A 288,358-nucleotide genomic window follows, 5' to 3' on the forward strand; every position below is an offset into this window, starting at 1 on the left:
ATCAATCTGAATATCTCATTGGTCCTACTTTGGAATATATCAAACACTATGTGAAGCAAAATTGTCATTTAGCATAGCATAGGAAGGCCAAAATCAAAGAATAAACAGATATAGTGAAACCACATTTTTATGGTTATTAATAAAAAGGAAAGGCATTTACACTTGGAATCAGGAAACGGAATTCAAGACTGGCTCTACCACATCATAGCTCTGTAACACCTTAGCAGGTTATTATTCACCTCTTTCTCTGTTTGCAGATCCCCTGTTATTCCTTACATCCATCATTCTAGTGAGAACACTAGTACACCCACTGTGTTGCATGATATGCTGTTACAGAGTCGTATATAATTAAAGTATATCTTATCCTACTTAACCAATGTATTTTGTTTGCCAGGAGACCCTAACTGAAAAACTAGAAATGGTTAGATATGTTCAGCCATTTGGTGGGGACTTCTTTCTTTCCTACAAACTCTCAGAGAGGGTAGGCAATTTCCTTCCCCATGTGGGCTGGAGCAGTAGAGAGCCCAGTAGTATATACTAGGAATCCCCATCACCACAAACAGGATGTGGAATTAACCTGCTGTCATAAAGCCAGTACACCCCTTGGGGTGAGTACCTGGTACCCATGAACAGTTGCCTTATTGGTAGCCGTCCATCCTAAGTGCAAAGATTTCTTTTTGGTTGTGCTTAGTTTCCTTGCTGACAATGATCAACTCCAGTCCAGGTGGCGAGAATCCAGACCCAGGACCTGAACAAGTTCAAGTTGTCATTTCTCCTTCCCTCAGGACTCTGACCTCCTCTATCACTACCCTGTTGCCAAAGGTCATATATGGTTAACATTTATTGAGCACTGTATGTATTGGGCACTTTAAAGTAAGGTGCCAGCATTATTTCATTTCATCTTCATAACGATTCAGTAGATACTATCTTTTAAGTAGATGAAGAGGTTCAGAAAGGTTAAGTAAATTGCCTAGATAGTATGGCTGAGCCAGGACTCATCCTAGCATTGTTTCCATGAGTTCTGCCTAACTGCAGATCCCTCTGGATCTATGAAGGGTCTTTGCCACTTCCTACAGATTCACATTGATAGGTTAACCAACTTTTTTGCTTCTCCAGCATGGTCTAGGCATAAGGTATACCACTGAAAGATACTATCCTGCCTTCACAGAACATTTGCTGCCAGAAGCAGCAGAAAAAGTCAAGCAGGCTGTGGCAACTGGACTTGTAACCTATTTTCCATAGTAAAAGATGAGTATGGAGAAAAACTCATCACTGTATTTTCTACTATTTGTATTATTGCATTCTAGGTGTGTTAAAGAAGAGGATACTTGACCTTGTACTGACCTGGAGGATATTTTGAGCCCACTGTTCTGACCCTGTCAATTTGCTCTTAGCCAGGTATGCAAAGTGATCAGGATTGTATGGAGGAGTTAATTATGCAATAGATCACTCCTGGACAACAGAACAATTCTGAAATATTTGAAGGTATTTGCGAATAAGTCACTCATGAATTTACGAAGAAATTGTACAAATTATTAGTCTCTTAGGCAATTAATAACGAATACTCTGAGAGAAATTGCCAGTGGCTGAAACTTTATTTATGTAAAGTCTGATGTAGGAAAACGACTTGGTAGAAATAGTTACTAAAGACAAAGTAAAAGCTATAATCGGGAAAGTCTGATGTGGACAAAGCTGAATGCTGAATAAAATGCTTATTTAGATGTTTGTATTTACACATACCAAGTCTGAGCCTCATGAAAATTATAGTACAATATAATTTAAAATAAAAGTTGAAAGTCCCACAAGCCTTCCTCACACCCTTTGTTTGATGGGGGTGAGGATGGAGTACGCTGTGGAATACGCTGTGGAATAGCCATTCACTCCAGATTAGGGAGCGAAAGCAAACCAGAGTTCGTTAGGGTAAACAAAACTATTATTGCCTATGCTTTTCTGGGCATTCGTTTGCTACCGTTACCTAAGGTAGTATTTTCATTTTTCCCTCCAAGTTCAACATCAGAATACCGGACTGAAATAATATACGCGGTCAAGCCCAGGGGTCACAAAGGGACGAAGCCGGAGTGGTGGGGGGACTTCTCTCTTCCGCGTCCGGACTGGGGAGGACGCGCCGGGTCTTGCCCCCACACCGCCGTAAGACCAGAAGAGCGCAGAAGATCCGCGCCACCGCCGCTGCTGCCCACCCCTTAGCGCGCCGTCGTTGCCGGGCAACACCTCCACAACCCCGCCCCTTGGCGGACACGTGACGCGCGTGTCACGTGACGGGCCAGCGGCGTCCTCCCGCAGAGGGGTGTAAACAGGCCCGGTGGTGGCCGAGCTGCGGCCCTGCTGTGTCCTGGTGTCCGGCATGCTTCAGGCGAGGCGGGGCGGCCCAGCCGCGAGCTCAGCGCCCACCTGAGGTAACCCTTGCGGCCTTGGGACGGGCGTACCTTACGCCGCGCGCAGTCGCTGCTGCCCGCCGCCGACGAGGCCGGCCGAGCCCCGGACCCCGGCAGGGGGTGTGGCTGCCGGCGGTGCGGTCCACGACAGGTGGGTTGGGCAGGGGCGGCCGCCGAGGCCCGAGCTCTGCACGGCTCTGGGTCGCGGCCTCGGCGCGGAGCCGGCCGAAAAGTGGCAGCGACCCCGGGCTGTGGGCCCTTCCGCCCCGGCTGCTCGAGGCTGCCCGAGGCTACTCTCCGGGCCGCGCCGAACCGAGGGCCGCAGGATCCGTAGGGGCGCTGAGGACCCTGGGCTGCCAGCGTGGAGTCCCAGTTGAAGCCTGGCCTGGCCCTTGCGGGCTGTGAGACCTTGGCCAAGTCAGCCTCAGCCCTCGCCCTGGCCTGAGTTTCCACATCTGTAATGAATGTCTGGACTAGATGATCTGTGAGGACCTACCACTTCTGACGTGTGTGATCTCGAGACACCCGCATACTTTGGAAGCTGCCAGAGGGAACACTTAGGTAGATATTTGTCTTTTAATTGCTAAGTTCCTGTTTGTCTTTAAATTTTCCACCTGACACGATTTGGATTCTTACTCACCTGGGTGAAGTTTTTAATAGAAAACTTACTAGACAAAGTCGTAATGGTTTATGTTACTGCGTTTCTTTTCAGGCGTTTTTGATGCAACAAACCCTTTTTTGAACCTCTTCTGGAAGCCCAGTTAGTTAAAAAAAAAAAAAAAAAGATAAAAACGAAACCTTTTTTCTGCCTCGCTGTCTTCCTGTTCCACTGCACCACCTCTAAGGGCCCCCAGGGATCACAGGTTGAGAAGCATTGGTATACTGTTGGGGAAATGTTTTGAGTGTTAATTTGATAGGCTCTGGATGGATCTTTTGCTTATGTGGAGTTTTCTATTATTTTTCCTTCGATTTTGTTCGACTGTATGTCATGCAATTAGAGAGACAATTTAGTATATTCCTCATATAGATTTGGGAAAGGCCCTCCCAAATTTCCAATGGACGTTTCCCTTTCCATCTTTTCTTGCATTCCAGGCCCAAGGCAAGTAAGTGTGTGTTTATAATAGTGAGACCTTATGCGCGTTGCTCGTTGTTGCTCAGGTGTAGAATGGGAGCGGAAGGCTTTTTTTTTTTTTTTTTTTTTTTTTTGCCAAGACTTTTTTTTTTAGACCCAACTGAATGGATTAGGACATTACCTCTGAAAAATACAAAAGTTGAGAGGGTACATGACTTAAAATCGTAGAGTCATGGAATGATATGAATGTATTACAAATTTTGAAACCCTGGAGCAAGAGAATTTTGGATTTTGAGAGAACTGAGTTTAGGAGAAAAGGAGGTCATGTTTCATATGGTGCGTGAACATATAAACAGAATATGAAGGGGTGGTCGGTAGACCAAAAATTATAAGGATGATTTTGTTTAAGAGAAATGCTTACTTTTTTGGATTGTTGTTTTCAAGGACTGGGATTGATGAGAGATTTACTGAAACTTGAAGTTTTATATTGAAAGAGGAAAACCATAGACTTTTACAAGTTGTCCACTTGGTGCTTCTGTGAAGTGAGCAAGATTGGAGGTTGAATGGACTATGAATGGAACCCAAGGTGACCTAGCAGAATATGTTTTCTCTTTTCAAAGTAGACCTACTTCCTTGATCTTTGGTGTAGGTCTAGGTAGGTTACTTCTTTCCATCGGGGCTCAGTTTCTATCACAAAGTGAGGAAATTGGATTGATTACTGCTCCATTTTTTTTGGCTTCAATTAGGGTTGCCAGATGAAATACAGCTAACCTAGTTTAAATTTTAATTTCAGATTAACAATGAATAAGTTTTTAGTATAAATATTTCATAAGGCATGCGTTACTAAAAAAAAATTGTTTATTTGAAGTTCAAGTTTAACTGGGCTTACTGCATTTTTATTTGCTAAATCTGGTGGCAGCCCTCCTTCCAACATTTTTTGTCTTCTTTAACTTAGCTCCAGGAAGGAATTATAGATGCATAGACAGAAATGAATTGATTCAACCAGTTAAGACTCCCTATTTGTTATCAGCAGTAGTGCCTAGTTTTTGAGAAACAGCTGTTTCACTTGTGGTCTCCATCCCCCCCCAAGCTCCCCCCACCATGTATGTCCCTTTTCTGCCGTAAGCACATAATGTTTAGGTTTATACTTTTTGTAGGAAACAATTTAAATATCTGAAAGCAAAAAAAAAAAAAAAGTTGTCAAAATTTCTAAAAGTAACAAATTTAGGTCATGAAATAGCATGCACTATTTTTTTTTTCTATAAAAGATAGAACTCTACCTGTTCTCCAGTTACATGATTGACTTCAAGACATGGTCTAAGGCAGTGGACTGTTCAGGAAGTTCTTACGCCTCTGATTTGGCCCCCTGTGATTATGGAATGTTAATCAGTATATGCACTATAAACATTTTATATATTTTTTATTTTTTTATTTTTTTTATTTTTGGGACAGAGAGAGACAGAGCATGAACGGGGGAGGGGCAGAGAGAGAGGGAGACACAGAATCGGAAACAGGCTCCAGGCTCTGAGCCATCAGCCCAGAGCCCGACGCGGGGCTCGAACTCACGGACCGCGAGATCGTGACCTGGCTGAAGTCGGACGCGTAACCGACTGCGCCACCCAGGCGCCCCAAACATTTTATATTTTAACCGACCATTGTTAATCTTATCTTTGCTATATTTTGAAGAGTTTCAATGTTGAAATTCTTTTTCAAGGAGTATAATTATTTAATTCCTCAGTTTTTGAGAATTTTAAAGAAGACTAGGCCAGATCTTTACTCACCTCATCTTGAAATTCCTAAATTTTCAGATTCATTCATTCATTCGTTCAATAGTCAACAAAAAACTGAGTGCCTTCTATGAGCAGACTGATGTAATCAGTGTTCTGAATCTTCAGGTACTTATCTTTGACAGAGGAGGACATTATCTTTGACACATTCCAGGGATAATGTGATGAGGGCCTTGAAGTGATACAAATACTATGGAAATTGAGAGGAGGATGTGCACGCATCAGGCTGATGGATTGAATGGCAGAACCTCCTAGAGGAGATGGTATTTAATCCAGATTGCTGTGGTAAAGGTGGGATCAGGAAGGCAGGCTGACAGAAAGGGAGAAGCAGGAAAAGGCAGAGAATCCATCTTTTCTGTTCTACAAAGCATACACTTCATTGGATTAAAAATAATTGATGATCTTGTTTATATGTAGTTTTTGGTTCACTACGATACTCCTCATCTACATGAAGTATATTGGGATGAAACTTCTTCAGTGTGTATCTATATTAGAGAGATATTCAGATATTAGTGTAGCTCTCTGAAAAAAATGTTTATGAAATATGTCACACATACAGAAATAAGTAATTTGCATATACAAAGCTCAAAAAATGGAATATTATCAATACCATTGAAACTGTGTGCCTTTTCCTGATTAGACACCTCCCTTCCATCCCTTTGGAAGTAACCACCAGACTGAATTCTACCATTTCTTTGCTTTTCTTCATAAACTTATTTTATGTGTATACACCCCCCAGAATGTTTACTTTTGAATGTTTTTGAACTTTATATAAATGGCATTGTAGAATGTGGATTTTTTTCTGCGTCTTTTCCACTGAGGTTTCTATGTTTTATTCATGTTTTTTCCTCCAAGTTTCCACCCATGCTAGTTTTTACCAAGTGTAAGCGTTTTGCTGAGGTAAATACCTATGATTGGGATTGTTGCTTGTAGGGGATGGGCCTCTGTAATTTTCCAAGTATTGCCAAATTACTTTCCCTTGTAGTTGTGCTGTTTTACTTTCCTATCCTCATTGTATGAGAGTTCCTACTGATACCCTATTCACATGCTCTCTAGTGTTTACTATGAGCAAATCATATATCTAATAATAAATTTCTAATGGGAGTGTGTAAGGAAGTCTTACACCTCAACAATAAAAGAAGAACTCAATTTAAAAACAAAGGATTTGAATAGACATTTCTTCCGACACGGCATACAAATGACCAATAAGCACCCGAAAAATAGCTTGATCTCATTAGCCACCAAGGAAATGCAAATCAATATCACAGTAAATTACTGTGTTGTACCCACTGGGATGACTATAATCTAAAAGACAGATAATAACAGGTGTTGTAGAGATTGTGGAGAGACTGGAATCTTCATACTCTGTTATTGGGAATGGAAAGGGATGTAGCTCCCTTGGGAAACAGTCCAGTAGTTCCTTAAACAGCTGAACACAGGATAGCAAATGACATAGCAACCCCACTCCTAGGTTTATACCCAAAGAAAAATGAGAATATATATTTACACCAAAACTTGTATGCAAATGTTTACAGTATCAGTATGCATAGTAGCCAAAAATAAAAGTAACTTAAATGTATACCAGTTGATAAATGGATAAATAAATTGTGGTTTATACATACAGTGGAATGTTACTCAACCATTAAAAGAAACGAAGTACAGATTCGTGCTACAACATAGATAAACTTTGAAGACATTATGCTAAATAATAAAAGCCAGTCACAAAAGGCCACGTTATTTGATGGCTATGTTTATATGAAATGTCCAGAATACACAAATCTATAGAGTCAGAAAATAGATTGGTGATTGCCCAGATCTGGGCATTTGGGGTGGGGGAAGAGGGAAGATTTGCTGCATAATGGATTTCTTTTATGATGATCAATGTCCTAAAATTGATTGTGGTGGTGGTTGCACAATTCTGTGAGTATGCTAAAAGCCATTGAATTGTACACCTAAAAAAGTCATTGGTGGAAAGAAAGATATTGAAATAAAACACAAAAAAGGTTGCCATGTTGTGAACAGCCCTAAGGCCCATGCAATAAAGGATCAAGGCTTGGCCACAGCCACATGAACTTAGAAGCAAATTCCTCCTTCCTTCCTTTTATATAGAGCCAAGCCTTCAGATGATCCTATACCCTGGCCAACATTTTTTTTTCTTTCCAAGATTTTCTTTAAATTCAAGTTAACATATAATGTAGTATTGGTTTCACGAGTAGAATTTAGTGATCCACCCCCTACGAATCATCCCCAGTGCTCATCCCAAGTGCCCTCCTTAATGCCCATCACTCATTTAGCCCATACTCCCACCCACAACCCTCAAGCAACCCTCAGTTCTCTATAGTTAAGAGTCTCTTATGGTTTGCTTCCCTCTCTATTTTTGTTTTATTTTGTTTTTCCTTCCCTTTCCTTGTGGTCATCTCTTTTGTTTCTTAAATTCTACATATGAGTGAAATAATATGGCATTTGTCTTTCTCTGACTTCTTTCACTTAACATAATACACTCTAGTTCCATCCCATCTGATTGCAAATGGCAAGATCTCATTCTTTTTGATGGCTGAGTAATATTGTATGTATATATATATATATATATATATATACTGCACCTTCTTTATCCATTATCAATTGATGGACATTTGGGCTCTTTCCATAATTTGGCTATTGTTGATAGTGCTGCTATAAACATTGGGGTGCATATGCCTCTTCAAATCAGTATTTTTATATCCTTTGGATAAATACCTGGTAGTGCAATTGCTAGGTGGTAACTTTCTGAGGAACGTCCAGACTTCCAGAGTAGCTACATCAGTTTGCATTCCCACCAACAGTGCAAGAGGGTTCCCCTTTCTCCGCATCCTTGCCAACATCTGTTGTCTGCTGAGTTGTTAATTTTACACATTCTGACAGGTGTGAGATGGTATCTCACTGTGGTTTTGATTTGTATTTTCCTGATGATGATGTTGAACATTTTTTCATGTGTCTGTTAGTCATGTGTATGTCTTTGGAGAAATGTCTGTTTATGTCTTCTGCCCCTTTCTTAACTGGATTATCTATTTTTTGGGTGTTAAGTTTGGTAAGTTCTTTATAGATTTTGGATACTAACCCTTTATCTGATATGGCATTTGCAAATATCTTCTCCCATTCTGTAGGTTGCCCTTTTGTTTTGTTTTGTTTTCGTTTTGTTGATTGTTTCCTTCGCTGTGCAGAAGCTTTTTATCTTGATGAAGTCCCAATAGTTCATTTTTGCTTTTGTTTCCCTTGCCTCCAGACATGTCTAGTAAGAAGTTGCTCCACTACCCAGCAGTTTTGACTGCAGCCTCATGCAAACGATGAGCTAAGCTGTCTAAATTCCTGACCCAGACTAATTGTTAGATAGTAAATGTTTATTGTTTTAAATGAGTTTTGGGGTACTTTGTTTTGTGCACAATAAATAATACGTGGGCAGTGATTTTGCATTATGTGTTGCCTTTCATTTTGGTGTTGTGGAAAGCTGTGATGGTTAAATTAATAAACTATAATGGACTCTTTTATCATCATTTTGTTAACCACAACTTGTGACTAAGAGTAATTAGTACATTTCTTTAAAAAAATTTTTTTAATGTTTATTATTTTTTGAGAGAGAGAGACAGAGATAGAGAGCAAGCAGGGGAGGGGCAGACAGAGAGGGAGACACAGAATCCGAAGCAGGCTCCAGGTTCTGAGCTGTCAGCACAGAGCCTGACGCAGGGCTTGAACTCACAGACTGCGAAATCACGACCTGAGCTGAAGTCACTTAACCGACTGAGCCACCCAGGCGCCCCAAGGGTAATACATTTCTTGAGATATCCTCTAAATTATTGGGGGGGAGGAATTTATGCTTAGAATAGTTTAAATTTGTTTTATTATAGTTTTCTTGTTTTATTATAATTCCCAAACTTTGTAATCCTATGTGATAAATTAAGAATCTTTATCAACTAGGACAGGGCACTTCCAAACCATATATCAGTACAGAGTATTTCTCATATTGTCATGATCTTCTGGTAACCATTTTATAAAAATTATGGATGGTATTAATATATTTTAGGCAGATTTGTTTTATTATTTATGGGTTTAGAAAAGCACTCAAAAAATAGTTATTGAGGCAAACTTGAGTTCCCTAGAAGCAGCCTCATTTTACTGAAACCATATGAAAGGAGGTTGAAGAAGACTTTTTTTCTTTTCCTTTGAATATTTCTGAATTTCAGTTGAAGAAAGATTGTTTGACTGTATGGGTAAGGAATTCACAGTGGGTTTTGAAATTTTATTTTATTTTATTTTATTTTATTTTATTTTATTTTATTTTATTTTATTTTATTTTATTTATGCTTATTTGTTTTTTGAGAGAGAGAGAGAGCATGCGCAGTGCAGGGGCAGAGAGAGGGAGAAAGAGAGAGAGAGAATCTCAAGCAGTCTCTGCACTGTAAGCACCAAGCCTGATATGGGGCTCAAACTCACAAACTGTGAGATCATGACCTGAGCTGAAACCAAGAGTTGGACCCTTAACCAACTGATCCACCCAGACACCCCTGAAATTTGATTTTTAAAAATAATTACATGTATAAAAAAATTTTAAGGATTCGCTGCTCTTTATTTTTCTTACTTTTTTAAAAAATATAAAAGATGTATGTTTATTAATATACAAATATATCTGAAATATTATACGAAGAAAACAGACCACAGAATTTTTCCCTCAAAAGTTTTCTAGTTTTAGCTCTTATAGTAGGTCTATGATCTATTTTTAGGGGTTAAAGGGTATGTGGTATGAGATAGGGGTCTAGGTTTATTACTTTTCTTTATGAATTCACAGCTGTTTTAGTATCATTTATTGAAAAGATTATCCTTTCCCTATTGAATTTCTTGTCCTTTCTCCAGCCTTTGCCCATTGAATTATCTTGCCATTTTTTGTTGGAAATCAACTGATGGTATATGTGTGAATCTACTTTTGGACTCACTCTTCTGTTGATTTGTAGATCTGTCCTTATGTCAATACTGTACTGCTTTTCTTACTGTGGCTGTGTGGTTTGAAATTGGTTAGTATAAATCCTTTACCTTTGTTTTTTATTTTCAAAGATCTGTTTCAAAGGATTATTTTTAGTTTTGTAGTGTACATGTCCTATACATATTTTGTCAAATTTTTATCTTAATATTTTGTTTTTGATATTATAAATGATTTTAAAATTATTTTCCACTTGTTTATTGCCAATATGTAGAAATACAGTTGGTTTTGTATATTACCTTTATATCTGGTAGACTTTCCAAATTCGCTTACTACTTCTAGTAGTCTTTTGGTTACTTTTTAAAGAATTTTCTACAACTTTTCTTTCTACAACTTTTCTTTCTACAACTATTTCTTTCTCCCTGCCTGCTTGCCTTCTTTTTTTCCTTAATTTCTTTCTTTGGCCCATTACATTGTCTAGAATCTCAAATCCAACATTATGATAGAAGTGGTAAGGACATTCATGTTGTGGTCCTAGTCTGATGAAGAAAGCCTTCAGTCATATGAATGATACGAAAAGCATTCATGATAAAAATTTTTGAATGTTAAATTAGACTTAAGAAAAATTAAAAACTTCTTCACTTTAAAAGACACTGCTAGGAAAAATACAAGATCTGCTACAGAATGGGAGCAAATATTTGCAATTCATATGTCTGACAAATTATCCAGTGTGTATAAAGAACCTCTACGAATCATTGATAAGAAGGCAGACAACTCAAATTATAAAATTGATAAAAGATTTAGACAGACACTTCACAAAGGCCGATACTTGAATTTACAATAGGCACGTTTTAAAATTCTCAGTATATTTAGGGAGGTGCAAATCAAAATTATAAACAACTCTTTGCCTACAATAATGCTTAAAATTGAAGACATTGATGATATCAAGGCTTGGAGAAGATGTAGAGCAACCGGAACTTACATAAATTGTTAGGAGTGTATCGTGATATAGGCACTTTGGAAGACAGTGTCACAGTTTCCTGTTGACTTAAACATACACTTGTGGGATAACCCGGAATTCCACCCCCGGTTATAAAATAAAAGGTTATGTAACAAATGGTGTAATGACAATGTTTAGAGATCAAAGCTGGAAATTATTCCAAATGTCTGTCAACCATTAGACAATGGAACACTATTCCACAGTAAGAATGGAAATACTGATAATATCACGGCATGAAATTGGAAAACATTTTGCTGAGCAAAAGAAGCCAGGCACTAAAGAGTACATACTGGAGAATTTCTTTCATCTTAGAGCCAGCAAAATTAATGTATAATAAAGGAGATTAGTAATTGCCTTGGGTCAGAGTGGGAAGAACTGACTGCAGAGGAGAAAGGGGATTTTTTTTGCAGTGATAGAAATATTCTCTCTGAATTTTAAGTGGTTTGTGGTTACACTAAATTCGTCAAAACTTTTCTAGCATTACATTTAAAACGGGTGTATTTTAGGTAAGTTGTGGCTCAATACAGTTGACTTAAAAAAGCAAGGGTGTAAAGAGCATTTATAGAATAAGCATTTATGTGTTGTATACAGTAATTTTATGTATAATTTTTAAATGTATGTGTACACACATGCATAAGAAGTGTCTAGAAGGATGTTCAGCAAATTGTTACTGATTATGTCTACATGGTGGGATTTTAAGAGATATTGAAAATATGATTGGACTTTCTTATATTATTTGAATAATATTTTTTTCAATGAACATGTTTTGACAAAAGCAAAAAAAATTGTGTTTTGGTTATCTGGAAGTTCTATTCTTAGATGTTTTCATCTTTTAAATATTGAATAAGCATTATAATAATTATGAAAAATGTTTAGAACTTAAATACTATTAGTTTGTAATCCCCACCAGTTAGGAACAAAATCTTACATTATCTTTGGTGCCCCCGGTCCCCTTCTCATCCTATCTTTTTACCTCCCCACAGAGATAACTGCTACCCTGAACTTGTTTTTATTGTTTCATTTTTTTAATAGTTTTATCACATTTGCATTTCTGTGCTGTGTTGTTTCCGTCTTGGTACCGTTGAATGTAATAACTAGGATCATACTGTGTGTACACTTTCATCACTTGCTTTTTCATCCCACATAGTGAGACTTGAGACTCACCCATATTTCTGTATGTGGCTGTAGTTCACTGATGTCATTAATGTATTGCATTACATTATATGAATATTGCATAATTTGATCTTTGTACTCTTGGTGAATGGGTTGTCATTTTTTTTGTAGTAATGAGTAGTGTTTATGCGAATGTTTTTTTAAGTTTATTTATTTTAATAATCTCTACACCCAATGTGGGGCTCGAACTCACAACCCCGAGATCAAGAGTCACATGCTCTTCGGACTGAGCCAGCCAGGTGCCCTGGTTATGTGAACATTGTGTGCATGTCTTTTGGTGCACAAAGGCAGGACTTTCTCTGTATAGTTGAAGGTATAGATTTTAATTAGTGGACTAATGCATTTCTTTAACTTTTGTAGAAGTACTTGTTTTCTATTGCTGTGTAAGAAATTACCACAAACTTAGAATCTTAAACAACACAAATTTATTATCTTGTAGTTCTGTAGATGAGAAGTGTGGTAGGCTTCCCTGGGTCACCTGCTCTGGATCTTACAAGGCTGAAATCAAGTTGGGCACATATATTCATAATTCATTCAACTCTTTCTCTGTTAGTGGATATTTAGTGTGTTCTGATTTTTCTTTTTAAAAATTTTTTAAAAATATTGTTTAAAAATGTTTTGCATTTATTTTGAGAGAGGGAGAGCGTGCACACACACATATGAATGGGGAGGGGCAGAGAGAGAGGGAGAGAGAATCCCAAGCAGGCTGTGCTGTCAGTGCAGAGCCCTACAAGGAGCTCAGTCGCACACACCGTGAGACCATGGCCTGAGCTGAAATCAGGAGTCAGAAGCCTAACTGATTGAGCCACCTAGACGCCCCTGATTTTTCTCTTTTATAACAGTGTTGAAGTGACTGTTTTTGTATGTATGTCTTTGAATATTCATGGGAAGTATTAGTGTGGTATAGAGTCCTAAAAGTGGAATTGTTTGGTCAATGAGATTTAAATTGTATAGTGGCGGTTGTTGCCCCAATTTTTATTTCAGCCTACACTTCCCCTAATAATGTGTAGGTACCCTTTTTTCCATTCCCTTGCCTGTATGGTCTGTTACCAATTCTCTATATTTTTCTGTATTTTATTTTTATTTTAAAAATTTTTTAATGTTTTATTTTTTTATTTTTTTATTTTTGAGAGAGACAAAGTGCGAGTGGGGGAGGGACAGAGAGAGAGGGAGACACAGAATCTGAAATATGCTCCAGGCTCTGAGCTGTCAGCACAGAGCTTGATGCGGGGCTCTAACTCATGAGTTGTGAGATCATGACCTGAGCTGAAGTTGGACCCTCAACTGATTGAGCCGCCTAGGTGGGCCTGTATTTTTCTGTATTTTAAAATTGACGTTTAAGTTTTCATCAAAATACTTAGATATTGTTTAAAAATAGTGAACACAGAGGGCTTATAATGAAAAACAGGTAACTTCTGTTTTCTTTTTTATAATTTTTTTTTTCATATAAGTTTGTTTATTTGCTTTGAGAGTAAGCACAAGCGGGGGAGGAGCAGAGAGAAGGAGACACAGAATCCCAAGCAGGCTCTGCGCCATCAGTGCACAGCCCCATGCGGGGCTCAAACTCACAAACTGTGAGATCATGACCTGAGCCGAGATCAAGAGTCCGACACTTAACTGACTGAGCCACCCAGGCAGCCCGGCAACTTCTGTTTTCTTATTTCTATGGTAGTTATCTTCATAGTTCTAAACTTAATGCTTATACACATTATTGATTTATCAGTTTTAGATTATGCGTTGTTTTTTTGTTATTTGGATTTGGGCATCTTAAACTCCTCACTTACCTTTTCTGCGTTCCAACTATGGCTGGCTATATCCCTATTTTTATTGAAATCAGTAGTCAGTGACCACTCTGTTCTATAGAGCCAAGTAGTAGTCTGTGATTGCTTTTTCTTTCTTATGTATCTTTTTAAAGTTACCTCATTTTTCAGTGGCATAACTTTTCATATACACATTCTTTTTATCATGTTCTCTCATATTATCCATATTTTTTCAGTCTCTATAATTTTCTGGAGGTCTTTCCTCCTAGAGCCTTCCATCAGCCTGCTTTAATGTGGACTGGCATTCTCTAGGTCAGTCACTATGTGGGAAACCTTTTTCCAGGCCAGTTTCTCCAGAGAATCATCTTTCTCTCATTGTGTATTGATGTTGGTAATTTAAGCCCTTGCTCCTCAAAATTTAGTTCATAAACCAGCAATGTTGATATCATCTTAGAGCTTATTAGAAATGTAGAATCTCAGGCTGCATCCCAGATCTACAGCATCAGAATAAGATGATTTGTATGCACCCCAAATTTTGAAACCCCTGGGCTTTGCTATACCGTGGTAACAGTTACAGTAGGAACAACAAAGATGGCGGTTGAAGAGAGAACGGGATGAAGGATCTTAATGAATGTTTTTAGGGCCTAGAAGTGGAAAATATTACTGTCCTCTTATTAGGAATCAGTCACATGGCCTCTCATAATTGCAAAAGAGACTGGAAAATGTAGTCTCCCATTTGCCCGGAAACAGGAAATGATGTAGTAGGTAAATTGCCTTGAGTCTGTTTCAGTTAGTCATTCTGGTCTCCAAACTGTTTCATTCTTTTTCCCACACCCAGAGCACACTAATCCCCTATCCAACCAGCCATTACCTTCAGTTCAAAGTACAGGATCTCCAAGTGATGCCTGGCCAGCTGTCAGGTCCACATCAGCCTTTCTTAGTCAAGTGAACTAAGAAGACACACCTTCTCCTCAACCCTCAAAAAGTATTACAGTAAGAACACAACATGACTTGTAAACTGTCCTATTTGGAAGGTGAAGCATAGAGGGACAGTAGTCACTCTTCTGTAACAGTTTTGTTTTTTTTTCTTAATGTTTATTTCTGAGCAGAGAGGGAGAGCGCACATGCGAGCAGGGCAGAGAAAGAGAGGGAGACAAAGAATTGGAAGCGGGCTCCAGGCTCTGAGTTGTCAGCACAGAGCCTGATGTGGGGCCCAAACTCACGAATGAACTGTGAGATCATGACCTGAGCCGAAGTCGGACACTTAATGGACTGAGCCACCCAGGTGCTCCTGTAACAGTTCTTTAATCTTTATGGGCAGATATAATAAAGGAAGGCTCCCATCCTTGGAAGGAAAGGATGTTTCTTATTAGATTCTGATTTTGTTCCATGGGAGAAACTCTCACCTTCCTTTTTCTTCATGGCCCCAGGGATCAACCTTTAGGAAGTTCTTCTTTTTCCATGATCTTATTTGGCCTCATCACACATCCAGAATTGATGTTTGGCGTGCAGTCTCCTTGGATATTGTGAAGTTGGTCTTTTTATAGAAGGTTAGACTCCCAGAAATTGCTTTTAGGTCTTGAACAGTCAGAGACCTTCTAAATGTGGGCTTTAGTTTCTCTGCCAGTGTATTTCCCTCGGAAATGTAAATTTTTTAAAAAATATGTATTTATTTTTGAGAGAGAGAGTGAGACAGAGTGTGAGCGGGGGAGGGCCAGAGAGAGGGAGACACAATTGGAAGCAGGCTCCAGGCTGTGAGCTGTCAGCACAGAGCCTGACGCGGGGCTCAAAACTCACGGAGCCCGAGTTGATGACCTGAGCTGAAGTCAGACGCCCAACTGACTGAGCCACCCAGGCACCCCTGTTTCCCTCAGAAACTTAGACTCGTTATCCATTTGCTTCCAGTCAATTCAGAGTACAAATAACCAAATTTATTTTTGAGAGATACTTTATTGCTTACCCGCCTCTATACCTCTATCTTGTTTCAGTGGAAGCCATCTGTAATGTCACACTATAATCTGATCTTCTCTATGAGTTTCTTTCTTTCTTATAATACCTTTTGCTAGAAATAGCCACTAGGAACCAGTACACACTGTAGTTTTCAATTTGCAGATTTTTGCCCCTTAGAGCTTACAGTTCATCAGGTGTGTGGTTTGCCTTCTGAGTTACAGCCAGTCAGCAGAGTTCCTAAATATTTTACATTGCATAAAGTGGATCATCATCTTTTCATTCTATAGTATGAAGTTCCTCATTGCCTGCAAAGTGATGACTAAAGAAATACAAGTTATTTAGGTTTGTGTTATGACAGCACCCTACTTCCGGTAGCAGTTTCTGGTTGAGGATGTGTCCAGTGGACCAGTTGTTTTATTTACAGACTTTTATTGTATCTCTGTTTGGCCTGTTGCTTGCTCCCACTCCTAACATGAAGTGTGAGCCCCTTGATGTTTTATAGGCAAATTACTTCATTTTGTGTCTTTATCCATCATTGTATGTATTTTACATTGTGGCTTTCTCCGCCTTGCTAAGTTATTAATATTTCCATATTTTCTGTCTTCAAAAACATGTTAAAATCTCTCATTTGCAGACTTATTTAAAATATCTTTTTTTCTTTACATTAAAATTTTCATTTTGAGGTAACTAGGTGTATATGCAGTTGTAAGGGATCCTGTTTAACCTTTATTTAGTTTCCCCCAGAATTAACATGTGGTAAAGTTAACAGTACACTATCAGGAGCAGGACATTGACATTGTTACAGTCAAGATGCAGAATATTTCCATTTCCACAGGGATCCCTCATGTTGCCCTTTTTATAGTTATACTCACTTCTTCCCACTCTCACTGCTTTCTTAACCCCTGGCAACCATTAATATGTTCTCCCATTGCAGTAATTTTGTCTTTCTTAAGAATGTTATATAAATGAAATTATGACCTTTTCGAATTGGCATTCCCTGGAGATTCATCCTGATTGTTGCATGTCCAAATAGTTCCTTTTTATTCCTTTTTTATTGCTGAGTAGTATTCTGTGGTATGTACCATAGATGTACCATAATTTGGTACATCTTCTTGTACCGTAATTTGTTTGATCATTTACCTACTAAAGGACATCTGGTTGAATAAAGCTAATTCAGGCATTTGTGTGCAGGTTTTTGCATGACCAAATTACTTCATTTCTCTGGGATAAATGTCCTGGGGCACAATTGATGGGTTGTATGATAATCACAAGTTTAGTTTGTTTTTTTTTAACTTTATTTATTTATTTTGACAGAGAGAGAGAGAGAGAGAGAGAGAGAGCGCGCGCGTGCATGCACATGGGAGGGGCAGAGAGAGCAGGAGAAAGAAGAATCCCAAGCAGGTGCCACACTGCCAGCACAGAGCCTGATGCAGGGCCCAAACCCATGAACCATGAGATCATGACCTGAGCTGAAACCAAAAGCCAGACACTCAACTGACCGAGCCATCCAGGCGGCCCCACACATTTAGGTTTTTTTGTTTGTTTGGTTTTTGTTTGTTTGTTTTTTAATGTTCATATTTTGAGGGGGGGAGAGAGAGAGAGACAGAGTGCAAGTGGGGGAGGGGCAGAGAGAGAGGGAGACACAGAATCTGAAGCAGGCTCCAGGCTCTGAGCTATCGGCACAGACCCCGATGCGGGGCTTGAACTCACGAATGGTGAGATCATGACCTGGCCGAAGTCGGATGCTTAACCAACTGAGCCACCCAGGTGCTCCATCCCCTGCACTTAGTTTTTAAAGAAATTTTCAAAGTGTTTCCAGAGTGGATGTATCATTTTATATTCCTCCCAGTAATATAAGGGTGGTCCAGTTTCTCCTTAGCCTTGCCTGTATTTGGGTGTTGGAACCATTTTTTATTTTATTTTATACCTATTATAGGTATGTGGTGATGTCTCATGGTGATTTTAATTTGCATTTCCCTAATGGCTAATGAGGTTGAATATCTTTTCATATGCTCTTTGCTACCATATATCCTCTCAGTGAAAGTCTTTTCATGTCTTTTGCCTTTTTGTTTTATTTGTTTTTAATTTACATCCAAGTTAGTTAGCATATAGTGCAATAATGATTTCAGGAATAGAATCCAGTGATTCATCCCCTATGAATCATCCCCAGTGCTCATCCCAACAAGTGTCTTCCTTAATGTCCCTTACCCGTTTAGCCCATCCCCCCTCCCACAACCCCTCCAGCAACCCTCAGTTTGTCCTCTATATTTAAGAGTCTCTTAAATGTTTTGTCTCCCTCCCTGTTTTTATATTATTTTTGCTTCTCTTCCCTTATGTTTATCTGTTTTGTGTCTTAAATTCCACATATGAGTGAAGTCATATGATATTTGTCTTTCTCTGACTAATTTTGCTTAGCATAATACTCTCTAGTTCCATCCACGTTGTTGCAAATTTGTTTTGCTTTTTTTCTAATTGGATTTTTTAAATTGAGTTTGACAGTTGCTTATATATTCTGGATACTAGTTCTTTGTCAGATATGTGCTTTGTAAATATTTTCTTCCAGTCTGTAGTTTTTCCTTTCACTCTTTGCAGAGCAGAAGTTTTTATATTTATGCAATCCAGTTAGTAAATTTTTCTACTAGGGGATCATGACTTTAGTGTCAGGTTTAAGATCTCTGCCTAATCCTAAATCCCAGAGATTTTCTTCTATGCTTTTTTTTCTCCCTAAAAGCTTTATAGTTTTATGTTATGCATGTACATCCATAAACTATTGAGTTAATAATTGTATAATGTGTGAAACTTAGGTCGAGGTTTATTTTTTTTTTTTTTCCTGTTGCTCTGGTACTATTTGTTGAAAAGCTGCCTTTCCTCCATTGAACTGCTTTATCAAAAATCATTTGGGCATATTTGTGTGGGTGTGTTTATGCGTTCTCTCTCCTGTACCATTGATCTGTATGTCTGTTCCTCTGCCAATAGCACATGGTCTTGATTATGGTAACTCTGTAATTAAAGTCTTGAAATCAGTAGACTGGTTTCTCCCATTCTGTTTTTTTCTTTCAAAAGTGTTTTGGCTATTGTAAATCTTTTGTTTTTCCATATACATTTAAAAATAATCTTGTCTATATATACTAAAAATCTTGGTGAGATTTTGATAGGAATTTTGTAAAACTTGTTTATTAACTAGGGAAGAGTAGACGTCTTCACTCCATGTATTCAGTATGTGTCTTTATTAATTATCTAATTTCTTTTATCAGCATTTTATCCTTTTCAGCATAAAAGATCTTTGTTTTACACCTAAGTATGCATTTTTTATGATTATAAATGTTTTTATTTTTAATTTGTGTCTTTGTTTTCATTTCTAGTATGTACAAATAATTTGAGTAATGTTTATCTTATATCCCACAATATTGCTGAACTTGCTTACTATGGGACTTTTTTGGTAGATTCCTTGGGATTTTTTATATAGACAATCAGGCCAACTGCAATAGGTACAGTTTTATTTCTTACTTTCCAGTCTGCGTGCTTTTTATTTCATTTTCTTGCCTTATTGCAGTGGTTAGAACTACCAGCACCATGTGAAACAAGAGTTGCCTTTTCCCCAGTCTTATGGGGAAATCAGTTGGTCTGTTATCATTAAGTGTCATTTTAGGTGTAGGGTTTTTTTAATGTTTTGGTTTTTGGGGTTTTTTTTTGGTTTTGGTTTTGGTAGATGCTTTTTATCAAATCAAGGAAATGTTTTACTTATTTTCCTGAGAGTTTTTATCATGAACAGGTGTTGAATTTTTTCAGATGTTTTTTCTGCATTCATTGATATCATGTGATTTTATTCATTAGCCTCTTTTAAAAAAAATTTTTTTTTAAATGTTTATTTCTGAGTCAGAGAGAGACAGAGCATGAGTGGGGGAGGGTCAGAGAGAGGGAGACACAGAATCAGAAGCAGGCTTCAGGCTTTGAGCTGGCAGCACAGAGCCCGACACGGGTATTGAACTCATAAACCGTGAGATCATGGCCTGAGCCGAAGTTGGTCGCTCAACTGACTGAGCCACCCAGGCTCCCCAAGCCTCTTAATGTTGTATATCAACATTATAGATTTCAAAAATTTAGCAAATCTTATATCCTTGGAATAAACTTCATTTGGTCATGGCTTATAATTCTTTTTATATTTGCTGAACTCTGTTTGTCAGTACTTTGTTAAAGTTCTCTTTCTTTTCTGTTTAGAGAACATCATGTAGCCATTCCATTCTTTTAGAGTACATGTGCTAATGACACATTTTCATAGTTTCATTTCAGGATGTCTTTATTTTCCTTTTCTCTCTGAAGGATATTTTTGTTGGATATAGGGTTCTAAGGTGATAGTTCTTTTCTTTCAGCCCTTGAAAAGGTGTTGTGTCTCTTTCTGGCCTCTGTGGTTTCTGATGAAAAATTTGCTATCATTTAAATGATTTTTCCCTTGTAGGAAAAATCTCTCACTGCGTTCTCACTGCTCTCTCACTGTTTTCAAAATGTTTTCTCTTTTTGTAGTGCTCAAAAATTTGACTATGACATATCTTGGTGAGGAGTTCTTTAGGATTATCCTGTTTAGAGTTTGCTCAGAATCTTGAGTCTATAAGTATATACATCTGTGACATTTGGGAATGAATTTTCAGCCATTATTTCAAGTGCTTTTTCAGCCTGGCACTCTGTGATGACATGATTATTAGCTTTTTAGTAACAGTCCTACAGGTACCTGAAACTCTATTCATTTTTCTTTTTCAGTCAGCTTTTTCTCTGTCATTCAAATTGGGTAGTTTCTATTGTTCTGTCTTCTGGTTCACTGACTTTACTCTGTCCCCACCATTCTGATCTTGAGTCCATTTATTGATTTTTGTATTTTGGTAATTATATTTTTCAGTTCTGAAATTGCCTTTTGGTTTTTCATTATATTCTATATTTCTTTGCTGAGACTTTTTTTTTTTTTTTTTTTTTTTACCGAGGCACAGCAATGGTGGGGATGAAAGTCCCAGCTAGTTAACTTGGCTTTTTCTAATACCATCCTGATGGGGATACTGGGATGCTTTGTTACATCTTGGTGGGAGTGGAAATCTAGTCTACCTTCTGTCTTTGCTGGACTGGGTAGGAGTGTAGCTGCAGTTTTTTTCTGTGGTGTTTGGCTGGAGTAAGATGTCTAAAAGTTTTATTGTCTTAAAGTTTTTTTTTTTTATCTTTCTGGACTTACCCTTTTCTGGTTGTTGGGTTTGAAAGAGCTGGCTTTTCTTGGGGCTTCATTTTGGTCTGTACCCCTTGGTGTTTCTGAATTGCCAATTCTTCAGCTGTAAGTTTGGGTTGTGTGAAGCAAAAAGAAAACCCAGGAAACCCAACACTATGTTGTTCCTTGAATCTTGAGGTTCCTATCTGGTTTATCTTCTTCTCTGCCTTTCAGCATCTTATATTTGTTTTATATATAATGTCCAGGGTTTTTAGTTGTATATAGTGGGGACAGGTAGGGAAAAGAATATTTATTCTATCTTCCCAGAAATGTAAGCTTCTTTTTTAAAAGTTGCATCACTGTCATTTTAATAGAGTCTTGATGGAAGAGGAGCTAATCTTAAATATTTAATCCATATTTTTATTACTTATTTATGTTTTATTACATTAGAATGAATTAGGCAGATGTAATATTTTATTTGCCTAGTGCTTGTTTTGTTTATGGCACACAATCTTAATTTGGGAGAGTCTTTGAGAAATGGTTGAGAGCATGGAACTCTGCTTGCCTAAGGTTTCTCAAAAAGCTCCATTCTGTAAATGGACCGCTTCTGGGTTACCCAAGAAAGATTAGATTGCTTTTAGGTGAATCTCTTCAGGGTAGTTGATGTAGATGATGATATCCAAAGCAGGCTCCAGGCTCTGAGCTGTCAGCACAGAGACCAACGCGGGGCTCGAACCCATGAGCCGTGAGATCATGACCTGAGCCAAAGTCGGATGCTTAACCAACTGAGCCACCCACGCACCCCAAACATTACAAAAATTAAAAAAAATAAAATGACATGCCAGGAATACTGGCATAATATATCGTTTAAATTTATAGTTTATCAATTATAATCCTTATGCTGTAATCCTTTACATTTATCATGAATTTTTAAAGAATAATTTTAATATGTTCTTAGGAAGGATAACTTTTATATTAAGTTCTATCAAAGCATTAAAATTTTAAAGAATTACTGGAAGTCTTAAGTTTATTAATTCAGATGAGATAATGTTAGAGATGTTCTAGTACTTACTCAGGTAGCATAGTTAAGAATATGGGCCCTGGAGCCAGTGCTTACTGTATGACCTTGGGCCTGGGTTTTCCATGCATCTAGTGGGGATGATAACAGTTATACTATTTCATAGGGTGTTTGTGACAATGTGAGGTGTGAAGTTTTTTTTTTAACTTGTTAAAACTGAAAGTTATTTTTTTTATCATAAAACTTTAAAGAAATTATGTCAATTTCAAATTCTGTTACTTAACACAGCATATTTTGCAACTTTGTATAGTTCTGAGAGCATTAGGCATAAGAGTTAGGAAACCTGAGTTCCACTCCTGACTTTCTTTAAATAACTGCCTGACCTCTGGCAAGCAAGCAACCTTGCTTTTTCTCTGCCTTACTTCATTCATTTATAAAAGTGGGTTTGGGTTTGAACTGGTTGATCTCTAAGATTGCTTCTAACTCTTCTATTTTGTTTGTTTGTTTTTTGTCTCTCACTGAATCGTAATCAAGCTAGCTATAACACAGTTCATGAGGAGAGCACATTTTATAGCCTGGAGAAGAAAAGAAAAAGGCTTGGGATGGGGAGGGTATGATAATCTTACAGAAACAGTAAGGGCTGATGGATCAATAATTAGGTTTGTTTCACTGATTCTAACCTAGGGCAAAACTGACACTTGTAGATGGAAGGGTAGAGCTCTTGACTCAGCATAATGGACACATTTCTAACAGATACTCCTGTCCAAGTTTGAAATGGGCCACCTTAAGTCCTTCCTAACACTGAAAGGACAAAGGCCAAGTTCAGACCGGCAAATGATGCTTTAGAGTCAGGTCAAAGTGATTTATACCTCAGCCAGGGATAGTGCTGGATGACTTCTGTAACCTTCTGGCCTCCCATGGGTGGAAATCGTGACATGATAAAGTTGTTATAAAATAATCAAGAAAAGCCATATTGTAGTCTGGCAGAGTGGTCACAGACTTTAACTGAATTATAACAATGACATTCATATTCGAAATTCTTTTCTATCTGCAGTTTTTTTTTTTTTCTTTTGGTAGAGTGTAGACTAAGTGTTATTTGTTCTCAGTTTTGAAAATGTCATTCCTAGGGCGCCTGGGTGGTTCAGTCAGTTGAGCATCCGACTTTGGCTCAGGTCATGATCTTCTGGTCTTTGAGTTCGAGCACTGCGTCAGGCTCTGTGCTGACAGCTCAGAGCCTGGAGCCTGTTTCCGATTCTGTGTCTCCCCCTCTCTCTGCCCCTCCAACACTCGTGCTCTGTCTCAAAAACTAAATAAACATAAAAAAATTTAAAAAAAAATGTCATTCCTCCTAAGTCTTGTGTAGTTTTTTGATGATTCATGTGGGAAGAGCAGAACTGTTGTTTTCTTTGTTTTGACCGATCTGTGAATGTTTGCCACTTTTTTTAAGTGTATTTATTTATTTTGAGAGAGAGCAAGTTTGAGCGGGGGAGGGGCAGAGAGAAAGGGAGAGAGGAAGAATCCCAACTGCTAACAGAGAGAGAATTTGCCAACAGCACAGAGCCCTACGTGGGGCCTGATCCCATGAACTGTGAGATCATGACCTGAGCCAAAATCAAGAGTCAGACGTTTAACCCACTGAGCCACCCAGGCACCCCGCTATTTTCTTTCTTTCTTTCTTTCTTTCTTTCTTTCTTTCTTTCTTTCTTTCTTTCTTTCTTTCTTTCTTTCTTTCTTTCTTTCTTTCTTTCTTCTTTCTTTTTTTCTTCTGAAGCTAAGCAGGGAACTTTGAGTTTGGGTTCTTAGATCTTGTTGAGATCTGCAGCTAAAGTTGTCATTGACTGTGTGAGTGCATTGCCAACTTCTCTAGAGAGGTTTACCAGTCTGGATGGGCAATTTTGATAGTATTATCTTCTTACAGTTTCTGCTATGAAGTAGTCTTTGAAGAAATATACGTGGAGGAGCAAGCCCTTGGGGAAAAAGGTATTCTTACTACGTTTTTAAAATTATCATGCTCTTTTTCCTATTTCCTAAGGTAGAATTTTGGTCACCGAAGGAACAGTTCTCTCACCCTGACTTAGCATCTTGTTGAGGAAGTTGTGTGTGTGTGTGTGTACGTTTCCTAACCTACCTCAGGTTTCCTTTACCCACTGAGTGCTGTTTTCCTTCTAAGTTGGGATTAGGCTGTACTAGTGGATAAATCAATTTACAGCAGGTGTCTCAGTGTTAGCACTAATGAGGTTTGGGGCTACATACTTCTTTGTTGTGGGTGGCTGTCCTGTACATTATGGGATATTTAGCAGCATCCCTGCTCTCTTCTTACTAGATGCCAATAACACTACCACAGTTATGGCAATCAAAAATATCTCCAAAAGTCCCCTGGGTGGCAGAATTGCTCGGGCTGAGAACCACTGACTTATGGATGCTTCTCAGCCAGCCCTCTGCCACAGCTGTGGTCATCCTACTCCCATCTGGTTTCTCCATGTTGCTAGCCTTGCTCACGGCCTCCTCCCCTTGGCTGTGCTCTGCTCAGCTCAGCTAATTAGGTGGAAAGTTGCCAAGTGGAAGGTGGGGAATAGGGCAGAGGTAGTGGAGTCCATGGGGAATAGGTCAGAGTTGGAGTTAAGGTGTGGCCCTGGGTAGTGGCTGATCACTGCAACACACAGATGAGTGTGTTTTTTAGTGGCAGCTAATGATTAGACTTAAAAACAAATGTTCTCTGACATGAAAGTGAGCTGAAGTGACACTGGTATCAGGCTCATCAGGTATGTGATGTCTTAATGCTATCTGAAGCCTGCCTTGGGATTGTGGGGTTTTGAAAGAAAGCTCCAGGGATGTTCTCTCTTTAATGTTTTTATTTGAAAGGAACAAAGAAGAGAGAAACTGCTTCTTGATGAACTTCCGTGTTCAATTTTAATTTCATTTTTGAGGTAAATTAAATAGCTAGAGTAAATAGTTTTTTGGGGTTTTTTTTACATATATGAGGTGAGAGAATTTGTAAATTAGAAGCAGCAAATGTTTAATGAGTGCAAATAGGGATGGTGACATGTCTTTAAGAAAGGATGAGTGCTGAAAGAGCAAGGGAGGTAACCATGTAAGGAGCAGTAGCTCTGTCTTGGGTGGGGGCAGACAGTGAAGGGTGGGCAAGGAGAGCGCCCATAGATTAACTTGAGACTTGGAACAGGTGTTCACCATCCTTGCTTATATATTCAGACAATTAGTGTTTGTTGTTAGTACTTTTATTCTGTGCTTTATGAATTTTTTTTTTTTTTTTTTTACCTAGTCAGGGTCATCCTGAATGCCTGTTTTTATAATCTTATTCCCTCTTTAAAAAAAAAAATATTTATTTATTTTGCATGTGAGCGGGGGAGGGGCAGAGAGAGAGGGACAGAAAGAATCTCAAGCTGGTTCCAGCTGTCAGTGCAAAGATTTGGGGCTCAGTCCCGCCCACCGTAAAATCATAACCTGAGCTGAAATTCAGAGTTGGATGCTTAACTGACTGAGCCACCCAGACACCCCTTTATAAACTTTATTCTCTTAACATTCATTGCTCAACGTTCCCCATTTTTGGGCATCTGGGTGACTCAGTTGGTTAGGTGTCCATCTTCAGCTCAGGTCATGATCTCACGGTTTGTGACTTTGAGCCCCACATTGGACTCTCTGCTCTCAGCTTAGAGCCTGCTTCAGAATCCTCTGTCCCCCTCTCTCTCTGTGCTCCTCCCCTGCTCACTTTCTCTCTCTCAAAAATGAATAAACATTAAAAAAATATTTTTAAAAAAATTTCCATGTTTAATAACTTTTAATGACTGCATATTGCGTTTATGGTTATATCCTAATTACTTAGCCATTTTTCTGTTGTTGAACATATAGCTTGCTTCAAAGAATTTTGCTACTGTAAATATCCTTTGGTGTATATCTTTGGGCATACATTTTAAATCCACAGTTCAGATGATTTCTTCACGATAGTGTCATGAGCTAGAATCACTGGGTGAGATGGTGTGGATATTTTTAAGGCTGTTGATTTATATTACTGAACTGCTTTGCTTTACTGAAAGTTTTTTTTTTTTTTTGAAAGGTTCTAATTAACAGTCTCACTAGCAGGGTTTTGAGTGGCCATTTTAAGGCATCCTTGCCAACTATTTAAGAGATGGAAAACATCTTGTGTTTCTTTGCCTGTTTAAATTGTTAGCAAAGTAGCGAAGTTGATGTTTTTTCTTTTTTCTTTAAAAGTTTATTAGTTTCTTTTGTAAATCAGTGGTATGTATCCTTTCCCATTAGTCTTTTGTTACTTTTTTTATTCCTTTATGAAGTTTCTTTATATATTATAGGAAGTAACCTTTTCTGTCATATTTGTCAAAACATTTTTCAGTTTTTCAGTTATATCTTTTATGTTATGTGTTACTTTTTTTATATGATTTTTAACTTATAGAAATATAAGACTACAAAGAATGACCACACATCTTTTATCAAGATTCCCCCATTGTTTATATTTTATCCCATTAGCTTTATCATGTTCTCTCTATGCATATATATAAATGCATGTTTTTCTGATTAATTTGAGTCTAATATGTATGTTTCTTAAGAATCACGGCATTCTCTTAAAAATTTTTTTTAATGCTTATTTATTTTTGAGGGGGGGGGAGGGGAAGAGAGAGAGGGAGACACAGAATCTGAATCAGGCTCCAGGCTCTGAGCTCTGAAAAGCACAGAGCCCGCCATGGGGCTGGAACTCATGAACTGCGAGATCATGACCTGAGCTGAAGTCGGATGCTTAAGCCAACTGAGCCACTCAGGCGCCCCCCCGCCCCAGGGCATTCTCTTATGTAACTACAGGAAAATATTAGTCAGGAAACTTAATAATTGGTACAGTATTGTTACCTAATTCACAGTTCATACTGCATTTTGAACAATTGTCTCTATAATGTCCTTTATTGTTCTTTTGTTTTCCCTGCCCAGTATGCAATTCAAAATCACACTGGAGTTTTTTTTTTTTTTTTTATCTGCATGCATCATTTTTATTACCTTTGCCAAGAATTATGTGACCATATGCCAAAACTAACACAGCCATTTAGAATGGGTGGAGATTGCGAACTCTTGTCCTTACAGTGTGGACACATGCTGTCCCTGTTTAGATGATATAAAAATACCAAGTTGGTTTAGTCGATAAAGTGAACTGTGATGTAAATGATAGTTAATAAGTCAAGCTGCTTGAAGAAAATACTGTGAGATAGCTGAGTTATCGACATTGCTGGAATATGGGATGATAAATAGTGAGCTCATGTTTCTTTAGTCTCCTTTAATCTGGAGTATTTCAACCTGTCTTTGTCATTCTTGACACTGAATTTTTGAAAAGTACAAACCAGTTATTTTCTAGAGTGTCCCTCAATTTATGCTTATCTGAAGTTTCCTCATGATTAGATTCAGATTATACATTTTAGACAGGGAAAACACAAAAGAACCAAAAAAAAACCTTTATTTTTCTCAGTGCATCATATTAGGAGCCACTTGATGATAGTTTCAGTATTGGTGAGAAAATTGAAAACTTGGTTTAGTTGCTGTCTGCTAGATTTTTCCACTGCCAGGATACACTTTTTCCCTTTGAGGTTAATAATTATTGACACTTTGTGAATACCATGTTCGTCATCAAGCTTTTACCCACTGGTTTTAGCATCCAGTGATTTTCCAACTCCATACCTCCTTCTGTATTTATTGACATTCTGCTATAAAGAAGAGCTTTCCTTCTTTCCTCCACCCCTCATTTATTTGGTTGCTTACTTGAGTGAGTCATAGCTATATTCTTATTTAGTGGCCTATAACTTATTATTCTAATTATTTGGATACTCTAATTGTTCTGGATTTGGTCCATGTGAACCTTTTCCAATTGATGCCATTGTTCTTGTTACATGTCCTCAATTCTTTGAGTACTTATTTGCTTTCTGGTATGACAAGACTCTCTGGGCTCATTTTGTGTGCCTCAGCCTTCAAACTTTTCTCCAAGGAAAAGTGGGGAACAAGATTTGGGCACGTGATGTAGTTACTGCAACTAGTGTGTTGTTACTTCTAGCCCCTTTTAATGGACAGAGCCAGGATGTGTTTGTGGGTGTATACACACATGCACACATATATCTGTATTTTTTACTTATGCATCTATGTATACACATGTATATATATTAAAAACAGATTTATGTTGATACTGACAGTATTATCCAACACCATGAGGGTACATTCTAGTGTTCCTGCATATATTGAATTCTGTGAAATGCTTTTGCATCTTGCTTTCAGTCATGGTGCAAAGATATTCTCCTAAGTTTATTTTTAGGAATTTTGTAGTTTTGGCTTTTAGTTTTGATTTGTGATCCATCTCAAATTATTTTTTGTTTATGGTGTGAGATAGGGATTGAAGTTTATCTTTTTGTTCTGATGTGGATATCCAGTTTCTCTAGCACCATTTGTTGAAAGGCTTTCTTTCTCTTCCCCCATTGAATTGCTTTGGTGCCTCTTTTAAAAATCAGTTGACCATGTAAGTGTGTTCCTGGTGTGATTTGTTTGTCCTTAGACCAGAACCATAGTTTGTTGATTACTGAGCTTTATAAGTCTAGATGTGTAAGTCCTTCAACTTTATTCTTTTTCAAGATTGTTTTGCCTGTTCTAGATCTTTTTCATTTCCATATAAATTTTAGAATCAAATGGCCGATTTCTGTAAAATGCCTGGTAGGAATGTGAATGGAATCCTCATTTGGGCAGAATCAACATCTTTTCAGTACTGAATCTTCCAAATTACAAGGTATATGTCTCTATTTATTTAGATATTTAATTTTTCTCAGTGTATTTTAGTTTTCAGTATATGGGGCATGCATGACTTTTGTTAAAATTTTTCATAGTTACTGTGCTTTTGACATTATTTTAAGATAAATTTTTAACATTTTATTTTTGTTTTGCTGCTAGTATATAGAAATACATTTGAATTTTGTATATTGACCTTGCATCCTGCAGCCTTGCTAAATTGACCTAGATTAATCTTGCTAAACTGATTTAGATTTCTTAGGAATTTGTTAATATTATGTCATCTGTGAAAAGAGACAATTTTACATCATTCTTTCCAGTTTTTATATCTTATAATTCTTTTTTTTGCCTTGTTATATTGACTAGGATCTCCCCTGTGTTGTTAAGTATGGTGGTGAGAGTTGGCATACTTGTCCAGAGTGGGGAAATCCTGAGGATTTTGTTATGTTATTTGCCGTGGGTTTATATGATAAAGGAAATTTTTCTTTGTGGTGTTCTGAGAGTTTCTTTTTTGTTTTTTTTTAATCGATGGATTTTTTTTTTTTTAATGAATGGATGTTGATTTTTTTCAAATGCTTCTGTTTTATCTGTTGTTATATTAAAAGATAATGGGTTTGAAATGTTGATCCAGCTTTATATTCCTGGGATAAACCCCACTTGGTCATGATGTGTTACCCTTTTTCAAGTTACTGATTTTGATTTTTCCAGTAGTTTGCCAAGAGTGTTTTCATCTGTATTTATAACCTGTATTCATGATTTGTGGTAGTTTTGTAATTTTTTTAGGTTTTGCTAATAGGTTTATGCAAGTCATCTAAAATGTGTTGGGAAGTGTTTCCTCCTTAATTTCCTTTCTCATATGTTTGATAGCATTCACTGGTGAAACATTGGAGCTTTGAGCTTTCTTTTTGCAAGAGTTGGCTAACCAATTCAATTATTTAATAGATACATGGCTATTCAGATTTTTACAATTTCATTTTGTGTCAGTTGTGAAAAGTTGTGGGTTTTTTTTATCATTAAGTATATCTTTTTCCATTCTATTTTTAAAATTTTTTAAGTTTTAAAAATTTTTAGAGAAGGAGGGAGGGGAGAGGAACAGGGGGAAAGAGAGGATCTTAAGCAGGCTCTACACTCACCCTGGGATCGTGACCTGAGCTGAAATCAACAGTTGGATGCTCAACCGACTGAACCACCCAGTCGCCCCTCCACCCTGCTTTTAACTTTTGTCTTTATATTCAAAGTGTATTTCTTACAGACATGGTATATTGGGTCTTGTTTGTTTGTTTCTTCCTCTTTTCCCCCAGTCTGACAATCTCAACCATTTAATTGGAATATTTAGTCCCTTTATACTTAATGTATTTACTAATACACAGTTGATCTTCATTATTAACGGATTCTATATTTTCAAGTTTGTCTGCTTACTAAAACTTATTATTTGTAACCCCCAAATCAGTACTCAGCAGCGCTCTTAAGGACATTCATGGATGTGCACAGGGCAGTGAAAAATTTGAGTCATCTGACATTCATGTTTCCAGCTGAGGTTGAGCAAGTCATACTCTGCTTTCTTGTTTCAACTTTCATACTGTAAGCATGTGTCCTTTTTGCAGTGTATTCAGTGCCTTTTCACATGACATGGTTCTTTTTTTTTTTTTTTTTTTTTTTGGAGACGTATTTTTATTTGCTGTTTGGTTTCTTATTTGGCCCATTGCTTATGCAGTAGTGTGTTGTTTAATATTTACATATTAAATATTTAATATTGACATTGTAGATTTTCTAGCTTTGTTTTATTGTTGATTTTTAGTTTTATACCACTGTGGTTGGAAAATATACTTGGTATGATTTCAGTCTTCCTAAATTTGTAATGTTTGTTATGTCTTATGTAATTTTTAAAAATATTTTTATTTATTTTTAAATATAATTTATTGTAAAGATGGCTAACATACAGTGCATACTGTGTATTTCTTATGTGATTTAACAAGGGGATTCTTCTGTGTGTACTTAAAGAAAATGTGTTCTATTTTTCTTGGATGGATGTATTATATATATCTTTTAGAACCATGTGTTTTGAAGTATGCTTCAAGTAAAAAATATTTTTGTTGAAAAAAATGAATTTTTTAAAATTTATTTTTATTTAAAAATTTTATTTATGAAAAAAAAAAAGTAGTCCCTAAACACAATGTGAGGTGCTATGTAGTGTTCCTTGGTGCAAGAGGCTGTGATGTGCCTCACAGAGAAAATAGACATGTTAGATAAATTTCCTTTTAGATGTGAGTTACAGTGCTATTGGTCTTGGGTTCTGTGTTAATGAATCAACAGTATATTTTTGCTAAATAAGGTGTTTTGAAACAGAAACAAACATAAAACGAGGTTATATATTGATTTGTTGACCAAAGTGTAGTTGCCAAAGGCTTGCAGGAACCTAATTCTGGATTTCACCTAGGAGTAATGGTTGTGTATTTGCTAATTCAGTACTCATGGCAAGTTTAAAAACATAACTAATGTGAATAATGAGAATTGACTATAGTTGGGTTTAGATCTCTCTCTCTCTCTCTCTTTTTTTTCTTTTTCTGTTACCTTTTCCCCCCTTTATGGGGCAAATTGACTGTTTTTTAGTATTCCATTTAAGAACATTTTTTAGCAGTTACATTTGCAATTGCAATGTACATCCTTAGCTTTCCCAATCTATTCCTACTCTTAGAGTTAATATTATACCAGTTCCTGTAAAATATAAGAACCTTGTAAAAATATAATTCTATTCCTGTCCCATTCATCGTGATGTTATTGTCATATATCTTACATATACCTATATTATAAGCCCCAGTGTTAAACTTGTATTCAATAGCCTGTGTCTTCTAAAGAAATTAAAGGGAGAAAATGAAAGGTAGTTCTTTATATTTACCACATATTTACCATTTCTGGAACCCTTCATTCCTTTTTATAGATCCTAGTTTTTATCAGGTGTCATTTACTGGGGATGAATTTCCTTAGTTTTCATTTATCTGAATATCTTGTCTTTCATTTTTGAAAGATTTTTTGCTGCGTGTGGAATTATGAACTGACGGTTTTTTCTTTTCAGCATTATAGATGTTGTTTCATTGTTTTTTGGCTGCTTTTTTAGTGATAAAATCAGCTGTCATATTGTTTATTATTGTTCTTTCTTTCTAGGCATTTTCAAGATTTTTCTCTTTATTTTTGTTTTGCAGTAGGTCATGATATGCTGTAGTGTAATTCTGTTTATGTTGATCCTAACTTAGTATCCACTAGTTTCTTGGATTTATAATTCGGTGTTTTTCATCAAATGTTAGAAGTTTTTGGCTATCGTATTTTCATATACTTTTTATGCCTGCAGTTTCACACTTTTCCTTATCTGTGTCTCCAATTATATATATATTATACTTCTTGAAATTATCTCACAGATTTGTGAGAGTTTGTTCATTTTTTTTTTTGCAACTTTCCCTCCCATTTCTCATCTTGGATAATTTCTTTTGGTCTTTTATCCAGTTCACTGACTCTTTCTGTCATCTTCAGCCTACTGTTAAGATCATCCAGCAATTTTTTTAAAAGAGATTTTTAAACAAGTTTCTATTTATTTATTTATTTATTTATTTATTTATTTAGAGCACAAGCAGGGGAGGAGCAGAGAGAGAGGGAGAGAGAGAATTCCCAACGGGCTCTGCACTGTCAGTCTCACCAACTGTGAGATCATGACCTGAGCAGATACCAAGAGTCAGACACTTAACCAACTGAGCTACCCACGCGCCCTCGCCCCCATCCAGTGAGTTTTTAATTTGAATTTTCATCCTTTTCATTTCTACGATTTCTGTTTGGCTCCATTTATTTTTTCTTTCTTTTTTTAAAAGCTTATTCTTGAGAGAGAAAGCATGAGCAGGGGAGGGACAGAGAGGGAGGGAGACACAGAATCGGAAGCAGGCTCCAGGCTCCAAGCTGTCAGCACAGAGCCCAATATGGGTCTCGAACCCACAAACTGTGAGATCATGACCTGAGCCAAAGTCAGGCACCCAACTGACTGAGCCACCCAGGCGCCCCTGTTTGACTCCATTTCTTAATTTTCACTTCTCAGTTGAGAAATGAGTGTTAACATTTTTAATTCTTTTACTTTCAACTTTTATTTATGTTTTTCTTGAATCTTGATCTAAGGCTTTTGTATGTTTTTGAAAATCTCAGCTTTTATCACTTCAAATATTATTTCTGGTATTTGTTCTTTCTGCTCTCACTCACAGAGACCTATTTCTTCATGTGTAAAGTAAAATTTGATTGTGAGCTTATATATATTTTTTCAATGTTAGTCTGTTAGACTCCAAAGAACCTCAGTTGAAGATATTTTCATTACGAGTCATTAAAAGACATTATCATTAACAAAATTATTTCTTTTCATTAAGAGATATTTTCATTGAATTTATAATTCAATATGAATTATACCAGGAAGTAGGGAGATGTACTAAACTGAGGAAACTAAGTGATTCAGAACACACACTGTAGGACTAGGCTTGCTGCTGACCATCTGGGCTAGTCCTCACCAGATGAGGGACTCTTAGCACAGCAGTCCAGTTCTCTGTATTAATTCCCAGTTGGTAAAATGGACATAACAGTAGGATCCATATCATAGGGTTATGAGGATTGATTTATTTAGTATATGTAGAGTACGTGGAACTGGTCTTTGGTACAGTAAGCTCTCTGTTAATGTTTGTTCTGGCACAGGCTCACTAGCAGTGGTAGCAGACCCAGGACTGAGACCAGGTTCCCTGACTTTGAATCTTGTACTTTTATATTGTGCTTCCTCTGATGGCCTATTAAGTTTATGATCTATTCAGTAGCTTATCATCTCTAGATAATTAGAACAGACTAAAATTATTCATTCCTTTCCTAAAATTTATGTTCTTCTTGAATAATTGAAATTTCCAGAAAGTTATTACTTTTTAAACCACACCTTTTCTTCTTAAAGATATATTCACTTAGAATATTTGATTTTAAAAGGCAAGAATTGGGGCGCCTGGGTGGCTCAGTTGGTTGGGCATCCGACTTTGGCTCAGGTCATGGCCTTGCGTTTTGTGGGTTCACGCCCCGCGTCGGGCTCTGTGCTGACAGCTCAGAGCCTGGAGCCTGCTTCAGACTCTGTGTCTCCCTCTCTCTCTCCCCCTCCCCTGCTCATACTCTGTCTCTCTCTGTCTTTCAACAATAAATAAATGTTAAGGCAAGAATTGTCAAAGTATGAATGGAGCTTTTTCATAAATTCTGTATTAAATTTTACTGATTTTACTACATATTTTTTTCCCTTTAGGCCTTGAAATGTTCTACTTTATGTAGGTATCATTTCTTCACAATGGAAGTTTTATTTGTGGTACAGCATAACAGGAAAAAAAATCAATCTGTATAGCAAAAGTGAAAATTCCCTTGTGATTCCGCTCTCATGGAAAGAGCATCTCTTTCTGGATGCTCTCCAATTGCACTGTTAATAGTTGGATGTTACACAGACATTTACATATGTATATATGCACACATACCCACACACAAAACCTGCTGGTGCTGGAGGCAGAACCAAGAGCTCCCACTCCTGTGCCTGGCATTGGCAATGCAGTCACTGTTATAGTGCAAATGTCATTATGTTGATAGGGCAGCCATCATGGCTAGGGCACCAGGATGGTCATTATCATCCATAGTGCTATCAGATTTGTGGCTAACTGATGTTACTTCCTGTGCTGCCAACTCCTTGAAATTTTATTGTTGCACAGAGCCTTTTTGAAAATGGAGTTAAAGACTCTATTTACAGCTCCCCTGTTTTATGCAGCATAGTGTGAATGATGCACACCATGTTGTCCTCCAAAGCCACCACTCTGTAGTCATGCTCTGTGGCTTTATATGGATTAAACCTGGGCTCTTGCTTTACAGTGAATTGTCATTCCTTCCTCCCCTCTCCTCAACCCACCCATGGAGATTTCTTGGTCCTCTTGGTCCCTTTTGTAAACAGCCCTTTGGGAAGTCTGGTCCTGCCAATGTCCCCAGTCACGTGCAAGATCTCTCTGTCTTTCCTAGAGTGGTCCCAAGACAGGCTCAGCTGGTAGTTGTGCTTCAGAAGAATAATATTGTATAAAAGTGATTTTCAAAGGTGGTGATTGATTCAGGTTAATCTTTCTAATACAGAAATGCCAAAGTTAATTAGAACTATAATAACAGGTAGAAAAGTTTTCAGTGATTCTTCTTTTTACATATTTGTTAGACACACTACAGTAGGTTATTGTTATCAAATTTATAACTGCCTTTATTGTTATTATTGTAAGCCTGAATAGACCAAAAGTGTCGAGTCTTGACACAGTGTGAAGAGGGGAGGCAAGCCCCGCTCTGGTTTCTCCACTTTACTGCAGCACGTAGAGAAGGTGCTTGCTCCAGCCTGAGATGATAGCTGGCTGGTGCGGGGCTGTCTCACAGCAGCATTATATGCTATATTATATGATGTGAAAAGAATTCCTTTTGTAGGAAGCGCTTTAAATGAATTATAACTGCGTCAGATTTTTCTGTTATAAAATGTGTTCCTCTATCAATGTAATAAAGATGCTTCAAAAGATCCATGTGTTTTTGAAGAAACATGGTAACTTCATATGTGTATTGCTGTCAGAAGGAATTCTAGTCTTTAAGCCTTGAAATATTTTTGGATCCATTATTCTGAAATAGATATGGAACCCAGTAACTTTTTTTTTCACCTTACATATTACGTAATCTAATGGATTTTTAGATTTAATAGATATAAAAACACTTTATAGTAAAAAAATCTCTACCAATAAAAATAATAATTATTATCAGAGAGAAAAATAGCACAAATAGTATGTGGTAGTTTGGTACAAAATGGCCCCTGATGAAACACCTCCTGTCCATATCTCTGCCTTTTTGCAACATGAGTCTGCTTGTTTCTTCCATCAAGTGATACAGTCTGTTTCCCCACTCCTGATGCTGGGCTTTGCCATGTGTCTTGAACTGGCCAGTGTGGTATCAGCAGGCACAAGGCAAGCAGAGGCACCATGTGCAGTGAGCCAGCCCTTTTGAGCCTCCCCTCTTGCAGTGCTGCTTGCCATTACACAAAGAAGCTTAGGAGGGAGGCCACAGGGAAAGGGAGGCTCAGCCTTCCCCACTGGGTCCAATCCCCAGCTGACCTGGGCCCAATGCAGCAGCATGAGTAAGTCAGGTAAGGGCAACAGAAGAGCTGCCCAGCCAACCCATGGAATTGTGAGAAATAGGAAAGCATTGCTGTGGAAGCAATTAAGTTTTGGGTAGTTTGTTACCCAGAAATAGCAAACAGAAACATCTGTTTGCATTTGCTAAATGGCTGGAATCTGTCTCTGTATTCTAATTATAGCCCCATTACTGAACCCTCAAGTTGCCCTTAGTCCGGTGAAAATGTAAGCAGGTCACTTTGTTATTGTGTGGTGAATGCCCAGAAAAGGCTCTGGCTGCTGTGACCTTGATGTTTCCTCTGTCCCCCTTTCCTCTAAGGATCAGGCACTGTTCTCTGTAGGACGAACATTGAGGAGCACTTGGAGGAACTAGAGGAAGTAGACTATTTCTGTACTTCATTGAAAGCGTTTTCTATCCCTAAAGTCAGTCAGACTCACACTTCCGTTTCTTAGAAGTGAAATGCTGAAAGAACCACAATAGATCTCTTTCCCTTTTGTTAACTAAGTGTTTTTGGTATTCTTGTATTTGTCCCGTGAACAAACGATTGCCCATGAGTATTCCTCCTTATCTTTGCTCAGGTTCAGAATCTTTTGCAGAATCCAGATGTGAGTCCAGGTCCTTCACCCCAGTCATCATTCTTGGTTCATCTAATTCACACACACGGTGGAGTGGTTCTGCTGAGCTCTCCCAGGGTCATTGGAGAAGATGGTGTGCACTGTCTTGAGCTGTGTCGCACTGCCCCACATTATTTTCTTCCTTACTTGCTCCGTTGCTCTGCGCCTTGGCATTCTAAACTACACCCACTGGCCTTTAGGTCTGCAGCATGTCTCCACTTTCTTGCCTGTGACTCCTTTTAGCCAAGAACTTAACCCCAGGTTCTGTCAGTTTTCCTTAGGGGCCCATTCTCCTCTCATTGGGCAGCATTGTTGGGTGTACGTGGAGTCCACTCTGCTCCTCTTCTTGAATAATTCAGTGGAATAGTTTAAAGATACGGTTCTAAGTTTTATATAGTTGTAATGGTGTAAGGATATAATGTTATATACGTAATATATATAACATGTAGTTAAAATAGTTTAAAGATATGGACTGTATTTCTAAAATGCAGTATTTTGGGGTGCCTGGGTGGTTCAGTTGGTTGAGTGCCAACTTCGGCTCAGGGCATGATCTCACAGTTGCTGAGTTCGAGCCCCGCATCAGGCTCTGTGCTGACAGCTCAGAACCTGCAGCCTACTTCAGGTTCTGTGTCTCCCTCTCTCTGTCCCTCCCCTGCTCATGCTCTGTCTGTCTGTCTCTCTCTCTCTCTCTCAAAAATAAAATCAACATAAAATGCAGTATTTTTCTGTGGTTTGTGATACAAATTTGCAAGTGAACTCAAAATGATAGTTAAATGTCTTAAAAGTTAGACCCAACTATCGAACTGCTTTAAAATAACCACTTTTGAAATATCTAGATTATTATCTTTCTTGAATTTTTGGCAAATATACCCATTACTTTGATCAATTGAACTTAATATACACAACAGTGCAGGAAAAAGCAGTGTTACTATTTACTACTTAAATGTGGATTCCATGTTATCTTTTGTATCCATGGTGATTATAACTGTTTTGTACCACAAGGAAGCCACCAATACACCTGGTTTTATCTTTGTCTTTCCAACAGCAGTGCCACAGGGAGAGAAAAAAGAGAAAATCTACATATTTTAGGTTCACCTTATAAGTCACCACAGGCTACTGTGTTTGGTGAAATACAGCTATGAAACTTTAGGCAAATTGCTTAACCTTCTCTAAGCCACGTGTGGAATGGAGATAAAATAGTTTCCCTGCCTCCTGGCACTGTTGTGAGAATTAAATGAATTAATGCATGTGAAGCACTGAAGATTTGCAGGTGCTCATCTGTTGTGTTTTTCCTGCAGCATATTATCCATAGGTGTTATATCTATACTTTTGTTTCTCTTGTTTTATCATGTTTACAGGGCTTATACTTTGAATTTCATTTTCTACTTGAGCATTGCTTTTGTACCTTTTTAAATGTAACTTCATTGATGTTACTCTTTATTACCTATAGTCTCATGCTCTGAATTATTTTAGGAGATTTATTTATTTATTTTTAGGAGATTTAAAAGTTAACAAACTACCATCTTTAATTGTTTCTGAGTTTCTGAGTAAACTTTAATCTGTGGAATATGTTTGTGTGTTTATGATTTTTTTTTTCACTTTTGGTAATTGCATATAAATTTTCTGTCAGTTATTGCCTTATTGTGTTGCATTTAAAACTTTTATTTATTTATTTATTTATTTATTTATTTATTTATTTAATGTTTATTTTCCACTCTGGAAAATAGTATGGAGGTTTCTCAAAAAGTTAAAAATAGAACTACCATACTCTCCAGTAAGCGCACTACTGGGTATTTACCCCCAAAATACAAAAACACTAAATCAGAGGGATGCATGCATCCCTATGTTTATAGCAGCATTATTTACAATAGTCAAACTATGGAAGCAGCCCAAGTGTCCATTAATAGATGAATATACAAAGAAGATGTAGTGTGTATATGTACAATGGAATATTATACGGCCATAAAAAAGAATGAAATCTTAACCATTTGCAATGACATGGATGAGGTAGAGATTATAGTGCTAAGTGAACGAAGTCACTCAGAGAAAGACAAATACCATTCAGTTTACTCATGAAATTTAAGAAACAAAACAAATGAGCAAAGGAAAAAAATAACACAGAAAAACCAAGAAACAGGCTCTTAATAATACAGAACAAACTGATGGCTGCCAGAGGGGAGGTGGGTCAGAGGGATAGGTGAAATAGGAGATGAGATTAAGAGAGTGTGCTTGAGAAGAGCACTGGGTGATGTATGTAATTGCTGAATCACTATATTATATACCTGAAACTGTTATAACACTGTATTTAACTATGCTTGAATTAAAATTAAAAAAAAAAAATAACGCGAGGGCTACGAAATGTCCTTTAGGTTTAGCAGCATAGAGAACATTGTTGACTTCACTGTATTGAAGCCAGATTGCAGTGAGCTGAAATGTGCATAGAAAATGAAGAAATCTCAGTTCAGAAGAGCTCTAGAGTATATAAGAGGTTTGTTTTGCTGTCAAAAAGCAGGATATATGGGATAATCCCAAGAGGTGAATAAAGAATCAAGTGAAATTTTCTCCCCCCTTCCCCTCTTTTTTCTTAAAAAAATTTTTTGTAATGATTATTTATTTTTGATGGAGACAGAGGGTAAGTGGGGGAGGGCCAGAGAGAGAGGGAGACACAGAATCCAAAGCAGGCTTCAGGCTCTGAGTTGTCAGAAATTGAATTTCTAATTTTGCTTGTAATTTTGAATTTTCAAGGTTACTTTTTTCTTTTTCATATTATCATATTTTAGCTTTCTGGTTGGTATGTACCATCTATACATCTAAGAGGATGTTGACTGACTTATTTAAAAGGGTTTTAAAAACTTTAGAAAATTATCTTTATTTCCCCTAGTTGTTGTTGTGGCTTTGTATTATTATTTTGGTAACTTTCATTTGGAGCTCTTCTTCCAAATTTGATCAGTGATTCAGAAAGGCCAAGAACATTTTCTGTGAAATGGGGGAACAGAGGTTGGATTGCATTGAAGTGAGTTTTGAAAGGCAAGAAAGTGAAGAACATTGTACATGGCTCAGAAAGTTTGGCTATAGAGGGAAAGAAGATAGGAGAATTGAAAGCATTTTTAGTTTTGTTTTTTAAAAAATGGGAGATCCACAAAGTACTTTAAAATTCTTTATTGGTATGGAATTTCATAATTCTTTAATAGCATCTAGTGACATAATGACATAAAATTTATGCATATTTCTTGGAAAACTCTTACTTTGTTGGTGTGAAGGAGCCTTTAGAAAGGAGAGGATGAAAATATGAGGTAGGAGGATGGCTGATAAAGTGAGGCCACTGAATAGCCAGATGAAGAAAAGGGCAGAGAGCCCAGGTATAGTCTCAGAGCTGGGGTCTCCTTTTCCTTTGAACCACATAATATAATTTACATAATTCATGAAAGGGTTTGGGACAGTGGGCAAGTTTATGTGATTGGTGGTAGGAAATTGAGGAACTTTCACAGTAAATACTGTTTGACCAGCAAAAGTACCCAATCTCATGGTCAGATCCTAGGCATGCGGGCTTTTCTTCACACACGGAAATCTCTTGAGAGAGAACAGTCCATTCTCCTGGTGGAAAAAAGGCATTCACTATTTTGGAACAGGATATAACCATGATTAAAAGGAAGAAACATTTATTGATTGTTCATGTTTATTATTGTTTTTTGTGTTCTTTGAAAGATGATGGTTCCTGCCACAGATATGTTTCTGCCATAGTTACAGGGACAAACATTTCCTGGAAAAAAAAAGAAGTATAAGCAAGACATAGCTTTCTAAGTGCTGGGCAGATGCTCAGATTTATTGATAGTTTGCTGTATTATAATACTAGACTCCTATTTGCCACATGTTCATGTTCTGAGTCTCCATTTCTGTTGGTGTGTAATGGCCATTCCATTTCGTGAGAAATATACAAACTAAAAATAGTATGAGATGACACTATTAATAAAGTCTTATATGTAAGATATCAAATAATGCAGTCTCCAAAATTAATAACTGTAGCTTGAAAGTCAGATGTCATAAAACATAGTGAAAGTGAACTGTTCCCATGATGCATTATGCTGTTTTTAAAGGGTTAGTGCTTTGCAAAAATATGACAGGAAATGCTGAAAAAATTGAGAAGGAGCATAAAATAAACACCATAGTGCTTGGAAACATCTGTGTCCTGAGAATGCATTTTCCTACTTTATTCCTGTAGGAAGATTAGGCTTGAATTCTGTGAGGCCTTCAGAAATGTACTTCTCACAGAAAAGAGCCCTTTTATGGTTGTATATCTTCATTGATAACATAAGTCTCTGTTGACAACCTAAGTGGAATGACTTGAGCTTTTAATTTTAGCTCTTCAAATATTTAAACTGTAAAAGTAATATATCGTCACTAAAGGTTTAAAAAATAGAGAAATGAAAAGTCATTTATATTGCCACATCATTAAACCACTGTTAGCATTTTTAATGAGTTTCCTTCCTAGCATTTTTACATGTGTATATATTAACATAGTCATAATTACAATGCGTGTATAATTTATATCATTTGCTTTTTATCAAATCCATGTTTCTCTTGCTTCTAATGCCCACATAATATTCCTTTGATTGTACTAGCACTGCAGTTTACTTAGCTTTTTCCCAGTTTTGGGAAATTAAAGGAACTGTCTGTTTTTCTTTATTGTAAATAACGTTATGGTGGAAATCTTGGGGCTTATAAATTTTTGTGTATTTTCTCAGGCTAAGCTTCCCACAGGTAAGCTCTTCCACGTCTTTTCAGCCCTGTTGCTCAACATTTTTCTTGATAGGCATTCTGAGTTTATGATACTGCCAGGGGGTCATAAGGACACAGGTTCAGCGCTGATTGGTCAATGATAGATTTCATCATATTTTTGTAGACTTTTGTAAAGGGAAAAAATGGTTCCCTGAGCTGTTGCTTTTCCCTGATTATTAAAATATTAAGTGAGGACCTGTGTTATGTCCTCATTTGTAAAGTGGCTGTTCCTAGATTTTAATGTTTTTGAAACCCATTTGTATTGACTTCTTACATATAAAAGATACTGATTTTCTGTCCCATATTCTACATTTTCCAGTCTTTTTTTTTTTTTTTGCCTGTTTATTTTTACTTATAGGGTCATATCTATAAATCTTTTATAACTTTTTTTCCTGTTAATTTGAGGCTTAGGAAATCAGTCTCCCTTTAGTTCCTTAATATATTCGTTTGCAATTGCATCTTATGTGTTTTTTTTTAACATTTAACTTGTATATGTATGAGGATTTATTTCAGTAAATGAAATATGAGTCTTTTTAAAAAAATATTTACTTGTTTATTTAAATATTTATTTATTTTGAGAGAGAGACCATGTGCACACATGAGCTGGGGAGGAGCAGAGAGAGAGGGAGAGAGAGAGAGAATCCCAAGCAGGCTCCATGCTGTCTGTATAGAGCCCAATGCAGGGCTCAGTCTAACAAACTGTGAGATCATGACCTGAACCAAAATCAAGAGTCAGATACTTAACTGACTGAGCCATCCAGGCACCCCTGAAGTGTGAGTCTTAATTGATATTATTTTTCCTACCAAATTCCTTTTTTTTTTTAATTCTTGTTTATTTTGAGACCTGGGGTGGGGGTGGGGAGGGACAGAGAGAGAGGGAGAGAGAGAGAATCCCAAGAAGGCTCCACACTGTCAGTGCAGAGCCCGATGTGGGCTTGAACCCATGAACTGTGAGATCATGACCTGAGCTGAAATCAAGAGTCTGATGGTTACGCGACTGAGCCACCCAGGTGCCCCTTCCCTTCCAAATTCTTGTCCAATTGTCCCAGCATCAGTTAAGAAGATACTTGTCCCTTTCCTATAATTTTGGGCAGCTATTTTACTCTTCTGTATAATTCAGTCAGTTTTTGGACTGTCTTTTTTAGTCTTGGACCTGTAACTTTGCTTTTTTAATAATTATTGCGTAGTTATGTCTATATTTCAAGAGGACTCATCTCTCTGTTGATTCTTGCTCAACATTTTTATTTGATTGTCTCATTAATGCTTATGCATAATTTTAGAATAATTTTGTCAAGTAGAAAATCTTGCTTAGACCTCGGAATCACATTAAATATATGCTTTAATTCTGGAGAACACATATTATTATTGTAACACAAACTATTATAGTTTTCAAATATACTCTAAAATCGCTGAATGTTTTTCATTAAAAGTTCTTAAGTAGCTTTTAAATCATTTATCTCTATTTCATGATTTTTGTTTTGTTGGTGTATAGGAATGTTGGTGACATTATATATTTATATACTTTTTTCTTACACTAGAATACATTACTTATTTTATGTAAATGTTTATGTTAACTGATTCTAGTAGTTCTTAGAAATTCCTTTGGGTTGAAGACATCCACATGGCTAAAATACACATGAAAAGATGCTCAACATCGCTCATCATCAGGGAAATACAAATCAAAACCACAATGAGATACCACCTCACACCTGTTAGAATAGCTAAAATGAACAACTCAGGAAACAATAGATGTTGGTGAGGATGCGGAGAAAGGGGAACCCTTTTGCATTGCTGGTGGGAATGCAGACTGGTACAGCCACTCTGGAAAACAGTATGGAGGTTCCTAAAAAAATAAAAATAGAACTATCCTACGACCCAGCAATTGCACTACTAGGTATTTATCCAGAGGATACAAAAATGCTGATTCAAAGGGGCACCTGCACCCCAGTGTTTATAGCAGCACTATCAACAATAGCCAAATTATGGAAAGGGCCCAAATGTCCTTTGACTGATGAATGGATGAAGATGTGGCATAGGGGCACCTGGGTGGCTCAGTTGGTTAAGTGTCTGACTTGGCTCAGGTAATGATCTCATGGTTCACGAGTTGGAGGCATGCATCGGGTTCTGTGCTGACAGCTCAGAGCCTGGAGCCTGCTTCAGATTCTGTGTCTCTGGTCTCTATCTGTATCTCCCCTGCTCAAGCTCTGTCTCTCTCTCTCTCTCAAAAATGAATAAAAACATTTAAAAAATAAAAAATGATGTGGTACACACACACACACACACACAATGGAATATTATTACTCAGCCATCAAAAAAAATGAAATCTTGCCATTTGCAATGAGGTGGGATGGAACTAGAGTGTATTACGCTAAGTGAAATGAGTCTGAGAAAGACAGATACCTTATGATTTCACTCATGTGTGGAATTTAAGGAAACAAAAGGGATGACCATAGGGGAAGGGAAGGAAAAATAAAATAAGATAAAAATAGTATATAGGGAGGCAAACCATAAGAGACTCTTAACTATAGAGAATAAACAGGGTTGCTGGAGGGGAGGTGGGGGGGATGGGATAAATGGGTGATGAGCATTAAGGAGGGCACTTGTGATGAGCACTGGGTATTATATGTTAGTGATGAATCCTAAATTCTACTCCTGAAACTGATACTACACTATATGTTAACTAACTTGAATTTAAATTTTAAAAGAAATTAAAAAAAAATAAAATTCCTTTGGGCTCTCTTTCATTATACTATAAAGTTCTCTTTTTGTCTTATTACAGAAAAAAGTCTTATCTAGAAAAAATCCAACTGTAAAATAAGAGCAGTGATAATGTATTTATTTTCCTTCTTTGTTTAATTAGTTTGCCATGTGAGCATAAAGTTAAATTTTGTTTGAGATAGATGTTTTTTTTAAAGTTAGGGATTCATCATTGCTGTTTAAGAATTCTGTGTTGATACTGGATTTTATCATTTGTTGACAGCACCTAATGACATAAACTACTGATTCCGAGGGTTTTGTCGGAAAATGGATTCTATTCCTGTGTGTTCTGGTGTCATGGTGTGTTGGTGACTCCCATTGTACACTGTGTACATACATATCTTGAGGTTCCCACAGGCATGTCAAGCTCAGTGTCCATGATGAGCTTTTCTTTACCCCCCACTCCTCTGTGCATCCTGGTCTTTTGAATGCACACCCAGAAACCAGGGTACAGTTGAGTCCCTTCACTAGATTATGTCGGTCCTCCTTTTCAAATGGTCTCTCTCATTCCTCCGTATTCCCAACTTTAAGTCCTGCTTTGGTCCTTCAGTGCTGTGTACTGCAGCTGGTCTCCTCACTCCTCTTACTGCTTTTTTTTCCTTTCTGTATCTGCTAGCTGTTGTGCACAGGCTTCTCGTTTTTATATGAAATGTGCTTCTGATAAAAACACGCTTAATTTAAAGTTGTTTATTCTGAGTGCCATTCGAGATGTTGGCATTCAGCTCCGCACAATGGTGAGGAGAAGGGTGCTGCTGAAGCCTGGCACCCTGTGTGCAGGGGTGCAGGGAGGCAAGCAGACCTGGGGTGACTGTCCCTCAGGGAAGCTGCGACTGGCATCTTTGTCTTCTCCTGGCTGCCTCCTTGTTGTCTGTATTTGTCTCATCATTGTTGGAATGGACAGAATCTTTCATTTATCTTGACCATTTGGAAAGCACATAGAACAGCTTAATTGTTATGCCATGCTGGTCATATTTTGCATCAGGCCTTCCTACCTCTCCCCTTGTAGGGATAGTGTGATCAGCCTTGCTTCTCCTTAGAGTCATGCTACTAGAGATCCTTAAAAAACGTCAGAAAGAATTTGAGGTCTCAGTTGTGTAAATTTTGTGTCAGAATGAGGGGCAGGAAGACAGAAAATGGTACTGGAAAGACAAAGCAAACAACTGGCCTTTGTGAGGCACTGAGGGGAATCATTGCAGATGCCTGAAAAAGGAGGCTGGAAAATGTGCTGATGTTAAGAACCCTTATATTTGTGCACATGGACACAGTCTTCTTTGGTCTTCACATTAGCCCTGTGAACGGAGTAGAGATTATTACCTTTCTGTTTTACAGCTGAAGAAACAGAGCCTTTGAAATTCCTCAGTTTGCCCAGCATCACACAGTATTCAAGAGTCAGGTCTTGAACTTAAATTTCTAATTGCTGATTTTGCACTCTTCCTGTTACCTCTTTCTCAAAACTGGAAGCGTGATAGGATAACAGTGACCATCTCCTTGTCATCCAGATACATTATATTGGGATAGCACTAAGGAAAAATACAGTTTTATCGATCTTAGTCCATATCAATTATTTACATATTTTTAAAAAAGTTTTGTTGAGATATAATTCACATTCATTCAAATCCACTTATTTAAACTATATAATTCTATGGCTTTTAGTATACTTAAGAGTTATGTGCCATTACCATAATACATTTTAGAGCATATTCATAACTCTAAAAAGAAACCCTTTTAGCCATCATCCCCCCCCATCATCCCCCATCCCAGTCCTTGGCAAACCAGTAATCTACTTTATGTTTCTATATATTTGCCTATTCTGCACACTTAATACAAATGTAATCATATAATATGTAGTCCTTTCACTTTATAATGCCTTTGGGGCGCCTGGGTGGCGCAGTCGGTTAAGCGTCCGACTTCAGCCAGGTCACGATCTCGCGGTCCGTGAGTTCGAGCCCCGCGTCAGGCTCTGGGCTGATGGCTCGGAGCCTGGAGCTTGTTTCCGATTCTGTGTCTCCCTCTCTCTCTCTGCCCCTCCCCCGTTCATGCTCTGTCTCTCTCTGTCCCAAAAATAAATAAAAAACGTTGGAAAAAAAAAAATCTTTATAATGCCTTCAATCTTCATCCATATTGTAGCATGTATTCATATTTCTTTTTTTGTTGCTAAATAATTCCATTTTATAGATAACACATTTTATTTATCCATTCATTAATTTATGGACATTTGTGTGATTTCCACATTTTAAGGAAGATTCAGACAGTTTTCCAAAGCAGCTGCATATATTTCCACTGGCACTGTATGAGGGTTTCAGTGTCTCCACATCCTTGCCAACACTTACCTGTCTTTAAATATAGCCATAATTGAAGTGATATCTCATGGTGTTGATTTGCATTCTCCTGTTGGCTAATGATGTTGAACAACCCATTTTTCTTTTTTTTTAAGTTTTAGTTTTAATTCGGTTACATTACATTAGTTACATTAGTTTCAGGTATATAATATAGTAATTCAGCACTGGCATGCATCACCCTGTGGTTATCTCCACAAGCGCATTCCTTAATCCCTGTCACCTATTTGACCCATTTTCCCACCTCCCTCTCCTCTGGTAACCATCAGTTCTGTAGAATTAAGATTGTGTTGAACAACCCATTTTTTCATTGGGTTATTTGTGTATTCATTGTTGAGTCGTGACAGCCCCTTTATGTATTCAACATACAAATCCCTTATTGTATGTTTTGCGAAAAGATTCATTCTGTTCTGTGGTTGACTTTTCACTTTTTTGATGATATCTGTTGAAGCACAGATGTTTTTATTTTGGTGATGTTTAGTTTATTTTTTTATTTGTGTGAGATAGGAGTCTAAATTCATTCTTTTGCATGTTGAAAAGACTGTTCTTTCCCCATTGAATGGTCTTGGAACCCTTGTTGAAAAACCAATTGACCATAGTTACACGGGCTTATTTCTTGACTCTAAATTTTATCTAAAGTCTTCTAATCTATTGACATGACATATCCATTTCCATACTCTTAAACAACCAGTTTGTCCATTTCTTCTAGATATGGATGTTCATATTAGCTGTGCTGTATTTTTCAAGTTAGCATTAGTGGGATTGAAGTTCTCATGCCTGGATTGTCAGACATAGTGCAAAGGTTTAACTATTGTTCTTCATTACAGACGAATTGGTATAGATATTTGGAAACTATGCAAAGAAAATAGTATGAGTAATACCTGCTTTATGCTTTTCACATGAACCTTCAGAAAAAAAAGTGGCATGGTCAGTAGTTTGGCTTTTAAGATTATCATTTTTATCCTAAATATGACATAGGAGAAGGATTGCTTTAGGGTGACTTTCAGGTCTATAACCTGGAGATAGGGGTTCATATCAGAAGAGTAGCTTAAATGGCTGTAAGAAGGAGAGGTCCTTTAAAATTCTCCAAAATATTTAAAACCCTCTCTCAGATTTGTGTTTATCTGGCATAAATAGTCCCCATCAGTCTTGTCATGGTCATGTACCAATGATGTAATAATGATTATTATACCAGAAGCACCAAAGGAAGCTATTGGCATGATGTATGGTGGGACTCTGGACATGGTTGGTTTGAGTTAGGTATTCCAAGAGACCACATGGAGTTTGTCATCTCTGACAGAGGACTTTGATGTATGAGTGATGAAGTGATGAAAAAACTGCTCACCAGTGACGGTTGTGATCTCCCAGAGAGTATAAGACAACTAAACTGTAAGTGCCTCTTATCTTGTGTAATATGAACATAAACATTCAGACCATTCGTTGGGCACAGTGCTCCATCTTGTATCAGTTTCATCAAAGGCTTGAGATAGAGTAGATGATATATAACATGTAGACACTGACATTCTAGTAATTGATTAGAGTATCTAGACATTAATATCACCTACTGTATTTTCCTGTTTTATGGGTATCAGTGATCACTCACCTATTATAAAACTAGACTTTTAAAAACAATATTCTTTTAGCTCATTTTCTCATAGTGTTGATCCCTTCCAGCTTCTTATTCCTTCTTGTTGCTTGTTGATCAGAGAATCTTACGAGGGGAATTAATTTTGTGAGTTCTGTTGCTCTTTAATTTGGTTAAGTAACACAATCAGAGATGAAACCAGCCACACAAACACCTACCTTTGGTCCAGAGCAGAGTTTGGGGAGGGAGAGGTGGAATAAATGGCTGCCCTTCCTATGTGACCTTAGGGTTGGGTGGAATAAATGGCTACTCATCAAATATGACCTCAAGGTTGCCAGGCCCTCTTGTTTACACTCCCTGCCTATTGTCCCAACCTCCAATGCATGGTTAATAAGTGAAGACCCCAAATTAGAGATTCATTGTTTTAGTTTAATGTTTCCATCCTTTGTTAAAATTCAGATAGCATGAAACATTACTAGATTAAATGTTATGGATAATTTGGATATATAATTGGTTTTGTGTACTGAGTTTGATAGATTTCAGCAGGGGTGGGTGAGGGGATAGAGAACACACAATTCAATTACCAGGAACTTTGGAGGAATGTAGGAGAAAACCAGAAAAAAGGCAGGTGTGCATGGAATCATTGAATCAAGCTTATTTAGAAACTATTATTTTACCTAAGGGCAGCCTTTTTAGGATCCCAGGAATATCCATGATGGCTCTAATCTTCCCTGAAAAATTCTTTAGAAAGGGGTTAGCAAACTACAGGCCATGGGCCAAATCTAGCCTGCCACCTGTTTCTGTAAATAAAGTTTTATTGAAACATAACCATTTTCATTCATTTGCACACTTACTGTGGCTGCTTTCACTCTGCAACAGCAGGATTATTTTTTTAAATGTTCATTTATTTTTTGAGAGAGAGCATGTGCATGCGTGCATGTGAGTCGGGGAGGGGCAGAGAGAAAGAGGGAGGGAGGGAGAGAGAATCCCAACCAGGCTCCGTGCTGTTAGTGCAGAGCCCGACGAGGGGCTTGATCTCATGAACCGTGAGATCATGACTTGAGCTGAAATTAAGAGTCAGATACTCGACTGACTGAGCCACCCAGGCACCCCACAGAATTCAGTAGTTTTAAAAAAATATGGCCCACAGTGCCTAAAATATTTACTTTCTGGCCCTTTATAGGAAAAGTTTGCCCACAACTGGTCTAGAGAGTCTAGACTTTCAGAAGGTTAAGCATAGATCATAGGTATCTTAAATTTATTTTAGACTTTTAAGCCTTTAATCTTACCATTGTGTGGATTCAGGGGCAGTGGTTTTAAGGAAAGATCACTACTTCTATCAGAATGAATGCTTGTTCAAGGAAAAAAATTAACTTTAAAAATATTCTTAAAGGATGACACTGCCGTATTTAAAACCTAATAGCCGATGGAAAATTAATACCTGATTATACATGTACATGCCTCTTTCAGGTGTGCCCATCTTATTACATGAGAAAAATGTTAAAATTTCTCCTATAAACATTTATCTTGTTGTTTATGAAGACCAGGTGTTTGTGTCAGATACTGTAACTGGTTCACATATGAACATAAATAGAAAATGCTAACCTCACTGTTGGAAGTTTGAAGTGTTATGTCTTGTCTTCTCTCTCTCAGCTTGAAGTCCATGGCCGAAAATGACTCTACCACTGGAGACTCTGTTCAGTAGAGAAGACACCCAGACAGGAGGCTGGGATGAGCATGCCACTGCATCAGATCTCTGCCATTCCAACCCAGGATGCCACCCCTGCTAGAGTCTACAGAAGTAAGACCAAAGAAAAGGAGAGGGAAGAGCAGGTATTAGGAGGATGCCTTTTTTAGTTTCATGATTTTTGTTGTTTTCAGTAAACACAGCCTAGAATGATAAACTCTGATGATCAAGGTTTTCTCTGCTAACATACTAAAATGTATGTGGTGTAAATATTAGTTGGGCTCAGAAATTCTGTATAGGTTTCTAGGTTTTCAGACTTTGGTTATTCTGCCATGGTTATACATGACTTACTTATCTTCATTGCCTAAAATGGTATAATTTTTTTCTGGTAAATCTCTGAGTAAAAGTTCTTTGAATTCTCAGAACATGATGCAAAAGGATAAATTAATCTGAACCAAGATTTTGTAAATACCTCGTACATACTAGTCTCTGCTTGCTTTAAGGGTATCATAGTTAACATCACAGAGCCTGTCTCTGCCTTTGTATGGCTCTTGATCTGGCCTGACAATTAAAATGAATTAGAGTCTAATGACAAGGTCAGTAATAGAGGAATTCGGGGCCACCAAATTCCAGCCCAAGGGGTCAGGCAGGAATGGCTTCCTGGAAAAGATGACATTTACATAGAGCACCTGAACAGTGACCTGGAGTTAGCTCAGAGAAAGTAGAATGTTCCAGTTAGGAGAAATATTATATGCTGAAAGCCCAAAGGTTTAAAGCAAGATGAGTTTGAAGAGATTAAAATAGAGTAACAGGAACATAAAGGGCAGTGGCAAGATAGGAGGTTGGAAAAGTTACAGGAGGTACCGTAAGGAGTTTGGATGTATTTTTGCAGAATGAATGATCAAATTTGCATTCTTAAAACTTTCACTCAGACTGCAGTTTGGAGAGTGAATTGAATCAGTGGTAAGAGACTAGTTAGAGGATCATTTAATAGCCTACTTAGGCCAAGTTTGGCAAACTTTTTCTGTAAAGGGTCAGATAATAAATGTTTTAGACTTTGTGGGCCAGTCACATCTCCTCAGTTCTGCCACTGCAGTGTGAAAATAGTCAAAGACAATATATAAACGAATGGTCATGACTGTGTTCCAATAAAACTTGACTTGCAAAATCTGCTAACAGGCCAGATTTGGCCTGCAGGCTGTAGTTTGCCAATCCCTGGCCTGAGGAAAAGGTGATGGTGACTTCGTCTGGGATGGGGTAGTGGGGATAGAGAGATATTTAGTTTATTAATCCACTGGGCTTGATAATTGCATGGGGGGTGAATAGGGGGGAATCATGGATATCTCCTACTTTCTCCTTGCCTTTACCATGTGCTGCACAAACATGTGCTGATTAGTTCTCACAGCATTCCTATTCCGTAGTAAATCTTTCCTGATGACTCTAAAGAATCCTTGTTAAATCAGAAAGTAATAAGTCTTGTTTGAAGGTGAGTGATTATAGTTGATGGGATACCATTCTTTGCTTTATTTCATAAATAATTAGAAAAAAACCAAATCTGTTGGGGGACCTGGGTGACAGTCCGTTAAGCATCCAATTCTTGATTTTGGTTCAGATCATGATCTTATGGTCCTGAGATCAAGCCCCATGTTGGGCTCTACGCTGCCAGTGGAGCCTGCTTGGGATTCTTTCTCCCCCTCTCTCTGTGTCTCCCTCACTCATGCGCACACTCTCTCTCACTCTCAAAATAAATGAACTTATTAGAAAAAAACAAAGAAATCTGTTATATCATAGCTCTTGAAGTACATGGACTATGGAAAATGAAAAGGTACAATATAAATTAAAAGGGGTCTCCAGGGGCGCCTGGGTGGCTCAGTTGGTTAAGCATCCGACTTCGGCTCAGGTCATAATCTGACCTGCGTCAGGCTCTGTGCTGACAGCTTGGAGCCTGGAGCCTGCTTCAGATTCTGTGTCTCCCTCTCTCTCTGCTCCTCTCCAACTTGTGCTCTCTGTCTCTCAAAAATGAATAAATGTAAAAAAAAAAAATTTAAAGGGCTCTCCATATTCTTAGTTTGTGTTTTCCTTTTTTCAGTTGTTTGTATTGTCAGTCTGCATCCTTTCTATTTTGCTGAGCTCCTGGGAGGAGTGTGGTCAGCATTGATTGAAAGGCTGGCCAGGGCGGTAATGGAGTAGATGGGTTTTGGATGTAGTATTTTCAGTATTTCAGTTTTTCCTCAAGTTGCTGGAGATGGGAGAATACCCCCCAAATAATCTTTCCTATATTCTTTCAGTTTTCACTTAAGTTAATAGTCTTCATTTAAGATTCATTTAAATTAATGGTCTTTTCTTAGAACCCTTTAGTCCAAATGGATTTTTAATTTTTAAAAGAAAATTTTTAAATATTTATTTATTTATTTACATTCAAGTTAGCATATAGTGCAATAATGATTTCAGGAGTAGATTGCTTAATGTCCCTTACCCATTTAGCCCATCCCCCCTCCTACAACCCCTCCAGCAACCTTCTGTTTGTTCTCTATATTTAAGAGTCTCTTATATTTGGTCCCTCTCCCTGTTATTATATTATTTTTGTTTCCCTTCCCTTATGTTCATCTGTTTTGTATCTTAAATTCCTTATATGAGTGAAGTTATAAGATATTTGTCTTTCTCTGACTAATTTCACTTAGCATAATACCCTCTATTTCCATGCACATAGTTGCAAATGGCAGGATTTCATTCTTTTTGACTGCCAGGTAATACTCCATTGTACATATGTACCACATCTTTATCCATTCATCACTCGATGGACATTTGGGCTTTTTCCATACCTTGGCTATTGTCAGTAGTGCTGCTATAAACATTGGGGTGCATGTGCCCCTTCGAAACAGCATATCCCTTGGTTAAATACCTAGTAGTGCAATTGCTGGGTTGTAGGGTAGTTCTATTTTTAGTTTTTTGAGGAACCTCCATACTGTTTTCCAGGGTGGCTGCAACAGTTTGCATTCCCACCAGCAGGGCAAAAGAGATCCTTTTTCTCCACATCCTCACCAACATCTGCTGTTGCCTGAGTTGTTAATGTTGGCCATTCTGACTGGTGTGAGGTGGTATCTCTTTGTGGTATTGATTTGTATTTCCCTGATGATGAGTGATGTTGAGCATTTTTTCATGTGTCAGTTGGCCATCTGGATGTCTTCTTTGGAGAAGTGACTATTCATGTCTTTGGCCCATTTCTTCACTGGATTATTTGTCTTTTGGGTGTTGTGTTTGATAAGTTCTTTAAAGATTTTGGATACTAACCCTTTATCTGATATATCATTTGCAAATATCTTCTCCCATTCTGTCAATTGCCTTTTAGTTTTGCTGATTGTTCCCTTCACTGTGCAGAAGCTTTTTACCTTGATGAGGTCCCAGTAGTTCGTTTTTGCTTTTTTTCCCCTTACCTCCGGAGACATGTTGAATAAGAAGGTCCTATGGCCGGAAGTCAAAGAGGTTTTTGCCTGCTTTGTCCTCTAGGACTTTGGTAGCTTCCTGTCTTACGTTTAGGTCTTCCATCCATTTTGAATTTTTTGTGTGTGAATGGTGTAAGAAAGTGGTCCAGGTTCATTTTTCTACATCGCTGTCCAGTTTTCCCAGTACCATTTGCTGAAGAGACTGTCTTTATTCCATTGGATATTCTTCCTGCTTTGTCAAAGATGAGTTGGCCATATGTTTCTGGGTCCATTTCTGGGTTCTCTGTTCTGTTCCATTGATCTGAGTGTCTGTTTTGGGGGCCAGTACTATACTATCTTGATAATTACAGCTTTGTAATACAGCTTCAAGTCCGGGATTGTGATGCCTCCAGCTTTGGTTTTCTTTTTCAAGATTGCTTTGGCTATTCGGGGTCTTTTCTGGTTCCGTACAAATTTTAAGATTGTTTGTTCTAGCTCTGTGAAGAATGCTGGTGTTATTTTCATAGGGATTGCATTCAATATGTAGATTGCTTTGGATAGTATTGACATTTAAAAAAATGTTTTTTAATATTTATTCTTCAGAGAGAGAGAGGGTGTGAGCACAGGAGGAGCATAGAGAGAGGGAGACAGAGAATCTGAAGCAGGCTCCAGGCTCTGAGCTGTCAGCACAGAGCCCGATGCAGGGCTTGAACCCACAAACTGTGAGATCATGATCTGAGCTGAAGTCAGATGCTTAACCGACTAAGCCACCCAGGTGCCCCCCCAAATGGATTTTTAAATACCACTAAATAGTACATTTTTTTAGTCTAGGGTGCTTGCCTGCCTATACCAAGCTGAGGTTGCTTGGTCCCTATTCATTGCAGTATTGAATTTGGACACCAGATGGCAGGAATTTCTTGGAGTATATATGTGCAAGCTATACTTGTTAGGAGTAAAGGAAGAAGTCCAACATTTTAGCCCAGGAAGAGAGATTCTTTTTGATATAAAACCCTATTACAGATTTGTTGTGGTGGATGTTCAGTAAATACTTATTGAATTGATCTATTTAATGGGGGTTTTTAAGGTTTGGATAAGTAATATTAACGGCTATATTCATGGAACTGGGATTTTTTAAAAAAAATATAACTTATTGTCAAATTGGCTAACATACAGTGTGTAAAGTGTGCTCTTTGTTTTGGGGGTAGATTCCTGTGGTTCATCGTATACATATAACACCCAGTGCTCATCCCAGCAAGTGGCCTCTTCAATGCCCATCACCCATTTTCCCCTCTCCCCTCACTCCCCTATCAGCCCTCAGTTTGTTCTCTGTATTTAAGAGTCTCTTATGGTTTGCCTTCCTCCCTCTGTGATTTGGGATTTTTTTATAAGTTCATTTGTTTTTGAGAGAGAGAGAGAGAGAAAGCGCAGGTGGGGGAGGGGTAGAGAGAGGGAAAGAGAGAATCCCAAGCAGGCTCCACACTGTCAATACGAAGCCTGATGTGGGACTCAAACCCACAAACATTGAGATCATGACCTAAACTAAAATTGGACACTTAACCAATTGAGTCACCCAAGTGCTCCTGGAATCGGGATTTTAATTGGTATTGGGAAGAGGGACCATTCTGTTTCACTTTAGCGTGGGGAATAGTTGGAACACCTGATGGCAGTGTGACAGTTTTGGGAATCAGGGAGCCAAGGTGAGGGGACAGATACTGGAATTGCAGCTGAGACAGGAGCTTTGAAGGGCCCCATGAGTTTTGGCAGCAACTGGCATATTGCTGAAAATGATTTTTGTAGGTGTCAGAGTTCTGAAATGTGGTATCAGAATTGGTTTGGAAGGCACATTTTTGTCCATTAGAGTTTTCCTTTATCCAGTTTCCTTGGTATGGTGAGTTCAAAACAGAATCCTTTGGTGTGATTTCTGATGGCTTGTGTTTGGGAGAGGAAGAGAGGGGAAGGTAAGAGAAGCTCTGCAGAGAGAGGCATTCCTTCCTTCCCTCCCATCATTTGTTCTTCTTAGAGCCGCAAAGGTGAACTTTATCTCACAACCTCCTGGTAGCATAACATGAGATGGCTCATTACATCAATAAGAATTTTATTCCTTTTGAATCTTGTGAGAAGAGAGGCATTGCAGTTTACAGAATCAAATAATCCAGCTGTTAACATCAACAGTTTGTCATGTTTATAGATGCGTGGTTCTCTAACGCCCATTGCATGAGCCCATATCTGTACAGTTCTAAGAAGAGTTCATGACATTTACAGAGTAGTCAATTCAGTTGATGAATAAATGAATGAATTTAGTTTTAATGGTATGGGAACCACTATGGAAACAAGAGGATTGTTTTATAATTCATCAAAGGATTTCTGCTCCTATTGCTTATGAACTGGGTAGCTGTTTCTTGAGTATTTTTTTTCTTAGTGTTTTCTAAGTATTGATCCATTACTTTCCAGACTCTGGTCTGCATTTAGAAACCTGATATGGAGGTGGTTTGCATTCCTTCTAAACAAACATTTTCTACATACTGTTTTGGGGAGATATTTTCTTTTTCTTTATAGTTTAGAGAGTTATCAGTTAATTTCTTATCTAGACCTAACTGTGTTTTGTGGTTTGATAGGTCCCTCTACATTTTTCTTTCTCTATTTTTTTTAAGGAGACTCCACACCCAGTGTGGGCCTCAAACTCACAACCCTGAGATCAGAGGTCAGATGATCCATCAACTGAACCACCCAGGTGCCCCCACCTTTACATTTTTCAAGATTATTTTTTATGTTTTATTTCATTAAAAACATTTTTAAAAAAATATTTATTTTTTGGGGGGGGGAGGAGAGAGAGAGAGAGAGAGAGAGAGAGAGAGAGAGAAGAGGTGAGTGGGGGAGGGGCAGAGACAGAGGGAGACACAAACTCTGAAGCAGACTCCAGGCTCTGAGCTGTCAGCACAGAGCCCAATGTGGGGCTTGAACCCATGAACCGTGAGATCCTGACATGAGCTGAAGTAAGACACTTAAGTGACTGAGCCACCCAGGCACCCCTTATTTCATTTTTAACAACTGTATTAAGGTAAAATTGACATACAATAAATAGAACATATGCATTATTATTATTATTATTATCATTATTATTACTAGTATTATTTTTTAAAGCTTATTTATTTTCAGAGAGAGACAGAGTATGAGTGGGGGAGTGGCAGAGAGAGAGGGAGACACAGAATCCGAAGCAGGCTCCAGGCTCTGAGCTGTCAGCACAGAGCCTGATATGAAGCTCGAACCATGAACCGCAAGATCATGACCTGAGCTGATGTCAGATGCTTAACCAACCGAACCACCCAGGCACCCCTAAACAGTGCATATTTAAGGTGTACAGTACCTTCACAAGCAATATTGTGAACATATCCATCACTCCCAAAAGTTTCCTCATGCCCTTTGTAATCATTCCCTCCCACCCTTCTCTAACCCCTTCCTCAAGCAGTCACTGATCTGCTTTATTTCACTCTAGATTAGTTTGTGTTTTGTAGAGTTTTATATAGATGGAGTTATATACTTTTTGTACTCTTTTTGTCTCTTTGTACGTATTTTTTGTCTCTTTTTAAAGGTTAATTCTTTCAAGATTCATCCAAGTTGTGTGTATCAGTAGTTATGTCCTTTACTTGCTGAGTAGTATTCATTGTATGGATATACTACAATTTGTTTATTCATTCTCCTGTTGATGGACATTTGGATTGTTACCCAGATTGTGGTTGTTATAAATAAGGCTCCTGTTAACATTCGTACAAACCCTTGTATGGACATATATTTCCTTTCCCTTGGGTAAATACCTAGGGTGGAATCATATGGTAGATGTATGTTTAACTTTTTGAGATACTGCCATACTGTTTTCCAAAAGCGATTGCACCACTTTACATTCCTACTAGACGTGGAGAGTTCCAGTTCTTCTGTATCTCTGCTAACATTTGCTATGGCTGTCTTTCATTTTAGTATCTAACAGGTGTATACTGGCATCTCATTGTGGTTTTAATTTGCATTTCCCTCATGAGTAATGATGTTGAACATCTTTTCATGTACTTATTTACCATCCTTACGTTTTTATTGTTGAAGAGCCTTTTTAAATCTTTTGTCCATTTAAAAAATATGGTGTTTTTTTCTTATTTTTGAATTTTGTACTCTAGATATAAGTCCTTTATCAGATACGTGCTTTACAAATGTTTTCTCCCAATGTCTGAATTGTCTTTTTATGCTCCTGCCTATGTCTTTTGAAGACTAAAGTTTGGTTTTAAATTTTTTAATTTTGATGAAGTCAAATTTATCCTTTTTTTCCCTTGTACATATTGTACTTTTGGTATTCTATTAAGAAAGCTTTACCTAACCCAAAGTTGCAAATAGCATCTTAGAACTTTTATACTTTTGGTTTTACACATATGTCTAAGATCTGTTTTGAATTAATTTTTGTATATTGTATGAGGTATATATCTAGTATCATTTTCTGCATATATGAATGCCCAATTGTTCCAGTACCACTTGTTGAATAGACTGGACTGTCTTTTCTCCATTGCATTATCTTAAATCAGTTGCCCATTATGTGTGTGCATATTTCTTGACTCTCTTCTGTTTCAGTGATGTATTGACTATCTTTATACCAATACCACATTGTCATAAACACTACAGTTTAAGTTTTGAAAATCAGATAGTGTTCTTTTTCAAACTTGTTTTGCCTATTTTAGTTTTTTTGTACTTCCATATGAATTTAAGAATCAGATTGTCAGTTTCTACACACACACACACACACACACACAAGTCTTCTGAGATTTTTATTGGGATTATTGAATCTGTAGTTCACTTTGAGGGAGAACCGACACTTAAGAAGATTGAGTCTTGGGGCGCCTGGGTGGCTCAGTCAGTTAAGCGTCTGACTTTGGTTAAGGCTGTGATCTCATGGTTCATGAGTTTGAGCCCTGCATCAGTCTCTGTACTGACATCTCAGAGCCTGGAGCCTGCTTAAGATTCTGTGTCTCCCTCTCTCTCTGCCCCTCCCCCACTCACACTCTGTCTCTCTCTTTCAAAAAATAAACAAACATTAAAAAAAATTAAAAAAAAATATTGAGTCTTGACCCATGAACAAGGTATGCCTCCTCTTTAAGTCTTATCTAATTTCTCTCAGCAATGTTTTCTAGATTTCAGTGTGTAGATAGGTCTTACATACCTTTTGTCAGATTTATCCCTGTTTAATTGGTATTTTTGATTTGTTGTAAATGGTGCTGTTTTTTAGAATTTTAGTTTCTTATTGCTTGTTGCTAGTACATAAAAATAAAATAGATTTTTGTGTATTGATATTTATATCTTGTGTCTTGTTTGCAATTTTGGCAAACTCACTTATTAGGTTCCAGTAGCTTTGATTCCGTTAAATTTTCTACATAGGCAATTGTATCATTTGTGAATAAAGTTTTACCCTGCCCTTTTCTACCTGGATGCCTCCCTGCTTTTTGGTCCTAGTGAAAACCTCCAATCCTTGTGTTGTTCTTGATCTTAGGAGAAAGGCATTTATTCTTTCAGCATTAAGTATGATGTTAGCTGTATGTTTTTAGTAGATACCCTGTGTTGGGTTGAAGAAGTTCCCTTCTATTTCTGGTTTGCTGAGAGTTTGATTAGGAATGGATCATGGGTTTTGTCAAATGTTTTTTTGTGTCTTATCAAAGATAAAGCTGTATTCTTAAATTTTTTTAATGTGTATTTTTAGAGAGCAAGCATACAAGTGGGGGAGGGCAGAGAGAGATGGGGACAGAGAATCTGAAGTGGGCTCTGTCTCGATGTGGGCCTCAAACTCAGGAACCGCAAGGTCATGACCTGGGCTGAAGTCAGACGCTTAACTGACTGAGCCATCCAGGTACCCCTCTTTTTTAAAATTTATTTATTTTGAGAGAGACAGTACAAGTTGGGGAGAGAGCTAGAATCTCAAGCAGGCTCTGCACTGTCAGCACAGAGCCCGATACAGGGCTCAAACCCATGAATCATAAGATCATGACCCGAGCCAAAATCAAGAGTTGGGTGCTTAACCGACTGAACCACTCAGGTGCCCCATAGGTAAATCTGTATTCTAGTTAAAGCAGCAAGGGCAGATTTTATTCAGTAATAACTATTGTGATAGGGAGGAAAGTCCAGTGTGAACTGAACCCCACTTCTTTTTGTGTGGAGGTGACTAGGATGTTTTAAAAGGATAATGAAGGAGTAGAAAGGAGGAACAAATGGGAAATGAGTAGGGGCTTGAGTAGAGTCAGGGATGTAGAAATTTACAAAAAGCTGGAAGAGAATTTGGTCATTGTGATTAAGCCAGCTGGGTTTGCTACCTCATGCCTATTCAAGTTAGGCTTGTACTCGCCCATAAAGATTGGGAGATAGGGGCTCTGTTTTCAGGGATTGGCTGGAACAAACAGTAAATACTTTTGGCAATTTTGAGTTTTCCCAGGCAGGAACTTAAGAGGGTTGGAATCATCATCCTAGGAACACAGCCATGAGAAGTTAGAAACTACACTAGTGTTTGTTCAAGTCTTTTAATGCAGAGGTTTGGATGGAGTCATATGTACCAAAGAGTTCTTACAGTTTTTAGTCTACTGAGGTGATCATAATGGTTTTTATTATTTTGTGTATTTGTCAATGATCTCCAGAGAGAACCAATAGGATATCTTTATCTATAGATATAGGTATGAGATTTATTATGGGAATTGGCTCACATGATTATGGAGGCTGAGAAATCTGACCAGGCTGCTGTTATTTGCAGCTTGGAGAATCAGGAAGTTTGGTGGTATAATTTAGTATACATCCAATGGCCCAAGAATCAGGGAAGTAGATGATATAAGTCTCAGTTTGATTCCAAAGGCTGGAGTCTGAAGGCCTGAGAACCAGGAGTGCTGATATCCAAGGGCAGTATAAGATGGATGTTCTAACACAAGCAGAGAAAATCCACTCTTCCTCTATCTTTCTGTTTTATTCAAGCCCTCATTGGATTGTATGATGCATTGGGGGCATTGAAATATGAACAACTTCTGGAAATGCCTTCATAGAAGCACCCAGAAATAATGTTTTATCAGCTATCTGGGAATCCATTAGCTCAGTCAAGTTGACACATAAAAGTAACCATCACAGTTTGCTAATATGGCAAAGTACCCTGGTTGGTGTTTTTTTGTTTTTGTTTTTGTTTTATTTTTAATGTTAAACCAACCCTACATTTCTGGAATAAAGCATACTTGGTTATAATGTATTAATATGTTTATAAATTATTGGATTTGAATTGCTAAAATTCTTGTCTAGAATTTTTGCATCTGTGTTCAAAAGGAATATTGGTCCATAGTTTTCTTTGATTGTAATGTTTTTGTCCGATTTTGTCATAGGGACAGTACCGGCCTCATTCAATGATTAGGGAATTATTTCCTCCTCTTCAGTATTTTAGAAGAGTTTAGAGTTGGCATTACTATTTCTTCCTTAAGGTTGGTAGAATTAACCAGTGAAGCCATCTGGGTCTGGAAATTTTTTGTGAAAAAGTTTTAAACTACAGTCTCAATGTCTTTAATATAAGGCTATTTAAGTTACCTGTTTTTTCTTGAATGCACTTTGATACTTTGTGTCTTTCATGGAATTGGTCAGTTTCATTGTTTATTGGTATAGAATTGTTTACAATGTTTATTATTGTCTTAGTCCATTCTGGTTTGTTATAACAAAATACCTCAGACTTGGTGGCTTATAAACAATAGAAAATTATTTCCCATAGTTCTGTAGTCCCAGATCAAGGTGCCCGCATGATCCAGGGTGAGGGCTTTCTTCTGGGTTGCAGACATCTCATTATATCCTCACATGGCAGAAGTGGTGAGGGATATCTCTAAGACTTCTATAAGGACATTAATTCATGCGTGAGAGCTCTGCCATCTGACCTAATTGCATGCAAAGCCCCCACTTCCTAATACAACCACATTGGGCCTTAGGATTTCAACATATGAATATGAATTTTGGGGAGACACAGACATTCAGCCTGTAGCACCGATTATCCTTTTTTCTTGATCATCTGGTCATAGGTTTATCAATTTAAGTGAACTCAAAGAATTCTTTCATAGATTTTCTGTCATTTTTTTTTCTTTATTTTTTGGCTTTTGCTTTGATATTCATCATTTTGTTTTCTTTGTTTCCTTTGAGTTTAATTTGCTCTTCTTTTCCTAGCTTCTTAAGGTAGAAGCCAAGGTTATTTATTTGAGATCCTTCTTATTTTCTAATGTAGGTATTTAGCAATTAGAAATTTCCTATTTTCTGCTTTTGTGGCATCCAGCAAATTTTGCTTTGAGTTTCATTTTTATTCAGTTCAAAATACTTTCTAACTTCCTTTTGATTTCTTCTTTGATCCATGGTATTTTTAAGTATGTTATATAATTTTCAAAATTTCTGGACTTTCCGAGATCTTGCTCTTATTTATTTTTAATTTAATTGCATTTTGTCTGTGGACATATTTTAAATAAGTTAAATCCTTTAAAATTTATCAAGGCTTGTTTTATGGCACAGAACATGGTCTCTTTTGGTAAATGTGCTATGTACACTTTAGAAGAATGTGTATTCCTCTGTTGTTGGATGCTGTGTCCTATGTCAGGTCAAATTCATAGTGTTTTCCAAGTTTACTCTATCCTTGAATCTAGTTGTTCTATTAGTTGAAAGAGTGATGAAATTGCTGATGGTAATTATGGACTTGTCTTATTTTTCCCAGTTTTGCTACATGTATTTGATGCTCTGTTATTCGATGCATAAACACTTAAGATTGTTTGAGCTTCTTGATAAATTAACCCCTTATTATTATGAAACGATTATTTTTATTGTGGTGATAATATTTTTTGCTCTGAAATCTACTTTGGTAATAATACAGGCATTGCAACTTTCTTTTGATAAGTGTTAGTATGCTATCATCTTTTCTGTCTTTCTACTTTTAATCTATTTGTGCCTTTATATTTAAAGTGCTCTTGTATAAGCAGCATGTGGTTGGGTCTTTCTTATCCAGTGTGGTAGTCTCTGCTCTTTATTTAGATGTTTGGGCCATTTATATCTAATGCCATTATTGATACATTATTCATAGGTTAAATCTTCCTATTCATTTTCTATTTGTCTCATCTGCCTTTGTTTCTCCTTTTCATCTCCTTCAGGCTTTGTTAATTATTTTTTAAGATTTAATTTTTTATTCTTTTTTTTAAGTTTATCTATTTTTGAGAGAGAGCGCATGCACGCATGTGCAAGTGGGGTAGGGGTGGAGAGAGAGGGGGAGAAAGAGAGAATCCCAAGAGTCTCCGTGCCTCTGTCAGTGCAGAACCAGATGTGGGGCTTGATCTCACAAACTATGAGATCATGACCTGAGCTGAAATCAAGACTCAGTCACTCAACTGACTGAGCCACCAGGTGCCCCAGATTTTTATTCTTTGTTGGCTTGTAAGCTATAACTTTGTTTTAGTCGTTTTTAATTTAATTTATTTTTTATTTCTTGTCAGGGTTTATATTAGTATACATTTTTAACTTATCACAGTCTACCTTCAAGTGATAATACTTACGTATACTATAAACACCTTACAATAGTATACTTTCATTTCTCTCCTCCTGGCTTTCATGGTATTGTTGTCATACATTTTTCATATATATATGTTATGAACCCGAAAATTACAGTATCAGCATTTTAAAACATTTTTAAAGAGATTAACATATTAAAAAATATCTATTTACCCTTATAAATAACATTTCTGGTGTTCATTGTCTCTTTGTGAAGGACTTTAACATTTCTTGTAGTGTGAGTTGGCTGGTAATGAATTTTTCAGCTTCCTTTTTTTTTCTTTCTTTCTTTTTCTTTTTTTTCATGTATCTGGGGTTTGTTGAGCTTTGTGGATCTGTGAGTTTACAGTTACCTTTGAATTTGAAATATATTTTTCTGTTCCCTCCCTTCTTTGGGGACTTCATTTCACACATTAACTCTTATAGTTATCCATTGTTATGTTTGTAATTTTTAAAAATTTTATATCTTCTTTCTGTGTTTATTTTGCTAATTCTCATTGCTATGTTTGTAAGTTTGTTAATCTTTTCTTTTTTGTTCTCTAACCTGTTAATCTTTCTGGTGTATTTTTCATCTCAGTTCGGTTTGGATCCTTTATGTCTTTCATGTCTCTTTTCAACTTTTTGATCATAAGATCCATATTGAACTTTAAAAAATTTATTTAAAAATAAAACTCAGGGACGCTTGGTTGGCTCAGTCGGTTAAGCGTCTGACTTCAGCCTCAGTCATGATTTGGCGGTTTGTGAGTTCAAGCTCTGCCTTGGGCTTTGTGCTGACAGCTCAGATCCTGGAGCCTGCTTTGGATTCTGTTTCCCTCTCTCTCTGCCCCTCCCCTGCTCATGCTCTGTCTCTCTCAAAAATAAATAAACACTAAAAATTTTTTTAAAAAACTCAGTTAAGATATCAGGTAGTAGATATTTTTGTAGACTTTTTTTCTTCTCTAATTTCAGCATAATTGTATATCTTGCATATGTTTCCATTTGATTAATCTGAGTTTTTTCTGTATTTCTTCACCAGTTCTCTATTAACCAGTTCTCTTTTCTTTTTCACACAAATAATTTCACCATTTAAAAAAAAAAATCCATGTTTTTCTCATTCCTCTGTTGCATTTTCCCATTATATGATGTTTTTCCTGTGTTCAGGCCTGTTTTAAAAATATCCTTCTGGGGGCACCTGTGTGGCTCAGTCAGTTGAGCAGCCGAGTTCAGCTCAGGTCATGTTCTCACGGTTCGTGAGTTCAAGCCCCACATTGGGCTCTGTGCTGACAGCTTGGAACCTGGAGCCTGCTTCAGATTCTGTGTCTCCCTCTCTCTGTTCCTCCCCGCTCGCACTCTGTCTCTCTCAAAAATAAATAAAGATTAAAATATCCTTCTGTGCACATAAGTAGGATTATTAATATGTATTTTTAAAAGTCTAAAAGACAGTTTTGTATTTGGCCAACAAATCAATGTTTAGAAATACACATTTCATTTGACAGTATTTGTAAATTATTTTCCAGAATAATGTCCATTTTAGCCTGTTACTAACAGGGTCCACTGTAAGCAACAGCATTATTTCCAATTAGTGTGAGGAAAGGGATTTCATACAGGGAAGTAGTAGACACTTACAGGGTAATTCAAGGGCTGGAGGAGCAAGCTGGGTTTCCAGGAACAGTTAATCCCAGCACCCTTGGACTGCTCTGCTGAGATCCGCTGACAAATCAGAAAGTTGCTATTGCCACTTCTTTTGGAAAAAATCACTATCTGTACATAGTTGAAAAAGCTGCCACATTGCCGCAGACTTTGCTGAGATAGTAAGAAGCTCTTGGCTCTAGAATCACTCACTTTTGCCATGATCTAGGTGAGCAAAGTGGATGCTCTGCCCTCTTCTTTCCTGCCCGCTGCCCACCCGCCCCCCTCCACTGCCATGTGTCATCTTCAAACCAGAGCTTTGAGCACTAGTGCATTGAGTAAGCACACCCTAATTATTCCTAGAACACATATTACAAGGTTGTTCAGAAAATACATTTTTGGGGGTGCCTGGGTGGCTCAGACGGTTGAGCATCTGACTATTAATTTTGCCTCAAGTCATGATCCCAGGGTCATGGGATCGAGCCCTGCATTGGGGTCTGCACTGAGCGCGGAGCCTGCTTGGGATATGCTCTCTCTGTCTCTCTTTCTCTTTCTCTACAAGAAAAAAAAAGGAAATACATTTTTTAGCTTTCTTTTTCATACCCCTTTAACATGAAATTGATCTGGATGGAATGAACAGGCCCACATCAAGGTAATTCAGCAATTAGCTTACATTGAAATAGTAAGCTCCATGGAAAAAGAAAAGTGGTATTTTCTTTTATATATTTATAAACAATTTGTTACTATCTCCATTGGCCTCAACATCTTGCTTCTAATTTTACTATGAAGCATCAGGATGATGCTCATCTTTTTTTTCTTTTTTTTTTTTTAATGCTTCTATTGATAAACACTTGTATCTTAATAAGATGTTCCTGGAAAGGTGGTTTATATATACTTTAGTTTCAGTAAATTAAGCACACAGCTATTCCACTTGCTTTTACACATAAGTTTACGTGCACTTATAGAATGATGATCGTCTAACCACATTTATATTTGCTATGAAAACATATGAATGTTGGCAGCTAATACTGTGCTCATCTTTACCTGACATATTCTGAAAAGATGACCTTTCAATTGGTAACAAGTATTTTGAGGCATAATCACTACACTTTTACCTCTTAATTATTCTCTTTTTTCTATTTGATAAGTCATTCTCTTTTAAATCATAAAAGCTTAATATAGGGAACCTGGAGAAAGCAGTCTGTGTTTTAACATCCCCAAATCTTCAGATTCTAGCCTAACTCCCAGTTTAATGCTCCCAGGATCCCTCTAAACCAACTCCCAGTTTAATGCTTGAACCTGCTCTGTATCATTGTGGTTTACATGTTCTTGGGCATATATTAGGGCATCTCCCAGGGCACTGACCTTGTACGTCCAAAAGCAGTTCCCTTCTTTTTTGGGTGACCAGTGATTTGAGATACAATATTAAGAACAAGCTCTCTATAGCTTTCTTTTATTGGTGGTCTTACTTTTTTCTTCAGGAACCATCAGTCTTACTCTGCAACATAAAAATCATTGTTTAATTTATTACGAAGTTAAGTCTCGCAACATTCTAATTGTTCTCTTCTGGACCATTCCTAGTTTCTTTATATAAGTGTGTTTAAATGAAGAGATAAATATACATCTTTAAAATATAGTGTCCCAAATTACTGTCTCTGGTTAGGTATCACTTTCTGTGAGATCATTTGTGTGGCTTCTTGAATAATCTGTCTGCATTATCTGCAAGAGCCCAGAGATTAATATTCTCTTACCTAGAAACAAGGATTTCTTTTGTCATCTGTTTGTCTTTCCTTGATCCCTGGAGTGTTTTTAAAAAATCTCCTTCCTAGCATGTTTTTCCTGTCTGGTAATCAAATCTATCACTGTAACTCCTAGTTTGGTCAAGCACTCGCAGAAAGTTGTAGCACACTCACTAAGAAACAAATTCTGACTAACTCTTTTCTAAATGATTGTTTTCTACCTTATAAGGCTTGTCTTCTTTAAGAATGAAGAAATAAGCTTACATGTGTTTTTCTAGAGATAAAAAAGCATACCGTTATCAAATATTGAATACAAGTTGATCAGTTTGAACTATTACATTTTCTTTTGCATACATTAATTTTGAAGCTTGAATGCAGATAAAATTACAATTTTGAGATCCTGCCATTTTAAATATTCTTAGTCAAAAGCCAACAGTATTGGTTCTAGCTATTTCTTGTATTAAAGGCTTACTTTTTTCCAGCCAATTCTCACACAAGTCTTGGACTGGTAATGGTTTGCTGTTTACTTATTTAGGTCTGGAGATGGAAGAATGCACAGAATGACTGTAGCAGACCTCTGTGATGTTGACCTATGACCTGTGAGAGTTTGTTAGGTGAGAGTCTATGTCATATAGGTAAAAAGCAAGAGTCTAGTTTGGTTATGAAACATAACATTTGCAGTTGGCTTTAATATGTTGCATATAAATTGAATGAGGATAGTGCATGAATATATTTGTCTAGGTCATACTTTGTGGTTTGTTGGTTGTCACTATTCTCTTACAGCTGTCCTACCTGCATTAAACAACTAGGAGGCAGATCATTTTTCAGATTTTTCTGTCAGTAACCCTGTTGAAAACCACTCAAATTTGTTTTTAAATGCAGAAATGAAAAAAAAAATACTATAGCCATAGTAACCTATAATATTTGTTAGTGGCTTTTATATCTGACATCATTGAGATGACTCCTTTATTTTACACAAATGAAGAAGCAGGTCCAAAGAGAAATGCCTTACCTATGGACACTTGAATTTGTATATTTCTTCCATATTATTTTGTTTCCTCTTAAAAATGTTTTCACATGAATATAACTCCATGCACACATTTATACTTTTGTTCATTTATGTAACAAGCAGATATTAACAATATGTTAATGTACTGGAAAGAATTCTGCCCTTTGAGGAGCCTATAATGTAGCAGAGAGATGGGAAGAGCCATGTCACAGAATGCAGTGAACGCTATGACAGCAGCTTCCCCAGTGTATTCCAATTGGAGATTTTTTGATGATGTGGCTAGTTGTGTTTTTGTTTTTGTTTATTCCCTTTCTGCTTGGAATTTAGGTGTGCTTTACAGTTTTTCAAGTTGAGGAACTGGGGCACCTGGGTGGCTCAGTTAGTTAAGTGTCCAACGTCAGCTCAGATCATGATCTCATGGTTCGTGGGTTCAAGCCCCACATCGGGCTCTGTGCCAACAGTTCAGAGCTTGGAGCCTGCTTCAGATTGTGTCTCCCTCTCTCTGCCCCTCCCTTGCTCATGCTCTGTCTCTCTCTCAAAAAAAAAAAAAAAAAAAAAAAAACATTAAAAAAAAGTTGAGGATCCAGGCCTTTCTTCACTTTTGGAAAACCCTCACTCATTATTTCCTCAAATATTGCCTCTCCCCCGTTTTCTTGGTTCTCCCTTTTTGGGAGTAAAGCTCACTGTCTTCTTCCATGCTTCCTGTCTGTCTGTCTCTGTGTGCCTCACTCTGGGGATTTCTTCAGCATTGTCTTTCTGTTCACTCACCTTCTCTGCTGCCAGGCCTACTTGTGCCACCGCGAATATAATTTCAATATCTACATGTTTTTATTTCATAAATTTTTAAAATAAGTTCCTGTCTTTGCATTATGTTATTTTTTGTTTATCTCTGTGAACATATAAGAGTTTCATATTCATATTCATATTCAAGTTTATTTCCTTAGACTTTAGGCTCTTGTCTAATGTTTTGACTTTACATTTTTTGCTTGCTCTTGGGCCCTGAGAATTTTTTCTTCTGGCTTTTGAGCTTGGCTGTATATTAAAAATTACTTTGCTGTGAGCCTGAGTGGCTCAGTCAGTTGGGCGTCTGACTCTTGATTTCGCCTGAGGTCTTGATCCCAGGGTTGTGGAATGGAACTCACATTGGGCTCTGTGCTGAGTGTGGAGCCTGCTTAAGATTTTCTTGCTGTTTCCCTCACTCTCTCTCTCTCTCTCCGTCTCAAAAAATTTTTTTTACTTTGTTGTATTTTTTTCTAGGATTTGTACGTGACTGGAGATGGAAATAGGGTGTTGTATTTTTTGGTGTAGCTCAGAAGTACCAGTCTCCCCAGTGGACTATGAATTGTGTGTATATGTATAAAAACAATTCTGCTGTGTTACCTAAACCTCTAGTTAAAAAAATTCTTCACATTTTACAGTAAATATTGTTGATACATCTCCTTCCAGTAAGTGGAGGTATGCAGTCGTCCATTAATTATTCACTTCACATGTGGCCGTTTTTACTGCATCTTATTTTTTTTAAAAATTTTTTAATGTTTATTTATTTTGGAGAGAGACAGACAGAATGTGAGTGTGGGAAGGGCAGAGAGAGAGAGAGGGAGACACAGAATCTGAAGCAGGCTCCAGGCTCTGAACTGTCAGCACAGAGCCTGACATGGGGCTTGAACTCATGAACCACGAGATCATGACCTGAGCCAAAGTCAGATGCTCAACCTACTGAGCCACCCAGGCACACCAATTTCTACTGCATCTAAATAGGTCGAGCTACTACTAAGGATTTATTTCATTTAACTTAATGTAGCATATACTTATATCATGATTCTGTACAAGGCACTGTTCTTAGGACTTTACACATAGTAACTCTGAATTCATTTGATCCTTGTTCGAATACTATTAGGTGTTATCATTGCGTCCTAATTTTATAGATGAAGCACATTGAGTAGTTAGAGGAGTTGCCAAGGGTTCCCCTGTTGGCGGTTGGCGAGTATTGGAATTGGTATTCAGACCCAACCTCCACACTGATACTCTTCATTTACTTGCTTTTGGCATGCTGCTCTGCCAGCCACTGGCCTTTATCTTTTCAAACCACATGTCCCTCATAATGAAACTCGCCCAGCTCCACTCGCTCTGTGTCTTCATTCCTGCCGCACTCAGTAAGTCTATACTGAGCTCGATTCAGGTGCTTTTCTGTTTGCTTCCGTATGTCTTTATCTTCTGTCTTCATTTATTTGTTCATTTTTGGGGAACAAATATATAGTAAGCACCCATTACATGGTGCATGCCTTTAGGCGTTGAGCATAAATGCTGCCTAACACAGAGACGCCCTCCGTGCTGCCCGGATCTCTCCCAAGCCTTGTGCTTCTGTCAGCCACGCCTCAACTGTAGTCCCGGTCCTCGTCGGCTCCACTGCTGCAGCGGCCTGCGCGTTGGTCTCCAGGCTCCAGCCTCCCTCTTCCTGCTCTGTGCACTGCTGGCCGGGAAAATAGGCAGTTACCCAGTTCGGTGTGGTAAGTGCCATGATCCAGAGAAGTATCCCGACCCAGTCTCGTGGTGACAAGGAAGCTTTTCTGGAAGAAGAGATGGTCAAAGATGAGTCTTAAGAAGTAAGAGTTAGTTGAAGATAGAGGAGAAGAGTGTTTGGTACAGTATAAGGCAAAAATTCCAAGGGAAGAGAAGAGCATGTGCTATGTTTGAGGTACTGAGAAAAACTCATTATGCTAGAACTTGAAGTGTCAGATGGGTGCGGTAAGAAGAGGTGGGAGCACCCACGGTGGTGTTAAGGGAACTGAAACAGTACAGGGTAGAGCTCTATTTTAATAAGGTGACTGTGGTTTGGTGAAGGCGACCAGTGGGGAGACCGCTCAGAAAGCTAATGCTAAGGTCTGTGTGATAATGGCCTAAACCCAGGGGAGTGGTATTGGGGATGAGAGAAGTGAGCAGATCACAAGGAGATGGACAGGAGGTGGGATCGATGCCATTCTGGTGGCTGATGGATTGTGGTGGTCATGGGAAGGGGACATCAGGTCGAGACATTCACTTTGACATAGGAAGGGCAGCTGATTAGCTGGAAGGATGGTGAATTTGATGGTGAACTTGAGGAACATGCAAGTGTGAGGTAGCAGTGGGTGGGCCACCTAGAGATATTCAGAATTCTCAATCTCTAGAGAGAAATCTAATCTATCTAAGCAAGAGAGAGAAAGAGAGAAATTTGGGAGTTGGATAGCATGTGGATGGTAAAGGATGCCCTAGGAATAGAAAAAAATGTCAGAATGAATAGCCTCAGAAGAAAAAAGGGTGTGTGACAGGACACCGAGGAAGGGCAGTCACCATCTTGAGTCACTGTGTCACAGACACCCCTTATCATGACAGCAAGCACCCCATGCTGACTTCTGGTGCTTGCTGTATTTCAGAATATTTTATCTTTTTTCCATACAACTTTTGCATAGGCCATGATATATTGCCCATTTTATTCAGTCATCTTAGTGCTGAGTTTGGGTGTTTAGCCTATAAAGAATTTAATTTACTACATTTCAAAAGCCTATCTTTTTTAAATAGCAGGGAGGACTGCTGTTGGATTCACAGTATTTAGGTAATATGTGAATAACTAGTAGTGATTACAGTTACAAGAAAGTCTAAATAGTATATTTTTCCTTGGGGCTTTGGTTTTGAAGTAGACTTAGGCTAATGGAGGCATAATGCTTGTGTATTATTAGCTGGGTGATTAGCGTTTATAAGCAGAGTCACACACCCAGATTGTGAAAGACATGCACAAGTGATTCATTCATACTGTACCCCAAGATTCATTGATGGCTGTTCTGTAAGAGCAGAGGTCTTTCTCTTCAAATACACGGTGTGACCTAGGATTCTGCTGAACTGGGAGGAGCCTCTGCTTTGATCAGCATAGTTCTTGTGGTCACTCAGTGTCACTGTCCTCCTGTCTTGGCCTCAGTGGCCTTCCCATACCAGTGCACTGATAGCAGTTGTCATCTCACAGGGAACTTGGAGACACAGAGACTAGAGTCTTTTAGTAAGTGAACTTACATAACTTCACAAAAAGTATTCCATTAAGCTCAAGATAATACTAAGAGTGTTTTGAGGAAAATTAGAACTTTGAGCCCTTCACTTTAAAAAAATTATTTATTATGAAAAACAAAAATATGAGGGGACTATTTGAGATCTTAAGAGGCTTAACAATCAAGTGGAACCTGCTAGGTAGACTCCATTTGAAAGTGCATATTCTAAACTCCTGTTATGGATAGATTGATGAAAGTGACTTCATCTTTTCCACCCCCCCAATTTACTGTTCTTTAATGCAGAGCTTTTGAGGGAGAAACCTCTGAGAGTTTCAAGTGATAAAAATGCTTTTTTTTTTTTTTAAAGTAACGTATTTAAAGATAAGCTATTTTTTTTTTTTTTTTTAGCTCTTCTCAGTTCCTAGTTTCTACGATGGGTCATAGCCATAGAGTAATGCATATTTGAACAGCTGAAGCAGTACTCGTTCGTGAAGCAGCTTGTTTTAAATGTTACTAGAGTATTTTCCTGGACTATATGGTTTTGCAAGGTATTTCAGGTAAAATATGAGTATAAAAATATTCTGATTTCTTTCACATAAAGTGTGTATCATTCAACACACTTAATGCCTCTTTATTGAATCATATCATGAAATATTTACTCTAGTTACATTTAATTCTCAAAATATTTTGTATTTTCTACCTTCTATTAATAAAAATTGAAATTCTATTCTTGCCGCCAGGCTGGTTTATTTTTCGCAGTACAGTAATCACAGTCGGTTTTAGTAATCTCACCTTGGTATTTGCTCCACATCGTCTCATGTGTGGTGGAATGGGATTCATAGCCTACATCGGTCTTTAGGACATCACAAAAGCACATGATTGAATTCCCTCGGAAACCTGGTGACTGGTCCAGGTCTGAATCCTACTTGACACCTATTTTAGACCCTGGTCCCATTCTGAATCCTAAGTCTGATATTGCTTTATCCAAACCACACAGATCTTCATTTGTACTTTTTATCCTGGCCTATACTACTTGAGCATTAATTTTTCTAGTATTGAAAATCTAATGGATATAATTTGGCTTACTAAATTATAAGTTTATAATATACTGTGTATTGTGTCAAGTATTCAAGGACTGCTTCCATGTTTAAGAATGTTATTGTGAGTACTATGTTTTTTTCTATATTTAAGTAGGTCTGCATAAGGTATTTATAAATTATATAACTTACATGCCCATTAGGGACTCCATTCTTCCTCTCCATTCTCTATTCTCTTCCTCCGTGAATGGGTGGTAGTGGGTAGAAATGTAAAAGAAAGAAATTAGCACCTGTATCTCTGATGTGGCACTTAAAAAATTCTATCACGTGGTTGTTACCTGTTAGTTTTTTGTTTATATCCCATAATAGAGTATGAATTCCTTCCTGGTAGGGATGATTTTCTTTTCCCCAGGCCACAGCTTTAATTGGAGGGAGGAGGGAAAATATAGAGGGGTCCACAGAGGAGGGAGTTACCCAGGACCCATGAAGCACCCAGCCTCAATAGGGGGGAATGTAAATGGAGTGGACTTCTAGCTTTGGAAGCAGTACTGGGACTGAGGACATGTGGTGTGGGGGTTCTGGGAACTCCAGGGGAGCCAAGCTGCACTCCAGCACTAGGATGCAAAGGTCCTGGAAATGGATGATATTTTATTCATCAACAGGAGTCTCTTGTAGCATATAGTTATGCAGGTTCGAATGAAGACATACTCAATCTTTTGTAAATGGTAATGGTAGTTTTACTCAGATGTTTGTATTTTCATGTTAAGAGCAGGCCAAAAAAGTATACAGTGGCATTTGGAAAAATCTGGGAAAGATTGTCTTGTGCATACATTTTCCCTGCACATCTCTTAGAGCTTCTGTGGCTGTGGGATTCCTAATGCGTCCGTTATAAAACTGACACCACCCTCAGGTACTCTGATAAGTCCAGTGGTTTGAAAACTGTATTGTTTTAATTAGTGTATGATACATGCTTTGTAGAAGCTTTGTGGTCTAGAGCAATGTTATGATACTGGTAACTTCAAGAATGCTCTTGCATGTGGCAGATAAGTGAGAAGGGGGCTCTAGGTAGAAAACTATCCCAGTGTCTGAGGGCACAGTTTGCTGCTGAACTGTTATCAGCAGGCCAGGCTAGGACTGGCATTACAGAGATAATGTAGAAAGGTCTACTAGGTTCCCACACAGGGTGCTCTCTTGGGTAACTTTTTAGTAACTGAGGAAGACCAGTCCTTCTGAAAGGCCCAAACAAGCATACAGTAGAGGTCAGAGCAAACCAGATAACTAGTCCAGAGTATTAGGCAACATTTGAAGGAGCAGGTTTTAAGATCATGGCAAGCCAAGAGTTCATCAGGTCAAGGTCTTCGGAACAGCAGTACTGGCAGAGAAAAGCCATGAATGGTTGTTGACTACAGGCAGTCAGGGTTATAGGTACTTTCCTTTTATAGTTCCTGCTGCTTCAGGAACATGTCATTGTATTGGTCTTAAGAATTTGAAGGTCTTAGTTGGAGCATCGTCAGTGGGGGGGGGGGGGGGGCATACATGTGTACTGTAATCAAACTGCAAACTCTGCATTCTGTCTCACCTAGGGCTGTCTTTTCTGCATTTTGTGTGGCACTGTCAGCACAGAATTGAAAGTACCGTGGGGCAGTTCAGTTTTGATGCGGAGTTTTTATGAAAGTTGGAACTACCATCTTGCCCTATTTCAGAATAGTTACGAAAGCCAGGTCCTCCATAATCAGACCTTTCACCTCAGGCACCCAAAAGGAATCAGAATGCTTTATGAGATACCTGAAATATGCTGTGAGTCCGTCACCTGTTGTTTCAGCTGCTAGACAATGTAACCTTTGGAGAAATAACCTTTACCAGAAAATATGTATGTTTTAAAGTCCTCAAGAATGGTTCTGTCAGTGGGAATTTTAAACCCAGAGCATAGAGATACTTGAAAAGAGGAAGGAAGTCAAGGGATAAATGACAGTACTTGGGAGACAATGAGAGAAATAAAAATGATAATAAAAAATTTGTTATACTTTTAAAATATATTAAAAAACAATAGATTGATGACTGAAGTGATGATTATCTTAAAATTGGGGAATTAGTTTATCATGTGGAATTAATATATTACCCAACAACCCTTTATGCTTCTCTGTTGGTTTGTTGTGGGAAAAATGCTGAAAACCCTTGCCTGTTGGGTATTTAAGATGTGTTCCAGTCTGCTAAAGAGGACGTGGAGAATACAAGAAAATTTGAATGACTCTGTGTTCCAGAATCTTCCCTTGTAGTTTTAGTTTCTTACAGCAGTTACAGGCCTTTTTTATAGAAGGGGTTCTCCTTTAACATTATATTAACATTCTCATTCTTGCAGTGGGGAGTTGAAGGATAGGGTAGAATTTGTACATGTGGTAGTCCATAAGAGTTTTTAAAATTTTAATTTATTAAAAATTTTTTTGATGTTTTTTATGAGAGACAGAGTGTGAGCAAGTGAGGGTCAGAGGGAGAGGGAGACACAGAATCCGAAGCAGGCTCCAGGCTCTGAGCTGTCAGCACAGAGCCCGATGTGGGGCTCGAACCCACAAGCCATGAGATCATGACCTGAGCGGAAGTCAGACGCTCAGCTGACTGAACCACCCAGGTGCCCCCATAAAAAAGAGTTTTAATAATGAATTCACAACTCTTCCACCTAACTGATAACTCTGGGGGAGATTGGTGTCAACGGCGTGCCTTGTTCATGCCCTCACTGTACCACTGCTGCCACCATTGCACCAAACTGCTTACCCTCTTTTTAATTTGCTCTTAAAATCCTGTGTTCCTATAGACACCTCAGGCCAAAGGATGATGAGTCTGCCAGTAATAAGGAGTTATTTTTCAGCAGAATGAATCGAATTGGCTGCCTTGGGAGGTGGCTGGAGAACTCTCTGTTATTGGGGTTGTTCAAGGAAAGAGCCAGAGCTGCAATATTATACAAGGATTCAGGCTCTGTGTTGGGTTGGAATAGATGATCTTTATGTTTCTGCTAAATCTGAGAATCATTGATTTTTTTTGAATATCCTTAATAATCAGTTTAAAGTTCTGAATTAATTTAAAAAATATACAGGCTAACTAAAGAGGACTTAATCATGTAAACAGTCCAAATGCCATCTCTGAGGATGCTTTCAGCTGCAGGTAACAGACCAACCCACCCAACCTGGCTTAAACAATGAAAAGCTTTACTAGCTCATATAAAAGGAGGTCTATATTAAAGAGAAGGATGGGCCTCAGGGTGGTTGATCCAGCATATCCAAGCCATTCCCAAGGACCCAGGTTCTTTCTCACTGATTGCTCTACCATTCATGGGGTATACTTCATCTCAGGGCAGATTTCCCCTGAAGTAGGTGGTTGTCAGTAACATTCAGGGCTGTATATGGCCTTGTGAATGGGAGGAGGAGAGGAAGAAAAGCTTGTTGCTCTCTCTAAACATGAGTAGGTATTTCCCAGATACTTCCAGCACATATCACCTCCTGAGCCGCAAGTGGGCTCTTGCCAGTCAACCTGCTTTAGGGACAAGGGGTGAAGTCAGCATCCTGAGATACATGGTAACTCTGGGGAGAGAGAAATACTGAAGAGAATTGGGGGTTCTGTTAAAAGGAAGAAGAGAGGGCAACCAACAGTATCCACTGTAGTCATTTTGTTATGATCTACTGTTTTGATGTCTATTATGCCATAAGTCTTTGACTTACTTTTTGATGTGGCCATATCAGATTATTAATTTTTTTTAAAGTGGTGTGATTTCTATTTTAAGATGGAAGAGTGAAGCTAAATTTCAGAATATCCATTCTTTTTTTTTTTTTTTTTTTTTGATGTTTATTTATTTTGAGAGAGAGAGCAAACAGGGGAGGGGCAGAGAGAGAGGGAGAGAGAGGCTCCCAAGCAGGGTCTGCACTGTCAATGCAGAGCCTGACATGGGGCTCAAAGTCATGAACTGTAGGATCATGACCTGAGTCAACATCAAGAGTAGGATGCTTAACCGACTGAGCCACCCAGGGCACCCCTCAAAATATCCATTCTTTTAGACTTAAGGATATGAACAGCAAATAGATAAAAACTGGCAGAAATAGGGGCGCCTGGATGACTCAGTCGGTTGAGCGTCCGACTTCAGCTCAGGTCATGATCTCGTGGTCCCTGAGTTCGAGCCCCGCGTCGGGCTCTGGGCTGATGGCTCGGAGCCTGGAGCCTGCTTCGGATTCTGTGTCTCCCTCTCTCTCTGCCCCTCCCCCATTCATGCTCTGTCTCTCTCTGTCTCAAAAATAAATAAAAAAATATTTTAAAAAAAATTTAAAAAATAAAAAAACTGGCAGAAATATACCAACAGCTATTCAAAGAAAACAGCTGATGGGTGGTGAGAGAAATGAAAGTTTCCAAGTATTCAAAGGGTTTGGCTCAGTCATTCTTGTTTTCTATTATTAAAAAAATATTTTTTAATGTTTATTTTTGAGAGTGAGAGAGAGAGCATGAGCAGGGGAGTGGCAGAGGAAAAGGGAGACAGAATCCAAAGGAGGCTCCAGGCTCTGAGCTGTCAGCACAGAGCCTAATGGGGAGCTCAAACTTCACGAGCTGTGAGATCATGACCTGAGCTGAAGTCGGATGCTTAACCCACTGAGCCACCCAGACACCCCAGCTCATTCTTAGTCCCACACTATGCAGAGGCTCTATGAGAGAAAGGATAGTGAGCAAAATATTGCAAAATCCCTAATGTCTGTGTCAAGGAGCATGAGTATGTGTTGGCAGTGCTGTAGGAGCACTGGGAATTCCAAGTTACTGGAAGTCATTCCCTGTGGGTTTCTCTTGTGTGATAAAGAAAGACACATTGGAGATTACTATTCTGGAATACTCAGACTGGGAAAGAGGTAGAGAAGAAAGGTAGAATAATCAAACCTTAGAGCTGATTATCTTCATCAGTAAACTGGGAGGTAGCAGAACACCTGGCAGGAGGGAACATCAATAATGCAAGTTTCTTTGGAGAACAGTAAGTGGAAGAAGGGGCATAACTATAGTAAGCTACAGGTGACAGGGTGCTCGGGATTTGGGTCAAAGGAATGACTGCAGAGGAAGAAGAGAACAGCCTGCGCTGGACTCTCTGATGGAGATGAAATCTCTCAAGGATTGAAGGAATTAATGTTGGGGAGGAAAAGAATAGCTACAGCTGCTTGTAGCTCTAGTCCCAGCTGAGCTGGTTCTCTTTTCCCTTTTTCACACTCTGTAAACACCAGTTAGAATGAATCTGTAAGGGGAGAGGCTCCCCTAGACTACACAGTAACACATGCAGAAGCACTCCACAGAACACACCAGTGAAGCTTGAGCCAACAGGAAGGCCTCACAAGCCCTCTGCACTCACAACAGGATGGAGAGAAAGGCATGGTACATGCAGAAGAAGGATACAGAGTCTATTACTATTATTTTTTAATATAATTTATCATCAAATTGGTTTCCATACAAAACCCAATGCTTATCCCAACAGGTGCCCTCCTCATTGCTTATCACCCACTTTCCTCTCCTCCCCGCTCCCCATCAACACTCATTTCTCTGTATTTAAGAGTCTCTTATGGTTTGCCTCCCTCCCTCTCTGTTTGTAACTTTTTTTGCCCCCTTTCCTTCCCCCATGGCCTTCTGTTAAGTTTCTCAAAGTCCACAAATGAGTGAAAACATATGATACCTGTCTTTCTCTGACTGACTTACTTCACTTACCACAATACCCTCCAGTTCCATCCATGTTGCTGCAAATGGCCAGATTTCATTCTTTCTCAATGCCAAATAGTATTCCATTGTATATATAAACCACATCTTTATCCATTCATCAGTTGATGGACATTTAGGCTCTTTCCATAATTTGACTATTGTTGAAAGTGCTGCTGTAAACATTGGAGTACATGTGCCCCTATGCTTCAGCACTCCTCTATCCCTTGGGTAAATTCCTAGCAGTGCTATTGCTGGGTCATAGGGTAGTTCTATTTTTAATTTTTTGAGGAACCTCCACACTGTTTTCCAGAGCGGCTGCACCAGTTTGTATTCCCACCAGCAGTGCAAGAGGGTTCCCGTTTCTCCACATCCTCGCCAGCATCTTTGGTCTCCTGATTTGTTCGTTTTAGCCATACAGAGTCTATTCTGGAAGAAAAGCTAATTTCCCTTCAAAATGGGAGCAGATTCCTGAGTAAGCTATTAAGGAGTAAGCTATTAAGAACCTGAGTTTCATAAAACACAGACTCAGAAATGATACAATAAAATAACAGAATGAAAAAAAAAATAACAGAATGAGGTGAAAAGGGAAGAATACAGGGCCAGGGAGTCACATGGGGAGCCAATCTGCAGAACAAATAAATTCGAAGTAACTAGGAACTGAACAGTCATGGCTGGAAGATGAACTTACTGAGAGTACAAAGCTTGAGATATTCACAGTGAATGCCGAAGAAGAGGAAAGAAAGAAGCAGTTAGGTAAAAATGATAGGGGGAGGATTGGACTTTCTGGAGGTGGAGCTGAGATAAAAGGAGTATGGGCCTTCTGTTTTTTGTTCAGGTTCCTCTTGGAATCATGTTTTTGGTTGCAGAGGATTGACGATTTTAGATAACACTCATTTGAAAATATGTAAACGCTGACAAATTGGTGAAAACAAATGTTCATGTTCTTTTTAGAAGAATATCAGTGAGATGAAAGTTATATTTTTAGCCTGAGAGACCAGGAAAATTCCCCTTTGAAGCATTTTGTTTCCTGGCATTGTTACTGAAAACTCCCCTCCCCACAACATGATTTTCTGTGCTCTGCTGGAACTGGTCTTTTGCTAAATGTAAATACTGACCTGCTGATCTTAGAGCAAGCACTTTGCTGCTTTCCTACCACCAGAAACCATTTTGTAGGGCAGGTTTTATGGAGAAAAAAATTTTTGTGTGTAGTGTTAGACATCTGTGGTTAATCATTTACCTTTTCTACATTTTAAAAAATCTCTTAAGTAAGTCTGGGTAATAGGTTAGCCTGAAAAAAGAGCAAACAGATCTACTAACATTTACTGTCATTGACTAGAAAAGTGAACTTTCATTCTTTGCCTTCCAGCAAGTATATGCTTTAGAATCTTTACATTGCAAATTGCTGTGGGGAGTAGACCATAGAGCAGAAATGGGTTGCTGGAATGGACTTGTCATGAATTATTCATTCACTATCTAGTTCCTTGGAAATCAGCTGGAGGAAGTAGTTAGTCCAGTTTGATCACAGGAGTGGTATGCCAAGGGCTCCAGCAAGCCCTTACAAGTCCAGCCTCAAGGATGTGCTTCTGCTGTCTGCTGCTGTAGGGCGGCAGCTGCTGTGTAGACGAACCCAGGAACATGCTGCTGGGGAGAGTTGCACTGAGGACTCCCCAATGCATCTTGCTGGGAAATGAAGCTTCAGGTAGGAGAAGTGCTCTGTCAGCAGTGGCCGGATTTCTCATTGATTTTAGGGATGCCATTAGGCCTTATGGAATAAATATATGTAGAACCAGAATTGTGCCAGGATACCTCACTATTGAGGTTCTCAACCAGAGAAGCTTAGCAATTTAATTCCATTTTCAAGGTTGTACTTTGTTTGTAATAAAACTGTTCCTTGAAATTGTGAAAAGTATTCTTAAGCCAAATAAGCATTTAAGTGTATAAATTGTAGCAATTTTTTTTCATGCTGTCCTCCTGTTGGTGTAAAAAATGTCCCTTTAATTGACAGGATTTTGCCCGTGTAAACTTAAATCATGGAATTAATGGCTTTGGAAAGTCCTGAAAAAGACAACTTAGTTTATAATTTGAATGAGCACAGCTGCAGGCTCCATTGCATTTTCTGGAGGAATTATTGTTTTCAGAAGGCTCCTGGCTTGGTTCTTTCTGCTAGAGCATTCATTATTCATTCTGGGAAGATTTTTTTAGCTTCTTATAGGATGGAAAATGCATAAAAGATGGAGCAGTAACAAAGGCTCTTAGTTCTATTTGTCGGTATTACCGTGTGTGTGTGTGTGTGTGTGTGTGTGTGTGTGTGTGTGTGTGTGTGTGTGTCTAAGTGTCTGAGTGTCTAAGCCAGACATATAATTTCATTTGGCAGGGACATTCTAATGTTTTCATTTGCATGTCTGTCTTATTTCCTATGGATGCTATCTCTGTTAATTTTGGTGAGGCTATGAGATGCTCTTGAGCTATAAGGGACAAAGATAGTAATGAAAAGAATCAGAGCCTCGAGGCATCTGGGCCAAATTGGATGTATGCGTTTCACCATAAAATATCATTTATAGTTTTGAAACTCTTCAGTGAACCAACATCTTGTGAACAGATATATTCTGAACTCTGAGACAGAGAAGAACAACAGTCTCCTCCTGCACCATTTTCTTCAGCTCCACAAGAGTAGGAATCTTTGTTTTGTTCATTCATCATTCCCAAGGGTTTAGAACAGTACCTGGCACATAGTATATGGTTAATAAATGTGTCCCCTGATGAATGAGAATACAGTCTATACTAAAGAAATTGAATAGTTTTTCTATAAAGGTTATTTGCTTATACAGCACTGTAGGAAGTATTTACAGTGTTACAATTTCTATAGTAACTTTTATAGCTAATGTATTCTGATTTGTATTGATAAAGATTTTTCAGCTAACCTCAAGGGTTGTTGGATATATAAAGAGTTATATATAAAGGATTTATTGGATATAGAAAGAGTTTTTAAATGGCAGAAGTTAAAATCTGTTTATTTTACTGCTTGTATAATTAAGGTTTTAAAAATATAAATGAATAGAAAGACCTTTATGTTTTTCATAACTTTATTTCATGTTCAAAAAGTAAAAATGAAAATTCGTAGGAAACTCATTTGAAAAAGATTGTATTTATCAATGCATTACTAGGAAGATCATCATTCTAATCATACCATGTTACATGTAGCATTTTAAAAAGCATTTATCAGTCTGTGTCAGGAGGGTTTTGGAACTCTAACCCATTTATTCATAAGTTCAGTGATGAGTTTAAAACTGCAGTATGTGTGGTGCTGAGCAGAACTAAATAGGGCAACATGTTCCCCATATATATACCACATTTGGGAGCTCAGAGGAACCAAAGGGGTCATCTCTGTTAATGTCTCTGCCCCGCCCCCTTCCATACAAACCCACTTCATAAAGGAGGAAACTAACGTCCAGAGAATATGGATGAATGGCCAGGAGAAAATGGTTAGCTGTTACTGTCTTAAGCTTGATCATCTCATATATTTTCTAGCTTCTTGTTACTTCATTATCATCATGTTAAAGCTAGAAAAAAATGAAGCAGATAATCACATTTTTCATAAATTTGAACTGTATTGTTTTATTGAAGACAACCATTGATGCATTTTGCATAACGTTAAATAAATTGCCCAGTCTGTGTGTGGAAGTAGCTTTATAAATTGTAGGCTTTCCCCCTGAATTTTTGTGATATGATTGGTTTTTTTTCCTGAGTTATAATTGTAATGACTGTGCCTTGAATTTTATTTCAAATTTGAACTTTTTATAAGATGATATTTCTGTGCCATTTTTGTTATTCCTTAAAACTACCAGAGGTTTGCATTTATATTTGAGATAGATGTAGATTACTTCATACTTTTTCTGAACCCTTTTTTACCAATTTTATTAGTCTGCTTGGGCAGCCATAACAAAATGGTACATATGTGTGGAGACAGAAATTGCTTGCTCTCCCTCCCTCTTCTCATAAGGCCACCACTCCTGTTGGATGAGGGCTGCTTATGACCTCGTTTAATCTTGCCTGCTTTCTAAAGCCCCACCAAATACAGTCACATTGGAGTTTAGGGCTTCAACATAAGAACTTTGGTGGTGTCATAGTTCAGTCCATAGCACTGACCAAGGCCTTATTTTTTAAAGCAAAATTTCCAGTAAGTTTTTTTGTTTGTTTATCCAGTTTAGAGTTTACTCAGCTTCTTTAATCTGCAGGTTTATGTCTTTCTATAAACTTGGGAACTTTTATTTTAGCTCAACTTGGGGACATTTTGTCAAGTTTTTCTTCAGGTATTTTCCAGCACTGTATTCTTTCTCCTTTTTTAGATTCCAGTGACATGACTGTTAAGCCATTTGGTTTTATTTCACAGGTCCCTGATATTTTGTCCATATTAAAAATTTTTTTAAGTTTATTTATTTTGAGAGAGAGAAAGAGAGAATGAGCAGGCGAGGGGTAGAGAGAGGGAGAAAGAGAATCCCAGGCAGGCTCAATGTTGTCAGCACAGAACCGGATGCAGGGCTTGAACTCACGAACCATGTAATCATGACCTGAGCTGAAACCAAGAGCCGGATGCTTAACCAGCCGAGCCCTTGTCCGTATTTTGTAAATCTTTTTTTCCTCTCTGTTGTTTCAGATTGAATACTTTGTATTATTATATCAAGTTCTTTTCTTCTGTCATTTCTCTACTATTGAGTCCAGTTTCTATAAGAATTGTGAATGGTCATTTGAGCTGCCTACAGTCTTTGCTAGATAATTTCAACATCTCTCTTGTTATTAGTGTCATCTAGTTATTGGTGTCCTATGCTTTATTTGTAATTTGTTTGTGTTTATTAAAGTATTTTTCTTATATGTAGCATGTAGTTATATCTTGTTTTTATATCTCATCTAAAAATCTCTGCCTTTTAGTTATGGTGTTTAATTCATATATACCACAAACCCACATACACGTAAATACATAAATACATACACATTGGTTGTGGTACTGATTCCAGTATGGGGAGTGGGGCTTCCCACATAGCACCAAGCAATTCTCTGAACACCAGCAGAGTATCTGAGAATTCAACTCAATTCTGACTCTGTCTACCTGTTGATAGCATCAGATTCTACAAGTTAAAGGGTTCAGTTCTGCAAGACTAACCCCCTTCACCTCCACTGTACCTTTTAGATATCACAAGCCTAGGCTGTTACCTGTGCTTCTGACTAGCTACACATTGGAGGTTCCCATGACCCCTTCTTTGGATTTCAGACACCAGTGACAAGTCTAGGTTGTTACTTATACTTCTGACCTACTGTCTATATGTCAGTGGTTCCCACAACCCCCTCTTTGGATTTGATTACTTTGCTAGAGTGGCTCACAAGTCTCAGAAACATTTTACTTACTAGATCACCAGTTTATTGAAAAAGGATGCAACTCAGGAACAGCCTGGTAGATGGAAATGTTGCGTAGGGCAAGGTACGGGGAAAGGGCACAGAGCTTCTGTGTCCTCTGCAGGAGCACCACTTACCCTACATCTGCATATGTTCACTAACCTGGAAGTTCCTCTGACTGTCCTTTTGGGTTTTTATGGAGGCTTCATTACATAGGTGTGATTGATTGATTAAATCATTACCATCGGCAATTGATTCAACCTCCAGCCCCTCTCCCTTAAAAGTTCCAACTCTAATCACAAGGCTGCATCCTTAGGTGCTTTCCCAAGTCAACCTCATTAATATAACAAGAGACATCTTTATCACTCTCAGGGTTAGGAAATTCCAAGGGTTTGGGGAGCTATGAGCCAGGAACTATGGATGAAAACCAAATTATATTTTGGTTACCTGAATGACCAAATAAACATTTCTTATAATCACAATAGCACAGATACACAGTTGTAAAAAATGATACGGAAAGATCTCATGTGCACTTCCCTACTGTCACCCAGTGGTAACATCTTACAAAGCTCTAGTAAAATATCACAGTCAGGATATTGACATTGATGTAGTCAAGATGCATAATATTTCCATCACCACAAGGATCCTTCAGTTGCCCTTTATAGCCACACCTACTACCTTCCTTAACCACTGACAGCCATTAATCTATTCTCATTTTCTATAGTTTTGTCAATTAAAGAATGCTATATAAATGGAATCCTACAATTTGTAAACTTTTTTTTTTTTTTACTACATATAATTTCTTGTGATTTACTTTTTATTGTTGAATCGTATTCCATGGTATGGATATAGCATAGTGTTCAAGTATTCACCTGTTGAATTTGTTTGGATTAAGCTACTATAAACACCTGTGTACAAGTTTTTATGTGAACATGTTTCCATTTCTCTAGGATAAATGCCCAGAAGAGCAGTGACTGTTTCATGTGGTAATTGCATGTTTAATTTTTAAAGGAAGTTCCAGTGTTTTTCACAGCAAGTCACAGTTTATATTCCTGTGCAAGCAACATATGCATGATCCAACTTCTCTGTATCCTCAACCAGAATTTAGTGATGTCACTATTTTCTATTCTAGTCATTCTGATAGATGTGTAGTGATATCTCATTATGGTTTACTTTCTGTTTCCCTAATGGCTAATGATGTTAAACATATTTTCATATGCTTATTTGCCATCTGCATATCTTCTTCATTCAAGTGTCTTTTGCCCATTTTCTGATTGAAGTTTTTTTGCTGTTGAGTTTTCAGTTTTTATATATTCTAGTTACTAGTATTTAGTTGGGTATGTGGTTTGCAAATATCTTCTCTCCGCTGGTAGCTTTTATTTTCATCCTTTTACCAGAGCAAAAGGTTTAAATTTTAGTTTGATTTATCAGTTATTTCTTTCATGCATCAATCATATTTTAGATGTCAAGTATAAGAACTCTTCACCTAATCCTAAATATTTTCTTCTGTTTTTTTTCCTAAAAGTTTTACAGTTTTATGTTGCATATTTAAGTCTCTTTAAGTAATTTTGAGTTAATATTAGGTTTAAGACTCAAGTTGGGTCTTTTTTTGCTTTTGCTTATTGTCCAATGGCTCCAGCACCATTTGTTGAAGATCCTTTCTCTAAAGTCAGTTGGGCACATTGTTTATGTGGGTCTGTTTCTGAATTCTCTATCCTGTTCCATTGATCTGTGTGTCTGTTTCTCTGCCAATACCACAGTCTTGATTACTGTAGCTATGTAATAGGTCTTGAAATCATGTAGACTTATTATTCCTGCCTTAATATTCTTTTATGAAATTCTTTTAGGTATTCTAATTCCTTTACCTATTCTCATATATTTTAGAATAATTTTCTCTGTATCTACAAAAGAATTTCTGGGATTTTGATAGGAACTGCATTAAAACTGTCTATCAGTTTGGGGAAGAGTTAACAGCTTTCCTATCCTGAGTCATCTAACCCATGAATACAGTATGTCTCTGTTTACTTAGATCTTCTGTGATTTCTTTCATTAGCATTTTAGTTTTAGCATTCACGTCTGGTTTTGTTAGATTTGCACCTAAACACTTTAGTTTTTTACAATGACTGTAAGTAATAATTTTCATGTCCTGTCTGATATACATAGAAATGCAATTAATTTTTTTGTGTTTATCTTGTGTCTTGTGACTTTGCAGAACTCATTTATACTAGGAATTTTTTTGTTGATTAACCAAGGAGATGAAAGACATGGACTCTGAAAATTGTAAAGTCCTGCTGAAAGAAATGAAATCAGACATAGATAGATGTAAAGACATTCTGTGTTCATGGAATGAACACAAGACTTAATATTGTTAAAAGTTCAATACTACCTAAAGTAAAACATTTATCATAAAATTCATATGGAGTGCTTGCTTTTACAGCACATATACTAAAATTCATATGGAATCTCAAGGGACCCAGAATAGCCAAAACAATACTGAAAAAAAAGGACAAAGTTGGAAGTCTCACACTTCCTGATTTCAGAACTTGTTACAAAGCAATAGTAATCAAAACACGGTGGCACTGGCCGTGGTACAGACATTTAGGCCAATGTAATAGGATAGAAAGCCTAGATATAAACCTTCACATGTGTGCTCAAATGATTTTTGAGTGCTAAATGATTTAAAAGTACTAAGACTATCAGGGGGGAATGGGCATTCTTTTCAGCAAATGGTCCTGGGAAAAACTAAATATCCACATGCAAAAGAAGAAAGTGGGACTCTTACACTGCCTACAAAAGTTAACTCAAAATGTATCAAAGTCCTAACTAAAATAAACTGCAAAACTCTTGGAAAAACAAAATATAGGAGGAAAGGCTTCATGACATTGGATTTGGCAATGATTTCTTGACACTAAAAGCATAGGCAGCAAAAGTAAAAATAGATACATTGGACTGCATCAAAATTAAAAACTTGTGTGCATCAAAGCACATAATCAACAGAGTGAAAAGGCAATCTGTGAAATAGGAGAAAACATTTGCAAATCATATATCTGATAAGGGGTTAATATTCAGAAATATATAGAACTCCTACAACTTGTGCCTGGGTGGCTCAGTCTGTTGAGTGTTCAGCTGTTAATTTCGGCTTGGGTCATGGTCCCAGCGTCATGGGATCAGGCCCTGCACTGGGATCTGCCCTGAGCATGGAGCCTGCTTAGGATTCTGTCTTTCTCTCTCTCACTGCCCCTCTCCCCCACTCGTGCATGCGCTCTCTCTCTCGCTCTCTCTCTCTCTCTCTCTCTCTCTCTCTCTCTCTCAAAAAAACAACAAGAACAACAACAAAAACCTACAACTTAACAACAGATAACCTAATTAAAATGGGGAAAGGACTTGAATGGATTAGACATTTCTGCAAAGAAGATACATAAATGACCAACAAGTATATGAAAAGATACTCACCATCACTAGTCATTAGGGAATTGCAGTTCAAAACCACAATGAGATATCAGCTTATACACATCAGGATACCTACTTGAAAAAGTGTTTTGGTGAGGATGTGGAGAAATTGGAATCCTTGTGCCTTGTTGCTGGAAATGTAAAATGGTACAGCTGCTATGGAAAACAGTATGATGGTTTCTCAAAAATTAACAATAGAATATGATCCAGCATATCCCATTTTTGGGTATATATCCAAAAGAATTGAAAGCAGGGTCTTGAAGAGATATTTGGACACTTATATTCATAATAGTATTATTCATGATGGCCAAAAGGTGAAGCAGCACAGTTGACCATTGACGGATGATTAGGTAAACAAAATATAGGATTTTATTTAGCCTTTAAAAGGAAATGAAATTCTGACGTATGCTACAACATGGATGAACCTTGAGGACATCATGCTAGGTAATAATTCCACTTACCTGTTGTATCTAAGGTAGTCATTGGATCAGAAAGTAGAATGGTGGTTGCTAGGCGTTGGAGAGACAATGAAATGGGGATTGTTGTTTAATGTGTATAGAGTTTCAGTTTTGCAAGATGAAAAGTTCTGGAGATTGGTTGCCCAACAACATAAATATACTTAACAATACTGAACTTTACACTTAAGAATGGTTAAAGTGATAAATTTTATGTTACATGTATTTTACTCCAATTAAATTAGAAAAGAGGGAGGAGGAGGAGGGGGAGAAAGGGGAGGGGAAGGTGGGGGGGGAGGAGGAGGAGGAAGAAGAGGAGGACAACGACGACAACTGACATCATTGCCTTTTTCATAATCTTAGGGAAGAAGCAGTCTTTCATTAGATGTAATGTTACCTGTAGTTTTTTTGTGGATGCTCTTTATCAAACGGAGGAAATTCCTTTCTATTATTTTCCTTTTTTTTTTTTTTTTTTTTTTTTTGCCATTGTAGATCTATTCTGGAGGAATGTCTGTTGAGAGCCTTTTCTTATTTTAGAAGTTATTTTTTATTGTTGTAAGCATTGTTTTTTTTTTTTTTAATTTTTTTTTTTTCAACGTTTTTTTTTAATTTATTTTTTTGGGACAGAGAGAGACAGAGCATGAACGGGGGAGGGGCAGAGAGAGAGGGAGACGCAGAATTGGAAACAGGCTCCAGGCTCCGAGCCATCAGCCCAGAGCCCGACGCGGGGCTCGAACTCACGGACCGCGAGATCGTGACCTGGCTGAAGTCGGACGCTTAACCGACTGCGCCACCCAGGCGCCCCAGCATTGTTTATTCTAGATATAAGTCCCTTATTAAATGTATGATTTGCAAATATTTCCTCCCATTCTGTTTCATTCTGTTCTTCCCATTTCTTTTCATTTTTTGATGTTGTACTTTATATTTTTTAAGTTAGAATTTTCCTTTAAAGTTTATTTATTTTTGAGGGGGGGGGGCAGGGCACAGAGAGTGGGGGAAGTGGAGAGACAATCCCAAGCATGTTCTGTCAGTGCAGAGCCCAGAGTCTAATGTGGGTGGGGCTCGATCTCATGAACCGTGAGATCATGACCTGAGCTGGAACTGCGAGTTAGATGCTTAACTGACTGAGCCACCCAGGCACCCCTTGATGTTTTACTTTAAATCACAGAAGTCTTTAATTTTGATGAAGTCCAGTTTACCTTTTTCTTTTGCCACTGTGTGTCTTTTGCTGCTGTGTGTCTAAGAAGGCTTTGCTTGTTAACTCAGGGTCATTAAGATTTACTCCTATATTATATTGTAAGAGTTGTATAGTTTTAGTTCTTATATTGGTTTTGTGATCCATTTTGAGTTAATTTTTGTCTATATAGGATGAGGAAGGAGTCCACCTTCATTCTTTTGCATGTAGATGTCCAGATGTCCCAGCCTTATGTGTTGAAAAAAACTATTTTTCCAGTGACTTGTCTTACACTCATACTGAAAACTAGGTAACCAAAAATGGAAAGCCTTACTTCTGGACTTTCAGTCTTATTCCATTGATTCTTGTACCATTCTAATACCAATGTCACCTGTTTTGATTATTATAGCTTTGTACCAAGTTGTGGTATCAGTATAGCTTTGTTCTTCCTTTTCAAGATTAGTCTGGCTGTTGCTGGTCCCATGTAATGAATGTTATGATCAGCTTGTTAGTTGCTCTAAAAAAAAGTCAACTGGGATGTTCATGGGGATTTCCTTCAGTCTGTAGGTCAAAAGGAAAAGTTTTGCTATCTTAAAAATTTTAAGTCATCTGGATCATTAAGAAAGGATGTTCCATTTATTTAGGTCTTTGATTTCTTTCAAAAATATTTTGTAGTTTCAAGGTATAAATTTTGCACTTGCCATGCTGAAGTTATTCCTAACCATTTTTTTTTTTTGACAATACTGTAAATGACTTTTCTAAATTTTGGTTTGGGGTTCATTTACAACGTATATAAGTGGACTTTATTTTTGTATATTGTTTTTGTCTTCAGGATTTTCTATATACAATCTCATGTCATCTACAAACAAAGATACTTTTACCTTCCTTTCCAAGCTGGATGTCTTTTTTTCTTTCTTTCTTTTTCTTGCCTAATTACCCTACCTAGAATCATCACTACAGTGTTGGATAGAAGTTGAAAGAGTGAACTGTTTGTCTTGTTCCTAATCTTACTGTAAAAACATTTATTCTTTGATCACTGAGTGTGATGTTAACTAACTACTGTGGATTTATTGTAGATGCTCTTTGTCAGGTTGAGGAAATTCAGTTCCTAGTTTGTTGAGAGTTTTTATCAGGAAAGGTGCAAGATTTTGTCAGATGTTTATTGTGTCTTTTTTTAAATTTTTTTATTATGAAATTTATTGTCAAATTGGTTTCCATACAACACCCAGTGCTCATCCCAACAGGTGCCCTCCTCAATACCCATCACCCACCCACCCCGCCCTCCCACCCCCCATAAACCCTCAGTTTATTCTCAGCTTTTAAGAGTCTCTTATGGTTTGGCTCCCTCCCTCTCTAACTTTTTTTTTCCTTCCCCTCCCCCATGGTCTTCTGTTAAGTTTCTCAGGATCCACATAGGAGTGAAAACATATGGAATCTGTCCTTCTCTGTATGACTTATTTCACTTAGCATAACACTCTCCAGTTCCATCCACGTTGCTACAAAAGGCCATATTTCATTCTTTCTCATTGCCACGTAGTATTCCATTATGTGTATAAACCACAATTTCTTTATCCATTCATCAGTTGATGGACATTTAGGCTCTTTCCATAATTTAGCTATTGTTGAGAGTGCTGCTATAAACATTGGGGTACAAGTGCCCCTATGCATCAGTACTCCTGTATCCCTTGGGTAAATTCCTAGCAGTGCTACTGCTGGGTCATAGGGTAGGTCTATTTTTAATTTTTTGAGGAACCTCCACACTGTTTTCCAGAGCGGCTGCACCAGTTTGCATTCCCACCAACAGTGCAAGAGGGTTCCCATTTTTCCACATCCTCTCCAGCATCTACAGTCTCCTGTTTTGTTCATTTTAGCCACTCTGACCAGCGTGAGGTGACATCTGAGTGTGGTTTTGATTTGTATTTCCCTGATGAGGAGCAACGTTGAACATCTTTTCATGTGGCTGTTGGCCATCTGGATGTCTTCTTTAGAGAAGTGTCTATTCATGTTTTCTGCCCATTTCTTCACTGCCCATTTCTTCTTTATAGATTTTGGATACTAGCCCTTTGTCCGATATGTCATTTGCAAATATCTTTTCCCATTCCATTGGTTGCTTTTTAGTTTTGTTGATTGTTTCCTTTGCTGTGCAGAAGCTTTTTATCTTCATGAGGTCCCAATAGTTCATTTTTGCTTTTAATTCCCTTGCCTTTGGGGATGTGTCAAGTAAGAAATTGCTGTGGCTGAGGTCAGAGAGGTTTTTCCCTGCTTTCTCCTCTAGGGTTTTGATGATTTCCTGTCTCACATTCACGTCCTTTATCCATTTTGAGTTTGTTAAAATTCTTTTGATCTTGTGTGTTATGTTCAGTTTCATCTATTTCAACCTTGCCTTCCTAGTATAAATGCCACTTAGTCATAGTGTATATCCTTTTTATCTGTTGCTGGATTTGGTTTAATATTTTGCTGAGAATTCTTGATTCTGTATTTATAAGAAATATTGATGTGCTGTTTTCTATTCTTGTGCTATCTTTGGTCTTCTTTTTTTTTCTTAAGTGATATTGGCCTCACAGAGTGAGTTGGAAATTGTTCTTTTCTCTTATTCTGTTTTTAATTTTTTGGAAGAGCTTTTGAGGAATTGGTATTTTTCTTCCTTAAATGGTGGAATTAACCAGTGATGTCATCTGTGCTTAAGTCTTTTATTTGTGGGAAATTTTTACATAAGTAATTCAATCTGGCTTATTCAGATTTTTTATTTCTTCATGAGTCACTTTTGCTGGTTTGTGTCTGTCTCTGTAGGAATTTTCCTATTTAACTTCTCTCTCTGTCTCTCTTTTATTTTGTTATAAAATTGTTCATAGCATTCGTTTATAATCCTTTATATTTCTGTAAGATTGGTAATACAAACTCTTTTATTCCTAATTTTAGTAATTTGAGTTGTATTTCATTTTTTACTTGGTGAAGCTACATAAAGGTTCTTGATTTTTTATTTTGTTTTGTTAGTGTTGTCAAAGAACCAACTTTTGGTTTTGTTGATTTTTCTCCATCCAATTTCTAATCCTTATTAACATGTTCATGTAATGTTTCCCTCTGTTTGCTAATTAGGTGTAGTTTACTCTTTTTTTTTTTTTAACCAGTGTCTTGTTGCAGAAGTAATGTATTTGAGCTTATTCTTTATATCCATCAGTGTTTACAGCTCTAAGTATCTTTCTAAGCACAGTTTTAGCTGCATTGGATAAGTTTGGTATTTTGTGTTTTCATTTTTATTAGTCTCATATTTTCTCATTTTCTTTGTGAGTTCTTTGATGAACTGGTTATTTCAGATTTTGTTAATTTCCATTTAATTGTGAATTTTTCTTATTCTGTTAATGACATCTAATTTAACTCTGTTGTGAGATATCATACTTTGTATTATTTCAGATCTTTTGAATTTATTGAGGCTGGTTTTATGGTCTGCTTAGTAGTGCCATCCTGGAGAGAGTTCCATGTGCACTTGAGAAGAAGGTGTATTCTCTCTAGGGGTTAGTGTTTCTGTAGAGATCTGTTAGGTCTAGTTGGTTTACAGCGCTGTTCCAGTCTTATCTTTTGTTGGTCTTCTACCTGGTTGTTCTGTCCATTGTTGAATATGGGGAATTGAGGTCTGCCAGTATTGTTGAATTGCCTGGTTTTTACTTTGTCAGTTTTTGCTTCCTGTAATTTTTGGCTCTCTTATGAGGTTATATTTTCATGATGTCTTATAATAAATCACCCTCTTTATCTCTAGTATAATTTTCTTAAGTGTGTTTTGTCTGATATTGGTATGGTTTTTCCAGCTTTCTTATGGTTACCTTTTTTTGCAATATTTATCTTTTTCCTTCTTTTAACTTTAATCCTGTTTGTAATTTTCAGTGTAAAATGTGTCTTCTCTAGACATTGTAGACTTGCATTTTATGTTTTTATCCACTGTGACAACTCCTTTTGATTGGGTTGTTAATATTTATTGCTGTTAATACGGTTTGATTTGTCAGTCATTTCACTTTTTGTTTTCTATATATCTTGTGCTTTTTCTCTCTGTTTCTCCTTTACTGGCTTCTTTTGCATTAATTGAATTTTTAAAGTTGTCTTCTTAGTGTTTGCTCCAGGGTTTAGTGTATATATTTTTAAAAACAAAATTTAACTTCAGATTCATCATATTAATTTAATTCCAGATATATCCAGTAAGATATAAAATCATTGGGGCGCCTGGGTGGCGCAGTCGGTTAAGCGTCCGACTTCAGCCAGGTCACGATCTCGCACTCCTTGAGTTCGAGCCCCGCGTCAGGCTCTGGGCTGATGGCTCGGAGCCTGGAGCCTGTTTCCGATTCTGTGTCTCCCTCTCTCTCTGCCCCTCCCCCGTTCATGCTCTGTCTCTCTCTGTCCCAAAAATAAATAAATAAAAAAAAAAAAAAAAAAAAAAAAAAAAGATATAAAATCATGCCTCTTATGTAAGTCTTCCCTCTTTGCCTTTCTTGCTAATGTTGTTACCATGTTACATCTATATATGTTACAAATCCAATAATACATTGTTGCAGTTATTAATTTCTCTTTTTAAAAATTTTTTTTAATGTTTATGTCTGAGAGAGAGAGAGAGAGAGAGAGAGAGAGAGAGAGAGAGAGAGAGAGACAGAGCGTGAGCAGGGGAGCGGCAGAGGGAGGGGGAGACGCAGAATCCAAAGCAGGCTCCAGTGAGCTGTCAGCACAGAGCCCAACATGGGGCTTGAACTCATGAACCACAATATCATGGCCTGAGCTCAAGTCAGACACTTAACCAACTGAGCCACCCAGGCACCCCTAATTTCTCTTTTAAAGAAGTAAAAGAAAGGAGAGAACTTACAGAGTTTGTTGTTTTAAAGTTATTTAGCATTTCTTGTTCTTACTTATTTCTATGGATTTGAGCTGCCATCGGCATCACTTCCTTTTGCCAGTACAGTTCTGTACCCACTCACCTCTTTTGTTTGTTTTTGTCAGATATATCACATTTTTTTGTGTTATCATTTCAACAATACAATATGTGCATGTTTTTATGTAATTCCTTTTAAAATCATTTAACAGATGAATGGACAGGGGATACATGTATGTAAACTGGCTTTTATTTTTATATAATTAGCTTTTCTGGCATTCTTTTTTTTTTTTTTTTTCATGTGGTTTCTGGTTATTGTTTGGTGTTAACTTGTTTTTAGCCTGAATAACTTCTCTTTGCATTTCTTTTATGGGGTATCTGCCCGCATCGCATTCTGTCAGTTTTTGTCATTCTTGGTATCTTCTTGTTATCTTCATTTTACACTTCATTATTGAAGATAGGTGTGCTGGAATAATATTCTTGGTTGAAATTCCTTTCCTTTCAGTTCTCCAAGTATGCCCCCCTCAGTCTTCTGGCTTCCATGGTTTCTGATGAGAAGTCACCTAGTAATCTTTTCAGGGTCTTGTTGTATGTAACTAGTGATTTGTCCCTTGCTGCTTTCAAGGTTTTCAAGGTTTTCTCTTTGTCTTTCAGCATGTTGATTTGATGTGTTTGGGTGTGGATTCTTTTGCTTTTATCCTACTAGGTTTAATTTAGATTCTTGGATGTGGAGATAAATGCTTTTATCAAATTTGAGAGTTTTCAGCCATTATTTCTTTGAATATTTTTTATCTTCCTTTCTTTTCTTTCTCCTGTACTCACATTATGGATATAGTAGTGTACTTAATCATGTTCCATGTTTCTCTAAGGCTCCATTTAGTTTTCTTTATTGTTTTTGATCTCTGTTCTTTAGATTGCATAATCTTTTAGGATCTGTCTACATGTTTACTGACTCTTTCCTCTGCTAGCTCAAGTCTGTTGAATGTCTGTAATGAATTTTTCATTTCAGTTGTGCTTTTCAATTCCACATTTTCCATGTTTACTTTTTTTTTTTTTTTTACAATTTCTATCTCTTTATTGCTTTCATCAATTGGATAAGATAATGTCATCATATCTTCCTTTGCCTCTCTAAGCATGGCTTCCTTTAGTTCTGTGAACATATTTATAATAGTTACTTTGAAGCCTTTGTGTACTAAAGATGATTTGTGGGCACGCTCAAGGGACTTTTCTGTTAACTGCCTTTTTTTCCTCTTTGGGTTATACTTTCCTCTTTCTCTGCAGGTCTTGTACTTTTTTTACTCAATGCTGTATATTTTAGATAATACTTTTTAGCATCTCTGAATTAAATTTTTCTACAGCCCTCCCCCCCTACCTCCTGGGGGTTGTTCTTTGTTTAGTAACTTGTAAAAGTTACAGTAAAACTTACAGATTTTTACAGTAAAATCGGTTTTCCTCACAATATATAGTTTGATTTTGCTTTTCGGAGAGGTGAGCCTTGGGCTTGCATTCTCTCAAGTTGAGATGACTGTTTAAAGCAGTGTTCTTTTTGACTGTGCCTTTCCCTGATATGTTAAGTTTTCATGTCTCTGTTGATTTCACACTGAGTTTTTAGTTCCATTAACTGCTGGCTGATTGCTCTGCTATTTTGGACAGTTTCATAGGGCATTGTTCCATGGTCTGATCCAAGTAAATTCAGATCCCTTTGCTGCAGTTGTTTTCTTTAAAAAAGAAAAAAAAATTAATGTTGATTTTTGAGAGAGAGAGAGCAGAGGAGAGAGAGCAGAGGGGGGTGGGGGGAGACATAGAATCTAAAGCAGACTCCAGGACCTGAGCTGTCAGCACAGAGCCTGATGTGGGGCTTGAACTCCTGAGCCCAAGATCATGACCTGAGCTCAAGTCATGATGCTTCACCATCTGAGCCATCCCAGTGCCCCTGCTGCTGTTTTCAAGACCAGTATTTGAGGTTTCTTCCATCCTCTGGAGGACCTTCTTAGTTGTCTCTGCCCCTGCTTTTCTGTGGTACACTTTTAGTTGTTTTGTGATTTTGCTTGTTGCTCTCTTGGAGCTACCAGTCTCCTCATAAAATGTCATCGTTTTTGCCAGCACCATTAGCCTTGAATTTCTACGTATTCTATTATAGTTAATGTTTGTTTCCTTTGAGATAGCAGAGGAGCTCTCTTCTCTTGGCCTGCCTTTCCACCTTTGCAAAATCAAAGCTTACGCTCCAGAGCTGGGGGCAGGTAAGGTGACCCACATCTCTTGAAGTGCCACACCTGCTTTATGAGCAGTACATTGGCAGGGCAGTAGCCTGTGGCTTTCTTGTTTTGCCTTTCTTGGTGTGGAACTTCCACCCTATTAGTCTGTGGGGCCAAGCAAAGTTGGCACCACATTACACTCAGTCTGCCATGCCTGGAGTAGAGCTTCTGCTTTGCCAGTGGGCATTGTGCAGGAGAGAGCCCAGACCGACTTCTAATCACTTTTGCCTGGAACGTGGCTTCTACAGTATGGAGATGGTGGAGTAGGATGTGTAATGCTTGGGGCCTGCCTCTCTCCTGGAGATACCATTCTGTGCTCTTGGGAGCTGGGGAGAAATAGAGCCATTTTCTCTTGGCTGCACCCTCCCAGAGTAGAGCTTCTGTCAGCCTGAGGATGGACTGGGTTGTGGTTCAGATGCCACAGATCCCAGTGTTCTTACCAGGGTGTAGTCAGTTTTCTTGAATAAATGTTTCTCTATTTGCTCTACGCCCCTAGGATAGTTTCTGATACTTTAGGAATTAAGGGTGCCATTTTACTTTTTATTTTCTGTTCTACTGTTTTGTTCTCTCTCCCCATCTCTCTTACTTCTCTTTTTCTTACCATCATGTGGGCTAGTCGAACACTTTTAAGAATTTCTTTTTATTTTATGTATGGTGTTAGCAAGTGTATCTCTTTGTGTAGCTTTTTTAGTGCTTGCTTATCTTTGGAAGTTTGATATATTTCTTATACCTTAACATCTCTTTAACGTTGGGAACATTTCAAAGACAGTTGTAACAATACTTTGACTTCATTGTCTACTAATTTTAATATGTGTGTCATTTTTAATTGACTGTTCTCCTCATTATAGATTATGTGTTTTATTCCATCTTTGCATATCTGGTATACATCATTTCTACTGCATGCCAGCGTGCAGCGATTGCCTCAGGGTAAAGCACGTCTATGATTGAGTTGCTAAGTTAACTAGTCAGTGTTTTTAATGGAATATAATTTTTATTTGAAAGAATTACTGGCAAATTCTAGTTATTCTGACTTGGAGATTTGTCAGACATTTTGTCTAAATTGAATGAATGAGCCAGTTTTTCTTTTCAAGGAAAGCAAGTAACAGTTTTTGTTGCCAATGAAAAAAATTGACATCTCTAAGCAAAAATTAGAATTTTGGAAAACTCGTATCCATCACTGTGAGCTTGGTAACTTTTCAATAGTTAAAGATGCTGGTTGTCATATTAATGAGTGATTTTTTTTCATGTTGCATAACGGATTGTGTCAGTATTGAAAGAGTTGTATAACTCAGTGAACCAATAATTTCTAAATGGCCAAGGGTGTGATGTTATAGAGTCATACATGATTAAGAGAGTAAATCAAAGTAAAAGATGGGCCAGTTGATTTTAATGGAGTATTAAAAATTTATTAATGTCACTTTAGAGTTTACATCACAGCTAATTACTTGAGTTTTTGTGTAGTACAAAGAATATCCAGTTACCTCAAATAGTTTTTAAATACACATTCCTTTTATAAATACCTAACTGTATAAGGCCAAATTTTCTTCATTTACTTCAGTTAAAAACAACAGAGGAGATTGAATGTGCAGGCACATATGAGAATCCAGCTGTCTTCTATTAATTAGACAATAACTTTATAAATCCAAAAGATTTACAAAAATATAAAACTGTGTTACTCTGTGCACTTATTTTTCTTCAGAAAGATAGTTATTTTCGTGGAAATGTTATTTATATTAACTGGGCTTATTATTCTAATTGAATTAAGAGATTCATATTGTAAACATTCTTTTCTTTTTTTTTAAGTTTTATTTTGAGAGAGGGAGAGCACATGAGTGGGGGTGGGGAAGGCTGAGAGAGAGAGAAAGAGAGAGAGAGAGAATCCCAAGCAGGCTCTGTGCTATTCATGCAGAGCCTGGTGTGAGGCTTGATCCTGTGAACCGTGAGATCATGACCTGAGCCCAGATCAAAAGTCAGACGCTTAGCCAACTGAGCCACCCAGGTGCCCCTGTTTTAATTTGTAATGTGGAAAATATAAATATATATAACCCACATACTCAAAATGTTAGGAGTCTTCAGTAACTTACATTGTAAAGGTGCCCTAAGACTAAAAAGTTGGAGACCTGTGCGTATACTTTTTCTCCTCACTGTCCCACCGTGATTGCTGCACCTCCTGGCATGCTATCTTTATTCCAGCGTGACTGAGGTAAGGAGGAATGCTGGAGAAAGGAGCAATGCCTATATCAGGAAAGCAAAATGTTGTCCCAGAAAACCTCAAGTTTAATGTCTAGGGAGAACTTTCTTACATATTTAGCCTTAACTGCAAAAGAGAGTGAGAGAGTCTTTGGGTTGGGTCCATTCCTGCTCAGAACAAATTTGTTCTGTTGGCAGGGATGAGTATTGGGTAGATACATAGTTATCTGTTACACAGAGTGTTTTTGTTTTGTTTTGTTTTTTCCTTGTTTGTTTCTTGTGTTTTTAATCACTGGTCCTGGTCAGAGTTTCAGGGAAGCTCCCACATGAAGTTTAATTGTTTGACTCCTTTATACAAAATCCTTAAAACTTGCTTAGACATCTCACCTCATTGTCTTCTTGTTAATTCTTGGCTTCTACTTTCTAGAGCGTATTTGGTCTCTGTGGGCTCTGCATCTCTGTTCTACCCGCAAGGTACATGCTATTGGAGCCACACATGGACTTGGAAAACGCCATTGACAGGACTGATTAAGTTGTGAAATGTCCCTTATTCTTCAACAGAGCTTCTCTTTATCTTTGTGATTTGGTAACATCTTACATTAATAAAACTTCTCTTTCTCACACCCTCAGACTCCTTTCCCAGTGTATGTATCAGTCATACACTGATTGATTTATTTGTATTAACTCAGTTGTGAGCTCACTGCCATATTGTATGCAGAAATTCACTTTTATATTAGTCATGGTTTGCTTTTTAAAAAAATGAATCCAAAGCATAAGAGACTCTTAAAAACTGAGAACAAACTGAGGGTAGATGGGGGGTGGGAGGGAGGGGAGGGTGGGTGATGGGTATTGAGGAGGGCACCTTTTGGGATGAGCACTGGGTGTTGTATGGAAACCAATTTGACAATAAATTTCATATTTAAAAAAACTGAAAAAAAAGAATTATATTCAGTTATACTTCAATTAAAAAAATGAATCATAGCCTTTATGGATTATGCTGGCCCAGGATTTGGAATGAAATTTGCATCTTAAAGTGTAGTCTGGGGGCGCCTGGGTGGCGCAGTCGGTTAAGCGTCCAACTTCAGCCAGGTCACGATCTCGCGGTCCGTGAGTTTGAGCCCCGCGTCAGGCTCTGGGCTGATGGCTCGGAGCCTGGAGGCTGTTTCCGATTCTGTGTCTCCCTCTCTCTGCACCTCCCCTGTTCATGCTCTGTCTCTCTCTGTCCCAAAAATAAATAAAAAAAAAAAAAAAAAAAAAAAAAACGTTGAAAAAAAAGTGTAGTCTGGGGACCAATAGCATGGGAGTCACCTGGGAACTTATGGAAATGCAGAATCTCAACCCACCTCGAACCTAACAAATCACAATCTGCATTTTTACTAAAGTCCTTAAATGATTCAAGTGCACAAAGTTTCAGAAGCACTGCTCTAAGGGAGACCACAAATGAGAAGAGGATATGGAACTGTGTTCTGAGGAGCTCTTGCTTAACGTAGACAAAAAGAGCCCACCAGAGACAAATGGAGAGGAGAGAAGGCCAGGGGAGCGGGTGGTATCACAGTGTGGCATCACCTGGTGCCTTCTCGGAGGAAGGAAGGTAACAGTTTTTGCTACCAGCAGTGAGGCTTTTCTCTCTCCCAGGATTACAACGTGGTGGACCCATTAAGTGGTGACTGAGCATATTAAAGATTTATAAAAATAGTTTGCTGAAGTCTGTATCACTTGGGCATTGAAGCTTAGTTTTGGCTTAAACTGGAATGGAACTCTTTTTCTCTTTGGTATGCCTAATTCCCGTTCTTAACGTTGATGTTTGGTAAACTTTACTTCTTTTTATTCCGAAGCGTACCAGTGTACCCTGCTATAATTCATGTATGTGCTTTTTAACGTTCTTAAAAATGTTTTTGTTCATTTTCCCCCCTGGTTGTATATTTCTCATCAAAACACAATTTCAAAGCAGTTCTGTGGTGACATCGTCATTAGAACAGGCCTAGGAGCGAGATTCATTTTTGTCCATGTTTTGTGCCTAATATGGTTGTTTGCATGTGGTAGTCGCATGGTAAATAACTATGGAATGAATGAGTCACTGGTTTGAATGCATGCTGGGATTTGCTTCCTGAAAAATAGTTCTGTTATGGTCCTGAACTTCTTAGATTTTCAGTAAGTCCGAATAAATGTAGCAGCATTTAAGGGAAATTACAATGGTCTGTTGGAACTGAATTGTTAATCTGCCAGGCAGTGGAGAAGCAATTCTAAATATTGACAGATTTCAGTCTTTATAACATCTGTATCTGCTGGGGCTGGTTAAGTTGTTTGATTTTTACCAATGTAAAATATTGAATTGTTCTTTTTTTTTAAGTTTTTATAAGCCTTTTAAAAAATATTTACTTAAATTCAGGTTAGTTGAATTGTTCTAACAAGGGAAACAGGGCACAGGCTTATATCATTAAATTTATTTCTCAAGTTCATAAGGTAATAAGCAACTTTTCGATCTCAGTCTGGATTTATAAAGTTACCTAGCTTAACCGTGAGACCCACCCTAATAACCCTGTCTATGGAATGGTAAGTGTCAAAAAAAGTCAGGGAAAGGAATTACTGCTTCTCTTAGTACCTCAGAACGTCTTTGTGGATTTCCAGGTAGTGTTAAACTGGCCATTTCTTGAAAGGTAGTGGGTAATGTCATAGCAGTTGTAATGGTTTTCTGTACTGATAATCCAGGACGTGTGGTATCTTTGTTTTAGTTTAGTAAGCTAAATTAAAATTTAGTGGTAAATTGCCAGTAGATGAGCCTCTAAGCCTGGATTCACAGCGGTGCCCTGTGTTTGTCCATAGTACATTCTTGACTCATGAATGAAACTTGAATGGTTACAGATTTACCTGTTCTGTGGACAGACTCTCCATTCCCCGTGAGTGAAGGCACGAATAAGATGAATGAATGAAATTCCTAATTCATCTGGTCTCTTAGAAATAGTCTTTGGTGACATTGCCAACACTTTAACCATACTTTATAATTTTGTTCTTTTCTTTTATAACTATCTGATTGACTTGCTTAAGACCAAGAAACATTCCATTGAGGCTATGCACTTAGTAACAGTGTCTGTATTGTATTATACTCAAGAGTTTGAACTTCTGTTTTCACTCAGATTTATAAAATAAGAATATATAGAAAATAATCAAAAAATTGCACATTTTACATTGCTGTGAAGACAAGACAACATTGTCAAAACAAGCGCCAGCTGGCAGGCCACTTGGGAGCTCTTGAAATGTTTCTGTGCTAACATTTTAGGGATGTTGAGTGTTCAAAAGCCAAGTGTATACCAAAGTCAAGGCAGTATGTAATTTGGTGGGTTGAGGGAAAGGGGAAAGTTAACACTTTCTTGATTGCTAGTTCTCTTTTGGCGGAGCCTTGGTGGCATGGAATCCACTCTTTCAAAGCAGTTTTAGATCTACTGGATCCTTTGTACTTCTGACTGACCAAAAGAATTTTACCTGCTAATTGTGTCTCACCCTTTTCTAGTCTTCCCTATGGTTATTGTGAAATGTGAGATGAATAGAGAATATATAATCTTAAAAATGGAAATGAGATCATCTCTTCCATTAATAGTTTTTTTGTTTTGTTTTATTTTACTCATTTGGGCTTAGAGCAAGGCCAGTTGGAATCAAGAAGAGTTACTTTCTTATTTTTAGAAAATCAGACTTACATTTGGAATGTTCACTGGTTTTTTTTTTAAGAAAATTATAGTGTGGAAGATTACTGTACTCATTTGCTGTGGCCTCTATAACAAAATCACCACGGAGTGAGTGCTTAAGCAACAGGAGTTAATTTTCTCATGGTTCTAGAGGCTAGAAGTCCAAGATTAAGGTGTCAGCAGGTTTGGTTTCATCTGAGGCCTCTCTCCTTGGTGTGCAGATGGCCACCCCTGCCTTCTCCCATGTCTTCACCTGGTATTCTCTCTGTGTGTACCTTTGTCTGAATTTCAGCTTCTTTAGAAGAACACCATTCATATTGGGTCAAGTCCCACCCTGATTACCTCATTTTATCATAATTACCTCTTTAAAGACCCTATCTCCAAATACAGTCACCTTCTGAGTACTAGGGGTTAGAACTTCAACATACAGATTTGGGGGGACACAATACAATCCAGTCCATAGCAGTTCTGTGTCGGGGAGGTCATTTTCAAGGGAGAAAGATAAGGTAGGAGATTATTCAAGAATTCGAAGTGAAAATGAAGAGAACCTAAACCTAAAGCATTGACAGTGGAAATGCAAATGAGTTGGAGACTGAGACATTACAGAGGAAGAATTTGTTATAAGACTTTGTGACTAAAGATGGAGGAGACTAGCATGACTCTCCGATTTCTCTAACCCAGGAGGAGAAACAAGGGAACAGATGTGAGTGGTGGGATGTCCCTTTTGAGTACTCAACACTCGACAGCCAGACAACCTGGGTGGTGTCAGCTGTCCTGCTTTCTTCTTCCTCATCCTACAGTGGCTCCTCATAGCATGGACCACATCACAGTAAACTGAACATGCTATTTCTCACCTCTGAACCTCCATTCGAATGTGCCTTAAGACACTTGTAGCCCTCTTATTTTTTGTTAATTCCAAATTCCTGTTCTTGGTAACTTAAGTTCCTTTAGGGCAGGGACTATTGTTTTATTCATTTTTGCTGGCACATATAGTACTTTACGCTCAGCAAATTCTAGTTGAGGGAATGATTGCCAGGATTATTATGATTAATGGTCTGTGCACATTTTAATCACCTGTTTCATTTTCTTGATACTTAACACCTGTTTGGTTTTCTTGCAGAATGAGAAGACTTTGGGACATTCCATGAGTCATTCAAGTAACATTTCTAAGGTAGAGTGCCAGAAGTATGTTATTTGGGGTTTTGGTTTGGTTTCTCCTAGCTTAAATGTGATTATACTCCTTTCTTTTCGAGATGCAGAGTTATTTATACAGTTCTCAGTCTGCTCTAGGACCATACAACAAGGTGTGTGGCAGTTATGTTTTCCTAGTGAGGCGATTCTGAATGTGTTACGGTTAGCGACTAATAGGAGAAAAACCTATTTCTCCCAGTAGAAATCATTTACTCTCAGGTAAAAAAAAAATCTCAGAGAGTCACCAGAGAATCTGCCCCCTCCATTAGGAGCACATTTGATCTTAACAAATAACCAACTCTGGTGACTTAAATAATTATGGATTTATGTGGTTCTAATTGTGTCTGGAGATAGGTGGTCCAAGGCTGATGTAGTTGCTCAAAAATGTCAGTGATTCAGGAATTTTCTGTCCTCTCCGTGCCACCTTCTTGGCACATTGTCGTCATCCTTATGCTTTCTATTACCTCATGGCCTCAAGATGGGAGCTGGACCTCCAGGTACCACGGCTGTGGCCTTGGCAGGAATGAGAAAAATGATGAAGGATGGAGGGGTCTGTCAGCTGAGAGTGACCCTTTTCAGCAGGAAGTGCTTTCCCAGAAGCCCTAGCCAGCTGCCTGACATGTGCTTACATTTCACTGCCCAGAACTGGATCCAGAGCCACCTCAAGTTGGAAAGTGGCTAGGAAAATGAGGGCTGACAGGGTGAATTGGCCATCCTACAGCACGTGGCACACCTGTGGTGTAGTCTCTCGACTAGCCTGTCAGGAGCATGTCAGCTGCTGTGGGGTGACCCAGGAGCCAGCGGACAGTGTCTCGCACTCAGCAACCTTGTTTGCATGCCCTGCTCATCTTGGCCCATCCTGGGCTCTGGCCAACCTGTTGTCCATGCAGTATGTCCTTGTAGGCTCCTTGAAGAGATGGGCCTTCTCCCCATGTCTGTGTCAGCTGACCAGACACTGGCACAGATCCTCACAGGAAGATCTGAACAATGTGACAGATCCTCTTCTGCTGTCTCCAGCCTCCCAAGTGGTCAGAAATAAACACATTATATGCCATTTTAATTTACAAACTATATACCTATTCTCACTTGTATCACCCCCTTTTTAAAAGTAAAAGTAGAATCTAGCAAATCCTTTGAGACAATTAGTCTGTTCTTAGGCATATTTCTGACCTCACCATATATCATTCATTCACTTCATGATGCATAAAAAGTAGGGGCGCCTGGGTGGCTTGGTTGGTTAAGCGTCCGACTTCGGCTCAGGTCATGATCTAACGGTCCGTGAGTTCGAGCCCCGCTTTGGGGTCTGTGCTGATGGCTCAGAGCCTGGAGCCTGTTTCAGATTCTGTGTCTCCCTCTCTCTCTGCCCCTCCCCTGTTCATGCTCTGTCTCTCTCTGTCTCAAAAATAAATAAAACGTTAAAAAAAAATTAAAAAAAAAAAAAAAGTCCATATGCTCTATGTGATATCGAAGGCCGTTTAGAGTACTTCTCGGTGCATTCCTGACCTGACCTTCCCCGCAGAATAGTCATTCAAAAGCCACAGGCTTCATCCACCTCACATGAATACCTTTCAGTGAATTCTTGTTCCAACCTCCATTTCTTTTCTTCTGCTGTTTGTTCAGCTAGGAATGCGGGAGTTAATAGAACTGTACAGTGGTAGATCATTACTGTCTGAGTGAGATGGCAAGTTTTGCCTTACCACTTTTTTTTTTTTAACGTTTATTTATTTTTGAAAGAATGCAAGCAGGGGAGGGGCAGAGAGAAAGGGAGACACCGAATCTGAAGCAGGCTCCAGGCTCCAAGCTGTCAGCACAGAGCCCGATGCGGCACTTGAACTCATGAACCACGAGATCATAACCTGAGCCGAAGTCGGATGCTTAACCGATGAAGCCACCCGGGCGCCCCATTACCCTACCACTTTTGAAGGTGCTGCCCAATGTTTAAGCACTGAGAAAAGTAAGAAGATGCAAATCCAGATGGCCTGTCTGGTTAAGTTGAATGTAACATTATTATTATTATTATTTTTATTATTATTATTTTATTTGAGGGAGAGTAGGGGAGGGGCAGAGAGAGAGAGAGAGAGAGAGAGAGAGAGAGAGTAATCTTAAGCAGGCTTCACGCTCAGTGCATAGCCTGACATGGGACTTGATCCCACAACCCAGGGATCGTGTCCAGAATTAAAAAAAAAACAGAGTTAAAGTGTGGAGCAGAGTTTTGTTTTCTGTTTGTTTTTTTTTTTCAATATGTGAAATTTATTGTCAAATTGGTTTCCTGGAGCAGAGTTTTCTGCCACAGAGGAGGGCCAAGAAGTTGTGGGTCTCTTCCGTTTTCAAAGCAGAGGTTCCTCCTGCACGCGGGAAATCCTGGTTCCTCCAGGAAAATCTCTGGAGAGGTGTGTGCACACATTGCTTCCCGGTGAGCCATCAGCCTGAAATTTTGTTGCAAGATGTACCCTCTGTAATAAGAACAGTTGTGTGATGTAGAGTTGTTAGGCATGAACCAGATACATGGTGCTGGGGGAGGGAGGGCCGGACTGCTCTGAAAGATAACTTTGTTTTTGAGACTGCATTTCTTTCTTGCAGTATTTATAAAATGAGCCTGTTGTTTGATGCCCCTTTAGGCCATGGCGCATAAAACTCCATCTTCAGTGTAGCAGACATACTCAAGCAGATACTTAGTACCCTTGAGATAGAAGATACAAACAAGGGTTAGAACACAGACATGTTTTATGCTGCCTGGAATCTCCCTTGTGTCTCTCAGGAGACTTTTTCTGTTGACTCAGCCTCCAGCTGGGTTCAGCGCTGGTTTGTCAGCGCTGGTCATCAGTCACCTGCAGAGCGCATTATGCTCATGCAGTTTACCGATTACAGGTAACTGAAGTTACTTGAAGTTAGAAGTTGAGAGCAGGTAAAAATAAACCTTCTGTCTGTCTCTTTGTATCCCAGCTAGATAGATTTTGTTACAGAGTGATTTGTTACAGGGGGTGTTTCAGTGTTTGTTGGAGGCACCCCATGTTTTCTTGAAGCCTCAGAAACCTAACTCCCCTTACAGGAAACAGGAAGGTTAGATGGGATGTGTGAGAGGCAGCTAGGTGGCTCATCTGTTTTTAAAATGGGCATCCAAGTGTGATCCTCTTAGAGAGTTAATTAAGGAAGAATATTGAGACATTTAAGCAGTTTCGATCACAGAGTCTTTACCCAGTACTTGGTTTTGTATCAATGGTAATGACATTAAGTGGGTATCATTTATTGATTCTAAGTGCAAGTTTTCATGAAATCTGTTATCTCATCCTAGTGGTCCATCCTGACCCCCTAAGTGGTCCCCTAGTCACCTTTCCCTGTTTTCAACAGAGCACCTGTCACTCACTGCCTGAGTTTTTATTGATGTTTTTTGTTTGTTTGTTTGTTTGTTTTTTTACTGTTGCCCCTTTGCCCCACAAGTAAGTAAGTTCCATGAGGCTAGGGTTATATCTTGTTTGCCCGTAAAACTTCAGAGCCCTGGAGTTGCTTAGTACATGTTTGCTGAGCAAATGTTTGCATAGCGTTGTGCTAGACATTATGTCTAGCTCATCGTTCTCTCCATCGTCACAGCTGTGTCCTGGGCCCAAGCCTCCTGGATTACTGCAGTAACTTTCTAAGAATCTGCCTGAATTCTTGCAGCCTCCCAAATCAGCTACCACCCAGCAACTAGGTAAATAGAATCCTAATGCTTCTCTTGTTAAGCCTTCAGTGGCTTCTTACTGCATTTAGAATAAGATTCAAACCCTCTACTTTGATGTGCCAGATCTAAGGTGATCTGGTCCTGGCCACTTGCAAACTCATTCATTTAAAGCACTTATCATAGTTTATAATGATACTGCAGCAATGTGTAGCAAATCATTATTTTTTTTTTTAAAGAAGTAGTAGAATTGCCCCCTAGTAAAAGACCTGTTCTGTTGATGGAGTGCCTAGAGAAGCTGAGGTAGGGTGAGACCCTGAAGGCATGCTTATGGAAAGAGGGGCACTTGAATGCAGCTCTCCATGCAGCCTCACCCTGACCTTTGTCCTGCTGAGGGGTCCTAGGGTGTGGGTCAGCAGGGTTCCCCAGGCATGACCATCTACACCCCACCCTCACCCTGTGCACTACCTGTGCTGTTTGTGTAATCATTTTCTTTAAACGGGCTTACTGTATTTAATTACGTTTTGTATCACTGTATGGTATCTGAAATCACATTTTTGATTTGCTAGTTTTCTGATGTGAAATTAAAACAGCTATGAAAAATATGTTCTTCAGTATGTCAACTAAACTCTTATTCTGTCACCCACCACTTCTCCTGATTCTGCCCTTTGTGAATTAGCACTGTGACAGACAAGGGGATTTGGGAGGCCATGTGGTGAGGGAGAAGGGAGGGTGGAGGGGGGTGTCTGCTGCAAGAATGTGATGTGCAGCACCTGGCTGTCAGATGGCCCTCACTCCCAGGGTAATTTGGAGCTCGGGCTGGTGAAGGGAATGCGGCGAGGTACAGAATACAGCCTCAGAGTGGTGATTGCTTGTGGCACATCAGGGTGAAGTGATACGCTTCCCTGTTCAGGGGAATTGTACCACAGTTGCCCCCTGCCTAAAGGCTGTCTCCTCACTCGGCATAGGGTATCCTCGGCATGAGGTGTCCTTATCTGTAACATAGACAAGGGGGCCCAGTGCAGCATATGTGAGGATTATATGAGTTCAGATTTTGTCCCACACTTAACTCTATGCCTGATGTTGTGCTCTGAATGCTGAACCAAACAGAAAAGAGAGGAGTAAGCAGACCTCCATAAAGTACCTGGCAGATGAAGAGAATTATTATGAAGGTAAAAGACAAGGGGCTGAGGTAGGGAATGAAAAGAACCAAAGTTTAGAAGGGCTGCTTGGGAGAGGTGTAGCTCAGGAGGAGGCACATAAGGCAGAACATAAACAGTGAAAAGGAGCCAGCCAGGATAGGATTAAACTGTTGAAAACTGGTTGTCCCCTCCTTGGGAAATCCGGGACATTAGGCATATGTACTGGGAGTGATGACTGTTATAGTTGCCTAATTGCAGGGTGCCTGTAAACTGTGGGGCCATGTTGGCTGGGGGCCAACACTGAGGACCACTGTACGTTGCCCTAAAAGCTTTTATTTTTTTTTTTAATTTTTTATTTTATTTTATTTTTTTTTTTAATTTTTTTTTTCAACGTTTTTTATTTATTTTTGGGACAGAGAGAGACAGAGCATGAACGGGGGAGGGGCAGAGAGAGAGGGAGACACAGAATCAGAAACAGGCTCCAGGCTCCGAGCCATCAGCCCAGAGCCTGACGCGGGGCTCGAACTCACGGACCGCGAGATCATGACCTGGCTGAAGTCGGACGCTTAACCGACTGCGCCACCCAGGCGCCCCCTTAAAAGCTTTTAGAAGAAGGTTGGAATTCCCTGTGGGATGCTTGAACTCAGTCCCACTAGAATTTTTTTTTTTTTTAATGTTTATTTTAGAGAGAGAGAGAAAGAGAGTACAAGCATGCGCAGGGGAGCGTCAGAGAGAGAGGGAGAGAAAGAATCCTAGGCCGCCTTCTTACTGTTGGTACGGAGCCTGATGTGAGGCTGCATCCCACCAACTGTGAGATCATGACCTGAGCTGAAATCAAGAGGCAGATGCCTACCCAACTGAGCTACACCCAGGCGCCACTGGAGTTTTTTTTTTAGATACCAGGAATTTGCTTAGGTCAGGCTCATCCTAAGGGCTGGACTTTCCAGAGCCTCTGCTCAGGCCTCTCTTGACACCCAGATATGGCATTAATTTACAATGAGGGAAGCATTCTCATTTGACCCTGGGAATAGCACTTGGTCCAGGTGACACAATTTCTTTTTTTTTTTTATTTATTTATTATTATTTTTTTTTAATTTATTTTTGGGACAGAGAGAGACAGAGCATGAACGGGGGAGGGGCAGAGAGAGAGGGAGACACAGAATCAGAAACAGGCTCCAGGCTCCGAGCCATCAGCCCAGAGCCTGACGTGGGGCTCGAACTCACGGACCGCGAGATCGTGACCTGGCTGAAGTCGGACGCTTAACCGACTGCGCCACCCAGGCGCCCCTGGGTGACACAATTTCTTAAGCAAGTTCATGATTGGTAGCACTTACAGGAAGATGGCAGTGGTAAGCTAGATCTGTATCATGAAGCCTGGAGCATGGGTATTGTCCTCTCTGCAGCCAGGCAGCTAGTCTTACTAGGCTGACATTGCTGAAGGCTGGTACCTAGTAGAATATTTTAGAGCTCTGCATAATTTTATTCAGATACCATGAGCATTATGTGCCTCTGGTTGATCAAATGTTCCTGGGTAGAAGTCAGACTGGACATGTGTAACAAGCCCTTAAAATTATTGCTGTTCTGTTTTTTTGGCAAGCAAATCTCAGTGAATTTAAGCATTGACTCTCCTAGATCTCTCAAGTATTTTCTAGTTTTGACTGCCATCAGATAGGAATGAGTTATAGGAGGATGTCGTGTGTAGATGTAAATACAGCCCTAGGAGGGAGGCCACACACTGTGCTATGGTTGTCAAGACCAGTGTCTGCTTCTCTGTGTTTCTGAGTGCAAAGTTGATTGGAGACAGACTTAGGTTGCTCAGACTTACAGGTTAAGTACAAGGCAAAATATGCCTTTCCTAATTTATTCTGAAGAAAACATTTATCCCAAAGACAAGATACTTACTTTCCTGTGGCAGGAGCAGGGGAATGACTTGGAGGAGTTGAGTGGCATCATCAACACAGTGTAGCCTCACTTGGGATCCTGATGGAGCGTCATGGGCTGTGTTTTGCTATTGGCTCCCCTTTTGCAGAGACCATATTTGCATTTATTGTTTTCTTCTGACTGGTTACAGTTTAGTTTTGGGCTACAGCTTGGTCTCCAGAGGTCTCTTTTCAAAATTTGGTTCCGAGTCTTCTTGTGGGGGGAAAAGGCAGGGTTAAAACCAGTGTCGAATAACACCAGCAGGTTATTTATTTGCCTTTTCACTCTTGCTCTCTCATGAATGCACAGTGGAGCTTCCAGCGCGAGAGATGGCATCTTCTCTCAGACACTAGTGGAATATGTGTTGGTGGCCTTGTGGTTTAAGGTCATCAAGTATAGTAAAGATTGATTGATGTCACCCACATAAACACAAGCTCTTTGGGGACCTCAGTAATTTTTTAGAGCATAAAGGGGTCCTAAGACCAACAAGTTTGAGAACCTGTTTAAACCTACGAATAGGCAGTCACTCCAGAGTGTACTTGTTTTATTCATTCAGCTGTACGCGAACACCTACTGTGTGCCAGGCACTACACTAGGCTAAACAGCAGCAGCTTCTGAGTTAGCATATTATTACAGAAACGTCTTTTTATGAACCTTGATAACTGCTATGACAGAATTGGACCAGGGTAACAAGTACAGTAAAAACCACTTTTTGAGGAGCAACCTGTGGAGGGGCCAGTCACGCAGCGTGAGGTGTTGGAGCGGCCCCAGGAGGGGCAAGGGGGGAGGGTGGAGTGCTGGGTGACCCAGTACCATGATTTTGGATCTTTATATGGTTATACTTGCACGTTCTGGGAATGTGAAACCATCTTTGCTCAGAAATCATTGCCATCAGCGTAGTTTATTGAAAGCAAGCTATATTTGTAAGGTTCCCAACAGTAGCTGGAAGCCTACTTTAGAAGATGAGCCATGAGAAGGTTCCTTCAGCTGTTGCTTTGCCTCTACAGTACTGTGATATATGCCCCTCATTGTGCTGGGGACGTAGTAGTATTCACGTAGTTCTAACTGTCTCTAAAAGGCCACTGAAGAAGAGAATTCAGTGTTAGTGTTACTTGCTAGGCAGTGCTGAGAGTCGTTTATAATGGAACTCATTTTAGAATTCAGTAGTTTTTAGTGCATACTCTCCTCCATGAGTCCTATATTGTATATATTCTATATTTACTTTCTTAGTGGTCAGTTTTAATTAATTGCCGTTGTGAAAGCTTGTTCTTGGCACAGCCCTTCATCAAGAGTCAACATGTATTTATCAGAGCAGCCACAGAACTGGCCTCTCCTTCAATGGTAGCTCATTTTTGCAGTTGAATACAACTGGGTATTTATTTATAGAAATCAGAGTCTGTTATAAGGAAGCATTTGTTTTCACAGAACAACTTTTGTGCTGAGCAGAAAGTTTACTGAAATGCAGTCGCAGCCTGTACTGCAGAGTACAAACACCAAGTGAGACTCTGTTTGGCTTTATTATGTGAAGTCAGGCCTGCTGAGGTGGCAGTAAGGGACAGATTATTATCTCGTGGTTTGAGAGGGAGTGAGGATGGGCAGTAGCCTTTAGTAACGTACCGAGCAATAAGTGAACGTAAGCTGGTCTGATAAGCACGATTTCTAAAATGCCCCATCCTAATGTCCAGAACCTGTGAATGATCAGACGTCATTCCCACGATGTTATATTGTATGAGTGGAATCATGTGAGCTCTTAAAAGCAGAGTACTTTCTCTGGCTGGTGGCAGAAGAGGACACGAGAGATTAGAAGTAAGAATGGACTTGAACATGGGAGGGATCGATGGGGCGTGCAGGTGGCCCCCGACTTGGGACAGCCTGCAGGGAACTGGATCTTGCCAACAATGAATGAATGTGAAGTGTATTCTTCCCCAGAGCCTCCAGAAAGGTGGGAGGCCCTGAGCAGAGGATCCCGTCACACTGTGTGCCAGATTATAAATTCGTGTGGTTTTAAGCCACTAAGTTTGTGGCAATTTGTTACACAACAATAGAAACCTAACACAGCTGGCAAATGCTGTCCTTGTAAAGGAAAGCCCCTCTCTCTTGGGTGCTGTCAGAGCCCTCACCTCTGAAATCTCTGTGCTGATGGTATAAATTGCTCTCTTGATTAGCCATCTTCTTCTCTAACTTGTTTTGATATTTTGTATTTTCTTTGTGGAAATACAGTAATGACTTCAAATTATTTTGAGCATGATCCTTGGTAAGAAATAGTTTTTACGTTGAAACTCAGTTCACTCACAAACACAACTGAAAGAAAAATTTCCTCCAAAAGACTTCATCCTTGTGATGTCAGATGCATTCTGACATCTTCTATTTTATTTCTTGTTTTAAAAATGTAGATTATGACTCACTAGACCAGTTTCTTTACTGGTTTTCTCAGAGTTGGAAATCGATACAGTTGGTTGTGCTTCTTCTGTAGTTTTATTTTACTTCTTAAACTTTTAATCACATGTTATTTTTTAAAAATCAATTTGTAGGTAGTAAATGCCTACTGATGGTAAAAGTGGTGTCATGGTTGGGAAGGGTCTCCATTGAAGTACTTGTTTCTCCTGCCCAGGGTCCCTGGTCTCCTTCCACATGTCAGAGCAAACCACTGTTAGGAGCCTTGAAGTGTGCACCCTTCCCTGATAAATAGTCTGCACAGGCCCACACAGAGCATGGCCCTCCCCTCTGCCCATTCCCTCCTTGTGGCCAGTATGGACTCCGCTCCAAGCCCAGGGGCACTGAGGTTATGGCAGGCGACTGTTCCCACAAACAATGCTGAGCATACCTCTCTGTATATATGTGTGAGGATGGATTCCTGAAAGGAGAATTGCTGGGCCCAAGTGAACATGCATTTGCAATTTAGAATCTAATTGCCACATTGCTATCTTGTGAAGTTTAGCCGTTTGCTTTGCCACCGGCGGTGTATAAGCATGGCTGTTTTCCCGCACTTTTGCCAACACAGGTATTCTGTGATTTAAAAAACAGACTTTTGTTGTTGATAGTACATTTTGTTATAGTTTTAATTTGTATTTCTCACTGTAAGAGAGGGTAAGGTAAGCATCTTTTTATGTTTTAAGAGCCATCTGTACTTTCCCAATTTTTTCTGTTAAGTTTGAGGTCAGTTGTAAATAGGGGCCTTACTTGTCTCTTACCCTCCTTATCCAGTCTTTCTTCAAATTGCTCCTGGCTTAAAATCAAATGAACCTAGAGGCTCCTGGGTGGCTCGGTCAGTTAAGCGGCTGACTCTTGATCTTGGCTCAGGTCATGGTTTCATGATGGGGTGGAGTCCTGAGTTGGGCTGTGTGCTGACAGCAGATTCTCTCTACCCCTCTCCCCCGCTCGGGATTCTCTCCCTGTCTCCCTCTCTGTCTCCGTCTCTCTCTCCCTCTCTCTGCCCCTCTCCCTTTGCCCTTCTTCCACTCTCTCAAAATATAAATAAATAAACTTAAAAAAAAAAAAAAAAAAAAAGCAAATGAACCCAACCAGACCATTTCTTGTGGCCCTGTACCTGTTGATGTAAATCAGAGAGTGAATTTACTTTTGTTAGGAGCCTGAGACCTCAGATGTTTAAAAGAAGCTTTGCTGATAAAAGAAGGCCCAGTGGAAGTTTGCAGCAGAGAAGAAAGAGGAGGTGGCAGAGAAGGGGGTTGGGAAGCAACCTAGTAGAAGGAGCGAGGGAAGGAAGTGAAGCAGGAGAGCCAGGAAAGGTACGGCTGGTGTCTTGCAGAGGGAAAGTCCCTCTGATGGTAAGGAATTGGTAAGTTCCTGCCACGGACTGAGAAGTGTACTCGCTGAGTCTGCCCTTTGAATGGCAGTAAGTTCTAGCAAAAAGAAACAGGGAGGATGAAGTGCCAGCTTCTACCGAGGCTACATGGGAAGTTTTCTTTTGGTTGTTTCTGACAGCCTTGATGAAATCATTTAAAACAGTGAATTATATGATAGGGAAGGGCAACCACTGAGTGACTTGAGTAGTGCAAAACAAATTGTCTAAAATTGTCATTCCTAAGAAATAAAATCAACTGGGAATGGAATCTCTATGTAATCCAGAGGTTTATTTTGTGTAGTTGATTATGACATCTTAAGAAGAGGGGTTTTTATGAAATTTTTTTTTGTGGTGAGATTGCTTTACATTCTTTTTTTCTTTTCTTTCTCCAAAATCTGTTTATTGGGATAGTTTCCCATTCATGTTGATTCAGGGTGCTTTCAGTGCTGCTTCCGTCTGAAGGAGTGTCCTTCTGTGAGCCTTGCCGATCCTCTGTGGGCTGGCACAGGACAGTGGAGCAACCCACACACAACACCACTTTGCACGTGTCTGAACACATGGTGATTTTGTAGCACCCTGGGCACCTCACGTCCAGGAAGTAGGAGCTGGGGCTCTGCACCAGGCACTTCTTGTGCTTCCTCTTGTCTTCTGAGGGCGGATGCAGGAGGCCCTTCGCCGAGGGGCCTGTTCTCCAGGGCAGGTCATCACTGCAGGAAGCTGTTTTACACTCCTTTCCATGACCACAAAGTCTCTTGTTTGAGGACGGACAGAGAGCTCCAGGAGCACGCGGCTTTAATCTTGTTGACACGTAATTTTCTCATTATGAACATTTACACATACTTTCATCAACAGCAGTCCTGTGTGGTCTGATCTTGTGGAGGAGAAAGGGTGTTCTCCTTTTCCCTTAAGGTGAGTGCTGTTGCCCCATAACCTCCCCCATGCCACCAGCCTGCTGCCTCGGGAAGAGTGAAAGAGCTGTCCAGGGGACTGCCAGCCCCTTGACTTACCTTGACTCCCCTGGTTGGACCCTGGCGCTGTATTTGAACTGTATTTGTAGGCTTCCTTTTGTCCTTGCTGTTGACGATCCGTCCAGCCTTTGAAATCCTCGTTGGTAGGTTGATAGATGTTTTATTCAGCTGGATACCAGCTACGAGTTAAGCTCTGTAAAGTTGTTGATGCTATGCTTTGGTGATCGTTTTACACGAGGACTGGTCCTGAGCTTCAACAGGTGCTCCTCTTCAGCTGATAACAGCCGGAACCTCTTATGGAAGCTCTCATGGCCCCACGAATCTTGCTAGTTTTCTCATTCAGCTGGCATAAGGCATTTGTTGGTTTGTATTCATATAAAACAGCAGTAAGTAGATAGTTAAAATTTCCTTGAAAATCATGATCTAATAAGAGAAAAATTTTCTCTGTACTTGGGAGGCTTGTTGAGGCTTGGACATTTATCAGCTTGCTGTAAAGTGTCTCATGATATTTTTTGTGGCATTGGAGAGAATGAAATGAGGACAGGGGCCCAGACAGAGGATGCTGAGCTTGTTCCTGTTTCCCAGATAAGCAGACAAGGGTCTTGGGACCATTGTCAACATCTCATAGGTGTGACGCTCTGCTCTAAGTACAGACGTGACTGTGTGCATTCCCAGGAGTCCACCTGAGACACGAAATTCGTGGGGAAGTGATCCCAGGTCCTGTTGTGTGTGCGGACTGTCCGGCTGCCTACTTGGTGCAGGCCTTGTTCTCCTCTGAGGCTCTTCGCCCCTGCCTCCAAGCACTCCCCCGTTGCGGGTGTGTAATGATGCAGTCACCACCCAGACTTCCCTTTTGGACATGCATCACTTGAATTCAGAGCAGGAATGAGAGGCCATTTTCCCTTGATTTCAGCTTCTTGTCTGAGACCCATCTCTTCCCAGGACGCTGAATATTTTCCACATTTAGTTAGAACATGTGGATACTTCAGTGACTCAGAAGAGGTGCTAGTTGAGTAACACTGCATGATTTTAGCATATACATGCTGTATGATATCATGTAACTGCCTGGACCAGGTTTCAGGCTGAGCTGGATTTGAAGTGACATTTAATTCTCTTGCTCAGGAGCAGGAATAGTGGTCCATTGAAGCCCTCAATCAGAGTGCCAGTCCTGGCTCTCTTCGGGTGGGTGCATTTGCTGGAGAAGGCAGATGGGGAGAGCTTCTGGACAGTGGTGCTGCCTGTCTTGGTGGCTGGCCCGTGGCAGGGGTTCTGTAACTTGAGTGCACACCCGTGGAGATCGCACTTAGCAAGAGTGGAGGCTAAGCCTCTGCCGGGGAATTGTGGGCCAGAGTGGGGCTCTTCAAAACAAGGAGCAGTACTGAAGGCTACTTGGGGGGCCTGGGGAAGGTAGGGAGGTGATGTGGGCTTGCTCTTAGTAATGGACTCCTAGTACTGTTTTCATGTGGCTGTTTGGGTTGTGTTGTGTGGGGCACATGCTCACTCAGGCTGACTGTCTGAGGAGGGAAGAACGCATTTATATGAATATGTATGGTGCTCTGAGGGCTATAGGAACGCAGGAATTGGCAGCCTAGAGAAGGCAAGGACCACACAGAGGTTGTAGGAGGCTGGGGGGCCCTTTAGCAGTGGCTCTGCTTCCTCAGCTCAGGTACACCCTTATAGTCTTGTTCCTCTCCTTCCACTTCTCTTCTTATTATGGTGCTTTCTCACCTTCCTAGAGCTCTTGTCTCATTTTGGGTTATTCACAGCCCCTCAGTACTCCTGGTCTATGCCATGACTTTGTGCTATACGTTCTTTCGAATTTAAGTTTTCTTATTTTTCTTAATTCCCAATCCCATGACTAGGACTCTTGAGAGCCTTCTGTGCTCAGCCCCCTTCTGGGCCCTGGGTTGAACTGTGGATTGGTGGCTCTGTGGTTAGCTAGTCTCTTTTTTTGTGTAAAGAGCTCTGATAGGGTAGCAAGGTTTCATGGACCCAGTGTGAGGTGAGTAGTAGAGAGCACTCACAGCCTGCTATACCCTTGATTAGGCTCATCCCCAGAACCAGGTTAAATAAAGAGGGCCAGGTGCGAAAGGTGAGCACTGGCATTGTCGGCACCTCACATTTCTTTTGTATTTGCATATACCATCTAGTACTTGGTTCCTCCCTCCCTCCCTCCCTCCTTCCCTTCCTTCTCTCTTCCCCCCCTCCTCCCACCTCATGCCCAGCCTGGGGCTTGAACTCACAACCCTGAGATCAAGAGTCACATGCTCTACCTGCTGAGCCAGCCAGGAGCCCCTTTGTCTAGTACTTGGTTTCTTGATTTATGTATGAACTAATTAAATTTAGATGCTCAGGAAATAAAGGACCACTGAATCTGTAGGAGATCGGTATTACTGCTCTGAAGTCTTAAATATTTCTTGGCTACACTTTGACCCACATAAAGAGAAAGAGTGCTGTTTGATTTGTTTGGTCTCAACTCATAGGGACCTAATGGATGTTATTCACTGAACAGTAGGAAGGGCAGATGTTCTTAGATTCTCCATCCATTGCCGTTCAGAAGGGGATGGTGTTCACTGTCCCCTTTACTCTTTCCTCTGAAACTGACTGGAGGTGTGTCGTTGCAGGCTGGGGGTTCTTCGTTGGCGTCGGCTCCAGTGTCCGCCTTCTCTCGCACTTCTGTCACGCCATCCAATCAGGACATCTGCAGGTAACGCTCTGCTTCAGATGTTGCCGTGGTTCACGTGACATCCCAGAAATAAGCATTAGTGCCTGTAGGTTCTCGATTTTCCATTTGCTTGGTCAGAATGCCTTTGCTCTAAACAGCTGGCCCAATTTTATGTGCTGTTTGCTCACCAAGTTACCACATGAGTCTCATTTCTTCACTTTGATGTCTATTCTCTTTTAAGATTGTTTTTTACTTTCTGTGCTTTTATTCCACTGTTCTCTGCATGCAGTTCCAGTGCAGTGTGTTCTGAGTGTTGTCACCAAAGTCCCGTGCAGTCTGCCGTTGTCTTGAAAGCTCCTCAATGCCAGAGTTCTCTGACACAAGGGCTCACTGTGACAGTTATCTGTAAAGACACATTGTCAAAGAGAAATTCCTGTGGTTCAGAATGGACCCAGGCCTTGAAGCCTGCTGACAATACCAAAGCCAGAAGAATACTAAAGTTCTCAAAATCCCTAAACGATGTGGGTGAGAAGCCCCAGAACACTTCGGAAAGTTTTGACTATGTGGAAAGAACTCGCTCCGAAGGGAAATTGATACTCCCTCAAGATCCAGGTCTCAGGATTAACAGGTTCCATCAGAAGGAAAAAAAAGCACAGCATCACAAACCTCTTGGCAGTTCCAAACATTCTTGCGTTTCATCCCTTTCTGCCAACCGTTCAGTTGCCTCAGAGGTGGAAGCTGGCAAGGGGGGCATCCACGTCCCTCTTTTGGAAGAAAGAGCGGATGCTGAAGCTGTGTCCAGGAGCCGGCGACTGCTCCGGTACCTGTTCTCGCTCTCGCACGGCTCGAGCGCCAGCAGCCTGCACAGGTTCCATGAGCTGGAGGGCTGTGCTGCGCCCCTGCACACCGCCAAGTCCTCCAGCGGGCTGGCAGGGAGCATGGGCTTCTGCTCTGATGAAATGGGAGACGACGATGTCTTTGAGGACAGCGCATCTGCAAAATGGAAGAACAAGGTCCTGCGGGCACCCCTCTGCTCAGTGGAGAAGGACAGTGACCTGGATTGTCCTTCTCCCCCCTCTGAAAAATGCCCCCCCATATCTCCTGTATCCACATCAGGGGATGCCTGCAGGTTGGTTTGCCAAGAACCATCATTCTGGCCATCTCTGCTCCCCATACCTCTGTGGCCTCATCTTGCTTTAATATGTGAAGTTTCAGGAAAATGAAGTAATGGGTGGTTATAGACAATTGTGGGTTAATAATTTTCTCCAGAAGAATGGAGTATTGGTATCATTTGAAAAACCAATTTTTATGACATGGGTCCCAAGGTAGTTTCACAGATGATAAAAGAGGGAGAAGCTACACATATTAAAGGCCAAGCTGACTCTTCTCAACCAAAACTAAGTAGACTTTGCTTAAGGAGATTGGAAGAAAGAAAATAGTATCTCCAGTTTTCCAGCTTGATGATCTAGACGTTAAGCCTTGGCGGCCCCTCCCAGCCTCATTTTTGCCCTTTGTTCCACTTGCAACACAGTGTGCATGGGAAGAGGCCGTTCTTCAGTACCATCTGCCTTCCTTCTTTTTAACTTGGATGCAGCCACCTCTGCCCTCATCCTTTCTCCACTTCCACCCTTTGTCTTCCTGTGTGCAAGCATCCTTGTCTGGCCTCCGGAACCTTTCAGAATTTGCTTTTTGTCACCAGGCTCATACTTTCCCCATTCTAGCCTTTCCCTAGGCGCCCCTTCTCCAGGCCAGCTGGTACATTTCTAACAGTTGTCTCCGAAACCTCTCTCACAGAAACAAAGAGCTGAGAGTCTGGCCAGGGCCAGGACCTGGCTCCCCCCAGGTCAGGTGTCCCTACCTCCTCTCCAGCTGTTGGAAGACACCCTTCTGTTTCTCACAAGTCTAAGTTCTTTGAGGTTAGTAGCTATATCCTCTTGTATGCACCCTTAGAAGCCATGAATGGTTTCAAATTCTCATTTCCTCAAAAAAGAAATAAAATTGCAGCCCCTTATCATGGGGTTTTTGGGTCCAAGAGAGGTTCTGTGTTTTCTCTGTTTACTCTCTGAGGGAGGACGGAGACGTGTAGTTGTGTGTGAAGGTGAAATTAGTGCTTATAGATAAAAGCAGATTTGTCATCTTTTTAAGTCACCGGTAATTTTGGAAGGTAGAGTGCTGGTTTTGTTTCACACAGAAAATTTTTCCCCTAATTATTTTAACATGTTCTGAAAGATGCTTCCATGTTGCCTTAAATTCGTCTCTCAGTGACATTTTTAAATCTTCCCAAAAATGGCTGCTTTGTCATTTCTTACATCATTTTTTCCTCTCTGATGCCAAATGCCATCCAGACTTTCCATGTTGGTGCGGTAAGCTAGAAGTTCTTAGCTTGTAGTAATCGTTCTCATCCGTGTCTGTGCGTTTTTGTGCTTGTAGTCGTTTCTGTGATGTTTGTCGCTGAAAGTTTTCTTTGGGGGGGGATTGACCTTCCCCCGAAGCATCCTCTTCCCCTGTCGTGTGGCCCTCCCGGTAACGACTGGCCTTCCTTTGCTGCAGGATCTGCCACTGTGAAGGGGATGACGAGAGCCCTCTGATCACCCCCTGCCGCTGCACAGGGAGCCTCCACTTCGTGCACCAGACCTGCCTGCAACAGTGGATCAAGAGCTCCGACACGCGCTGCTGTGAGCTCTGCAAGTACGAGTTCATCATGGAGGTCAAGCTGAAGCCTTTGAGAAAAGTACGTGTGAGGACACGTTCAGAAGTGTTCTCGCCTTGCTGAGACGAGGGCCCTGGGAAGAGTTAGCACCTTGGACTGGATGGAGCCGTAGCTTGCTTGTGTTCATTTCTGTAAGAAGTGGGGGCTGTGCATACATTCGTGCTACAGAGGTCATCGTTTCCGTTTCTGATTTCCCACTCCCTCCTCTCAGGAAGAAGCTCTTTCTGACCATTCAGTCCTAATGTGTTTTTCCGTCAAACTAAGACTGGTTGCTTCTCTGTGTCAGTCATTTGGCCGTTGGCCACAGTCTGTTTTGTGACATCTTAGGAGTTAACTTTGTACATATTAACTGCTCATGTCTTGCCTCTGAGTAGGACTGTACATCAGACATCAATTAGTATCTCTCTCTGACACAGAGCACAGAATGAAATAGTAAATTTATTTGTATATATTGTGATAAATATTTGCTAGTTGGCAGGGTGAGGGTGGATGGGAAAATAAAGGAACCACAGGCCTTACATAAAATGCACCTCTCTTCAGGCCCCAGGTCACTGCCCCCTCTGAGCGAGCCTGATCTGGCAGCTGCCGCCTGTGTAATGGTTTTCAGTGTGTCTTTCTATATGCCCAGCATACAAGGTTTTGTTTGGAAGAATGAAAGACTTGTTCTTATCTCGGAATCTCAATATGTCAGTTCAAGGAAAATCACATGATCACATCGAAACACCTGACAGTGCGAAGGGAACGAAGATTAAGTCGCGGCGGAGCATGTCCAACAGTTCAAGGAGGAAGCATTGGTTGTGGGCTGGAGCGCTGGGGGAGGGGAGCGGTGGTAGCTTCACAGAATGTTTGGGTGTTGAAGCCGTTCTTGAAGGAGCAGTAGGATTTGGAGTACAGCAAAAGGAGTTTAGAGAGGTCACATTGTCTGTGAAGAAAAGCATACACCGAAAAGGTGAGGGTGAGCATTTCAGGACCGTGTGAAAGGCTTGGACTGAGTGTGTCTTGGGGAATAGCCGGAAATCAGGGAGCAGAGAGCATTTTAGGAGGGAAGCCAAATGAAGATACCGTATAAAACCACAGCAGAAAGCCATCTGGATGTTGGAGAAGACAGCTGCAAACTACTTAAAAAATGTTTTGCCCCATAAAAATAATAGAATTTGTTGGATACCTACTCTGTGCTGGCCTCTCAGGTGAGATGTGTAGCCTTTGACCAATATAAACAATCTAGGAGGCTGTACTTTCAGCTTATCCTATATAGAACCATCTGGAAAGTGGCTGTGATTAGGGCTGGCCAAGGATATGCAGAGTGTTTATGCTTTGTTCTTTCTCTCTACCCTTATATGTTTTCTTCTGATTTGGAAAGCAGTAAATGAAAAAGAAAATCTGGCTATTTGGAGCAAATTAATGAGCTCCTAGAGGAGATGGGACTGGCAGAGCCTGCTTATACCAGGAACTCTTAGCATCGATTTCAAGCTGTTGCTGCCAAAGTAGCAAAGGACCAAAGAGTGAGCGCCTTCCGCCATCACTGTCACGATGTAGTGTGACCATCTGCTAGTGTGTTGTGGCGTCATCAACCCTCTTCCCCTCACTCATGCAAGTCAGCAAGGCAGGGAGGTCTCATGTGTGCCACCTGGGTCTGGGGCCAACATGCCGTTTTCATCAGGCCGAAACCTAGAGTCCTTTAGCTAGCCATTAGTCGTTTGCCTGCAAGAATAAGCAGACAAAAGGATTGATTGGTGGTTGTGGTTCATAGCTCATCTTGATCCCAGCTTCTTTTCATTGCATACAAAGTTGGCTGTCGACAGAATACCAGTGCCTGGTACCTAGTTGAAGCCAAGTGGTTTAAAGAGAATGACTTGTAGTATTTGGGGAAATTCATCTAGATTGGGGAAAGGGGAGGGGGGAAAAGCCAGTCTTACCCATCTACAATGCTGTCACCTTCATAGTAGCCCTTTACATTTGGGGGCCTACACCTCATGCTCTGCGTGTTGTCTTTCCAGTGGGAGAAGCTGCAGATGACGGCCAGCGAGCGCAGGAAGATCATGTGCTCAGTGACGTTTCATGTCATCGCCATCACCTGTGTGGTCTGGTCCTTGTACGTGCTCATCGACCGTACCACTGAGGAGATCAAACACGGACAGGCAACAGGTATGTGCTCAGAGTGACAGGTGAGCTCGGTATGGAGATCGGGTAACACGCTGGGGTCATAGGATTGGAGTGTTACTCCAGATTGGTATTTAAGTCAGACTTCAGATGTCTGGGTTTCTGGAGTGAGAGCATTAATTATGAGGTACCAAGCATCCTTTTCGGACGATTGTCTTGCTGTGGTGAGTAGTTTTAAAAAAACCCAGTCAGAAGAGATCAAATCAGGGAAGGAGAGAATCTCTGCAGACTGTTTCCTAGAAGAGCACGAGGATGAGAGAGAGTGGACACCAAGGACACCCTGCCTTTGGTGAAGCTAGATGGATGAGTGAAGAATCCATTGGTTACGGGAAGGTCAGCAGTTGTGTTTAATTACTTCAGATCTTAAATTAGGTGTGCTGATAGACTAACTGGGTTTTTCCCCTTCTAGGAATCCTAGAATGGCCCTTTTGGACTAAATTGGTGGTTGTGGCCATCGGGTTTACTGGCGGACTTCTTTTTATGTACGTTCAGTGCAAAGTATACATACAATTATGGAAGAGACTCAAGGCTTATAACAGAGTAATCTATGTTCAAAACTGTCCAGAGACCAGCAAAACGAATATTTTTGAAAAATCTGCACTAACAGAGCCCAACTTTGAAAATAAAGATGGACCTGGAACCTGTCATTCCGACACAAACTCTTCTTGTTGGACAGAACCTGAAGACACTGGAACCGAAATCGTTCATGTCTGATTTTGTGGAGGGTGTAGTTTTCCTGGACATCGATGAACAGCTGAAAGAAATTGTTTACTGCCAATTCTGTACCTTTTTTTATGTCCTTTAATAGCATAGACCAGGCAGGCGACTGTTTTTTTAATGGCTTCTCTTTTTCTAAACCCTCCTTAGTGAATCTCCCAGAAAGCCCTCACATTGGCTGTGCGCGGCGGGGTCCCACTTCTGCCAGCACTTCCACGGGAAGGGAGGTCCCCGTGACACTGTGAGGGGGAGCTGGCTGGGTTCTGGCCCACGAAGCCTTGAGCAGTGAGAGAATAAAATGCCGGACCCTGAGAAGAGCAGGAGCCGGGTGGCACCCTGGCCTCAGCGCCCTGCCTCTCCCGGTCAGCAGCAGTCCCCCCACTGGAGCAGAATGTGTGGGAATGTCTAGTCATGCCAGATGATTTCCTCCTCACCAAGAAGAGCCTGGGGAGTTGATGCTGCCACTGACGTTTCTCCCGAGCAGACCGGGCAGTGGTGCTCTGTGCGTGGTGGCGAGTGATTCACTGAGCAAACAGCACTTTACAAAAAGAGAATCTTTATTTTGTAGTATGTGTGTCCAGTGGGATTGACATTTAAAAGAACGTCTCATTTAGAAGCCTTCCCTTCATGACCCTGATTACCTATCTCTTTTACGTTATGATAGATCTAAAACCCTTTTTGCCTTATATATTCTAAGAAACCTGACATCTGCTCTGTGTCCATAAAAGGAACTTGTGGCTATAAAACAGGATAAACAGGCCTGAGGCTTTTTCATAATGTTTCATGAGAATTAATGAACACCAGATGGCAATTTGAGCATAGTTCCTGTGGTTTCAGGCCTATTATATGGCAAGTCTTCATGTCACAGGCCTGCCCCAAATATTTTTTTTGTCAACACTGAAAAAGAAGGTTTTGTGAGATCTAAACAAAAGGAAGGAAGTGAGTAATTAGAACAAAACTGAATGTTTAAAAATGATTCCTTTATGGACAACCTCTCCGGTTCGTGCTGGCTTCATACTGACGGAGTGAGCACGCACTGCCCTGGTCTGGGGCACGCACACTGCAGGCACTCCTGGGCGCCGGCCACCTTGGACAGCTTATCCTGGGTGGCTCTGTGGATCACTGCTCAGGGCAGAGAGACAGACGGGCTGGCTCTGGGACAAAGGCCAGGAGCGAGTAGCAAACTGCCATGGCCCCACTGGGTCACTGCCCCCAGCCACACCTCCACCCATTTATCGCCTTAACTGGACTGGACAGCGAGGACCCTTTAGGGGCCCCTGGCCCTGTAATCAGTTCGTTCTGTCATCAGGGATTATCTCCTGTACCATTTTCATAAGACAAAACCAAAATCACTACCATCAAATGGCCTTTGTCCCTTTAAAAAGTCTGCTTAAAGTTCTGTTTTTAAAAACCCGTTTCTCTGCACCAAGTAAATAAGAGTCATCTCCAGAAAAATAGGCCAAGAGGGTCTGCAGTGTAACATCATCATGCCCAGAATACTTCCTCTCCAGGTGACTCTGCATCTGCAGAGCCTCCTATAAGGGGAAGGCTGCTTGGGCGGGGGAGGGGGTGTCCTGCCCTCAGTCCTCTGAACCTTAGGTGCCCCACCTGTCCTGTTTTGAGGATGAAGCAAACACAAGATGATTCCTTTGCCTTTCAGACTGGAAGTGCTGTGGTTAGTTTTGAAAGCCAGGACGAGGCCGAAGTGTGTCTAAGCTCTGGGAAGGGCGTGTGGTAGCAGGCTTTGCCCTGCCACCTCCTCCCACCCAAAGTCTGACTCATCAGGATCACGGATCCCTGTCTAAGGATCTGCTCTGCCGTGGCCTTCCTCTGGTTGGGCAGGCACTATCCAACCATGGCAACCCCTGAAAATAGGTCAGCCTACTCTCGCTCTCTCGCGGTCTCTATCGCGCTCTCTCTCGCTCTCTTATCTCCCAGGCCACATCCGGTCCGCGCCTGTGTTCACTGTGCCCCAAGTGCAATTACCCACACCCCTTCTCAGCCTGGGGACTCCAGGCAGCTACACGCTGTCCACTCAGGGGAGCTGAGTCCTGGTCGGCCCTGCCTCTACCCCTTAGAAACTGTCCAGGCAAGGCCTCTTGTCCCTGCCATCTTCTTACAGCGAATGAGTAGTCACGTGAAGACTGGGATAGAATTTTAAGTGAGAATCCTTCCCCTCTCCCCTGATGGAGGCCCTTATGCTGAAGCTGAAAGTCACTGAGACTTCCTGCGGATGGGAAAGTGTGCTTTAGGTAAGGGTAGCTGCTGGGCCGCCCACCCGTCATGGCTGGCACCCCGTAGAGCAAAGGTGCCTTTATAACCATGACCGCTGTGTTGCTCCCATGCCTGACCAGGTTGTCACGTGAAACCCTTACTTCTTTTCAGGAAGGCCTAACACCATCTCATCACCTCCACCAAACTCCTAAAAGCCTTCTGCCTGGGGACAGTCCATCCCACGTCCTTCTTTCCTGTTCTGGGATGGCACACAGATGTCCCCTTGCCTTTCTCTTTTCTTGTAGGTTCTAGTTGAGCTCCTCTCACCCCTTTCGTAGTCCCGGCCTTATTCCTCACCTACTGAACTGGGAAGCCAGAAGCCCTGGAAAGGTGCTGTGCTGCCATCTAGTGGGGGAAGCAGATCTGCCAGGTGTACCTTTAATCCACATCAGCTTGCCCTCTAGTTCTTTGGGGGTTATTTATTCCCTAGGCTCCCCGCCCCCTCCCATTCTGCACCTGGCTTTGTGGGAGGATGACACTTGGCTGAACCAGAAATGTGGGATGAGCCTGTGGGTCTCAGGGCCAGGACGGCTGATACTTGGGGGCCAGGCAAAGGGGAGAGGGAAATGGCTCAGGGGTGTGGCCAGCTAGCTCTGTCTGATTTGGCCTTTGCTTCCCCAAAAGTTACAGTATGGCTCGAGGGCTTCTGACTTTGGCCGCCAGCAATAATTTGGGGGTTTTTTTTGTGCCCGAGTTGATTTTAAGAATTCCTGGAAACTATAAAAAGGTCTCATCCTGCTCCAGGCCTCTATGTCTCCTCCTTTTTCACCTCCTTCCACCGTTTTCAATCTTATGGGTCTAGTTTTCAACCTTGCTGGCGTGCCCTCCCTGGCTCCAGACATGCAGGCCCCAGGCAGTGGGCCAGCGCAAGCGCATCAGGTAGTGCCTGCACAGTTAGGGCTGCTTCTGCTACCTGGTGGGTCAGCCACACGGCTGGCGGAGGCCTGCAAACAGCAGGGCCGAGATCCACGATGCTGTGCATTTGGCCTGATGCAAAGACACTTTTTGAATACTTTCCCTTTTAGATCTGATTTGAAACATGCAGCTTCCCTCTCCAGCCCAAGGAAAGACCGAAACATAAGGGAAGAAAAGGATTTATCTTTGTTTCGGAAGTAATTAAGTTGTGCAGCTATTTACCTATTTAGATGCAACGTTTATAGAAAGCTGATTGTTAATAAAAACCAAATTTACACTGGCATGTGTGGTGTAGTTTCTAAAAGGCACTTCACATTTGAAGATTTTCTTAACTTGGAAACTTTCTAGTTCTCTAAATGTCTGGTTTTGTATCCTTTTGTGTATGTTCACTGTTTCTCAGTATTACCACTTGAATAATTCTCTGGGGGGTTGTTTCTGTTATATACGGGGTGTCTAATTGCAGCAATAAAGCATCTCTTTAAAAAGGAGTTTTGCCATGAAAGTATTTTCCTGCAAAAAGCCTGGGAACACTGGCAGGCATTCCAGTGGTTCTGATCCCCTTTCCCCATTCCTCTGGCTTGCACGTTGGGAAAGAAAATCATACAACCTCTGGAGGTATCTGTTTTCCTCAGCCTGTCCCTGCAAGGGGGGACGATTCCCCCAGACGCTGGTGGTTGGTGAGGACAGGGTGGTTTCAGGGGTGCAAGCATGGGAGTGAAGACCGAAGTAGCTCACACAGGTGTGCTGCTTTCAAACATCCAGGCTCTACTTGGACTCCATTCCCTATGAGAAGCCAGATTCAAGTTCAGGATGGGTATGCTAGTGGGACCATTGGAATAGATTATTGCCTTACTGGCCTTATCTGTTGAAACAGTTACTGAGCCACAGCCTAGCTGAGGAAGGGGACCCAGGGAGGACCAGCAGGATCTCTGGCAATAGTTTGGCCTGGCTGCCTCTCCCAGCCTCCAACAGAGCTTCCTGTGTTGTGGTGTTGCCTCCGGGTCTCGAGACTGCAAACTGCCCACAGGGCTGTAAGCGCTGAGGACAGCACCTGCCTTTACCTGTGTGCGTGAGGTGAAAACAGGCCAGGATTGCCCTGTATATACTGTACCCTAGGTGAGCCCAGAGGATTCGTCCACCGGTTAAGGGTACCGTAGTACCTACCAGGAGACTTTGGAGCTAAGCAGGAAGATATTTGGCCAAGTGTCCTTGCCAGTCTTCTGGAGCTGTTGAGGCTTCTGGAGGAGGATACGACCACGTAACAGCTGAACAGGTACGTGCTTGTGGGAGAGGGGGGAGCCGGGAGGAACCCTGAGCTAAAGTGGTCAACTATTGGCTGGAGGGGTTATAGCAGGATTCTCACCCAGAGAGTCCTGACACTGAGGCTTTTCTTTCTTTCCAGGAAGCAACTTTATTTGTGCCAGCACTGCTCAGTTGGGTTCGTACCCAAAGGACTGAGCCCCGAGTGCCATATGGCATAGTTTTTCATATATTTTTTACTTCTTTGTCTCCCATATGAGGTAACACACAAACATGTAGTCTGATTAAGTGGTCTCAGGTTACAGGGTCGGGAGCAATGTTGTCAAGTACGTGAATAGCAAGGTTGCCTTTTGGGTTTTGTTTGTTTGTTTGTTTTTTTGCCCTTAGGGAGGGGACCCTACCACAGGGTGAAGAGGGTGGAGCTGAAAGAAGAATCTGCTTTTGTAAGAATGTGAGGTGGGGGACACTGAGGGGAGCCTCTATTCTTTGGGGGATCCACTGAATTTGATGAGTTTGGTTGCAGAGATGCCTTGTTGCACACAGGTTTGATGATGCTGTCCCCAGGCCTTTCTGCCCTTTAACACCAGCCACAAAGTGGGGGTGTGAGGGGCTGCAGGCACACTTCCAGGGAGCATTTGCATCCTTGGTCAGGGCAAACCCCTTGCAGGCCAGCCTCTTGTTACATAAATAAACTCACAGAGGGACAGCTTTGCCCGTTAATTTACATATTGACATACTTACTGTTCCTCATTACTTGGGATGTCAGGCTGGCCAGAGGAGGATCCATGACTCATGGTGCTAAAACAGAACTTCCCAGATGACCAGGGGTGACTGGCCTCTCTTTGGGAAAGATGTCTGATTAAACATTCCGGGGCGGGGAGGGGCCAGGGGAGGCGTACAACCATCAAAGCTGTCGGCGCGGTAAAAAACAAAAACGAAACCAGAACAGAAAATCAAACACAGCCCTTGTCTCAGGGAAAGGCCTTGAGCAGGAATAGCACTGGGAGGCAGGGGGTTCTGGGCCACAGTCATGCAGTCAAGGAGTCACATACTTTTTACGTATCTGAAATACATAGGAAACGCATGTTGCTTACTGCAGTCATCACCTCACATCTTGCTTTTTTCACCTAACAACTGGATTTAGGCAGAGATTTTAAGGTTGCTAACTTGACTTTTGAGGTTAGAAACAAAGCTGAAACACCACATCCATGACATTTATCTTTGTACACTTGGGGGGGGGGCAGTTCTGAACATAAGTTCCTAGAAGTAGAAAAAGGGGTAAAAGTTGCAAAACTGACCTCCACAAAATTATTCACTTACCTTCCCACTGTGAGAATCTTAGTCTTCCTTCCTTACATTGTATCATGTGGGTGTTAGTTTTTTAATTGTTACTAAAATGATTGCCATTACCTTTTCTCTCATTGATGTTTTTGCTTTGCATTTCTTAGATAAATGAGGTTGAGCATCTTTTGTTTACTGTGCATGTCTGCTTATGTGAATTTCCATCCCTTGGCCATTTCTCTTGGATTTTTTGGTATATTTTACGTTGAATCATAGGTGCTTGGTGCCTTCAAAAAAATTTTTTTTAATTTTTTTATTTATTTTGAGAGAAAGAATGAGCAGGGGGAGGGGCAGAGAGAGAGGGAGACAGAGAATCCCAAGCAGGCTCTGCACTGTCAGCGCAGAGCCCAATGTGAGGCTCGAACCCATGAACTGTGAGATCATGATCTGAGCCAAAAGAAATCGAGTCAGACCTTTAATCAACTGAACCACCAGGCACCCTTGAATCATAGGTGCTTTTTATTTTATTTTTCATTTTATTTTTAATGTTTATTTTTGAGAGAGAGAGAGAGTGAGCGTGAGTGGGGTGAGGGGCAGAGAGAGGGAGACACAGAGTCTGAAGCAGGCTCCAGGTTCTGAGCTGTCAGCAGAGAGCCCGACGTGGGGCTTGAACTCACGAGCTATGACATCATGGCCTGAGCCAAAGTCAGATGCTTAACCTACTGAGCCACCCAGGCGCCCCCATAGGTGCTTTTTATGATGAAAGAACATTAACTTCAGTTTAAGTAACTGGCAAAGAAGTGCAGTTTGTGAATTTTTAAAACATTTTATTATGAAATTAAAAAAATGTTTATCTTGAGAGAGAGAGAGATTGAGCCAGAGAGGGGCAGAGGGAGAGGGAGAAAGAGAATCCTAAGCAGGCTCTGCTCAGCACAGAGCCCCATGTGGGGCTCGATCCCATGAACTGTGAGATCATGACGTGAGTTGAAATCAAGAGGTGGCCACTTAACCGACTGAGCCACCCAGGTGCCTCTGAAATTTTTTTAATATAAAATTTTAAATAATTGCATAGTATTCATATACCTTAGTGTTGCATAGAATTCATATACTTAAGATTCTACAGTTAACATTTGGCTATATATACTTTACCACATATTTTCATCTATTAATCATGCTGTTCTTCCATCAGCTTACTTTTTTAATGCATTTCAGAGTAAACTGCAGCCAGAAGTACACTTAACTTCAGTTTGCCTTTTGTTGACTAGAATTCAACATTTGTTTATGGTTCTTTTTGTTCATAGGAAAAATTTACATACAGTGAAATGTATAAATCTTACGTGTACCATCTGATGAGTTTTGGCATGCATGCCAAATGTATGCATCTGTATAACCCCAAACCAGATGTTCTGTATCAAAATGTGGAACATTATCTCAATCCTGAAAATTCTAATGCCCCTTTCCTGTTCACCCCTGTTCCCATACCCTCCAAAGCAAACATTGTGCTGATATTTGGGGTTTAGCTTGTCCTGGAACTTAATTTTAATTTTAATGGAGTTGCGTAGTTTATACTTCTGTGTAAGGGTTCTTTATGTCAGCACAATGTTTTTGAGTTTCATCTATGCTCCTGTATCAGCACATTCCTGTTTTATGCTGCATAATGTTCCATTGTATAAATATAGTTGGAGACTTGCGCTGTTTCCAGTTTGGGGCTATTATGAGTAGAATAGTAAGATTATTTTTGTGGACATATGTTTTCATTTCTCTTGAGTAAATACCTAGGCATGAAATGCTAGTTCAGAGAGGATAGAAATATGTTAGTTTTAGAAGGAACAAACATTTTTTTGAAGGAGGTGTACCATTTTACATCCCCACCAGCAAGGTGTGAGGGTTCCAATTACTTCACATCCTTGGTCCAACATTTGGTGTTGTCAGTCACTAACCTGAAATACAAGAATTTTACTGTTCTCATAGATGTGTAGTTGCATTGTGGTTTTAATTTGCATTTGTGGCTTTAATTTGCATTTTCCCAATGACTAATGATGTTGAACATCTTTTTATGTGCCTCTTGTCATGTGTTTATTTGCCATTCCTGTCTATCTCTTTGTGTAAGGGGAGGCAGACTATAGTCCACTGACCAAATCCAGCCCATGACCTATTTTTGTAAGGCTTCTTGAGCTAGGAATGTGTTTTACAATTTTAAAAGGTGGTTTAAAAAAACTGAAAAAAAAAGTTTGTTTTAAAAAAGTGCAGCAGATTGGGGGCACCTGGGTGGCTCAGTTAGTTAAGCCTCTGACTTCTGCTCAGGTCATGATCTCACCGTTCCTGAGTTCGAGCCCTGTGTCGGGCTCTGTGCTGATGGCTCAGAGCCTGGAGCCTGCTTCGGATTCTGTGTCTCCCTCTCTCTCTATCCCTCCCTGACTAGTGCTGTGTCTCTCTCTGTCTCTCAAAAATAAATAAATGTAAAAAAAAAAAAATGCACAGATTGTATGTGGTCTACCAAACCTAAAATATTTTACAGGAAAACATGTGCTTGACACTGCTATGGATTTAAAGTGTGTATCCTTTATATTGCATGTTGTTGGATATTGACTTTTAAAATTATTATGTTAATCTCTGCCTCTTAGTTGGAGTTTTTAGTCCGTAAACATTTGATGTAATTACTAAGTTGTGTCTACCATTTTATTATTTGATTTTTTTGTCCTTTCTGTTTTTTAATTTTTTTTTAACGTCTATTTGTTTTTGAGAGAGACAGAGACAGAATGCGAGTGGGTTAGGGGCATAGAGAGAGGGAGACACAGAATCCGAAGCAGGCTCCAGGCTCCAAGCTGTCAGCACAGAGCCCAACGCAGGACTCAAACTCACGAGCTGTGAGATCATGACCTGAGCCAAAGTTTGACGCTCAACCGACTGAGCCACCCAGCCGCCCAGTCCTTTCTGTTTTTGTTTCTCCGTTCCTCTTTTTCTGCTTTCTTTTAAATTATTTATATATTTTCACAATTCCATTTTAAGTCCTCTCTTGGTTTTTCACTATACTTCTTTACATTATTTTTAGTGGTTGATCTAGGGATTATAATCTACTACTTAAAATTTCACAAACTACTTAGAATTAATATTTGATCATTTGATATAAGACGTAGAAACCACGTGGCTGAAAAAGTCCATTAATATCCATTGCCTTTTATGCTATCTTCATATTGTGCTTACATGCATTATAAATGCCACATGACAATGCTATAACACTTGCTTTAAATAATCATATATGTTGAAGGAAGAGGGGGGAAAGTCTCTTAAATTTACCAAATATTTGCCATATCTGACACTCTCCCATCCTTCCTGAAGATCTGAGTTTCCATGAGAGCATTTCTTGTAGTGTAGATCTGGCAGTAGATTCTCTTTATTTTACTTGAAAATTTCTTTATTTCATTTTCATACTTGAGGAACATATCTGAGAATTCTGTGTTGGTGATTGTTTTCTTTCAGTGCTTTGCTTTTTTTTTTTAAAGTTAATTTTGAGAGAAAGAGCATGAGTGGGGTAGGGGCAGAGAGAGAGGGGAGAGAGAGAATCCCAAGCATGCTCTTGTCCACACAGAACCCAAGGCAGGGCTTGAATTTATGAACCATGAGATCATGACCTGAGTCAAAACCAAGAGTTGGTTGCTTAAGAGACTAAGTCACCAGGAGCCCCCTTTTAGTGCTAAAAAATGTTGTGTCAGGGGCACCTGGGTGTCTTAGTCAGTTAAGCGTCCGACTCTTGATCTCAGTTCAGGTCTTGATCTCACGGTTGTCAGTTTGAGCCCTGCCTTGGGCTCTGCACTGGGCATGGAGCCTACTTAAAAAAAAAAAAAAAAATGTTGTTTTGTTGTCTTTTGGCCCCCACAGTTTCTACAAATTTAAAAATTTTTTTTAATGTTTATTCATTTTTTTGAGAGAGACAGAGCGTGAGTGGGGGAGGGGAAGAGAAAGAGGGAGACACAGAATCTGAAGCAGGCTCCAGGCTCTGAGCTGTCAGCACAGAGCCTGATGCAGGGCTCAGACCCATGAACCATGAGATCATGACCTAAGCTGAAGTCAGACGCTTAGTTCACTGAGCCACCCAGGTACCCCTGGCCCCCACAGTTTCTGATGAAAAGTCATTTGTAATTCAAATCATTGTTTCATTGTATGTCACCTGTTACTGCTTTCAAGGTATCTCTTTAATCTCTCCTTTTGAGGAGTTTGACTCCTCAGGTATGGGTTTCTTTGTATTTATTCTGCTTAGTTTTGAGCTTCTTGGAGCTATAAATTGTTCTCTCACCAAACTTGGGAAATTTTTGGCTTTTATTTCTTCAAATACTTGTTCTGCCCCATAGTCTTTCACCTTCCCTCTCCTTCTGGGACTCCAATTACATGTATGTTAAACCTTTTTTTTTTTTTTTTAACACATTTATTTTTGCAACACAGAGAGACAGAGCATGAGGAGGGTAGGGGCAGAGAGAGAGGAGACACAGAATCTGAAGCAGGCTCCAGGATCTGAGCTGTCAGCACAGAGCCCAAAGCGGAGCTTGAACTCACAAACCGTGAGATCATGACCTGAGCTGAAGTAGGACGCTTAACCAACAGAGCCATCAGGTACCCCTGTTAAACCTTTTGATATCGTCCCATAGATCTCTGCGGATCTGTTCATGTAAACACATTCTCTTTTTGCTTCAGATTGGATCATTTCTATTGATCTGTCTTCAAGTCACTCTTTGTTCTGTTCTGCTATATTAGTTATTTTTTCCAGATATTTTTCAGTTCTGTCTAGAATTTCCATCTGATGATTCTTTTTCCTCCTCTTCCCAGTCTTCTCCTCTTCCCCTCCTCCTCCTCCATTCTCTTTTACAGTGTGTACTTCTCTGCTGAGATTTCCTATCCTTTCATGAATTGGTAACATATTTCCTGTAACCCACAGAGCATAGGTATAAAAGCTTTGTTGAAATTATTCTCTATTAAGTTCAACATCTGTGTCATTATATGGCAGTTTCTGTCAGTTGTCTTTTCCCTGAGAGTAGATCACATTTTCCTAATTCTTTGTATGTTGAATAATTTTGGATTGTGCTCTGGCTAATGCGAATGTTCTTTTTTTAGAGATTCTGAGTTCCCTTATATTCCTCTGAAAAGGATTTTTTTAAAGCAAGCAGTTAACTTGGTTGAGCTTAAACGGAAAACTGTTTAAAAGCCCAAATCTTGGGGCGACTGGGTGGCTCAGTCAATTAGGCGACCGACTCTTGTTTTGGCTCAGGTCATGATCTCATGGTTTGTGAGTTCAAGTCCTGCATCAGGCTCTGTACTGTGTCAGCGCAGAGCCCACTTGGAAGTCTCTCTCCTTCTCCTTCTGTCCCTACCCCACATTCATGTGTGCTCTCTCTCTCTCTCTCAAAATAAATAAACTTAAAAAAATTAAAATCCCAGATCTCACGATAGTTGTTTCATCCTCCATTGAGCTGTCTGCAGTTTGCCCCCTGCCTGCTCGCTTAGGGGTCCGCCGGAGGTTTGCACAGAAGTGGGGCTTCCCGAAACGCCCCTGTGGCAGCACTGGAGTGATGCTACTGAATATCCAGCTGCAGGGGAACTGGCAGGGCCAGGTGCAGAGAACATATTTCACTGACAGCGCCAGCTGCCACATCTTTGGATCTATTGTGACCATCATTTGTGTCAAGACCATTTTTGTCATTCCTGCCTGATGCAAGATTTCTATAATGGGCCACTTTTGCTTGAGGACTCCACATTAGCTGGAGCGAGGCTTTCATGGAGGTGCCCTGCAGTCTGGAGCCCATTCTACCCAGTCCTTCCTTCCCTGTCCCCTGCCCCCCACAGGGTTGGACCTGCATCACCCTTCCTCTCCCTTCCTTTGCTCACGTGGCCTTGCTGATTCTAAAGGTTGGTGTGTTGGACATGGAGCCGAGTGAGTGCCTTTATCACAACCGTAGTTCATGAAGTCCATCACCAAGGTCACTCACAGTGTGGACAGTTCTCAGAGGGATGGAAGGGAGTTTGGGGTCTGGGCCTCACTCTGGTACCCATCCCAATGGTCAAGTTTCCTTAGAGGGTCTTGTGGTTTCAGGAGCACATGCATGCCTTCTCCTTTGCTTATTGGGCCTGGTGGAACCTTTTACTTAGACACTGAGCTTCTGGCCCAGCACATTTCCAGGAACTCTGGAGACCCTGTTGGTGATTCTGAAGCCAGGGGCTGGGGGTTATAGGTTGGGTCTGTGTGTAGGAGGAGGACACAATGGATCACCATGCCCAAACTCAGGGCTGGTTCTGCTTCTTGGGTGTGGGGAAAGAAATTCATTTTATATTTTTTTTAATTAATTTTAATTTTTTAATTTTATTTTAAGTTTATGTCTTTATTTTGAGAGAGAGAGAGAGGGGCAGAGAGAGAGAGGATCCCAAGCAGGCTCTGCACTGACAGTGCACGCCACGGGGCTCAATCTCCCCAAATGTGAGATCATGACCCAAGCCAAAATCAAGCACCAGATGCTTAACTGAGCCACCCAGGCGCCCCAAGAAATGCATGTTAAAAGTCATTTTGAGTCCTCTCTTGTTGGAGAAAACATCCCCCAGCTTCCAAAAGAGTGCCTAGAACATGTCAGGTGCCTTGCAGGAGGAAAATGAGGAACCAGCCCTGGGGCACACAAGGAAGGTGGGTGGGGTCCTGGTCCTCCAGGGGCTCTGGGTCCAAGGGAGAGACCGCGTGGGAGGATGACAACAGAAGTTTAGACAACAGCCTGGGAGATAGGTGAGCTGTGGGCAATGATGCCTCCCTAGACTGGATGACATTTGAGATGTATTCTGAAGAAAATTCAGGAGTTTCTGGGAAAAGAAGAGGGGGAACCACCTTCTATCCCGATGGGGTTTGGGGGGGAAGCTCTTGCCTAGATGGAATCACAGTGATTGTGGCTTTTTCTGTGGGGCAAGGGGATGTGAGCTGTTTGGGGGTGACTGGAACATAATACACGGAAGGACACCTATTTTAAATGCACTCCTTTATTTTTATGACAGCCAATTCTTAATTCATTCAATAAGGATTCATCTGGGTACCTACTATATATGCAAGAAATTGGACCAAGCATAAATAGAACAGAAAATAATCATTCCATGTCTCCCAGTAAGAACGAACATCTATCAGTTGTCCTGACTTGCTGTTGCTGAGTGGCGTGCAAGCACTGAGCTAGGTGTAGGCAGGAAGCTACACAGTCCTGCTCTGTGTAGGACGCGTCCCTGCAGCGTATCCACATTGATCGAAGTATGGGATTCACTGAAAACTAGGGAACACACTGGAAAATGCACCAAAGCTTAGGCTGAACGTGGCCCAACCTGGGCAGCCTTCGGTTTGAAGCCAGCCTGGGGCCTGGGGGTGAAATTGCCAGGAATCCTGGCAGCCTCAGAAGAGCAGGCTGCCCCAGGGCCGCCTGGTGTGGGGCTGCTGAGCCTGGTCACAGGTAGTCGGCCGTCTTCAAGGGAGACTGGCCCGGGTGGCCACTTAGATGGCCACGCTATTGGGAATCCGGTCTGGGGACAAGTAGTAATATGGCAGCTTCTTGTTCTTGTTGCGCTCAGCAATCACGCTGACGATGGCAGCAAGGTTCTTGCGGAATCGGGCCATGGCCTCTTTTACAGGCTTCTCGATGAAATGCTCTTCTGGGTACATGCCCAGGAATAGCTAAGGGCCCAGACATAGACAGACAGACAGGTTACTCTTTGACAAGGGGGTGTAAACTGATAGGCCTTGCTTGTCTCACCCCCAGAGATGATCCCTTGGAAAGTCAGCAAGGGAGCACCTGCTCATTTCCCCCTCACCACCTGCCCCCCTGCTGAGAGTACCCCAAGAATGCTCCTGGGCTGGGGTCTTCAGATGAATGGGCAAAATAACTGCCGTGCTGCAGGGTGGCCACAACAGCTTGTAATGGCGGCAGGTGAATGCGGACGCTGTCGGTGGTCCCAGCTGTGCTGGGAATGTGGCTGTGCAGTCCTGCTTGCCCCTGTTCCTGTGTAGCATCCCTGCCTTCCCATCTGGGCTCCGGGCAGCAGGGGCACAGGGGTTAGCACTAGCCTTTCCAGCCCAGGAGAGCCATGGCCACACCCTGTTGGGGTGCTGTGCTCATTTGTATACTCACGTGGTAACTGCAAACTAAAACTAGGCATATTTAAAAAAAAATTATTGGATTGTTAAAATTGGAAAGTTTCATACCCAGGGCTGAAAAGGGTGGGATTTTGGACTTAGTTTGTGGAGGGCAGATCAATCTCAACGTTCTTTGACCCAGAAATTCCTCTACCAGGAACACATCCTCTGGCCCTACTAAACATGTGTGCAAAGACACATATACAAAAAAAAGATGTGAGGGACCAACACATTTGCAAAGTCCCCAGAGCAACCTAAATGCCCCCTAAAATGCCCACAGGCCTGGGGGTGGTTGGAGTGGTAGTCATTCTGTGAAACACTGAGCAAATGCCATGGGGTCGTGTTTGAGATACTGAGAAACCTAGCTTTGACATTAGGTTAAATAAGGTGTATGTGCATGGGAATGTCTGGAAGGATACCCAGAAACTTCTTAGTCATTACCTCCGGGAAGACAACAGTGGAACAGAGTGCCTGTGCTCTCCTGTCCCTCCCTCACCCTGAGCTCCAACCTGGTGCAGACCTAAGAACCCCCTGGGTACCCCCAGCCCTGGAAGTCAGGACTCCCTGAGAGCAGGCGTCCAGCCTAAGCCCTTAATCACAAAGCCCAGAGAGGGAGAAATGGGTTAACTCTGGGTGACCTGCCCCTAGAAGGGGCAGAATGGTGTCCAGTGCTCACCTCGTTGTCTTGGAACTGGCTTAGTGCCCACACTGCGCCCAGGTGCCAGCAGGAGCGGCCACGGTCTGGCAGCGTATCCACGATCTGCTCGATGGTGACCACGCCCTTGGTTGTTGGCGGTGGGGCCCGCATGGTTGGGGGGGCATTGGGGATCCAGGAGCACCAGTCATACTGTAGGGACAGCCACAGACACATGGGGGTGCCTCCTCAGCCAGCCACCACCCATCTGCGGCTGGCCATGCCCCTACCTGCCTGACAGAGCAAATGCCCAGGTGCCTCCTACCCTCCTCCATCTCCTCCTGCTCCAGCAGGACTGGGCCACAGTTCCCCACTCCGGCTGGCACCCTTGGCTTAGTGGGGAGAATACACTCAGGGAATGCATAGTTTCTGGCCCCGAGGCTGCTGGAGATCAGTCCCGGAAGACTAGGAAGAGAGGCGGCCCTGCCTGGGCTCTTTAGGAGTGGCCTAGGTGACTCTGGCAATTTCCTGCCCAGAAGACTCATCCTGCCTTTGCCTACCTGGCCAAAGTTCACTGCTGCATGCTGGGCGGAGGCTGTGAAGATCACTACTGTCAGGTACTCCGAAAGCTTCTCTCTGGTCTTGATGGACTTGGGGAAGCCTAAGGCAGAGTCAGAGGCTGGCTGGGGAGGGATTGATGACCCACAGGCACCCTCCCCCAACCCTATCCCAGGGCCTGAGCACCCCCACACAAGGGTTTGAGGGGCCCAGGCATGGACAAGACACTGTAAGGGTTGGCCCAGTGTTCCTGATGTTTCTGACCCTGGTTTCAGTAGCTGCAGAGAGTCCCTGAGATGTCCCCATAAGACATATTTGTGGGCAGGGCTCCCTTGGGGGCTCTGGCCCCAGCACCAAGTGCTAAGATGGATGTCATGGGCCATGATCGCCCGAGGAAAGTCAGAGGTGAGGAAAGAGCAGAAGAGACAGCTAGAAGGAGAGCTGGGGGCAGTCTGTACCTGAGGTCTTCTTGCCCCGCATGCCATACACATAAACGTCCTTCACAAAGTCCTGCAGCTCCTGGTCCTCTGCCACCACCTGGTCACTCTTGTAGTAGATGCCTACCACCTCGGCCGTGAACCTGGCTCAGGAGGAGGGCCCAGCTAGGAGTGGGTGACTTGGCCAGGGTTTGCAGGGCTGGGTTCCTGAGCTCAAGGGCAGGGCTACACTGGTGGCCCTGTGACTTATTCCTTAATGTCCAGGCTCAGGTCACTCACCCCCGCCCCCACCCACATACCTTCCTTCCTCTATCAGTGCCCTGACGATGGAGCCATCCACTGGCCCGCTGAGTCAGTTGTCAATGCCCTGGTCCTCTTCTCCTCCAGGACACCCTGCTCAGAGTGGGTCCTACAGCCCCAGCGTGCACTCACGTATTGATGGCCTCCCACACCAGGAGCCCATCGTCCCGGTAGAAGTAGTAGGGAATGTCTTCTGTGCTGTCCATTCCCCGAGCTTTGATGGCCTCGGGGAAGCACAGGGAGGTGTAGGTCAGGTCCTGCATGGCCCTCTGCACCATCTGCACGTGTCCACCGCCCCCTGTGGCGTTGGCCTTGAGTGGGAGGGAAGAGAGCGCTGTGAGCTGAGGTCAGTCGCCATTCTTCCTTCTTGCCCAGGGCTCACCATAAGAAACCATGAGCGGGCACTGGGAGACCAGGCACATGGAGGGGCAAGTCCACATCCCGTGGGTTTAGGAGGTGGGGTAGGAGGGATGCTTAGCTCCGAGAATGCCAAGGGCAGCCCAAAGAGGCGGTTCTAGAAATGCACATCTGCTCGATCTCATGCAAGGGGCTGCAGTGGAGGGGAGTGTGCAGAGACCGGGGGTGGGAGGGAAGCTGTGGGAGGGCGGGGCCTGCTCTGGTTCTGAGCACAGGCTGCCCTGGGGTGAAGAGAGGGGCATATACCAGCCGCCATGACCCACACAGGTCTTTCGAGGGCCTGTTGTGTGCTTAGGTGAGGGCTGGAGAGAGGCCCAGGGAGAAATGTCGGTCCTCATCCCAGCTGCTGAGATGTAGGCACTCATGGTGGCTGAACAGTCAGGCCCCAGAAGCTTCAAGGAGGACTCGGGTACTGGGGTGCCACACATTGGGCCACAGGTCATTTGACCCAAGCCGGACTGTTCAGAGTTGCTCCCTGGACTATTTGGATGGGGGGTGATGGTCACCATATGGGAACATGAGAGCCTAGAGCTCCCTGTGATGAGGTGCCATTACCCCGCCCATGTCTGTCTGCAGAGCCTGGCTGGGAGAATGAGGCCAACACAGTTTTTAAAGAGTGGTAGAGTGCCGCCAGTGTGCTTGTCCCCTGGGGCCATTTGAGTGCCTGGGTTCATTTTGGGAGGGGTCGGAGGCTCCCTCACCTCACTATTGTCCAGGGTTTTGAGATAGTACACTTCTTTTCCAGCTTCAGCTGCTTTGACTTGGGTTTTGTCATTTGTAACCCAAACGATGGCTGAGGCTTACTGGTGACCTGGCTGCCTCACTAACAGGAGACGGAAGAGGAAGAAGGGCAGTGGTGAAGGCTGCCGGGAGGGTCCAGGCTTGGGAAGGCCACAGGGGGTCGGAATGGGCCAGGTGAAGGATGGGGAGGGAGGGGAGGGACCGTCTGCCCAGAAGCGCAGAGGGTGGGCGGTGGTGCTCAGTGAGGGCGGCAGAGCAGGAGGCAGGATCTACACCGCAAGCCAGAGGATGGTGGAGCAGCGGGAGGAGGCGACGGGGCCACATCGGCCGGCAGCGGAAGACGTGACAAGCAGGCAGTGCCTTCCGGAGAGGAGAGGTCCCTGGTGTGGAAGGGGCCAGAGACTGGCCAGAGGACCCGGGGCGCCTTCCCTCTGAGCGCCTCCTCCAGCCTCCCACCCTTCCCAGGCATCCACCGCCGTCGTGGTGCCGAGGGGCCCGTCTCCCGAGAGGAAATCTGGTGTGGGCTTGGAGGCGTAGAGAAGTGGGGCCCTGCAGGAGGTGGGTAGGAGGTGCTCACCTTGTCGAAGAGGCCGTACTCGCAGATGAGCTGCTCGCGGGCCTTGGTGTTGATGGCGATGGTGAACCGCACGTGCGCCACCAGCAGCTGGGGGAGGGAGGAGCAAGGAGAAGGCCTCGGAGAAGGTCCCTCAGGCCTCCTGACCAGGTCTACACTTCCCAGGTGCCCCCAGAGCCCTCTCGGCGTCCCACACCCCTATCCACTGAGGAGGGGTGATGCTAGGGCCGAGGGAGGGAGGAAGTGAGGGTGGCCATGCTGATCTTCACTGCTGAGTAGCTGCTGGAGGCTGGGGGGGGGGGGAGGGGGGGCAGCTTCCATGCTTAGTGACATGATGACGGTAAAAATGGGAATAGTGAACACGTGTACAAAGCTTAACTATGTGCTAGGCACTGTTTCAAGCTCCCCGAATTTGTTAACTATTTTGACTCTGACAGTAATCCGAGGAGGCAGATGTATTATTTGCTCTGCTTTACGGATGGGGAAATGGGCCCAGAGAGGTCTTTAGGGCCTGCATCACCCCAGCAGTCAGTGCCAGGAGGATTCAGGGAGAGAGAAGGGCAGGGCTACCGCCTAGGATCAGACAAGGGTCACACTGACCTCATTTGCCTCTTCCAACTCTGCTCCCAGGCCAGGCCCGGGCTTCATGTGCTCAGGAGCCCGTAGGGTCAGAGCTGTAGCACTGCCCCCTGAGCATCTCTCCAGGGGCCCGTGTCTGCTGGCTACTCCCAGCCACAGTCCTGTGGGGGTGCCAGTGCCCCACCTCCCTCCCTCTGTCCACCCCCATATCCCAATGCCCTCCTCCACCGGCTGAGGCCGTAGCTTGCCGTACCTTGAAAATGGGGTGCACAGCGGGCAGCTGGCGGTACATGGCAATGCCAAAAACCTCAGACACCAGATGTGTGCGCAGAAGGTGGGTGATGGTCTGGTGGACGTGGAAGTCACTGGAGCGCACCCAGATTTTGGCCAAAAGCCAGTCATATTTTGCATCCGAAGGCAGAAAAATCGGGTTTTCATCCCCCGGGACTTGGTTGAGCTGATACATTAGAGAAAGAGAATACATGGCAATGTTTTGTTCTACATAGCTTACAGGAGAGCCTGGCTTCTCAGGAAACCCCAGAAGAACCCAAGTGTCTTACAACAGTGGTCTCTGAGTCACAAGAGGCTCACGGAGGAGGGCAGAGGGTCCAGGGTTTGCATTTCCCACCCCAGCGGCATCACTAGGATGCTGAACACCTTCCTGAGCCTCTCCTAGCTCTGGTTCCTCCATCTGCAACACTGCTTACCTCCCAGAGTTACGGCACGTGAACAATATGGCTAAAAACACCAGCAAGGAGCAGGTTGGCATTTCTACTCCTGCCTTCATCTCTCTCGCCTCCCTTGCCTGCTTGCTCCCTCCTGGTTTCCGCCCGCTGCTCTGACTGCTGCTTTTCCATGGCCCACACTTTCCTCTTTTCTTCCCTTAAAGGCTGCTGTTCCCCAGGCTCTGGCTGGTGTTCCTGACTTCCCTTCTTGCCCTTGATGAGCGCCTCCAGTTCCCAGGGCTCTTGGGCGCTCAGGATGCAGTGGCCTAGGTCACAGTCTCTTGAGCCCAGACCCGCAGCCAGTTGCCTCCTATAGGAGAGACCAGGCTTGCCTTTCCAGTTTCACCTCCAAGGTGGGGCCAGGGTGCCTTTTTTTTCCCTAAAATGCAAATCCTGTTATGTCAATCTCCTCTTTGAAAACACTCAGTCACCTCTTAAAGCCAGAAAAGAAAAACCCCCAAACTCCATGATCTGGCCGCTGACGCCTCTGCTGAAGTCACCCTATGTTCAGCCCTCCCTGCCCACCAATCCTTGGACCCCAGCTTTCCCCATGACAGCCACCAGCCTGCACAGCTTCAGGACTTGACAGTGTGATGTCACGTGAGCTCTGTTATTGCCTCCTCTTTGAGATGAGGCCTAGCCTTCCTGGGATAAGAAGGCATTTTCCGGAGTGGAGGGAGCAGCATTCAGGCTGCTGGAACTGTGGGCCAGGGCTGGGGCTGGGCCGGGCCTTGGGCTCTTCAGAGATGGTGTGGCTACCGCAGTCTGACCCAGGAGGACAGCTGCTGAGACCGTGGGGAGGGGCCAAACCTGCTGGACTCCTCAAGGTCACGCTAAGTATTTTGGAAGGTAATTTCCCTGTCTCTCCTTTGAAAATAGTGCTATCTAGTCGAAATACAATGTGAGTCACATGTGGAATTTAAAATTTTCAGGCAGCCACAGTAATAAAAGTAAAAAAAAAAAAAAACTGAGGTGAAGTTTCTTCTAATGATGTAATTTTATTTTACCCAATATGTCTAAAGTATTATTTCAACATGAAAATAATACCAACACCCTGCAAGTCAGGTATTCCTTGCCATGTTACGTAAGGGGAAACTGAGGCTCAGAATGGTTGTGCACTTCTTCCAGGTCACACAGTGGATAAAGAGCTGAGCTGGGTTGGGACCCATGCTCTGTTCCTTCTCAGGCACTGCCTTCAGCCTTTCTCTCCGCTGTACTGCCTAATCCAGACTCTCACATGCTTTCCCCTTGAACTCTTACACTGGCCTCAATGGCCGTGCTGATTTGGGCATCCCCCTCCTACCCATTCTTCTATCTTCCCCCCATCCTGCCCAGGCTCAGTGACACTGTGGCCTGAACGTGTCCCGAACACCTTGTTGGTTTTGTTTTTTAAGTTTGTTTTTTGGTTCACAAAGTCGCTATTTGTTTATGATTAGAAACTTACTGATAAAAAAAAAAAATTGCTGTCACTTCGGAACAACATAATCAAAAAATCCCCCCATCATCGAGCTTCTTGGCTTCGGTGCATATTTGTCTGTTCAGCTTTCCGTAAATTGGACACTGTTACAATGAATGTCTTTCTCTTCTTTCTTTTGCTCACTTGTGCCCCAACCAGCCCATCCCAGTGTTCCCTTCTGCACTTTCCCACGTGTCCCCACAGGACATGAGTGCTGGTCCTGTCGTGTGTATGGTACGCCGCGTCCTGCATTCAGGTTCTGTAGATGATCTCTGCCCTGTGTCTTGCTTTTCTGCTTACTCATTGTGGAAGCCCCTCAGGTCAGCTGCCATACGTCCAATTCCTTCCTTGCAAAGGTGGCATCACATTTTGTCGTCTGGACATACACGATTGCATTCAATCGATCCTCCGCTGCCTCCAGATTGTCTTCAAGTTTGTTTTCCCTCCAGGAACAATGCCTTGTGATGCCCTCACACGTGCGTCCTTACTGTGAGTGCCTTCATTTCTACTGACTGGGCCGGGAATGGCTGTGCTAGGGACAGGCAGGCCCTACTGTGGGCTCCTTCAGCTGGGACACACCCGCTCAGTGAACTGCACAGCCCTGAGCCCCTCCTACCCCCCTGGCCATGTCGGCCCCTCCCTCGGACCCTCTGACCACCCACTGCAACCCAGAACCTCAAAGAGGCGCACCCCACAAGTGCTGCAGGACCTGCTCCCGTGAAGGCCCAGGTACTGACTTTGAGCTGCCCAGGCCTGCCCGTGATTAGAGAGGGAACGTGCCCCGGGCTTCAGTGACTCATGGCCAGTGGTGGGGGGGGCGCTGTCCCTGCTAGAGGTTGGGTGTTATCACTGGTTTTTGGTTCCAACCTAATGAGTCAGAAGTAGTGTCTCATTGTAATTAATTTCCATTTCCTTAACTACTAGTGACACGGGGGGGGGGGGGGGGGGGGGATTCTTCCATATGCTGATTTTTCCATATGTCGCCTCTTCTTCCAATTGTCTATTCCTTTTCTCTGCCCATTTTTCTATTGGGATATTTGCCTTTTCCTTGTCAATTTAAAGCAACTATGTGTACATTATAGATATTCATATGTTTTTTTTACACATCAAATATGCCTGTCTTTTCCTTTATAACTTCTGGGTTTCTTGTTTTTACTTTAAGGAGTCTCCTTAGCATCCACATTATACATTGTTCTCCTAAATTCTCTTTTACTTTTTCCATTTTAATCTTTACTTCATCTAAAATTTATTTCTGTAACTAGTATGACATATGAGTCCAATTTAATCTTTTCCTTATGCGAAGACATTGTGATAGTACCACTGAAATTCTATCCCTTTTTACTGAGAAACCACCATTGTCATACTTTAAATTCTTATGTATTGGGCTTATTTCTGGCCTCTTTATATACCGTTCCCCCCACTCTGTCTGTTATGCATAGCACCTGCCTTGAACAGGGACCTTATGGTATTCCTTAATACCAAGCAAGGAAAGCCCTCCTTGTTTTTTCTTTTTCAAAGAATTGTTGGCTATTCTTGGACACTTCTTTTTCCATATGTATCTTTAATTTCTTCTATTTGGTTTTCACATCTCCCTCTCACCCCCCCCAACAAAAAAAAAAAAAAAAAGAAAGAAAGAAAGAAAGAAAGAGAAAGAAAGAAAGAAAGCCTGATTGAAAATTTAATTGGAAGTGCATTAGATTTATATGATTAAGTTTGGTAGGACTGACATAAACTTCTCTTGTTCAATATGAAAGAAAGCACGTGTGAAGATTTCATTTTATAGCCTTTAAAATGATGTTACAGTTTTTCTTTATATGGTATCATATTGTATTGTTAGCAGGCAAAACGCAATTGGTGCTTTTGAGGAGCATATGTATCCAGACGCATTGCTAAATCCACGTGTTAATTCTAATAGCTTTTTGACAAATGAGAGTCTTAGGTTTTCCAGGTCCACCATCACATCATTACCAAAAGATAGTTTTCTCTCTCTCTCTCTCTCTCTTTCTCACATTGGTTATTTTCTTCTTTGTTGCAGATTCCAGGACCTCCAGGACCATGTTGAGTGACGGTGACATCAGCATTCTTATTTATGATTTTAACAGAAATGGCTTTAGGCTTACCATTTTTGAATGAGATTTCCTATCTCTATTGCAGGGAAATAGATTGCTTCTGGCACATTTTAATATTTACTAGTTGGGGCTGCTAAATGCTACTAAGTTCCCTGTTGGAGTCACTTGATACAATCAGAAGCCTTATTGTGTTTTCTTGCTATTGAAACATCTAGGAATAAACCTGGCTCGGTTATGACCCATTAGTCATTCATGACACTGCTGCGTTCACTTTGCTATTGTCGTATTTGGATTTCCTTTAAAATCTGTCTTTGTAACTTGGATTGGTCTTCTGTTCAGCTTTTTTGGAGCCTGCCTGTTTTGGGTTTCAGCATGAAAGTTATGCCAGCTTCAGAGAATGAATTCAGGAGCTGAAATACTTGAAAGAGCCCTGGAAATGTGTGCTGTTTACAGGCTAGCTGGAGCTCAGCTGCTCACCACATGGGCCTTTCACCAGTCTAGACATTTGGTCAGCTTCCCAACTGCTTACACGGATACTGGCCTGTTTTCTACAGTTTTTTCTTCTAATAATTTATACTTTGCCAGGTTTTTACCCATCCCTTTCAGCTTCTTCAAATTTGTTGCCATGCTATTACTCTTTAAAAAAAAAAAAAGCACTCTTGAGATTATGTTTTCTTATTCCTAATCTTGTATATTTTTGCTCTCCCCCCCCCCCTTTTCATTAGCTTCATGACAGGGTGATTTATTTTCTTCGACCTTTTGAAGAACCAGATTTTGGATTTGCTTGCTTTCATTTTTGTGGTTCTTTACAGTTTGCAAAGATTGCATTTTCGGTAGAGGGAAGAGATTCAGGAACATTGTGACTTGCCCAGGGTCCCACACCTGCTAACAAGTGGCAGAGCTGGGACTGAAGCCAGGCCCCTGACTCCAGGCCCCTCCAAGAAGTCTCTGGAGGACAGGCTGCTTCCAAGGTGCCTGCCCGTGGTCAATGGCTCCTCTCCTTGATCTCCTAGCTCTGTTTGCTTCTCTTGCATTGCCTGTCCCTTCAGTTTCTGAAGCACAGGGCTTCTCTCTGATAGGCTGGGAATCCCTCTGGGGGAAGATGTGCTCCTGAGACCAGGAGATGGGAGCTCGAACTCTGGAGCCAGACGGCCTGGCGTGAATACCGGCTGTACGGACTGTGTGCGCCTGTGTCTGTTTTCTCATCTGCTGAATATGATCCACAGCAGTGATCCCCGCCCTTGGAGTTGTAATGATGACCACGTGAACAGAGGTGGGGCCTGCTCTGAAACCCTGACGGACAAGTGTTTCAGAATCCAGAATTTTTAGGATTTTGGCAGTGCGTGTACTTCATTATGTGACACCTCTCTCCCCTGCCCTGTAATATTTCACAATCAAACACACGTATTTCGGTAGTGCTACACACGCCTGTCACATCGAATGGGGCAAAGCTAAACAGTCTCTCCTTTCGGTTCAGAGCAAGTTTGGCTGCCAATGAATTTGCTGCAAATTTTTGAAAAACCTAGCAGTTTTAGAACTTTTTAGATTTCAGAATTGAAGGTAAGGGATTGTGGACGGTGTCATCTTTGGGACAGTCTTGTCACATGGTAAGCACCTGGCAAAACCATCTGTGATTACGCCCGCAGCACTCAATGCCCGGTTCACAGCTGGCTCAAAGTAAAGTTTGCTGAATGCCTGTCCACCTGTTCCCCATGGGGGCCCCTGTGCAGCAGCCCCCCTTCACAGACCTACATCTGGTGCTGTCCTGGGTGGGGGTTCTTTCCTGCTGTCTGAATACCAGTGGCCACAATGTGCCTGGTGCTCTGAGGAAGCAGAGGGCAGCCAGGAATGGGAGAGGTGACGCTCTGCCCCTGCCTCTTTTCCCCAGACTGCTCCTCTCTCCTTCTCCTTCCTCCTTGGTAGAGAACAACCGGTGGACACTAGAAGGCAGCATCGCAGGACTGGGCTGGTTCGTGAGGCCAGCCTCCATGATGCCCCCTTGTGGCCTAAATCTCCAGCTCATCCTGCAGCCTCCCCTGCCTGGCCCCTTCTGGTGTTTGGACTTGTGTCCCCCGCCCAACAACCAGGATGCTGGGAGTCGGGGCGGGGTGTAGTGTGTTATTCCAGGGTAGGTCCTCAGCGGAGCACCTGGCTCTGCAGGAAGATGTCCAGTGTATCTTGGGGGAGGGAAGCCCTTTTTGCTCCTCATGGACAGCCCTCCCCATGGCTGGCAGGGAGCCCTAAGTTCTGGCTTTTCTTGTCCACCTGGCAGAGGCCTCAGCTCTTGGCACCCTCCCGAGGAGATGAGAAGCAGAGTGGCCTCTTCCTCCTGGAGGTTCCGGTGGACACCTAGAAAATTCCTCCCCGGGCCCTGGCTGCTGAGGGCAGAGCCATCCGGGAAGGGAGCAGGGTAGGCCGCCTACCTGGATGGCAATGGGGACAATCTTGTTGGCCAGATTCTTGTACAGCAAGCAGATGGGCGCTGCCAGGAACTGCAGAGTGCAGGGGTCCGTTTTGTTGGCATCGATGCCATCCAGCAGCTCAAAGTCCACGATGAAAATGTTCCCCTGCTGTGGGAGGCAAAGGGAAATATGTCCACATCAGTCTCAGCCAGGGACGGAGCCGAGAATCAGGCCTAAGGGAGGGAGAGGCGCTTTCGAGGCCCCAGCGTCTGAATGGAGTTCAGAATTGATAGTGCTGGCCCCCGACTCAAGGCCGATGCACATCAAGAGCTTTCAGAGGTTGCGGTGGTTTTCTGGGGATGGAGGCTTCTAGACCCTCATGAAAGATGTTGAAACCCACAGCGGTAGGTTGATAAGAAAGAGAGAGTGCAGATAAAGTACACAAGAGAACATAAATTCCAAAGAATGACGCTGCAGGACTCCATTTACATGGTGTTCACAACTAGGCAAAGTTGAGCGTCTGGAGGAGAGACAGGGGCAGGTCTGCAGGGGTGGAAGCTCTGCTGGAGGGGGGCAGGGCTGAAGGGGCAGGGGGGCAGGGTCTGCAGAAGCGGGGTCTGCAGGGTCCAAGGAGGTCCTCAGGGTTTGGGGAAGGGTGGGCTCTTCAGGGTCGGGGGAGAGCCTACAGGGGCAGGAGGGGGTCTGTGTTCCTGGGTAGGGTGTTCTGTGTCCTGGTCTGAGGCTGGTGGCATGCTGGGGTCACTTGGTGAAATGCATCAAGCTTGCTGACACTCCTGATTCCTACTCTTTGCTGTGGTTATTAAAAAAAAAGTTTTAAGTTTGTTTATTTTGAGAGAGAGAGAGTGCAAGTGGGGGAGGAGCAGAGCGAGAAAGGGAGAGAGAGAGAGAGGATCTCGAGTAGGTTCCTCACCATCAGCGCAGAGTCTGATGTGGGGCTCAAACTCAGGAACTGTGAGATCATGACCTGAGCCGAAGTCGGATGCTTAACCGACTGAACCACCCAGGCGCCCCTCTTTTCTGTGGTTATTATACTTCAAAAAAAAAAAAAAATTGAACGTGCCTGGGATTTGGGGAAGGGAGAAAGCCACCTTTTGCAGAATACACTTGGATCTTCTAGAGGGGGCCCAACCTGAGTGCTGTGAGGGTTCCTTTCACAAAGCTGGGGCCCGCTCAGTCAAGAGCTTGAAGAATTTGTTTTAATTTTGTTTAACATTTATTCATTTTTGAGACCAGGAGAGACAGCATGAATGGGGGAGGGTCAGAGAGAGAAAGGGAGACACAGAATCTGAAACAAGCTCCAGGCTCTGAGCTGTCAGCACAGAGCCCGACATGGGGCTCGAACTCACAGACTGCGAGATCATGACCTGAGCCGAAGTCGGACGCTCAACTGACTGAGCCACCCAGGTGCCCCAAGAGCTTGAAGAATTTGGGTAGAGGACCGGTGGCAGGTCGGGTCCACAGGTGCTCAGGTGAGATGTGTGTCCACAACTCTGCCAGCTGGGCCACCGAGCACATGCTTCAGGAATCCCGCTGAGGGGGACCAAAGACCAGAAAGGAGCTAGGGGCCTGGTCCTTAAGGACCTTCCTCCTTAAGGGCCATGGCCGTCATCTGACACCAGTGATGAGCTCGGAGCAGTCTGTCCGCAGTGCATGTGGGACAGGGGTGGGGAGGACAGAGTTTGAGGACCATCATAAGTACTGCACAGAAGGAGTGGCTGCTGATCAAATCTTGAGAAGACTCAGGTTAGTTAAGGTGATGATGCCAGGCTAACAGGAGGCCCTGGGAACCCAGGCCAGGGAACCAAGAGGCCTGGGATTTGGGCCTGTACCCGGGGCATTTCTCTGTTATTTTTCCCACCTCGTCTCTCTGGCCTCAGTTTCATCCTTCTGAAAAGTGAAGGGGAAAATCCTATCTCTTAGTTCTGATGTTCTGGGATTCTGTAGTAGACATTGGTGTTTTGTCTGTCTGGTGTCCCTGTCCTCTCTTTTTGGTCCTCGTATTCCATTTTCCTGGCCCTAAGGACTGACTCAGGAAATGAGGAATTGTGCCATAGGAGATGAGAGATGTGTGTGTAAGAGATGGGATAGTGTGTGTGAATGAGACGGATGGTGTGTAAGACTCTAGTCAGTGGCGGCTATTAAATTATTGCTTCATGACCAAAACCACAGCTAAACCTCAAGACCATCACTCACAGGAAAGATGACCATTCTGACAAAGAAAGCCACCATGCACCCCCCCCCCACCACCTCCGGAGGTGGCAAGGACTCCCAGGCAGAAGCTGTTCCCCTGCCAGAGAGCTACTAAGTCCCTTCCAGTTCTAGGATTCTGTGGCTTTCAAGGTTCTTTGATTCTCTGATTTGAATTGTGAAACCTATAGCCCCTGAAGCAATATAAATCTATCCAGAAATTAAGTCTACAAAAGAATACTGCTCTGTGTGCATGCATGTGTGAGTGTGTGCCTGTGTGGGGGTATGTGTTGTCCTTGTCAACTGTCCATGTGACCAGGTAGTGTGCTGGGGCCAGGGCAGGGTCAGGGCGAGGGGGTTGGGACCACCTGCCATGGGGCGGTGGGACTCCCAAGGGATGTGAGCCTGGCAGGTGGCTCCAGAGTCAGGTAGGTAGGATGTGGGGCTGGCAGGTCTGTCCACAGATGGCACAGACCATCCCTCTCTAGCTGGGCCCCAAGGCAAGCTGAGCAAACAAGACGTGGTGACCGGAAACAGAATGCCACCTAGACACCTGGGGGGGGGGGCAGGTGTCAAGGGCCCCGCTATCCTGGATCTGGTGGAAGAGGTCAAGTGACTGGAGAGCAAGGGCCATTCCTGTCCCTTAAGTCCCTGCAGGTGATCCAAGAGGAGGTCTGGGGAGAGGGTGAGGGCAGAACCAGGAGACACTCACATTTCTAATTTGGAAGTTAAAAATTCCATCCATTTTCTCCCTTCTTTTTCTGTTCTGATACAAGGTTTGCTTCTTCCTCCAGTTTCCTCCCCTTTGCAAGGTGGGTGACAATTTGATGACCGTCTGTGTAAAGCATCTCTCACAAAGCCTGGCCCACAACTGACCTCCTGCTCAGAGGGAGTTCTTTCCGTTAGTGATATCGATGTTGAAAATATGGATACGTTCCCAGCCCCTGAGCATTGAGAAGTATCCTCCTCAATCCCTCCTCTGGCACTGGTCATGAGAGTTTCCATAAATGCCCAGGGAAGGGAAGAAATTGTTTCGCAGAGGGCAGCCGATTTCGCCATGGGCCCGGCAGACAAGCCCGGAGATCGTGGCCTGTGGGCTGGCGAGCACTGGCCAGCAGAAAGCGGTTTCCGCTTGACAGAGGGTGACCTGGCCATTTGAGCTGGCCCTGGCCAGCATCACCAGACAACCCAGTCCTACCTCGATCTCCTGCTCCAAGGTGAGGTTCCTCTCCAGGCTGCACTCCACCATCTCCGTGGTCACAGGGAACTTCTCGGGCAGCTTCGTACAGCGCTGGATCATCACTGGGTTGCAGCCATTCAGGAACTGGTAGCCAAACATGAGGTCTTCCTGCCAGTGCTTCATGACTCGCTCTATGGGGGAGAAGATCGTGGCCCTGCCTGAGCTCCGAGTGGGGGCAACCCGGGCTGCAGCCCTCCTGACCCTGGCTGGGGGCCAGAGTCGCTGCTGGGTCCCTTCTCCCAGGTGTTTGCTGCACAGCTGGTCAACCTGGAACTCTGCTTGCTGTGCCCAACTGCTTGGCCACTGGGTCAGGCCATGGCACCACCTTGTCTTCCCTGAGCTGCCCTTCACAGCTCAGAAGGTTCCGGAGGAATCCCTTTCTCAAGAACAAAACCAAAAATGGGCAAATGGGATCACATCAAATTAAAAACCTTCTGCACGGCAAAGGAAACAGTCCACAGAGTGAAAAAACAACCTGCAGAATACAAGACACTTGCAAACTGCACATCTGATAACGCATCATCTCCAAAATTGGTAAAGAACTCCTACCACTCCACAGCAAAAAACCCTGATAACCTGATTAACAAATGGGAAAAGACTTGAACAGACATTTCTCCATAGAAGACATACAAATAAATGGCAGGTATATGAAAAGATGTCCGATGTCACGAATCATCAGGGAAATGCGTTTCAGAACAATGAGATATTGCCTCACACCTGAAAGGATGGCTGTTATAAAAACAAAAGACAACAGGTGTTGGTGAGGACACGGGGAACCTGGAACCCTTGTGCATGGGTTGGTGGGAATGCAAAATGCTTGGCCGATGTGGCAAACAGTAGGGTGGCTTCACAAAAAATTAAAAATAGAACTTCTGTAGGATCCAATGATCCTGCTTCTGAGTATTTATCCCAAATAATTAAAATCAGGATCTGGAAGCGAAATCCGCACTCCCATCGTCACCGCAGCACACTTCATAATAGCCAAGATGCGGAAACAACCTAAGTGTCCATTTACAGAGGGATAGATAAAGGAAGTGTGTTGTATACATATGATGAGACAGCATTCAGCCTTAAGAAGAAGGATATTCTGCAATATGAGATGAACGTCGTGGGTGAACGTGGAGATGACATTATGCTGAGTGAGATCAGCCGGTCACAGAAAGACAAATATCACACGATTCCACTCACATGTGCTGTCTAACACAGTCAAGCCCATAAAATCAAGGAGTGGGCTGGTGGCTGCTGGGGCCGGGGACGGGAAATGGAGAGATACGGATCAGTGAGTGTAACATTTTAGTTAAGCAAGATGGATACGTTCTAGAGATCTGCTGTACAACATTGTGCCTCTGGGGAAAAAGGGACTCAAGGCCTTCCACCCCGGATGGAGGGAGACGGAGGGGGATGGAGGGGAGCAGAGGCGGGGGAGTCTTGGGGAGGAGTCCACAAAGGCAGTTTTCACCTGGTGCTTACTTCAATACCCGTCCCTCACCCATCATTCCCATTTCCTTATGTTTCTGTTGCCGTGTTTTCCTTCCGTGCTATCCCTGGCAAGTACAGTGCTATTGCTTCACCAAACACATCCTGCTCCAAGGGAACCCAAAGTCGCTTTCATGCAAATCCTTAAACACAAGCTACATTCTGCCTTTACTCTGCTCAGAAGCGCCACAAATGGCCGATTCATGTAAACACAAAGCTCTGATATTTCTGAGACTTGATGAAGTGAGGGTGAGGGTGCTCAGTCTTGAGTGTCCAAAGGAGGAGAAACCTCTGGGCAGGAGGGTGAAGGCCAGTGAACGCGGGACCCGGGGCACGGGTGCCCAGCCTGTCGGAGAGGGGCGGGACAGCCCTTTCCAGTTCCCAGGCAAGTCTCCCCGGCACCAAGAAAGACCCCAAAGGCACACTCACCCGAAATAGTGTTACTGATCTTGACGAAGATTTTCTCGAAGTCGGCAAAGTCGCTCCAGGAAGACTGGAACATGTGCATGAAGCGGTTGATGAACAGGTTCTCCATCCTGCAGACCAGGAGACAGCATCCCCACTGGCACTCGCTCTGGCCTTGCCCCCCTCTGCAAAGCCCCTTCATATTGTGGTCTCATGAGGCCTCTAGACACCTCCTGGGCAGCAAGGAAATGAACCCAGGGCAGCTCTGAGGGGGCAGCTTTGTGGAACCAGGACGGAAGCAGGTACCTACACCGATGCTCTCCCTACGGCATCTCCCCTATGAAAGAGACTGGCCGCTGCCCTTGAGAACTGTCCACAGTGCCTCCTGTCCCGTCCACGCCTGCTTTCGTCCATGCCTTCATTCATTCACTCATCAAACTTTTGCTGCCCCCCTCCTCGGTGCAAAGCATCCAGGCACAGAGCGCCGTTATCTCCTCTGCAGCTGCTCCACCTAGTCTCCTGGGGTTTTAGGGGATGAGGGATTCCATCGATCGTATCCTTTGCTTTCTGCTTAACTCTGGCTCTGTGCCTGGTGCTGAGGGAGATAGTTTTCCAAATGCTCGTTACACAGGATAGCAAAATAAGCCAGGACAGGAGCTTGATGAATTTAAAATGCAGGCTGCAGGTACTCAAGAGTGAGATCTGAGTGGCCTGAGCAATCCCAGGGGCTGGCTGGAGGAGGCGACTGTGGGATGGGCCTGGGAAAGGTGGGGGAGAGTGAGAGGTGTCCCAGACCTCCCTACTAACTCAAGCAAGATGGAGGACAGAGGCTAGGGAATTCTGGCCAGTGCTCATGGGACACACTCTGCCTTAGTTTCTCTCTCTCGGCCACACCCACCGCTGAGGATACCAGGCAGTTATCGTGTCTCTTCCCCACTGTCAATGTTCACTGTCCACTCTTCCAGAGTCCAAGACTCCTACCTGTATGTCCTTGCTTGAGGCTTTGCATGTAATACCCAGTGCCCCTTTTGTCACCTCCTGAGCCTATGGGGTGTCTGGAGGGCTCGCCTGGAGTACCCCCAACTCCTCCTTTGATCTCAGGGAAGTCGCCCCTTCCCCAGACCGGGCTGCCTGTGATGCTGTGTCTGCAGTGCTGATGGCAGATTAAGTACAGTAAACACGAATACCTGAGTCTGCCTTAGTCCCCTGGAGGGCAAGGGCGAGTCTGTGTTGCTCAGTGCTGAGCCTAGACCTCCAGGTGCTCCGGTGGCTTAGGCAGCAGGGATCACTGAGCAGGGCAGTGCAAATACCTGGGGCAGGGGACCAAGCTGGCCGGCGCCAGGGAACTCCCCTTCCTATCCACCCACCTCCCAAGCAGAGCCCAGCCCCTCCCGGAAGCAGTAGCCCTAACCCGTGCAGGCCCGGGGAACCTCCTTGGACTCACTACTTGGGGGACGAGGGGGATGGGGGAGGTGCTGGGTGGGGCCCAAGTGCTGTCACAGAAAGGCTCAGGAGTCCCAAAGCCACTGCACACCTTTGCCAGCAGAATCAAAGGACTGAAGTTTGGGTGTTTTGTCCAGAGTCCACCTGGCTGATGGGGACAGATGGCTGTCTCATTGCAGGCGAGGCACCAGGGAGCATGCATGAGGGCGGCAAGTCTTTGTGACTGAGTGCAGTGACTTGGCAGATAAGCAGGAAACTCAGGGGGCCCCTCCCAGCCCTGCCAGACATGGAAAAGGCACCCGAGGCAGAACATGACATGCCTTTATGACTCCCCTCCGCATCCCCCCTCAGTCTCACAAATGCCACCCTGGGACCCCCTGGGAGCCCACACTGCCCAGGAGCGAGCCGAGGGGCCACGAGCCTGGTAACCTCGGTGGGCCTTGACTTCTCTGTGAGTTGGATGACCCAGCTGCCTTGCAGGCTACTGACAGGCTGTAGTCCTTGGAAGGTGCTGGAGTGCAGCCTGGGTAGAGTGGCAGACACAGCAGGTGCTCAGCACCCCGGGGGGCTGGAGAATGACCCTGGTGTCTTCCTCTAGGCTGGTGTCTTCGACCCTTCTACCCCAACCCCTCCCCGGGAAGGAGGACCTTTCACACGTGTGCTTGTTTTTTGTGTTTTGGGGTTTTTTGGGGGTTTTCCCCACACATGTTTATTTTACACACTTGCTTTTGTGCCTCACCACCGCTAGGCAGGCCCCCAGGGAAGCTTCTTTCAGACTTGTTGCCCCTTCCTCCTCCACCTCCCCCCGTCGGCTGAGCCTCCTGGCACAGAACCACTGTTAAACTAGAGGAACAAACGTCCCTGTGACACCCACTGTCAGATGGAAAAGGACTCATCTCTGAGGGAGGAGACGCCTTCCCAGGCCTCTACAATCCCGGCAGCCCCAGCCCTGCCCAGTACGAGATGGTGCCCAGGAAAGAGGTCCTCGGCCCTGGGGGATCTTGTGAGGAACCAGGGGTGAGTCACAGCCCCATGTGGCTCACGGTCTCCCCAGCTGGGTCTCTCTGACTTCAAAACAGAAAGCTGGCACTGACAACACGGTGGGGTGTGGCAGTACTCGGAGGAAGCCAGAGACTCAGAAAGAAGTGGAATTAGGAGGAAAATATTTGCATGTCATCTACAGGCAAAACATTTCCACATGGTTATCGCAACAGGAATACCGGGGCTTCAAAGGTCTGTTATGGCACGAAGAGGACCTGCCCAAAAGAGAGCGCCTGGCTCACGCAAGGTCACACAGCCAGGCGGAACGTGCTTGCTCTGAGGCAGGACAGGGGAGAGCCCTCGTCGCCTCTGCTTCCCCTGCCCCTTTCCTTCTAACAGCTTCTCCATTTTCCACTTCACAGTTTGGCTGTTTGGAGTTGGGGGCAAAGCTTCCTGAGGAGGGCAAGCCGCGTTCCAGGCAGAGCAGGTGGCCCGGAGGACACAAGCCACCGGAGTTATCCAGAAGTGGCATGGAAACGACTGCCCCGAGCTGGAGGTTCAACGGGGAGGGTGTCTCTGGCGACCTCGGCCACAAGTTTGTTTTCCACAGGCGGGACCGGGTTTAACCATGGGCACAGTGGCACGCTATGGCGTGGGCTGCGGGGATGCAGGCTAGCGAGGCTCTGGGTCTGCGGGTTCTATCAGGAACTGTCCATGCACAGGGGACTGCCAGGCACTGGTCGGGGGCTGGACCAGGGAGTCTCAGAACCCCCCACCCAAGTGTTTGTGTTTGGACACAAATCTGCATGGGGCTGGGAGTCCCCGACAGATGGCAGCTGAGATGGTGCTGGCCAGCACAGGGGTTAAGGGCCTGGCCTAAGATCCCGCCCCATCGCCTCCCGGCCACGTGGCCCTAGGCTACTCCCTAATCTTGCTGTGGCTCGGTTTTCTCATCTACGAAACGGGCACATGACTGCCCCGCCTTGCAGGGCTGACATGATGTACAGAAAACACTGGTACATAAAAAGAATTCCACAAACATTAGCAAGTCGTGCCATAATTATCACTCACTGTTAATATTAAAGGCTGCAGCCTTAGGTACTGGCGTTCTGGGGGACCAGCAGACAAGTCCAAAATCCTGTCTGCAGCACAGCACTTTACCCTCTTCCTTCCACTGGGTCTTCCTCTCTCATTCACTCATCCTCTTTCTTCCTTCACACCCAATTCACGGAGGAATCCTCACCTCCTTCCTGGTCTTTTCTTCCTGTCCTCTTTGTCCCCGGAAAGTGCTCTCATCCAGGGCACTGGTGACTTCCTAGCGGCTGCATCCGAAGGGCCCTATAGCCCTAACCTCCCCCGATCTCTCTAGTGCATCTGACAACCAGCTCCTTTCTTCTTGACACTAAAGTGCTGAGCCTCTTGGACCACCACGGTACTTCCCCCCTCTCCCCCTCTCAGGTAAAGGCTGGGCTCCTTGCCCACCTTCTGACCATTTCCCCACAGAGACCTCTACTCTGGTCCCCCTGGCTCACCAGAGTTCTCACTGCCTAAAATACTATCCCCTCTACTCCTCCAATCAGCATAGTAAACTCCTAAGCATCCTTCAAAACCCAGGTTGGGCATCTTCTCTCTTGGAAAGCATATTTCTAATGCAGTCCCCCTCCCCCCCCCCCCCGAGTTACTTCCTCCCCTGTACTCCTTTCCTAAGGAATAGCTACTCCATGCTATTATGATGAACTATCCACAACTTGGTCCCACTATACTGTGAGTTTCTTGGAGCTGGACCAAAGGCCACTTTTGATTCCTCTCTGCCCCCCCCCCCCAGGAGCTCAATAAGCATTTGTCAAAGGAGGAGCAGGAGTGGCTCCTCCAGCCCTGCTCCCATAGGGGTAGAGGAAGCCCAGCAGAGCTAGCAAATGGGCAGTGGCAGTGCCTGAGGAGGCAGCTCCCTAGCCGGCTCCTGCCTCGGGCTCAGGAATGAGGAGAAAGTCCTCCCTAGCATCCAGAATGGAGACACTCGAGGGAACTCACCTAACGGTGTGCCGGACAGCACCGTGGGGCCACTGCAAACAGGAGCTCACTTAAATATCTTAATTCTAGCAGCTAGACCTCATCAGTCTCATCTTACAGAGAGGAAACCGAAACAGCTCTCCCAAGATGACAGCTAGAGTTTGAATCAACCCTGGTTGCCAGGCTCTAAATGAGGCAACCTTTTGCTTTAAAGGGTAACAAGTGATGGGTTGACACTTGTTACTGTAATTTTAATAGATGAGTAGATTTTTTTTTTTCCCAGGAAAGCAAAGTACAACCACTCGCTGCTCTGAGTCAGGTCCAGAGACCAGCACGAGGGCTTGCTGGGAATGCAGACTCTCTCCTCACTCAGACGCCCTGATCAAAACCTGTGTCTACCAATGTCCCACACAGATCCACGTGCATGAGAATGCTTGAGAGAAGGTGTTTGGACTCCTGTTCCCTCACTGGGCAGCCCGGCTGATTGCTTGTCCTTACCACCTTAAGCAAAGATGGCTTGGGGCAGCTGCCCAGTGTCCGGGAGGAGCTCAGCTACTGTAGAATGAGCCTTGCAAAAACAGCCACATTCAGTTGAAACTGCACCTTCCTTTACTGAGTTTGTTTCATGGCAGGAGTTGGCATTTTCTTTTTCTAGTCCTGGGGCAGGCTTGAGGTAGACGTGGGGGAGGGGCACAGGAAAAGAAAAGACAGGGACCACTGGTACTGAGAACAGTTCCAGGGTCCAGGCATACAGTAGGCACTCCATAAATGCCAGTGGAGCTAACTAAAGTGAAGAGCTGAGAAGGACACAGGGGAGTGAGGAAATAAGAAGGGGAAAGGTCCTCCTCCCTCCTGTGCCCTGTGGGACACCTGCTCCGTGGGGTCTCCTGCCCAGAAAGACAAGCCAGTCTGAGGAATTGGGAGAGCAGAGGGACCTTAAACAGATTTCTTTACACCAGGATTTCTCAAGGCCTAACAGTCCTGGAGAGCAGGGGTTCTCAGTGGTCCCCAGACCTACAGCATCAGCATGCGTGGGACCTTGTTAAAAATGCAGATTCTTAGGCCCTGCCTCAGACCCCCTGAATCAGAAACTCTGGAGGTTGGGTCCAGAAATCCAGATTTTTAACAAGCCGCCCCCCCACCCCCCGCCCTGCCCCGAGAATTCTGCTGCAAGCTACGGTTTGAGAACCACTGCTGAAGACGTTGCAAGGTCTTCCAAAGTAATCTGATGGCCGAACACACCCTTTTTTAGGGAAACCATACTTAATGTTTTGTTATGTCTTCTTTTATGATCCTTTTTAAAAAAATTTTTTTTAAATTTATTTTTGAGAGAGTGCAAGCAGGGGGAGGGGCAGAGAGAGAGGGACAGAGGATCCAAAGCAGGCTCTGAACTGACAGCACAGGGCCCGGTGTGGGGCTTGAACTCACGAACTGCGAGATCATGACCCGAGCCAAAGTCGGACACTCAACCGACTGAGCCACCCAGGCGCCCCTTTTATGATCCATTTTTAACAACAACAACAACAACAACAACAAAATGCTACTTTAGCAAATATAATTAAAATTCCCCAGGTTGTCTGCCTTTTAGGTGGGAGGTTGCCCCCCCCCCCACATTTCCCCAACATATTTATCTTCCAATGGGACGCATGTCTGATTGTCTAACAAAATTTGATAGAGGTAAACAGGGTTGATATATAGACATCCAGACATCAGTTAGAAGGAGGACATACACGGCTTTTAAAATTTCCCAGATCAGGGGCTTTTGGGTAGCATTTGTGAAGTTAACGGAAGAACACTATTTTCTATGAGTGCTTTGGTCACGTGGAGCCGACTTGTTTCTGAGCTGGGGTGACACTAAGAAGGCGTGGGGTCTTCTTCCTGCACAGAACCCATCACGGCTTTGGTTTCTGGAGAAACGAACGGCCCCACCCCAGGCCTCACCACCCTGCTCCCCCTCTTCCCTCCTGCGCTGGAACTCTGCCCCATCCACTCATCCCCTCTATCCCCTCTAGGCTCCTGACCTTCTTCATCTCAGACACCTGATCCCTTCTTTTCACCACCAACTCCCCTCAAGGAGCTGCTGTACATGTGATTTTGCCTGGTCTCCAAACAAGCTGCAGAGACTTGTCTAGGGGGCCGGGAGCAGGGGGTAATGGGGTTACAGCTGTCAGACCACACTCCCCCCGGCCCCTCCCTGGCACAAAGCCTCTGGCCCTTGGCCCTGAGCCTGGACGGCACCTCCAGAGGCTGCTTGGGGCTTTCAACCTCAGCAATGCCCCTAAGCTGAACTCATCTACCCCCTGCTTCTTCCCCACCCCAGCTTCCCTTTTTTTTTTTTTTTTTTTAAGTTTATTTATTTATTTTGAGAGAGAAAGAAAGCACAAGTAGGGGAGGGATAGAGAGAGGGAGAATCCCAAGCAGGCTCTGCACTGCCAGCGCCGAGCCCAACGTGGAGCTCAAACTCAGGAACTGTGAGATCGTGACCTGAGCTGAAGTCGGTTGCTCAACCGACTGAGCCACCAAGGTGCCCCCACCCCCTCATCAGCTTCCCTTTGTAATGATCCCTCCATTTGCCCAATAACCCAGATGCACACGTCAAGGATGCCCTGGGTGCCCCCCTCAGTCTCTCCCCATTTTGATGAATTCCAACGGGATCCCGGGTCCATCCACACCACATCCTGCATTCTTCCCTACTCTCCCACTCCCCGTCTTCAGTCAGCCCCTTCCCCACCTCTGGGCTCTCTCATCGGGCCCTCAAAGGCTGCCAGGCCACACTTCTGCAACGTGGCTCTGACTTCTCGCCCGTCTCCCTGTTTCTCACTGAGCACTGCAAATGCAGGTCCAGAGCAGTCCATGAAGGCTGTAACAGTGCTCCCCCCCAGCCCCCAGGAAGATGTCTGTGCTTACGGCGAGGTGCCCCTGTGACTTTGGGGAGAAGGACGCTCCTTCAAGGAGCTGCCTCTACCTGGTCTCATCTGGCAGGAAATGCACAGTGGGTAAGGGTCGAGCACCTTGGTCTTGGCACCAGGCTGGTCACCTCTCCCAGAACTCAGTCATATTTCTGCACTGTTCTACCTTACCAGGAAGGAAGCTCTTTTTCTCAATTTCCTTTAAAGGTACATTCCCTTATCAGCCTGCCAACCTCCTGCAATCGAACTCCGGGGCTGCAAACAGTGAGTAAACATACAAGCTGCTCCTGCTTTGATGCCCCCAGGAAATGTCACAACTCACTCGGTTCTGTGAGCGGGCCCAGCCACAGCTGACCTCTGCCCAGAGCTGACCCTGCCAGAGCATCCTTGTCCCATCCCTCTAGGCCCCTGCCTGTGTGCCTGGCCGGTGACAAGGCCAAGTCAGATGCCCTTCTACTGTGAAGCCTTCCTGGACTCTGTGACAAGGTAACACCAGACAGAGTGACGGTCCCTCTATGAGTCCTTGAGGGGAGAGGCCGATCTGAGGGCAGGTGCTCAGCCAGATCCTGGCTGGCCTGACCCCATTACCAAAAATGGATGGAAATTAATGCTGTTTTTAGGGAGAAACTTCTCTGTGCAGGGTTGACACATGGCCCCATTATATTCTCACAACAACCCCGAGTAGGAGCTGTGGGTGAGACACTGAGGCTCAGAGATGTTAGCTTCCTAAGATCACCTTCCACTGGCCTAGAGCCCTCTCCCATGCACCCCTCATCTCCCTGGGGTGGGGGTGGGGTGCTTTGAGCTACCTCCCTGAGGTCTAGTCCCCTTGGCTCAGGCTGTGCTCTCCTCGAATGCAGGGACACATCTCTTATCTCCTTCTTAGAACCTCATGGTCCTTAGCCAGCAGAAGTGAGGCTTAGCTGATGTGACCAGCTGTGCTGTACCAGGAGGGGCTGAGGGCCCATCTCAAGATTTCCTAGCTGTGTTCCTTCCAAACAGTCCATAGCTCAAGGGGCCAAGTTACACGGCAGACGTGGAGAAAGGTGGGTCGATGTGTCATTGGAGAAACGGTGGTTTGTGTGGCCAGTGCTGGGGAGCACAGGGGAGGAGACCTCACTCAGGCCTAGGGGCTTCTGGCACTTCTTGGAGAAGGGTCACCTCATCCAGGTCCTTAAAAATGAGGAGTTGGATTTCTCCAGGCCAAGAAAGGAAGGATGGTATTCAAGGTGGAGGAAATAGCTCATGCAAAGCAAGGGCAAGAAGATGCCCTGCAAACTGGTGCTGGGCGCACATGGCTAAAGCGTCCTGTGCATCTGGGGGCAAGGGAGAGGGCAGGGGAGCTGGGCAGAGAGGTCTGGACTCTCGCCTGTAGTTGGGGTAATCACTGAGGGATTTTAGATGGAGGAGTAAAAGAATTAGATTTGCCCTTATAGAAGGAGCCTCCAAAAAACTGTATGTGTGCTTGAGAATGAACTTCCAATTGCTGTGTGGGATGGATCCTGGGGAAGCAGGTAGAAGGATGTTTCTGAATGTCCCGGGGAGAGTTGACAGAGCTGGGAGGGAAGGAGATGCACTCGGAGACCCCAGGAAATAGACGTGATCCCACATCCAACTGAGTGGAGGATGAGGCCAAGGGAAGCATTGAGGCCAGCGGTTTCAACCCTGACTGAACACTGGAATCCCCCCGGGAGCTTTTAAAATATAGGTAGAGGTGGGCTACAGACGCTGGTTTAACAGTTTGGGCAGGACAGGCTGGGCCGAGGCAGCATGGAAGTAATATTAAACACACTTCTAGGATGGGACATGTGAGAAAAGAAAGGTAATTGTGTGTGTGTGTGTGTGTGTGTGTGAGAGAGAGAGAGAGAGAGAGAGAGAGAGAGAGAGTGTGTGTGTGTGTGTGTGTGTGTGAAGTGAGGGCCCATGAGGTGGTAACAAAGGCTCCTGAGGGGTCAGAGGCCAGTGGGGTCAGACTCCCATTTTGACAGAGTTTACTGAGCACCTATTCTGTGGCAGCTGCTGTGCTAGGCTCCGGAGGTACGAAGATGACAATTAATTCCAGGAACACTGAGCAGACATAAGAAAGGCACAGCCTGGCCTTCACTCCACCGTCCATCCACCCACTCACCATCTATCCATCCACCCTCCAGGTATTTCTCCACCAACCATCCACTCTTCTGCCCTCCTTCCATCCTCCCTCCCTCTTTCCATCCACCCCTCCACCCCCCATCCATCCATCCATCCATCCACCCACCATCACTCCACCATCCATCCCTTCCCCATCACTAAGTAGAGGTGGGATGATTCCTCAAAGCAGTATCTTCTCCTCTGACCTCACTGCCTCTCCATCCTTATCATTTTCTCTTCAAACTGCCCCTCTCAGAAGGCGTTTCTGTCCTGCTTGCACCATCCTGGTCAGGGCTCTGCCCTACCAAAGCCACCTGCCTTTGGGGATCCCTGGGTGGGAAATCAGATGTTTAATTGCCCTGATGTTTCCAGGGAACCAGATGTTGGGTACTACTGCATTACTAGTCCAGATGTTGGGTTTTAATTTTTCTCCCCAGTTGGTCCCAACTGTAGCAGGGGAAAAAATCCCCAGCTTTGGACCCAAAGAGATCTGAATGCAAATTCGGGTTTTGCCGATTTCTGCCTGAATGACCTTAGGCAAATTCCTTGACCTGGATCCAGGTTATTTACCTGGAAGCGTTCAAGAACAGTATCTACCTCCCAGAGTGACCGTGAAAGTGAAAACAGATGATTCTAGTAGAAAATGCCCACACCTGAGAGCCCGGCCCTCGGCAGAGGCTTGCTAAGTGTTAGACCCCCTACCACTTGTTCCCTCTCAGGCAGCCTGAGGGACACCAGTGCAAATGGCCTTGCTAATGTGAGGGGGTTCCCTACAGAGGCTGATTGTGAGGCTGTGAGGCTGTGTGTGTGTGTGTGTGTGTGTGTGTGTGTGTGTGTGTAGAGTGCTTCCAAAGTGTCCAGAGGAAGAAGACTTTGGCACAGGCCTGAGTGTGGTCTCTTGTGCTTACCTTTCAGAAGTCTGACCAGAAGACGCCCTTCTCAAGGGGAGCAGCTGGGCACTGAGCAAATGTCGCCCCAGGATATGCCTACCTGAGGCCAGGGCCCCGTCCCGGGAGACTCTCATCCTGGCTGTGGGGCTGGCCTGGCACCAAGAAGTGCTGAAGCTCCACAGGGCATTCTATGGCTCCATCAGGTGGCAGAACCACGGATGGAGAGTTTTCTAGATTTGTATGCTTGCGGGAACTCCCCAGAGTGTCAAAGTACAACTTTAAAGGCTCCTCCACTAGCCCTGGGACGGGGCTGGGGCTCCCTGTTTTTAAGCACCCAAGGAGTCTCAGGGTTTGGCACACTTTAAAAGCCCTGCCGTTATTCAACTGCAAAGAAGGAGCACAGAACTTGGGTCTCTGCCATTTATTAGCAGGGGCCACTGGGCAAGGTATGTGACTTTCTTATTCCTCAGATTCTTCAACTGCAAAGGGAGGGTAATCGTGCCTACCTCAAGGGGTTGTTGTGATAGACAACCCAGGGGGATGGGTGTCAGCGATCAGCACAGGCGTGGTGGCCATTACTACCGCAGAGCCCTTCTATCCAGGGGACAGCGTGGACCCTCTCCAACCCCGAATCGGCTATAGGGGGATGAGATATGGGTGGGGTGGGCACTCCAGGTAAAGACCTCTACCTTGGGCTGACAACAGAGCTATGTTTGGTGTCTGGAGCCATCCAGGTTATAACTTGGTTTAGATACAGGCTACCCTGCGGCTGCACATCGGATACAATCAAGTGATTTGGGAAGACCAGCTGAGCTGCTCCCCAGCCCAGAGCTCCCACAAGGAAAGGACTGAGGGTTCCATCCGCGGCCCTGGCCCCTGGAGGGACTGCCCAGCATCCTTAGGTTCTTGGAAACTCACGCTTTGGAGTAGTTCAGAACGAAGTCCACACCCTTCTCACTATCAAACTGGATGTCTCGGGGTAGATCCTTGTGGTATTTGGCATCGATACTCAAGGGGAAGCCAGGGTTCCACTCCATCCATCTGAGCATGAATAAAAAGAAGAAAACTGTGTAAAATGCCTGGCCTTTGGGCTGGCCCCTCAGACTAAAGCCTGCCCCTGCGGTCTAAGGATGTGCCCTCTGTCAGGCCGAGACGTTATAGCTGAGTGTGCATCCGTGACGTACTGGGACCCCTCCCGGGGTCCGGCAGTAGCCTGCTTTGCTGTGCCCTGAGCTTCACAGCAGGAGGTGTGAGGTCCCCTGAACCTGAGACTGGGCTCACAGCAGAGGAGTGGCGAGTGAAGTAGGTGTGCGCCACTGCGTAAAAGGAAGCTGAAAAGGAAGCATCAGAAGACCTCACGGATCTGACGGGACATTCAACTGCCTGTCTCCCTCGGCACAGAGTTGCCTTGCTGGTCACCGGAGGTAGAAAGGGTTGAGGCCGCTCCACTTCCAGGCTGAACTGAACAGCCAGTGTCCCACCAGCTCGGTCAACGTGCCCCTGGACTGTGTGTGGTGGCTGGGGAAAGGGGACAGTGGGCACGCCTTCCAAGTAAGGTGTCCAGGGCAGCACGGTGATTGGACTTCGGACACAGACTGCCACCAGAGGCAGGTTTAGTGACTGTTAAAATCAAAATAGCCCCCCCCCCCCCAAGACAGGCCATGCACTGTATCCAGACCACATTTTCAGATACCGGTGTCCTTGAAACTTATCCTGCAGCATTGGGCACTTACATTTTGTTTTTTAAATTTTGCTGTTTTTTTTTCTTACGGCAAAACCAAAACTAACCCAAAGTGTCTGTTCCTTTAGGGCAGGGAAAACGATCTTGCATTTATTTAAAAATCAAAATTTACATTCTGGGTTAACAGCTTTTCACTTGTATTCCTAACTCTCCTCTTCTGAAACCTTTCTCACAACAGAAAGTAAAGCACTGAGAGTGGAGGTCATGAAAAAGTCTGGAGTCCCTTCAATATCATCTTGTGCTATTACTGTCCCCCAAATCCCCATGGTTTTTCATGCTGTCCTGTTGGCCAGGTAAGACTCCCATTGGGACCACAAGAGGCGAACAGGAGCTAGGTATGGTCGCCCGGAGCAAATGCATTTTGAGAAACATTTTCTGTTGCATGGCACTGTCATTTATCACTGTTGGTTTACTTACAGTATTCCATTTTCCTGGGCTTTAAGAAAACCTTCTCTATTTGTTGTTTTTATTAACACCAACGCTGATAAAATGTAGACAAGTGTACAACGTCAACTAATCTACTGATTTTTTCCCCCTTTGTTTTAGAAAATAATTGATTTTCTTGGAACCTCCTGCCCCACTGCTGTCCCCCCCACCTCCTGAAGGTGGCAGCACTAATGGATGGAAGTGCCCACCTTCCGTGATCTGGAGACTACCTACCGCCTCTCAGTGCGTGGAGACTGTGCGGTTTGCCAGCTCTCCACCAGACACCTGTGTCCCTTCCACTGCAGGCCACTGCTACCTGAGACAGCTGACAGGCTGACCTGCACAGGGGCCAAAGATCTTCGTGCCCGTAGATAAATAGGCAAAGAAAAAAAAAATCACACTCCACAGGGAGTTGAACACACCAGGCAGAGGAAATGAAGATGCAAAAAAGACATTTAATTTCTTTTTTAAAGACATTTAATTTCTTAAAAAAAGAAGTGTTAAAGAGATACAGTAGAATGTAAAAAGATTTTCTTTTTTTTCCTTTTTTTAAAGTAGACCCCATACCCAACGTGGGTCTTGAACTCACAACCCTGAGATCAAGAGTCAGATGCTCTATGGACTGAGCCAGCCGGGTGCCCCTAAAAAGACCTTCTGCGGCCACAAAACATGATTTCTGAATTGAAAATTCAACAGAGAAATGGGAAAAGAGAAGAGTCACTGTGAGATCTAATTTGTTTCCTGCACAAAATGTATTCATTAAGGAAGTAATTACTGAGCACCTGTCACATGCCAGGCACTGCTCTGTACAAAATGGAAGAAAACATAACACAAATACAGAGCAAACACACAAAGAAATGGAAGCCATGATGGGGATTACGGAGGGCACTTGTTGTGATGAGCACTGGGTGTTTTATGGAAGTGATGAATACTGTATACCTAAAACAAATATGACACTGTATGTTAACTAACTGGAATTAAAATAAAAACTTAAAAAGAAAAGAAAACACAAGAGACATGAAAGGCAGACCTAGAAGATTTAATATGCAGAGACTAAGAAGTCCAAAAGGAGAGAGAGGAATATAGAGAGAAGTAAAAATCAAGAAATAAGAGAAAAACCTTCTTAAGTTGAAAAGACCTCAATTTTCTGAGTAAGTCCTAGGTAGAAAGAAAGGGGAAAAGGGCATGTATAGATATATACTTATTACATATTAAAATGTCAAAGAGAGAGAAGACTGTGGGGGTAGGGGGAGAAAGAGGGAGGGAAACAGAGAAAGTAGGGAGGGGGAGAGGGAAGGAGGGAGGGGATGGAAGGGAGAAGGGAAGGAAAAAGAAGTGTGGGGAGAGAGGGGAGGGAGGGGAGAGGGAGGAGGAGAGAGAAGGGAGGGAAGGGGAAAGGGGAGGGAGGGAGAGGGGGAGGTGGAGAGGAAGGGAGGTGGAGAGGAGAGGAAGGAGGGGAGGGGGAGGGAGGGGGAGAGGAGAAGTGGAGAAGGGAGGAAGGAGGAGGAAGGAGGGGGAGAGGGGAGGGAGGAAGAGGGGGGAGAGGGAGAGGAGGAAGGAGGCACACAGAGACCAAACAACAGGATGGAGTAAGTGGGAGTGGAGCTCAGAAACTGGCTTCAGAGCCCACGCACATCCCACCAGGCTGTGCCAGCTCTGTGTGCTATGGGCATCATCCCTGGGCAGTAGGAAGGAGTGTGTTATGTAATAAGTGACACCGGGATGTTTGACCCCCTACTTCACATCATGTATAAAAATATATGGCAGGTGAGTTAAAAGCCTAATGTTAAAAAACTAAATTGTAAAAGTTAGACAAAAATATAGGTATATTTATGTAACACTGGGGGTGGGGAGGGCCTTGTTATGTAAAGCAGGAAACCCAAAAGTTATAAAGGAAAACCAATACATATAGTTAAGAAAATAAAGAACTAAAATCTGCGACACAAGCAACAGTAGACAAATGACATATACCATACTCATAACGAAAAGGTGCTATCCGAACACACAAAGGGCTCCTTTAGATGAATAATCACAAGGACACAGAAAAATGAAGCATATTAACAGACAATTCAAAGAAGAGGCAATGCACAGAGGCTTAACTCACCAGTGGCAGATTAAAACAACCATGGGGTCCAATTTAGGGGTTTTTAGATTGTCAAAAATATAAAAGATTGACATGATCAGGTATGTCATATATATACATATACAACTGGAAAATTGCACCAAAAATTACTATAACATTGTGAGAAAGGATTTTTGTTAGTACTTTTAAAAATGAAACTGCTAATTTGACCCAGCAAGGTGAGTTCTGGAAATTGACAGTAATGAAATCACCAGGACATCAAGCTGCTTGTATGAGGTTGCCTCCTGCCACACTGTTGGTAATGCCAAACACACACACACACACACACACACACACACACACACACACGCACGAAGCAAACAACAGGGGAATGGCTGAATTCACATACAGCGAGAAATATGTGGCAATGTAAGAATGAGGAAATCAATGAGATACTATTTCAGACACATCAGACCGACACCAATGAGAATGTCTCAAGATGCAAAGTGTGTCAATGATGTAGGGAAAGTGCAACCCTAAGAAACAGCTGCTAGGGGTGAAAACTGGCAGAACCCCTTTGGAACCCCAGTGGCAATATCTAGAAAACTCACAGTGTGGTCTGCTATCCTGCAGGTCTACTTCTAAGAATATTCCCTAGAGAAATTCTTCCATAAGAGCACCAGGAGACAGATGAGAGAGCTCACTCTGGTGTGGCTTGTGACAGCCAGATATTAAAGACGGTCTACATGTCCATCAGCAGGAGAGTGGGTAAGCCTGGTGGTTTGTTTGTGCAATGGTGTGCTATACAGGAGCTAAGTGAATGGATGACACCTGTCTGTGTCAACCGGCTGCCCTTCAAAACAGAATGACGAGTGAAAAAAAGCAAGTCACAGAATGATCAAACGCTGTAGGTTACAAACCACTACTCTATCCGCTGCTGTGTGTGTGCGCACACCAGCCAGGTGCACACGGTCACAGTGAGAATGGGGTCAGGGCATTATGACCTGCGTGGGCTTCTCCACTTCCCTGCCAGGCTGACTGAGGGACGAAGGCCAGCTGGGCTTGCAGCTCCCTGACAGATTGGAGACTATTCTTACTTTACTTCCAACTCTCATCCGGAAGCTCGAGAGTTCGTGTGAAAGAGGAACTCCTAGATTATGCAGACAGTGCAAAGTTCAGTGCTTCCTGAAAGGAAGCAGAGGAGGGCGTCTGAAGAGGGCAGATGAGTGGAAGGAGGAAGAAACAATGACGATTAGATCTAAGAAGAGGGATAACTATTTCACTGGAAAAGCCCTTGGCCCCATCTCCCTAGACCCTGTCAAAGCCCTGTCCCTGGTGGTGAAACAAACACACCACTGAATCCATTGCTCCCTAATAAAGGGGTACTTCCCAAAGGGTGCTCCAAGGAGTACTTGTTCTGTGAGATGTTAAGAATTGTATGTCCAACTCTCTTGGGAAACACTGGGTGGGAAAAAAAAAATTAACCACAGTCCACTACCCCAGAACTTCTCAGAATTCTCACTGCTTATGTGCATCAGGAACCTCCAGGAGGAGGAGGTGATGAACAGTTTCCCAAACTTGTCTCACCACGGGGAGAAAGTTATGGGGCCGCTGCTCCAGGGCACACTTTGGAAAATACTGCGTTAGGACAACATGCCTGTAAGACTAATTTATCAGCCATTAACATCTTAGTCTGAGTGACAGTGGAACTGATAAAACTTCCTGTCTACTCTCCTAACAGGACACAAACTAGCCTGATTCTCTGCAAGCTGTTTAATGTCACTGCAGACTAGGATTCCTTCTTTCCACAAGGCCAAACGCACATGGGATGCTCACTGTAGGGGCTCTGACACAGGTGGCTGAAGTGGGGAGGAAAGCTGAGGAAGGAGCTGAGAAATAACAATGTTCTAAGATGGGAATGGTGGTGCAGAGCTTTCGGACAACGCCTTGCGCACTGCACCAAACACAAAAGTCCCAGAACGCATCACATGGTGTCTGAGCCCAGAGGCTCACACACGAAAGTTTTTTTTTTTTTAACGTTTTTATTCATTTTCGAGACAGAGAGAGACAGAGCATGAACGGGGGAGGGTCAGAGAGAGGGAGACACAGAATCGGAAGCAGGCTCCGGGCTCTGAGCTGTCAGCACAGGGGCCCGACGCGGGGCTCGAACTCACGGACCGCAAGATCGTGACCTGAGCCGAAGTCGGACGCTCAACCGACTGAGCCACCCAGGTGCCCCACGAAAGTTTTAAAATAAACCACAAATTCATAAATCTTTAACATTACTCAAGTATAATCAGATTACCCTCCTTCACCTGATATAAAGACATAAAAATTTTATTTTAAAATTTTATTATGAAATCAAACATATAAACGCATGTATGTATGTGTGGATATGTATACGTATGCACACATATGGAGAAAAAATGCACAAAACATCTGTATAACCAACAGCCAGATCAAGAATCAGAATGTTACCAGTATCCCCACACCGCACCTGCTTTCCCGCTTAGCCTCCCCTGATCACTGTCCTCCCTTTTATGAGAATCATTTCCTTGCTGTTGTCTATTGTCCCACTGCTATGTAACTGTCCCTAAACAACAGACTTCCAAACTCTACGGATTGGTCAGACACGGTGTGCCTCACTTCCGGTATCCAACACTGTACTTGTGAGGTTTGCCTATGTTGCTCTGCATAGCAGCAGGTCATTGACTACACTTCTTTTGCTTTATTGGATTAAAAAAGCCTGACATACTGCATACTCTTTGTAGGAAGTTACACCATAGAGAAATACGTGGAAAGGTGTCATGGTCATCACTCCCCAAGAGCCTCGCCATAGCCCAGGTAACCATGCTGACTGGTTAGCATGAGTCCATCCATTCTTCTCCCTTGGAAGGAGCCACAGACTCAAGGTCTACAAAGGCCAAAGTAGGACCTGAAAGATGCCTTGACACAGACAGTGGACAGGTATTGGACTGAGGAAACCTGGGCCCTGTTTACTCAGAACTCCACAGCGACCATGAAACAAATTTATAGGCTGAATATAGCCCACTGACCACCGTTTTCTAGATGAGCGCTCTAGATCATGTGTTATTTCCAAAAACAGCTATATCGAGTTGTAATTTACACAATAAAATTCACCCCTTAAAAGTATCCGATGAAGTTTTTTAGTGTACTTACAGAATTGTGCAGGCTTCACCAAAGTCTAATTTGGGGATATTTTCACCCCAAAAAGAAACCTTGTGCCCATTAATAGTCACTGTCCGTGTCCATCCCCAACTTCCAGTCCTGGGCAACCAACAGTCTACTAATCTGTGTCCACAGACTTGCCTGTTCCAGTCATTTCATAAAATAGAATCATACAGTATGTGGTGTTTTGTAAATGACTTTCCTGTTTAGCGTAATGTTTTTGAGGTTCATCCATGGTTTAGTATGTATCCGTAGTTCATTCTTTTTAATGCCAAATAACATTCCATTATATGAATATGCCACATTTTGTTTATCCATTCATCAGGTAATGGAATTTATGTTGTTTCCACCTTTGGGCTATTATAGGTGATATTGCTATGAATATTGATATAAAGCTTGTGTGTGTGTGTGTGTGTGTGTGTGTGTGTAGAAACCTATTTTCGTTACTCTTGTGTAGCCACCATGCACAATAAGAAAAAAGGGATAGAACTGGTAGTACGAAGTCTGTTCAAGATTTGAGAAGCTGTGGGGCACCTGGGTGGCTCATTTGGCTGAACATCTGACTCTTGATTTTGGCTCAGGTCATGATCCCAGGGTCGTGGGATCGAGTGCCATGTCGGGCTCTATGCTGAGTGAGAAGCCTGCTTAAGATTCTTTCCCTCTCCCTCTGCCCCACTTCCCTGACTTCCCCCTCTCTCTCTAAAAAATAAAAAAAAAAAATTAAAAAAGGTTTCAGAAACTGCTAACCTGTTTTTCAAGGTGGCTGTGCCATTTTATATTCTACCAAAAATGTTTGCGGGCTCCACTTTCTCTTTTTGATTCTAGTCATCCTAGCGGGTGTGACATGCTATCTCACTGTGATTTTGATTTGCACTTTCCTGATGATTAATGATGTTGAGCATCCTTTCAAGTGCTTGTGGGCCATATATTTTCTCTGGAGAAGTGCTTCTTCATGTTTTTTATGGCCAAAATAGTTTCCATGTATAGACATGCCACATTTTATTTACAGATTCATCAGTTAATGGGCATCTGGGTTGTATTCACCTTTGGTTCTTATGGATAATGTAAACATTCATATACAAGTTTGTGTGTGGACATATATTTTCGTTTTCTTAGGCATATGCCTAGATGTGGAACTGCTGGATTATCTAGTAACTCTTGATTTAACAACTTGAGTAACTACTAGACTGTTTTCCAAAGCAGCTGCACATTTTACATTCCTACCAGGAGTGTATGAAGGTTCTGATTTCTCCACATCTTCACAACTCTTGTTATTATCTGACTTTCATAGTAAATGTGAAGTGGTAATGATTTGCATTTCCCTAATGAATAATGATGTCAAGCATCTTTTCATGGACTTATCGATCATGTATATATCTTCCTTGGAAAAATGTCTATTCAGATCCTTCTCTATTTTTAAATTGGATTATTTGTCTTCATTATTGATTTGTAAGAGCTCTTTATATATTCTGGATACAAGTCCCTTATCAGATCCATGATTTACAAATATTTCATCCCATTCTGTGAGTTGTCTTTTCACTTTCTTGATGGTATCCTTCGAAGCATGAAAGTTAAAATTTGATAACATGAGCTTATCTATTTCTCCTTTGTTGTTTAAGCTTTTGTTGTCATGTCTAAAAATACTTTGCCAATGCAAGGCCATGAAAGTTTACCCCTGTCTTTTTCAATGTTTTAGTTTTAGCTCTTACGTTTAAGTATTTGATCCACTTTAAGTTAATTTTTGTATGTGGGGTAAGGGTCCAATTTCATTCTTTTGCATGTGGCTAGTCAGTTGTCCCAACACCATTTGTTGAAAAGACTATCCTTTCTCCATTGAATTGTCTTGCTGCCTCTGTTGAAAATTAACTGACCATAAATGCAAGGGCTAACTTCTGGACTCTCAATTCTATTTAATTTCTCTATATATCTAACCTTATGCCAATACCACGATTGTTTTAATTACCACAGCAGTGTAGTAATTCTGATATTGGCAACTGTGAGTTCCCCAAGTTTTTTTTTTTTTCAAGATTATTTTGACTATTATGGGTTCCTTGCATTTCCTTATGATTTTTAGGATCATCTTGTCAATTTCTGCAAAAAAGTTAGCTGAGACTTTGATAGGGATTGTGTTAAATATGCACACTGCTTTGGGGAGTACTGCTATTTTTATAATATTAAGTCCTCTGGTCCGTGAATGTAAGATGTCTTTCACCTTATTTAGGTCTTCTTTAATTACTTTCAGCAATGTTTTGTAGTTTTCATTGTGTAAGTCTTAGACTTCTTTTGCTGAGTTTATTCATAAATATTTTATTCCTTTTGATGTTACTGCACATGGAACTGTTTTGTTATCTTTATTTTCAGATTGATTGTTAGCATACAGAAACACAACTGAATTGTGTATATTAATCTTTTATGCTGCAACCTTGCTGGGTTATCAGTTCCAATATTTTTTTTTGGTGAACGTCTTAGGATTTTCTACATACGAGATCATTTCATCCGTGAATGGCAGTGGTTTCACTTATCGCTCTTTAACGTGGGTGCCCTTTCTTCCCTCTTGCCTAATTGCCCTGGCTAGAATCTCCAGTACAATGTTACACAGAAGTGGCAAAAGCTGACATCCTTATCTTGTTCCTGGATCTTAGGAGGAAAGCATGTAGTCATTTCCCATTAAGAACGATATGAACCGGGGACACCTACCCAGCTCCACTGACTGAGTGGAGCTTCCGACTTCAGTTCAGGTCACAACCTCACAGTTCGTGAGTTCAAGCCCCACATTGGGCTCTATGCTGATACCTCAGAGCCTGGAGCCTGTTTTGGATTCTGTGTCTCCCTTTCTCTCTGCCCCTCCCCCCACTCACACTCTGTCTCTCTCTCTCTCAAAAATAAATAAATGTTAAAAAAAAATGATATTAATTGTAAGGTTTTTTATAGGTGCCCTTTACCAGGTTGAGAAATTTCTGTTTAATTCCTATTTTTTTTAGCGTTATTCAATCATGAAAGAATGTTGGATTTTGTCAAATGCACTCTTATATGTCTTTTGAGATGTTCATGTGTTTCTTTGTTCTTTACTGATATGGTGCATTACATTAATTGATTTTTGGATATTAAACCAACCTTGCGCACTTGGGATAAATCCTATATTGTATCATATCTTTTACACGCTGTTGCATCCAGTTTGCTAGCATTTTGTTGAAAATGCTTACATCTATATCCATAAGAGACATTGGTGTATAGTTTTCTTATGATGTCTTTGTCTGATTTTGGTATAACACCAATCTCATTCAATGCACTGGGATGTGTTCCCTCCTCTTGTATTTTCTGGAAGAGCTTATGCAGGATTGGTACTAATTCTTTTTTAAAAAATTTTTTTTTTCAACGTTTTTTATTTTATTTTTGGGACAGAGAGAGACAGAGCATGAACGGGGGAGGGGCAGAGAGAGAGGGAGACACAGAATTGGAAACAGGCTCCAGGCTCCGAGCCATCAGCCCAGAGCCTGACGCGGGGGCTCGAACTCACGGACCGCGAGATCGTGACCTGGCTGAAGTCAGACGCTTAACTGACTGCGCCACCCAGGCGCCCCGGTACTAATTCTTTAAGCGTTTGGTAGAATTAATCAGTGAGGTCATCTGGGCCTAGGATTTTCTTTGTGGGAAGTTTCAAAATTACTGATTCGACCTTTTGGCTTGTGATTGTTCTATTCAAATTATTTATTCTTAAGTCAGTTTTGGTTATTCCTATCTTTCTACGACTTCTCGATTTCACTCAAGTTATCTAATTTGTTGGTATACAACTGTCCATAGTATTCCCTTTTATACATTTTAATTTGTGTGAGGTGGGTACTGATGCTCCCTCTCTCCTACTTTAAAAAATTTGAGTTCCCTCCCTCTTTTTTTCTTGGTCTGTTAGCTAAAGATTTGCCAATTTTTTGGAGAGTATTTATCACTTTTACAATAGAATTATTACCAGAAGACATAAAAAGTGAGGGGGTAATCACTACAATAGGAGGTGAAAGAACATTAATGTAAATCCAAGCTTTTGCTGCCCCATTCCCCCTAGATGCTGATATGGTTTCCCCACAGTTTTCTCCATAATGCACTTTACCATCTCTGCCTGGACAGTGGAGGTCAAGTGGATCTTGGGGATCGAGGAGCACTACAGGGCACTGGTGGCCTGGCCATTGCTTACCAGCAGTGGTCAGCCATACGCTGTGGGCAGAGTTCATTCAGGGCTGTCTGGTCTGACGTCATAACTCACCGATACTGTTTTTGCCGTGTTTCCAGCTCTTTACGTCTGTGCTGCTTGAGAATGTGAATTTGGTCATCGCAGGCCAACTTTGCTGTGAGGAAAGGACAGGTGTGAGAAGAGCCACAGGAAGAACGGTAACAATGTCCAATATTCAGGTTTCCCTCACACACCTGCCCATGCATCATCTTTATATGCATCATCTAAGCCTCTGAACACTTCCCCAGTTCATGTGTAGGAAACTGGGGCTTAGGGAGGTTGAATAGCTTCGCCTTTGAACTTTGCCCAAGGTCACACACCGAATGAGTGGATTTTCAACACAAGACTCATATCCATGCTCTTAGCCTATTATAAAAGACAAATCCAGTGCCCTCTCTTACTGCCTGCTCATTCGGCAAGCTGGGGGCCCTGCACCTTGGAGCTCTGAGAATCATGTCCACATACATGAGCCAGGCTTGGTGGTCATCAGGATTTATGGGGGCAGGCCAATGATTCTCTGGAAGGTACAGTGTATGTAGCAAGTTGCCTTAGCTTCCCCACATGTAAAATGGGTATGATATTGCCAATGTCAGGGTTATGGTAGGGATTTAGTGAGCACTTCACACAATGCTTGGCACCCAGTAAGTGGGAACAATGACTAACATTATTGTCCTTACAATCATGATGGACCTAGGCTTCCTCTTCCTCCCCCTAAGCCCAGATTCAAAGGTCTCTTGTCTCTCATCTCAGGAGTGGGGCAAGTGGCTAAAGTCAAGGTCAAGCTGCTCAGGGCCTTTAGAGCAGGAGAAGCCAGCTCATGACTACCCTTTATACTGTTATTTAGGGTAAAGCCAGTGAACACAGTGGGAGCCCAGACTAGCAAGATTCCAGAGCATCTCCTACCAAGATTCCAGAGCATCTCCTATAATAGTGCTTCTCCAGCTCTCTGTGGGTTTAAAAATTTCCGTTTAGGGGCACCTGGGTGGCGCAGTCAGTTAAGCGTCCGACTTCAGCCAGGTCACGATCTCGCGGTCCGTGAGTTCGAGCCCCGCGTCAGGCTCTGGGCTGATGGCTTGGAGCCTGGAGCCTGTTTCCGATTCTGTGTCTCCCTCTCTCTCTGCCCCTCCCCCATTCATGCTCTGTCTCTCTCTGTCCCAAAAATAAATAAAAAAACGTTGAAAAAAAAAATTTCCGTTTAATCACAGACTGATATTTCTGTAAACTACAATAAAACTTAACTACTAGAAAAAAAATAAAAAACAAACCAAGGACATTCAAAGTATAAACCCTGTTTTTATTATAAGATGCAATGGTCATAGAATAATTCTTGCAAGTTGCTATAAAAGTTTGTAAATGCCTACTCTCAGTCTCGGTACCCACCTCTTTACAGACCAACAGCTAACAGTTCCTAGCCCACACTCACAGCACCTTCTGGCTGAGGAAGCTCCAGTCCAGGGCTTGGAACTGGGGCCCACAGAGGAAGATCAATGGGGCACCTCTTTGTTCTCCAGTGGGGATGTTAAGCCATCCAGCGGGGGGCAGGGTTAAGGCCACTGAAGGCAAGATGAATATTAACTGAGAACAGCTGCCATTGGCTGTAGAGGACACTGTTGTAGGCACTCGACATTCATCATCTCTAATCCACCTCGAAGAATTAGCTTATTTCTCAGGCACCTGGCTCTGAGGCATTGAGTCTTCAATTTCAGTGGTATGAAGAAGTCAGAACGTGTGGAACTGCACATACCAAGTCTCAAAAGCTGTCAGCTCCATATCTCCTGGCCCTGAGGGTGCCGGACATCTACCCCAGTGACTGATGGAACTTTTGGGAACACAACAGGTGACAAAGCCTAGACTGAATGCCCCAGAGTTCTGGAGAGGGGGGTAGATTCCAAAAGACTGACATGAGTGCCTTAATGAAGCTGTCTCTTCACATAGGTGCTCTTGATCCCTGGGACCACAGTGACAGCCCTCTGACATTTATGTTCACCCCAGGTGCAGTGGTGGAGCATTAGATTGCAGAGGTTACCATGTCGCTCATGGGCAGGGTCCCCTCATTTCCGGATTGTCCAAAGGATTGGTCATTGTGCCATGGGGTGGATTAAAGATGGCCATAAATTCTTTGACATTCTTTCCATTGACAGGTGGGATCTATGTCCCCTTTGAGTTTGGATGGGCTCTGTGACTGCTTGGACCAACAGAATAAGGTAGAAACTACCCCCTGACAGTTTCCAGGCCCAAACATGAAGAGACCGGCAGCTTCCACTTTCTGTCTCTTGGAATACTCGCTCTTAGAAGCCAGCCACCACATAAGAAGTGCAACTACCCTGTGAGGGCCAAGCCGTGAGAAGCCCAACTCCACGGAGAAGGCTTCCAGAATGAGCTTCCAGGTGGAGAGAGAGGCCATGGAGCCCTGAGGTGCTAGACATGTGAGAAAGGAACCGTCCTCGAAGGGAGCCTTCTAGCCCATCGTCCTCAGTTGATGCTTCGTGGCTCACAGACAACCCACCCAGCTGAACCTTTCCCAAATTTCCATCCCATGATGAAAAAATGAAATGGATGTTTAAATCCACAGAGATTGTTACACAGCAACTGATAAGTGAAACATGCTGGATGGGCAGCTTCCATGTGCCTCTTCAGAATCTACCCTTCACCTCATCCTGTCCCTGAAGGTCCCCGATCTTGTCCTCGATTTGAATGAATTGCATCAATGGGCTTTGTGCTGGGTTCAGCCCCTGGGAGCCCTGACCAGAGAGAGGAGGGCACTGGAGAGTGAGGAGAGGACATTTATTCCCCAGGTCCTCTCGTAGTGTCTCCCTGCTGTCTGCATCTCTACTAGGGGCCACAGCTACTCCCAAGGGGGCTCTGTCTCTAGGACACTCCCCATCTGGATTATTCTGGCATTCTTCCCCTCCCCTCACCCCACCAGGACTGGCAGTGCTAATGGTCTACATCTTTCTTTCTTTGTTTTTTCTTGTGATGAGAACTTTTAAATTTTTATTTTCACTCCACTAAACAGTGTAACATTAGTTTCAGGTGTACAATGTAGTGATTCAACACTTCCACACATTACCCCGTGCTCATCACAGCAAGCGCATTCCTTAATCCCCATCACCTATCTCACCCATCCCCCGCCCACCTTCCCTGATGAGAACTTTTAAGATCTGTCCTCTTAGCAACTTTCAAATATACAGTATGGTATTATCAACTATAGTCACCACCTAGGAAGTCTCAATACAATCAATTTTGAAATAATTCATCCCAAACCCATAAATTCTAAATATTAAAAAAAAAATTCAGCGTATATTTTTTGAAGGCTTCCCAGTTTGTGGTAATTTGTTATGGCAGTCCTAGAAACTAATACACAGAGTAAACCAAGTTTGGCCTACACCTTTCTTTTTTTATGTTTATTTATTTATTTTGAGAGAGAGAGGGAGAGAGAGAGGGAGAGAGAGAGAGCATGAGCAGGGGAGGGGGAGAGAGAGAGAGAATTCCAAGCAGGCTCCGTGCTGTCAACAGAGAGCCTGATGTGGTGCTTGAACCCACAAATTGTGACATCATGACCTGAGCTGAAGTCAAGAGCCAGATGCTTAACCGACTGAGCCACCCAGGCCTCCTAGCCTATACTTTTCTAAACATCCTCATTTGAATGTGTCATATGTTTTTTGCTAGAAAGGGATGCGGGGTCTGTGAGGAGAAGGACTGCACAACCAAGACCCCTGGTGGGAGGGGCAGGGGAGAGACTTGGAGCTAGTGTTTTTCTGATACTAGAGAAAGAGAAGTGCCCTGTCCACAACTGTTCACATTCTGGCCACAAGACAGAGTGAATTTGGTGATTTTTTTTTTTTTTCTGTGAGGTCAGGGAACAAAAATCTTTCTAGCTCCAATCATTCCATTCAGAAATATTTTTGGAAATTGGTTTCTTAAATTCCATGTCAGGAACAACGGGAGGAGGCGCCTGGGTGACTCAGTTGGTTGAGCGTCTGACTCTTGATTTTGGCTGAGGTCATGATCCCAGTGTGGTGGGATCGAGCCATGTGCTGGTCTCCACACTGAGCATGGAGTCTGTTTAAAATTCTCTCTCTCCCTCTGCCCCTCTCCCCTGCTCACTCTCTCTCTCTCTCTCAAAGAAAGAAAAAAAGAAAGAAAGAAAGAAAGAAAGAAAGAAAGAAAGAAAGAAAGAAAGAAAGAAAGAAAGAAAAGGACGTGGCCTGGCAGTTTAAGAACACTAGGTAGAGAACTTTTTCCTCCTCTGTCTTGATTTTCTTAGCTAAAAAATGGGGTTAATCATCACTTCCATTTTGCCTACCCTGCCGGACCTCTGTGAAGGGGAAGTCGCTGCACCTGTGTTCCCCCTCACTTTTCTAGTGGTGCACAGCTTTGGAGACATCTTGTTCTGGGTTTAAAGTGTGAACAAACTGAAGGGCCACAACGTGAAGTCAGATAGAACTTTGCCGAGGCATGGATTTGACTCCCACACGCTTATAGGTTAGTGCACAATGGGGAGCCGTTCGGAGGGACAGAGTGGCCTCAGCTGACTTCTGCCTTCTGTTCCTCTCTCCGCTCCTCCACACCAGGCCAGCTGCCCGTCTCTTATGGGGAGTGGTCTCCCGAGGAAGTGCCAGATTGGCACGTTCGAGGGTCTTGCTTAAGAGGGCTGACTTTAGGTACTTTTCTCTTTTTAGCAAAATGTGGGACTTTAGGTTTAACAACTGGTGACTGTGACCACCAGGCCTGGCCATGGCCCCTCTAGGCTGCCACTCGGGGCACTCCTGGTCGACCTCTTGCCTTCCCAGGCCCATGCGTGTTGCCCTGGAGCCCGTGCCCCACTGTGACCTCACAGAGAGGAGGACTGGAGAACTTACCTGGAGAGCGGCCCCTCTAGGGGGATGTCCCACAGGTATTTGCTACTAGGGACTGTAGTTATCCTCTGACAAAAAGGGGGTCATAAGCTTGCCCCCGAAGGACTGTAGCCCAGAGGGAGGACACTGCTGAGCATGTGGCCGGGGGCCTCTCCCTGCACCCTCCTAGCACGGGGCTTATTAGCACCCTGAGGAAGGTCGCACCTCTGCAGGCACACGGAGGCACACAGCGGCGCTATCATTATTCCTATGAAAACAGTCCTTTGAGGAAGGAGTTCCTGGGAAGCTCAGGAAGTGGAAGGGGCCTGGGCCACTCACCGCGTCCATCTCTCAGGACAATCTCGCCCTCGCCGGTGATCCAGCGGTAGCAAGGGAACTCGATGTAATCCCCGCAGGGCGTCTTCAGCGTGATGTACTTCAGGTACCAGTCATCATGGAGCCAGTACTTGCGCTTCTCGATTTTGACCAGCTGGATGTCACCCAGTTCTTCATCCACTGTCACGTCGTAAGAATCCACCTGAGAGGATAAAAAAAAAAAAAAAAAAGGCGAATGAGGTTGTCTGGGGTTCTTGAGCCTTTGTATCACCAGCCTAGATGTCTGCTGAATGCTTGCCCTCGGTAAGGCTCCGTGCTGCACCCGGGGAGACAGAGGCAAGTCCTGGGTTCTGCCCTTATGGAGATGGAGGTCTGGTGAGTAAGCGATGGACGGCGCTGCTCAGAGAAGGACATTCTGTGATCTGCACGCGGCTCAGAGGAGACGGAGGCTCCAGGCAGGGGTGCCCTCTGCTGGGCCGTGCCGGGTGAGGGGCTTCTTCAGCTGCCCTGCTCATGATGAGGGCAGGGGGGCTGCTAGCCTTTCCACCCGACAGGGCTGCAGGGGGCACACTGGCCCTCGCACGAAGGGCAGCCCTCTGCAGCTCGCAAATAGCTTGCTGACGATTGCTATAGACCCTCCTAACGATGTCAGGACGAGGGCCGTCATGACCGTGTCACCGATGAAGAGACTGAGGCTTACTAAATCCCAGGTCAGCTATTCATTGTCAGAGATGGAATTCTAACCCAGATCTTTATGGCACAGCCACCCCACGTCTCTCTTGTTCTCCGGGGAGCAAACAACTGAGTGAAAATGGGGAGGCTCACTTGCAAGCGAAGTTGCCTAGATGCACGCCATCCTAGGGCATCTGCGGGTCACTGGGCCACAGCGACTGGAGACTCCACTGTCCCCTCCCTCAGAGAAGCTGCTCCATCTCTTCCTCGGCTACCACCCCCAGCTGGACATCTAGCCCTCCGTCTGAGAATCACACGGTCCCGGAGAGGCTTCTTTGGCCCCAACTCCCTTCCTTTTTTATTCCAAGGTGCTGGGCTTGTCCCTCCCAAGAGAGTGTCCACCTCAGGTGTTCATGACCCCTCTTACTTTAGAATGGCCGTCCTCTCCCTGCTACCCCTGCCATCAATACCACAGACACTGTCAGCCCCCACCAGCCCCTTGGAGCCACAGAAAAGCCACTTCCCTGGAGCAGCTGTCCGGGCCCAGGCCTCACCGCACGCTGACTTCTCTTTCCTTGGCCTGCAATGCCAGCAACAAAAATGCCTCACGGCCCTTCTTCTACCCTCAGGAATTCTCTCCTGGTTTTGAGCCAAGAGGTGTGAGCTCATGGGCTCAATTTCTTCCTCCCACATCTACTCCTGGCTACTCAATTTGCTGTGTGTAGTCAGGGATGGGTCGCAGTGAAGGAGCCCATGCTAGCTCACACCTGCTCACAGGCAGTGACCTCAGGAGTCCAGGAGGGAGGACTGGTTGGTTCTGATGCATACAGCAGCCAGTTGCCTGTACCCTTGGAGAAAGGAGCCCCTCAGGCATCATGTCATTTGGATTTCTCAATGGTCCGGCAAGCTAGGCATTATCCCCCCTTGCTGGGTGAAGAAACAGAGCTTCAGGGAGTAAAGCAATTTGCTGAGGCCCATGGTCAGTCACTTTGGAGCTAGAGTATGACCTCAAGACTGGGGCTGACTGAGCTTTCCTGTCTCATAGGCTGGCCTTGCCCTCTGCCCCACACTGCCCACTCCCAGTGTTTGGTGGGAATTTCTGTCTTGGCTCCAGGGGAGAGCTGAGGTCTCTATCGATCTCCCTGGCAGGTGAGACCTGGAGTTGGGGGTGGGCCCTATAGATGTCCAGTTGTGGGTCACTCAGTGCCCACTCTGCTTCTCCAAATGGACACTGGGCCTCTTGTCCCACCAGAACCTTCCTGCTAGCCCACTCATGCCTCAGCTCAGGGGGGTCTCTATTCTCTCCCACCCCCAGAAGTCACCCCAAAAGAGCTGTGCCCTTCCTTTCCTCTCCTCGCAGCTCTTCAGATGATCCAGCCCCTAACTGGGACTCCTCTCCCAACCCTACACCCTGGGGCCTCCTGGCTTCTTCGCAGGCATTAGCACACTGCAATACAGACCTCAGGCAGGCCTGGGAGTCAGTGCCCTCCGGGACCCCGCCTGTGGATTCTGCTCTCCCACAAGACACACTGTGCGGTAGAGGGGTTCTTTCACCTGCAGGACAGTGATTTCTGGCAGCACAGATGAGCTTGCATACCTCTTAGGGACCAAGATGTGCCATCCCAGCACAAAGGCCTGGCCCAAGCCACAGGGAACAGGGAGGAGGCTTCTGCTTTCTAACCACAAGCGTCTGGCATCTTTGATAACCACAATATGTGAGCTGCTCACTGTGCTCAGAGCCAAGAGGCTTGCTGAAAATATCCAACTTCCCATTCCTCTTAGGAAGTCCTCCTGGGGTTCCTCTGGCAGTTTGGTGGGAGGAGGGTGGAAATAGAGACGCACGGGGTCACACGCAGGATGAACACCTTTCCCCTCCATTTACCTCACTATCACACAGAGAACTCTAGATTCTTCCATTGAGGGAAAAGTTCAAGGATTGGTGAAATCTGGCTTAGAAAGTACCTTGGGAGGCACCGAGTCCAGGGTTTCCCAAACCTGCGACCTGTAGAACACCCAATGCACCGCTTGAACCCTCTTCCTTTCTCTCCCTCTGTCATCAGGGCCACAGATACACAGATCACCCCAAAAGCCATGGAAGGGTTGCCCAGCACGGCCACTGTGCCTGCCCATCTCCTAGAATCTGGAGCCTGCCAGCACACGGCACTGAGCTGCTCGGTCCCGGGGAGCTGGCGGGCTGGTAGTCTGCACATGGCCTGCAATGGCACCTTCTAGCAGCAAGACCAGCCTCAACCTTCTGCTGTGCCACAAATGTAGTGGGAACTGATTGTCTGATTTTCTTGGCATCGCTGTGACTGGCAGTGACTGGCCAAGTGACTGGCAGGTGCTCTGGGATGGCGTGCATCTGTGCAGACTGACTTGCAAGTGAGCCTCCCATTTTCAGTCAGATATTTGCTCCCCAGAGAACAAGAGAGACATGGAGGGGCAGCCAGTCTCTGGGCTGTTTGGGTCCATGGTCTGGGCTTTCCCAGGCAGGCAGTGGGGAGCCACTGAGGGTGTGACCATTTACGGGAGAACCTCCCCTTTGGAGAGGGCTTCAATTCCCAGTCCTGACCTGAATCGGTATGTAGAACTCTGATGAGAGTAACTGGGAATCTGCAACTCAATTTATTGACAACAAAATCAGTCTTATCATTTGACTGAACTGTGTATAGAGGAGTGTGGGAGTTCACCTGCCAAAGACCTGGAAATGACTGAATCCACTGCCTTCATGGTTGTTGTTGTTAACCATAATGATAGGAGCACTTTTCCAAGTAAAATGGGAAGGCCGATTCTTCTCAGCAAGTATTTTCTCTAAGGTTTCTTTTTTACCTTTACCCAATAGAGACAGCCTGTCCTTAAAGAGACACTAGCTGGAGAATGAGGAAGTAGCTCTGGACTGTGCAAGAAAGTGTGGAGTAACTTTGCATCAACAGGAACTTTCTCAAAAGTGGATTTTTTCAAAGAGACTTTAGGAGCCAGCAGATTCCCCTGTAGCACCGCAGCCCCTCCCAGCTCACCCTCTCTCACCCTGATGGAAATGGGACGCGCAAACCTCTCCTGAAATTTGCTTCTGGGACTCTCACTGAGGTGTTTAGTCATAAAGGCATTTGAATGAATTCCCAAGGTGACGATAATGAATAGAACAGTGCTTTCACCCCTCTTCCAATGACCCTGTTCTGGCCACACCACAGTGTCTCCTCCTGGGAGAAGCCACACATGGGGTGCCCTGTGCGGCAGGGCTGTGTGTGTGTGTGTGTGTGTAGAAGACAATGGAGCCCACTGCGACCTGCCTATTAAGGGGGGGTGGGTAGTCTGTCCCCTGTCTTCCTCCCTGAGGTGTTAGGGGAATCCATGAACTAACGGAAATAAATGAAGGTGCTTCAGAAACGGCAGCTGTCATCTTTCCAAATGGATGTCTCATTAGTCCTCCTGTACCACTGTCCCCAGGGCCAGTTCCCTAACGGGGGAAACCAAACAATAGATGGTTGTTTTTATACTCAACACTTCACTTTTCCTGAAGGGAAATTGAGCCAGGCTAACATGCTGAACTTGGCTAAGTGCCAAGTTGGCTTATCCCAAGGTTCTGAGGCTCCTGGATAGGAATCAAGCCCACTTTGAGTTTGGAGTTGGGAAAAGGAGTGGAATATTATTTACTTACTTTAGCTTCTACAGGCCTAAAACTGAACTCATCAATTTTATCCAAGAAGTATTTAGTTGAACCATATGAAATTCACAGCTTTGTTTATTCAAAATTGTCAACTATGAGCACTTTCATATGGTTCAACCTAATAATCAACTAAGTGGTGAAAAAGACAACTTTGTGAAGTCTGAATCTTTCTGGTCCAGTTCAGGAACTGGTGGGTGATGGAAGGGAACATTCCTTGGGTACCTACTTGCAGCATGTTGGGACTGTCACAATAATCATACAGTGAACATTTCCTATGCACTTGGCAGTGGACTGGGAGAGTCACTAAATGCTCGGTAAGGACCATGACCTGCCATGCTCACGGACAAAGCCACAGGGCTGCAGTTCATGCCCAGGTCAGCGTCAAGAGCTGGCTTCTAAATGGGGCCTTATATAGCACTCGGTACCACAGACACAAGGTACAGTACACAGGGCTCCCTTTGCTCCGTGGACTCCCACAGCTCCAGGGTATCTATTGAGAAGGGGAGAGGAGAAGCCCTCCTTCCTCTTCCTGCTCCACTGAGCCCTCACACTTGGGGTGGAAGTGTTCCCTAGTGTATACTCTTTTGGGAGTCAGACGATCTCCAGGTTGCAAAAGTTCTCATGTTCCTTCCTTCTGATTTCCTGTGGGGACCTGTCCTGAGGATGTGAGCTATCCAGGTGTGAAGACAGCTGCTAGTATCACTCTGGGCCACCAGCTGGGCTTGGGTTCACCCAGATTCCTAGACCAGCCTGAAGTCATCCCTTCCTTTTGACATTTGGGGAAACTGAGGCCCAGTGAGGGGTCAGAGTGAACTAGCAGTCAGATTCAACCCAGCCTCTGAACCCCCAGACCTGTGCTTTCTCACCACAGCTTGAGGCTGCTCGGAGGTGCCATCTGGGCGTCACAGCCGGGCAAGGACCCGCACGACTCTCCAACCCCACCCCACGACCTGTGGAAGGAGCCCTACGAAGTGGGACACAAGTAATGCTGCCCACAGGACTTGCCCAGTTAGGGACCTCTCAGAGCCTCGGGGTACCTATTTGTGAAATGGAGAGCAGACCTTGCACCTTCTCCTGCTCCCAGGGGAGAAGCGCGGCGCCCTACAGACCTCACTCTGCAAAGCCTCCCACCCCGAACTTGGGTCCCAGCCGTCCCGACGGGGTCCTGGACACTCCCCAAGCCCGGGCCCTACCGCCCCAACGGGTCTCGGGCGCCCGCCCCCGCCCCCTGCCTCGGTCACGGCCGCCCCGACGGGTCCAGAGTGTCCCCAGCCCGGTCGCAGCCGCGCTTCCTCACCGCACCGCGCTCGAAGTCGTTGTAGAAGGGCTTGTCCAGCAGGTGCTTCTCGCTGCAGCCCGCGGAGCCCACGAGGCTGAGGTAGATGTAGTCGTCGGTGCCAGCGAACCACTGGCTGCCGGTGGCCACGGTGACCGTGTAGGAGGGCATGGCGGAGGGCCGCGAGCGCCAAGAGCCGGGGTGCCGCGGTCCACGCGCGTCGGCACCTCGCCGGGACCCGCGCAGCAGCCTCTTCCCCCGCCCGGCCCCGCCCCCCTGCATGCGCCGACCCCCCCCCCCCGGCCCCGCCCCCACTCCGCCCCGCCCCTGACGCTCTGCGCCTCGGGACCCGCCGCGGACACCGTAGGGGTCGCGCATTCCTGCTTTCGCACCCAGTTGGTTTGGTGCCCGTTTTAGCAGTCTGGGGCTCCGGGCAACCTCAGCTGCCATCCCCTCACCCAGGCATCGGTGCATGCACTCACTCAGTCTCCTATTCCCTGTTTTTACCCTTCACCCTTCCTTCCTGCCTCAGCTTGCCTCCGCGCCAGGCTCCCGGAAGGCCCTAGGGTTGGGCTCCCGGGACCCCCAGAAAAGGAGACTTACAGTCCCTGCTCTCACCAAGTTCCCAGTGTGGCTCGGGCGATTACCCGTATTCCGTGGTTTCTTAGACCAGAGGTGCTCTGGGAATCTACACCGGGAAGCGGGACTCACCTGGGGAGTCAGGCAGGCTTCCTGGAGGAAGCCCCACCTGAGCTGATACTGAGAGTGGAATCTGGAACGCAGAGACTTCAGTCAGCTGTTGGCTTCCTCCACGGTCTTGGCTGAATGTCACTCCGGGCAAGGTGCAGGTGCGCACCGAGGTGAGTCAGATGCCAGCCGCTCTCAGGCCCAGAGTTGTCCGTGTACAGTGGGAAGCAGGGCAGAGAGAGGGAGGCTAGGACAAGAAAACGCAAATCTGAACACCTGGGTGTTGTCTGGAGGAGGTCTTGGGGAGAGGCTTGGGGGCCGGGAGGCTGGGGTATGGTGGGGAAGGAGTTAGGCTTGTTTGGAGATGGCTCATAGGTGTGGACCACTGACTGGGAGTCCTAGGGAGAAAGATGTGGACTCCACAGCAAGAATGTTCCAGGCGTGAGGGCCGGCACCTGGGGAGCGGGCTGCTGAGCGGAGTAAATTGGTCGACTTTCTAACTGGCGGTGAGCAGAGGACTGAAAGAGATGTGATTAGAAGGCTTTGTGTTCTCGAGGGAAGCTTCCCATGGGTGGTCAGCTTTCCTACTGCTGAGACCTGATCTTATAGGTCTTCTGCATTCGCCTGCACCTCCCCCACATCTCATTCCTGCCATCCTGCCCCCCACGATCCCCGCTCCGCCAACTTCAGAACTGAACCTGCCCGTGCTACACATTCAGTAATGAGCTGAACCAGATTAAAATAGCAGTTCATTCCATGTGAGGTGGTGGGTGTGTCAAGTCCCCTGCTTTGTGCTTTCTGTTGGGGACGTGCAAAGAGGCAGGCTCCCCATTTCTGGGGACCCGGGCTCCACCTGGTGGCAAATCCTGTTTCCTCCTCTGCCTGGCAGGATCGCCACTCTGAGCAGAGGCAGGGTACCTGCCAGTCCACTTTCTACAGGAGGGCACATTTCAGTGGGACTGGCTCTATTCATGGAAAGGCACTGGAGGGATTCTCTGGGAATCGAATAGTAGGACATGAAAGAATGGGGGCAGCTGAGATGAGTAGATGGAAATAGCCCTGGGATAGAAGTGGGATCCAACCCCTGCCAGGCAAGAGACCGGCTCCAGGAAACCCTGGGCATGGTGGGGAAGGATGGCCGTGGAATTGCACTTCAGATCTAAGAACAAAATGGCTGTTGTTTTTCTTTGAAAAGTACATACAGTATACTTCTTTCCGACAGAAGTAATATGTGGTAGAAATCAGAGAAAAGATTGATACAGAAACAAAATTCATAATGTGTGGAAAAAGTTACGTTGCACATTTTTGCACCACCAGGACCATACCATTGTGTGTGATTAGTCATGTTTGGATTTTCCTTAATATTATAGCATGTATTTTCCTATGTAATTTTACTGCTTAAATCTTTTAATGACTGCATAATATTTAATTATATACCACTATTTCTTTTAATTAGTCTGCTGTTATTGAGCATTTAGGCTGATTTCCCTCATTAATTGCTATAGTACATATTTGCTGCTTAAAACATTTTAAAAAGTTTTTCTTAAGATAGGGATTTAGAAATGGACCAAACTATATGAACATTTTGAGACGTTTGTAACATGTTTTGAAGCTACTTTCCTTCCCGGGGACTAGAGAAATTTATACTCATGCCATTTACTGTCATGCAAAACATGGAATGTTGGTTTCATGGAAACTTTGCCACCGTGGGGTAGTTTCCAAAATATTCCTACATCTTGTCTTTACTGTCTCTGCCCCAGTTTAGGCTTTCAGCGTCTCCTACATAGATTATAACAACGTGTAGCCTAACTGCCCCCTCCCTCCAATTCTCTAGCCAGAGTTATTTCCCTGTAGCATTACTGGGATGTAATTAGTATACTATACAATTTGGTCATTTAAATTTTTTTTAACGTTTATTCATTTTTGAGAGACAGAGACAGAGCATGAGCTGGGAAGGGGCAGAGAGAGAGGGAGACACAGAATCTGAAGCAGGCTTCAGACTCTAAGCTGTCAGCACAGAGCCTGATGCGGGGCTCGAACTCACAAACTGCGAGATCATGACCTGAGCTGAAGTCGGACGCTCAACTGACTGAGCCACCCGGGCGCCCCTACAATTTGCTTATTTAAAGTATACAATTTAATGGTGTTTAGTAATATTCAGGGAGTAGTGAGACCATCACTACAATCCATTTTAGGACATTTCTGTCACCCAATTAGCAGTCACTTCCCATTACCCCCCCCTCATCTTTCCAGCCAGGGCAAACACTAATCTACTTTCTGTCCATAGATTTGCTTATTCCGGCATTTCATATGAACAGAATCATACAATATACACACCTTTTGTGACTGTTTTCGCTTAAAAGGAGCTGGTGTCCTCCTATTCATTGCTTACCATAAAAATCTCCAATGTTCAGAGCCATTCTTGTTGCAGCCTGCGTCAGTACTTTATTCCTTTTTATTGCTGAATAATATTCCATTTTATGGATATGCCATATTGTGTTTATGCATTCATCAGATGATGGAAATTTGAGTTGTTTCCACTTTGGGCTATTGTGAATAATAATGCTATGCATCGTGTATAAATTTTTTGTGTCGACACATCTTTTCATTTCTCTTGGGGAGATAACTAGGAGTAAAATTGGTGGATCATATGGTAACTTAATTTTGAGGAAATGCAGATTGCTTTCTAAAGTGGCTGCACCATCTGCCATCTGTAACCGTATTGCTTACCGATAAGCCGTCTGTAAGGTTTCATTTTCTCCACATACTCTTCAACACTTTGTATTCTCTGTGAAGTGATATCTCACTGTGGTTTTTATTTGGACTTCCCTAATGGCTAATGATGTTGAGCAACAATTGTTGCCCATTTGTATGTCCATTTTAAAGAAATGTATATTCAGATCTTTGACCCATTATCAAATTATTTTATTGAGTCACAAGTGTTCATGCATACTGGAAAGAAGTCCCTTGTCGACCATATTATTTGCACATGTTTTGTTGCATCTGTAGATTGTCTTTTCACTTTTTTGGTGGTTCTATTTGAAGCAGAAAAGGTTTTAATTTTGAGTAAGCCCAATTTATATACATATTTTTTCTTTTGTTGCTTGTGATGTTAGTACCGCATCTAGGAGACTGGTGCCTATATTAAGGTCACAAAAATTTATTCCTGTGTTCCTGTCATAGAATTTTATACTTTTCGTTCTGCATTTAGATCTATGATCCATTTTGTCAATTTTTATGCATGATGTGGCTTAGGGATCCAAATTCATTCTTTTGCATGTGAATATCCAGTTGTGGCATCATTTGTTGAAAACATGATTCTTCATTGAATTGTCTTTATATACCTTAGTAAAAAAAATTAATTCAACATAAGTGTAGGGATTTATTTCTGGACTTTCACTTTTGTACCAGTGACCAATATGTATATCATATGTCAGTGCCATACTGTCTTGATTACTGTGACTTTATAGTAAGTTTTGAAGTTGGGAAGTGCGAATTCACCCTTGTTCTTTATTTTTCAAGAATGTTTAGGCTATTTTATGTCCATTGCGTTTTCTTATGAATTATAGGATCAACTTCTCAATTTCTGCAAAAAAAGAAAAAAAGCAAGGTGTGATTTTGATAGGGATCATATTGAAGCTATAGATCAATTTGGGAAGTATTGCTGTGGTTTTTTTCCAATGTTTATTTTTGAGAGAGGGAGACAGAGCGTAAGCAGGGGAGGGGCAGAGAGCGAGGGAGACACAGAATCCGAAGCAGGCTCTAGGCTCTGAGCTGTCAGCACAGAGCCTGACGTGGGGCTCGAACTCACAAACTGTGAGATCATGACCTGAGCCGAAGTCAGAGCTCAACTGACTGAGCCACCCAGGCGCTCTAAGGTATTGCTGTCTTAATATTAAGTCTTCTGAACCAGGAACATGTGATATGTTTCAATTTATTTAAGTCTTTTCTGATTTCTTTCAATAATGTTTTGTAGTTTTCAGTGTACTTTTTTTTGTGATTAAATTTATTCTTGAATATTTTACTTCTTTTTGAAGGAAAGCTAGCTATGTATGTATGTATGTATGGATGTGCCTCCCTTCCCTAGCTTTATTAGGGTTTAATTGACAGATAAAAATTGTATATATTTAAGGTATGCAATGTGAGGTTTCGATATATGGATACACTGTGATATGATTACCATACCACAATGAAACCATTAAGACATCGGTCAGCTCACAACTTCCTTTTTTTTTTTTTTTTTTGGTGTGGTGAGATCACTTACGATCTATTCTATTAGCACATTTTAAGTATACAGTACAATGTCATTGACTATAGTCACCATGCTCTACATTAGATATCCAGAACTTATTTATCTTATAACTGGAAGTTTATACCTTTTGACTAATGTCTCCCCATCTCTGATCCCTGGGAACCACTGCTCTACTCTCTGGTTCTGAGTTTGACTTTTTTAGATTCTACACATAAGTAAGATCATACAGTATTTGCTTTCTGTGTCTGGCTTATTTCATTGAGCATAATGTCTTCCAGGGTCATCGATGTTGTTGCAAATGGCAAGATTTCCTTTTTTTAAATGGATGAATAATATGTGTGTGTATATATATATGTATATATACATATATATATACACACACACAAACACACATATACATTCACACACATACACACACATATATTTTCTTCATACATTCATCCATTGATGGACACTTGGGTTGTGTCCAAATCTTAGCCATTGTGAATAATGCAGCAATAAACATGGGAGTGCAGATATCTCTTTGAGACCTTGATTTCATTTCCTTTGGATATATACCCAGAAGTGGATAATATGGTAGTTCTACTTTTAATTTTTTGAGGAGCCTCCACACTGTTTTCCATAGTTGCTGGACCAATTTACATTCCCACCAACAGTGCACAAGGGCTCCCTTTTCTCCACACCATGGCCAACACTTGTTATCTCTTATCTTTTTGATAACAGCCATCTTTCCAGTGTGAGGTGGTATCTTGAGGTTTTGATTTGCATTTCCCTGATGATTAATGATGTTCAGTACCTTTTCATGCACCTTTTGGCCGTTTGTATGTCTTTGAAAATATGGTTATTCAGATCACCTGCCCATTTTTAATTGGCTTGTTTATTTCTTTGCAGTTGAGTTGTATCAGTTCCTTATATATTTTGTAGATTAAATTCTTATCAGATATATGGTTTGCAAATATTTTCTCCCATCGATTGGTTGTTGTTTCATTTTGTTCATTGTTTCCTGTGCAGCAGAGTTTTAATACGATGTAGTCTCACTTGTTTGTTTTTGCTTTTGTTGCCCTGTGCTTTTTTGTGTGTCTGTGTGGTGTCATATTCAAATATAATTGCCAAGCCCAGTGTTAAAGAGCTTTTTCCGTATGTTTTCTTCTAGGCGTGTTACCATCTCAGGACTTATATTGAAATCTTTAATCTATTTTGAGTTGATTATATATATGCTGTAAGGTAAGGGTTCACTTTCATTGTTTTGCTTGTGAATATCCACTTTTCCCCATATCATTTATTGAAGAGATTATTTTTCCCCATTGTGTTTTCTTGGCACACTTGTTACAGATTAATTGATTGTATATATGGGTTTATTTCGGGACTCTCTGTTCTGTTCGGTTGGTCTATGTGTCTGCTGCTGTCATTTGATTGTTTATTTTTTATTGGCTGGTCTCTATAGTGAAGTCTATGTCCTCTGCAGTGGAGGGGGTGGGGTCTGCTGTCACTCCTCAGGTCACAGCCTTGGGCCTGTGTATTCTTAAACTGGGATGACAAGGTTTTTTTTAGCCGTTCTCTCTTTGTGTCTCTCCCTGTCTGCTAAGTTTTCTGCCTCTTTTGGCACTATATCCTAATATTTTCCTCCACTAAGTGCTGGCTGATTGCTGTTGATTTTGACAGTTCCCTGGGGGCATAAATTGCTTCACAGTCAGATTCAAATAAATTTGGGCCCTTTACAGCAGTAGTCTTTGAGTCCTGTCTTTGAAGTTTGTTTTAACCTAGGAAAGCTTTCCTTAGCTGTCGCCTTTCTTGGTTTCTGCTGTATACTTCTAGTTGGTTTATAGTTTAGCTTGTTGCTCTTATGAAGCTACTATCCTCCTCTTACTGGCTTACCACCAAAATCTCCACTGTTTTTCTGACAGCACCCTTAGGTTGAAATTTCCATGCTGGCTTCCAAATAAAGTCAATCACCTTAGGGGGACCTTTGGGGCTCTTTTCTTATGGCCTGCCTCTCTCCCTGGGTAGGACCTCCATGCCACTGCTCGGGAGCTGTGTTGCAGACAGTGGCATGCTTTTTTCAGAGGACTTCTCTTTATGAGTAGGGCAGTGAGTGGGGGCAGTGGTCCCTGTTTTTCTCCTTCTTGTGGCATAGAACCTCCTTTCTTGGCATGGGAGTCCCCCATTATGAGTGACCTGGGGTGAGGGCATTCAGAGCACACTATTCTCGACCTGCTGTGCCTTGGAGAGAGCTTCTGCCCTAAGAGTAGAGATAGGGAGGAAGAAAAGAGCTTTAGACCTATGGGCCAAACTTGCCTAGAATAGAGCTTCTGCAACATAGAGCCAGATGAAATGAGAAATGCTGGTGGTCTTCCCCTCCTGGGGTGAAACTATAGTCATAGACTGGGCCAGGGGACAAGGGCGTCCTATCTTCTTCACTGCACATCCTCAGAGTAGAGTTTCTGTTTTACAGGGCTGTGTGGGAGGGGAGGGAGGGAGTGGGTCAAGGCTTAAATGCCACAGACTCTCAATATTCTTACTGAGGTTAGGAGATTTTCTTGAATAAATCTTTCTTCACTTGTTGTATGCCTTTAGGACAATTTCCTCTCTCTTTAATATTTGTTTTGTTTTTGATTTTCACCAGTTATGGTTGTTTTACTCTAAAGAATGTTTGTGGAGCTCCTCATGCTGTCCATTCTGGAAATGCTTCTTGCATCATTGCTTCCCAACCTGCAAAGCAAATCCTTTCCTTCAAGTGGAATCCTACAGGGAAGCAGGTAAAAGCAGAGATGCTCTGGTTGAACATAAAGTGAACTAATACAGGGGCTAGAAGCACTGATCGATTGGCTTTTCACCTCCCCTCACCTTTATTCTCCAAGCCCTTGATACAAGTGGGAACATTGTTGAGAATCATTTGTCTTTAGGATAAAGTGATCACTCTGTGCACTGGGCTTGACCTGAGCTGAAGTCAGTGCTTAACTGACTGAACTACCCAGGTGCCCCCCCCCCCCCCCCCGTCAGTGTTTAATTGAATAACTGGGTACTGTAGCTTAGCCATGTTGAAACATACTGCTGACCTCATGCCATGTTTCAACTACTATGCTCTTTCGTGAACACTCCCTCTCATCCCCATGAAATCTTGGCATGTCTCCTTCCCTTGTCTGGATACTCTTGTCTTCCTTCTCTGTCTCCTGGTTTCCTCCCCTAAGAAACTACCCTAGTGTTGCTTCTTTCATGGAGCCCGCCTTGGTAGTGTTACATGAACATCTTCTGAGCTCCCACAAATTTTGCCCATGTTCATATTTTGGCATGTTGCCCTTTCGTCCCATCAGCACTTGATTCTGTCTCCATCTCCCCCGACATATTCTGGAGAGCGTGAGGGCAGGGACTGTATCTCATTCATCTCTTGGTCTCCAGTGTGATGTCAGGCACAGAGAAGCTGTAAGTAGATCCTAGGTGTGTTGAGTTATTGGAGAGTCTGAAACTTGCTAGCAAAGTCTGGTTTTTGCGGTGGGCAAAGCAGACTGGCAGCCTGAGCCTAAGCTCAAGAGAACAGTTCTCACTTCCCCTCTAGCTGGTCGCGTGATCCCCTGACTCATGGAGTGAAACTTGTGGCCTGTCTACAGGAATGCCTACAGCCACTGCACTTATAAGTGCAGCAGGACACAAGGGTGTCCCTCTAGCAGGACAACGTGGCTCTGGTGCCCTGGCTGGCCGGGGAAGTGACTGGTGGCGGGTCCTTCTGAATAGTCCTTTTCCTCTAGAGGGTGTTTTATAGACTCATACCTTTTTTTCCTCTTTTTAAAAATTTTAAATGGAAGTATAGTTGACATATGGTATTTTATTAGTTTCAGGTATACTACTTAGTGATTTGATATTCAGACACATTACAAAATGCTCACCGCATCTATCCTTGTATCTGTCTATCACTATCCGTCTGTCACCTGGAACATACTTCTTTTTTGGTGACTTCCAAACCTTTATAGCTCATTTCAGTTTCTCCTGGTTCATTTGCATAGTTAATCGGAAATAAGGGCTGACTAGCACCGAGCACTAAAAAGAAATGCCCCTTCACTGGGAATTTAGAAAAAGAAAGAAAAACAAATTCTGCACAACCCCACCTCCCCACCCCTGCCCTTGGATAGATGACCTCATAGTCTGGATGACTTCCCCTCAGGGGAAGAATAAGAAGAATAAGGTTGGGGCGCCTGGGTGGCTCAGTCGGTTAGGTGTCCGACTTCAGCTCAGGTCACGATCTCGCGGTCCGTGAGTTCGAGCCCCGCGTCGGGCTCTGGGCTGATGGCTCGGAGCCTGGAGCCTGTTTCCGATTCTGTGTCTCCCTCTCTCTCTGCCCCTCCCCCGTTCATGCTCTGTCTCTCTCTGTCTCAAAAATAAATAAAACGTTAAAAAAAATTTAAAAAAACGAAGAATAAGGCTAAGTTGTAAGTGTGCATTTTTTGTAAGGATCTTGCTGAAAGGAAAATGATAAATGCTGGTTGCACCTTCTCCAGCCTGTGATCAGAGCTCAGACGCTTTTGGATGGATGCCTCCCCTTTCTCTCTTTTTGTGTCTTTCAGAACAAGACCAGACTTTTGCTGGTTGGTCCCTCTTCCATTTCTCAAGGCTATTATATAAAAAATGAGATGGGGCACCCCATATGACCTTACCTTGGTATATACTCTCCCAAAACCCAGGTAGGGCTTACCAGCTGTGGCTCGATTCAACTGTTTTACTTGGGAAGACAAAGCTAATGAACATTCTTCCCTTTCAAACTTCTCCACTGAGTATAGAGATACTTTTTGATCCATGAGGGACAAGATTCAAACAGACTTACTTGTTAGATTTGTGATGAGTGTGTTTTTTGAAGAGGAAGAAGAGTTCTCATACTCAGGCTGAGTATATGATATTTTTCATCCCAACATTAGATAATCACAAGAGATGATCTCTATGAGCCCTAACTGAACCAACACAAGAGAACTAATTCACTCCAGGGGGTTTGAGCATCATCATCTCTCTCCAAAGAGGCCTGCCCTAATCCCCTGTCTAAAAAGGCCACTCCCTTCAAGCCACAAGGGAGCTTTTTTCATTATGTTACTGAACCAATATGGGTCTGCTCCTTGGTGAGTTACAGACGGAACCTACACCAGGTAGAGTTGTCTCACAAAGTCATTTTTATTTGCAGCAATAAGGAGATCGTGGGGAATAATTTCCAAAGCCATGACTCCCCAGACAGGGTTAAGCAGGTTCCTTTTATTAGGGTTTGGGATGAACATCAGAGGGGGAGGTCCCATCATTGCATATAATGGACAGACATAAAGCTGTGTATGCCCACTCAGAAGACAGGTCTACGCATACACTGTATGTTTTGTTGATGAAGCTTATGCCCCTCCTAGGGTGGGGAGTTTAACAGTATCGTGAAGCTGATATAACTGTTGGGCACTTTATGGTTTCATCTGCCTGGGCCTCACCCTGGGGGTCACACCCAAAATGTTTCTTTTCCTATTACGGCAACCAGTTAGTTTCTAAAAGATAAAATTGATAGCTAGGCAGAAGCTTCTAGGAGTTTTCGCAGTTCAGGGGGTCTCACTGGTGATAATTGCCCTTATCGCTGCCTGAGATCATATTAGGTCTTTCCTCGTTTATTGTCTGTGTCTCCCACTAGAGGCTGAGAACCATGAGCTCTTCCTAGTTCTGTTCACTTTCAGTGTGTGATTCCCATAACAACAATTTGTAGTCACACGTAGGTGGGGAGAAAGGGAACTAGTAATGTTTTAGCCACTGTGTGCTACGAAATTTACATACTCTATCTCACTTATTCTCACGACACCCCTGGGAAGTAAATACCATTACTCAGTTTTACAGAGGAGGAAGCCCAAGTTCAAATATCTCCTGAGTGGCATGGCGTGTATGTGTGTGTATGTGTGTTTATTTTTTTTTTTATTTTTTTTATTTTTTTTTTCAACGTTTTTTATTTATTTTTGGGACAGAGAGAGACAGAGCATGAACGGGGGAGGGGCAGAGAGAGAGGGAGACACAGAATCGGAAACAGGCTCCAGGCTCCGAGCCATCAGCCCAGAGCCTGACGCGGGGCTCGAACTCACGGACCGCGAGATCGTGACCTGGCTGAAGTCGGACGCTTAACCGACTGCGCCACCCAGGCGCCCCTGTGTATGTGTGTTTAAATGTCTCAAATATGTGAGGATTGTAATCAGTTTACAAGAAAGTGCCACTTACAGTGAAAATTCTTAAAGAAGGAAAAAGATCTCTTGTACCCAAAAATGTTATTTATGTGTGTGATGTTAGCTAACCTTTATCTGGGGCTTCATGCTGCCAGGAACTGTACCTGAATCTTATTTGGACAGGTATCATTCTCACCCTCATTTTACAAATGGGGAAACTGAGGTAAAGGGGGACCAAGTAACATTCCTGAGGCTGCATATGCAGTAAGTGGTGGGCCTGGGATTTGAATCTTGGCCGTCTAACTTTAGGGTCCCAGCTTTTAACCAAAGATGTGGGGAGAAGGGAGGCATGATCTGTAGAATGAATTTTAAAACTCTACCTTTCAGAGTTTCAGCCTTTTTGATCCATGAGACTAGTGATAAGAGTATCAGCTAGCATTTGCATATCACCTGGCACATTACAAAGCATTTACCTGTGTGGGACGTCATTGTGCTTTTCATGACAGCTTTGAGAGCAGGAGAGGTGAGTGTTAGTGGTCACTCTCAGCTGACAGTTGGGAAAGAGAAGCTCAGAAGCATGAAGTGACTTGTCCAGTAAGCCTATTTCATGACGTGGCCATAATGCCTCTCGATCATCTTCTCATCTGTCTGGGACTAGAGGCTGGTGGGATTTGTACCAGATGCCAGCTCCCTGGGGCCAAGTCTTAGGGAGGGGAAGAAGGAATCCTGACGTGGGAGCAAGTGGATATGGAAGGGCACACCTTTCTCCTCCCCCAGCTTTGGGAACAGTTACTTTACGTCTTCCATCTTGGAAGGGCCCTATAGAGCTGGGCTGGTGGCAAAGTTAAGAGCTGCTCTGGAATGAGTTTAGTGGAGTGGCAGAATTTGGAGACGAATCCTTCTGGTTTTCAGCTCAATAGTATGCCCCCAAGCAGTGGTAGCAAAAGGGGCGAGTATGGTGAGTGCAGTTAGGATACAATTAGGATGCAATTAGGGCCACAGGGTATCCTCACCCAGATCTCTCTTGGAGGTGTCAGAAGTGTCTTTGAGGCGTCCTGCCGTTTGAGAAGAAGCTGACTCTATCACCAACCGCTCAGCACTCATCCCTGGGATTTGCACTTATGTGCATTTCTCTCTTCCCACAGATCTTGATAACTGCAATTTTCCTTTTTCTCTTGGTGACTTTGGTTACTCTAGGTACCTCACATAAGTGAAATCATACAATATTAGTGCTTTTGTGACTGGCTTGTGTCACTTAGTATAATGTATTTAAGATTCATCCACGTTGTAGCATGTGCCAGAATTTTCCTTCCTTTTTAAAACTGAGTAGTAGTGCATTGTATGTATACACTCAATGTTTATCCATTCATTTATCAATGGACACTTGGGGTGCTTTCATCCTTTGGCTATTGTGAATGATACTGCTGTGAATACGTGTGTGCAAATATCTGTTTGAATGCCTGCTTTCGATTCTTTTGAGTACATGCCCACAAGTGGAACATAGAATAATAATTCTATGTTCAATTTTTGAGGAACTGCTGATTCATACTTCTAGGTGTAAAATATTAGGCCTCAAAATTATCAAGTAAAAATGCTAAATGTGTTTACCATGCTAGAGTAAAGAAGGCTCTGCTTAGCAAGATGGAAGCCAAAACTCACAACAGGAAACACTTGATTTGATTGATTTGACTACACAAAAAATTCAAAATTTATGTACCCATAGACACATATTTAGACACACACTAAGCAAAAGCTATTTGTAATGTGAGGTAGAGGAAGAAATAATTTGTTAATATATCAAGAACCGATGCAAATAACTGAGAAAAAGAACAACCATGTAAATTTAACACATATGAAAAGTTGTTCAACCTCTTTAATTAAAAAAATAAAATAAAGAACATATTCCTCAGTGAAGATGAAATACCAAAATAGTATGGGTATATAGTTGTGAGAGTACTTCCTTGGTTGGCAATTTGGACAACATCTGTCAAAATCTCTTGTCACAGTAAGAGTGGCAGATCTTTATCTTGTATTACTGTGTTTATTCTGTCCTCTAACCATAAATTCCACAATTGCTTACTGATAGGTCTGTATTTGAATGGATTTGATGCTTAGCATCAGTTTTTTTAAACCACAGCTTCTCCATTCTGAGTCCTTTATTTTTAAAAATTTTAAATAAATTAAAATTTATTTTTTAATAATTTTTTAATGTGCAAGTTAGTTAGCATTTAGTGCAATAATAATTTCAGGAGTAGAATCCAGTGATTCATCATCTATGTGTAACACCCAGTGCTTGTCCCAGCAAGTTCTCTCCTTAATGACCCTTGCCCATTTAGTCCACCCCCACCCCAAGCCCCTCCAGCAACCCTCAGTTTATTCTCTGTATTTAAGAGTCTCTTATGTTTTGTCCCCTTCCCTGTTTTTATATTATTTTTGCTTCCCTTCCCTTATAGTCATCTGTTTTGTTTCCTAAGTTACACATACGAGTGAAATCGTATGGTATTTGTCTTTCTCTGACCTATTTCGCTTAGAATAATACTCTCTAGCTCCATCCACTTTGTTGCAAATGGCAAGCTTTCATTCTTTTTGATGGCTGAGTAATATTCCATTGTATGTATATACTATATCTTCTTTATCCATCAATCCATGGACATTGGGCTCTTTCCATACTTTGGCTATTGTTCGCATTGCTGCTATAAACACTGGGGGTGGGGCACGTGCCGCTTTGAATCTGTATTTTTGTGAAGATACTCAACATCACTCCTCATCAGGGAAATACAAATCAAAACCACAGTGAGATGCCACCTCACACCTGTTAAAATGGCTAAAATTAACACAGAAAACAACAGGTGTTGGTGAGGATGTAGAGAAAGGGGAACCCTCTTACACTGTTGGTGGGGATGCAAACTGGTACAGCCACTCTGGAAAACAGTATGGAAGTCCTCAAAAAGTTAATAGAACTACTCTTTGCCCAAGTCCTTTATTTTGATTCATCTCTTAAATGACTGTGATTTACTGTCAGGTCAGTTTTTTGTTATTGTAGTAAAAATACAATTTTAACAACTGTACTGAGATATTTGACACGCAACAAACTTTACATAAAATGCACAACGTGAAAAGTTTGTGAAATCACCACAATAAAGAAAAGTGAGAAATATTCGTCACTCTGAAAAGTTTCCTCATGCTTTTGTAATCGCTCTTTGTGTCTTCCCCAGGCAACCGTTCATCTGCATTCTGTCACTACAGATTAGTATACATTTTATAGAATTTTTTTTTAACGTTTATTTATTTTTGAGACAGAGAGAGACAGAGCATGAATGGGGGAGGGGCAAAGAGAGAGGGAGATACAGAATCTGAAGCAGGCTCCAGGCTCTGAGCCATCAGCCCAGAGCCTGACGCGGGGCTCGAACTCACGGACCGCGAGATCGTGACCTGAGCTGAAGTCGGACGCTTAACCGACTGAGCCACCCAGACGCCCCCATTTTATAGAATTTTTACGTAAATGGAACTCAATAGTATGTTCCCTTTTTGGTCTGGATTTTTTCTTCACTTATTATGGTTACTTTGAGATATAACCATGTTCCTGTATGTATCAGTTTTTCATTTAAAAGTTATTTATTTATTTATTTATTTATTCATAAATAAGAGAGATTTATTGTTGAATTGGCTTCCATACAACACCCAGTGCTCATCCCAACAGGTGCCCTCCTCAATACCCATCACCCACCCACCCCTCCCTCCCCCCCCATAAACCCTCAGTTTGTTCTCAGTTTTTAGGAGTCTCTTATGTTTTGGCTCCCTCCCTCTCTAACCATTTTTTTTCCTTCCCCTCCCCCATGGTCTTCTGTTAAGTTTCTCAGGATCCACATAGGAGTGAAAACATATGGAATCTGTCCTTCTCTGTATGACTTATTTCACTTAGCATAACACTCTCCAGTTCCATCCACATTGCTACAAAAGGCCATATTTCATTCTTTCTCATTGCCACGTAGTATTCCACTGTGTATATAAACCACAATTTCTTTATCCATTTGTCAGTTGATGGACATTTAGCCTCTTTCCATAATTTAGCTGTTGTTGAGAGTGCTGCTATAAACATTGGGGTACAAGTGCCCCTATGCATCAGTACTCCTGTATCCCTTGGGTAAATTCCTAGCAGTGCTACTGCTGGGTCATAGGGTAGGTCTATTTTTAATTTTTTGAGGAACCTCCACATTGTTTTCCAGAGTGGCTGCACCAGTTTGCATTCCCACCAACAGTGTTAGAGGGTTCCCATTTCTCCACATCCTTGCCAGCATCTATAGTCTCCTGATTTGTTCATTTTGGCCACTCTGGCGTGAGGTGATATCTGATTGTGGTTTTGATTTGTATTTCCCTGATAAGGAGGGACATTGAGCATCTTTTCATGTGGTTGTTGGCCGTCCAGATGTCTTCTTTAGAGAAGTGTCTATTCATGTTTTCTGTCCATTTCTTCACTGGATTATTTGTTTTTCAGGTGTGGAGTTTGGTGAGCTCTTTATAGATTTTTGGATACTAGCCCTTTGCCCAATATTTAAATTTAAGTTAACATATGGTATAATCTTGGCTTCATGAGTAGAACCCAGTGATTTATCTCTTACATATGACACCCAGTGCTCATCCTGAAAAGTACCCTCCTTAATGCCTGTCACCCATTTAACCCACCCCCCGCTCCTCCAGCAACCCTCAGTTTGTTCTCTGTATTTAAGAGTCTCTTATGGTTTTCTTCTCTTTCTGTTTTTATCTTGTTTTTCCTTCCCTTCCCCTATGTTCATCTTGCAACAATGTGGATGGAACTAAAGGGTATTATTCTAAGCGAAATAAGTCATTCAGAGAAAGACGAATATCATATGATTTCATTCATATGTGGAATTGAGAAACTCATTTTTAAAAATTTTGAGAATTGTTCAATTGTATGAGTATGTTGCTGCTAGTTTATCCATTCACCTGTTGATGAACATTTCAGTGTTTTCCAGTTGGTTACTGAAATAAAGCTGTATCAACATTTACCTACAAGTCTTTGCGAGGATGTACATTTTCATATCTCTTGGGTAAATAAATAACCAGGAGTAGAAGGGCTGGATCAGATGGCTAAGTGTCTCTTTGAGAAACCAACAAGCTGTCTTCCAGAGTATCCATGTCACTTATGTTCCTACCAGCAGTGCATGAGAGTTCCAGATGTGTCACTTGTTGTCAGCATGTAGTGTAGCTGTTTTGATGCTACCCATTTAGTATTTGGCTTTAATCTGCATTTACCTGATGACTAATAACATTGCACATTTTCATGTGCTTATTTGTGACTTGTCTATTTTTTTTTCTTTTTTGGTGAAGTATCTGATCAAATCTCTTGCCTTTTTTTTTTTTTTTTTGAATCAGAGTGTTTGCTTTCTTATTGTTGAGATTTAAGTCTTTTTTGTATTCTGTATGCAAGTCCTTTATCTGGTATGTGATTTGCACATATTTTGTCTCAGTCTGGGACTTGTCGTTAACAGTTTATTTTGAAGAGCAGCACTTCAGAATTTTGAAGTACGATTTATTAATTTTTTCTTTTGTGGATGGTGCTTTTTTTGGTATTGCATATAAGAAATTTTTGCCTAACTGATCAAAAAAACTATTTTCCTATGTTTTCTTCTAAAAATCATATAGTTTTAAGTTTAAAATTTTTTATTTTTTTATTTTATTTTATTTAAAAAAAATTTTTTCTTTAATGTTTATTTCTGAGACAGAGACAGAGCATGAGTCGGGGAGGGGCAGAGAGAGAGGGAGACACAGAATCAGAAGCAGGCTCCAGGCTCTGAGCTGTCAGCATAGAGCCCGACACGGGGCTTGAACCCACAAACTGTGAGATCATGACCTGAGCCGAAGTCGGTCACTCAACCGACTGAGCCACCCAGGCGCCCCAGTTTAAAATTTTTTAAATGCTTATTTATTTTTAAGAGATTAGAGAGAGACAGAGCACGAGTTGGGGAGAGGAAGAGAGAGAGAGAGGGAGACACAGAATCTGAAGCAGGCTCCAGGCTCTGAGCTGTCAACACAGAGCCTGATGTGGGGCTTGAACCCACAAACCACGAGTTTATGACCTGAGCTGAAGTCGGATGCTTAACTGACTGAGTTACCCAAGTTACCCTAGTTTTAGGTTTTTATACATTTAGAACTATGATTCATTTTGAGTCAGTTTTTGTATGTTGTGTATGGTATGAATCAAAGTTCATTTCTTTGCGTATAGATGTCCAAGTTTTCTAGCTTCATTTGCTTGAAAAGACTGTCCATGAAACTGCTTTTGCACATTTGTTCAAAATTAATGGACTGTATAGATACATTGATCTATTTATAAGCTAACTAGTCTGTTCTATTTATTTACGTACTTATCTTTTCACAAGTGGCATATTGTTCTGATTACTGAAGCTTTATAAGTCTTGAAATAAGGTAATGGTAGTACTCCATCTTTGTTCTTTTTCAAAGTTATTTTGCCAATTCTAGATCCTTTGTGTATTCATATACATTTTATTTTATTTTTTATTTTTAAATTTTAGATAGGGTGAGCAGGGAAGAGGGGCAGAGGGTGAGAGAGAGAGAGAAATCACAACCATGGCATCATGACTTGAGCTGAAATCAAGGGTCATTCCTGGTGCCCCTCATACATTTTAGACCTAGCTTAGCAATATTTACAAAAGATTTGCTGGACTTTTGATTGGGATTGCATTAATTCATAGGTCAATTTGGAGAGAATTGACATCTTAGCACTAGCGAGTCTTTGAATCCACAAACATAGTATATCTCCTCATTACATTATGTCCCTTTTTATTTCTTTTAGCAATATTTTGTAGTTTTGTTAGATTTATCCCTATATATGTGTGTGTGCGTGTGTGTATGTATATATATATTTATACCTATATATGTGTTTGTATTTTATGTATTTAGTAATAAGTTAGGTAATTTTAGTTTCTAATTGTTCATTGCTAGCACATAGAAATACAAGTGGTTTTTATAAATTGATCTTGTACCTGCAGTACTCCTAAACCCACTTACTTGTTCTAGCACCTTTTTTCCTCTTTGTTTTTTTGTTTTATAATCCATAGGATGGTTTGCTTTTACAATCACTATCTGTGAAAGCACACATATCCTTGTCTTTTTCCTGATCTTTAGAGGAAAGCTTTCAGTCTTTTACCATTAAGTATGAGGTTAGCTGTAGGGTTTTCATAGAAGCTCTTTATCATGATGATGGTGTTTCCTTAAATTCCTGGTTTCCTGAGGGTGTTCATTGTGAATGGATGTTGGATTCTGTCAGTTTTTTCTGCATCTATTGAGATGATCATATGGTTTTTCTTTTTGTAGTTTGTTTATATGGTGAGTGACATTGGTTAATTTTCATATGTTATATTATCCTTTTTATATACTGGTAGGATTTGATTGACTAAACTTTTTTTTTAATTTAAATTTTAGTTAACATACAGTGCAATATTGGTTTCAGGAGTGGAATTCAGTGATTCGTCACTTACATACTACACCCAGTGCACCTGATAGGTGCCCTTTTTAATACCCCTCACCCATCTAACCCATTTCCCACCCACCTCCCTCCATCAACCATGTTTGTTCTCTATCATTAAGAGTCTCATGGTTTGTTTCCCTCCCTTCCCATGTGCGCAGCTGTTTTGTTTCTTAAATTCCACATATGAGTGGAATCATATATTTGTCTTTCTCTGATTGACTTATTTCACTTAGTATAATACATTCTAGCTCCGTCCATGTCATTGCAAGTGGCAAGATTTCACTTTTTTGATGGCTTAGTAATATTCCATTGTATACATAAACCACATCTTTTATGCATTCATCAGTCGATGGACATTTGGGCTCTCTCCATAATTTGGCTCCTGTTGATAATGCTGCTATAAACCTTGAGGTGCATGTTTCCCTTCAAATCTGTGTTTTTGTATCCTTTGGGTAAATACCTACTAGTTCAGTTGCTGGATCATAGTGTAGTTCTATTTTTAATTTTTTGAGGAAGCTTCATAATGTTCTCCAGAGTGGCTGCACCAGTTTGCATCCCCACCAACAGTGTAAGAGGGTTCCCCTTTCTCCTCATCCTCACCAACACCTGTTGTTTCCTGTGTTGTTAATTTTAGCCCTTCTGGCAGGTGTGAGGTGGTATCTCATTGTGGTTTTGATTTGTATTTCCCTGATGATAAGAGATGTTGAGCATCTTTTCATGTGTCTGTGAGCCATCTGGATGTCTTCTTTGCAAAAATGTCTATTCATGTCTTCTACTCATTTCTTAACTAGGTCATTTGGTTTTTTTGGGTGTTGAGTTTGATAAGTTCTTTATATATTTTGAATACCAAACCTTTGTCAGGTATGTCATTTGCAAATATCCCCTATCATTCTGAAGGTTGCCTTTTGGTTTTTTGGTTTTTTTTTTTACCTTTTTCCTTTGCTGTGCAGAAGCTTTTTATGTTGATGAAGTCCCAATTGTTCATTTTTATTTTGTTTCTCTTGTCTGTGGAGATGTGTCTAGTAAGAAGTTTCTATGACTGATGTCAAAGAGGATGCTGCCTGTATTCTCCTGTAGGATTTTGATGGTTTCCTGTCTCACATTTAGGTCTTTCATCCATTTTGAATTTATTTTTGTGTATGGTGTAAGAAAGTGGTCCAGGTTCATTCTTCTGCATGTTGCTGTCCAGTTTCCCCAAAACCATTTATTGAAAAGACCATCTGTCTTCTATTGGATATTCTTTCCTGCTTTGTGGGAAATGAGTTGACCATATAGTTGTGGGTCCATTTCTGGGTTTTCTTTTCTGTTCCATTGGTGTATGTGTCTGTTTTTGTGCTAAGTACCATACTGTCTTGATAACAGCTTTGTTTTTTTTTTTTTAATTTTGTTTTTAAATGTACATCCAAATTAGTTAGCATATAGTGCAACAATGATTTCAAGAGTAGATTCCTTAATTCCCCTTACCCATTTAGCTCACCCCCCCCCCACAACCTCTCCAGTAACCCTCTGTTTGTTCTCCGTATTTAAGAGTCTCTTATGTTTTGTCCCCCTCCCTGTTTTTATTTTTGTTTCCCTTCCCTTGTGTTCATCTGTTTTGTCTCTTAAAGTCCTCATTGAGTGAAGTCATATGATATTTGTCTTTTTCTGACTAATTTAGCTTGAAGTCTGGAATTGTGATGACTCTTGCTTTGCTTTTCTTTTTCAAGACTGATTTGTCTATTTAGGGTCTTTGTGATTCTACTTTATTGAACCTTTATTATGTTGAGATATGTTCCCACTATTTATATTTTGTTGAGGGTTTTTATCAAGAAAGGATGCTGTATTTTGTCAAATGCTTTTTTGCATCTATTGAGAGGATCATATGGTTCTTATCCTTTCTTTTATTAATGTGGTGTATTACATTGATTGACTTGTGAATATTGAACCACTCTTGCATCTCAGGAATAAATCTCACTTGATCATGGTGAATGATTCTTTTAATGTACTATGGGATTTGAATTGCTAGTATCTTATTGAGAATTTTTGCATCCATGTTCATCAGGGATATTAGCCTGTAATTCTCATTTTTAGTGGGGATCTTTGTCTGGTTTTGAAATCAAGGTAATGCTGTCCTTATAGAATGAGTTTGGAAGTTTTCCTTCGATTTCCATTTTTTGGAACAGTTTGAGGAGAACAGGTATTAATTCTTCTTTAAATGTCTGGTAGAATTTCCTGGGGAAGTCATCTGGCCCTGGACTTTTGTTTCTTGGGAGATTTTTTTTTTTTTTAATTACTGATTCAGTGTCCTTGCTGGTTATGGGCCTGTTCAAATTATCTATTTTTTCCTGTTTCAGTTTTTGTCACTTATATATCTAGGAATTTATCCATTTCTTCCAGATTGCCCAATTTGTTGGCACATAATTTTTCATAGTATTCTCTTATTATTACTTGTATTTATTTTTTGTTGGTTCTGATCTCTCCTCTCTCATGATTTTGTTTATTTGGGTCCTTTCTCTTTTCTTTTTGGTAAGTCTGGCTAAGGGTTTATCAATTTTATCAATTCTTTCAAAGAACCAGCTCCTAGTTTCATTAGTCTATTCTGTGTGTGTGTGTGTGTGTGTGTGTGTGTGTGTGTGTGTGTGTTTATGTTTGGTATCATTTATTTCTGCTCTAATATTTATTATTTCCCTTCTACTGGATTTAGACTTCATTTGCTGTTCTTTTTCTAGTTACTTTAGGTGTAAGATTAGATTTTTTAATTTGAGATTTTTCTTACGTTTTGATGTAGGCCTGTGTTGTATATACCTCCCTCTAATGACTGCTTTTGCTTCATCCCAAAGGTTTTGGCTATCGTGTTTTCATTTTCATTTGTTTCCATGTATTTTTAAATTTCTTCTTTAATTTCCTGGTTAACCCATCCATTCTTTAGAAGGATGTTCTTTAACGTCCGTGTATTTGTGGTCTTTCCAAATTTTACCTTTGGTTGACTTCCAGTTTCATAGCATTGTTGTCAGAAAATATGCATGGTATGATCTCAGTTTTTTGTATTTGTTGAGGCCTGATTTGTGATCTATTCTGGGGAATGTCCCATGAAATTTTCTGAATATATATGTTAAGTCCATTTGGGTTGTCAGGCATACTTGTCCTAATAAAGAAGCACCTGCAGAGCACTGTGGGTACTGTGCTGCTTACTGAAGTCCCTCCGTGCTGCTGGGTGGGGGGAACATGACGCCTGCCCTCTCCCTCCATCCTGGAGTGGGGAGTTTCCACCCACTACTGTCTAGGAAGCCCTCACAGAAGAGCTAACAGTCTCCGCTTGTGTGTCCTAGGCATCCTTCAGATCCCTGCCTTCACCCTGTCTGTGTACGGGTGGTCTGCCTGTTCAGCAGTGCTGTGCATCTGTGTTTTATCTCAAGCATGCTAGAGGAGTTTGAAAACTCCAAACTTTAGGGCTCTGGAAGGGTGAGGACCCATGCTGATCCTCTAGGGGAAAGTCTCCCCACTCTGGAGCTGGTACCGGTTTGTCCCAGAAGGGCAGTCACACCAACACAGGAGCTTGTTTAGAGTAAAGCACAGCAAAAAGCTGGTGTCCAGGTTAGCTGCTCTCAGTAGGTGTCTCTGCCCCTATGCTAGTGAACAGGGCAGCACAATGGCACCTGCTGGCTCTTTTGTCCCTGGGAGCAGTGCTACCATTCCCAGATGTGCTCCAAGAACAGGGAACTTTCTGTCCCCTTTGGTGTCCCAAGGGATTCTCAGATTTCACAGTCCATTCTGGGGCTTCTGCCCTCATTTTCCACAGGAAACTGCTACACCCGCCAGATTCCACACTGGCCACAGTGCAGACCCCTAAAACTTCAGTTTTTGAGCTCTCCTGGTTGTAAAAACTCATGATAACTACCCCTCTTGTTTTCCCAGTCAATGGTTTTGGGGAAGTGTTTTTCTTGTGCAATCCCCTGTGTGCTGCTCTTTCTCCCCCTTCCTGTCTCTGTCTCTATCTCTGTCTCCTCTGTCCTACCCCAAATCACATCTCCACACCTCCTTTCTTCCACAGTGTGGCTTCTTCCTCTAGCTGTGTAGTCTGGTCTCTTAGTTCTCAGATCAATTTTTTGGGTGTTCAGAACGATTTGATATTTATGTAGGCATTTTCGAGGGAGGAGGCAAGCATAGTGTTCCCCTACTACTCTGCCATCTTAACTCCTCCCCGCAGATTTGTTGATTTTATTGATCTTTTCAAATCAGAGCTTTTTGTTTAATAGGTTTTTCTATGTTTTTGTTTTTGATTGTATTGATTTTTGCTTTACTCTTTACTATTTCCTTTCTTCTGTTTCCTTTGGATTTAACTTGTTCCTTTTGCTAGTTCTTAAAAACTGAGACTGAGATAAATGATTTGAGAACTTTCTTTCACAATATGTGCATGTAGTAGTATAAGTGTTCCTTTAATTATTGCTTGAATTTGCATTTCATGATTTTGATATAGTTTCATATTCATTCAAAATATTTCCTTGATTTCTTCTATGTTCATGTGTTATTTAAGAATTTATTATTTCACTTCCAAATATTTGACTGTTTTCCAGACACCTCTCTACTGATTTCTAATTTAATTTCATTGTAGGCAGATAACCTACTTGTATATTTGATTAAAACATTTTTTTCTTGAGGGGTGCTTGGGTGGCTTTAATATGAATGGGATCCTTTAATATGTGGTCTTTTGTGATGGGTGTCTTTCACTTAGCACAATATTTTCAAGATTCATCCATGTTGTAGTATGTATAGTACTTCATTATTTTTTTGTGTAAATAATATTCCATTGTGGAATTACTACATTTTATTTATCTGTTCACTCACTGATGGACATGGGGTTGTTTCTGCCTTGTGGATATTATGAATAGTGCTGCTATAAACATTTGTGTGCAAGTTTCTGTGTGGACATCTGTTTTCTTTTTTTTTTTTTTTTTGGTTAAATACCTAAAAGCAGAATTGCTGGGTCATATGGTACTGTGTGTGTAACTTTTTGAGGACAGCTGAACTGTTTCCCTCAGGAGTTATACCATTTTACATTCCTACCAGCAACATATAAAGGTACCGTTTTCCCTACCTCTTTGCCAACACTTATTGTCACTTCACTGATTTATTCTAGTCATCCTTGTGGGTGTGAAGTGATATTTCATTGCAGTTTTGATTTACGTTTCCTTAATGAGCCATGATGGTGAGCATCTTTTTCATGGTCTTGTTGGCCATTTTGTATATCTTCTTGGAAAGAATGTCTCTCCTTTTTTTCTTTTTTCTTTTCCAAGTTTTTATTTATTTATTTATTTATTTATTTATTTATTTATTTATTTATTTATTTTTAAGTTCATTTATTTTTGAGACAGAGAGAGACAGAGCATGAACGGGGGAGGGTCAGAGAGAGAGGGAGACACAGAATCGGAAGCAGGCTCCAGGCTCCGAGCCATCAGCCCAGAGCCCGATGCGGGGCTCGAACTCACGGACCGCGAGATCGTGACCTGAGCTGAAGTCGGACGCTTAACCGACTGAGCCACCCAGGTGCCCCTCCAAGTTTTTATTTAAATCCCAGCTACTTAACATATAGGGCAATATTAGTTTCAGATATAGAACTTAGTAATTCATTGCTTACATAAAACACCCAGTGCTCATCACAGGTGCCCTCCTTAATACCCATCACCTATTTAACCCATTCCCCTGCCCACCTCCCCTCCAGTAAGCATCAGTTTGTTCTCTCTGTTTCTTGGTTAGCCCCCCACCTCTTTTTTTAACCCCATATGTTCATTTGTTTCTTAAAGTCCACACATGAGTGAAATAATATGGTATTTGTCTTTTTCTGACTTATTTTGCTTAGCATAATACTCCCTAGCTCCATCCATGTTATTGCAAATGGCAAGATTTCATTCTTTTTTTATGGTTGAGTAATATTCATTATATATACATACATATATATATATACATATACATATATATGTGTATATATATATATATATATATATATGCAATGGTGGGATTATAATTCTATTTTTAACTTTTTAAAAAAAGTTTATTTATTTTTGAGAGAGAGAGAGAGACAGAGCACTAGTGGGGAAGGGGCAGAGAGAGAGAAAGAAAGAGAGACACAGAATCTGAAGCAGGGTCCAGGCTCTGAGCTGTCAGTGTAGAGCCCGATACAGGGCTTGAACTCACAAGCTGTGAGATCATGACCTGAGCCAAAGTCAGACACTCAACCGACTGAGCCACCTAGGGACCCCTCCATTCTTAACTTTTTGAGGAACCTCCATACTGTTCTCCAGAGTGGCTGCACTAGTTTGTATTCCCACCAACAGTGTAAGAGGGTTCCTCTTTCTCTGCATCCTTCCCAACGCCTGTTATTTCCTGTGTTGCTAATTTTAGGCATGGAAAAGATATTTGCAAATGACATACCTGATAAAGGGTTAATGTCCAAAATATATAAAGAACCTATAAAACTCAATACCCCAAAACCAAATAATCCAGTGAAAAAATGGGCAGAAGATATGAATGGACATTTTTCCAAAGAAGACCTACAGATGGCTAACAGACACATGAAAATGTTACTCAGCATCACTCAACAGGGAAATACAAATCAAAACTACAATGAGATGCCATCTCACACCAGTCAGAATGGCTAAAAAAGGAATGTCTCTTCATTCAAAGGAATGTCTATTTATTAAAAATTGTGTTGTCTTTTCTGTTGTTGAACTGTGTGAGTTTTTATATATTCAGGATAGTAAACTCTTATCAGACGTATGTCTTTCACATTCTTGATAATATTTGTCATAGAAGTTTTTAATATTTTTGAAGTCCAATATATCTATTTTTTTCTTTTGTTTCTCATATTTTTGATATCAAATCTAAGAATTTATTACCAATTCAATATCATTAAGATTTCTCTGTATGTATTTTTCTTGTTAGAGTTTTATAGTTTTAGCTCTTATATTTAGGTTGTTGATCTGTCCTGAGTATATTTTTGTATATGGAATGAGGTAGGTATCCAACTTCATTCTTTGCATGTAGTTATCCAGTTTTTCTAGCACCGTTTGTTGAAGAGACCTTTTTTTCTTCCTCCTTCAATGGTCGTGTCACCCTTGTCAAAAACCAGCTAGCTATAAATATGTGGGTTTATTTCTGTACTGTCAGTTATATTCCATTGTTTTATAGTCCCACACTGTCTCAGTTACCTTTGCATTGCTGTAAGTTTGAAATTGTGAAATGTGAGCCCTCTAATGTTTTTCTTTTTCCCTATTGTTCTTACTATTTGGAGCCCCTTACAATTATATATGAATTTGAGTATTGACTTTTCCATTTATGCCAAAAGGCCATTGGAATTTCAATAGAGATTGCATTGAATCTATAGATACCTTTACAGGAGTTTGGTATCTTAACAATATTAGATATTCCAATCCATGAATATGGTATATCTTTGTTTCTAATTAGGTCTTCTTTGGGAATGGTTTATAGTTTTCAGTCTACAAAATTTTCACCTTCTTGGCTAAATTTATTTCTAGGAATTTTTTTTATATTATTGTAAATGGAATTGTTAATTTCATTTCAGATTGTTCATTGCTGGTGTATAGAAACACAACTGATTTTTGTATGCTGATATTGTACCCTGCAACTCTGCTGAATTTGTTTATGAATTGTAGTAATTTGTTGGTGGATTCTTTGGTATTTTCTATATTTAGAATCATGTCATCTGCAAATGCAGTTAATTCTACTTCTTCCCTTAAAATATGTATGCTTTTAATGTTTTTTTCTTGACTATGTGCTCTGCTAGGACTTCTCGTACAATGTGTAGTAGCAGTGGTGAACATGGATATCTTTGTCTTGTTCCTGATTTTAGGGGTAAAACTTAGTCTTTTCACCAGTGAGTATGATGTTAACTGTGGACTTTTCTTAAGTACCTTCATCATGTTAAGAAAGTTCCCTTGTGTTCGTTTGCTGAGTGTTTTTATCATGAAAGAGTGTTGAATTTTGCCAAATACTTTTTCTATGTTTATTGGCATGATCATGTGGTTTTGGCCTTTGCTTTATTAATACAAAGTATTACATTAATTGAATATTGGATGTTAAACCTCCTTTGTATTCCTGGGATAAATCCCACTTGGTCATGGTGTATAATTATGTTTATATATTTCTAGATTTGGTTTGCTAATATTTTGTTGAGGCTTGTTGTGCCTATTTTTATAAGAGGTATTGGTTTGTAGCTTTCTTTTGTTGTTGTATCTTTGGGTTTGATGTTACAGTAATATTGACCTCATAAAACAAATTGAGGGGGTGTGCCTGGGTGGCTTGGTTAGGAGTCCGACTTCAGCTCAGTTCATTCTCTTGCAGTTTGTGAGTTCAAGCCCCACGTCGGACTTTGTGCTGACAGCTCAGAGTCTGAAGCCTGCTTCGGATTTGTGTTTCCCTCTCTCTCTGTCCCTTGGGAAGTGTTCTCTCCTCTCTCTCTCTCTCTCTCTCTCTCTCTCTCTCTCTCTCTCTCTCTGTGTGTGTGTGTGTGTGTGTGTGTGTGTGTGTGTGTGTGTCTTTGTTGGAAGAGTTTGTGAAGTATTTGTATTAGCTACTGAATGTTTGGTAGAATTCACTAGTAAAGCCATCTGGTGTAGGCTTTTCTTTGCGAGTAGTTTTTTGATTATTGATTCAACACCTTAATTTGTTTTAGGTCTATTCAGATGGTCTCTTCTTCTTCTTCTTCTTCTTTTTTTTAATGTTTATTTATTTTTGAGACACAGAGAGACAGAGCATGAACCGGGGAGGGTGAGAGAGAGAGAGAGAGAGAGAGAGAGAGAGAGAGACACACACAGAATCTGAAACAGGCTCCAGGCTCTGAGCTGTCAGCACAGAGCCGACGCGGAGCTCGAACTCACGGACCACGAGATCATGACCTGAGCCAAAGTTGGACACTTAACTGACTGAGCCACCCAGGCGCCCCACTTCTTCTTCTTTTTAATTAAAAAATACTTTATTGCTAGAAAAATGATAACCATCATCCAAGTTTTCAATGAGTTGTAATCTTTCTGTTAGTGGAGGATGTAGCCTTGATGTCGATGGATCCTGACTCACCAGGGCAGTGGTTGGCTTAGTTGTGGAAATTTCTTCAAATAAGACAAGAATGAAGTTTGCTGCATCAATCTGCTCTTCCTTAAACAAATTATTTCTCTATAACATGTGATGCTGTTTGATGGGATTTTACTCACAGTAGAACTTCTTTCAAGATTGGAGTCAATCCTCTTAAACCCTACCACTAAGTCTATATGATATTCTATTTCCTTTGTTGTCTTTCAACATTCTTTATAGAATTTTCACCAGGGGTATATTTCATTCTTAGGAAACCACACTCTTTGCTCATCCATAGGAAGCGATTCCTCAACCATTCAAGTTTTTTTTTTTTTAGTTTTTTTTTTTTTAAATTCCTATTAGTTAATATACAGTGTTATATTAGTTTCAGGTGTATGATATAGTGATTCAACACTTCCATAGATCACCCAGTGCTACTCATCACAACAAGTACTCTCCTTAATCTCCATCACCTATTTCACTTCTCCCACAACCCCCTTCCCTCTAGTAATCATCAGTTTGTTCTCTACCGTTAGGAGTCTTTTTATTACCTGTTTCATGGTGGTTTTTGAAGATTTTCTCTGATCCTTTCTTGTCTTTCTTTCATGGTTTGCTGGTTTTCTTTGGTGATATATTTGGATTACTTTCTCTTTATTCTTTGCATGTTTATTAGTGGTTATTGATTTGTGGTTACCATTAGGTTTGTGTATAACATCTTCTGTATATAGCAGTCTATATTAACTTGATGGTCATTTAAGTTTCAATCCCTTCTTTACTCCTGTTTTTAAAAAATTTTTTAAAGTTTATTCATTTTTGAGAGACAGAGAGAGACAGGGCATGAGCCAGGAAGAGGCAGAGAGAGAGGGAGGCACAGAATCTGAAGCAGGCTCTAGGCTCTGAGCTATCAGCACAGAGCCTGACATGGGGCCTGAACCCATGAACTGCGAGGTCATGACCTGAGCAAAAGTTCGATGCTTAACCAACTGAGCCACTTAGGTGCCGGTCTTCTCCCTGTTTTTTAGAAATATAGTGTCATATTTTGCATCCTTTTCTTTTGTAAGTTCCTTGATGACTATTTTACAAAAATATTAATTTTTACTGTTTTGTGTTTCCTACCTTCATATTGTCACTTTTGATATTTCCTTTACAGTCAAAGACTTCCCTTTAATGTTTCTTGCAGGGCTTGTTTAGTGGTCATGAACTCCTTTAGTTTTTGTTTGCCTGGGAAACTCTTTATCTCTCTCTCTAGTCTGAACAATAACCTTGCTGGATAGAGTATTATTGGCTGCAAATTTTTTCCATTCAGCACTTTGAATATATCATGGCATTCCCTCTGCTTGGAAAGTTTCTGCTGAAAATCCCCTGATAGTCTTATGAAGTTTTCCTTGTGTGCAAGTATCTTTTGTATTTCTGCTTTAAAATTTTTTTCTTTATCATCATATTTTGCCATTTTAATTATAATATGTCTTGGTGTGGATCTGCTTTTGTTGATTTTGTTGGAAGTCTGTGCCTCCTGGATCCAGATATCTGTTTCCTTTGCCAGATTAGGGAAGTTTTTAGTTATTATCTCTTCAAATAAATTTGATCCCTCCTTTTCTCTCCTTCTGGGACTTCTATAATGCAAATGTTATCTTTAATGGAGTCACTGAGTTCCCTAAGTCTATTCTCATTTTGCATGATTCTTTTTTCTCTTTTTTGTTCAGTTTCATTACTTTCTATTACTCTGTCTTCTAGGTCATTAATTTGTTCCTCTGCTTCTTCCAACCTGCTGCTCATTCCATCTAGTATGCTTCTCATTTCATTTATTGAGCCCTTTATCTCTGCTATGTTATTCCTTATTTCTGTGTTAATGGTCTCACTGATGTCTTCTACTCTTTTCTCAAGTCTAGTGAGTATCTTTGTGATCATTTCGTTAAATTCTCTATCAGGCATGTTACTTTACTTATATCTGTGTCACTTAGATCTCTGGCCATGGCTTTGTCCTGTTCTTTCATTTGGGAAAAATTCCTCTGTCTTTTCATTTTTTCTAAGTCTCTGTGCCTGCTTCTCTGTATTAGGAAAGTCAGTACTTTTCCTGTTCCTGAGGGAAATGGAGAGTTCCAGTAGTACCCTGAAGCGTAGTGTCCCCTGTTCCCCAGGGCCTAGCACTTCCAGGAGTTTCTCCAGTGTGTGTTGTACGTGTCCTGCTGTTGTGTTCTGGCTATTTTATCTTTCAGGCAAGTTATTTGTGGAGGCTCTCTTTGCCTGTTATGGGCAGTATTGTGCCCTGCCTGAATGTTTTAACTAGATGTGCTCTGGTCTGCTTGTGAAATAAGACCTGTTGCTACCACTACTTGAACCAGAGCTCTGCAAAACTCGTGGGTTGGGAGATGTGATGTGGGCAGGGGTTTGGGTTGGTCTTCTGGGGGAGGGGCCACCATGCTGGGACTGAGACAAGTGTGACTGGGAAGGGCAGTTCCATCTGAGCATGGGGGAGCAAGGCTTGGTGTAAGCAAGTTAGGTAGCAAGTGTCAGTACTGTGCTGGTTCCTACAGGTGGCTCTGTGTTTATACTGAGGGGCAGGGGAGGGACATGGCACTTGCCAATTCCTTTGTTCCTGGAGGGTCTCTCAATGAATGCTACCTCTCTCTCTCAGACACACTCTGATATGAGCAAATAACCTCCCCACTGTGTGCCCCAGACATTCTTCAGATTTCTGTTGCCATACTATATATCCATGGGCTGTTTGCCCTGCCTGCTCTCCAAGAGCAGCCCCAAAGCCTCTGGGCTCTCCCTGAGCCAAGCCTGCTGACTTTTAAAACTCCAGGCTTTAAGCCCTGCTTGTTGCAAGGACTCATGAAATCCAGCTCCTCTCTGTTCCCAAACCAGTTGCTATGGGGATTTGTTTTCCCCATGCATTCCTCTGTGTGCTGGTCTCTCACTCTTCTCTGAGACTGTGGCTCTCTCCCCACCACAGAAGCCATGATCCATTTCCCTCCTAAACTGCATCTCCACACTTCCTACCTACTTCAATGTGGCCTCTTCTCTACCTTTAGTTGTGGAATTTGTTCTGCTAGGCTTTAGGTCAGTTTCTGAGGTATTTAGGATGATTTGATAATTACCTAGTTATATTCATAGGACAGGTGAGCCTAGGGTCTTCCTGCTCATATGCCATCTTCCCCTCCAAGTCCAGTCTATTTCTTCTTGAGTCAGTTTTGGTAGTTGTGTCTTTCTGGGAACTTGTCTACTTCATATGGATTATTCAATGTGTTGGTATATAGTTGTTTATAGTATTCTTTCATAATCCTTTTTATTTTTGTAAGGTCAGTAGTAATGGCCTATCTTTCTTTTTAGGTTCTATAATTAGACTCTTCTCTCTTTTTTCTTGGTGAAACTAGATAAAGGTTTGTCAGTTTTGTTGACTTTTTAAAATAATCATCTTTTGGATTCATTGATTTACGTATTGTTTTTATTCTTTATTTCATTAATTTCTGCTGTAATCTTTACTATTTCCTTCCTTCTTCTTACTTATGTTTAGTGTGATCTTTTCTGTGTATCTTAAGGTAGAATGTTAGGTTATTGATTTGTGAACTTTCTTCTTTCTTAATGTAGGTATTTACAGCTATTAATTTTACTCCAGACACTTCTTTAGCAGCATCCCATATGTTTTGATATATTGCATATTCATTATTCTTCATCTCAAAGTATTTTATGATTTCCCTTTAATTTCTTCTTTAATTCATGGGTTGTTATAGAGTGTGTTTTTACATTTCCACATTTTTTTCTTGTTACTCATTTCTAGTTTCATTCCATTTTGGCCAGAGAACATATTTCTATTTAGAATTTGTTTATATATTTCGTGATCGGGTATATATGGTCTATTCTCGAGAATGTTCCAGGTGTACTTGAGATGGATGTATATTCTGTTATTGTTGAGTGGAGTGTTCTATGTGTTTTAGGCATATTTGGTTTATAATGTTCGAGTTCTTATTTCTTTGTTAATCTTCTGTCTAGTTGTTCTACCCATTATTGAAAGTGGAGTATTGAAGTTAGTTAGCAACATAGTTAGAGACTATGGAATTTGTCTATTTCTCCTTTCATTTGGGTCATTTTTTGCTTCATTTATTTTGGTGCTGTTAGTAGGTGCATATTTGTTTATAATTGTTATATCTTCCTAATGGATTGATTCTTTTTGTCATTATAAAAAGTTTGTCTTTAGTAACATTTTTTTTTGTTTGTTTTAAAGTCTATTTTGCCTGATACCAGTATAACCACTCAAACTTTCCTGTGGTTGCTATTTGTGTGATATATCTTTTCCATCCTCTCACTTTCAATCCATTTGTGTCTTTGAACCTAAAGTGTGTCTTGTTTACTTCTGTAAACAACACATAGTTGGATCATATTTTTCTATCCAGTCTAACATCTTTTTTTGGTTGTTTATTCCATTCACATTTAATGTTATTACTGATATCATTGCATTTATTTCCACCAACTTATTTATGTTTTCTATCTGTATCATGTCTTTTAGTGTTCCTCTCTTTCTTCTTTACTTCTTTCATTTTCATTGAGTGGATATTTTTAATATAGTATTTTAATTTCATTAATGATATTTTTCATGACTTCTTGAAAAAAATTTAATGTTTACTCTAGATTTATCATATACATTTTAACCTATTAGTGTTAACTTCAGATTTATAATAGCTTAATATCAGTAATATACAGAAATGTTACTCAGTATAACTCTATTACTTCTCTTCCCCTTTTGTAGTTATTGTTATCTGTTTAAACATTTATTAGTGCTACAAGGCCAATAATGTGTTGTTTTAATTATTTACCATCTGTAGCCATTTCTTTAGCCTATAACAGCTTTGCTCCTTCTGCTATTAGCAACTATATTACCCATATATTACATATGTATATATTATAGTTCCAATAGTACATATGCATGTTATGCATGTGTGACACATTATGCATGTTATTTTATACAATTTTTTAAAAAATCAGTTAAGAGAAGACAGGAAAAAACACCTCATTTCTACTATCTTTTATAATTACGTAATTATCTTTACTTTTTTCATGTGGCTCTTTTTTTTTTTATGTGGATTTGAATTATTATCTGGGGATTGCTTGTTTTCAGCCTGTTTACTGGCAATCAGTTGTGTCAGTTTTTGTTTATCTGGTAAAGTGTATCACCTTAATGTTTGAAATACAGCTTTGCTGGATATAGGATTCTTTGTTGACCATCTTGAATCTGTTATTTCATCATGGGCTGACCTCCTTTGTTTCTACTGAAAATTCAGCTGTTAATCTAATTGTGGTAATGCTGGCCTCACAAAATGAGTTTGGAAGTGTTCCCTCCTCTTTAATTTTTTGGAAGAGTTTGAGGAGGATTAGTGTTAATTATTCCTTAAATGTTTTATAGTATTCTCTAGTGAAGCTATCTGAGATTTTCTTTGTTAGGAGGTTTTGGTTTTGGCTTTGTTTGTTGGGAGGTTTTTATTAATTATTCAATCTCCTTACTATCTACAGGTCTTTATGGTTTCTATTTCTTCATAACTTGGTCTTGGTAAGTTGTATATTTCTAGGAATTTATCAGTTTTTACTAGATTATCTAATGTTGTGGCATACAGTTATTCATAGTACTCTTTTACACTTCTTTTTTCCCTCTGTGAGATCAGTTGTCATATCCTGTCTTTCTGATTTTAGTCGAGTCATTTTTAAAGTTATCTAGGTAAGAGTATGTCACTTCGTTCTTAAAAACCAACTCCTAGTTTTATTGATTTTTTTCTTTTTTTTCTAATCTATATTTAATTGATATCTGCTGCAATTTTTAGTATTTCCTTATTAGTGTGTTATTCTTTTTGTAGTTCCTTGAGGTGTAAAAGTAGGTTGTTGATTAGAGATTCTTCTTTTACGTTACGTTACGTTACGTTACGTTACGTTACGTTACGTTACGTTACATTACAGCTATAAACTTCCCTTTTAGCACTGCTTATTGCATCCTATATTTTTGATGTTGTGCTTTTATTTTCCTTTATCACAAGATTTCAAATCTAAGTGGATTTACCAATTTTCCTTCTTCCATTGATATCTAGTTTCATGTCATTGTAATCAGAAAGACATTGTATGATTTCAATTTTGAATTGATTCAAATTGATTTCAATTAAGACTTATTTTGTGGCATACTATGTGGTCTATCTTTGAGTATGTTCCATGTACATTTGAGAAGAACATGTATTATGCCAATGTTGAGTAGAGTGTTCTGTATATGTCTGTTAGGTCCAATTAGTCTATAGTGTTGTTCAAGTCCTATATTTCCTGATTGATCTTCTGTCTGGTTTTTCTAGTCATTTTTCAAAGTGGGGTATTGAATTTCCTACTGTTATTGTGTTGCTCTCCGACTTTCCCCTCAATTCTTTCATGTTTGCTTCATATATTCAGGAGCCCTGATATTGGCTGAATATGTACTTATAATTATTATATCTTTCTGATGAGTTGGCCTTTTGTTATTATATAATATCCTTCTTTGTTTCTTGTGACTGCTTTTGATATACATTCCATTTTATCTGCTATTAGTATCTAATATTAATCTTGCTCTCATGTTTACCATTTGCATAGAATAACTTCTTTCATCCCTTCATTTTCAGCCTATGAGTTTCCTTAGATATAAAGTGAGTTGCTTATAGACAGCATAAAGTAGGATTCTATTTTAAAGTCAATTTCCCAATCTATATCTTTTGATTGGGAAGTTAATTAGTTTACATTTAAAGTAGTTACTGACAGGGAGGGATTTACTCTTGCCTTTTAATGATTTAATGTATGTCTTCTAGCTTTTTTGACTCTTGTTTCCTGTGTTATTCTATCATTTTGTGTTTTGTTGATTTTTTTTTGTAGTGACATGCTTTGATTCCCTTTTCATCTCCTTCTGTGTATAGTCTATGGATATTTTCTTTGTGGAGATTATAGAGATCGTGGAGATTACATAAGATAATTTAAAGTTTTAGCAATGTGTTTTAAACTGATAACAATTTAGCTTTAATTACATGTAGACTCTACTCCTTTATAGTTCTGCCCCCACCTTATGTTACTGGTGTCACAAATTGTATCTTGATGTATCGAGCACCTGTTAACATAGATTTATAGTTATTTTTATACTTTTTTCTTTTAAATACTCTACAAGAATTACAAGTGGGTTTACATACCAAAATTATACAAGTCTCCATACATCCATATGTTTACCTTTACTGGAGAACTTTATATTTTCACATGGCTTCATGTTGCTGTGTAACATCCATGTGTTTCAACTTGGAAGATTCCCTTTAGCATTTCTTGTAGAGCAGATCTAGTGGCAGTGAACTCCTTCAGTTTTTATTCATCTGGAAAATTCTTAATATATGCTTAATTTTGAGGGACAGGTTTACTGAATACAGTATTTTTTTGTTGATTTTTTTCAACACTGAATATATCATCCCAATGCCTGTTAGCTTGCAAGGTTTCTGCTGAGAAATCTACTGATAATCTTGTACATGGTTCCTAGCATGTGACAAGTCCCTTTTCTCCTGCTGCTTTCAAGATTCAGTTTTGGTCTTTGATTTTAAACAGTTTGAGTGTGTCTAGGTGTGGGTCTTTTTGAAATTATTCTAGTTAAAGTTCTTTAGGCTTCTGGAATGGGTATGTCCATTTCCTTCCATAAATTTGGGAAATTTTCATTCATTATTTCTAAAATGTGTTTTCTTCCCTTTTCTCTCTCTCTTTTTCTGGGACCCCATAATGTATATGTTGGTCTGCTTTATGGTGTCCTTTATGTCCCTTAGACTCTCTCTACTTGTTGTTGTTCATCTACCTTGATAATTTCAAATGACTTGTCTTCAAGTTTACTTACTCTTTCTTCTGCCCGGTAAGTCTCCAACCCCCATAGTGAATTTTTTGAATTCAGCTATTATATACTCTAACCCCAGAATTTCTGTTTGTTTTGTTTTTATAATTTCTATCTCCTTGTTGATATTATTATTTTTTCTTTTCCCGATTTCATTCAGTTTTCTGTTTCTTTTTTTAGCTCATTGTGTGTCTTTAAGTGTGTTGTCTTAAATTACTTGACAGGCAATTCAGAGATATCTGTTGTTTTTAGGGTCAGGTGCTGAAGATTTATTTGTTCCTTTGCTTGGGCCTTATTTTCCCGCTTCTTTATATCCCTTGTGCTCATTTGCTGAGATTTGGGCATTTGAAAATAGTGCTGTCCCATTCTTTGTGTCCTGGCTTTATGCAGGGGAAGACCTTTACCAATCAACCCAGTTTGAAGTTTTTAGACCTTTCACTCGTTTTCTGGGGATGTATCCTCTCCAGGTTTTTGTATGCACCTTCCTTCCAAAACATATATGACTGCTTTCATCTGTCTTAATTTCCTTAAGAAACTCCCTGCTTCTCGGGAGCTTTTGGTTTTGGTTTCTGTTTTACTCCTCTGTCCATAATCTCTTGCTCCTCTAGCACCTGTCTGTGGAACTTCAGATTCCTATGGCTCTAAAGGTGGTATGGCCCCTGCCTCTGTTTTTAGTGGCCTCCAAACTGGTGACATCTATGCGGCCATTCCCATCAATGCTCCAAGGCAGATGAAACAGAAACCATTCCCTCAGGCAACCCCCTGACAAACCAAAACTCTGGAGCCAAGTTCCACTCTTTTCTTTTGATGATGAGCTGAAAATTGGGAGGTTTCCTCCTATTTGCACCGCTCTGTGCCAGACAGGGGGAGGGGTAAAGGTGAGCCAAATGCTACAAACTTTCCTATCCTTCTGTGGAGATTTTTTTTTTCTTGGCTGTGTGTGCATTCACTTGGGTACTGTAAGTCTTAACCAGTTTCCAGAGTTCTCACAGAACTATTTTGGTTCATCTGTTGTTGCTAACTCAGTATCTCCACGGGGTAAATGAAGGCCTGGAGCTTTTAGTCTATACCATCTTTCTGATGTCATCACTTCTACTGTGGATTTGTTTTTTTAAATAATTCCTATCTCTTTATTGATTGTTATGCCCAGAATTCGTGATCCCCAAATACCGCCAGGGAGCCGAGTCCGATGTAAAAGCAAAAGAGCCTTTATTCGAGCTAGCTCGAGCTCAATCCCCTACCTGCACCGACGCAGCGGTGAGATACTGGGGAGAGAGAGCGCGTTTCAAAAGGACAAAGGTTTTATTGGGGCCTAGGGGCAGTTGGTGAGGTAATGGCTATGGCCTCAGCCGATTGGCTGGGGAAGGGTCCGAGTCCTGTTAGGCAGGTGAGGGGGGGGGGGGTTACTCAAGGGGAGGAGGTGTGGTCAAGGTGAAGGACACAGAACACGATGGAGTCGGCCGGCATAGGCCCGCCCTTTCATTGATATGTTCTATTTGGTGTAACATTGTCATCAGACCATTCTTATATGATGATATTTTCTTTTAGTTCTGTGAACATATTCATAATGAATGTTTTGAACTCTTTCTGTTAAATCCAACATCTGGTTACTCTTGCAGGTAGTTTCTGTTGCTTACTTTTTTTCTGGTATGTGTGTTATAATTTTGTTTCTTTGTATGACCTGTAATTTTTTTGTTGGAAACTGAACATTTTGGATAATATATTGTATCAACGCCAGTACTGGCCCCCCACCTCAGGACTTATTATTATTCTTTGCTTATTTGTTTAGTGACTGGCTGGATCATTTTAATGAAGTCTCTTTCCACCTCACAGTGTGAAATCTCTGATATAAACCTTAGGAAGCACAGCTTTGAGTATGCTCGCATTCACCCATCCCCCACCCGCTTGACAGTGGTTAACTATAGGTCTTTCTTTTACTCTTTCCCGCCTCATACTTAGCTGTTCAACTCCACTAATTTCAAGATGATTGCTGTATTGTTTTCAACAATGCCCTGGGGGGTATAAATGCCTCTAGAAATGAATTAGTGAAATTGTGGCTTCTTGAAATAGTTTCTGAAGTCAGTGTTTGATATTTTTTCTCATCCCTGGATAGCTCCTCCCAGCTTTCTTACTCCTTGAATCTCTCCAGTTAACCAGCTGCCCTAAATCTAGGCTATCTCTTTATTTTACTCATGAATCTACCTCCAATTGCCTTTCCTCACAGCATCCACTGTTCTTGAGAGTGTCATGCTTGAACTTCGTATTTAAATTTACTGTTTCTATTTGCTTTCTCTTTATCTCATCTACTTTTTTTCCTGTTATTTTATGCTTTTTTGGTATGACTAGAATTTTTATTTATTTATTTTTAAATTTACATCCAAGTTAGCATATGGCGCAACATGATTTCAGGAGTAGATTCCTTAATGCCCATTTAGACCATCCCCCTTCCCAGACCCTTCCAGCAACCCTCTGTTTGTTCTCTATATTTAAGAGTCTCTTATGTTTTGTCCCCCTACCTGTTTTTATATTATTTTTGCTTCCCTTCCCTTATGTTCATCTGTTCTGTGTCTTAAAGTCCTCATATGAGTGAAGTCATATGATATTTTTCTTTCTCTGACTGATTAATTTCACTTAGCATAATACCCTCTAGTTCCATCCACGTAGTTGTAAATGGCAAGATTTCATTCTTTTTGATTGCCAAGTAATACTGCATTGTGTGTGTGTGTGTGTGTGTGTGTGTGTGTGTGTGTGTGTGTATAAAGATAAAGGATATCTTCTTTATCCATTCATCCATCTATGGGCAGACATTTGGGCTCTTTCCATACTTTGGCTATTGTTGATAGTGCTATTAACATTGGGGTGCATGTGTCCCTTTGACACAGCACAACTGTATCCTTTGGATAAATCAATTGTTGGGTCATAAGGTAGTTCTATTTTTAATTTTTTGAGGAATCTCCATACTGTTTTCCAGAGCGGCTGCACCAGTTTGCATTCCCACCAGCAGTGCAAAAGAGGTATTCTTTCTCCACATCCTCACCATCATCTGTAGTCTCCTGATTTGTTCATTTTAGCCACTCTGATCGGTGTGAGGTGATATGTCAGTGTGGTTTTGATTTGTATTTCCCTGATGATGAGTGATGTTGAACATTTTTTCATGTGTCAGTTGGCCATCTGGATGTCTTCTTTGGAGAAGTGTCTATTCATGTCTTCTGTCCATTTCTTCACTGGATTATTTGTTTTTTGGGTGTTGAGTTTGATAAGTTCTTTATAGATTTTGGATAATAATCCTTTATCTGATATGTCATTTGCAAATATCTTCTCCCATTCCATCAGTTGCCTTTTAGTTTTGCTAATTGTTTCCTTTGCTGTACAGAAGCTTTTTATTTTGATGAGGTCCCAATAGTTCATTTTTGCTTTTGTTTCCCTTGCCTCTGGAGACATGTTGAGTAAGAAGTTGCTGCGGCCAAGGTCAAAGGTGTTTTTGCCGGCTTTCTCCTCGAGGATTTTGATGGCTTCCTGTCTTACATTTAGGTCTTTCATCCATTTTGAGTTTATTTTTGTGTATGGTGTATGAAAGTGGTCCAGGTTCATTTTTCTGTATGCCGCTGTCCAGTTGTCCCAGCAACACTTGCTGAAGAGACTGTCTTTATTCCATTGGATATTCTTTCCTGCTTTTTCAAAGATTAGTTGGCCATATGTTTGTGGATCCATTGCTGGGTTTCCTATTCTGTTCCATTGATCTGAGTGTCTGTTTTTGTGCCAGTACCATACTGTCTTGATGATTACCACTTTGTAATATAGCTTGAAGTCCAGGATTGTGATGCCTCCTGCTTTGGTTTTCTTTCTCAAGATTGCTTTGGCTATTCGGGGTCTTTTCTGGTTCTATACAAATTTTAAGATTGTTCTAGTTCTGTGAAGAAGGCTGGTGTTATTTTGATGGGGATTACATTGAATATGTAGATTGCTTTGGGTAGTATTGACATTTTAACAATATTTGTTCTTCCTATCCAGGAGCATGGAACATTTTTCTGGTTTTTATGTCTTCTTCAATTTCTTTCATAAGCTTTCTATAGTTTTCAGTGTATAGATTTTTCACCTCTTTGGTTAGACTTAATCCTAGGTATTTTATGGTTTTTGGTGCAATTGTAAATGGGATCGATTCCTTGATTTCTCTTTCTGTTGCTTCATTGTTGGTGTATAAGAATGCAACCAATTTCTGTGCATTGATTTTATATCTTGCCACTTTGCTGATTTCATGAACCAGTTCTAGAAGTTTTTTGGTGGAATCTTTTGCATTTTCCATATAGAGTATCATATCATCTGTGAAGAGTGAAAGTTTGACCCCCTGGCCAATTTGGATGCCTTTTATTTCTTTGTGTTGTCTGATTGCTGAGGCTAAGACTTCCAATATGTTGAATACGCCCAATATGTTGAATAACAGTAGCGAGAGTGGACATCCCTGTTGTGTTCCTGAGTTTGGGGGAAAGCTCTCAGTTTTTCCCCATTGAGGATGATATTAGTGTTAGGTCTTTCATATATGGCTTTTACTATCTCAAGGTATGATCCTTCTATCCCTACATTCTTGAGGATTTTTATCAGGAAAGGATGCTGTATTTTGTCAAATGCTTTCTCTGCATCTATTGAGAGGATCATGTGGTTCTTGTCCTTTCTTTTATAGATGTGATGAATCGCATTGATTGTCTTGTAGATACTGAACCAGCCCTGCATCTCAGGTATAAATCCCACTTGGTCGTGGTGAATAATTTTTTAATGTATTGTTGGATCTGGTTGGCTAATATCTTGTTGAGCATTTTTGCATCCATGTTCATCAGGGAAATTGGTCTATAGTTCTCCTTTATAGTGGGGTCTTTGTGTGGTTTTGGAATCAAGGTAATGCTAGCTTCATAGAAAGAGTTTGGAAGTTTTCCTTCCATTGCTATTTTTTGGAACAGCTTTAAGAGAATAGGTGTTAACTCTTCCTTAAATGTTTGGTAGAATTCCCCTGGAAAGCCATCTGACCCTGGATTCATGTTTTTTGGGAGATTTTTGATTACTAATTCAATTTCTTTACTGGTTATGGGTCTGTTCAAATTTTCTATTTCTTCCTGTTTCAGTTTTGGTAGTGTATATGTTTCTAGGAATTGTCCATTCTTCCAGATTACCCATTTTATTGGCATATAATTGCTCATAATATTCTCTTATTATTGTTTTTATTTCTGCTGTGTTGGTTGTGATCTCCCCTCTTTCATTCTTGATTTTATTTATTTCGGTCCTTTCCTTTTTCTTTTTGATCAAACTGGCTAGCGGTTTATCAATTTTGTTAATTCTTTCAAAGAACCAGTTTCTGGTATCATTGATGTGTTCTACTGTTTTGTTTTTGTTTGTTTCCATAGCATTGATTTCTGTTCTAATCTTTTTTATTTCCTGTCTTCTGCTGGTTTTGGGTTTTATTTGCCGTTCTCTTTCAAGCTCTTTAAGGTGTAAGGTTAGGTTGTGTATCTGAGACCTTTCTTCCTTTTTTAGGAAGGCCTGGCTTGCTATATACTTTCCTTTTATAACCGCCTTTGCTGCGTCCCAGAGGTTTTGGGCTGTAGTGTTATCAATCATTTTCATTGGCTTTGATGGACTTTTTAATTTCCTCTTTAACTTCTTGGTTAGCCCATTCATTATTTAGTAGGATGTTCTTTAGTCTCCAATTATTTGTTATCTTTCCAAAAATTTTCTTGTGGTTGATTTCGAGTTTCATAGCGTTGTGGTCTGAAAATATGCACGGTATGATCTAGATCTTTTTGTACTTGTTGAGGGCTGATTTGTGTCCCATTGTGTGGTCTATTCTGGAGAACATCCCATGTGAACTGGAGAAGAATGTGTATTCTGCTGCTTTAGGATGAAATGTTCTGAATATATCTGTTAAGTCCATCTGGTCCAGTGTGTCATTCAAAGCCATTGTTTCTTTGTTGATTTTCTGATTAGATGATTTGTCCATTGTTGTAAGTGGGGTATTGAAGTCTCCTACTATTATGGTATTATTATCAATGAGTTTCTTTTTTTTTTTATTTTATTTATTTTTTATTTATTTTTTTTAAAATTTTTTTTTTTCAACATTTTTTATTTATTTTTGGGACAGAGAGAGACAGAGCATGAACGGGGGAGGGGCAGAGAGAGAGGGAGACACAGAATCGGAAACAGGCTCCAGGCTCTGAGCCATCAGCCCAGAGCCTGACGCGGGGCTCGAACTCACGGACCACGAGATCGTGACCTGGCTGAAGTCGGACGCTTAACCGACTGCGCCACCCAGGCGCCCCATCAATGAGTTTCTTTATGTTTGTGATTAATTGCTTTATATATTTGGGTTCCCTCACATTTGGAGCATAAATGATTACAATTGTTAGGTCTTCTTTAAGTGGATAGACTCCTTACTTATGATATAATGCCTTCTTCATATCTTGTTATAGTCTTTATTTGAAAGTCTAGATTATCTGATATAAGTGTGGCTACTCTGGCTTTCTTTTGTTGACCATTAGCATAGATGGTTCTCCATCCCCTTACTTTCAATCTGAAGGTGTTCTTAGGTCTAAAGTGGGTGTCTTGTAAACAGCATATATGTTTATGTATAAACATAAATTATGTTTATAAATTATACATAATTTTACATATTTTACAAAATATACATCATTTATACATAAAGTATACATAAATTATGTATAAACGTAAATGCTTTCTTATCCATTTTGTTACCCTATGTCTTTTGATTAGAGCATTTAGTCCATTGATGTTTAGAGTGAGTACTGAAAGATATGAGTTTGTTGCCATTATGATGCTTATAGAGTTGGAGTTTCTGGTGGTGTTCTCTGGTCCTTTCTAGTCTTTGTTGCTTTTGGTCTTTTTTTCCCCCCTATCTTTTCTCCCCTCAGAGAGTCTATCTTAAAATTTCTTGCAGGCCTGGTTTAGTGGTCATGAACTCCTTTAATTTTTGTTTGGAAAAATTTTAATCTTTCTTTTTATTTTGAATGACAGCTTTGCTGGATAAAGAATTCTTGGCTGCATTTTTTCTGATTCAGCACATTGAATATATCCTTCCACTCCTTTCTGGCCTGCCAAGTTTGTGTGGATAGGTCTGCTGCAACCCTATACTGTCTTCCCTTGTAGTTTAAGGACTTTTTTTCCCTTGCCACTTTCAAGATTTTTTCCTTGCCTGAGTATTTTTGTGAATTTGACTATGATATGCTGTGTTGAATGTCATTTTTTGTTGAATCTACTGGGAGTCCTCTGTGCTTTGTAGATTTTGATGTCTGTGTGTTTCTCCAGGTTAGGAAAGTTTTCCACTATGATTTTCTCACATAACCTTTTTACCCCTTTTTTCTCTCTTCATATTCTGGGACCCCTATGATTCTGATGTTGTTCCTTCTTAATAAGTCACTGATTTCTCTAATTCTTAAATCGTGTTCTTTTGCCCTAGTCTCTCTCTTTTTTTTCTGCTTCATTATTCTCCATAAATTTGTCCTCTATATTGCTGATTTGCTGCTCTGCCTCATCCATCCTTGCTGCTGTGGCATCCATTTGAGATTGCAGCTCAGTTATAGCATTTTTTATTTCATCCTGAGGAGCTTTTAGTTCTTTTATCTCTGCAGAAAGGGATTCTAATCTATTTTCAACTCCAGGTAGTATTGTTATCGTGATTCTAAATTCTGGTTCAGACATCTTGCTTGTATCTGTGTTGGTTAAGTCCCTGGCTGTCGTTATTTCCTGCTCTTTCCTTTGGGGTGAATTCCTTCATTTCATAATTTTTAAGGAAGAAAGGATTTAATAACTTGAAAAAATAAATTAATTAATTAAAAATTAAAACAACATGCACACACACAAAAATCAAATAAATGATACTATATTCCCAGGTGTGTTTTGGTCTGGTTGTTGAAAGTAGCTTGATAGAGTTGAGAAAAAAGAGGGAAAAAAAGGAAAGAAAAAAAAAGGAAAACATTTGAATATTTGACAAAAATGAATACACTGAAATAGAATAAAATGAAATGATGGAAATAGAATTTGTAAAATTTACAAAAAAGTAAGTAATATAGTAGAAAAAATTAAAAAATATATTTTTAATAAAAATTGAAAATAAAAATAAAATTTTCTCTTTCTGTAGTCAAGAAAAAGAAAAGGAACGAAAAAGAAAAAAAAAAGGAAAATTGAATAGATGGACCAGCAAACAGACTGAAATACTATTGAAATTGCTTCATTTTCCCCTAGAAGTCAAACTATGAAGTTCTTTATAGTTCATAAACTAAGCAGGCGGAGAGACTTGTGGTGTTCCTGAAGAGAGAAGTTGGCCCATTGGGCGGGTCTTAGTGTAACAGTCCATTGTCCACTAGATGGTGCTGCTTAGCTTACTGGGGTGGATTGTTGTGGCACACATAGGTGTGTATGCACATGCGTGGGAGGGGTGAAAGTGTCATCACCCAGTTACCCGGTCTCTAGTATTGGAACTCTGTTCTCCCCAATCAGCAATTGCGCACCCGTCCTTTGTCTCCGGCTTCTGCCCACTCCCCACTTTTATACTGTGTGTGACTAAGCTGTCAGGTTGCCAGATGACACCTCCTTCTTGAGTTTTATCTCAGATGCAACTGTGTTTCCCAAGACCTCACTTCCGAGAGACTGCAGCTTTGACCTCTTCTGATGCTCTGGGGGAGGGTTTCACCGAGCAACGGCTGGGTGCCAGTCACACCCAGGAACATTCGCAGGACTGTGCTGCTGCTGACCCCCAGAGACTGTGGCTGGGTGCCAGCCTGCCCCAGAAAAAGTTCACGCGATTGTGTAGCATCAGTATTTCAGGGATTATGGAAAATTACAACACACATCTGGCACCAGGCTTCACCTTAACGACGTTGTTCCAGTGCCAGTGAGTGTGGTTGTTCTCTAGGGTCTGCTGCCACCTTTGCCTGTGAGGTGCCTGCAGTCTCTACCAAATATTCTCCCAGCAGGGGAACCACCTTTCCCTGTGTGGCCTGAGAACCCCTGGATCTCACTCTGCTCCTGAGGATTTGCCCTTCCCAGCAGAGGACCGCCAGGTATCAAACTGTGGAGTTTCAGACTCTGTGGTCCTCCTGTTTATAGAATCTTAATGGAATTTAAACCGTCTCCTTTCTCCCTTTTTAGTTCAGTCCCTATGACTGTTTCTACTTTTCCATTTTCTCTCCAGCTGCTTTTGGTGGAGGGTGCTTCTCCTGTACTCTCCCTCTGTCTCTGTCCTGTCTCTGCAAGCAAAACCAGTTCCCTGCCTTCTGTGGCTTCTCTCTTCCCCAGTTCATCTCTTTGTGCTGCATACCTGCTGAGTTCTGTGTTTCAGGTTGTTCAGATTGTTGTGTTAATACTCAAATCAGTTTTCTGGGTGTGCAGGATGGTTTAGTGTTGATCTGTCTGTATTTCATGGATGCAAGATGCAAAAAAACCCTCGCATGCTGTTCTGTCATCTTGGCTCCTCTAAAAGCCCTGGTCTCATTGTTTTTAGAGATTTCCCCTCTATTATTATTTTCTTTCTTTCTTTCTTTCTTTCTTTCTTTCTTTCTTTCTTTCTTTCTTTCTTTCTTTCTGAGAGAAGGGGGTGGGGGAGGAAGAGGCAGACAGAGGGAGCAGAGAATACAAAGCAGGCTCCACCCTGTCAGTGCAGAGCCTGATATGAGGCTCAAACTCATGAACTGTGAGATCGTGACCTGAGCTGAAGTTGGACACTTAACCCACTGAGCCACCCAGGTGCCCCACTATTACTGGTTTTAAGTGTGAGTCTTGATATGATTTTCTCACTGTTTATCGTGCTTGGGATTTATTGAAGTTATTACATTGTAAGGTTATATTTTTTATTAAATTTGGAAAAAATAGCCTTTATTTAAATATTTCTTATGTTCTACCCCACTCCTTATCTACTTATGGGGTTTAATCACATATATATTAGGCTATTTGAAGTGGATTTATGGCTCACTGATACACTATTCTTATGTTTTATGTTTTCATATGTGTTTAATTTGGGTACATTCTTTATTTTTTTAACATTTATTTTTGAGAGACAGAGTGTGAGTGTGGGGGGTGGGCAGGATAGAGAGAGAAGGAGACACAGAAACCAAAGCATGCTTCAGGCCCTGAGCTTTCAGCACAGAGCCCAATGTGGGGCTCGAACCCATGAACCGTGACATCATGACCTGAGCTGAAGTCAGATGCTTAACTGACTTAGCCAACCAGGTGCCCCTAATTTGGATAGGTTCTGTTGGTAGTTTTTAAAATTTACCAATCTTTTTTTCTGCAATGTCTAATGTGCTGTTAATCCCATTAAGCATATTATTAATTTAAGACATTGTACTTTACATCTCAGAAATTCTGTTTGAATCTTTTTGTATTTTTTATGTCTCCATTTATTATGTTTTCTATAGCTTCTTGAGTATTTGGAATATAGTTATTACAACTGTTTTGAGGTTCCTGTCTAGTAATTTTATTACTTTTGTCATTTCTGAGTTGGTTTTGATTCATTTTTCTCACCTCAAATATGGGTGTATTTTCCCACTTCTTTGCATGTCTGGTATGCCAATTATGTCTGGCATGGGAATTATTATAAGATTTTGGGGATATTTTAAAATAACAATTTTCAACAGTTTGTTGTGGGGATATGTGAGCTGTTTTGGGTTTTTATGCTGGTTTAGAAGGGAGGATTTAACAAAGACTGAGAATAAATATGTAGAAAGATTGGGGCGCCTGGGTGGCTCAGTTGGTTAAGTGTCCGACTTCAGCTCGGTCATGATCTTGCGGTCCGTGGGCTCGAGCCCCACATCAGGCTCTGTGCTGTCAGCTCAGAGCCTGGAGCCTGCTGCGGATTCTGTGTCTCCCTTTCTCTCTTCCCTCTCCAGCTTGTGCTCTGTCTCTGTCTCTCTCTGTCTCTCAAAAATAAATAAACATTAAAACAAAAGATGTAAAAAGATTGAGATGGGGAAGAATGAGGTTGAGGAACTCTGGTAGGATGATGTGTCCCTTTTCAGGAAGGTATGAGGCAAGGCCAGTAATTGTGAGGGACAAGTAGAAGAAGAAGGACTTGAAGAGTATGAAGTGTGCTCCAGGCCACAACTGGGTAATCAACCAAAAATTAATAATTGGATTGTTTTAACAACTGGTTCCCCCTGAGGTTAAGGCACAGGGCCCAGAAAGAGGGGGGCATGGTATTGCCTAGATAGGACTCCCCATAACATCCTGTAGATCCCTAAATTTGCATAAGTTTCCAAGCATTTCCTTTGCTGGAAGGCCTTCCCTATCTGCTAAGTCTCACAGTGCAGCTCCTACTATCTTTCACTCAGTTATTCCACAGCTCTGCTTGGCACTCTTATCTATCAGATGGCATCTTTGGGGATTACACATAATTTTTCAGAGCCCCACCACTGTGGGACTCTTGATACTGCATAAAAATGTTAGAACTCTTAAATTCATTTCCTTGACTTTCCTCTCTTAACTTTCACTGTAGGTCTTTTGCCTCTCTGTTCTTTCACCTTTCCCTTCTACCTGTGTAACTGTATGATCATTCTCCTTTTCTTTTTTGGATCTCTATTTTAAGGAGTAACAAAATTCACTCTTACTGCCAGTTGTTTTTTGTAAATTCTCTTATCGTTAGTTTCTTTTTGTATATGTAGGGAAATTACTTTTTTCTAAAAATTTTCTATCCCTTTTTCCTGTATGACTTCCCTACTTGATTATATTTCCCGGTTTCCCTTGCCACTAAATGGGCAATGGAACTAAATTTTTGCTCATAGAATGTGAGCAGAAGGTATGTATGCAAATATGCCTCACTTGCTGGAAATAAATTGGTTTTCTGGGGCTTCCTGTCATTTTACTTCCTACAAGCTGAAATGTGGAGGTTATGGAAACTTTCATGATGGTGAAGAGAATAATTGCCTAGGAGATCAAGAATCATTGACTTGGGGGAACCCAGATCCCTTAATGAGATAGGACAAGGCTACCCCATCATCCTGGGAACTACCCTACCATTCATACACACTTCAGAGTATTGAATGAAAGAGAAAATATTAAGCCACATATATTTTGGTTTCTTCATTATAGCAGGTTAGCCTTTAACTTAACTAATACACATTTATTCATGAATGGTGACATATCGTTAACATCACGGGAAGGAAATTTTTTGTGTGTCTTTTATTTTGTTGGAAAAAAGATAACCTTTTTGGGTGTAATGCTGCCAGGCCACAGTCTTTCTGGGTAATTGTTTCTATTAATGACCCAACCATAATAACCTCTAACATGGTTTCTAAAATGGAGTCCTCTATATCTTCTTATGTAGTTCAAAGAAAAATTCTGAAGGTAGGTATTGTTCACATTCTATAGATTAAAAACTTGGATTCAGAGAGATTACGAGATTTACACCAGTTCACACAGCTACTTAAGTAAGAGTCAGGTCTCAAAGCCATTTGGGAACCATTTACTTTAGTGCTTGTTCCTAGTACATCACACTGCTTAGTAAAATTAGAAGTGATTGAAGTGCCTTTTAATAACAAATCCACTGAACTCTATAGCCAAACTAATGAGTCACTTAATCAATAGTTATACATTGAATGTCAGCTATATTCAGGACATTTTCATAAGGAGGAAGGTAATAGACATATCTAGCCTGTTCCCTGCTCATACAGAAGAACATATATATGTAAACAGGTGCCACACTGGGGGAAGAGGAAGTAAAATGTTGCCAAGCCCTTTTCATGTATTAGGTACTGCGATAATGATGTAAGTCTTGTCATTGTTATAATTAAGTCCTGGAGAGGTTAGAGACTTGCCCCAAGTCACATAACCCAAGTAGGTTTCAGGCTTGGGATTGACTCTGTGTCTGTAAAGACTCTAAAGCTCACTAACATGGGGGAGCTCCTGAATGTGACTGAGATTTAGCAGGGAGTGATCATTTTCCTCCAGGAAGTCAGGGAAGCCTTGGCAGAGGTGATAGAGTTAGATCTGGGTAGGATTTGGATAGGGAGAGAAAGTATGGGGACAGGGGAAGGAAAGATAGCTTGGTAAAGGAGCCAAGGTATGAGTGAAAGATAGTGAGTGGGCCAGCTCTGTTGGTAGGGGTGGTTTATGCTGGGAAACATAGGGACATTGGCTCCATGGCTCTAAACTTCCATGAGAGGCAGTCTAGAAATGCTAACTGCCTTCCTGACACCCCCCTCCCCAGTCCATATGTCTGAGCACATTAGTCTGAGCACCTGAACCTGGGTCTGCACTGCCCCAGATTATGTGAACTGGGAGAGAGGTTTAGTCCTGCTCTCTGCTCAAGCTTACACCCTTTTACATATATTTGGATCAGAAGTCTGAACTGGCCTTTGTACGAACACCAGCGACAGCCAAGTACCTAGCAAAGTGGTACTTAATTGCTCCTTCAGGGTCCACTTAGAGTAATAGCTGTGAACAGGTGTCCCAGGTGTCTCCCATAGGCAGTGACAAACTTTGCTGAAGATGAGTCACAAATTCTTGGTAGGATTAGCTTAAATAGGGGCAGGAAGCCTTTGTCCGTACTGATCTTGTCCTAGGTTACATACTTCTTCAGTGTCACCATATTTCCTACCTCAATCATGATTGATGGAGAAAGGATGACTATACATAAAATCTATTAGCTCCACAAAGGTGAAGAATTTTTTCCAGGTAATCAGGAGTATTCTGAAGATGGCTCATTCTATTGGGTGATATAAAAGAATGAGAAAAATTATGCCCATAACTCTAAGTCTGCTTAATTTTTATCATGAACCATATATAAGACCTGATATTTTTTGTTTAGCTGACCTACAATTAGTAACATTTGTAGATTTCTCACTCTGTATTATTACTATTTGGTCAGCAAATGGAATAATAGAGCAAATAGGATGTAAAAACTGGCTGAGAGTTTAGGGTTTGTATTCACACCTCAATCAAAATAAGAATCATTTAGATTCTTGGTTAATTTTTCCTTCTCTTGACATTTTTTGGCATTTGACATTTGTTTGACATTAGTTTTAGTGGGACAATAACATTACATAGCAAAGAATTCTAGGCTTGAATCCCAAAGTCTTGGGACTAGGTATTAGCTTTGTCACTAGTATTCTGTGTGAGTAGGATAAGTCACTTAGATACCTTTCTGACTTTACAGTAAGTAGGTTGGACAAGGTTGTCTTTAAAGTATCTTTCAGATTTAAACCTGAACATATGAGATTTTGGCATTTTCTGATTTTTCGTTTTCTGCTCTTGAGTTATGTTTACAATAGGAATATTTACCTTCGTGTGTAATAGATGGACTTTGGATTAATTGGATTGTGTCTGAAAATTCTCAAACTTCTTTAGAGATAGTAATAATAGAAGTAGTCAACTTCTCCATAATTAATTGAATGCCTTATGACAGCAATAATTCTCCACTTCTGAAATTATGAACAATAAATTGGAACTAAGATAAAATGTCACTGAAAGTAAATTGTCTTTCACATGAAATTCAACTTATTTGTATGAAAAATGAAATGAAATGAACTTTTTAATTTCAGGGATTTAAGGACACTTCATGCTGTTTCTTTAAAGTGATCAAATTGCCAAGATGCCTTTTTATGTCCTTTGAAACTTGAGGGCTGGAAGTTCTGGTAAGTATGGAAAATAATCACTGTTTAAATGTCCTGTCACCTCACATGTGGAGAGTCATGTAGTTTGCAGGTAGTATGTGTTTAAACTTGGCAATTGGTAACTGAGATCTTTTTCTTTTCCCTCACATCTTTGGTAATAATTTTGCACTGCTTGAGGGAGGATTAAAGCGAATGCCCTATGAACCTCAGGAGAGAGAGGTCTTTGTTATTTTCAGAAGAGGAAGCACCTGGCTGAGGTCCAACAGAGACTTCATGGTCATTCTCACAGAAAGAGTCTCTGCTCCCTTATTCTCTGATCTCCCTGTTGACCAATTGGATGAGGAGACTGTTCCCCTGCCCTGGAAATTACAGCGCGAGGGTAATTATCTGAGGGGCAATTTGTTCCCTGAGTGTGAATCAGTTTGTTGACATTTCCTTGTGCTGAGCACCTGTTCAAAACTCCCATTTATGTTGTAGTTATTTATTTATTTTTCTATCCTCACTCTGGAGTGGAGTGAAGACCAAGACCAGATATAAAGTTTCCTTCATAATAGGTTCTTTTGGTCCTCCGATAGTGCTCTGTGACAGACCCACACACCACCGCTCAGTGTTTGGCGATGGAGGTGTCTATCTCTTCCCAGGTGTGGTCATAGCATTGAGTCTCTGGCTTGTAATCTGTGTGGTGGAGTGGGCTGTGAGTGATGACTGGGGGTGTCAGGTGGTGAGAATCCTAGGGAGGACATTCGTGGGAAGTGCAGAAACCTTACGTGGAGACATCCAAGGGGCAAATCCAACTCTGTTCCTTTTCAGCCTGCCTCAGCTTTTCAGTCTCATGGTGGTCCCTGGGGTTAAACAGGAGTCACTCACCAGGCTGTGTTGAGGAGCCAACAAAGTGAGAAAGGAGCAAATAAAGTCTTCAGGCCCACATCTCATACTGTACAAAAGTAACATTCACTATTTTTGCATATAAAGCCAAAGCATATCTCATTTATTATCATCAGCAAAGCAGTTGAGCAACCTGACACCTTGCTGCTGGGAAGATACAGATGGACCCCCATTTGTATTAGCTTTGGACAGACTTTACACTAGCACAGCCTATTGCCCTGAATCAGAGGAATTTTATGCTCTTCTATTCAAAGAACAGTCTTCACCTTACAAAATGGTGATGTGATTTGATCAGAGGTGTTTCCTCATTTTCTATAAACCTTTTAATGCTTCAGTGGTAAATACATTTATTGAAGTTTGGTAAAAAGCAGAATTCTTAATTGAAAATGAACATCTTTTTAAAATTAAGCCTTTTAATGAATGAAGAGTTGAAAAGAAGGAAAACGCAAATGTACCATGCTGATTTCATCTTAAACAATACAGAATTTGCACTGTGTTGAGAATAGAAACCACTCTGTTTTTATTGGTGCCGGACTGTTCTTTGCTATTGTTTCAACAAATGTATTTCAGGGCCCACCTGTTTCATGCCAGACATGGGGCTGGGAGCCAAGAAAAGGGGCTCAGAAATGAATGAGGCAAATGCCCCAATCTTAGGGGAGACGGGTACCATAATCGTGAAGTGATGTGTTAATGAATTCTAGGATAGAAGCCAGTACAGAATTGGGGGCCACGAAGGAGAGAGTGGTCCTTTCTCTCTAGGGAAGGGATTTTAGAAAAGGAAAGGGATGATGATCGACCTGATTCATGAGAAGGAGAGTGTTCCTGGCTGAGGGAGCTGCAAGAACAAAGCTACAAAAGTCTGGCATGGCTGGTGCTTTGGCCAGACTGGGAGATCTGGGTGTGGCTGGAGCTTTGGCCATGAGGAGTGAGACAAGAGGGAAAACATTGTCTAGAGAGGTGGGTAGATCCAGAAGTAGCAGTTGGGGGTCTTTATTCTGTCAGATCTGCCTTTTAGAAAGATTTCTTAAAAAATTTTTTTTGAATGTTTATTTTTGAGATAGAGACAGAGCATGAACAGAAGACACAGAATCTGAAGCAGGCTCTGGGCTCTGAGCTGTCAGCACAGATCCTGACCCGGGGCTCAAACCCACAAACTGTGAAATCACAACCTGAGCCAAAGTCGGATGCTTAACTGACTGAGCCACCCAGGTGCCCCTAGAAAGATTCTTAAATGGAAAAATTAGAAAATACAGAGAAACAAAGGCAAAGAAATTAAATCAACTATAATCAGTCTCCACTGTTGTTTATCATTCAGAACCAGTTGGTTTTTTTCTATAGGTATATGTACAAACGTGATTTTTTTTCTTAAACTCAAAATAAGATCCTATTGTACATACTACTTTTGAACTTTCTTCATGCTTTTTTGTAAACATCAGTAAAACACCTCTAAAGCATCATTTCGATAGGTATAGAGCATTATGCTATAGGAACATATTGTAATATACTGACCTTTAAGAGTATAAGTTGCTTTTATATTTTCAGTATTATAAATAATGCTGTGATTACACCTTGAATATGGACTTAATTATTGCTGCAGGATAAATTCCTAGAAGTGAAAGTTCTGGCTCAAATGGAATATGAATTTTAAAAGGCCTGCATCTTGGCACCCATGCTAGTATTAGTCAAAGCCATGCTTTTCCAACTTTGCCACATGGTTCATAAAGAATGAATTACTGATTTAACTTGCATTTGTTTGAAGTTGAATGATGCTTTATGAATTGGCCATTTGTACTCACTTTTTATGGGCTACATGTTCACATCCTTTGCTTAATGTCATATTGGTATGTTTCTCTTCATTAAGAAGCCTTCGTATCTCTGTATAATATTGCTCATGCCATGATGTCAGGTATGAATGAAACATAGTAGCAGCCTACCTTAGGATACCTCTCATTTTTCTCTCTAGTCCTGAAATCACATGGAGCTGTGAGTAGAGATTCACCTGATGATCATGGAAACCCCTCTCAGCCCAAGGACCATGCGTAACCAGACGCTAGTAACAGAGTTTATCTTGCAGGGCTTTTCAGAGCACCCAGAATACCATGTGCTCTTATTCAGCTGTTTCCTCTCCCTCTACTCTGTGGCCCTCACAGGTAATCTCCTCATCATTTTGGCCATCAGCTTCAACTCTGGGCTCCATACCCCCATGTACTTTTTTCTGTTCAACTTGGCTACCATGGATATTATCTGCACCTCTTCCATCATGCCCAAAGCACTGGAGGGTCTGATGTCAGAGGAGAGCTCCATCTCTTATGGGGGTTGCATGGCCCAGCTCTATTTCCTCACATGGGCTGCATCCTCTGAGCTGCTCCTCCTCACGGTCATGGCCTATGACCGGTATGCAGCCATCTGCCACCCTCTGCATTACAGCACCATGATGAGCAAGGCTTTCTGCAGCAAGCTGACCACAGGTGTCTGGGTACTCTGTGCCTTCAACACAGCCATCCACACTGGGCTGATGCTGCGGTTGAATTTCTGTGGTCCCAATATCGTTACCCATTTTTTCTGTGAGGTCCCTCCTCTGTTGCTTCTCTCCTGTAGCTCCACCTATGTGAATAGCATCATGATTGTCCTGGCTGACGCCTTTTATGGCATATTGAACTTCCTGATGACCATCGTGTCATATGGCTTTATCATCTCCAGCATTCTAAAGATGCGGACTGTAGAGGGGAAGAAAAAAGCCTTTTCCACCTGCTCTTCCCACCTCATTGTGGTGTGTATGTATTATACCGCTGTCTTCTATGCCTACATAAGCCCTGTCTCTAGCTACAGTGCAGAGAAGAGCAAGTTGGCTGGTGTATTGTACACCATGTTGAGCCCTACTCTCAACCCCCTCATGTATACTCTGAGAAACAAGGAGGTCAAAGCAGCCCTCAGGAAGATTTTCTCCTTCACCAGAAATTAATTTCTGTCTTCTGCAACTTTTGTTGGAGACTGCATATTGAAGTCCACGGTGGCCTCAGAGACTCTCCAATGAATAAGGCTTTGAAAACTACCACTAATGAACCAGTGTGATTACGAGGTTTTCAACATGCTATGTAGAGCAATTATTGGTAATCGTCTTGGTTTCTTGCAATTTTTATATTTTCCGCATCTTGTAATGGATTTTTTAAAAAAATAAATAGTACTTAAATGAGTACTGAGTGATTAAGAGCACATTACTCATCTGGCAAAACAAAACTCATTTGATCTATATCCTTAGAAAATTGGTAATTCAGTTAAGAATACACTAGTACTCATGATGATGAATGTAAAAAGAAAAGGCATAACAGCGTTGCTTTGCAGGGTGTGGTGTGGATGTACAGAGAAGACATGTGTAGTGTGGAAGGAACCCTACACTGGTTGGGGAGAAGATCTGGGTTCAAATTCAGACTCTTTCAGAGTACTCAATCCACTTCACCTGTAGTTTCCTTCTAAGTGTAATGGGGAAAATAAATGAATCTAGAGATTGTGTCCAGACTGAACAAGAGAACTGAAGACAATGATATCAGGTGCTCTGTAAGTTTAAGATAATCCTGCTGGTGAGTGATCACTGAGGACAGGGGCAGCTAAGGAAACTTGGATGTCACAGCCCCTCACCCCTGCCTGGCTCAGGGTGATGTGTGTGGTGGCTAGCTGGAAAGGGTAGGTGGGGGTTAAGATACAGAAAGGGGCTGCTGGGGCAGCGGTGGATTCAACTCTCTAAAAATGACCTGGTGAGAAGCAGCATTGGGATGGGTAAATGAGAAGCCACTGTGGTGGTTTCTGATACAGAGTGGATCCTATTTATCTCAGGAAGCCTCAGGCTCATGAGTGATACCATCTCTGCTCAGGAAAGGCCAAATGAAGGGGTTCCTGTTGATGGATCTTCCACCTTTCCTTAGTCCTGGATTCTCTCCCAGCTCCCCAGAGCCTGTCATCTTTCAGTCCCCAATTTTTTTCCTGCTCTTTCAAACGCAAACGGGTTCATTTCAGTTTTCAGATCGCTTCTCTTTTCTGTTTGGTTGAACCCTGTCTCAGGCTCTGTACTCTGAGTCCTATGTGAGCAGCTGTTCCTTCTCTCTGTGGCCTCTAGATCCAGGTGGAGCATCCGTCCCTGCCAGAGCTCTGTCTTGCTTAGAGTTTGCCTTCTCAGGAACAGATGCATTCTTTTCCTTCAACAAACCTGAGGTTCTTTTTTTTTTTTTTTTTTGACTCCTTTTGTAGGAACCACCACCAGTTTGCCTTTCTTAGCTGAGAAAGAGAAGCAGGTCTTGCTTCCCTATATGTTATCTCTTAAAATTGGTCCTTGTGATTTAGTGCAGACAAACTCATGACTCCACTGGCATCCAGCAGGCAACATTTTCTATGACTGGCTGACTATGACTTCACATTATCGATTCTTTGAAGAGCCACAGAGAGGAACTGTTAGAACTTCAACTTATCCATTTCTCTGCTTTTTGTCTTTGATAATGTCTATCAGTTGAAGCTCATCCTTTCTTCAAATGTTTCCCCAACCACAAGCCCTTACCCTTTTGGCCTCCTTGACTCAAGCACATCTCGTGTAAGTGTTCTGCCAGGTTGGCCTGCCAACACCAACAACCATATGATAAGGGGTCTGGCTGAGGGAGATAAGATATGAGCCTGTGGTGCATACAGCTCCCCATCTGTGGAAGCTGCTTTATGAACTGAAGTCTTAGCCACCTTCCTATCCTTTGGCTCCAGACAATGAGGTAGTTGTATTCTTGTGTTTTATATTGGCTTTCCTTTATCTTCAGTTTAGGAATTGATCCTTGGGTACAGCTACACTAGGGTATGTCACCTTTGACATTGTTGACATTTGGGCTGAATCATTGTGGGGGGCTGTTCTGTGCATCATAAGATATTTAGCAGCATCCTTGACCTCTACCGACTAGATGCCGGTAGAACCACTCCAGTTGTGACAGCCAAGAATGTCTCTAGACATTGCCAAATCTCTTTGAGGGTGAGGAGAGAGCAAAATTGTCTCTGGATGAGAACCACTGAACTAGAGCCAGCCAGCATCTCTTACGCTTGGGATTTGTGGTTGCCGCTATGCCACTTCCACCACTACTGCCCCCAGCTAATGTGAAAGCTTCTATATGTCAGGTCTGGGGATTAAGTATTGCCACAACTTATCTCTGGTTTTCCAGTAACACTGTGAGACTAGGTAATACACCCAACTTACACAATGAGCGGGAGGTGGAGGTAGGATTTCAATGAAAGCTCCAAGAATTTAAAGTGTATGCTCTTACCCACCAAAGTATACTTTAGGGCCTATCATGGACTCCACCTTCTGGCACCATACATGGTTGGGACAAGAGACTTTGTAAGCAAGCAGCAAGCCCACTACAGCTCTTGTCCAACCTGACAGTGGACCTGGAAGAGCAGTCTTTTTGAAGATTGCTTAACAGTCTTAACAGGCTTAACAAAAGGAGAGACCTGAGCCATTTCTCCAGATATGGATTTCTTAGAGCCCTGTCTGGCAGGGGCAGGCATTTATTCCAGAGAAAGGGATTCATAAGATGGCAGAAGTCCCATCACATTTAATTTTCTGTTGCATGGGGCAGATTCTTATTTTATCTTTTAAATTTAATCTAGGAGCCTCCCTTGTCTTAAAAAAGGAGGCTGGAGGGTTAATTTCATTGAAGGCAAGCAAGAGGCATTTGGCCCGCCTTGTCTGGGAGGGGTCAGAGCACAGAGGCAAGGCTAGTCCCTAGTCCTCCACCACCAGCTGGAGTGAGCCCAGCAGCCTCCTTGGTTGAGAGCTCTGCCCATTAGCCAGGCACCATAGCTGGGTCCTACTGTGTTGGCAGCTCAGCTAGAGAGTACACCTGGCATTCTCTAGAAAAACATGAGATTAAGAAGGGATCTGGACTTTGGAGGATGGTGTTTCCTTACATTGGTCCCATGTCAGATTTGAGGACCAAGCCATGATTCTGTCTTGTTTCATCCTTTTTGGGGGGTAAGCAAACCTCAGGTCTTTGGTGGGCTGGGATTCCTCATACATCTGAGTCTGAATCTCTTGGTAGTAGGATACTGAATTGATCTGCTGTTTTGTGCTTCCACATGCTGTCTTTTTAAAACAAAAATTTTTAATGTTTATTTATTTTTGAGAGAGAGAGAATGAGAGAGAGAGAGAGAGAGAGAGAGAGAGAGAATATGAGAGAGAATGATCAGGGGAGGAGCAGAGAGAGAGGGAGACACAGAATTGGAAGCAGGCTCCAGGCTCTGAGCTGTCAGCACAGAGCCTGACGCGGGGCTCAAACTCACAAATCATGAGATCATGACCTGAGCTGAAGCTGGATGCTCAACCAACTGAGCCATCCAGGCGTCCTCCACATGCTCTCTTTTCCACTTTAAACACTTTTGCCCTCGCTGTGAAAGACCTATGAGAAAATTGAGACCCATCAGAATGCTTCATTTTTCTGAATTATAATGAATTATGGTGATTAGGTAGCACCATAAATGTGTACCTTCTAAAACAAAACTGTCATCCATAGTTCCTCTACTGGACAGTGTAAAATCTCAAAGCCCAAATTTTAATCCAACCTCCAGTCAGATTCCTTGGGATGCCAATTAATCTACCCGGCATGATTTTTACATGGATGTACATGCCAGGAAACACACCACATTCTCCTGCTTCTCTCTGTGCTGGGGTAGCTACTTGAGCTAGTCTAGACGGGGAAGTCTTAAGTTGCTTGGGCAGCAACTGGTTCATTATTAATCTGTTGTCTCTCAGCTCCAGTTCCAGATCTGGACTCTGGGCCTGGGGTTCTACAAACCATATTTCATGTTTGCAGCTGAATTTCTGTGAGTTTCTGCCCAGAGGAGTCCCTAGAGAAAGATTGAAACAGTAGATGCAGAAGAAACTTGCTTCCTGCTTCTGTCAGCATTGCCCTGATGCTGGGTTTTTTGTTTTTTTTTTTTTAACTTTGCAGTAGTGATTGGGCCCAGGGACAGCAGCTGGCTGCAGTTTTCCCACTTGCAGGAGCAGCCTCATTAGCCCTTCAGAGACACTAGCATGTTGCCTACTCAGAGGCCTACTCTGAGGTTTTTTTTTTTGTTTTTGTTTTTTTTTTTAATTTTTTTTTTTTTATTTATTTTTGAGACAGAGAGAGACAGAGCATGAACGGGGGAGGAGCAGAGAGAGAGGGAGACACAGAATCGGAAGCAGGCTCCAGGCTCCGAGCCATCTGCCCAGAGCCTGACGCGGGGCTCGAACTCACGGACCGCGAGATCGTGACCTGGCTGAAGTCGGACGCTCAACCGACTGAGCCACCCAGGCGCCCCTCTCTGAGTTTTGATGTTGCCTACTCAGAGGTTTGAATCCCAGCTCAGTGGGAACTGTCTCGTCCAAGGTCCCAAGGAAGCAACACTCTCTGAGCAGTGCCTGTTCCTCAGAGGCCAGAGTCCTAGCTCCGTGGAGTCTCTTCACACCACAAGAAGAACAAGTCTACCCAGGAAGCACACCCTCATCAGAGGACTCTGACCCAGCTCAGTGGAGCACCTTCTCTGGACTTCTCAGTTACAACGGCTTTCAGCTCTCTTTTGGTTCCTCCAGCCCCGGGAGATAAAGCTTCCGTCTGCACTTGCTGTCTCTTTATCATCTCAATGTTTGCCTCATGCCCTTATGGTCCTCCAAAACTTGTCTAACCAATTCCTATACTAAATCTCTGTGAAGTTGTGTGATATAGTTTGTTTCCCACTTGGGCATTGATTGATGGAGGCCTCCCTTCATTGGGTGTTTGGTTTAATGCAGCAGCTGCTGCTGTTGCTCCCATGGTCTCCAGCAGGAGTGCTTTGGGCTCTGATCTAAATTCTACTCCCTCCGTTTCTGTCTCAGACACTTGACAGCAGGTCAAGGGAAAGAGCACATTCTACTCCAGGAGTGAGGAGACACTAATTCTGATTTTGTCATTATTTCTCATGACCTTAGGTGATAGTCTTATAAGAATTAAGAGTTCTTTCAGTCTTCCTTTTACAAATTTCAGGATCGTTTTAAAAAAGGTGTCAACATTTCCTCATTGCACAACTGGGCCGGAGAGGAATCTCTTTGAATGCTCTAGACAACTTTTTATCTTGACCTGATTCATGGTTTCAGAGTAGTTCGTTTATCTTTATTATCCCATCTCAGGATGACTGTCCTTGTTTTCCTGGTACACCTACCGCTGGGTGTAGGGAGAAGGCCTTTATCTCTCCTTCAATCAGAGGTAATTATCTTGGCATCTGGAAACCTAACCATGTGCATTTTTGGAGGTACTTTGTGAATTAAAGTCTCCCTTATCATCCTTTCTGGGGGTCTTTCATAGATCTTAGGATCCAGTTACATGATTACATGTCAGTGTCCTTGGTTCTTTGGTTAAAGACTTAGGGCCACTGTTCTCTTATTGCTGGAGGCTAATTATAGGTTTGAGAGGACTCAGAGATTATAATGCAATGTGTATAAACAAATTGAAAATAAGACCAACTATTAGGGTATTAATTGGATCAATATGTGTTATAAAACCTGCATAATTTTCTCCCAAAATATTCTTTTTCTGCTGGTATTACTATTTGGCTAGGATCAACTGTTATCATTATCTCAGTTCTGTCTCCTTATAGACTTCCATTTCATCCTGTTCTCTTACCACAAATACTTATTCTGTCTTCATCAATCTCTGTAATACCTCCTGAGGATACAGCAGTGAGAAAGATGGGTAAACATTATCTTACCATGTGGTTGGGAAGGCAGTTTAACAAATAATGAAAGTAAAATGTCATCAAAGGAAAGGCTTAACCACAGCAAGAGAATTTCACCTATAGGTCTCCTCTAACAAATATCATTTCAGCTGATATCTAAAGGATAAGTCATGGCTAGAAGGGCTACTTTTGAGTGAGAATGGAGAAAGGAGAGACTATTCCAGGCTTAGATTCCTGGCAAGAACATGCGGGCAAGAGTGATTGTGGAACATAAGAATGGTTGGTCCAGATTAAGAATAGTGGGAGTTGACTCAGATGATAACATAGGAGGCTCCTGAACTTCCCTCCTCCCACAGACACACTAAATGTACAGCCACACATACAGCAATTCCCTCTGAAAGAAATCCAAAAACTAGCTGAGGGGCTCCTACACATCAAGCAAATGTGAAAATACCCACAGCAAAATGGGTAGAAAAGCTAAGACGTACTCTCACCATAAACAGGACAACATTTAGTATCCCAACTTATAAGACTCCCACCAAAGTGATGGGGTCCAAAACACCTAGTTCTGAAAGCCAGTGAAGCTTGTGTCCATGAGACTCACAGAGCTATAGCAAACAAAGAAATAGTTCTTAACAGTATGTGAGCAGTTGCTATGGCTATCCCCCCAGGCCCAGTGTAAATGAACAGGAAATAAGGTCCATCTTCCAGTCTTTTTTTTTTTTAATTTTTTTTAACGTTTATTTATTTTTGAGACACAGAAAGACAGAGCATGAACAGGGGAGGGGCAGAGAGAGAGGGAGACACAGAATCCGAAACGGGCTGCAGGCTCTGAGCCGTCAGCACAGAGCCCGACGTGGGGCTCGAACTCACGGACCGTGAGATCATGACCTGAGCCGAAGTCAGACGCTTAACCGACTGAGCCACCCAGGCGCCCCTTCCAGTCTTTTTTAATATTTGGACATATGATTTCTTATGATAAAAGTACACAATTTAGTTGTTACTGCTATGTAAATAGGATTTGGTTTTATATATGACTGAAGTCCTCATTCAACCTCCCACTGATACAGTGCTAACATATGCACCCCTAAGGTTTCCTGTAGTCAATTTGGACATTTGCTTCATATACGTACAGAATGTAAAATGGATAACAAAAGTAATTTCTTAACATTGTTAAGTTAAACTTGTAACGGTGCCCAACTGAGCGATCAAGTAAGACTTAATAGCATTCAGATCATTGGCTGAATTCACTTAGAAGGATACAATAGGAACCATAGCTTACTTGAAGGGCAGTGTCAAGCATCCTTCTTCAGTGGGAGTTGTCCTTGCGGTATTCTACATAGTCACCCAGGAGCTATTATCTTTGGCTCTCCAAGATGACATCTCGGGTGGAAGGAGACAAGATCTACATGTCCCACAAAGGCCAATATCTCTTGAATAATGTATTTTCAAAATTCATGTTTATCCTGGGACTTTAAATGTGAACCTACTTGGGAATTGGGTTGTTGCAGATGTAATTAGTTAAGACGAGTAAGTGGGTCCTTACTCCAATATTACTGGTGTCCTTCTAAGAAGAGGACCTTCTCCAGAGGACTGGCGTCCTTCTGTATGTCTATTCATACAGACATACAGATGAAGAGAGAGAGAAAGACATTGGAGTGTGTCAAAGACTGCCATCAACCACCACAAGCTATAAAAGGGAAAGACAAATCCCTTCCTTGAGCCTTCAGAGAGCATGGCTCTAATGATACCTTGATTTCAAACTTCTAACATCTAGAACTATGAGAAAATGAGTTGCTGTTGCTTTAAGCCACCCAGTTTGTGGTAATTGTTATGTCATCCCTTGCAAACTAGTACAGGTGACTTCTAAGATAAGGGAAGCCCAAAATTATGGCTTCTCATCAGGTATTAGTTCCTTATATGGAGAAGCAGCCAACCACTCATGGGTCACAACTGGCTTTTCATATTTATGAGATTTACAGGGGAACAATTGTGGAAAGTAAACAGAAGATCAAGTCAACATGCAGAAAAGGAAGGAACTTGGATAATTCTTTACCCACAAACATAAAAGGAAGTATTTGCTAATTTAAACAGACTGCTGTCATCCTCTTTTGCACTTAGAGGAGTTAAATCCTCACTATTACTATGGGTCTTTTACTCACACACAGGTTGTAGATTGGCTGGATACGATGCGATATGATAGCCGTGGCTCTGGCTGAAGATTAGCTTCAGGGGTGCTGCACATGTCTTCTCAGATTTCAGAGATATGTGGCCAACTGGAGCATGATCTGCTCATGGCTGATGGATGGATGTAGTGCAAGAAACTAAGCCAAACCAAACCAATCCATTTAAAGCCTTGACTTGTATAATGTCTACTAACATTCCACTAATCAAGCCCTACCTCAGTGGGATGAGGAAACATACTTGGCCTGCTCTAGAAACAAGTATTGCTACATCACATGGCAAAGGACATGGATATATACTTATTACAGGGAAGAGGTGAAGAATTGGGAATGATAAACTGGTCCTCCTTGATAACCCTCTTTCAGTTGTGAAAGGTGAATGCTACCTCCTATTTCCTCTGACTTTGTCTCAAACAAAATCCATGAAGAATAACTAGAAAAAGGAGAATCTTTGTCTGAGAATATAAGAAGAATTTGGTGGTTTGATGGGGGATGGAAGAGGGAATTTTGAGGGGGTTAAGAAAAGGCTATGACAAAGATAATCAAAGACAGAGAAAGGGAAAGAATAGAATATGGTGGAAGTGATGTGGCACGATATCCAAGTCTAGGAGAACAGAAGCAGTATAGCTTATTCTGTCTGGTTCTGTCTCTTGGGATATTCACTTTTAAGCCATCACATAAGATATCTACTTTGAAGCCACCACCTAGACCATCTAGAGAGACCATCTAGAAAAACTGTATGGAGACCTAGATACTGGAGGAGCCCTCAGCTCTTTGAATCTTTGTAGTTCAGATACCAGTCATGTAAGTGATAAGACCTTCGACCCCAGGCCCAGTTATTGTCTGACTGCAACTGCATGAAAGATTCTGAGTGGGAACCACCTAGCTGAGCAGTATTTCCTGGAATAAACCTCACTTTGCCATGGTATAGAATTCTTTGTATGTATTGCTGAATTCTTGCTAATTTTGTGTTAAAGATTTTTGTATCTATATTTATGAGGAAATTCCGCCTGCAGTTTTCTTTATATACTGTCTTTGGTTTTAGTATCAGGGAATGATATGGACTAAACTGTGTCCCCCCAAATTTATATGTTGGAGCCCTAACCCCCCATGTAACTATATTGGATACAGGAAATTTAAGGTGGTAATTAAGGTTGAATGAGATCATAAGGGTACAGTCTTAATTTGCTAGAGCTGATGCTCTTACAAGAAGAGGTAGAGACACCAGAGTTATCTCTATCATGTGATATTGTGAGAAGGTAGTTGTCTGCAAGCCAGGAAGAGAGCTCTCACCAGAACTTGACCAAGATCAAGTGATCAGCATGTTTTATAGACACTTGAAAGTAATGTGATTTCTTTGTTGTTGGGTGGGTATTCTATAATTGTTAGTTAGAACCTGATGGTTGATGATGTTGAGTTTGTGTATATCCTTACTGCATTTTTCTTTTTTTGTCTACTTGTTCTATCAATTGTTGAGAGAGGGATGGTGAAGTATCCAAATGTAATTATTAATTGTCTTTTTTGCTTTTCAGTTCTATCAGTTTTTAGGTTATGTATTTTGCAGCTCTCTTGTTTGGTGCACACATTTAGGATTGCTGTGTCTTGATATATTGATGTTCTCATTATTGTGTAATGTCCCTCTTTGACTTTGGTAATTTTCTTTGCTCTGAAGTGTCCTCTGTCTGATATTAATATAACCACTCCTGCCTTCGTTTGATAAGTATTTGCATGGAAGTCTTTTCCTATCCTTTTACTTTCAAACTGCCTATAATGCTGTATTCAAAGTGAGTGCTTATAGATATCATATAATTGGATGATGTTTTAAAATCCATTTTATCAATATTTAAATTGGTGTTTTCATATTTAATGTAATTTTTGATGTTTTAGGGTTTAAGTGTGCTATTTTACATTTTGTTTTCTGCTTGTTTTTCATTTCCATGTTTTCTTTTTCCTGTCTTCATGTGGGTTACTTGAATTTTTTTAATAATTCAATTTTTATTTATCTATAATGCTTTTGAGTGTATCTTTTTATATCTTTTTAGTGGTTGCTCTAGGTATCATTTCCTATGTTTAGAGAAGTTCCTTTGGTCATTCTTTTAGGATAGATAAACTGGTGACAAATTCTTTTAGTTTTCCTTCATTTGAGAATGTCTTTATTTCCCCTTCATCCCTAAAGGTTATTTTCACTGGATGTAGGAGTCTGTGTATTGATAATACTTTTCTTTCAGCACTTGAAAAATATTGTGCTACTTCCTCTAGCCTCCATGGTTTGTAATGAGAAATTTACTGTCATTTGAATTGTTCTTTACCCTGTGAGTAAAGAACAAATGCGAGTTTGGGGAACCTGGGTAATGTGTTGTTTCTCTCTTGATGCTTTCAAATTTTTCTTTCTCTTCAATTACCAGAAATTTGAATATGACATGTATTGGTATGGATTTCTTTGAATTTATCCTATTTAGAATTTATTCATCTTCTTGAATTTGTAAGTTGTATTGTTTGCCAAACTTAAGAAGTTTTCAGCCTTTGTTTCTTCCAAGTCCTTTTCCAGTCCCACTCTGTTTCTCCTCTTTTTCAGACTCCAATGACACAAATGTTAGATCTTTTGTTATAGTTCCACAGGTCCATGAGGTTATATCTTTTTTTTTCAGTCCATTTTCTTTCAGATTGGTAATTTCTATTCTATCTTGTTAAATTTTTAAAAATGTTTATTTATTTTTGAGAGAGAGAGAGAAAGAGTGAACAGAGGAGGAGCAGAGAGATAGGGAGACACAGAATCAGAAGGAGGCTCCAGGCTCCAAGCTGTCAGCACAGAGCCTGACACGGGGCTCGAACTCACAAACTGCAAGATCATTACCTGAGCCGAAGTTGGACACTTAACTGACTGAGCCACCCAGGCGCCTCTCTATTATTCTATCTTGAGTTCATTGATTTGTTCCTTTATCTTCTGCATGCTGCTGTTCAGTACATCCATTGAATTTTTTAAGAAATTTAGTTATGATATTTTTCAGTTCCAAAGTTTTCATTTGGAATTTTCATTCTAATTTATGCCTGTTATTTCTTAACTGGAATTTCTTTCTTTTTTTTTAATTTTTTTAATGTGTATTTATTTTTGAAGGAGAGAAAGACAGAGTGTGAATGGGGGAGAGGCAGAGAGAGAGTGAGAATCAGAAGCAGGCTCCAGGCTCTGAGCTGTCAGCACAGAGCCCGACGCGGGGCTGGCACTCACAAACCGTGAGATCATGACCTGAGCTGAAGTCGGACGCTCAACCAACTGAGCCACCCAGGGGCCCCTCTTGACTGGAATTTCTATTTTTAAATTTGTTTCAAGCATGTTTGTAATTGCTTATTGAAGCATTTTTGTGATGGCTGCTTCACACTCTGTCAAGTAATTCTAATACCTTGATGTACATTAATTGTCTTCTTTTATTTAAGTTGAGCTCTTCCTTGTTCTTGGTATGGCAAATTATTACCAACTGAAACCTGGGCATTTAGCTCTTATTTAAACTTTGGGTTTTATCTGGTGTTCTTTGACACTGTTCTGGCAGAGTAAGAGAGAGCTTCATCTTATTACCACAGATGGATTTCCCACTTGAGCTTTCAACTCGACCTTAGTAACATAATGCAGTTGGGAGTAACTGAAGTTGGTATGTTACTACCTTAGTAACATAATGCAATTTACTTTGTAAATTCTGGGAGGATTATATGTACCCTATCTTTGAAGATTTTCATGGAGGATAATGGACATTTGGGAGTCCATGTTATTATATTTGTGTATGTAATGAAAGGGTAACTATGATTTTTATATTATAATTTTCTTTTTTTTTAACAATGCCCAATTAGTAGCCATAGGGATCCTAGAGGGACATTGACCTCTAAATAGCTTTGTTCTGTCTTCTAACGAGGCCTAGGATGTCTGGGGCCCACCCCCTGGCCCTGGTTGATCCTGATTGGTGTTAAGAGAGTCCATTGCTAAAAATATGATGGTGAAAATTAAATTCACTTTCATCTCGGCTTCCAATGACATGTGTGTTCTTCTCAACCTAGAGAGGTCAGGAAGCGGAAATGCATTTTACCTGCCCTGGAATTCATTTAAGAAGAATACCGTGTACAAGAGACCAGTTTGAGTGAGGAGGCTAATGTCTTCCACCATGCCCCAGAGCATTTGCCCAGCAAGCAGGGTCTCCTGCTGGTGGTGGCTGATGTAGGAGCAGAATGCGAGTTTGGGGAACCTGGAGCCTGCAAGGAAGGTATGGAAGCTTTTTGGAGTTCCAAATTAACTCATTCCCAGATTCCAGTAGAACACTGAGGACTATATGTATGTGATCTCCTTTCTTTCCCAGGATTTCATCAGGCAAGATTGCCATGGAGCTTTCCCTTTGGTTTACCCCAGTTTTGGTAAGTTCTGATTTTGTATGAAGAAGCATGTTTAGTTAACGTGATGCACATTTTGGACTTTTCTCTAGGACAAATTAGGGTCATTTCAAATGCAAATGTTTCTCTCTCTCTCTCTCTCTCTCTCTCTCTGTCTCTCTCTCTCTCTCTCTCTCTCTCTCTCTCTCACACACACACACACACACACACACACACACACACACACACACTTCTAAGTTCCTAGACCAGCATTTTGGTTTGCTGGAAGAATGAGGAGAGGGAGACCAAGTTCTGCTTACTGTGAGTTGCATCTGGGTAAGTACATGGCCTTAGTGTGATTGAGTTATTTTGCCATTAAATTTATTGTAAATTGAAGCAGAATCCGTTCCTCTTCAAGCTGATTTACTATCCTTAAAATAATGGGGTTTGGCTAAATCAGAACTAGTTCAGAAATCTGAGACGAACACTAGTTGACCAGAACGACAAAGCCTCACATAGAGAAGTTTATGGATTTAAAGGGTAATGGAGTATTTTATTTAGGTAGACAGTAGAAGAGACAGTGAATCAGAAAATAATTGCCAGAGTCAAGGCATGTAATTTCTCTTTCTGTCCTCAGGCTAGTATCTCTAAAAGTATGTACTAAAAGGGTCAGAAGATAGAGATTCTCCCTTAGACTGACCACTTAGCACAGGAGGAAGGGAAAAATCTCCTTTCTTACTGACTGGTCTCAAGCTCTGTAGGAAAATGACCTGGCTTCTATCTCCCACAGTATAATTAAAGTCCATCTGATACTCTAGTACTCTCACTTTAGAGGGCTGCATCTGGGACCATAGGAAGTTTTCCTGTAAGTAATGTTATGACATCAAATATGGATAAAAAATCCTAAGGACATCATGGGGGAATAATTTTTTGTGGGATGACCTACTCATGACTGTAGTTTTTTTTTTTTCCCTAAGGCTACAGTTTTCCTTTTGCAATATTCACCCTTTGATGATATTGATGATATCAGTGGTATCTTACCAATAATATGTTGCATGATCAGATATAAAAGTAAAAGAAGGTTTTTTTTTCCTGCTCGGCAATAGAGTACAGAAAAAATGGCTAACACTCTTAAAATTACATTATCCTTTATGAAAACTTGTAACCATGTGCACAGTTCTTTTTTTTATCATTTAACATAAATATATTCAAGATAAAATAATTTATTTTTACTTAATAAAGTATAAAAACTAGACATAAAATATAATATTTAAAATAATTAAAAAATCCAGTCACCACGCTTATACTATTTTATTTTTTATTAGTTTTTTCCCCTTCTTAAATTTGAAAAAAATTATAGTTGACACACAACGTTACATTAATTTCAGGTATACAATATAGTGATTCAGCAACTCTATATGTTATGCTATGTTTACCACAAGTGTAACTACCCTCTGTCATCATACAACACTATCGCAATATCATTGACTGTATTCCCTATGTTATACCTTTCATCCCTGTGACTTATTCATTCCATAACTGGAAGACTGTATCTCCCACTCCCCTTCATCCATTTGATGACACTGTTTTATATGTTTCACAAAGTTCTTAATTCTTCAGTCATGATATTCTACAAAATAGCTCAGAGAGTTGAAGAAATGGAAAAGTCAGTGATAGGGGATACACGAAACTGGACAGAAGTTCAGGAATTCACTCTGGAGGGCTTTCCTGCTGTCCAGAACCTTGGAAAGGTTCTCTTCCTGGTACATCTGCTGGCATACCTGGCCTCCATCATGGGAAATACACTCATAATCACCATTACCTGGACTGACCATCGCCTCCAGACACCCATGTACTTCTTCCTCCGCAGTTTCTCCTTTTTTGAATGCTGTTTTGTAACCACTGTTATTCCTAAATTGTTGGCCATCTTTCTGTCAGGGAGGCAATCAATTTCTTTTGTGGCTTGCTTCACACAAGCCTTTGTCTTTCTTTTCCTGGGAACAACTGTTTTCTTCCTTATGGCGGTATTATCCCTAGATAGGTACCTGGCCATTTGCAAACCTCTGTATTACTCAACCATCATGAACCCAAGGATGTGTTTCCTTCTGGTCACTGCCTGCTTATCTTTGGGATTTGTCCTCATGGTGGTTCCAATTATAATGCTTTCCCAGTCATCCTTCTGTGGCTCCCATGTCATCCCTCACTTCTTTTGTGATTTTGGGCCACTGATTCATCTCTCTTGTTCTGACACCAGATCTACTGAAATGTTGGCCTTTATCCTTGCTTTGTTTATCCTTTTGACATCCCTTATCATAACCATCATTGCATACAGCAACATAGTAGTCACAGTTGTGCGACTTCCGTCAGCCAAGGAGCGACACAAAGCTTTCTCCACCTGCTCCTCTCACCTCATTGTCCTCTCTCTGATGTATGGCAGCTGTGTCTTTATATACGTGAAACCAAAGCAAACAAACAGGCTGGACTCTAACAGGGAGGCTGCCCTTGTGAACACGGTGGTGACTCCGCTGCTGAACCCTGTCATCTACACTCTGCGGAACAAGCAGGTCCATCAGGCTCTGAGGGATGCTCTGTCCAGGGTTAGATTGCAGAAATAGAACCATAGACTGTCAGAGGGAGAATGCCTCTTCTCCATCTAATGCAATCTCCATCCTATTTCTGGAATCTCTTACATAGTCTTGCAACTGTGTTTTTCAAGTTTCCGCTCGTTTATTCTTAGAATAAGGGCCAATTTATCTTATAATCCAATGTACTCCACTACTTGAAAGCTCTAACATTCTTGTTCATATCGAAATGAAATTATCTTCCTGTTCTGTGATCTTCTGTTCATGAGTTTTAACTCGATAGGATTCAACAAATTTTAATGAGGAGTCTCATATCCATGATTCTGTTTGATGCATGTGAAATCTCAAAGTTGAGAAGGTGTGGTTTCATGTATCTACTTATGGTAAGTACATAGAGACGGAAAATGAAATTCACAAGAATTAAGAATATCAACTTGGTTCAAGGATAGATGTAACATGGTCACTTTATTGATTTTTGAAGGACACATGTACATAACTGTCATGATATTAATAGCATTACTTGAAATGACTCAATGCAATTGTTTTCAATTGTGCATTGTCTGTATATAAATAGAATATAAATCTTTACAATTCTAGTTTACGCTATAATGAAGACATATAAATGTCTCTAATTGAAATTGAAAGTTTCCTTTGGTTATGCTCATCTGCTAGTACTGATTTCAGTACTAAAGACCCGATGATGGAGTACCAGAGAGAGAGAAGCATTATGATTTCTGGAACAAAGAATTGAGTGGTTAAGATTGTTTCCCTACTACAGAAAAGGAATTGGGGGGAATCTAATCAAAGGTGGAAAGGAGTCTGATTGTGACTGTAGAGTCTTTCTAAGTAAATCTATAAACAAGTATCTTTATTTGTGAAATGAGAGCTTTGATGTGATAATCTCTGGCTGTCCATTATTAGTACTAGTGTGAAATGACACGACTGATACCAAACATGACACAAAGACACACTGTAATAGAAATACAATTTGAGCATAGAAAAGAGAAAATGATGAGATGTTTTTGTTTGTTTTAATTTTGTTTAGTGTTAAGTTCACGCATGACATCTTTAATGTGTTTTTTGGCCATGTGTATGTCTTCTTTGGGAAAATGTCAGTGCAGGTCCTCACCCATTTTAAAATCAGATTATTTTGGGGGCTTTTTTGGGTGTTAAGTTTTTAAATATATTTTGGATATTAACCCCTCATTGGATATGTCATACGCAAATATCTTCTCTCATTCAGTAGGTTACCTTTTGGTTTTGTTGATGGTTTCCTATGCTGTGCAAGTGATGAGATATTTTAATGAAGAATTACAACTATAATTTAGTTATTCAAGATTTTGGTAGGAAAAGATAGATTTGGACACAAGACACAGTAAGAAAAGTCCTGGAGCTGGTGTTTGCTTGGCATAGTTGGCTATCATGCTTTGATCTGACCACATTATTCTGTAGTTTCAGGCATAATAATTGACTGTGTTATGAAGATTTCTGGCATACAATTATGAATGAATTTGAAGAATAGACTACTCAATTAACGCAACACATTTTTGTTCACCCTATGCACATATAAAAATTTCCAAGTATTTTTTTGTGTTGGCTTATCTCTTTTTATGACTTTTGGTATATTCCCTTTGCTCAAAGCATCACATTGTCAATGATTTTTCCCAGAATGGCCACTTAATGGTACAGTTATTGGCATAAAGGTCTCCCCATAGGAATGCACATGTCAGTGGAGGCTGGTGATGGCAGTTGGGCTGTAGCATGCAGCTTGTGGGCCTAGCTGAAGGTGAGCCCAGTGGTGCAAGCTAGTGACGGAGTCAAGGCCAAATCTGGGGCCACATGCAGCTAATTCAAAATATATAAAGAACTCATACAAATCAATGATTAAAAAAACACAACTCAAATAAAGTAATTGGCAAAGGACCTGAATAAACATTTTTTCCAAAGAAGACATATAAATAGCCAGTAGGTATATGAAAAGATGTTCAACATCATTAATCATCAGAGAAATACAAATCAAAATCACAATGAGATATTATCTCACACCTAAGCTAGGTTAGAATGGCTATCATAAAAAAGTGAAAGGAAAAGAAGTATTGGTGAGGATGTGGAGAAAGGGGAACTTTGGACACTGTTGATGAGAATTTAAACTGGTGCAATCACTGTGGAAAATAATATGGAGGTTCCTTAGGAAGCTACCTAAGTGTCCATCCATAGATAAGTGGATAAAGAAGCTTTGGTGCACACACACACACACACACACACACACACACAATGGAAGAATACACAGGCACAAAAAATGAAATATTGCCATTTGCAACAACATGGATGATTTAGGGGATATCATGCTAAGTGAAATGAGTCATTCAGAGAAAGACAGATACCATATAATTAACTTATATGTGGAATTTAAGAAATAAGTGAATAAAAAAGAGAGACAAACAAAAAACCAGACTCTTAAATAGAGAACAAACTGGTGATTGCTGGACAGGAGGTGGTGGGGCGGGGGGGGGGGGGGGGGGAATGGGTGAAATAAATGAAGGGAATTAAGAGTACACTTTCATGATGAGCACTGAGTTATGTATAGAATTGTTGAATCACTATATTGTACACCTGAAATGAATATAACACTGCATGATAATTATACTTGAATAAAAAATGGTTGAAAAATTAAAAATATATAAGAAAACTACTGTATAATCCAATGATACTACTTCTGGATATATATCCAAAGGAGTCGAAATGAAGATATTGAGGAGATATCTGCACTCCCGTGTTCAGCGTTATTTATTATAGCCAAGATATAGAAACGACATAAGTGTCCATTGATGGATGAATGAATAAAGAAAATGTGCACAGCTTTCTGTATGTTAATCATAATCGAATAAATGGCTTTAAAAAAGAAAATTGCACTTTTTTGATTCAAAATTTTACTGAATAGTTTTAATAGATGAGATGAGTAGAATACTAGACATGCCAGATGAAAAATTAGCATATTCGAAGGTATAGAAACTTAAAAACACACACACAAAGAAAAAATAATCCAACTAAAATGATAAGAGCATCAGGGAAATATGGGACAAATTCAGGCAATCCAACGAGCATATAATTCGATTTCTGAAACAGAAGTTTGTATGTGGAGAGGGATGACAAAAAAAGATTTAAGGACACGATGGCCAAAATTTTCCAAATTTTCTGAGAACAGAACCAAAGGTCTAAGCAAAACCCAAGCACTAGAAACATGAAAAAATCCACACCAAAATGCATAATACATTGCTCAAAACCAGAGATAAAGAGAAAATCTTAAAAACAGCCAAAAGGAAAAATTACATGTTTCATACTGAGGAACAAAGATAAAGATGACATAAAATTCTCTTCGGAAAGAAGTAAATGAGAATTCAGTGATACAGGCACTTTTGAAGGACTGTGAATAAAAATCTGCCAACCCAGAATTTGATACCTGTAAAACTGTCAAAAATGAAGGCTTACAAAAGATAAAAGGATTAATCACTAGCAAGCCTACAGAATAATAACTGATAAAGTCAGTCCTTCCAAGAGAAAGAAAATTACGCCAGATGAAAATATGCAGAGCTATGAAAAAGAATGAAGAGCACTGGAAATAGTAACTATATAGTAGGTATTTAAGATATTTGTTTTAATTATTTAAATGTCTGAAAGATAAGAGACTCCACAAAAATAGTAACAATGCAGTGTGGAGTTCATAACATACGTGGAAGGAAAATATATGACAATAATATCATAAAAGCTGAGGGGGTAGAAATAGAAGTATACTATTATAAGTTTCTTATATGTGAAGTGGTAAAACTATCACTTGGAGGTAGGTAATAAGTTAAAGATGTATACTGTAAACACGAAAGCAACCACTGAAATAAAAGTAAAAAGTTATAGGGGCGCCTGGGTGGCGCAGTCGGTTAAGCGTCCGACTTCAGCCAGGTCACGATCTCGCGGTCCGTGAGTTCGAGCCCCGCGTCAGGCTCTGGGCTGATGGCTCGGAGCCTGGAGCCTCCTTCCGATTCTGTGTCTCCCTCTCTCTCTGCCCCTCCCCCGTTCATGCTCTGTCTCTCTCTCTGTCTCAAAAATAAATAAACGTTAAAAAAAAAAAAAAAAGTAAAAAGTTATAGCTAAGAAGCCAACAGAAGAGATAAAATGGAATTATCACAATGGGGCAGTAGGAAACTCGGATTGATGTATATCTTCATTATATTCATTATGGTGGTGATTTCATCAGTATTTAAACATGTGAAAATGCCATGCCACGTCCCTGGAAAAGGCTGGCTGGGCTGCTGAGCCTGCTGGGCCAGACAATAAGAGGCCAGCATGGAAACATATTAAGATGAAGAAACTAGCAGAGACATCAGCTAAAGTAGGTAACTTCAACCCTAGGAAGATCAGCCCTTAAAAAATGTGAGAGGTATCTAAACAGTTACTGGCTGATGAAAGTCAGAGCCAGACAGCCAACCAGAGAAAGGTGTAGCTGTAAACTTAAGTACTGAGCATCTTAAAGCACAGTCCAAGCAGACAGCATACTGGGATGGTGTTTCAAAACTACTAGGACAGGCCTGGAACTTCCTTCAAGCCATGAAGCTGGGGGGAGAAACCTACCATAGCAACTGCAAAGAGCCAAATATCACAGAATTTGTGAAGCTTATGAAGGAGGCTTACCCAGACCACACACAGTTTGAGAAAAACAATCCCCATTATGACCCATCCAGAAAAGAAGACAATCCCAAATGATCCACGGTAGATGTACAATTTGTTCCAGTGATAAAGCATTTCATTACCCTGCCTGAGCTCAAAACCCATCACCAAGCCCTTAAAACAATATGGCTCTCTTAGGCAAACCATAAAAGAGACTCTTAACTACAGAGAACAAACTGAGGGTTGTTATAGGTGGGGAATGGGCTAAATGGGTGATGGAGATTAAGGAGAGCACTGTTGTGATGAGCACTGGGTGTTGTATGTATGTGATGAATCGCTAATTTCTACTCCTGAAACTAATATTACACTATATGTTAACTAACTGGAATTTGAATAAAAACCCAAAACATTAAAAAAAATAACATGCCAAAAGGTATCAAATTATACACTTTAAATATGTCCATTTATATCAATGATCACTTAAAGCTGTTTAAAAGATAATAGAGCTGATTGTAATGCAATATTGAAAATGCATGGTTAATTCAAAAGAAAATAGGAAAGAAGAATGTGAAATATATAGCAGGGGACAAATAAAAGGAAACATCAAGATGGTAGTTAGGGCACCTGGGTGGCTCAGCCAGTTAAGTGACTGATTCTTGATTTTGTCTCAGGTCATGATCTCATGGTCATGAGACCAAGCCCTGCATCAGGCTCAATGCTGGGTGTGGAGCCTGCTTAAGATTCTGTCTCTCCCTCTCCCTCCACCCCTCTCCCCCCCCTCTCTCTCTCTCAAAAATAAAAAGATGGTAGAGTTATATCTAATCTTATAATAATGACATTACATGTAAATGGACTAAGCACTCCAATTAAAAAAGGGGACAGAGAGAGAGAGAGAGAGAGAGAGAACTACATTGGGTAAAAAGGAAGACCTTACCATGTGCTGGTTATAAGAATAACGTTTAAATATATACAGTAAGAAATTCCAAGAAACATCAAGCAAAAGAAAGCTTGTGTGACCATAGTAATATATATTAAAAAAATAGACTTCACAGTGTATTTTCAGAGATTAAGAGGTAAATTTATAATGATAAATGAAATCACCAGGAAGACATAATTTTATATGTATATTCACATAATGATAGAGCTTAAAATTCATGAAAGAAAAGTTGGAAGAACTAAAGTAAAAAGATCCACAAATATAGAGGTTTTAACATCATTATTTCAGTAATTAATACAACAAACAGACAAAAAAATCAGTACACAGAGATTTGCATGACTATCAACGAAGTGCACTTAATTGATAATTGTAGATTGTTATATTTAGCACCTGAAGATACACATTATTTTCATGTGTACATGGAAATTGCACTACTAGGTATTTACCCAAATGATACAAAAATATTTATCCAAAGGGATACCTGCACCCTGATGTTTATAGCATCATTATCAACAGTGGCCAAATTATGGAAAAAGCCCACATGTCCATAGACTGATGAACAGATAAAGAAGATACGGTATATATATACAGTGGAATATTAGCCGTAAAAAAGAATGAAACCTTGCCATTTACAGTTATGTGGATGAAGCCAGTGTGTATTATGCTAAATGAAATATGTCAGTTAGAGAAAGACAAATATCATATGATCTCACTCATATGTGGAATTAAGAAACAAGGGGCGCCTGGGTGGCGCAGTTGGTTAAGCGTCCGACTTCAGCCAGGTCACGATCTCGCAGTCCGTGAGTTCGAGCCCCGCATCAGGCTCTGGGCTGATGGCTCGGAGCCTGGAGCCTGTTTCCAATTCTGTGTCTCCCTCTCTCTCTGCGCCTCCCCCGTTCATGCTCTGTCTCTCTCTGTCCCAAAAATAAATAAAAAACGTTGAAAAAAAAAATTAAAAAAAAAAAAAAGAAACAAAACAGATGAACATATGGAGAGAGAAGAAAGAGAGGCAAACCATAAGAATGACTCTTAATTATAGAGATCAAACTGAGGGTTGCTGGAGGGGAGGTGGACAGGGGATGGGCTAAATGGGTGATGGTATTAAGGAGGGCACTGTTTTATAGTTTGATTTGAACAGCGGTTACATGGCTATTTATATACTTAGAAAATTATCAACCTGTACAATTAAAATTTGTTCATTTTACAGAATGTAAATTATACCTCATTCAATAAAATACCAAGTTAAAAAGGGAAACAAGCAAAGACAATTGTAAAAATTTAAGCTTGTCTTTCTTGACATACGCAATTCGGGATTTTGTAAATTTTACCACTCTAGACCACTCATGGAAAATATACCTTTGAAGACTTGTACAAAGAATTGTGTGGGCTATTGATAATGACAGTTGTATGTTACCATATGCAGTGAAATGGCAATTATGTTATATTTCTGCTGAAATTTCTCATTTCCAAATATGGACAATTAAATGTCCTCTGGGACTCTTATGATTTTAGTTCCTGCTTCCTTTTTTCATACTCCTCTAAATGAATTCTCAGTGTTCCAGAGGTTTGTCCTTTTGGACCCTGTGTGTCTCATTGGGGATGGTAAATAATCCTGTAGTAAATATATCATCAGGGCATTTGAATGTATTCTCATTTATGACTGCAATGATCCTCAGCTACTCTGAAAGGTGGGGAGCAACTGGTTGATGGGAAGGTGACTAACAAGAGTCCAAAGGAAAGTGACCTTTGTTATCTCTTCTTCCTGACTTTCTTGTGCTATGGATGCATAACTGACCAAATTTGATGTTTATGATGGACTGGGTCATCGTATGCCATAGACTGGATATAAACATGTTCAGGAATTTTAAATGGTTGCATCAGCAAATTCTGGTGCATATTTGCGATACTTTCTATTGTCTTGATCTAGGATTTATCAGTCCAGTTGCTATAGGGGAAAACTATGACTGTTAATCCTCCAGAGTTTAGAAATCTCTGTCTTCCATGAAAAAAAAATCAGCCTTAATCATTTCTTATTAATTTAAGACATAAGGCATTTATTGATTTCTTCAATAGTTCAAGGAAAAGTACGTCTCATTTAAGAGTGTTCTTCCCCACACTGCGTTCCATTAGCCTAGGAGAAAATTCCTGGCTGTCGGAAGAAAAGAGAAGCATGTTGTCAAAGAAACTGTTTCCTGTAAGCTGCTTCTTGGTGAGTACTTGACTATGAGGATACTTGCAACCTAACAGGTCACATATTTAAAGCAGAGACTTGTTATGTTTAAGTTTGTATTGTGGGTCATGCATAGTTACTGTAATAGGTTTAGCTAAATCAAAGAATTAAGTAAAGTACAATTTAATTATGGTGACTTACTCACTAGAGCACTGATTTCCAATGGATGCCCAGATTCGTTCCCCAAAGATTACATATCAATTCATCTGGCTTCTAGGTACACACTGGCATTAACAAAACAAAGCAAAACAAAACAATGTTCCTCTAGTGATTGCAAAGGGGATACAGGTGTAATTCCATCACACCAAAATCTTCTGGTGTAACAAAAATATTCCCAGAAAACAATATTGAAGGGTAATTTATGACTAAGAGCAGAAGGAAGAATTTTTCTCTCAGGTGGGTAGAGTGAGAGGGAAACTGACTCACCCATTAAATGTTTATTCATTGATTCTGAACAACCAAGTCATGTAACCATGCCTCTAGCCCCCAACATTTAGACATGGTTTCTCTTAAACCCAAAGACTGGGTAGTTATGAGATATTGTGATAAACTAGGTTTCCTCCTTACTCTTTTTTTGAATATGAAATTTATTGTCAAATTGGTTTCCATACCACACCCAGTGCTCATCCCAACAGGTGCCCTCCTCAATGCCTATCACCCACTTTCCCTCCCTCCCACCCCCCATCAACCCTCAGTTTATTCTCAGTTTTTAAGAGTCTCTTATGGTTTGCCTCCCACCCTCTCTAACTTTTTTTTTCCCTTCCTCTCCCCCATGGTCTTCTGTTAAGTTTCTCAGGATCCACATAAGAGTGAAAACATACGGTATCTGTCTTTCTCTGTAGGACTTATTTCACTTAGCATAACACTCTCTTGCTTACTCTTAAGGTCTTGGGTAAAGAACTCAGGCTGAACCAACTTCATGTCAGGAAAATAACTGGTTTGGAACATGTTAATAGGAAAATGATCTCCTTGCCAATTTCTTTTTCTTTTCTTTTCTTTTCTTTTCTTTTCTTTTCTTTTCTTTTCTTTTCTTTTCTTTTCTTTTCTTTTCTTTTCTTTCTTTCTTTCTTTCTTTCTTTCTTTCTTTCTTTCTTTCTTTTTTCTTTCTCTTTCTTTCTTTTTCTTTCTCTTTCTTTCTTTCTTTCTTTCTTTCTTTCTTTCTTTCTTTCTTTCTTTCTTGTATGTATGTATGTATGTATGTATGTATGTATGTATGTATGTATGTATGTATTTATAGAGTGTGCACAAGTGGGAGAGGGGCAGAGATAAAGAGACAGAATCCCAAGCAGGCTCCACACCATCAGTGCAGAACCTGATGTGGGGCTGGAACTTATAAACTGTGAGATCGTGAACTGAACCCAGATCAAGAATTGGATGCTAAACCGACTGAGCCACCCAGGTGCCCCCCCCCCCCCCCGCCCACAGTTTCTATTTCCAGAGGACTGAAGTCAGTACATAGGAGAGCTTCATATATTGCATATTATACCTGAAGTATAGAAATTAAAACTGTGACCCCATAAAAATATTCTTTGTGGGATGATAATCTTCATTGTTATCTGTTGGTTTTATACATTATGTGTAAACAATAATTTTCAATTTGCATTCTTTACCTTATGGACTTATTAAAAATATTTTCCGGGGCGCCTGGGTGGATCAGTCGGTTGAGCATCTGACTTCGGCTCAGGTCATGGTCTTACAGTTTGAGTTCGAGCCCCATGTTGGGCTCTGTGCTGATAGCTCAGAGCCTGGATCCTGCTTCAGATTCTGTGTCTCCATCTCTCTCTGCCCTATCCCCACTCATGCTCTGTCTCTCTCTCTCTTAAAAATAAATAAAATATTAAAAAAAATATTTTCCAAAAAAGTAAAGTTGCACATTAAAATTTATTTTCAAAAACAAACAATAAGCCTTCAATTTTTACAATTTAATAATAGAAAAAGTTCAAAATCTTTTATAATACAGCATTTAAATGATACAAAATAAGCCCTCATTCAGAGTTGTAGCTGCAAGTAGTAGTTATTTTTTTAATAGTGGCCATGATTTAAATTTTTTATTCTTTGATGATAGGAATCACTTGATGATAGTGTTGTCTGTTTAACAGATCCAACAGAGTTGATGACAGAGAAATGGAGATAAACATGGAGGTGAGGAATGAGACAACAATCCAAGAATTCATTCTGGAAGGGTTTCCTGCCATCCAGTACCTGGGGAACATCTTCTTCCTGATGCATCTGCTGGCATATCTGGCCTCTATCACAGGAAATATGGTGATCATCATTATCACTTGGGTTGACCATCGCCTCCAGACACCAATGTATATTTTACTCAGCACTTTCTCCTTCTCTGAATGCTGTTTTATTACCACAGTTATTCCTAAACTGCTGTCCATCTTTCTTTCAGGAAGGCAAACAATTTCCTTTACTTCTTGTCTCACACAAGCCTTTTCTTTTCTGTTTTTTGGGTCAATAATTTTTTTCCTGATGGCTGTGATGTCCTTGGATCGATACCTGGCCATTTGCAAACCTCTGCACTACCCGGCCATCATGAACCTGAGGGTTAGTTTCCTTCTGGCTTTCTTCTGCAATGCTTTGTCCTTCATCTTGATCACTGGTCTGGTGCTCAAGGTTTCTCAGTTATCTTTCTGTGGCCCCAATGTCATCTCTCATTTCTTTTGTGACCTCGGCTCCCTGATTCATCTCTCTTGTTCTGACACTGGGTCTGTTGAAATATATGTCTTCTTCCTTGCTCTGCTTGTCATTCTGATATCTCTCATTTTAACCATCATTGCATACAGCAATATAGTAGTCACAATTGTGCAACTTCCATCAGCCAAGGAGCGACAGAAAGCTTTCTCCACCTGCTCCTCTCACCTCATCGTCCTCTCTCTGATGTACGGCAGCTGTGTCTTTATATACGTGAAACCAAAGCAAACAAATAGGCTGGACTCCAACAGGGAGGCTGCCCTTGTGAACACAGTGGTGACCCCACTGTTGAACCCTGTCATCTACACTCTGCGGAACAAGCAGGTCCACCAGGCTCTGCGGGATGCTCTGTCCAGGGTGAGGTTGCAGAAACAGAGCTTTGGAGGGTAAGTGGATCTTCTTGGTCTTCTAGTTCAATTTCCCATTATTGCAGAAATCTTTCCTATAGAATCTCTACATATAGTGATCTAGCATATGCTAATTTCATCTAGATGGGTACTATCTTACTTTGCAATGCAATACTTTTCACTATTTGAAAATTCATCTTAGTTCTCTATATTATGCTGAAGGATATCTTGATTTTCTACTCAGTGGTCTTTTATGAATTCAATTCAAACAACTAGGTTCTCTGTGGAGAACCTAGTATACATAAATCATAAAATATAATTTTTTTAAGCTAAGAATTTAAAAATTTGTCAATAAAATAATAATAATAATAATTGCTGGTACATTCTTATGCTTGAGTTTTCTGATACCTAAGAAAACATAGAAAACATTACAATTTTATGTATTCATGGTTTGAAATTTTAGAAACAAATTGTTTCTGAAAATTACATAAAGTCATATAATAGCCTAATGAAAATTAATGGTATTTCATTAATTGTATCTTTTATGTAAATGAACCAGCAGTAAGCTGGTTCTTTCTTTGGGTCAATTGGTTTTAGAGGCATAAGTAGCTCAGGGTAACCTAGAGGTGGTTAGGCACTTTGACATTGTCATCTTCTAGTGTATCAAATGTAACCAATAAAATTGTCTTTAATTCTTTCTTGAAACATAAATAAAAGGCAAAACTTTTTAATTTGTTCAACTTTTCCCCCTGTAATTGATATTGCCAAGCCTTGGTCCCAGTAGGTTACTGAAAAATAGGTGATCCCACTACCAGATTCTCTCCCCACATGTAAGAGATATTTTCTCCCAATGTGATTTTAGGTGTGGGAGCTGCCAACATCTTTCAGGTTAAGCTAAATTATGGTCAACATTTTATGCAGCAAACTAACAGAACTCATAATTAGGAAAGTTTAAAAGGAAAATGAATGCATTGATAATTAAAAAATGGATTAAAATTGGGTCAGTTATTGTGTTTGTAGCTTCTTGGAGTAGGTGGCTCCCTCCCCACTGAAGACAATTGGCCCTAGTGGGAAGTAGTACCTGTCACATCTGACACGACATGTACATGGTGTGCATTTGATTTTTACTGTGTCTGATTTGATTGTGTATATTCCTTTCCTGCTTGATTTGAGAATTCCTTATATTTAAGGCATATTCTGATAGGAAGAACTTTGGACTATCAAAGAATGTTGAGTGATTTAGATTTTTATGTCTGGGAATTGTCTGATTATAAACTGTCCTGGGGGTTATGATCTTCCAAGGACTGTTGTGTCTATGTCCCTCCTTTCTCCAAAGAAGAAGATAATTTCTGAACCTAATCTAAAGGCAGGGAACTCCTGAGAATTATCTGCTTCTGGTTTCTGTGCATTAGATAAAATAGCCACCTCTTCCAATTTTCACAGCCTGACCTCATGAACCAGACTAGTGTAGGGGATGAACCTCTAGGTATTTTTGTAGATGCTATTTATTAAGTTGAGGTAGTTACCCTGTACTCTTAGCTTATTATGAGTTTATTTTTGTTTTTTATCATGAATGAGCAGGGAAGATACTCCTTGCTTGACTCAGATGAAGCCACTAGAAGAAGGTATGGTTTTTCTGTTGGTATTTGGATGGAGTAGGGTTAGTATTGATAAAAGTTCTGTTATTAGGGCATTCTTCTCCAAGTTTGGGTTAGGGGGAAAAGTTTTTGTTTTTTTTTTTAAACTATTTAAAAGAATCTGTCGGTTCTGAGTTGGAGGCTTCTGAAGCACCCTGTCTGGGATATATGAAAGGCAATGAGGTATCTCAGTATGTGGATCCTGAGAAACTTAACAGAAGACTACAGAGGAGGGGACAGGGGAAAAGTTACAGAGAGGGAAAGAGGAAAACCATAAGAGACTCTTAAATACTGAGAACAAACTGAGGGTTGATGGAGGGTGGGGGAGAGGGGAAAGTGGGTGATGGTCATTGAGGAGGGCACCTGTTGGGGTGAGCACTGGGTGTTGTATGGAGACCAATTTGACAATAAATTATATTTAATATAAAAAATTTTAAAAAAAAGAAAGGCAATAAAGAAACCCAGGGAAACGACTGCCATATCATTCCTCAAGTCCCAAGGTCCCTAGGCCATCTACTCTCTTCTTTCTATTTTTCAGAATCTTTCTGTCATTCTTTGTTGTGTTATGTCCAGGGTATCTAATTTAAAGAGGGAAGACCTGGGGGGGAAAGGGTTATTTCACCTCGGTGGAACAGAAAGTCCTTAATGAACTCCTTGAAATCAGTTATTTTAGAATGAAAAGTATTACTTTGTTAAAGATGTTTCTCATATGACAGCCCATGAAAATTGAAGGATTGATTCACAAAGGGAACTTCTTAGTATTAGTAGGTATGCAATTTGCAGAGAAGGTGTCAATTTCAGGAGAAATAAACTAGGGAGTTGAAAAAAATTCAATGTTTTGGTTTGAGTTACTCCAGAAGCAGACCCAGAAGCAAGAATTTGAAGACAAGTAGTTTACTGGAGAGTTTATTCTATGAATGACCAGTAGGGAGGAGGGAAAGTGCTATAGTAAAAAGAATTGTGTATTACCAAGCCAGTTACCCTTCTGGGAAATTGGAGCCCAATCTCACTGTGGAATTCTGTGTAGCAGTATAATACATTCTTATGAATTATTCAAACCCAGAAGAAAAGAAGATGGGGTATGTATATAACAATTCTGCACCCATCATCCATTGAGGATTGCTTGTGGGAGTGTTCTTTCGCTAGCCCTTCTGGCTTGTCTTATGCACAGAAAAATGTGCTCCCAGGGCCAAAAATAGTGCACTGACAGAGTTTGCAGGAATTTATAGTAAACAACCTATAGGCTGCCTGTCAAGTTGAATCCAAGGTAATATGGGTGGGGCCTAGCAGTGTCTTCTTCAATCCACCCTTTACACTAATTAGATTCACTTGCCCACCACCTTAAATTCACACTGTTAAAAAAGAATCAGTCAGAAATGAATAATGCAAAACCTGAGATTGGAAACAGGCTTGATGCAATGAACAGTATGCTGGAAGAAACAGAGGAATGAGTTAGTGATATGGAAGACAAAATAATGGAAAATAAGCTGAACAAAATAGAGAAGTAAAAAATTATAGAGTATGAGAATAGACTTAGGGAACTCAGCAACTTCATCAAACACAATAACATTCATATTATAGGAGTCCCAGAAGAAGAAGAGAGAGAAAGGGGGCAGAAAATTGAGGAAATAATAGCTGAATATCTCCCTAATCTAGGGAAAGAAACAGATATCCAAATCCAAGAGGCACAAAAACTTCCCATCAAAATAAACAAAAGTAGGCCAACACCAAGATGTATTGTGGTTAAATTTGCAAAATACAGCAATTAAAAAAAATCCTAAAAGCAGCAAGACAAAAGAAGTCCTTAACTTACAAGGGAAGACTCATAAGGCTAGCTGTAGATTTCTCAATAGAAACTTAGCAACTGGAAGGGAGTGGCATAATGTATTTATAGTACTGCATGGGAAAAATATGCAGTCAAGAATGCTTTATCTAGTAAGGCTATCATTCAGAATAGAAAGAGAGATGAAGAGTTTCTTAGACAAACAAAAACTAAAGGAGTTCGTGGCCACTAAACCAGCCCTGCAAGGAATATTAAAGGGGACTCTTTGAGTGTAAAGAAACACCAAAAGTGGGGCGGCTGGGTGGCTCAGTCGGTTAAGCGCCCGACTTCGGCTCAGGTCATGATCTCGCGGTCTGTGAGTTCGAGCCCCGCGTCGGGCTCTGTGCTGACAGCTCAGAGCCTGGAGCCTATTTCGGATTCTGTGTCTCCCTCTCTCTCTGCCCCTCCCCCGTTCATGCTTTGTCTCTCTCTGTCTCAAAAATAAATAAACGTTAAAAAAAAAATTAAAAATAAAAAGAAACACCAAAAGTGACAAAGACAAGAAAGAATCTCCAACAGCAATGACAAATCAAGTAATAAAATGTCACTAAATACATATCTATCAATAATTACTCTGTATTGGACTAAATTCTCTAACCAAAAGACATAGGGATGGGGCGCCTGGGTGGCGCAGTCGGTTAAGCGTCTGACTTCAGCCAGGTAACGATCTCACGGTCCGTGAGTTCGAGCCCCGCGTCGGGCTCTGGGCTGATGGCTCGGAGCCTGGAGCCTGTTTCCGATTCTGTGTCTCCCTCTCTCTCTGCCCCTCCCCCGTTCATGCTCTGTCTCTGTCTGTCCCAAAAATAAAAAATAAAAAACGTTGAAAAAAAAATTAAAAAAAAAAAAAAACAACAAAAGACATAGGGAGCCAGAATGGATCAAAAAGCAAGACCCACCTATATGCTGCCTAGAAGAGATCATTTTAGACTTAAAGTCACCTGCATATTGAAAGTGAGGGGATGGAGAACCATTTATCATGCATATAAACCAAAGGAAAGCCTGAGTAGCAATACTTATATCGACAAAATAGACTTTAAAACAAAGACTAGCAAGAGATGAAAAAGGGCACCATATCATAACAAAGGGGACAATCCAACAATGAGATATAAAAGTTGTAACTATTCATGCACCCAACATGGAGACACCCAAATATATAAAACAATAACAACCATAAAATAACTCATTGGTAATAATACAGTAATAGTAAGGGGCTTTAACACCACCCTTACATCAATGTACAGATCATCTAAACAGAAAATAAACAAGGAAAAAATGGCTCTGAATGATACACTGACCAGATGGACTTAGAAATATTCACAACATTCCATCCTACAACAGCAGAATACACATTCTTTTCGGTGCAAATGGGATAGTCTCCAGAATCCATCACATATTAGGTCACAAATAAGGCCTCAACAAATACAAAGAGACTAGGTGCAAATGGGACATTCTCCAGAATAGATCACACAGTGGTAGCAAATCAGACTTCAACAAACACAGAAAGATTGAAATCATACCACGCATTTTTTTTCTGAGCACAATACTACAAAACTTGGAGTCAACCACAAGAAAAAGTTTGGAAACCCCACAAATACATGGGGGTTCAAGAACATGCTACTAAAGAATGAATGGGTCAACCAGGAAATTTGAAAAGAAATTTAAAAAGTATATATGGAAACAAATTAAAATGAAAGCACAGTGGTCCAAAACTTTTGGGATGCAGCAAAAGCAATTCCAAGAGGAAATTATATGGCAATACAGGCCTACCTCAAGAGTCAAGAAAAATCTCAAATAAACAACCAAATCTTACACCTAAAGGAACTAGAAAAAGAACAACAAATGAAACCTAAAGCCAGCAAAAGCAGGGAGATAAAGATTACAGGAGAAGTAAATGATATAGAAAAGCCCCCAAAAAGAGTAGAACACATCAGTGAAACTAGGAGCTGGTTCCCTGAAAAAATTAGTACAATTGATAAACCTTCAGCCAGACTTATCAAAAAGAAAAGAGAAAGTACCCAAATAAATAAAATCACACATGAGAGAGGAGCAATAAAAACCAACACCACAGAAATATAAACATCCAGAAGAGAATATTATGGGAGTGCCTGAGTGGCTCAGTCAAACGTCCAACACTTGATTTTGGCTCAGATCATGATCTCATGGTTCATGAGATAGAGCCCTACATCAGGTTGCGCACTGACAGTGTGAAGCCTGCTTGGGATTCTCTCTCTTCCTCTGCCCCTCCCCTGCTCATGAAAATGCACTTTCTCTGAAAATAAATAAACATTTAAAAATAAAATAAATCACATTTTTTAGAACAACAAAAAAGAAGACAATATTACAAAAAATTATATTCCAATAAATTGGACAATCTGGAAGATATTGATAAATTTTTAGAAACATATAAACACCCCAAACTGAAGCAGGCAGAAATAGAAAACTTGAACAGACTGATAACCAGCAAAGAATTTGAATCAGTTATAAAAAAAAGTCTCCCAACAAAAAAAGTCGAGGGCCAGATGGCTTCACGGGTGAATTTTAACAAACTTTTAAGGAAGAATTAACACCTATTCTTCTCAAACTGTTCCAAAAATAGAAATAGAAGGAAAACTTCCAAACTCATTCTATCAGGCCAGCATTATCTTGACACCAAACCCAGACAACAATTCCACTACAAAGGAGAAATACAGGCCAATGTCCCTGATGAACGTGGATTCAAAAATTCTAAATAATGAAAGACAGATATCATATGTTTTCACTCATATGTGGATCTTGAGAAACTTAACAGAAGACCATGGGGGAAGGGTAGGGGGAAAAATAGTTACAAACAGAGAGGGAGGGAGGCAAACCATAAGAGACTTTTAAATACGGAGAACAAACTGAGGGTTGATGGGTGTGGGGGGAAAGGGGAAAATGGGTGATGGACATTGAGGAGGGCACTTGTTGGGATGAGCACTGGGTGTTGTATGTGAGCCAATTTGATAATAAATTATATTTAAAACAAAACAAAAATTCTAAATAAAATAATAGCAAATTGAATCCAACAATACATTAAAAGAATGATTTACCACAATCAAGTGGGATTTATTCTGGGGCTGCAAGGGTGGTTCAATATTTGCAAATCAATCAATGTGATATACAATATTAATAAAAGAAAGGATAAGAACCATCTGATCCTCTCAATAGATGCAGAAAAAGCATTTGACAAAGTACAACATCCATTCATAATAAAAACCCTCAACAAAGTAGGGTAAGAGGGAACATACGTCAGCATTTTAAAGGCCAAATATGAAAAACCCACAGCTAATATGAACCTCAATGGGGAAAAACTGAGAGCTTTTCCTCTATGATCAAGAATAAGACAGCGATGTCCTCTTTCACTGCTGTTCTTTAACATTGTACTGGAAATCCTAGCCTCAGCAATCAGGCAACAAAAAGAAATAATGGCCCCCATATTGGCAAAGAAGAAGACAAAGTTTCACTATTTGCAGGTGACATGATACTCTATAGAGAAAACCTATAAGACACCACCAAAAAATTGTTAGAACTGACTTACAAATTCAGTAACATTGCAGGATACAAAATCAATGTATAGAAATCTGTGGCATATCTAGACACCAATAATGAAGCAGGAGAAAGAGAAATTAAGAAATCAATTCCATTACCAATGCAACAAAAGCAATAAGATACTGAAGAATAAACCAACCAAAGAAGTGAAAGACCTGTACTCTGAAAACTATAAAACACTGATGAAGAAAACTGAAAGGACACAGAGAAATGGAAAGACATTCATGCTCATGGATTGGAAGAACAAATATTGTTAAAATGTCTATATTACCTATAGGAATCTACACATTTAATGTAATCCATATGAAATTACCAACAGTATTTTTCACAGAGCTAGTACAAACAATCCTAAAATTTGTATGGAACCACAATAGCCACAGCAACCTTGAAAAGGAAAAGTAAAGATGGGGGCATCATGATTCTGGATTTCAGGTTATATTACAAAGCTGTAGTAATCAAAACAATATGGTAATAGAGCAAAAATAGACACATAGATCAATGGAACAGAATAGAAAATGCAGAACTGAGCCACAACTACGTGGTCAATTAATCTTTGGCAAAGCAGGAAAGAATATCCAATGGAAAAAAGACAGTCTCTTCAACAAATGGTGTTTGGGAAAACTGGACAGCAACATGCGAAAGGATGAAACTGCACCGCCTTCTTTCACTATACAAAAAGATAAATTCAAAATGGATGAATGATCTAAACGTGGGACAGGAAACCATTAAATCCTAGAGGAGAATACAGGCAGTTACCTCTTTGACATAGGCCATAGCAATTTCTTTCTAGAAATGTTGCTGAGGCAAGGTAAAAAAAGGCAAAAATATTGCATTGAGACTACATCAAAAAACATGAAGAAATATTGGTATTGGAGAGCCATGAAGGCACTATCCAGAAAAGTGGAACAATTTGAAATATTTGTAGGTGTCAGTTCACCACCCCTTATGCTAGATACAAAGTGTAATTAGTTCAGCTCATTTCTTTGAGTGTCCCCTTTCTAAACCTTTCCATCAAACCACATGGAGACTCTCTCCTCCCACCCTCCCACTGTCATGTTGGCATTGGTGCTCCCCAGGTGTAAGGTATTTCTGCACCATGAATCTGGCACTGAATAAAATTAATACCCCATGCAAAGGATCCTTTATCTGAGCATTAAAATGTATAGTCTCACTTTGCTCCAGCTTCTGTAACTCATCTCCCATATTCTTTATTTTTCCTAACTTCCAACTGAGAATATTACCATGGAACCCAGGTTTGGCCTGGATTGAAAGCAAAGTGTGTTGATGGAGAGATGTTATAAAAATGATTTTGTCTATTAGTGGAAAGGTGGAACCCACATGAAACTTGTGAAAGTTTCTGTAATATTTGCCTTGACCTTTACAATATGACCAATACTTATGAAGGAAGATTCAAGCAGAACAAATTTCCATACAGCTACCATATGCCCCAGGGTTGCCTGCAAATACACTTGGGAGTGTAGTCCACTTCTCTGTATTTCAATGGGAAGCCAAGGCCACGGAAAAATGGATCACTCCTGCCACTGCAGCCTAGCTGAGGTACCGAGGAGAGGAAGCAGTTTTTCAAGCCAATGGTTGCTATGGATACAGCTTCTCCACCCTAAGGCTCACATCTCTTCCTCTATTCCATCTAGAAAGAATCTGAGGATCCACTTCTCAGATACTTTCAAAGAGAGAGGGTCCTGCCAGGTTAGAGATTTTATAGAAACCACTAAGTATTCCTTTTCTTCCCTGAAGAGGAAGAAGTGTGTGCTTTCCTTTTCAAGGATATTGTGGAACAAAATTAAAATACCTTTTAGATGAAAATATGCAATGAAAAGAATCATAACATTGGTAGAAGCATGAAGAATGGTTGACCAAGAAAGGTGGACTTCACCAGTATCTTCCCAAAAGACTGATGAAAGCCAGGGTGTAAAAAAGCTCTTACTCATAAAATCTGTTCTTTTAACAACTATGCTCTGGCATATACCACATGTAGAAAATTGTAGTCTGGACTTGTACCTCAAATTAGTAGCAACATTCAGCTTGGGATTTTAGAAACCCTTGGGAAATTGTCATATAGTTTTCTTGAAAACTCTTGGCAGAGAACAGTGTGGACATCTGGGAATCAGTGTCACCATAAATAATGAGAAGATAAATATAAGGGTTGCCCTAGTAACTTTTTCTCAACAGTGACCAATTAGCTGCCCCCAGGACACCAGCCGTGCCTTTACTTTCTGCCCCTGTGTCTTCATCATCTAGTAAAATTAGGGGGCTGCACTCTCTGCTCACTGGCTGGGTCCATCCTGTTTGGTGACCAAACAGTCTTATATAAAAAATATCAGAGAGCCTCAGACTTGCATGTCAGCAGATTCTCATTGTCAATGCAGTAAAACAAGGATGCTTCTCTATATGGAAAGGTGAAGATATGATGGAGGAGCATGGTGGAGTACAAGGTATCTTGGAGCAGGTGCACCAGCGACAGTGGAGCACTACGGCAGAAGGACCTTGCCTCAGGACCCAGGGATAAACCTATAAGAAGCCGGTGAATGAGGTAGACCACAATGTTGCATGTTAGGCAGACTTTTACCCACTTGGGAGAAGAACCCTAAGTCTGAGATTCCAGCTCTAGCCCAGAATTGGCAGTAGTGAAATGTGGTTGTTTTACTCCAGCTGCTCCTTTCTGGGGTTTCGGTGGTCAAGGCTGCCATGTAGCCTTGCTGTGGTATGAAACATTTTCGGCTATAGAAAGAGGGCTTTGTCAGCCAGACACTGGCAACATGGGATGCATATTCACCCTACTGTAGGACAACAGGCTATGATAAATGCGTTTAATTCTCTCCTTTCCTCTCAGCCCACAGCAAGCTCTGGATTTCTTGGAAGATAATAGTTGCAAGAGGAGGAAGTCCTGCCTGCCATGAGGTGACTCCTATGTGTGACTGGCCTCAGGGACCGTGGTGATTTGTGGACTTACTGGGGACAACTGGAACAGAAGCAGAAGCTCCTTCAGGCTGGGGGTGAGCACTTTGGTTTCACAAGCAGCACTTCAGGGGATCTGGCCCACAGTGGGTTAGTGAGAGTGACACATTCCACACTCCCAGTGTTTAGCCTATTTTTGAGATACTAGAGCCAAACACCATCTTGAGAAAAGTCATTGATTGAGAGAACTGAAGAGAGAAGAATGTTCACTGAGTTTCGTGGAAGAGTCAGTGTATGTGTGCCAGGTTCCCAGAATATCCTCTTAAGTAGGTTAATCCTGTGACCTACTGTCAGTCCCACCACCCTCACAGGCCAGCATGAACCCAAGGGGTGGGTGGTCAACTCTGGACTTACAGTTCATGTCCTGTTGTTGAGCAGCACCCAATGTCTCTGGTCTCTAGTTTCTTCTATAAAATTCTTGAGCTAAAGTAGATGCTCTCTAAGCCCTGTGTCATTCCACAGGCCAGTAACTCATCAGTGATTGTAACTAAGGGTAGAAACAAGTAAGCTATGAAGCTAATCTTTCACTTAAGGTTGAGAAATCATCAACAATAAATTTACTCCCATTTTAAAATGTTTTGTCACCGCATTTGGAAACAGCAGGTACTCTGGAGTTGGGTATTCTGGCTAAAGTCCCAGCTATGTGACCCAAGTTCTCTGGAACTCTCTAAACCTCAGTTTCTGCTTCTATAAAATAAGGGGTTCATAGTTATTGTGAAGAGTCATAGAAATACTGAATTTCAATGACCCAACACAGAACAAGCATAGATCCTCAACAGATGATGATGATGACGACAGCTTGGGCAACAGAATGTGTTGCATTATTAAAAGGGATATTCAAAGGGAATGTTACTAACATTACTCTTATGTTTACTTACAAACTGATAATATCATTAAAAACAATAAAATATATAACTACAAAAATGTCAATAACCCTGCCTACGGCTGATGCTATATTTAAGCATTATATTAAAGATCATAGCATTACAGTTAGACTTGAGGAGCAACAGGAAACATTAGCATCATATGTCAAGTGAGTTACACGCTTTAATTCTCACAAGAACATGAACAGGTAGATCTTATCAGTTTCATTTTGCGAGGGTGAAAATGAAGTTCACAAGGTTAGCTAACTTTCCAAAGATGACCCATCTGAGGGGTTAGAACACACTGTTGAGCTAGTATTGAATTCAGGTCCATCTGATTCAAGAACCAATTGACTAAACTACTTAGCCATCAGTCTAGCCACCTTCTAGGATAGGCAAATACCTTAAGCATGCTCCTCTAAAAGCTTGTGGTTGCTGATTTTGGGTTAAGACCAGCAGGGATGATGCTGTGGAAAGAGATGCCCATGGAAATGGGGAACGGGACCACCGTCCAAGAATTCACCTTGGAGGGGTTTCCTGCCATCCAACACCTGGGAAAGGTCCTCTTCCTGGTGCACCTGCTGGCCTACCTGGCATCCATTACAGGCAATGCTGTCATAGTCACCATCACCTGTGCTGACTCCCGGCTCCAGACACCTATGTACTTTTTCCTCAGCATTTTCTCCTTCTTTGAGTGTTGTTTCACAAGTGCTGTTATTCCTAAGTTGCTGGTCATCTTTCTTTTAGGCCGCCAAACCATTTCCTTTCTTGCCTGTTTCATACAAGCCTTTGTGTTTGTCTATCTGGGAGCAGCAGGTTTCCTCCTCATAGCAGTGATGTCTGTGGATCGGTACATGGCCATTTGCAAGCCTCTGCATTACCCAACCATCATGAACCTCAAGACTTGCTTCCTCTTGGTCACTGCCTGCTTCACTTTGGCCTTCACTCTCATCACTAGTCTGGTAGTAAAGGTTTCCCAGTTATCCTTCTGTGGCCCCCATGTCATTCCCCACTTCTTCTGTGACCTTGGTGCCCTGATTCATCTCTCCTGTTCTGACACAAGGTCTGTTGAAATGTTGGTCTTTGTCCTTGCTTTGTTGATCCTTTTGACATCCCTTATCATAACTGTCATTGCATACAGCAACATAGTAGTCACAATTGTGCGACTCCCATCAGCCAAGGAGCGACAGAAAGCTTTTTCCACCTGCTCGTCTCACCTCATTGTCCTCTCCATGATATACGGCAGCTGTGTCTTTATATATGTGAAACCAAAGCAAACAAACAAGCTGGACTCCAACAGGGAGGCTGCCCTTGTGAACACAGTGGTGACCCCGCTGTTGAATCCTGTCATCTACACTCTGCGGAACAAGCAGGTCCACCAGGCTCTGAGGGAGACAATGTGCAGAATGAAAATATCAAGATAAAAAAAATTATATGGCCTTGGCATGGAAGTCTTCAGAGAATCATCGTCTTCATTCTCGCCAATGTGACAGTCCATAGGGTTGTAGTGCTGCGTCTCTGGAAGATGTCACTTCCCCTTTGTACATCCCTAGCAAAACAGAAATCTATTTTCTAGGCCACATTTTACTTAGATGTGCAAAACTATCTCTCCCTAAATATCCCACATGTATGTTTTGAAAATGTTTATTTCTGTAATTTGAGAGAGAGAGATGGGGGGCAGGGAAGCTCAGAGAGAGAGAGGGAAGGAGAGAGAATCCTGACAGGGTCCAAACCCCACATGGAGGCCCAATGTGTGGCTGGATCCCATGACTGTGAGATCATGACCTGAGCCAAAATCAAGAGTCAGACACTTAACCAACTGAACCACCCTACTGCCCCTAAATATTCCACATATTGATGACAATCGATTAATTGCAAGATCCTTTACTGAATTTTGATTCTTATCTCTGATATAAACCATGTGCTTGAAATTTCTAAAATTTAGTAATTTATACTCTTTTTATTTCATTTCTATCTAGCCATGAACATGACTCAACAGAATTAATAAATATTTACCAAAGGCATTTAGATAGCTAAAATGATAGATGCTTGTATATTAGGTTGTGGTTATGAAGAAAATGACAGAAATAGTACCAATGCTTGGGTCTACATTCCCTTCATGCTTAGCCCAAGGAAATAATGGTCATAGTACCCATTACCTTGGAATATATATGGTTTGCATCAGGTGTGCTCTTAAATGCTGTCCTTGGCCTTTAGCTTAGCTACATACATATGCATCATTCTCATGCTGGAGAGGAACAGAATTGTTCTCAGTCTTAGAACATTCTGTAAGGATAGGGAATAACCACAGCATGTCACAGCTGACCAATGATGCTATTTGCCTAAATTATTTATTCATAATCAGCCCCTCAGATGCATGAATACTTATGATTTGTTCCTATATAAAAGCTGTTACCACAGAATGTTTGTGTGTTAGTATAAGGGAGCACATGTTTCATATTTCTGTAATTTCTTCCAAAGTCTAAGTTGGTGTAATCTAAGTTATTTGCCTATCTTCTTCACATTACTAATGAAAATAAACAAATTAAGCCTTTTTCCCCCCTGGCTGACTTGTGTTGTCAACGATAAGGTTTTGTTCTGATTGATAACCTATTTTAAAACCAATATTTCCATCATCTCAATCTTTAAACTTTGTGTACCTTTAGCACTTATTTTCCAGCTAGAATGTGTCTCCTATTTCTTCAGAAGAATCATCTCTAAAAATATTAAAAACACAAGAAACAACAGTCTTGGCAAGGATGTTACTAAAGTGGAACCCCCTTACAATATTGGTAGGAAAGAAAACTGGTGCAGCCACTCTGGAAAACAGTATGGAAGTTCCTCAAAAAGTTAAAAATAGAACAATCCAGCAATTGCACTACTAGGTTTTTACCCCCAAAATACAAAAAATATTAATTTGAAGGGATGCATGCACCTCAGTGTTTGTTGCAGCATTATGAGTAATAGCCAAGCCAAATTATGGGAAGAGCCCAAATGTCCATCAACTGATGAATGAATAAAGAAGATGTGGCACGCATATATGTGGAATATTACTCTGCCATAAAGAGAATATAATTTTGCCATTTTCAATGACATGGATGGAGGTAGAGAGTATTATGCTAAGCATAGTAAATCAGTCACAAAGACAAATACCATATGATTTCACTCATATGCATATTTTAAGAAGGAAAACAAACGAGCATAGGGCAAAAAAAAAAAAAAAAGACAAGAAACAGACTCTTAACTATAGAGAACAAACAGATGGTTACCAGAGGATAGGTGGGTGGAGGGATGAGTTAAATAGGTGATGCGAATTAAGAAGTGCCCTTGTGATGAGCACTGGGTGATATATGTAAGTGTTGAATCATGAAATTGTACACCTGAAACTAATATTACACCGTATATTAACTAACTGGAATAAAAATACAAACTTAAAAAATAAAAAGATTAAGGTAATTATTTTTGTCTGCTTTTTATTATTATATTTTATTCTCAAGTTAGTTACACACAGCATAGTCTTGGCTTCAGGAGTAGAACCCAGTGATTCATCACTTACATATATCACCCAGTGCTCATCCCAACAAATGCCCTCCTTAATACCCATCACCCATTTATCCCACATCTCCCAAACCCGCAAACCCATCGACCCTCAGTTCTCTGTATTTAAGAGTCTCTTATGGTTTGCCTCCTTCTCTGTTTTTATCTTATTTTTCCTTCCTTTCCCCTATGGTCATCTGCTAAGTTTCTCAAATTCCCCATATGAATGAAATCATATGATACATGTCTTTCTCTGACTTATTTCACTTAGCATAATACCCTCCAGTTCCATCCATGTTGTTGCAAATGACAAGATTTCATTCTTTTTGACTGCTGAGTAGCATTCCATTGAATACATATACAACATTTTCTTTTTTTAAATTATATTTCATTTTTTAATTTACATCCAAATTAGTTAGCATATAGTGCAACAGTGATTTCAGGAATAGATTCCTTAATGCCCCTAACCCATTCCTTAATGCCCACAACCCCTCTAGTAACCCTCTGTTCTTCATATTTAAGAGTTTTTTATGTTTTGTTCCCCTTCCTGTTTTTATATTGTTTTTTGCTTCTCATCCCTTGTGTTCATCTGTTCTATGTCTTAAAGTCCTCATATGAGTGAAGTGATATATTTGTCTTTCTCTAATTTCGTTCACCCTCTAGTTCCATCAACATAGTTGCAAATGGCAAGATTTCATTCTTTTTGATTGCCGAGTAATACTCCATTGTATATGTATATGTATGTGTATATATATATATATATATATATATATATATATATATATACACACACACACACACCACATCTTCTTTATCCATTCATCCATCAATGGACATTTGGGCTCTTTCCATACCTTGGCTATTGTTGACAGTGCTGCTATAAACATTGGGGTGCATGTGCCCCTTTGAAACAGCATACCTGTATTCCTTGGATAAATACCTAGTAGTGCAAAGGCTGGGTTGTAGGGTAGTTCTATTTTTAATTTTTTGAGGAACCTCCATACTGTTTTCCACGGTGGATGCACCAGTTTGGATTCCCACCAGCAGTGCAAAAGAGATCCTTTCTCTCTGCATCCTTGCCAACATCTGTTGTTGTCTGAGTTGTTAATGTTAGCCATTCTGACAGGTGTGAGGTGATATCTCATTGTGGTTGTGATTTGTGTTTCCCTGACGATGAGTGATATTGAGCATTTTTTCATATGTCAGTTTGCCATCTGGATATCTTCTTTGGAGAAGTGTCTATTCATGTCTTTTGCCCATTTCTTCACTGGATTATTTGTTTTTTGGGTGTTGAGCTTAATAAATTCTTTAAAGATTTTGGATACTAACCCTTTATCTGATATGTCATTTGCAAATATCTTCTCCCATTCTGTCGTTTATCTTTTAGTTTTGCTGATTGTTTCCTTCACTGTGCAGAAGCTTTTTATTTTGACAAGGTCCCAATAGTTCATTTTTGCTCTTGTTTCCCTTGCCTCCGGAGATGTGTTGAGTAAGAAGTTTCTGTGGCCAAGGTCACAGAGGTTTTTGCCTGCTTTCTCCTTGAGGATTTTGATGGCTTCCTGTCTTACATTTAGGTCTCTTATCCATTTTGAGTTTATTTTTGTGTGTGGTGTAAGAGTGGTCCAGGTTCGTTTTTCTGCATGTTGCTGTCCAGTTTTCCCAGCACCACTTGCTGAAGAGACTGTCTTTATTCCATTGGATATTGTTTCCTGCTTTGCCAAAGATTAGTTGGCCATATGTTTGTGGGTCCATTTCTGGGTTCTCTATTTTCTTCCATTGATCTGAGTGTCTGTTTTTGTGCCAGTACCATACTGTCTTGATGATTATCACTTTGTAATATAGCTTGAAGTCCAGGATTTTGATGCCTTCTGCTTTGGTTTTCTTTTTCAAGATTGATTTGGCTATTCGGGGTCTTTTCTGGTTCCATAAAAATTTTAGGATTGTTTGTTCTAGCTCTGTGAAGAATGCTGGCATTATCTTGATAGGGATAACATTGAATATGTAGATTGCTTTGGGTAGTATTATTTTAACAATATTTATTCCTCCTATCCAGGAGCATGGAATATTTTTCCATTTTTTTGTGTCTTATTCAATTTTTTTCATAAGCTTTCTATGTTTTTAAGTGTATAGATTTTTCACCTCTTTGATTAGATTTATTCGTAGGTATTTTGTGGTGTTTTGTGCAATTGTAAATGGGATTGATTCCTTGATTTCTCTTTCTGTCACTTCATTGTTAGTATATAGGAATGCAACTTATTTCTGTGCATTGATTTTATATCCTGCCACTTTGCTGAATTCTTGAATCAGTTCTAGCAGTTTTTGGTGGAATCTTTTGGGTTTTCCATATAGAGTATTATGTCATCTGCGAAGAATGAAAGTTTGACTTCCTGGCCTATTTGGATGCCTTTTATTTCTTTGTGTTGTCTGATTGCTGAGGTTAAGACTTCCAATACTATGTTGAATAACACTGGTGAGAGTGGACATCCCTGTCTTGTTCCTGACCTTAGGGGGAAAGCTCTCAGTTTTTCCCCACTGTGGATGATATTAGCATTGTGTCTTTTGTATATGGCTTTTATGATCTCGAGGTATGATCCTTCTATCCCTACTTTCTTGAGGATTTTTATCAAGAAAGGATGCTCTATTTTGTCAAATGCTTTCTCTGCATCTATTGAGAGGACCATATGGTTCTTGTCCTTTCTTTTATTGATGTGATGAATCTCATTGATTGTTCTGCACATAATTGAACCAGCCCTGTATCTCGGGTATAAATCCCACTTGGTCGTGGTGAATAATTTTTTTTAATGTATTGTTGGATCCAGTTGGCTAATATCTTGTTGAGGATTTTTGCATCCATGTTCATCAGGGAAATTGGTCTATAGTTCTCCTTTTTAGTGGGGTCTTTGTCTGGTTTTGGAATCAAGGTAATGCTAGCTTCATAGAAAGACTTTGGAAGTTTTCCTTCCATTTCTATTTTTTAGAACAGCTTCAAGAGAATAGGTGTTAACTCTTCCTTAAATGTTTGGTAGAATTCCCCTGGAAAGCCATCTGGCCCTGGACTCTTGTTTTTTGGGAGGTTTTTGATTACTAATTCAATTTCTTTACTGGTTATGGGTCTGTTCAAATTTTCTATTTCTTCCTGCTTCAGTTTTGGTAGTGTATATGTTTCTAGGAATTTGTCCATTTCTTCCAGATTGCCCATTTTATTGGCATATAACTGCTTACAATATTCTCTTATTATTATTTTTATTTCTGCTGTTATGGCTGTGATCTCTCCTCTTTCATTCTTGATTTTATTTATTTTGGTCCTTTCCTTTTTCTTTTTGATCAAACTGGCTACTCGTTTATCAATTGTGTTAATTCTTTCAAAGAACCAGCTTCTGGTTTCATTGATCTGTTCTACTGTTTTGTTTTTGTTTGTTTGTTTGTTTCAATAGCACTGGTTTCTGCTCTAATCTTTATTATTTCCTGTCTTTCTGCTGTTTCTCTTTCAAGCTCTTTAAGGTGTAAGGTTAGGTTGTGTATCTGAGACCTTTCTTCCTTTTTTAGGAAGGCCTGGATTGCTATATACTTTCCTTTTATAACTGCCTTTGCTGCATCCCAGAGGTTTTGGGCTGTGGTGTTATCATTTTCATTGGCTTCAATGGACTTTTTAATTTCCTCTTTGACTTCTTGGTTAGCCCATTCATTATTTAGTAGGATGTTCTTTAGTCTCCAAGTATTTGTTACCTTTCAGAAACTTTTCTTGTGGTTGATTTTGAGTTTCATAGCATTGTGGTCTGAAAATATGCACGGTATGATCTAGATCTTTTTGCACTTGTTGAGGGCTGATTTGTGTCCTATTGTGTGGTCTATTCTGGAGAACGTTCCATGCGCACTGGAGAAGAATGTGTATTCTGCTGCTTTAGGATGAAATGTTCTGAATATATCTGTTAAGTCCATCTGGTCCAGTGTGTCATTCAAAGCCATTATTTCTTTGTTGATTTTCTGATTAGATGATTTGTCCATTGCTGTGAGTGGGGTGTTGAAGTCCCCTACTATTATGGTATTATTATCAATGAGTTTCTTTATGTTTGTGATTAATTGCTTTAGATATTTGGGTTCCCTCACATTTGGAGCATAAATGTTTTATAATTGTTAGGTCTTTTTGTTGGATAAACCCTTTAATTATGATATAATGCCCTTCTTCATCTCTTGATACAGTCTTTATTTTAGTCTAGATTATCTGATATAAGTATGGCTACTCTGGCTTTCTTTTGTTGACCATCAGCACGATAGATGGTTCTCCATCCCCTTACTTTCAATGTGAAGGTGTCCTTAGGTCTAAAGTGGGTCTCTTGTAAACAGCATATAGATGGATCTTGTTTTCTTATCCTTTCTGTTACTCTATGTCTTGATTGGAGCATTGAGTCCATTGACATTTAGAGTGAGTACTGAAAGATGTGAATTTATTGCCATTATGTTGCTTGTACAGTTGGAGTCACTGGTGGTGTTCTTTTGTCCCTTCTAGTCTTTGTTGCTTTTGGGGTGTGTGTGTGTATCTATCTATCTATCTATCTATCTATCTATCTACCTATCTATCTATCTATGTGTCTATTTAATCTTTTCTTCCCTCAGAGAGTCCCCCTTAAAATTTCTTGCAGGGTTGGTTTAGTGGTCACAAACTCCTTTAATTTTTGTTTGTCTGGGAAACTTTTAATCTCTCCTCCTGTTTTGAATGACAGCCTTGCTGGATAAAGAATTTTTGGCTTCATATTTTTGTGATTCAGCACATTGAATATATCCTGTCACTCCTTTCTGGCCTGCCAATTTTCTGTGTATAGATCTGCAAACCTGATCTGTCTTTCCTTATAGGTTAAGGACTTTTTTTCCCCTTGCTACTTTCATGTTTCTCTCCTTGCCTTAGTATTTTGTGAATTTGACAATGATATGCCTTGTTGATGGTCAGTTTTTGTTGAATCTAGTGGGAGTCCTCTGTGCTTCCTGGATTTTGATGTCTGTGTCTTTCCCAAGGTTAGGAAAGTTTTCTGCTATGATTTGCTCACATAACCCTTCTACCCCTATTTCTGTCTCTTCATCTTCTGGGATTCCTATGATTCTGATGTTGTTCCTTTTTGATGAGTCACTGATTTCTCTAATTCTTAAATCGTGCTCTTTTGCCTTCGTCTTTCTCTTTTTTTCTGCTTCATTATTCTTCATAAGTTTGTCCTGCATGTCACTGATTCTTTGCTCTGCCTCATCTATCCTTGCTGTTGTGGCAGCTATTCAAGATTGCAGCTGAGTTATAGCATTTCTATTTCATGCTGACTACCTTTTACTTCTTTTATCTATGCAGAAAGGGATTCTAATCTATTTTCCACTCCAGTTAGTATTCTTATTATCATGATTCTAAATTCTGGTTCAGACATCTTGCTTGTATCTGTGTTGGTTAAGTCCCTGGCTGTCGTTTCTTTCTGCTCTTTCTTTTGGGGTGAATTCCTTCGTTTTATTATTTTGAAGGGAGAAAACAAATTGGGGTAAAAAAAATCAAAATATAAAATTTAAAATCAAAATTAAAAAATTAAAGACAACACACACACAAAAGTCACATAAATGATGCCAGATCCTAGATGTGTTTTGGTCTCGGTGTTGAAAGGGGCTTGATAGATTAGAGAAAAAGGGGAAAGGAAAAAAAAAGGAAACCATTTGAAAATTTGAAAAAATGAATACACTGAAGTAGAATAAAATGTAATGATGGAAGTAAAATAGAATGTGAAAAAAATTACACGAAAGTAAAAAATATAGTAGAAAAAATTAGGGAAAATATTTTTAATAAAAACTGAAAATAAAAATAAATTTTTCTTTTTCCATATTCAAGAAAAAAGAAAGAAATGAAAAAGAGAAAAAAGAAAAAGAAAGAAAATTTACTATATGGACTGGTGAACAGACTGATATATGATTGAAATTACTTCAGTTTCCCCTAGAAGTCAAACTGTGAAGTGCTTTATAGTCCATAAACTAAGTAGGCAGAGAGACTTGTGTTCCTGGAGAGCAAGGTTAGCCCAATTGGGCAGGGCTTGGTATAATGGCTCTGTTGTCCACTAGATGGCGCTGCTTAGCTTACTGGGGTGGATTTTTGTGGCACTTGTAGGTGCACATGCACATGTGTGGGAGAGGTGAAAATGGTGTCACCCGGCTACCCAGTCTCTAGTATTGAAACTCTGTTTTCCCTGAGCAGCAATTAAAACATCATTTGTTGTCCTTTGTCTTCAGCTTCCATACATTCCCCACTTTTACACTGTGACCAAGCCCCAGGCAGCACCTCCCTCCTAAGTTTTATCTCAGATGAAGCTGTTTTTCCTGACCCTTACTTCTGAGGGACTATAGCTTTGACCCGTTCTGCCACTCTGTGGGAGGGTCTCACCAAGCATTGGCCAGGTGCCGGTGCACCCAGGAACATTCATGGGACTGTGCCACAGCTGATGCCCAGAGACTGCAGGTGGGTGCCAGCCCGCCCCAGAGAAAGTTCGCACGATTGTGTAGCAGCAGCGTTTCAGGGATTATGGAAAATTGCAACATAAATCTGGCACCAGGCTTCAGCCTTAATGACCTTTTTCCAGAACAAGCGAATGTAGTTGTTCTCCTGGGTCCACTGGGGACTTTGCCTATGGGGGAGCCACACAGCCTCTACCAGGTGTTCTCCCCACAGGGAAACCACCTCTCCCTATGTGGCCTGAAGACCCCTCGACTTCACTCTGCTCCTGGGGATTCACCCTTCTCACCAGAGCACCACCAGGTATCAAGCTGGGCATTTCAGACTGTGCACTCCCCATTTATAGAGTGTTAATGGAATTTAAACCCTCTCCTTTCTCCTTTCTGCCTTTTTTGTTAAGTCCCTGTAGCTGTTTCCACTTTTCCACTCTTTCTCCAGCTGCTTTTAAGGGGGGGATGCTTTTCCCATATTCTCCCCCCCCCATCTCAGTCCTTTCTCTCACGCAAAAACAGCTCCCTGCCCTCTGTGGCTTCTCTCTCCTCCAATTCACCTCTCTGAACCGTGTACCTGCTGAGTTCTGTGGTTCAGGTTGTGCAGATTGTTGCGTGAATCCTCAGATCAGTTTTCTAGGTGTGCTGGATGGTTTAGTGTTGATTTGGTTGTATTTCATGGATGCAAGACACACAAAAAAACTTCCATGGTGTTCTGCCATCTTGGCTCCTCCATATACCACATCATTGTAATCGATTCATCAGTCTATGGACATTTGGGCTCTTTCCATAATTTGGCTATTGTTGATAGTGCTGCTTATAAACATTGCGGTTCATGTGCCCTTCAAATCAGCATTTTTGTATCCTTTGGATAAATTCATAGTAGTGCCATTGCTGGGTTGTAAGGTAGTTCTATTTTTAATTTTTTGAGGAACCACCACACTGTTTTCCAGAGTGACTGCACCAGCTTTCATTTCCACAAACAGCACAATAGGGTTTCCTTCTCTCCACATCCTCGCCAACATCTGTTGTTTCCTGAGTTGTTAATTTAGACATTTTAAAGGTGTGAGGTTGTATCTCATTGTGGTTTTGATTTATATTTCCCTGATGATGAATGATTTTGAGCATCTTTTCATGTGTCTGTTAGCCATCCAGATGTCTTTTTTGGAGAAGTGTCTATTCATGTCTTCTGCCCATTTCTTAACTGGGTTATTTGTTTTTTAAGTGTTGAGTTTGGTAAGTTCTTTATAGATTTTGGATACTAACCCTTTATCTGCTATATCATTTGCAAGTATCTTCTCCTATTCTGTCAGTTTCCTTTTAGTTTTGTGGATTATTTCCTTCACTGTTCAGAAGCTTTTTATCTTGATGAAGTCCCAATAATTCATCTTGCTTTTATTTCTCTTGCCTTTGGAGACGTGTCAAGTAAGAAGTTGCTGCGGCTGAGGTGAAGGAGGTAGCTGCCTGTTTTATTCTGTAGGATTTTTACGGTTTCCTGTCTCACACTTAGGTCTTTTATCCATTTTGAATTTATTTTTGTGTATGGAGTAAGAAAGTGGTCCAGTTTCATCTTCTGCATGCTGCTCTCCATTTTCCCCAGCACCAGTTGCTAAAGAGACTGTCTTTTTCCCATTGGATACCCTTTCCTGCTTTGCCAAAGCTTAACTCATCATATAGTTGTGATTCATTTCTGAGTTTTCGATTCTGTTCCATTGATCTATGTCTATTTTTGTTCCATTACCATACTGTTTTGATCACTACAGCTTTCTAATATATCTTGAAGTCTGGAATTGTGATGCCTCCAGCTTTGCTTTTCTTTTTCAATGTTGTTCTGGGTTTTTGAGGTCTTTTGTGGTTCCATACATATTTTAGGATTGTTTGTTCTATTTTGTGAAAAATTCTGGTGGATTTTGGTAGAGATTCCATTAAATGTGTAGATTCCTTTGGCTAGTATAGACATTTTAACAATTTTGTTTTTCCAGTCCATGAGCATGGAATATCTTTCCATTTCTTTGTGTCCTCTTCAATTTTTTTTTTCATTACTGTTTTATAATTTTCAGAATAGAGGTCTCTAACTTCTTTGGTTAGGTTTATTCCTAGGTATCTTGTTGTTTTCATTGAATCGGTAAATGGGATTGATTTCCTAATTTCCCTTTATACTGCTTCATTATCGGTGTTTAGAAATGCCACAGATTTCTATATGTTGATTTTGTATCCTTCAACTTTACTGAATTCATGTATCAGCTCTAGCAGTTTTTTTGTTGAATCTCTCAGGTTTTCCATGTAGAGTATCATATCACCCGTGAAGAGTGAAAGTTTGACTTCTTTTTTACCAGTCTGGATGCTGTTTATTTTGTTTTGTTGTCTGATTGCTGAGGCTAGGACTTCCAACACCATGTTAGACAACGGTGGCGAGAGTGGACATCTCTGTCGTA

The 288,358-nt window shown here is 41.3% G+C and overlaps 6 protein-coding genes, 1 long non-coding RNA gene and 1 pseudogene across 23 annotated transcripts; 7 read left to right on the plus strand and 1 right to left on the minus strand.

Moving 5' to 3' along the window:
- Window positions 1-2,270: 2,270 nt before the first annotated feature.
- Window positions 2,271-126,140, plus strand: MARCHF8 (membrane associated ring-CH-type finger 8). 14 transcript variants are annotated; one of them, XM_058697038.1, is made up of 9 exons: window positions 2,272-2,954; window positions 3,910-4,051; window positions 49,970-50,149; window positions 102,654-102,704; window positions 116,836-116,918; window positions 117,166-118,005; window positions 119,427-119,607; window positions 121,584-121,731; window positions 122,156-126,140. In XM_058697038.1, exons 3-9 carry the CDS (start codon window positions 50,048-50,050, stop codon window positions 122,458-122,460), a joined length of 1,710 nt encoding a protein of 569 aa, XP_058553021.1. In that variant the 5' UTR covers window positions 2,272-2,954; window positions 3,910-4,051; window positions 49,970-50,047; the 3' UTR covers window positions 122,461-126,140. The 14 variants fall into 14 exon arrangements, with proteins under 14 accessions (XP_058553025.1, XP_058553024.1, XP_058553028.1 ...); XM_058697036.1 differs by lacking the exon at window positions 3,910-4,051 and adding an exon at window positions 24,205-24,266; XM_058697042.1 differs by lacking the exon at window positions 3,910-4,051 and having other exon boundaries at window positions 2,271-2,954; window positions 49,970-50,117.
- A 9,481-nt stretch (window positions 126,141-135,621) lies between these two features.
- ALOX5 (arachidonate 5-lipoxygenase) lies at window positions 135,622-185,605 on the minus strand. The gene is made up of 14 exons (XM_058697049.1): window positions 185,368-185,605; window positions 179,735-179,933; window positions 174,591-174,672; window positions 163,836-163,958; window positions 152,582-152,688; window positions 150,635-150,807; window positions 147,250-147,396; window positions 140,830-141,033; window positions 140,001-140,087; window positions 138,398-138,576; window positions 137,987-138,108; window positions 137,531-137,631; window positions 137,013-137,183; window positions 135,622-135,877 (listed from the first exon to the last, which is right to left on the minus strand). The coding sequence occupies exons 1-14, from the start codon at window positions 185,515-185,517 to the stop codon at window positions 135,698-135,700; spliced, it is 2,025 nt and encodes a 674-aa protein (XP_058553032.1). The 5' UTR covers window positions 185,518-185,605; the 3' UTR covers window positions 135,622-135,697.
- LOC131493011 (uncharacterized) lies at window positions 159,826-166,102 on the plus strand. 2 transcript variants are annotated; one of them, XR_009252395.1, is made up of 3 exons: window positions 159,826-160,386; window positions 162,943-163,363; window positions 165,205-166,102. It is a non-coding gene; the product is annotated as an uncharacterized LOC131493011 (long non-coding RNA). The 2 variants fall into 2 exon arrangements; XR_009252396.1 differs by lacking the exon at window positions 159,826-160,386 and adding an exon at window positions 161,843-162,050.
- A 46,114-nt stretch (window positions 185,606-231,719) lies between the features above and the next one.
- LOC131493012 (olfactory receptor 13A1) lies at window positions 231,720-239,553 on the plus strand. Its single transcript, XM_058697050.1, has 2 exons — window positions 231,720-235,853; window positions 238,323-239,553. Exon 2 carries the CDS (start codon window positions 238,362-238,364, stop codon window positions 239,319-239,321), a length of 960 nt encoding a protein of 319 aa, XP_058553033.1. The 5' UTR covers window positions 231,720-235,853; window positions 238,323-238,361; the 3' UTR covers window positions 239,322-239,553.
- An 11,633-nt stretch (window positions 239,554-251,186) lies between these two features.
- LOC131493014 (olfactory receptor 6C74-like) lies at window positions 251,187-276,087 on the plus strand. Of its 3 annotated transcripts, none has more exons than XM_058697052.1 (5): window positions 251,187-251,504; window positions 251,598-251,652; window positions 261,859-261,994; window positions 264,115-265,101; window positions 274,940-276,086. In XM_058697052.1, exons 4-5 carry the CDS (start codon window positions 264,140-264,142, stop codon window positions 275,004-275,006), a joined length of 1,029 nt encoding a protein of 342 aa, XP_058553035.1. In that variant the 5' UTR covers window positions 251,187-251,504; window positions 251,598-251,652; window positions 261,859-261,994; window positions 264,115-264,139; the 3' UTR covers window positions 275,007-276,086. The 3 variants fall into 3 exon arrangements, with proteins under 3 accessions (XP_058553035.1, XP_058553036.1, XP_058553037.1); XM_058697053.1 differs by having other exon boundaries at window positions 261,916-261,994; XM_058697054.1 differs by lacking the exon at window positions 261,859-261,994 and having other exon boundaries at window positions 274,940-276,087.
- LOC131493013 (olfactory receptor 6C4-like) lies at window positions 251,874-258,092 on the plus strand. The gene has a single exon (XM_058697051.1). The coding sequence runs from the start codon at window positions 253,185-253,187 to the stop codon at window positions 254,220-254,222; it is 1,038 nt and encodes a 345-aa protein (XP_058553034.1). The 5' UTR covers window positions 251,874-253,184; the 3' UTR covers window positions 254,223-258,092.
- On the plus strand, window positions 258,358-259,709 carry LOC131493016 (thymocyte nuclear protein 1-like; annotated as a pseudogene).
- Window positions 276,088-276,116: 29 nt separating the features above from the next.
- LOC131493015 (olfactory receptor 6C74-like) lies at window positions 276,117-278,484 on the plus strand. Its single transcript, XM_058697055.1, has one exon. The coding sequence runs from the start codon at window positions 276,389-276,391 to the stop codon at window positions 277,349-277,351; it is 963 nt and encodes a 320-aa protein (XP_058553038.1). The 5' UTR covers window positions 276,117-276,388; the 3' UTR covers window positions 277,352-278,484.
- Window positions 278,485-288,358: the final 9,874 nt, after the last annotated feature.

Source organism: Neofelis nebulosa, chromosome 13 (genome assembly GCF_028018385.1).
Source record: "Neofelis nebulosa isolate mNeoNeb1 chromosome 13, mNeoNeb1.pri, whole genome shotgun sequence".
NCBI classification, from domain to species: Eukaryota; Metazoa; Chordata; class Mammalia; order Carnivora; family Felidae; genus Neofelis; species Neofelis nebulosa.

Excerpts from the sequence above, each read along its gene's own strand:
- MARCHF8 (XM_058697038.1), top strand. The coding sequence starts at position 50,048 with ATGAGCATGCCACTGCATCAGATCTCTGCCATTCCAACCCAGGATGCC. Across the intron at positions 50,150-102,653 it reads AAAAGGAGAGGGAAGAGCAG|AATGAGAAGACTTTGGGACA; the intron begins GTATTAGGAGGA and ends GTTTTCTTGCAG. Across the intron at positions 118,006-119,426 it reads ACATCAGGGGATGCCTGCAG|GATCTGCCACTGTGAAGGGG; the intron begins GTTGGTTTGCCA and ends CCTTTGCTGCAG.
- ALOX5 (XM_058697049.1), bottom strand. The coding sequence starts at position 185,517 with ATGCCCTCCTACACGGTCACCGTGGCCACCGGCAGCCAGTGGTTCGCT. Across the intron at positions 141,034-147,249 it reads TTGTCCCCATTGCCATCCAG|CTCAACCAAGTCCCGGGGGA; the intron begins GTAGGCGGCCTA and ends CTAATGTATCAG. Across the intron at positions 135,878-137,012 it reads GCCAGTTCCAAGACAACGAG|CTATTCCTGGGCATGTACCC; the intron begins GTGAGCACTGGA and ends CTGGGCCCTTAG.
- LOC131493012 (XM_058697050.1), top strand. The coding sequence starts at position 238,362 with ATGATCATGGAAACCCCTCTCAGCCCAAGGACCATGCGTAACCAGACG.
- LOC131493013 (XM_058697051.1), top strand. The coding sequence starts at position 253,185 with ATGACACTGTTTTATATGTTTCACAAAGTTCTTAATTCTTCAGTCATG.
- LOC131493014 (XM_058697054.1), top strand. The coding sequence starts at position 264,140 with ATGGAGATAAACATGGAGGTGAGGAATGAGACAACAATCCAAGAATTC. Across the intron at positions 265,102-274,939 it reads CAGAAACAGAGCTTTGGAGG|CCCACAGCAAGCTCTGGATT; the intron begins GTAAGTGGATCT and ends CTTTCCTCTCAG.
- LOC131493015 (XM_058697055.1), top strand. The coding sequence starts at position 276,389 with ATGATGCTGTGGAAAGAGATGCCCATGGAAATGGGGAACGGGACCACC.